The following is a 288358-nucleotide window of genomic DNA, read 5'->3' as shown; positions in this document are numbered from 1 at the left end:
AACTCGATGCCATGGTTTCTTAAAGGGACTTGTTTTACCTCTAGGTTTATACTGGTGACTGCAACACACCCACCTGCTGTCCATGGCCTTGTTCTACATTCATGAGTGACCAGTAGATGAACTGCAGACATGGAAGACAGAACTTGGAGCTGGTCAGGGGCACTTCCTTCAGGATCTCCACAAGGCTGGGTAACACCTGAATGGGAGGAAACAGTCTTAATGTTTCGTCTTCATGATGTATATCACTGGAGTGTCTGGTCCAGACTCCATTATTTACAGAAAGCCGTCATATAACTGGAATAATGCCGAGTGTAGCATTAAACAATTGTGCAGAGTTGTGGCCCATAGTCTTGCAAGTACCTGTTAATCATGTTGATGGTGGGTTTGAATCCCAGATTCCTGTTCATTATGATTGGCTTTCAGCACTATACACTTACTGTGTATTGCTGAGTGTGGCGTTAAAAAACAAACAAAAAACAAAACATTGTTCATCAGCATGATCAAGGGTGTGTTATTTTGCCATTGATGAACATTACTAATAACAATAACAACAATAATAACAACAACAAAAGGCCATATATATTGCGCTATATTACCACACCACACAGGGGCTGGAGCATATTCCATCCTTCAATGTGTATAGTACCTTTGTTATTGCCATTACTGGAAACAGTTACATACAAACAGAGAGTCAGTAAGTGAAGGCTGTTAAACACCGCAGTCAGCACTATTCCTGCCATATCACAGCAGTCTGTAATAGTCAAGTCTGGACCAGGCAAACCATTTAGTGAAAGCATTAGCAACAATCCACGACTTTGGGACACAATTACACACAATGACACAGTCAGAGCCTTACCCACAATCCAGTTTAATCAACTCTTCTGAAAGGCATATGTTACTAATACACTGGCCCAATAGTACCCTGGGCCCTCTTCCACAAAACAATTGTAGCACTGGGAGAATCATAACTCCATACTTTAACATAGGCTAACAACAGTCGCAACACTATGACCACTTTGTGAAGCCGAGCCGAGAGCCCCACGGAAGTACAAGCAACCAATGTCTAATGTTACCCTGAGTATTTTGTCCTGTACATAGTCCGGAGCAGAGAACCTCTCTATAGGCTGTGTAGGCTGGTCTGTGACAGCGTGACGGAGATGGGCATCACACACCCAGTCCAGCAGAGCAGACAGGATGTCATACGCCGGCATGCCTGCCTGGAATACCAAACACAAATCTAACTTTGAAGCGTCCCAGTGAGTAACAAAGGCCCAGTGATGTTGATGCTGTAGGGATGTCATCGCATTTTGCGATATTGAAGGATAAAAAAATCTTAATGTACTGATACAAAATTTAAAAAATCAGCAGTGATTGAGGATAATTCTTCTCTGGGGTTACACATTGTATTTATCTTCTTAAATTCTATCTTTGTGACAAACTTGTATTAATAGTGGTATTCATAAAAGATTATAGAAAAAAACAACATAGTGACATTATATTTGAACATCCCTGTGTGTGCACTGACCTACTTCCAGTATCACTGCACATGTTGCAGATACTATGTGATCCCGTGTAACAAGCTTGCTGCAGCGTGGGAATTAGCTTCTTGTACACATCAAAAAGTAAATCATGATAGGTCCTCAAGAGGGGAAGTGGTGGGTTACACCCCTGAGAAAAAGTTTTTGTGTAATTCTTCTCTAGAGTGACTAATTGCATAATACCCTGACTCCCAAGGAGTCTTCTCTGATGGAGGGGGGCATGCCCAAGCTAGAGGACCAGTGACTTCGATGAACCATATGATGTCCTTGTCATAATGAATGAACCACGACCCAGTTAGTTCTAAGTGGACCCATGAACATTGATATAGATCTGATGTTGGGACGGCCTGAACTACCAGTGCCATAGCACACAAACACTTGGTTCTGTGTTTTACACAACCTTGCTTAAGGCCAGACACGGCACCTTAAATTAACATAATTGCTTCAATATGTCAAAATCGAGATTTTGATTTTTTTCGCATATATAATACATGTACTTTGTGATGCAACATGTTTTTTACGATATTGTGTATATTTACTGAATAAAAAACGTTATTTAAATCATAATGTGTGGTATTGTTTTTAAATATGATCGTAATCAATGTGGAAAACCCTGAACTTTCACCCATGACAACGCCCCCGCAGCTGTAACGAACCCCTTCATGTTATACATCGATAGAAAGCTGATCGTTTCCGCCATCTTTCTGTGCAAAAACATTCTAAAAATAGATATTCCACGTGAGGCTATCGTCGGTTTTTCCCGCGAGTCATTCGTACGTAAATTACCATTTAAGGAGAAATATCCCGTAATGCAACATTCGGGAATATTCGTTCGATCCAAATAAAGTAAAACGTATCCCACAATGCAACATTCGGCTTAGCAACAAAACACCGGTCTTTTCCGGTAAGTATACAAAATGGCGGCTGCTTTGCGAAAGATTGACAGGCAAACATCGTTTTTGATATTTTCTTAACTGAAAATTGTTGTATTTTTTTAAAATGAGGTCAAAACACGTGTCACAACACGCCAATGGTTAGAATAGGAGGCGAAGGGCAAGTCAGTTGAAGCAGGCACGTTCGAAATGCGGTGTTAGAGTTACGACCCGTGTTGACAGCGCGATCATCCCCGTGTCAGATTCTGACAGCTTGGACGTTTTAGATGCATCGGAATCATCCGGGGACCAAGCCGTTGGGGAAAACATCCCCGTTGGAGACAATGAAGGTGAGAATTCTTTTTTATTGAATGCAACTTCACGCAGCGACATAAAACTATCAAAATTTAAAGCTGCTGAAAATATCAAATCTCCCGTGCTTGACAGTGATGAACCAAAACCTCAATTGATGTCTATTGACATGAGACAAATGAATTTTTTTTCAAGAGATTGAATGCCTATCATGTCACGAACAGGGGTCTTTTGTTGTTTGAAAAGAGTGACAATTTTGATAGAATTGGATTTGCTGTAAACGTTATGTTGACATGTCAAAACTGTCAGATGTGTGTTGCAAAAAATTACACTTCACAAAGGTCAGGTAATCAATCTGGTACCAATCCCTTTCAGGTCAATGACATTTTATGCTCTGTCAGAGGTAGGACTTGGTCATGCTGCAATGAAAAGGTTTTGTCTGTTTTTTGGAATGGAAGGTCTCCATCCTAAGACATTACAACAAAAACAAAACATTCTTTCACAGGTTGTTGAAAATACTAAGGAAGTTTTGTCAACATCAGACATTGTCTCGATGCAGAAATTGCAGAAAAGATGGTACCTGTGTATCAAAGAATGTCTGATGAAAACCTTGTTAAGAGGATGGTGAAAGGCAAGACACAGAATGCTAATGAATGCTTGCATTCCGTGATCTAGTCCCGTTGTCCGAAGACCGTCTTTTTGGGTGCAAGGCGGTTGCATCGGGCAGTGGCGTCTGCAATAGCTTCGTTCAATGAGGGTACATGTCACATTACTCAGGTAATGAACAAGCTTGCAATAGAAGCTAATGAAATAACAGCAGCTTCTATTGAAAGACTTGATAATGTGAGAACCCTCAAAGCAAGGAAACAAAGCCAGGAGACATCTAAGATAGAACGTAGTGCAAAGTGGGAGGCTAAAAAAAGGGACCGAGTTCATGTTGAGGCAGCTGAAGGCTTGTTGTATGGTGCTGGGGAGTTTTAAGTCCTGTTATTTCTTTGTACATGCAATGTTTTATGTATCTTGAATACATCCCATCAGTAAACTAAGATTTTGTAACTGTTTAATAGGTGCTGAAGGAAGAAAACCATATACAAACTTATTTCCTCATTTTCTCCATTAACGTCATTTTGGATCTTAGTGAACATAGATCTCAACCGTTATTGGCCCGATTTGGATGAAATTTGGTGTACATATAGGCAGAGGATTACTTTACGCAATAACAGAGAGACTTTTTGAAATTTGTTGGCCATTTTGATTTTAAAAAATAAATTATGGGTAAAAATCAACCTAAAAAATGGGAAATTTTGAAAAAATATTTTAAAAATATATGCCAGTCTTTTTTTAATTTTTCTTTCTGTCATTGCACCCAACACCATACAAGCTTTGTTATACAACTGAAATTTTATAAATATCTTTATTGGTCCTAGAGAAAAACTGAATCTAATTTCCATCTTTTTCAGGCTTGTGGCGGCCATCTTGGACGTTTCCATGGCAACGGGTGGCAACATCACCTGGAAAAGACTCTATTTCAATTGTTAATATGTATACCTCAAAGTTGTAACCAATTAAGACTAACAAATACTTGTGAAGCATTTTGTCAACTGTAAGGTGCAGTGTCTGGCCTTAAACACACACATATGTTTATAGAGTTTTGCGCACGACTTCTGAATGAGGTTACCTCGCCGATGTTTGGGACGATGGCAGCAAAAGAAAGGTGGGGAGCTCGATAGGCGCGTAACATAGGAGTTGGCAATTTTAGGTTGGTAGGTATCAGGCAACCTGATGGATACTCTGTCCATGTGGTATACTAGCCGGTTCCAGAGAAATGTTTACATTTCTTAAGATAACTATGGTTAAGACAGACAATAAGGCAGAAAATTCAATTTTAAAATATTTTAGGGATCAGCCTAGTTATTAATCAGCATTAAATTCATTAATTGCAGGTCTACATTGGTAATTTTCATCAATACACATACAGAATAACTAATTTTATAATTAATATAATGTAATACGTTTGAGTCGATATATCAATACTTAAATTTCATCTTTCTATTGCTGCATAACATGGACAGGTGCTGCAGACAAGGCTGTACATAAAAGTGGGATTCCTGCATATGTGCAGCAAATTGCAGCACCTTAGACGACTGGCCTTTATAATAATGAAGAACACAGGTGATGTGCAAACCTTGGATACTTTGTGTTGCTTTGGCCTGTCATCAGTCTCCTGTTTGAGTTTGCTCTGTTTACCTGGAGCCTCTGTTGACGACCCGAGAACATCTCCCTCTCTCTGTCGCTGGTCAAACTCTTGCTTCCTCTGTCAACACAGTAACATGATGGTACACTCCATGTTCATGTTAGTCATCGACAGCTTCACTCTTGATATTGTCCACATGGGGACTTTATGATATTAGAGCACAGTGGTCCTTCAGTCTCATTTGTCAAAGCTTTATGCTTTTGTTAGAGCTGTAAATGTTCCTGGCGGGATGTGTGTGTGTATGTGTGTGTGTGTGTGTATGTGTGTGTGTGCGTGTGTTGCTTAATGCTACACTCAGCAATACAGTATCACAGTGGAACATAAACAACAGACAATCCAGTGACTGATGTTATGATCAACGATCCACGCTATCTGGGTACATTGACAAGCAATGAAGCAAGCCACCAAGTTGGACAACCTGATCCAGTAGTCACCTCCAGTGACCAGCATAATTTGATTGGCTGGGACAGGTAACGCGCGTACTTGGGTCAGTGGGCACTGAGTAGGATCCGGATACCCACAGGACTACCCTGACCCGTAGTTAGTCATGTGATATATTGTTCAATAACGAAAAGTCTCTAAAGTTTGCATTTTCTCTTGACTATGCACGCATTTCTTCTGACTGTTATATGTTTGAGTAAAGATAAAGCTTTGTTCAACTCCAGTGCTTGCGTGACCAGATTGCTTTATACGTGTATCTAAATACTTTTTGCCACATGTCTGGTAAAACAATTCCCAACTGGACATTTTCACTTGGTAACCACAACCACCCCCCCCGGCTGTCTACGGCACTGACCTAAGATATCTTCCCTTAGACTACAGAACAACTGTTCATAAGGTCAACAGAAACCAAAACAAATTCAGTTTTCTCCACTTTTTTAAGTCACCTAAAAATGTTTGTGTAAATGGTATCAACCTGTAAGTTTGTCAGCCGAGCCTGGGAACTTGTGACCTGTCTCTCAAGCTTCAGTTTCTGCATCTGGGTTATTTCTAGCTAAAAAATCAATACTGCATGTTAAATAGTGGCATTGAACGATGTGGGAAAATGTCTTGACGGTTTGTTTGTCTGCTGTTGTTTAACGCTGCACACAGCAATATTCCAGCTATATCATGTATACGATGGTGGTCTGTAAATAATTAAGTCCAAATCCCGTTAGTTGCCTCTTAAGACAAGCATGGGTAGCTGAAGACTTTTCTAACCCGGATCTTCCCAAGTCTTGATGGTAATATACAGTTCCATGCCTGATGACATGGTACAGAAAAGCATACCTCATGTTTTATGAAAACCTTAACATAGACCTTGACCTTTGACTAAATTTGACCAAAACTTATTAAAAGAAAAGCTCCATCCTAAATGAGGTATATATGAAGTTAAATGATAAAACCTGAATACTTTTAGAGAAAGTGTAACCACAAACATTTGGTCTTGTGACCATGACCTTGTACCCTTGTGACCATGACCTTGTACCAATGGAATACCCCAGAGCCATTTAGAGAAAGTCCACGGGAGAATAACATCTAATGTCTTAAAAATTTTTGTAGCAAAATCACCAGCACCAGGGCACTAAGACTGGGGTAAGAGTATGTTAAAGTATGGGAGTTACGATCACTAAACTCTAAAATCACTTAGTGGAACAGGGCCAAGCAGTGGTCAATTTACCACAAAACCTTACAAAACCTTAAGTTAAACACCCGACCCTCATTTTTGTTGGGCCCTGCAAGAATCGTGGGACACTGGTGATGCCACACACATATTGTCAGTGCAAGCCAACCACCAGGTACAATGAAAACCTGTCCAACACTAACCTCCTTCTTCAGAGCATCATTGGCTTGTTTTAAAGTTTCAAAGTTTTCCTTCAATCTCTTGTTTTCTTTTGTCCTCTCCCTCAGGGCTTGTTCAAACTTCGCAACTTCATCTTGATGTTGCTGTAAATAAAATAAATTCAAAACATATATATAAAATATACATCATAAACTTATATAACGAAAGTTCCACATTCATCTTCCTTGCTCAATCAGCTCATGTTTTGACATCATCATGATCAGGGTTGAGACAAACTACCTGGTAATTAAAAAAAAATCCCATGTAAAAGTCAAGATTTTGCAAGAGAATAAAAAAAACAAACAAAAAAACCTTAAAAAAATCTTCACATATTTCTGTTATTGATAGACCGCCTCCATGGTCTAGTGGTAGAGCATCCTCCCCGAGAGTGGAAGGTCTGGGATCAATCCCAGGCCGCGTCATACCAAAAGACATTAAAAGATGATACTTGTTACCCTGTCTGGCGCTTGCCATTAAGGGGCTTAAACAAGGACTGGTCGGCTCGGAGTCAGTATAAGGTGTCTGAATGGGGTATTTATGTTAAACTGCAGCATGGTATCTCAGTGGGCTAGCACTATAAATCGGCATCAGTCCGAAATAGTACAAGCAACCACACACATGCATGCATGCACGTCGCTATATAAGTGCAATAATCTTGGACGCTATGTTACACCCCATTTTAATTCACCTCACCTTACCTCTGTTATTGATATGAATTGGCTAATGCATTTCTTTGAGCATGCTAAAAGGTACATGTATTTCAGTTATATCGCAGCATGCCAACTTAATGTGGGATGAAAGTGACCCAGTTTGTAGATGTTATACTTTTGTGGAAGCCACAAGCAACTGTATCCAGTGTATGGTGCTGAAAACCATAATAAACAGGAATCTGGGATTCGAACACACCATTAACATGACCAACAGGTACTTGCAAGACAAAGGGCTGCAACTCTGCACAGTTGTTTGCTTATTGTCTAATGCTACACTCAGCAATATTCCAGCTATACGACGGCGGTCTGAAAATAGTCAAGTCTGGACCAGATAATGCAATGATTTACATCATGAGCATCGATCTAGGCAATTGGGATACGATGACATGCATCAACCAAGTCAGCGAGCTTGACCACCTGATCATGTTAGTCGCCTCTTACAACAAGCATAGTTGCCTTTTACAGCAAGCATCAATCCAAACACATGGGATATGATTACATCAATCAGCCAAGTCATTAAGCCTGAACATTTAGTTGCCTGTTATGACCAGCATTCCTGGGGACCTATTCTAACCCGGAACCCCCACATGACGGGCCTATCTGTGTTACCTGCTGTAAAGCCTGCCACCTCTGTTTGACTTCATGGTCTGTTATTGTCTGTATGTTGGACTGGGAGATAACAATCATCCTCTCTCTTTCCTTCAACTTGGCTTCTCGTTCATGTAATATCCTGTTCTCCTCCTAACACAAAGCCAAGGACACATGTAAGCACTCACACACATAAATTCATTATTCGAACTGATGATCATCCAATTAATACTGTAATAGCCAAAATAAAAGCCCTGAGAAAATAGAAAGTTGATGCTTAACAAAAACGTATGCAACAAGTTTTAATAAATTTGTTTTCAGTGATTGACTGGTAGTGGACAAACTTAGTTCAAGCATCAAGAGAACTACAACTTTTATACCCCTTCTGTGATGCTCTTATCTGTAAAAAATGTGCAGTATACACAAAAAAATATGGACTGTCATGTAACTTTTGGTTCTTATACCATTTGTATACAGGGGTGCGTATAAAGATTACTTATAGATAGGTCTAAAAGTTGGTGAGGGGCACTTAATATGGGGCTTAATATGGCGAATATGGTAATTGTCACCAGTCATAAAATGCAGTTATAAGTGATTCCCAGAACAATCAGAGATGCCAGCCCTAACTTTGAAGCAATCAGTGGGGTAGAAAGAGTAATGTTAACCTTTTAAGAATGGTCGTCACGATTGAGATCTCTGATACAGTTTTCGTTTTGACATTTTCGTTAGGCCTTGTCAAAGCTCCACACATTCATAAAAATCATCATGTGTTACTTAAACTGTTTTTCAGAGTGACAATGTGGTGCAGTCTTCTATTGGCATTTGGAAGTGATAAACATGAGCATGATAAGAGAGAGACTATAGATTTCAACTTGTTTATCATGAGGAACCCAACATTTCAGAGTATATGCTAACTCCTTCAGCAGATGATAAAATTACTTGAGTGTGTTTTAACAGAATAACCAATCAGAGACCTCATTGTCACCTGATCACTGAGTAATGGATTTTATCACAAAGTGAACTGAAAGCATGGCTCACATTGGTCGGTACAGTCTTGCTGTAGAAAGCTTCATGTCATCGATGCATTAACAATTTACTCGCCATGATATTTTATACATGTAAATAATTCATAATAATAAATAGTGTAATAGCATAATTTTAGGCCCGGAATAATAATGCTAAAGTATAACTCTGAACATTGTTAAGGTAGTACTTGTCGCAATAAAAAACACTACACTGATTTAACGAGCCTCCACGAAACAAACAAAAGCAGCTTCAACAGGGCCATAGAAAATGTTTGATTACTACTATTACTAGAGCCCATGTCAAATTAAGATTTGGTGCTACTTTCTGACACTGAGTGTGACATGCATTGTCATGATGCCAATAATTTATCTCTGTTGAATGGTCATATTGACCTGTATCATGAGTATCAACATGATTAAGGTAAATGACATTATTATAAACTAGCTATCAGCAACATTCATGATGCAATCAATGTATGAACACGATGAAAAGTTACAGTGTTACCACTTAACAAGGCTGAGTGTTATTATACTACACCACATATAGCAAGTACAGAGCTGTTTCTCACTTTGAGTTTGTCACTTATTGCTTGGAGTTCTTGATAGATGTTGCCCAGATCCTCCTTGTTGAGAGCTGGTTGATCTGTTTGTCACAAAGGTATACAAAATGGAATGAGTGACTTGGGGTCGCTGCTGCTTGAAACAGTATTTCAGTTTTGTAACGGCACATCAATAAAGCTGGCCTCTTGAAAATGTGGATTTTCATTTCAACTACAAAACCCGGCTTTTGAGGTACTTGGGCAAAGTCACTGCAGAATAAATGACCTGTGTACTGGTGTCACTGATCCTTGAACACCTTACTTATTCCTGGTTAGTCTTGCTCTTGTTTTTCAAAATGAAGTAAATACAATTACCCTAAATATACACAACTATTTTTTATATTACTTGGTTTACGGATGTACCGCTTACTTAAAGTCAAAATGATGAAAAAAATATAAATAAAAATTACTCCTTTTTTATTACCGCTGATCCTCACTTCAAAAAATGCATAAACATTCAAACAAAAAAATGATTTCATTTGCTCCGCAAGTGTAAAGCAAAGGAAAGCCACTCTGATATTTCTCGCCGGGATCCTTCTCTAATACCATCAAAGCTTGTCAACGCAAAGTGCAGAGGTGACCAGTTTAACCCTTTCAACACTGTTGGCCGGTGTACTGGCCAAGAAGCCAAGAGTGTATTTACATTTCTTTGATTCATAAAATGTATCAAAACAAGTCTGAAATGCTCCACAGTACTCTACTTGAATTCCAACACAGAGTTATGGAAATTGACCCCTGAAAACCCCCCAAAACAAGAGGCCAGAGTCGATGTACAAGGAAAATGTGAACACAACAAAGTGAGACAGGTCGTTTGTCTGTTTGGTGAAAAACATGGGTATAGTACAGCAAAGTCAATGATCATAATCAGGACAATCTAGGATTCGGAAACCTAAGATCACTAATATCATAAGATCACTACGGCATGCATCTCCGCACAGCCAGTGTTCCCGCTGGCTTTTGAAACTGCTAGTCCTTGTGGACTGGCAACTCTAAAAATTACCAGTCCCCTCTAATTTTTGCCAGTCCCAACTTTCAACAAATAAAAAAGGTATGAAATTTATTTGGTTTTAATTCTTTCAACATCATGTTCAGTGCAAAGATGTCATTTCTGAAGTAACTTAGTTAGATCTAAAAATCATTCACACAAATTTCTCTCTTTTTTTTTAATATTTCGAGACAAAGTCACTGAAAACTATGGTAACAGACAAGCTGACTTTGTTCGAAAAATGTACTTATATGAATATCACTGATGTTTTGTTCAGGTACTTTATTTGCCGGTCCACAGGGACTGGCAGCCACATGAATTACCTGTCCACTCCTAATTTTACCGGTAAAAAAATGGTAATTACCGGTAAACGGGAACGCTGACAGCAACTTAAACCACATGTTCACCTCGTGCTACCAATACAGATTAGGGTGGAAACGATACATTGGTGCACCCTGTGTTTTCATGTGACAATACGATACATGATACATTTTTTCTGTATCGATACAAGTTTATACCCTTGCTGAAATAAATTACTTACTACTCGTTTAATGACTCCTGACGTTTTTGTCAGTCATATATCACAAGATGTGTTGTAATTAGCGTTTCGAGTTTACTAAAAATATCCACTATGAACATGTGGCTACAGCTAGGTTTTCCTTTTGAACTTGCCCTGTAATATTTATTGTCAAGAGGTTTCTATGAAATTTGACTTAAATATACGTATCGTGTTACGTGTCGTGACCTTGTATAATTTCACCCCAAATACATATAATGACTGTAGACATCATTTCTGAGATGCAGTATTTAAGTTAAATTCTTCCTTTGTTCAAATCATCGACTGTCTATTCTAGACATGCTATTCCAAACCTTCATCACTTTCTTCTCTGTCTCGGCCATGTCTATGTCTGCTCGATGGTCTATGAGGTGGTGGTTTCCTTCGGAATTTGGGACTTTGTCTGTTGTAATCACTGAGATACAACTCTGACAAACTGTCGGACTCTAACAGCTGGCCATGGCTGTGATGGGGAGATAACTCTATTGGTGTCACTGTAGAGTCTGGACAGAAAGTAAACATCACAAATAAATCATATACCAGCAAAGTTAAATACAAATATTTTCCTTTCTTTGGGCATGTTAGAGTTTAGATGTTCATAATAACTCTGACATGAAAATATGTGACAAGATGTGTACATGGTTTTCTTCTTTCACTTACAAAAGGAATCATGTTTCTGTTAAATTACCAGGTAACTGTAAGCAAACAACACCAAAAGTGAGAATATATTTGATTATACATACCAATATCACTTTCGGCAGAAAAATCCATTTTAAATGTTCCTAATCAAATAGGACACTCTGACATAAGTTAGACCTCATTTGAGCCTGGAAGCAAACAAACATTTAACATATGAACATTAAAAGATTTATTAACAGAACATTAAAAGATTATTTGAAAAAATAAGAATCTTGAAGGATATTCTAACATGTCTTACATGATAATCTAAACATGTTGAAACTATGAATGTAACACTTGAAACTCATATTTGATGCCTGTCAACATGATCAGATGATACCTTGCATGTTTCTAAACCAAACTGGGATCACAAAGTATAGACACAATTTATGGATAACAACTTCTTTAATACTGTATAGGAGACGTTTCGGTATAGATACTTGTCAGTCTTGCTTGACAACGGTATTAGGATCTATACCGAAATGTCACCTATATGGTATTAAAGAAGTTGTTATCCATAAATTGTGTCTACTTTGTCATCCGTCAACCATTGTCAACTTCTAAGTAATGCCTATCAAACAATTCAAACTGGGATCAATTTTTATTCGGATAAAAACATATATTTAAAAGTAATCATGATCCTATGTTCAGATGTATGCTCACATTGTACTCGATGTATTACTGTAACATACTGTATATCATTTACAGTTACAAACATATTTAAATGAACTAGAAATTGTTTAATTCCAATGTTAGGATAGCTGCATAAATACGGCCTTTGAATAGATAAATCCCTGCATGTTCAAATTATAACATCTAACACTTGATATTTTACATGGTATAATACAGTAATTAATACAGAATTCCAGATCAATGTGATACTGGCTCATCAAAATTATGCTGGCCACAGTATTTATGCTAACATGATAAGAATTGTCAATCAACATTTTGACACGGAATTATCACTTGCAATACCCTGACACTGACAATTGTGTATCTTACTACATGTGTTAGGTCTGTTGGCTCTAATTGACTCGGGCTGCCGGTTGTTGCTCTTGCTTCACATATTTCACATGCCTCTTTGATTCTTTGTATTACTGCTTTTAGGGTTAGTTACCCCTAACTCTATCTGGATCCCTTTTCCGATCAAACACCCCTTTCAGGTCATTAGGGTTAGGCACCCCTTTATGATACTTTAGGTTAGGCTAGTTATTAATGTAATTAATCCAATGTAATTTAAGGAAAATCCTACCAAACAATACTAAGTTTGGCGGAGAGTATGGCTACTGCGCATGCACATAAAGGTAAACAATCCGGCGCTGATGACTTGGTAAACAAGCGGTGCTAATTGAGGCAATGAATTCCGAAAAAATGTGCCAGGTAAAGTCACAACTACCTGATAAAATATAAAGATAATATACCTCTCAATTTACAATGTCTAGGAAAAAAAGAAACAATAAAATCCCAATGTGTGGGCCAACAGAATTCAGTTTCCAATCCTTGTACTATGCATGCATGTGTACCCAATGTTGTCTGGCTATTAATATTGTTTAATGACAAAACCTCAAGTCATTCAGCACCTTAAGTCATTCAGCACCTTTTTAGTAGAACTGTCAGGTGAAATACAATCTTCATTGATTGGATTCGGCCTAACAAAAACAAGCTGCAGCATGTCTGCATAGCTTCAATACCCCCAACTTCAACTTAGTGTGGTCAGTAATGTCACATATATATGTGGAGTTCATATCTGAGCACATGGATTTGATGGCATGCATCTAACATTGCAAAACCACCATTTCACTTTCAACGCTTCATAACCGTTTGCGGTCTTGTGTTAGGACGAGTTCCCTACCGGCCTAGTCGTCAGATCAAACTAAATGTAAGTTCAAAACAACAACGCCGAACACTGTGTTAAAATATTACAATTCGGTGTTTGAGACTGGGACATCTATCACATGTAATCACCGTGACATAAATCTTAAACCTCTTGAGGATCAATGAGGAATATGTAATAAATAACTGTCAAATACGTACATTTGACAAGAATTGACAGCAACATCTCCAAAATCGAAAAGTAAACACACCGAAAACTCCTTACAGGGTCATATTCATTTCTAAACTAGGCAGCACAACTGAAAATGCCTGTACAAGGAGCTTGTGGCGCGTGATCACGTGATTTAGAAAACTTCCGTTTATGGATACAAAACTAGAATCCTCCGGTGGAACTTTTATTGTGTTAAAATGACACTAACTTCTCTCCCCCCACCCCTAAGTTTTTTTTATTGTGAGATTTCAACAATCCTCAAATGATAAAAGAGGTAGTCTCACATATAGACCATGAAACAAATATATCCAATAAAGCCCATGCAAATCTGTAATGTTTGGCAAGGCTAGATTACTGCAGTATCAATGAAGAAAGTCTCTGGGCTCCTTTTTATTATATTTTATAACTATAATTTAACAACCGTTTTTACTGTAAAACATGTTCATTTCAGAGGCTAGATGTTAGTCCATAAAAGAGGCACACCACACTGATAATATACCTCGAAATCTTTCCAGTGCTAGAAGAGAACCCATTCAAAACACAGAAAGATAATTTGCCATCGCCTTTTGTTCAAAGACAGAAAATACCTCCACGATCTTCTTTGATAGACATTTATAAGTTGGAGTACTAAGTAAGGATACAATTTATGGATGAACAACTTGTTTATTGCGATTAAGAGCGATGTTTCGGTCTTGGTCTAACACCGTTATCAAGCAAGTGATATACAGAGTGTGGTTGACAAGTATATACACAGGTAGGAGGCAATGTTTATACAATAGAGTAGATATCAGATGTACATATCAGATGATATCAGGTGATATCAGGTGGTCAAATATGGTTCCGGTGTCAGTTGATAGACGGGTAACCAACCTCAAAGACTTCAAAATCAGAAAACTACAAGAAGCCATCAACATCAAAAGACCCCAGCCGTCGATCAACCGTGACCAAGGCTATTACATACACCCGGCGTAGAAACGACTCAGCAAGGACTCCAACCAGCCATAATCCTGTTGTTTATATATAACTGGCTTCGTCCTTTTTTCATGTCACTCACTTCGCCGATAATTGTCGCTACTACATATATACTTGTCAACCATGCCGTGTATGAATGATTTTACGACCGCTTTACTAAATATGTTCTCTCGTGTTTTCCACAATCCTTAATGGTGTTGCTGGTGATATACGGCATTTTACTTGTCACTGGAAACTATTCGTTCATTGAGCAATGGTAACAAAAACATCCCACAAACCCAAATATTTTGATGCAAAGGATAAGTAATTCAAAATATACGGGGTATTCTCCCTTAGACCGTTTGACAAGCACAGTGATCCTTTCGATAATGAGTGAGTGAGTACGATTTTTACATTCCAGCAATATCACGGCGGGGGACACCAGAAATGGGCTTCACATATTGTAGCCATGTCGGGAATCGAACCCGTGTCTTCGGCGTGACGAGCGAACGCTTTAACCACCAGGCTACCCGACAGCCCCCTTTCGATAATGGAACATATTACTTTGTAAGATTTGTTTCTTTTGTGTTTGTTTGTTGTTTGTTCCCAATATCCCAACAATATGACGATGGTCTTTTGTTTGTTTGTTTGTTAGTTGTTAAACGTCGCACGCAGCACTATTCCAGCTATATGACGACGCTCTGTAAATAATCGTGTCTGGACCAGACAATTCAGTGATTGACATCATGAGCATCAATCTACGCAATTGGATAAGATATCATGCACCAACCAAGACAGCGAGCCTGAACCCCGGACATTTTTATTCGGTTGTTGGTTGTTTGTTCGGTTATTTGGCTGTTGAAGACATATTGCCTTAGTAATAAAGTCTGGACGGACAGCATTGATAAATATTATGAACGATTCATAATCTTGCGACCAGCATATTATGTTTGGAACATTTATATATAACATTTTCACAACCCGAATTATCTATTTTCACCTTATTCTAGCACCCAAACCTAAGATTTCTGCATTACCCGAATGGTGCAAACAGGTTTTAGTTTGTAGAAATTACCACAAATAGAAGTTGCACGTATATTGAGGGAAACGATGTTTCACGCCCATATCATCAATATATAGCTATATTATGACAGGCTGTAGTCTGGAGCCTGATTGCAAATTGTCCATTGACAAATTATCAATGTGACTGTCCCACACATTAAAACCCCGAAAACCCCCAGCATGTTTTGTTTTTCAAGAGATTCATTCTGTCAATACTTTTAAGGCGTTGCGTGGGACGTGTGTGTTTGGACGATTACAAAATGAACAAACGTTCGTCAAACATTAACGGAGAAATCTTGGCATATGCCGGTTAGGCCACTTTCTCAAGCACGACAATTGTAAAGCCTACTAACGCGTCTGTCCACCACCAGTCTTGACCGCACGACACATCCTGCCCACGGAACCAAGAAGTAGATAATGACACCTTGTGGAATGGCAGTCCATTCCTCCCGAAGAGCAGACCGTAATTGTTCAGATTCTGTGTCCCTGGTGGACGTGGGTCAACGTGAACGTCTGTCCAGCTCATCCAACAAAAGCTCAGTCAAAAGCTCAGTTGGATTGAGTACTGACCGGTGACTTTGGCGGCCAAGTTTACGTCTGAGCTCTCAGGAAATCCGAACAGACTCGTGTTGTGTGACGATGAGCATTGACAAGCTGAAAAATGGCACCCGATGCTTGCAGAACCGAGGCAGCGTGAAGACGTACGGTCTGGTCACGATAAACGCACACCGGTTGCCCTGCATATAAACAAGATCTGTTCTTCGCCCATGATGAATAACCTCATCATGACAATTCCGCCACCGCCGAATCTGTTGATTTCTTGTACGCATGCAACATCCAGCATAATGCACATCCGGCATAATGCACATCCGTCCATTTCTCCCTCGAAGAAGGAATAAGGATTCGTAACTTAACCAAACGCTAAGCCAACGTTGCGGAAGCCACTGATGATGTAATCGAGACCACTGCGTCCGCTGAAGTCCATAACGTCGTGGGTAAATAACGCGAACGTTGGTCCTTCTTGCTCGGATTCCGGCAACTCGTAAATCTGTGCAGATGTTGGACGTAAACCAGGAATTTGTCTTGGATTGTGCGTTAAAGTGGCTGTTCTGTTTCGAGGATGAAGGACCCACTTGTAGCGATCATGGGCTGTTGTGGTGAAGCGGGTTCTCCCTGGTCTTGGACGATCTCTTGTTGCCAATATCGTGCCCAATTTCGGATCATTGTGCTCCTGGAAATATTGACATGCCTTGTCACTGATGCTTTGATCACTAGCTTGCAGTCTACCAATAGTACTTATTGATTCTTGACAGGATGACAAAATGTACTTCCTCAACTGAATGATTTTGAAAACGACATATGCCATAAACTTGCCAAAGAAACCCACGACCGGTTTCATGAAATTCACGTGAGAACAAACTACTTTTCGGCTTCCCAAGACAAAGAATCATGCAAATGTCAAAGGCCATCGATATCAAATATATCAAAGCGTGTGTGGAGGTGAGTTTAACGCCGCTTTTAACATTATTCCATTTATATCGCGGCGTGTCAGCTTAATGTGGGTGGAAAGCCCGAAGTGATGCAGGTCTCAGACGTTTACCACTTCGGTGAAACACAAGAGCACGGGTATGGTGCTGACAAACCTAGAAACATAATCGGGGCGAACCGGGATTCGAACCCACGATCATAGGTGCCCAAGGGACGCATCTGGCGTGCCCAAGGGACGCAACTCTGCACAGCGAATCGCGGCGCCTTAGACGACAGGGCCACCCGTGCCCCTTCTATCAAAGAATTTTTTTTGTGATACTTTATTAGTTTTAAAAAGAACACCTAGACTTTATTTTCACGTCGCAGAGCAACAGGGACTACGTTCCGTCTCCGAATTTTACTTTTGAAAATATTGTTGTCATGATGATTTTCAAAATTCATTTCGTAAAATGACCGATTTGTGAAAATGACACGTGTCATAAAGTCGCCTAAAGAAACACGCGAGCAATTTCGGAGAGTATAGATTGCTCTTGGAAACGAGGTCCAGGTCACCCGATCTTCACCAGTTGGCCCCAACGTCAAGTATGTCTTGAGATGCTTGAGCAGAATTCTGTTAAGGAATCCCTACGGGTGGCGTTTAGACTGAGAAACCAAACCAGACAGCTATAGAAGCAAACATACACAAGAAAATATGTATCAACGTCCGGTGTGCATATACGCCTGAATCACACAACGTTTAGCAAATAGATATAGACTCAATTAGGAACCAGACAGACATTCTGTGTGAGTTATGAAGGCCATATAGCTTCCGATACTGTCCTAGTGGGGATATTTAGTTTACGTTATCATATAAATCGGTTTCCTATAACATATAATGTGACGTATGGCGTGGAATTTGCTTGTCTGACCTGCCACCCATAGGCTTGGACCATGCTAATAATACCCTTGCCGCTGAAGCACTCGTCCAGCTCTTCAAAACAGATGACCTCATAATCTACCCGTGTCATCCAGAGTAGCAGTAACAGAAACTAATTAGATAAGCAATCTTTTAATTCATATATAATTCTGATTCTGACACTATGTGGAGTAAGGCCTAAGCGTGGCTACGTTTATCATTTAGATTAACCATATGTATTTATTCCGCAATGATGCTGGACTATGCCTGTATCCTTCAGAAACGTCCATCAACTTGCTTGGTTCTTGGAATATGCTTCGACCTAGCTGTGGGAAGATAATGGGAATCAGGAAGGAACATGATTACTTCAGGAAGCTTTCTACCTTCTGAATGGACGTTTGAACATACTTGTCATCAAACCTAACTATGCGTTCAAACAGTAGTCCATGGAAGATACACTATCTTATCTGGTTCAAGTGAACTTTGGTATGTTGTCCACACACCCAAGAAGTATGTTTTAGCTTGCTTCCCGAAACCGTTTCGGAAACTGTGTATGAATTATAACAGCGATGCTTTCTGTAATATTCAGAATTCCGATCACAGTTTATTAATATGAACTTTTTGCCCATTTTTCAATAACCTTTACGTGTGTAATTGTAAAATGTGACATGCAATGAGTTTGATATGTGCAGAAAACATATACTACGTTCCTTCGAGGTATTTAATTTTTTTTACCTTGTCATGATCTTTGACCTTACTTTATACTCGTTTGTCTGGCACTTCTACATTTCAACATCTGGCGTCGAAGGTACTGTATCGATGAATCTTCAATGTGAACGATCCCAGAAAAGGTGTTTCTGAAACCCAGTCACGCAGGTCAGATTCAGTTTGGCGGATCCAACACAAATTACGAAATGAGCTTCACAGAACCACAACAATTTACATAACTTGAGTGTTGGACGTCTCCCCGAAACGAAAAGGCCTACCAACTAATACCTTGCATGGACCATACCAAGAATGTACAAGTTCAGTATCTCTAAAACAAAAAAAAATCATCTTATTATACACATCCTCTTTGACAAGTTCTTAGCCACTTCTGTACGTGTCATTGTGAATTGTGACCTTTCGTAATGTGGTAGGTGATTTAATTTTGCAGTTTAATATTAAGCTCACCTTCATGGCTTGCTAGGGCTGTCATGTTGAAAACGTAAGTTAAGCCTTTCTTATTTATATCGAGGAGGGTGCCAACACCCTTTTGGTACGTCGGATACCAATCCTTAGTAAGTGGTGTTCCGGATGCTGCAGTTCTGATACCATGGAATATTATTCTGGTACGAGGATGCCAATATTTCAATGTTGATGTTTAGTTTTCATCTTTTTCATCCTGCAAAGTGACACAAATCTGTAACAAATTTGGCCCCGAGCTTATGAGCACGCCTGGTCATCCATTCTATGTGATATCTCAGCCCAGTTTACTTGTACCATCCAGCTGTACACTGATATGGCTCTTAAATTGGATGCCAAGACAAATTAGGTGGTATGCCGGATGCCTAGAGTGGGGAGGGTTGGCACCCTCATGCAGTCAGGACCTTCTCGGGCTTCTGCAAGTGTTTTTATTTTTCCTGTTTACCATTGAATTTTAACCTCTGCGGCCAAATTTTGTAAATACTGAACCATTCAGGTGAGCTACAGTGCCTCGAATGTATTTGAGTGTATACTTACAGTCAATAACCCGACCCACGATGTGCAAATTATCAATTTCATATACTTGATTCATGTTTCGAACACTTGATTTTGTTTGAAGTCTGAAAGGGAGATAACTCATGTAACAAGTTGTTGGAGCCTTCGTGTAAACGATTTATGTAATCGTTGTAGTACGATGCCGACACTGCCACAAAAAAAGACGATAAAAATGATTTAGGTAAGTTTTTGTCCCGACCCCAGACACGCTGTATCGCATTTTGCCCATAAAGAAATCCTGGTAGAATAATTTGTCTGAATATTGACGCTTCGAAATAGACAGCATTTTTTTTAAATACATGCACACGCCTAGGCGAAGAAACAAACATGCTATCGAAATATGGAGGACTCCTATGCTAAACATGGTGTTCTAAATAACACATGTAAAAAACTTGGTAATTCAAGCAACGGAACACGCTCGGAAAAGATATATTCCACAAACATCGATATTCTTCTAAATATTGAACCACGAATCTATTTCAGTTCGTTTCTAGATTGCCGAGGTTCATAAACAAAATTATGACAATTTTCATAAATTGCTCCACAGAAAAAAAACATCCACGGAATATAATCAATTTCGTTATGCACATCTTCCTTGGAAACGTTAGTAGCTAATGTCATTTGTGGCATTCATGCACCCCGATGTCTTGATATATGCACTAGTAATTTAGTTTACGAACCACGAATGAAATGTTATAATTTTGTTTGCTCATGTCTTAAAATTGTCCTTTTTTAATCACAGATAGTTACGGTATTTGCCTCAAGATCACCAGGGTCGCTAAGGAAGAGGATCCGTGCATTAAGCCCAGTCTTGACCATTACGTAAATGGGAGATGTGCCGAAGGATCGGCGGCGAAAATATTAGATCAATCAAGGAAATCATTCTTTAGTCATGAACAATCGATCGTCGTGGAACTATTTCCATGAGAAAGTGCCTTTCACAAGACTATGCTTCTCACATAACGGTGAAGCTCATTACTGGTACTGCTCGACATTTGCCGCGTTCAGCACTGTGTAGTTTTAAGAAGTCTATTTCATTAGACTTACAATGCGAAACTTTTTTGATATTATTTTTCTGGTCGTTTGAAGTGTGTGAGAGCTTTGTGAAATTAAATATATCGATAAATCATTGAAATATATACACCCATTACGTTATGTACGAGTATTTGGTTTTAACTGGCATTGTCTCCTCTTTGAGTGAGTGAGTGTTTGTTAAACGCAGCCGCCAGCGACAGTCTAGTGTAACGCAGGATCATGAATACTAGAACCAGGGGCACGCAAGCCATAGGTAGCATTGAGTGAGTGAGTATCGTTTAGCGCCGCTTTGAGCAACATTTCAGCAATATCACGGCGTGGGACGCCAGAAATGAGCTTCGCACTGTACCCACGTGGGGAATCGAATCCAGGTCTTCGGCGAGACAAGCGAACGCTTTAACATCAAGGCTACCCTACCGCCCCCCGGTAGATTAGAAGCTAATCATTTTATATGATTTAATTTGTTCCAGAAATATTGAAAATAACTGATCTGCAAAAAAGATTAACATTGTGCGCAAGACATACCGGAACGTTATGAGAGCGCGATTAGACATTTTAAACGTTAAGCTCTCACAAAGGATTCCTATTGGACAACTATTCTATTGACCAAGCAATTTCAAACGTCATCAAACGTTACTAGGCTGAAAACAGTTACTGAAACACTGCCAACCTACGGTCCAAAGCACATCTATGATAATTGTATCAAATGCATCCCCATCCAATAACCATTTTCTTGTTCCATTTGTAGCCGGTAATATACACACCTTCCCTGTTTATTGGCTCAGTATCTGCTGAGTATTGACAGCGAACATTTTGTACACAAAGGACAGGGGAGTATAACAGCCATTTTGGCCCATATGGTCTGCATAATTTTAGAAACATTTAGAATTCGTTAAGAAAGGCAACATATATATTCACATGAGTGAGAACTGGACTTTGATGATTCCAACAATTGCATGTCCGGTCCTCAGTAACCCATGCTTGTCGTAAGAGGCGACTAACGGGGTCGGGTGGTCATGTTCGCTGACCTGGTTGAGGCATGTCATCCTATCCCAATTGCTTGGATCGATGCTCATAATATCAACCACTGCATTGTCTGGTCTAGACCCGATTATTTACAGACTGCCGTCATATAGCTGAAATATGTTGTGTTGAGTTCGGCTTTAAACAACAAACAACAGCTATGAGCAAGTCTCAGAGAGTTAAAAAAAAGGTAACTGACAGCTATTTTAACATGTCTGATAAATTTCATATCAATATTTCAAAGTTTTCCGCAACTATTACATTTGACATTTCCAGTGAGTCATTTGAGAAGGCGATTTTTTAAAATTGTATTTTATAAGTTCATCCGTCCAACATCAACCTCCCGTGCTGGTGGGTAACGTCAATACGACCTGCCTCGCGTTGGGGTTTCTCCACGCATCAAGCGAGCACGACGTAATAAAACTGAAAATCTGCTCTAAAAGTAGCGCTAAACTAAACGTCCCCCCCCCTCACTCACTCATATGACCAACCGTTGGTTTCCCTGTCCAGGTTCGAACTTGCGTATCAGGCTAAAATGGCGAATTTGTAATTTTGTTGTATGCAGAGTTAAGCAACTCATATTATATCTGGGGCATCTTCAAACGGTCAACGAACCCAGTGGTTAAAGCGTTCGCTCGTCACATCGAAGACCCGGGTTCAAATTCCCAAATGGGTACACTGTGTGAAACCCATTTCTCGTGTTCACGGCAGTGATATTGCTGGAATATTGCTAAAAACGCCTCACACTCAAACGCTCAACGTGTGGATATAAGCGTTGAATCGGCCGAAGTTAAGGCAGCGGCAATTGTATAGTGACCTTGACCTTTATTCTCAACGGGCGCTTCCTGAAAGGGCTGGATAGGCAATATGAAAAAAATCTAGATTTAAAATATATATTTTTAAACAATTTGTGATGTCTTCCCCACAATTAATGTCTTGCTTCAGTGCTGCACTCTATTACAATGTTTTGGTAAAACAAATTTAAAGCAGGTTAAAGAATTAAAATCAGCTATGAAAGCCAAAGAGGAATACATTTCGTTAATGTCCTTGACTAGGTTTTCCCAGTGAAGCTATTCACCAATCGTTCCTCGATGACTGTACACCAATCATGTAGGATTAAGTCATAGCTCAGATCTTCCAGAACGGCACCGAGAAGAACATGGATGGCGGAACATTTTTTGAGAGGGAAAGAGATGTCTGCTGCAACGATTTGTCCTAATATGCAGCAGTTAACATCCGAATCACAGTGACGGTATATGTTGGTTAGATTCCTGTACATTATCGTACACAGATACGCTGCTGTGGTCTTTCTCGAAACGTTAAACGTGCGTGCGGATGCACGGGTGGTCCTGTCAGTGTATCTCACGGCAATGTACTTCCTTAGTTGTGCTTCAATCCGCTTGTCGCGTGTTCAAATCACCAAATGATCCCCGATCATGCTCTACCCAAAGCGTAAACGCCTACGACCGGCACCAGTTGGGATTTCCTCTAACACTGAAAACACATAAGGATCCGGGTAGAGAATAGGTCTTCAGCAACCCATGCCTGCCGTAAGAAGCGACTGTGCTTGTCGTAAGAGGCGACTAACAGGATCAGATGGTCAAACTTGCTGACTTGGTTGAGGCATGTCACGGTATCCCAATTTCCTAGATCGATGCTCATGACGTCAATCACTGGATTGTCTGGTCTTGATTGTCAGACTTCATTATTTACAGACCACCTTCAGGTACCTGGAATATTGCTGAGCGCGGCGTTAAACAACAAACAAACAAACAAACGAAACAAACAAACAATCCTACATAAGCTGAAGGGACATGAAAACAACTGAAAAATACTACCCAGCCCAACTCACTAAAAGTACGTAGTTTTTCGTTTCCTTCAAAATTCTATTTTATGTGGGATTAATTCTGAAAAACCCATTACGTTTTAAACAGAACTCAGTCTCAGCCATCATACATTTGTGTCTTCAATTTGCTAACCTTGTTAAAAAGAATTCCTCTTTTTGCTGTAACTCAAATTGTGCGTGTAGTGCTTTCTCCACATCTGTTAATCTCGACAACCCATCTGAACGCATCTTATCGCTGTTGCCTAAGAAGGATTGGGTGGTGTCGTCCAAATTAACATTTCGCAATGTCATATCATTCTGGGTGCGAAATTCATTGACAGGCGCCTGTACTTTTTAGGGTCTGCATATAGAACTTAGAAATTTTCAGACCATTTCTGTTCAGACGGGCACAGTCAGATTCAGTACGCTATCATCCCTGTACCTACACACGTTAGGTTGAATACTATTGACTCGTATCTCCCCACTGAAATCATGAATGATAGATCGCGTTTTGCACCCCGCCTCTTTGACGGCGTATGTGAAGTGCATGTTCAAACGCTCGAACCTCAAACTGCGTGGGACATCTCTAAAGTATGGTGCCGTCCCATTGGGTATTCCGACCCCGGGTTTCCAGTGCTTGTCGTAAAAGCTGATTAATTGTGTGTGAGTGAGAGAGTATAGTTTTTACGCCGCTTTAGCAAGATTCCAGCAATATCGCGGTGGGGGACAACAGAAATGAACTTCACACATTGTACCCCATGTGGAGAATCAAACCCGGGTCTTCAGCGTGACGAGCGCTTAACCACTAGACTACCCCACCGCCCCTGATAATTGATCATCGTGGGGTCACAATATATGGCTTTGGCTGATTGTGCATCACATTTCCATGCGGCGTGGATCGTTGCTCATGCAACCGACCATTGGTTTGCATGTCAGACTTGATTATTTTACGCGGCATTGATATGGCTGACAGCGGCATAAAACAACATTCACCCTCCCATTTTCTTGAATAGAAGGAGGTATTGACCTTAAATTATTTTTGATTTATTTCAGTGTACGCCGCCCCGCTCGTTCAGCGAACACTGCATACTTCACGAAACGAACTTGGCTCCATACGGTTGTCTGTGTTAAAGAAAAGAGTTACGACAATCGAAGCGCTACGATCGTTTTCAGAAACGTTATCCTATACCCGCGTCATTGTAATGTTCGCTCCGCGGCTTTAAGAGTAGCTACAAACGTCTTTTCTCTTTTTATTTGGACTCTTCTATTTTACGCGAGAGAGTTTCGAGTATGGGTGCTCAAGATTACAGCTTTGGCATTTTGATAAAGTCCCTAAACTACCGACTATTCAGTAACTAGCATACTCGAAAAGGTGCACAAACTGGATCTTCTGTTGGAATGCGCATGCGGTTGTTCCTAACGATAGACAGACGCCCATTCATCACCATTGCATTTCCAACGTCGACGCAACGCTTTCAATTTGAAATGTAATCAAGAGATATCGAATCTACAGACGGCAGTCCCTAAGAATTAATGTATAGTTGGTTTATTTCCTACTTGCCTTAAGTCCTTGTGGGAAGTCCGGGTCGAAATACTCCCCTGTGCATCGTGCTTGTCACAGAAGCGGACTAAAACGGGGATCGGATGGCCTGACTGATTGTATGTTGCGGAACGGGTGTCATGATGTCAACCACAGGTTTATCTCTCACAGACTCGATTAATTACAAGCTGACATATTTGGCTGGACAATATAGTTGACTGCAGCGTATGACAACCAACAAACGAGAAATAAATAGTCAACGGTCAGTGTCCTTTTAGTTTATATCAAACCAGATAAAGAGCTATATTGATTTTAGTTGCAGGCTTAGATATAGAAGGGACTATGCATGGAACTTACGGTAAAAACAGTCGGCATATATTGTGTGAGAAATACCTTACAAGATGGCCGCCAAGCGGCAGGGGAGACAACTCCGGGGAAGTAACCACCACTCCGGTGACCAGCCTGTGTCAGGTTCCAGGTTGCAGCATTCGTCACAACTCGCCACAGTCCGTTACATGCGAGAAACCTCGTCTTCCATTTGTCACCAATCGCCCCTTTCCGTAACCTGCACAGGAGGTCACTTATGGTTTACAGGTTACGGAAAGGGACGAGTGGTGACGAATGCATTCGGTCCCAATATCTGATTGGTCATATGAGTAGCTGAAAGAGACGAGTTGGCCCGAGTAAAATAACATCCATCGAAGATCGGTGTTTCAATGATAATAATTGTGTAAAGCTTGTTTCTTTTAAACTATTTCATCATAACCTTCATCCACTCACAAAAATGTTTTCCGACAGCAAAGAGTTAACCCTAAACACACTCCACAGCTACTGCAGCTTTGCCAATTGTGCATGACGTGGCAGTTGTGTCCACATATTTGTCAAGCCTACCATAGACGTATATACGTCTTTAGGCATACCTACCGCTATTTTTCGTTCACAGTAGAGAGCACTATACAGGCGCTCTGGTGGAATCTTTCTGGCAGAGTCTGATCCCTGTATTTGTGCTGCTCTGCTTTGAGTAGGGTCATCATTATTAGCATCATTTCCGAATTAATTTTAATTAATTCATTATTTTTTCCCCAATGCCCTGTTAGGATTCCTAATTTAATTAACGCCCGAAGTTTTCACGAAATTTGGAGTAATAAATGACGTATATATCAAACAAAGTCAGACAAAATAATAAAAACAAACATTTAAAAATGACAATTGCACCCTTAAACGTTACAAATAAAATCGTCTCAGATTAAACTGACGTCGGTACTCTCGGTTTGCAGTATTCAATCTCATGAAGACGTTACATCACCTAAAGCTAGTGGGTTAATGCCATAGTAATATGAAATCGCACCAAGAAAGGTCAAATGAGCAATTCACAGAATCCTAACATCACAAGACGAAGGGACCTTTCAGCTTCCACATCAATACATTTTTCCTTTATTGTGTTTACGACCAAGAAATATATTAAATTGTGTTTATTTCGCTTTGAAGAAAAAAATGTGAATAAGACTTAAAAGAATTTATTTTTCCTTCTGAGAAATTCTTAACACGCCACTTCATCTAAATGATTAAGTTAGCCGGAAGAAGCGGAGACGCCGAATGTGAAACGACGACCTAACATGGGTTCACAGAGTGCACCTTCAAAACATGCAATAGAGAACATTCAAAGTAATGCAATCATTCTTGTGACACTATAAGCATAGTATTTACGGCGTTTTCAGATGGCGCCCAAATACGACATCAAGTACTTCCTGTGCTCAACGTTGTTATAAGTACCAGGAGTGACACGGATGCATTGTCACATTATAATCAGAAACTGTTTGATAAAGAGAGCATTCATCACGAGTGTTTTTAAAAAAATAATATTCCTATGAAAGTCGAAGAAAGTATTTAAAAATCCAGTAATCTAAAAGACCCCACCTCAGCACTGAGCCCTTTGCACTCAGTGACTGTCACAGAACATTGGATTTTTTTTTTTACAAAATAGGGTCCTTCTATGCGATTTGCACTGGAGTACCGCCCGAATTTTAACAATATTTTGTGACACCCATTAATGTTGTATATTGTTAAGACAAAATATCAAAGTAAGTATACCAACGACCAGGTTAACTGAAAATGCATTGAGATGCCCTTTGACATCTACAGCGCAACAAACGTATTGTGCAGTATAAGTTTCAAAGTAAATGTTCATTGTATTGGATAAGTGACCCTATGTTAATCGAAGTACGCAGTTCGTTAATAAAAGTGCACCGTAAAAGAAAATTTGTTTGAAGGTTACTGCAAAATTTTAATATAATGGGGCGGTGGGATAGCCTAGTGGTTAAAGTGTTAGCTGGTCACGCCGAAGACCCGGGTTCGATTGCTGACATGGGTACAATGCGTAAACCTATTTCTGGTGTCCCTCGCCGTGATATTGCTGGAATATTGCTAAAAGCGGCGTAAAATCAAACTCACTCACAAATACATGACAATTTAACGGCTCTAGACAGGTTACGCTTGCATATTGCGCGGTTACTGTGCGCCGTTGCAGCAAATCTCAAAGCAATCAGATTAATCATGAAAAATACTTTTAATAACGCTTTAAAGTCACAAAAACACGACGAATGAGTCGGCGTATGTATTCACTCATGTCAACACGATGGCAGACAGCAACATGTTCATTAGTGATCAGTCGCTGCCTTGTTGTATAAGCTCTACTGGTACAGTCCGATTGATCTGATGATCCAGGTTGTAATCCAGATTTAAAATGATTAAAGGAAACCAAAAATAAATTCTATGGTTCCTGGTTTGAAACCAAAGATGCATTCATTGCGGAAATAACGTTTCATGTCTGGTACAGAAATCGAATACCAATCTCTGAAAATAAGATGGTTGGTGCTGATTTTACATAACATGTATCACGGATGAAGTCGAACCAACTGCGGTACACTTGGGACTATACAAAGGGCAAGTATCACCATTTATGATATAGAACTAATAGCTACGGTTACCGTCAACACCAATCCGTTCAGCAATTGTTCTACGCCATGACTTTCGCCCCATAAGTCAAGTCTACAACTTTGTTTTTGTTTGGTTTGTTTGGTGTTTAACGCCGCACTCAGCAATATTCCAGCTACATGACGGCGGTCTGTAAATAATAGAGTCTGGACCAGACAATCCAGTGATTGATATCACGAGCATCGATTCACGCTTGTGATCGATGACATGCTTCAACCAAGTCAGCGAGCCTGATCACCCGATCCTGTTAGTCGTCTCTTACGACAAGCATAGTTCCTTTTTACGGCAAGAATGGGTTCTGCCTCTTTGTTCGCTACAGGGTCTGCGGTTAGCTAAAATAATAGCATATCTTAGACTAATACTGAAATCTACACACCAACCAATACCTTAATAAAAAAGCACTAAATAAGTATGCTTTTCTTGTTCGAAAGTGAGCTTTGAGTAAAGATTCCACATCAAAAACATGGGTCGGTGGTGTTTAATCAGGTATTTTATTAGTAGCTCAAATTGGCTAATGTTTTTTTGCTTTTGGTTTGGTTTGTTGTTTCACGCCGCACTCAGCAATATTCCAGTTATATGACGGCGGTCTGTAAATAATCGAGTCTGGACCCGACAATCCAGTGATTGATATCATGAGCATCGATCCACGCAATTGAGAACGATGACATGTATCAACAAAGTCAGCGAGCCTGACCACCCGATCCCGTTATTCGCTTTTTACGACAACCATAGACACCTTTTTTATGGCAAGCATGGGTTGCTGAAGACCTATTCTACCCCGGAATCTTCACGGGGCAATTGGCTAATGAAAATCAAGGGCGGGTAATTTGAGATCACGAGAACCACGGGAAAGGATCCAGGGGTTAGTGTAGGTTTACCGAAATGCAGCCTTGGATATATAGAGGATCCGGTTCAATTAGCCAGCAAATACATTTAAACAGTAGAAAACAGCCTTTGGCAAGTGTCACACAGATTGAAAAGGGCTAAAAGGAGGGATGGTTGGCATGAGGATCACACAAAACCTCAATCAAAATTAAAAACGAATTCTAATACAATTCTTCTATCTTCTAATAATATAGCGTGGGAGTGATTTGTTATACCACGGCCTGTCATATTGATGTGGGAGGAAGCGACGAAGTGATGCAGGTGTCATACTTTCACAAATAGTGAAACTTACGACCACGGGTATGGTGCTGACAAACCTAGAAACATCAGGGTGAACCTGGATTAAATCCCACTATCATATGTTTCTGTCATGCCTAAGGGATGTAACTCTGCAGAGTAAATTATGAGGCTTTAGAGGACTGGGTCACCCGTTCCCTTCTAATATCAAAGGTAAAAACATCATGTTAATAAATATTGCTGATTCCAAAGTAAATTCAACAAGGCGGCAGTTATAGCCACTTGTATCTTAGACCATTGAATTCCTTGACCCCAAAATTGTACTATTAGCCACCAAGAAGAAGTGTATAGCTGACACAGATCCTGAAATATTGGCAATTATAGAGTTTTGATGGCCGCCGGTCTCACGCCGGCGGAACTTCAAGTGGCTCCATATCCAAAAATGTTAACAACATATTAAAGTAACTGTGTGCCAAATCTGGTGCTTGTATCCCAAAATGCACAATACTTTCAGATTTGGGGGCTATGCCGCTGCACTAAAGGTCATGCGACTCTTGCATAAACGTTGTTTGATCAAGGTTACAAAACTCAAGGCCTCTGTAAAACTATCTGAAAGATATTCGGTAGACATGTGGAGGACATTATCAAATGTAAGTGACAATATAATTCCTTAAAACCCGAGGTGATGCAGGTCTCAAACTTTGTTGTGAACGGTTATGGTGCTGTCAAACCTAGAACATAATCAGGGCGAACCAGGATTCGAACCAACAATTATAGGTTTCTGGCGTGCTCAAGGGTCGCAACTCTGCGCCATAAAATGTCTTGCAACTTGAGCAGGATAAACGTTGGTAAACGTAAGCTTTAAATAATGGGATAGTAAAGAGTTATACCCAACTATCGATCAATCCATCTGTGCCATCTAGCATTACTGACTGAAACTTGATCTACAGTTATCTGGGTTTAAGGTTTAAGGGAAAAAAATATTATATTCTGTGCGTCGCTGGAATGCTGGTCTTTCATAGGTAATACAATGGACATGTCAGGTTCTAATTTCAGGCTTATAGTAGAAAGTTGATTGATAGTGGAATTTGAAACATTCTTCAGACTTAATTTGTCAGTACCTACACACAACAAAGCATACTTCTTTGAACTTTATGAAAACTATTTGTTAAGATGAAATTCGACTCCGTGGAAACAGTAGATCCAGACACAATGTAGCATATTGTTTAAAAGTGTAACCTTTAGTTTTATGAGAAATGTCTCTCAAATAAAATTTCAGAGCACAGATTGTGAAACAGTTCAAGCTGTATAGTGTTTTCAAAATGTTTTTGAAATACAGAAATCCACTTGTGAAACTTAAGGCCTCCATCAAGAAATTAACCTCATGACTATTATAAAACCATATATAGGGACATATAGTACATGCTTCCTTTTCGATTACTGACTTACAAGATCAATACTTTTAACGGAAATAAATAGCCATTATTTATGATGAACATTTGTAACGTTATATCTATGATTAATAGTAATCTAATGTACGTCAGCATTTCGGTAATTGGAACTGACATTGTGTATGTCAACACGACAAGATTTCTGTATGCATCTTATGATGGATGCCGTGTAATTTCTCGATATTTTGGATTAAATATATTACTATCTAATGGTGTGACTGGATGAATTCAGTAATTTGATGTCCAGTCTAAAAGCTTTGGCAAGAACATCAATTCTGATAAAAAATGTATGTGTGCTTCCATTTGACATGATTAAATAAAATAAGATTGTCAGTTGTCATTACGGAAGTATATTTCATAGAGTAATATTCGTGCTATGAAGCTGGAGATGAAAGAATTATATCGTGTAGCAGGTCATGGAAAAATTCAGTTCCTAAAATATCTCCAGGCATGTTTTTTTTATTTTTTAACTTTTTTTGTATAACACGTATCTCAGGTTTGAGGACAGCATTTTCCGCACTGCTGGAGTTCTTCTTGGACTGCAGAGACTGTGTTAAGTGTAAGGATGCGCGCGCGTGCTTGCATGTGTGTGTGTGTGTGTGTGTGTGTGTGTGTGTGTGTGTGTGTGTGTGTGTGTGTGTGTGTGTGTGTGTGTGTGTGTGTGTGTGTGTGTGTGTGTGTGCTCTTGGAATAGTCCCGGCCTAATGCTGGTTTTAAGGTGCAAGCCGTATGAAGGTGTGTGTGTGCGTGTGTGTGCGTGCGTGCGTGCGTGCGTGCGTGCGCGCGCGCGTGCGTGTGTGTGTGTGTGTGTGAATAAGACAATATGAACACACTCAAAGATACTATTTGTATTTGTTTGTTCCTTAAGTTGCTCATAATTGTATCCGTTACATTAAAAGGAAACAATTTGACTAAAATGAAAAACTCCACATTCAAAACAAAGAAAATACTATAAATTACAGTTCCAATTGTTTTATTATTGAAAGTGTTATATTGTTGTATTGGTTGGTCAGTTTGTTAGTGTTTATCAAAATCATTTTCAGTTGATAATAATTCACATTTTTATAACCAAGTGTGATTTTCATTGAGGGGGAATGTTACTCATGGTCGCTTATGTGGACAGTGGATTATAGTGAGGAGACATCTGAGATATGAATCCATGTGATCCTGTCAAGGCTAAGGGAGGCAACTCGACACCCCGACAATACTCAATGGCAATATGTAATATGATGGCAATGGTCAGTATCAAATAAAAATACTCAAGTCAGCTACAACAGTATACATTCACCCAGCGGCGAAAGTGGAAGTCAGATGGTGCAAGGTCAGGAGAGTAAGGAGGATGTGGAAGGATGTCATAGCCATAGGACCGCGCTTCTGTCTGGGCAACATGAGAGTTGTGTACTGGAGCATTGTCTTGCAGGAGACGGACACCCTTGGTCAGCATGCCACGCCTCTTAAGCTTGATAGCGTCCCGCAATTTCCGCAGCAGTGAAGCATAATAAGCTCCTGTAATTGTGGCACCCTTTGCCAAGAAATCCATCATCACTACTCCGTGCTGGTCCCAAAACACCGTGAGCATGACCTTGCCTGCAGAGGGTTGGACACGTTCGTTCTTTGGTGGTGGTGACTCCACATGCTTCCATTGCATCGACTGAACTTTAGTCTCAGGATCATAGTGATGGACCCATGTTTCATCCTGTGTGATAAGTCTGTCAAAAAAGTTTGCCTGGTATTTTTGGCACATGTCCAAAAGATCCTTTGAGCAATTGACTCGTTCCTGCTTTTGGAAAGGTGTGAGCAACCTGGGAATCCATCGTGCAGACACCTTATGCATGTTTAAATTGTCATGGATGATTTTTTCCACGGACCCTACACTGATCTTGACATCTTGTGCTAACTGGCGAACAGTTATACGTCGGTCTGCCAAAATGGCGGTCTCCACTTGATGGATAGTGTCCTCATCAATGGCTGAATGGGGGCGACCAGGAATGGCAGCTGTTTCCACAGATGTCCGAACACACTTGAACTGGCGATGCAAGTGTTTAACAGCGTCATATGATGGGGCATCTTCCCCATAAGTTGCTTTCATTTCATCGAAAGTTTCTTTTGGTGTGCGACCTTTCAAATATAAAAACCTAATCACTGCTCGATATTCTACTGGCTCCATTGTCACACCCTACTCGATCATAACACCTGTAAAAGTAGTAAGATTAATAGTTCGGTGCTGCAAATTCAGCCATAACCCATAGATACATGTATCATTACACATGTGAAATTTCAGCCAAATATGATAACCCTAAGTGGTTTAGGGGAAATCTTTAATGAACACCCCTCGTAAGTTTCCTCTACAACGCGTTAAACACAAACGTTAATAGAATATAAAATGTATAAGCTAAAGTGGATATAATTATCACAAAAATGCCCGCATATTATCCGAAATCTGCGGGCCACTTTTCTCTAACGACGGACTGGTATCAATAATTGTTATGTGACGTCATTGGCGTCAGTTTCTGTGTGTGACGTCATCCTATTATGTTCTATGAGGTTGCTATTTGTAAATCAGTGACCTCCGTTATTAGTTTTTTATACAGCCACTAAACATATGCTGCTGTTTGTTGTTTTTTTTGGCGGAGTAGCTTCAAATTCTATCCATTTTAGCTATAATAACGGTTATGTTATTTTTTAGGGCATTATCATTTGCAGAAGACCATGGTCTCTTCAACTGCCCTCCTTCGTCGGCTATTCTATTATCTTTATTAATAAAGTCACGAACGTGATGTCTTAAGGACGAATGTCCTTGTGTAGCGGCCATAAAGTTTCCTAGTCCCTAGGATCCTAGGTCGGACGCCTTGTCCTCTTGACCAAAGAGGTGAATCCCGTCAGCAAGCTGACATGGTAATGATGTGTGTGTGTGTGTGTGTGTGTGTGTGTGTGTGTGTGTGTGTGTGTGTGTGTGTGTGTGTGTGTGTGTGTGTGTGTGTGTGTGTGGTTGTTGTGTGTGCGTGCGTGCGTGCGTGCGCGCTCTTGTACTAGTCGAGGCTAATGCTGGTTTTATAGTGCTAGCCCAATGAGATACCATGTCGCAGTTTAACATGGATAACCCACTCAGACACATTATACTGAACAATACCATGCCATAGTTCAACATGGATACCCAACTCAGATACCGTACACTAACTCCAAGCTAACCACTCCTTGTTTTACCACCTTATCATACCGATCACCAGCCAGGTTAACAATAAGCATCATATTTTAACCTCTTTTGGTTTGTCGCCTCCGAGGAGAGAACCACTGACCCACTCTATTAGTGGCAGATGTTCTCCACTAGACCATGGAGGCGATCTCAGGGGTTAAAGCCACCAATGTGTGAAGCATGGATGCGGTAATATTACATTTTGGCCATGTTAGTTAAGCACTAGTATAGGCACTTAACTGAATGTTCCCATGGTTGATAGTGAAAACAGGGGGAATTCCTTATTTTTTATTTCCTAATATGAAAAAAGGATCCATTCAGAATGTCAAATTGTATGTGAAATGAATTTATATTCTGTCTCTTTATTGTAAATGTTCACGAGTAAAGTTGACAATTTTATTAAAACAACATTAAAACTATACAGAATTCATTTAAGTGTTTTTGGTTTGATTTCGTTTGGCCGCACTCAGCAATATTCCATCTATATGACGGCGGTCTGTAAATAATCGAGTCTGTACCAAACAATCCAGTGATTAATATCATGAGCATCGATCCACGCAATTGGGATCGATGACATGCATCAACCAAGTTAGCGAGGCGTGACCACCCGATCCCGTTAGTCGCCTCTTACGACAAGCATAGTCACCTTTTACGGCAAGCATGGGTTGCTGAAGACCTATTCTACCCCGGAATCTTCACGGGTCTCATTTAACTTGTATAATAAACACTCATGGTTGGTTGGATAGGGTTCAAAAAGATTTTAAAATTGGAAAATTGGACAGGCTATTTTGAATTGTGGACAAGTGAATGATCAATTTACACTTCCTCTGGGTCCAGTTAACCTTTTCAGGATTAATTAATCCCTGCTATAAACAAATTGTATATATTGTCTGCCTTCAACCTTGAGTTCCAACAAATCCACGATGTGGGCTATAGTGGCCTATCAACAATATCCCTAGTGTCATGACAGTCTGGAACCATTCCAAGAAATAATTCCCACAAATTTAATCATTACATGATACAATTTGTATTGTGGGTAAATAAGAAGAATTTGCACACATTTTTCTTAGAAGAACAACTAAAAGAACAAGAGTCTTGTCAAATTTGTTTGCCTGACAAATTCTTGGAGGGGTTTCCGCATCATTGGGTCCAATTTCTGAGAGAAACCCAGTAAAATTGGCCCCCACAGACCAATAAACTAGACTAGAATGCTCCAGATAGCCAAGTCGCCAGCTCCAAATGTAATATTTATGGAATCAGCTTACAGCAGTGCACAATAGGCTTAACTGTGGCTGTTTTCAATCAAGACTCGGACCAAAGACCTTTTTGGCCAATGGGGGCATTTTCTTGAGGAACAAAACTAAATTATGTTTTTGTGTTTAAAGTCTTTGGCACTATTAGCTTAATTGTAGCTGTGTTCAATCAAGACTGACCAAAGGCCTTGGTTGTCATCTGAAATATTTTCTTGAGAAACAAAACTAGATTAGGTTTTTGTGTTGAAAGTCTTTGGTACTATAAGCTTAATTGTAGCCGTGTTCAATCAAGACTGACCAACGGCCTTGGTTGTCATCTGAAATATTTTCTTGAGGAATATAACTAAATTAGGCTTTGTTTAATGTCTTGTTGTGTTGGAGTTGCTGTGGCCGAGAATGGGTGAGTTAAGGGAGCTTTTAAAAAATATTTCAGTTGTATCATGTCGTGCTTGATTTGGGAAGAAAAAGAAGAGTATGGAAGTTCACACTTTGATGAAAATCCTGATAACAACAAGCTTTAGTATGGGGCTGACAGCCCAAACATCATACTCAGGGAATTTGGGAATCAAACTACTGAACATTGCACTCTGGTAGCTGAAGGGATGCAACTCTGGCTAGCGAATTGTGCAACCTTGAAACCGCTGGGACCTCTTCGTCCTAAGGTGCTGGTTTTGCCAAGAATGTATTTTGCATCAATTTCAAATCAATCTAATCAAATGGCAGGAGTACTGCTGCGCGGCATCAGGCAACAAACAATAACCTTTTATGCAAATTGTGTGGATGGTGGGCTCTTCCGGTAGAGCAGGACCTGCTTACCCTTTTCACAAACACCTGTATCATTACTGATTTTCACTGATACATTCATATAATTTTAACCGTTAATTTTGCCTTAAACGTCCAATAGAATCTGGTTCATTTCAAGACGTCGCATCGACGTTTTATACACATTAAATATCTGGACAAAACATGACATTCTTGAACAGCGTCTATGGTGCAGACATGTTTTGGGATAAATAGTATAAACTGTCAAACACTTGTAGAAGTCAGTTCACCATATTCCTAAAAAAGTTACATGCATGATCGTGATACAGCATTTTCAAAACTTCGTGTCATTGATTGATAACAGTCCAAAAGAGTATATTTAGAAAAAAATGAATTTTATCTTTGATGACTATATACCCAGTTGGTCTTAAAAGATATATAATGACGAACCCTTGCAAGAATAAATTCACATACTTCTTCAAAACAGATAAATGAATTTGAATTCCCAAAGTTTGGATCATCATTGCTGCTTGATACCAGACATGCAATAATTGTATTTCTGTACCGTCTCGAGATATTTTTAATGACTTGGGGGTCATTTCAAAGGTTATAAAGCTCCTCACATATACAGTTTTCCATTGCTTTAAGACAAGAAAAAACTCAAAAGCAACTGCCCGTTGAGAAATCAATAAAAATATCCCAAAGCTTACGTCAAAGTAATAACCTGCCCATAGAAAATGGATGAAAGACGTTTCTCGCCTTTCGTCTCGGTTCCACATGCTAAGACTTCAAACCCCCTTTAGGTATAAATGCCTGTTTTTCAGAAACTGATCTGATTCCAAAATTTCTTGATATATGACGAAATTTCGAAATAAAAAGTTCATGAACTCTTCTGACAGTAAAGTTGAGAGAAAATTATATCAATAATTTGAAAATTTGAAATATTGATTTCAACAGCTGTGAATATTTTTTTTGGTAAAATGCGATTTAAAAAAAAATGAATTTACTCATGACATCATCTGAGAATATTAATCTTTTTATCTATTCGAGTATATTAATGATCTCTTAGGTAGATATAAATTCTAAAAAATACTTCTTACTTTATGTTGTTTCTTTATCAAAAGGTGTGATTTTTTTCTGTAATATGTATATGTGATAATATCATTTAGGACAATGCTGTGCAGAATGTGTTGGAAATATCACGACTTATACATCAAAGCGACAAAACCCTTACCATAATCGCAGTTCATTTCAAATTTCTGACGACACCATAATCATGTGTTTTGCAAACCCCTGGTGTCATCACAGATTTTCAGTGATCCATTCATATAATATACACTGCTATTTTGCTTTTTACACCCGATGGTGTCTGTTTTTGTTCGGATGAGCAAGACTGGTTATTCTCAGGCATTGACGTTTTATATTTTATGAATCACCATCACTAGGGAAGTGAGTGAGATGGGTTTCATGGCACTTTCATCAACATCGCAATCATAGCGTGTCAACTTAAAACAGCTCAAAATGATGCAGGGCGTGAATCTTTACCCTTTTGGTGAAACCAGCAAATATAGTCAGAAAACGTCGACGTCAGTCTCGATTATCATCCGAAACACATTCCCTTGGGCGTAAAGGCAGGGGCAATTATGGATTGATAACTGAAAATCAGTGATGACACCACGTGTTCGCGAAAAAGGCCTTGCTTTATATGGTGCTGACTTACCATCCATGAAATACAGTAATTGGCTGTAAAAATTCAGAAATGCAACTTTGTATTTCTTATGGGAATAGAAATTGTTGAGTATAACATCATCTTCCCGAGGCAAAAGAGTTAACTGACTTTAAAAGTCCAGTTTCCACACTCGCCGAACTAGGCTGGTATTATGGAATTACATTTTGGCTGGACTAACGGGTCTATTCATAGTCAAATCAAAATCGCGCACCGAAACCGAGAGCCGGTTCGTTAACTGTCGTGCAGATTTCGGTCGATTGCAGGATTTGCAAAGCATGTGCACCGCCAACTCGTTGTCAGCAGATATTTTCCAAATCTTTTCATGTTTTTAATCAAGGTGCTCACGTGTATTTGATGCATTTCGTGTAAGACCCGTTTTATCACAATACATATCTTGATTATCATCTGCATCGTCCTGACCGGGCGCCACCATTTTGTTTGAAGCAAACACAAGTGATACGAGAGGTGGAATCTGATTGGTCCATAGGAGAGGCTTAGAAGGGACATAACTGGTAATAGCCAGTGGTGGCGCTACGATCGAGCCCAGTAATTCCAGCCTAGTTCGGCAAGGGTGGAAACTGGACCTTTAAAGTCAGTTAACTCTCTTGCCTCGGGAAGATGGTATAACATAGGCACTATAAATGAATTACATTCTGTGATTCAAGCACAGTGGACCTTATTTCCAGCTATTTCCCATTATTTGAGTCCAGTAAAACCCTGCATGGCTGATTGATGTTTTCATACCAGAACGGATTGTAGCTCATGATTGTTCTCATGGTTTGCATGGTGACCACAATAGGTTGATTGATGGAATATTGCAGACTGTGGCATCAAATAACATTCACTTACTCAAGATTGTTTAAACACTGGTACTCATTGGTACTCATTAACCATTTAGTACCACCCCCCACCCCCACCCCCGCCCCACCCCCCACTCATGCCTTTAATGATATATACATGGAAATATAAAAAATTAAAGTATCTTCTCCTACGCTCTTTGATGCCTTACCATTTTGGGAACTGTAGGACTTGTGTCAGTTCCTAAAGCAGTGTATTATCACGAATAAGTAAATCGTTGCCGCCTTCTGATTTATGGTATGGGAATGGATAAAACTTCACTGTGCCCAACACATACCTTTTTAAATATTTGCTAATGATCTGTTTTCTTGAGCTTACAGGGAGGCACCGATGTCCATCGACAATCTGAATCAGGAGGCACAAAACATTTTCTTAAATCAATTTCATTCCCCTCGGCATGTCACCATGTATTTTGTTTAATGATTTTTCATTGGGCGAGGGGGGGGGGGGGGGGAGAGAGGAGGAGAAGAGATGAAATGAGGGTTTATCGCCGCATTCAAGGTTATTGCACTTATATAGTAATGTTGTGATTCTTTGACATCATCAATGGTCAACCTTGGACTTTCAGACCGTCATTAATGGTCAACCGTGGACAGTGTTAATGTATGATATAAAACGTCAATGCCAGAGAATAACCAGTGTCGATTATGCGACGAAACAGATTCCACTTGGCGTAAAAGGCAAAATTGGGGTGAAAATTATGTGAGTGGATCACTGAAATCAAGCGATGACACTAACAACAAATGCCTTTACACTGAAATTCATAGCACATGGTTGTCATTGTAAACACCATTGTAAACAGAACAGAAATATTTTGTTGTGATAAAAAAACAACCTGTGTGATAGTGAAAAAGGTTTGGCTTCGAAAATATCATATATATATATATTTATTAACCATTTGATACAATATTAGTGTTGCATATGAAGGTCTATCTGTGTAGTTATGAATGTCTGTCTTTTTGTCAAATGATATTCATCGTGAAACATTACAAATATTGGGTTTTGCTTTGTTTTATGTCGTATTTTCCAATCTATGTCATGCAATGTTTTTAATTTCTCTTCAGTTTATCTTTTCTCTATTCTCTATTGACATGTCAGTATGGATAAAAATCATTATTACAGTTGTGGTGCTGCTTCAGTGCACTGTGCAATAACTGTGTGAGTAATGTTTTGTTGTGGAGCTATGACAGTTATCAAATGATTCTACACCAAAACGTTGTAATACAAAGTGGATCATCCACACTGTCTTGTCCTTGTTTACAGATCAGGGTTAGAAGTGGTCCACACTGTCTTGTCCTTGTTTACAGATCAGGGTTAGAAGTGGTCCACACTGTCTTGTCCTTGTTTACAGATCAGGGTTAGAAGTGGTCTTCAGCAACCCATGCTTGGTAAGAGGCGACTAACGGGATCGGGTAATCGGGCTCGGAGACCTCGTTGATGCATGTCATTGTAAATTTGATGCTCATGATATCAATTACTGGATTGTCTAGTCTAGATTTGAATATTTAAAGACCGTCGCCATATGGTTGGAGGTGGGGGTGGGGGTGGGGGGGGTGTGGGGGGGGGGGGGGTGAAATGGGGGTTAACGTGGCGTTTGCACTTATATAGCGACATGCATTCATGTGTGTGTGTGTGGCTGCTTGTACTAGTCCGGACTGATGCCGATTTAAAGTCCTAGCACACTGACATACCATACCACAGTTTAACATTTTTACCCCACACAGACACAGTATACTGACTCTGAACTGACCAGTCCTTGTTTTAGCCCCTTAATACCGAGCTCCAGGAACGGTACGACAAGCACCATCTGTTATCGTCTTTTGGTATGACGCGGCCGGGGATCGAACCCCGGACGTTCCACTCTCCGGGCGGACGCTCTTCCACTAGACCACGGAGGCGGTCTCATATGGCTGGAATATTGCCGAGTGCGAGTTTAAACAACAAACAAACAACAGCTCATCCCCAGATAGTTTCTTATTTCTTCCAATAGAAAAACATGATCTGTGAGTGGCATAAAACTTTCCCAAAATAAAAATTCATGACAAGAGAAGACTTTTACTTACTTGAAGTGACGTGTTGCTTATTTGTTTTCTTTAACGTCGCACTCAGCAATATTCCAGCGCTAAGACAACAAAACCCAAGAAACGAAACCCTGGTCCTACTTGCACAAAGCCATCTTAGGGCTACACCACAGGTAGTCTATGTTAAAGTTCGGGAGTTCTCATCGTAGCGCAAAGGTAACTTTGTGCAAGAAGACCCTGAGGGCAAAAGTGGCTCCTGGTGAAAATATTTTCGAAAGTTATCATAGATCATGTCGTTTTCTTTGCAGGAAACATGAAGCTTTCTGGGATTTTGTTTGCATGATATATGTATTTTCCTCTGTTTTCTATGGCAAAAATGTTTTTGTTATTGTCATGAATTTTGGCATGCCATATTAGTGTTTCTTTTATATGTTCACGATTCTTCTAAATAGATTTATATGTATTGAACTCCATGCAGAGTTACTGCCCTTGGCTATGCCAAGATCCTGCATTTGCCATCATTATGATCATCGATTTGTCAGCACCATACAAACACTGGTGGATTTCACTAAAGTGGGACCCGTGAAGATCCGGGGTAGAATAGGTCTTCAGCAAACCATGCTTGCTGTAAAAGGCGACTATGCTTGTCGTAAAAGGCGACTAACGGGATCGGGTGGTCAGGCTCGCTGACTTGGTTGATACATGTCCCAATTGCGTGGATCGATGCTCATGATGTCAGTTACTGGATAGTCTGGTCCAGACTTGATTATTTACAGACCGTTGTCATATAGCTTGAATATTGCTGAGTGCGGCGTTGTTTCCTGTAACTCAGAGTCAAAATCAGATGCTCATAGACTGAATCCTAGATAAATTCCGATAATGACTCTTGGTCTGTCAGCTCTACATCTGTCCGGGTTTTACTCCAATCTTATGTCCTACCCGCCCTGACACGCCCTGATAAACCCATCCCACGCATTCACCAAAATATTGATGCATATTATGTTGTTGAAATCCAGAAACCTTACCTTATTATACATGCTATAAAACACTGACGCATATGAATATAAAGCAACAAAAAAACATTTCCATAATCTTAAGAAAACCCAACTAAAAGCAGAGTCCATTGTGCCATTCCGATGTGAGGTGAAATAGGGTTCAACGTGGCGTCCAAGATTATTGCACTTATATGGCGACGTGCATGCACGTGTGTGTGTCAGTGTGTGGCTGCTTGTACTAGTCCGGACTGATGCCGATTTATAGTGCTAGCCCACTGAGATGCCATACCCCAGTTTAACATGAATACCCCACGCAGACGCAGTATACTGACTCTGAGTCGACCAGTCCTTGTTTTAGACCCTTAATGCCGAGCGCCAGGCAGGGTAACAACAAGTACCATCTTTTAACGTCTTTTGGTATGATGCAGCCGGGGATCGAACCCCGGACCTTCCGCTCTCCGGGCGGACGCTCTACCACCATACCACGGCGGTCTGTACCATTCCGAATATATCATTTAAGCATGTCTATATGAATCAAATAGTTATGATACCAGGAGTTCGCCAAATGTGAGCCTATCCCGCCCACCGGTGGCATCTATCACAAACACATGCAAAGCCAAAACGAGAACATAAGTCAAAACTAGGAATTGCATCGGACATAATGTTTGGCACAGCTGACTTCAAATTTAGAAGTGTCCTCCGCATGTTTACCGGAAATCTTTTTGAAATTTCTTTTGCATTTAATACCTTGCATGCTTTACGATATGGTAATTTTGTTCACTAAGGAATGTCTACATCTTTCTTAGAGTCCTCATATAAACTTAAGGATATCTGTGGTATGATATTCTAACCGCTGCTCAATTCCACCTGTCATGTATTGGAGGTTCTACTGACATATTGTAAGTCAACCTATGGCTGATATGAACCAGTGAAACTGAGAATAAAAGATTTAAAAGTTAACTCGTCAGAGATTATATATCACCGTTATCACCAGAGAAATGGTAGAAATCCCATTTTACCACGTTGGTAATGTTTGCTTATCATATAATATGGCAAAGGCGAAATAGAGAAGTGCTGTACTGTTTTTCATACAGTGATGCTAGTGCATTATATCCTTATTGCACATCTTCCCGCAGCAAAGGTATTAGGTGACTTTATAAGAGTTGTATCCACTTTTATACAGTCAGTTAACACCTTTGTCATAGGAAGACGTCATTGCCTGACTTCATAGACATCAATTTAATGAAGCTGTACTTTTGAAGTTGAGTGAAGTATGTAAGTGTGCACATTTTTTCCCATCTGCAACATATTGATATATTTTATGTTTTCCTACAGATTAATTTCCATATATGCCTCAGTAGTTAACGAGTGCTGCTAGAACATAAAATGCACACAAACACCTTTCTTTTTCATTCAGACCGTTACATGAAATCATATAGATTTAGAAATACCTATCTTTGAAAACGTTAAATACTCTTAACAGGGGCAAATGGGCATCAGCTTTCAAAGAGTTTTATGGGAGATGTCATTGTCGAAAATGATGGATGACGCAAATCCCTATTTCGACTTATATAACAGACAGACAGACAGACAGAGAGACGGTCAGAGAGACAGACAGACAGACAGATTTATTTGTATAAGGCCATTTGACCCATTGTACAAAATACATTTACATTATATTTATCTAAGAGTTACCTAACTGTCTTTGGGATATACATTTCCCGCCGACTTGCATAAAGAGGACAGTTGTATATAACATGAAGTTCATCCTCAATTACAAGACAGTGATTTATGCAGTGTATAGAATGAGAGGGTCTTGCTGCTTAGAGATGCATGCCAATCTTGAAACGAACAATCTTTAACTCTTTCGCTGAACATATGTACAAATAATCTGCATTGCCAACGCCTTGTGCAGCCCATACATCCCCAAAACCATAATGACTTAGCAAAAGTCTGATATGCGATGCCCAGTTAGGACGTTTTCTATCAGCAATAGATAATAACATTTTATAACACTGGTATCGGTATCTGTTTGGACTCATTTGCAAAATCTTAAACCAATATTTAATGCATTTTACTTAATAAATAGTATGAAGTGGATACCTGCCATTGCATTTGCAGTTCTGTAGCCCGTGTGAAGTAAAAATTTACAAAATTTGCGGTGAACAATTTCAATCGTATTCCATTTTTGGTATCCCCAAATCTCAGCACCATACATTAATATCGGAACAATTTATTTATCAAATATAAAGAATGCTTCCGTAACCGAAATGTCATAACGTCTTATAAACGATTTAAATGGCCAAAGTGCTTTGCTTGCTTGATCACATAAAGTTTAACAGGCCTTAGTCCAAATTAATTTGGGAGTGAAAACAAGTCCCAAATATTTATAGGCGTTAACCGTATTCATACGTTCACTGTTATAATGCCATTTCTCATTTTTTGACAAGTGTCCTCCCATTTTAAACACAATAATTTTACTCTTTTCAGTATTAATATCCATACCCCATTTATCAGAGTATAAATATAATTCATCAAGACGCTTTTGTAATTTTAATACACTGTCTGCAACAAGTATTAAATCGTCGGCAAACAACAGGGCAATTATATTTAACATTTCCTCTGAGATAAAAACACCATCCTGGAATTTACTTTTACTACCTTTTTTATGCAGTGATATCATTATTCCCGTTGACCATAATTTTGGGTAATGTCCACTGGTCAACACTGCATTAAACAAAATGACAAGATATGGAGTTAATACAATTTCAACAGATTTGTAAAATTCTGGTGGCAGTCCATCATCACCAGATGATTTTCCACACTTTAAATGGTGAAGAGCGTTTACAACACCTTGTTCGATAAAATCACACGATAAAATATCATCTTCATTTTGACAGTTTTGGCATAAGCTATCATTGTGATGTTGAAGAAACTCACTCACTTCAGTTGAGAAATTCTCATCCCCTATTGACACTGGATTAAGTAATTCCTTAAAATAATCTACCCAAGTTGCGGGTGCGATGCTCGAGTCCTGCGAGCGTGCGGTAATATAACGTTTAACAAGTCTCCAAAATGTTGTACAGTTGCTATCATTCGCAGCATTACCTAATGCCTTTGTAATGCACAGCTTAAAATGAATCTGTTTTTGTTTACATGACGATTTAAATTTGTTTCTAGTGTTCTTGTATAAGTTTTAGTTTTCCGAAGAAGACACCTTTCTGAATGTATTCAAGAGTTTATACTTTTCTCTCTTCAAGTGTTCACACTCTTCATCAAACCATTCTGATTGTTTCTTAAAGCCTATATATTTGGACCTCTTTACTTTCATATTCCTTCCACAGTATTGTATTATTTCCTGTAACTTCTCTGCGGATTTATCAACATCAATTTCCACACACGTTATAAATTCATTTAACATTTCTTGCACTAATTCACATTCAAAATTATTCATATGGTCTTCACTCTCATTCACGTTCCATATATATCTACACCTGTCCTCACCTAGGCTGTAATCCTGATCTAGAGTGTCTACTACATTAAACAATGATGAAAAAGAAGCAAATAAGGGACGATGGTCTGACTCAGTGCGACTTATAACTTTAAAGTCCTCTACATACTTGTAAAAGGATGCTGACACACAAACATAATCTGGTGAGCTAACACCTGTTGCTCCAACACAGGTATAATTCCCTGCCATTTAGTAAATATAAACCAAACGTCTAAGAAATCTTTCCCATAATTGTTAACGACTTGGTCCTTGTTCTTTCGGCCTGCAGGGCTGTCATACTGATCGTACACAATATCATCCATTGGCAGATGATCAACTGCATCCAAATCAATATAATCTAATTCGGTTCCAGTTCTACTATTAAAATCACCACACAAGATGTAGTCACTTTCCGGGATTTCGTCCATGAGCACTGCAAGAAAACTTTCTAAAACTTCAATACCCTCATTATAGCCCAATGTTTCAGGTTTCAAGTACACACATCCCACTATAAGCTTTCTACCAGTAATGCGTACATCATTAGATACAACAAAAACACAGTCAACCCATTCGTCATGTATCCTTGAAAAATACGATGAAAGTTTATCGCTAATATATACCGCGACACCCCCACTGTATCGACCTGCCTTCTTCTCTTTAGGTCGAACTGACTGAAATGAAATGAAATTAGGAAAAACAAACTTGAAGTCATCTAAACATTTTGCCCACGTTTCGGTTAAACAGATGATATTCTGTTCACACACAAAGTCAAGGAAGTCATTATTGTTTATCTCAGAGTATAAGCAGTTCACATTCCAACACAACACAGAAGTTGGTTGCTCTGCTTGAGAAGTGCACGTGCATTTCGTGTTGACGTCATCTAGCGAAGTTATTTCTGGGTCAGGGCCTTCTCGTTATATAACTTATATAACTATATATTATGTTCCTACTTTTGTTCGGGTCAACAATGACTTGCCTTTGCATGTGTTTGGGATGGATCCAACCTGTGGGGCAGGATTCGCTCACCTTTTCGCGAACACCTGGTATTATCACTACTTGATAGTGCTTCATAACCACATGCATGTGGTATACCTGGAACTGTACAATAGCCTCAGCTTTCAGCAGAGATTTCTTATGATTATGAGTGAGTGAGTGATTACTGTTTTATGCCACTTTTAGCACTATATAAGCAATGTCATGGCAGGGGACACCAGAAGTGAGCTTCATTCATTGTACCCATTTTGGGAATCGAACCGTTCTTCGGTGTGATAAGCAAACACTTTAACCACCAGGCTACCCCACTGCCCTTATGATTATGAAAAGGGTTTTATTGCTGTTATTAAAGTAGAGAAGAAGATGATGTAGATGGTGCCCATAACAATTTGATGAACTGGTGCTGAGGGCAAGAAAAAGGATGAGTTCAAATTAAGTGAGTGAGTGAGTGAGTGAGTTTGATTTTACGCCGCTTTTAGCATTATTCCAGCAATATCACGGCGGGGGACACCAGAAATGGGCTTCACACATTGTACCCATGTCGGGAATCGAACCCGGGTCTTCGGCGTGACGAGCGAACGCTTTAACCACTAGGCTACCCGACTGCCCCTCAAATTAAATGAAAATATATAGTGGTTAAAGTGTTCTCGTCATGCTGAAGATCCTGGTTCTATTCCCAACATGAGTACAAAGAGTGAAGCCCATGTCTGGTGTTCCCTGATTGATATTAGTGGAATATTGCTAAAAGAGACATGAAACCATACTCACTGAACCAGTCAAACCAGTGATTGATATTATGAGCAATGTCCCACACCAATTATATCCAATCAACCAAGTCTGAACGCCCGATCCTAGACTAACATCTAGTCTCTGAAATGAACATATCGTACAGAAAAAAACAGTTGTTCTGTTATCTATTATCTATTATAATAGAAGGGAGCCCAGTGACTTGCCAAACATTATAGACTTGCATGGGTTGTATTTGATATATATTTGTATCAGGATCTGTAAGACCTACTAAGCTGATCCATTTTGTCACCTCTTACAGCCAGAAAAGATTGCCTGGGACCTATTCTAAGCCAAAATGAAACCCATTTCTGGTGTCTCCCACTTTTATATTGTGGAATATTGATACAAGTGGCATGAAACTATACTCACTCACTCCAAACCTTGTGCTGCTATATATATGGAGTGAGTCAAGAGAGTTAACTGACTATAAAAGTCCAGTTTCCACCCTTGCCGAACTAGGCTGGTATTATGGAGTTGCATTTTGGCTGGACTAACGAGTCTATGCATAGTTCAATGAAAATCACGCTCCGAAATCGAAATCCGGTTCGTATATTGTCATGCAGATTTCAGTCGATTGCAGGATTTGACTCATTTTATCACAATATATAGATCTTGATTATCAATAAGATCGTCTTGACTGGGCACCGCCGTTTTGTTTGGAGCAAATGCAAGTGATACGAGTGGTGGAATCTGATTGGTCCATAGGAGAGCAATAGAAGGGACATAACTTGTAATAGCCAGTGGTGGCGCTACGATCGAGCCCAGTAATTCCAGCCTTGTTCAGCAAGGGTGGAAACTGGACTTTTATAGTCAGTTAACTCACTTGCCTCAGGAAGATGACAGACCCAGAAACATAATCAGGGTAAAACAGGATTTGATCACAGGCTAAGGGGCACCACTATACACAGCAAAGTGCAATGCCTTAGATGACTTGGCCACCCATGCCTCAAAATATAAAAAAACAAAAGCACTGGATATCATTTTTGTGTTATGTTTGATAAAGTTTATTTACAGAAACATTCATGTGATATTAAAAATTCAAAAAAGCAAGAAGAAAACAGATGATACAATATCCAATGTTGCCTTGTATGAAATGACTGAGTCATTATTTCTTGTTTGTTTGTCCAGAATAAGAACAAGCATATTTGTTTCAAAAAGCTTGAATCTTAAACTTTCAGTCACAATGTACAATATCCACTAAACAAACCTGCAACAAAACAAAACAATTTCAACAAACCTTAACGCTTTTCAATTTACAAAAATAGGAATTCCTCCTAATATTGATACAATTTGTCAGATGAGTTATAAATTCTTTATAATGATGGTTGATAATGATCATATATTATTATGAAGATGATATCACATCAACATGGTTGTATAAATTTGATAAATGTTTCTCTGGCATCCTGATGAAGGTCATATGTAATAAAGAATAATAATTTTGATATTTAGATGAATCCACTTCTAAAAATCATGCGCAATTCCTGTCAAAATATCAACTTAAGAATAAATAATTGAGGAATTAACTTTGTCTTCTAGTCATACCAGTGAAGGGAGAATACCTTATTGCTCCCAAAGGAACATTTAACAAATCTTACACATCCAAGGGGAATATTCACTCTAGAGAGTATCTGACATTAATCAATGCCTGTCTTGAACATCCAATATATCTGCCTTGACTAGATAGTCTGTCTACAGTGAATAGCTACAAGTGAAAAGCACACCACTTCATCACAGGAGATTCTCTTGTATATCTGCTCTGCACATCACAGTTCTGTTTACAAGACTTGACCTATGGCTGGTTATATAGATCACTAGATAAAATAGCCTGATGTAAAATAGCGACTATTCTGGTGTGGAGAAGAAGCAGGCATCTTTGCTGATCATTTTCGGGATTCAGCATGTTTGAGCAGATTATGATTAGAAACATCAGATGAACTGGGATTGAGCACTGAGAGTATGATCAAATTGAGAAACATTTCAGTCTTTTCTGAAACCGTTTTTAAAAATACAATTGGTAAAGATCACGTTTCATTACAAGAGATCCAGCTTCAAGAGACTTCCACTCCTTCTTTCAGTTCTTTATCTGAGTCCATAAGTTCAAAGTCATCGGGAAGATGCATTATTTAAACCATTCTTTTAACACAGCGACACACACAATATCAAACATATCAACTGATGTGTTCAGTGTATTCACAAAGCACCCAAGCTCTTCAGTATCCGATTTCACAACAGGATGAGCACGAGCATGGCACTTGACCGTAGAACTTGGAACGGGGAAAAAACTATTCATGTGTAAGTAGATCACTACAACTCATGTCCATGGCACATGGTTACAGATCTACTCCTTGTCTTTTCTAATCTTCAAATTATGCTCACATGGATCTGAGCTGTTTGGATATAGGATCCAATTTATCAAAGAGTGTTGATCTTCAACCACATTTAGCACCATGGCAGCACTTGAAATCATTGTTTGTGTCTTTAAGCACTTGTTTAACACTGAAATCTTGGATTTGCTCTAAATGGGAGCCAACCCAGCTATGACACCACAAGTAGTCCATCATTACATGAAGGCTTTCGGTATCAAGTTTACTCTAAGGAGAGTTCCTCTCATGAATAGGGACAATTCCTCTCATGATGAATGTGTATCTGGAAAATATCTTGGTAGCGTGCATGTGACAGTGGCAAGCTTGTCCTATAAATGCTCCTCATATGGTTCTCTGTCTTCAGTGTCAGAGGCTAGAAGATAGCTACAGAGTGCAGTAAATATATGTAGATTTACTTGCAAAGTTGAAATATTTCATCTTGAAACTGTGGATCTACATCAGATTTCATCAAAATGTCTCAACCACAGGTCTTCGCTGAAAGGCAGGATGTGGCCATCGCAATACTCTGACTTCAAGAAAGCATTTTGGAATGATAATTCCAATACAGTTACACAGCTTACCACAGATTTATTCACAGAACTGAAGCTATGCCCATTGGCCTGCATGAATAAATATAAAGTCCTTCCAACACTTACTTTCACACTACCACATCACTGTTAAACATCATGTGATCAATGTCTGGTGTCCTTCGATTGGAATTCAAGGTATAACTCCCCGAAGTGGAACTTCTATCCTCCTCGATACGAATCGGAGTCTCTGGTCGTCCCCGACTGGACCCTGGGACAAAGTCTAAATGGCGAGGTTGAAAGTGTTTGCATTCTGACTTGGGGCTACTAAATGTGTGAAGGACATTGTCAGCCTGTGCCGACCTTGGTGGGTGTGGGGCTGTGTTATAATGGTAGCCATTGTCCATTGTTTCAAATGTTCTTGGATTGGATGGAAACTGTTGGGGTTGTGAGCGGAAGTTTTGACTTCTTGAGCCCCGGAGTGTAGATGGCGCTGTCTTGCGACCGTTGCGGGATTGACGACCATCGTTGTAGACTGGAACACGACTACTGCCACCATGGAATGTCGTAGGGAAGAATTGGCCTGGCTTGGTTTCTTCTGAAATATAGCAAAGTTATTCAATGACATTTCAAATAATAATAATAAGAAGAATAAGAATAAGAATAGCAACAAAAGCTAACCATAATCATAGGAAATCTTCACAGCTTAAAGTTTTAAACTATTCATAGTTTACTGATGATTTTTAATTTAAACAGATCACTTTGAATAAACATGTTCCATAAGCTACAGTCTAATATTCTAAGGTACTTCGGTCAAAACATTTTTAAATGCATGTATATCTGTACCTTATTTTATTACATGGCAACATTTCTTAGAAAAAATAAAACAAAAATATCACCACAATGAAATTTTATATGACATGAAAGGATTTACTTCAGAACTGAATTATTTACAAACTGTAGTTAGTGACTAAGTCTGTACATTGAGGCATTGGTAATCAACAACAATAGTGCAGTCTATGCAATATCTCTTCCTACTAATATGATCATGACGGGATTTGGGATAACAAGTGTGAAGTGTAGTTTAGTTTATCAATAAATGATCCAAAGTGAAATTAAACAGGGGTTAAGACTCCATCTAAAACATGATTTTCAGTCATATGTGAATAAGTTCAAACGGTGTATTTATGAATGATAAAAGTTAGTACTGAATAGGGCTGGGACGGGTCAAAATGTACTTCCTGGGTACCCTCCACCCTATTACCCGACCCTACCCGGGTACCCTCCACCCTATTACCCGACCCTACCCAGGTACCCTCCACCCTATTACCCGACCCTCCCCGGGTACCCTCCACCCTATTACCTGACCCTACCTGGGTACCCTCCACCCTATTACCCGACCCTACCTGGGTACCCTCCACCCTATTACCCGTCCCTACCCAGGTACCCTCCACCCTATTACCCGACCCTACCCGGGTACCCTCCACCCTATTACCCGACCCTTCCCAGGTACCCTCCACCCTATTACCCGACCCTACCCGGGTACCCTCCACCCTATTACCCGACCCTACCCAGGTACCCTCCACCCTATTACCCGACCCTACCTGGGTACCCTCCACCCTATTACCCGACCCTCCCCGGGTACCCTCCACCCTATTACCTGACCCTACCCGGGTACCCTCCACCCTATTCCCCGACCCAACCCGGGTACCCTCCACCCTATTACCCGACCCTAACCGGGGACCCTCCACTCTATTACCCGACCCTACCCGGGTACCCTCCACCCTATTCCCCGACCCTAACCGGGGACCCTCACCCTATTACCCGACCCTACCCAGGTACCCTCCACCCTATTACCTGAACCCTACCCAGGTACCCTCCACCCTATTACCCGACCCTAACCGGGGACCCTCCACCCTATTACCCGACCCTACCCAGGTACCCTCCACCCTATTACCTGAACCCTACCCAGGTACCCTCCACCCTATTACCCGACCCGACCCGACCCAGGTACCCTCCACCCTATTACCCGACCCTAGGGGTACCCTCCCCTCCCCTTCCCGGGTACCTGCTGTAGATACTTAGAGATAGGTACAAACTGTCCGATATGGAAAAGTTTGACTCCCTGGCAAAATGTTTTTAAATACATGTGTAAAACGATCTGGTCATGCATACGCTGAAGTTTACTGCATGGTGTTTTATATTTATTCAAACATATAAAAGTCAGAAGGAATGGGTGCATTGTCAGAGAGAAATGGGAACATTAGTGACTTGTGGTGTGACCATAGAGTTTTAGATAATTTTTGTTATTAAACAATATATCCCGTGACTGAGTGTCCTACTCAGGACCCACCCGACCTGAATACCCGAGTTACCTGTCTCAGCCCTAGTACTGAATCACAACAGATAAAGGACAGATTACGCATAAGCTGTGAAGGTCATGATAGATTGTACAGGAAATGTCGTCCACGATTAGGAAGACTAACATCAGTGGACAATGACGATGTTAGTGTTTCATTCCACTGACCATGCAGTCCACTCACCTACTGACCGACTGGACGATGTGGTTATACATACCACTCATGGATAACCTTAGCCTTCTTATCCTCTGATAAATACAATGTGTAACTATATTCTAGGGGATCACATGGTCATATATTCATTTCAAGATGAATTTTGTGTATTTAAATAGCTGCATTCAGTATTATTCCAGCTGTATCAAATAGACTGTAATAAATCCATAATTTCTTATCCTTACTTAATACTCCAACTTCTAATTGCCGATCAAAGAAGTTATGTAATAATCTCAGCCAGACAAAGCAGTGAATGGCATCATAAACAAAGACACCATACAATGACACATAATCAAACTTCCACCAAGCTTGTCGACCAATTCCCAATAGCATCTGCCAACAAGCATAGGTTGCTGGGGACATATTTTATCCTTGAATAAGCTCTTAGTTCAAATTCTTGAATTCATTACCGTATTCAACGTAATAAGCGCCCAGGGCGCTCTCAAAATTAGAAATAGGGGGCTCTTATCAGAATATTATTTTGGTGGAAAAAAAACAGAGTTGAAAGCTAAATTTTGTGGTTTATGCTGACAGCCTGAAGTGTTTATGTACGACATATATATTTTCCAGAATTTAATGGCCTATAATCAAGGGTGCATATAACACATGAGTGCGTATTATACGCGAATAAATAAGTCTTGTGCACATTGATCAATCGGAAGGGGTGCTAATTGGGATTGTTCACCAGCCAATATATTAGCAAATGTCGCCGTGGGCGCATATTAGAGCGGGGCGCTTATTATGTCGAATACCGTAGTTCTTTTTCTGCATATATTACATGAATACCATTTTTCTGAGATGTTATGGAGTATGTAACATTGTAACATCATTCTCTATTATTAAACCTCTAGTTTAAAACACCTATGACATACTGTTCTCATTTCCACGGGTTTGATTTGAACAGGGATTTGGATATTATTAGTTTAAAGCTGTACAAAACATATAAAACATTCTTTTGTTTCAGTGAAGCACACAACCATATTTTTAAATAACATTTAACAATCCCATGGGAATGAGAAAGCTCCAATAATTTCTTCTTTCTAAACAGTTCACACAATTTGTATTATGTTGTGGGTAAACAAGATCCAGAACCATACTCTGATGTAATTGAACTTTTATAATTCTCTCCTAATGATGTAGGGAAAAAAGTATAAAGAGAAAGAGATTTTTTGAGAATCAATTACCAAAATTAACTGGCATGTTTCTTTGCTATGAATTTGAAAAACAATTCTCTCAAGACCAGAGCATCTACAAATGACTTCACTCATTTGAAAACAATTTTTGGTGAAGGCAGTATTGCATGCTGTGAGTATGAATATCAAAATGCAATCAAATATTTTTTACAAAGTGTTCATTGGTCCTTTTTGAGTAAAGAACAACACACCAGTTAAATAATTCAAAATTGTCATTATTTACCAATAACAAAATACACAAAGATGTTAGAAGCACTTGTCTGTTTCACTAAGCTGCTACTGTTTCTTAATCTTAAATCAGACATTTACATCTTTCACAAAAAATAAAAACTTCTGATTATTTTAATTTTACAAAAAATATACAAATCTATGAAAAAATAGGAAATATGTTTGTTGCTAAAAAAAGTATATCGTCTGATAAATCAATTTGTCTCCATATTATATATATATATGTGTGTTGATTATTGCAAGATTATCATAATGGTCTAACATCAGCATACATCGAAATTAAAATTGGCGCCAAAGTTACCTGTTTCCTGTGCTTGACCTGTCTTGGCGTGAAGGTCTTCTTCACTGCCCCCATGACCACTGTCACTTGTACCTGTCTCTCCCGACATCTCACTTGAAACATCGATCTCGTTCTTTTTCAGTATTTCAAGCAGAGTTCGAGCCTGTAAAAAAGAGTAATTATTTTTTAGATGTCAGTGCCTATATCTCATTTCCAGCTTTTACTAAGACTTTTTAAAACTTCAATATCTAAAGTAAAATAATGACAAATAATGTGATCCAAATAACTTTTGCCATATGAAATTAACAAATATTATTTTTTCCAAAGGTATACATATTCCATTGGCTAATTGATCTTCTGGCCCAAAAAGATGAAAAGTTAAAAAGCATTTTGTTTTTTATGCTGAATGTTAATATGGACACCTGCATGAAGAGTGAGTGAGTGAGTGAGTGAGTGAGTGAGTGAGTGAGTGAGTGAGTGAGTGAGTTGGGTTTGACGCCGCTTTTAACAGTATTCCAGTTATATCACGGCGTGTCAGCTTAATGTGGGAGGAAAGCCCCAAGTGATGCAGGTCTAAGACATTTACCACTTCGGTGAAACCCACGAGCACAGGTATGGTGCTGACAAACCTAGAAACCTAATTGGGGCAAACCGGGATGCGAACCCACAATCATAGGTGTCTAGCATGCCCAAGGGATGCAACTCTGCACAGCGAATCGCGGCGCCTTAGACGGTGGGGCCACCCATGCCCCCCACCTGCACGAAGATCTTAGCTTAACAAACATGACACATACGACAACATAGTCCCATTAGTTTAACCTTAATTCATTTTTTGCCACTCAGCAAATTGCTATAACATTAATGTAAAAAGTTTGTACTTATATGTAAAAAGAGAAGGCATAAACTTTACCAAATTTAATATTCAGTGAAAACCAAATTATAAAAGTTTTTTTTATCTTTTATGGACTACTTTAATGTATTTCAACCAGCAGGACTTGATGAAACTATTGTATTCATACATCATGCATTCTAACAGTATTTATCACTAAACCAACAGTGATGTTTGTAATGCCTACAAGGATACTATTTGGTCTTAAAGAATGGTTTCATATCCTTGATATGGAAATCATTTCAAAGCTCTTAGCTGTGCTTGTGAGGTCAAACAAATTTTATTACTGTTGCCTTCAACACGAGGAATACATGCCGCGGATCTCTGCAACCACCAGACATGAAAATTGGACATTTTCTACAAATAGAATATAAGGTGCTTAAGAACAGCTCTGCTTTGCTGGTTAACGAAAGAGTTCACCAAGTCACTTTAGGAATGGCATGAATAATGCACTGGATGTATGTATAAAGAATTTCACTTTCGTCCATTGTAAACATTTGGGTCAAGTCGAAAATAAAAGAAGCACTTTTTTACAGCAAGTTATGGCTATTTGATAACATTCTTTATGGTGCAATGATCATTAAAGATAATAGAAAAAAATGATGGTCTTTATATTGATATACATCAAGCTGGGTAGAAATATTTCCCATGATGTCCTGGTTATCAGATGTTTGTCAAATGTCTAATAAGAAAAGTCATAAATTGCTGAATTGTTGCTGTGCAGAGATGAACTATTGCTACCCATTGCTGTTAAAAATAGCTGATATTTCAAAAGGATGATACTGTACACACAAATCATGTGATCTTTGTATCATATCCACACTTTTCAAGACAAAATTCCATTAAAACCTGGAAATTTGGATTCTGGCAGACATCATCATTCTAAAATAAATTACCTCTTTCAGAAAGTGTGCAGATTTAAACAATAAACAATATAATAAAAATAATATTGCACAATTTAGTTGTTAAATTCTTATTCCTTGAAAGAAAAAGATTCAATTTGAAATCAAATCTGTGTGGAATCAAATCAACTGACTGGAATATGGTGCTGAAGAACATTATCCTTATAGATTTCTGAGGAGGGTAGGGTAGCCCAGTGGAGAGAGTGTTTGCTCGTCTAACCTCTGGCCTAGGTTCATCATATCGGTACAATGTGTAAAGTGACTTCACTTTTCACTTTCCCATTTCTTTACACTGCCTCTCCCATCCACTCCCTAAGACTTTGAAAGTCTGTAGGGGAAACAGGTGGCCCAGTGGTCTAATGTCTGTGGCCTTAGCGGAGTTGCATCCCTTAACCATGCCAGGATCCACTGATTTGTAGGTTTGAATCCTGAATTTGTCCTTAAATAATCCGACATTAGGCTGACATTATATAACTGAAATACCATACAGTGTGGCACTTAACCTGACTCCCACCTTCTGAATGTCTGTCCAGGGTGACCTTTCTTTTGAATAATTTCTGCGTCCATGTTAACGCTTGTTCCACCTAGTGTCAAGCTTTCATGCAAAGTCTTCATGCTTCTTTGACTTTTCTTTTTTCGATTTGCAAAACGTTATGAATAATTCTGCAAGCCTAAAATCATTTTAATTAAATTAATACTTGTTCTAATCCAACACAGTGTTAATTATTCCCGTTCTCTCTGATCACGGCCTTGCATGACATATCCTTGGTATGCATGGGCAGATTTCCGAGTTATCGGTTTTCGTATCTAATCTTTTAACTCTGATTGGATAATTTGCTGGCTGGGCATGCCTCTATACAGACATAAACAGACTTTGTCTGATTAACAGATGAACATTTGATCGATTATGTCCAACTTGCATTGGAAACCATACATGAAAGATTATTTTTTTATCTGTGACTGTTTTTATTATCAATTCTTGAAACCTGATGAAAATTAGAAGATGCTTGTATATGTCTGTTTGACATGGCTCTCAACCCTGTGTTGTTTGGCAGAATTCACCTTCGGATTATCGATGACATTAGCTTTCCATCAAGAGAATCTTTGTAGACACATACTTAAGATTTCAGACATTTCGGGAAAATCACTTAATTTCTAAAACAGTCTCAGTTTGTGATCAGCATTTTGGATTAAGCAAGCTGCAAGCACAGTAGCAGGACTTATAGGAAGGGATCTCTTCTGTTGAGGACGGTTTATCTTAGAGTAGAATCTTGAAGCTCTGTTGATGAGTCTATCATTGCTGATAGTCAATTGAGTTGGTCTTGTTCGAGAGTGAGTTGGGGTAACACTGCTTTGAGCAGAATTTCGGGCATGTCAGCTTCATGTTTGAGGGGGCAGTTGGGTAGCCTATTGGTTAGATTGTTAGTTCGTCATGATGAAGACCTGGGTTCGATTCCCGACATGGGTACAATGTGTGAAGCCCATTTCTGGTGTCCCCTGCCGTGATATTGCTGGAATATTGCTAAAGTGGCTTAAAACCATACTGACTCACTCTCTCATGTGTGAGGGAAAGCATGGGGGGAGACATATTTAATGTTGTGTGACCAAGGTTCAAATTGAGAGCAAGTCTGGGATTTGAACCTGCAACAAGTGGATCCTGAAGTTAAGGGATGATGAATCCAGTGATTGACATCATAAACATCGATCCACACAATTGGGATACGATGACATGCATCAACCAAGTCAGAAGGCTGACACCTGATCCCCTTGGTCACCTCTTACAAAAAGCATGGGCTGCTGAAACCAATTCTAACCTGGATCTTCACAGGGGAGTAATAGTAATAGGAGTAGTTGTAGTAGTAACATCATCAGCAGCAGTAGTAGAAGTTGATTGTTTGGCTCAGAGATGTTCTATTTGCACCAAATTGTGTCTAAAAGTAGTTCACGCAGAGTAGTCTCCCTTAACTGTCAATGTTTACAATGAGTAGTGGTCTTTTTTTAAGTTTTCTGCTTCCAGTGCTTAGAGATAGTCATCAAGTGGTACTAAAAGGCTGGAAGACCTAAACTAACACATGACCTAAATACACCCCAATGTAATTCCCTTGTTGCATGTGTAAGCAGTACATCTTGATTAAACACAACCTAACTATAACATAAACAAACTATTCAATGACTTTTGTGCCATGTTTTTAAGCCTATACTTTAAAACCTCCTTCAGTTTACTCTTGAGAGAGAATTCCATGTTCCAAAAGAACATGAGCCAATGAAAAAACGGTTTATGAACAATTAGTTTTACCCAACTAATTTTCCAGGAACAAAAGGTTGGTAAGCGGAATGCTTTATTCACGCACCAATCATTTCATTTCTTTCGTGCTTCTAAAATGAACTCTTTGAAGTTTTGTGATCATTAATGTTTGTTAGATGCAATTAGTTAAGATACTATTTCACACAAGGCCATCTTTGTAAACACACTATCATTTTTCTAGTTTCTTCACAACCATTTTACACCAACTTTGTTGTCAAAGCTTGTGGATGCACATATTTAATTCAGGCAGAACATTTTATATGTTAATTGATACACTCTCTCCCTGAGGACAATGTCCTTGTATTCAATTTTCATCTTCAAAGAATCATTCCACCATGCAGAAATATCAATATTGTAGAACGCAAAAATACTGTTAAAACTTTTCTTTTGAAATTTGCACATTTTGCTAGACTAACTCACTAAAGAAATGAGAATTTATGCTTTCATGCTAATTATTTTAAGTCAATTCCTTATAAATATTTTACATTTGACTTCAACAGTTATCTGGTGCAATAAACATTCCATTATAATTATGTTGTCAATTGTGTTGTGGGATTGTCAGGAGATTGTTTTTCAAATTAAATTCTTTACTTCTTGTGACCTGTGTTTTCTCGTTGATATTTATTTCTGTGAGATTATATTGTACTGCTGAATCAATATTCAAATAATCCTAGTCATTATATTCACCATCATTATCATCATAATTGCTTATCATCATAAAATTGTCAGAGTAACTAATTCTGAGTTTTATATTCTATTCTATAAGTCATTCTATATACATGTATTATTTATTGGAACACCTCCCGGTTCTAGTGGTAGAGCATCCACCTGGGGAGCAGAAGGTCCGCAGCTCAATCCCTGGCCATGTCATACCAAAATATGTCAAAAGATGGTACTTGATGTTACCCTGCCTGACCTCAGCATTAAGAAACTAAAACAAGGACTCGTCAGCTCGGAGTCAGTATACTGTGTCTGAATGGGGTATTCATGTTAAACTGCTTTATGGCATCTCAGTGGGCTAGCACTATAAAACCAACATTTGTGTGGACTTGTATCCAGCAAACCACAAATGCATCCACACATGCATGCAATAATCATGAACGCAAAATTAAACACCATTTCACCTCATCCCACCTAATACCAATTAACATTATAAGAAGATGAGGATAAAGAGAAACACATGATGTAAACCCTATAGAAAACTTCCCCGAAGACACCCTATTGTACCGATGACATGATGATATCAACCTAGGACATTATGAACAATGGAATACAATAAACCTCTGTTATAACGAACTCAAAGGGACTTCTAATTTTAGTTCGTGATAACCGTAGTTCGTTATAAGCATATATACAGCATAACTACAGCAAATACCGTATTCGACGTAATAAGCGCCCTGCTCTAATAAGCGCCCACAGCGATATTTGCTAATATATTGGCAAGTGCACAATCCCAATTAGCACCCCTTCCGATTTATCAATGTACACAGGACTTATTTATTTGTGTATAATACGCACTCGTGTGTTATATGCATCCTTAATTATGGTCAATTAAATTCTGGAAAAATGTATCTGTGGTATATAAACTGTTCAGACTGTCAGCATAAACCACGAAATTTATCTTTCAACTCTGTTGTTTTTCACCAAAATAATATTCTAATAAGAGCCCCCTATTTCTAAATTTGAGAGCGCCCTGAGCGCTTATTACGTCGAATACGGTAGTCTGGACCAAAAAGTAAGTTTGTTATATCCGTCAGTTCATTATAAGCGAGTTCTTTATAACCGTAGTTGACTGTACATCATTCTGCATTTTCCTCAAGAATGATGTCATATCACTTCAGATGCCTCTGTGGTCTAGTGCTAGAGAGTCCGCCCAGAGAGCAGAAGGTCTGGAGTTCAATCGCCAAGTGCGTCATACCAAAACGTGTTAAAAGATGGTACTTGCAGACACACACACACACACACACACACACACATGCATTCACGTCACTATATAAGTGTCATATTCATTATATTTACTCTTTTGGATAATATTCACAGTAACTGGCATAAGCATTATCAGAATAACTACCGTAGACATTGTCCTTGTTGTGCCAAAGACCTGGGTTTGATTCTACACTTGCCGAGCCTTATGTGTGAAACCTATTTCTGGTGTCTCATCCATCTAATATTTGGTAAAAGGCTGAAATATTGCTAAAGGTGGCCTACAACCCAACTACCTCACTCATTCATAAACATTTTGTAACTTTCATTGCCGCAATGATTCTCATTGTCATCAATACAGTCAGTTTTCCTAGTTATTATGATATTATGTTTAAGTTCAACAGTTTTGTCTTTTGTGTTGTGTTCATGGCATGTGGCCTTTGATACTTAAAATTTCTTCTAATTTTATATTTTATCATCTAAATTAGGAAAATGAATACTCACATTTTCTAAATAAACAGTTTTTGGTGGCACAGTTTCGGTGCTTTCTGCTAACTATGTTTAGTCATGGTGTTGAGATGTAACAGCCAGCAGGAACTCTACATGTGGACATCTACAGTTCTGTCTGGCTCAGTCACAAGAAAGTTATTGAATATGTCAACAGGGCCGTATACAAGCTAAACATTGCTTTCAACACTATCATTGTCTCGCCTTGCCTGATCCCTTGTCACGAGACAGAGGAAAACCTGCATTCCTTTTGATCATTAATTAATGATCACTCACGAATATTATATGCCAATGCTGTACACTAATTAGATCGAAAAATCACTCGTTATTGACTTTCGAACACTCATTTTGATGTCAAAGAATATATTGCGTGTTAGCAAATGAAATGATTAATGATGAATAGTTTGGATTGTCTCCCTTGGTTTCACAAAATGTAAGATTGAAGATCTGGTTTAATGCAATTAATTGAAATTTTATCACAAATCAAATTAAAATTGTTGATAAAAGAATTTGATTAATTTAACTACGATTTTGCCAAGTCATCTCTGATCATGAATCATTATTTATTAACAATCTTGAACTTTAACTGAAGTTGTAATTAAAGTTACTTCACTGTCAGTCTGTCTACTTGTGCTGATTTTCACACTGAAAATCAGGCAATTTGTAGGATAAGTTAATATTATGATAAATTGTCATGATCATGAATGACATATCCTCAGACAGCACTTGATCTTCCAGATAATATATTGTAATTTCCGACATGCAGACAACCAAGTGATGCTCATAGACACATAAATATAATTGTGATAATAAGTTGTCAGGCAAGTATGACACAAACCTTGTATCGCTGACCATTATTCTGACCTATCAAGTTAAGTTATTTTTTTTATCTTTTGGTAACAATCGTCATTGAATATTGTCAACTACGTTCTTCTGTCACAAGGTGTTTAGCCAATCAGCTTTCTATATCCCAGAGGATTTGTTAGGTCCCTATGATCTTGGCATTTCCACTTAGGAAATCCCTAGGGGTAGAATATATAAGACCTATACATATAAATATTTGCAAAATTCATCTTTGGTATTTGGAGGAAGAAATTAGTTGTCCATAGTTTAGGAAAGGGCAGCTTGGATAAGACAGCTTCATAAATATTCATAAGAATAGAACGCAGAAGCAAACAGACTGTCAGATGTATAAACAACAATTACAAGTTTCAAAGGAGAAATGGAATGATTTTTCTTCGTTGATTTAACAGGTGTAGGAATAATTCCACCAGAATCCCTTTTTTGTGCACAATTCCAGTTTTTGCACTAACCTCTTACCTTTCATCTTGATGAGCACATTCAGCTGATGAAGTTATCACCGTTGTCATTAACTATGCTTTTTAAAGTATATCACCATGTCAAGTTCAAGAAAATTTACATGACAGAAATATAACGAACATTATTATGTACGTCTTTTGAACTTCTCACCACACAATGTGTGAAAATTGCTTTTCGAAATGCAATTGCAATAACGTCCACCAAGAAGCTATTGAATACATTTTTGTACAAAATGTGACTGAAATGGAGCCAAAATTCTCTGAAATTGACATCAAATTTATAAAACTAATTATCCAACAGTGAGAAGAAATAAACCACCTTGTCACACAGCAATTATATTTCCTCTTTCATGCTTTCAAAAATGCTGATGATTATTAAATTTGATTATTTTTTACTTAAGGGAATCGTTCTCACTGATATAATAATTTCAGAAAAGTTACACCTATTTTTATTCCAATAAGGATCATATTTTGAGAAAATGAGTTTTTTATTGGCAGTTACACTCTAATTTAATAGAATCTCAAACAATTTGAAACTTGTAGATTTCTGGTATATCAAGTTAATGTGAATCGAATGTCTAGAGTGAATTATGTCATTGACATTTTCCACTTTGGTGAAAATGAAAGCGAGAAAAAGCATTTCCATGATCATTAGATATATCTGCTAAAAGCAGAGTCGATTATATGATTCTGACTACATTATGAGCATGTGTTTATGAATCACTATAAAATAGTTCTGATACAATGACAGGAAAAAGATGCAAAGTCAATTGCTCACCTGAAATGAACCTACCAGTATGAATATGATGCTGACAGACCATGCAAGGATCATAATCAAGGTTAATCTGATCAGCAGATCCTGGTAGCTAAGTAAGGTAACTCTGTTGCTGGCCACTAGACACCTAATCAGATGGATGCTGCTATGTTGTATCACATAGAGTGAGTGAGTGAGTGGGTTTAACGCCGCTTTTAACATTATTCCAGTTATATCACGGTGTGTCGGCTTAATGTGGGAGGAAAGCCCGAAGTGATGCAGGTCTCGGACGTTTACCACTTCAGTGAAACCCACGAGCATGGGTATGGTGCTGACAAACCTAGAAACATAATCGGGATTCGAACCCACAATCATAGGTTTCTGGCGTGCCCAAGGGACGCAATTCTGCACAGTGAATCGCAGCGCCACCCGTGCCCCCCTGTATCACAAAGAGGATCTCACTCATAGTCCAGAGAAAATCCGGTATAGAATAGGTCTTCGGCAACCCATGATTTCTGTAAAAGGTGACTATGCTTGTTGTGAGAGGCGACTAAAGGGATCAGGTGGTCAGGCTCGCCGACTTGGTTGATGCTGGTCATTGTATCCCAAATGCGTGGATCAATGCTCATGATGTCAATCACTGGATTGTCTATACAAATGGAAGACTGAACAGTGATCAGCAAATGTGTAAGCATGTCCTTCCTCGACACAATTTGTGTTTGTTTGTGGCCTTTTGCCACACAGCAATATTCCTGCCATATATATACCCAACTCACTCACTCATCTCGGTCAAGTGTCATGGAGGGATATTACCTTTAGGGATTAACCATTAAGCAGAGGTGAGAGGATGCCATATTTGTTGGATACAGGATATTTTAGTCCGTTTCATGGGTAGCGTAAAAACCTTTTGTAGTTTTCTTCAACAAGACTCCAAACACATTTGTATGGACCCAAGAAACATTCAGGACATTCAGTGATTTATTATATTTTTTTGTAACTAGAGCCAAAATTACTTTTAGCAATATTTTCTAGATAAACATAAGTGACAAAAACATTTCCATAATAATTTCTTATGGAGTGGGGCATATTTCTCTCAAATGCTTGGTCCATTACCAGAAAAGTCTGGTTGCTATAGTGTAAGTTCTAACTCTGGTGTCTCACCTCAACGCCATTGGTAGGCGGTGCCCACTGTCGATCAGCCTGGTCTGGGGCTGGGGAGGGAATGTCGCTATCACTCGTGGGAATTCCATGACTCGGAGCATCCTGGAGATTATTGGGATCCTGGAATTAAAACACACAGCCTGAATACATCGTACATGAACAGTGACTGTTTGGTGATTAATTGGCTGAATAGACTCTGTACTGACATAGCATTATTGACAATTCGTTTGGAGATCTTTGGATCAACTTGAAACAGTTGGAGAAAGAAATTAAAATGAACATCAGAATAATCAATGTAGATGTAAGGATTGCATGGAATGACAGGCATAAACAAGTTCTGCAAAAGAATGTTTCAAACAAGAACATTTGAAACATGTCTAGAATATGCAAATCTAGATAATTTACATAAAACATGGATTACAATGTGGAATGTTGAAAAAACTCTAAAAATTCTATAGCCCAAAGCATGTGTCTATTATGTTTCAAAATGCAAATTAGGATTTTACTTTTTGATTGTTAGCAAACATTTCGCTATGTAAATTATGTAGTATTGGCAAGGCATCACTGCACATTAAACATATCAATAAACTATAAAAATATTTACTGATGAAAAAAATATATATCTTGCATGTAAATTCAGCATTTGATCAAAAGAAATGAAATGATATAACAATTTACATTTATAAAGTTTTCCTGGTATACATATTGTAGTAAGAGACAACATCTTTCCTAGCAACTGTTACAAATCAAGATGTTAACGTCAGACTTGACAACTACCTGAGAAAAATAGAGTTTCCCTTATCTGGAAACCAAAGTAACTTTACTTGAAGTAGCGGTGTAACATGAAGACTGGAGAGGTTCTTTTTAATAAGTAATGTCATAGCTGTCGAAGTCCTTCCTAGATCTGTAGGTACAAAAGTCAATACAGCACTATAGCAAATACCTCCGTGACGGGACTCAAACAAGTAACTTGTAACCTGATTCGGTATTGATGGAAGTAGCACAGGCTATTGCAAGTCGGAGAGATGAACTTGCTGAGTTTAATAACAACATAAAAGAACTACCCAGTCATTAAAATTTGAAATGTTGGGAATAGAGTTTCTCTGTCGGATTTGCCCATGGGGATTAGCCAGTTGGAAGGTTAGTATGCCTTGGGAGATGGAATAGCGTGGTATTTGCATGCAGATGGAATAGGTGTCATTAAGTGCTATCTGTGGACTAGTTTTATGGCTCTTGTTGTTCTGACCCTTGTTCCTTGGAACCTTTATTGGAGTTAGAATTGTTGTTCTTTACTATAGGATTAAAATATTCATGTGCACCAACACCTGTGTTGAAAATGACAGTACAGGGGGTTAAGTGATTGAGTGTGTATGGTTTTACGCCGCTTTTAGCATTATTCCAGCAATATCACGGCGGGGGACACCAGAAATGGGCTTCACACATTGTACCCATGTTGGGAATCCAACCCGGGTCTTCAGTGTGACGAGCAAACGCTTTAACCACTAGGCTACTCCACCGCCCCACAGGAGGTTAAAGTCACATCATAAATTGATGTGCAGAGGAGTAACAACGAACTGACAGTTTTGCACATGATTAAGTTTGACAACATTTGTAGAAATTTTGTTCATTACAGTAAACTATGGTTATAACAAACTCAAAGGGATCACTAATTTAAAATCATTATATCCGTCAGTTCATTATAAGCGTGTTTCTTATAAAAGTTGCTTACTGTAATATACTTAATAAATTAGGCCAGAATATATTAATTATGAGTTTTTCATCCCCATCTTCCTCACCACAAACACTCTGCCTCACATTATTTTAGCGTGCCTACAGATGCCCAAAGTTTGCAATGTGCATTCCCTCCATAGGTCTGCATCACTTCGGGCTTTCCCTTCCACATTAAGCTGACACGCCGTGATATAACTGGAATATTGTTAAAAGCGGCGTTTTAAAACCCAACTCACTCACTCATTCCCTCCATAGGTTAGATGAGATTGAAATGTGACTGTTCACCTTCAAGAACCTCAATTTGAATAAAATGTACATCCTCCAGTGTAATTGAGAAATAAAGACGCCATAAGCTTGAACAGAGGTACATTGCTTGACACTAAACACTATATATGACACAATAGGTACCGGGTAGATATGACACAATAGGCACCGGGTAGATATAACACAATAGGTACCGGGTAGATATGACACAATAGGTTTTAATGGTAAAGAAAAAGAAGAAATCTTACTAAATCATTAATATCTACTTACATCCTCTAGAACATATTCTAGTGATAATTACTTCATACAATACAAGATGTGAATTATTAAAGGCTTAACTGTTTTGCCAAATATCAAATGACAGATATATATATCTGTTTGTCTAACCTGTCAAGGTGCATTATGTAATACTAAAAGCTTGTTTACAAATACACATAACAAAATTTGGTCAAAATATTTTTTCACCAGTGGGGGCGGGTTAGTGCAGAAAACTTGACCCTCAGCTTCTAGGTTAGAAAAACAGACATAATTCCAGAAAAAACATACAACCAATTGAGATCATCTGGAACAGATTTCAAGACATGTGATTGATTTAAACAGAAGGATCTGGCTCATTTGGAGGATCTCTGATTGCTTCCAGAGCCATAGTGGTGATTAACCACTGTGTTTGTAATGAGGCTAAATAGCCACGAGATAAGAACTGCTGGACCACCATCAACAAATGGGAAGACTACAAACTGCTACCAAAAACATCCTAATTCTTGAAATGAGGGCCAGGCCATGTGTGTCTATTTCAATCAGACAGTCGTTAATTTCATAATTTGGATCGTCTATTTCAACAGGGTTGTTGCTTATTGCTTCTTGATGACTTATTGACTTGTGTTGTACAAATCAACTCTACTTTTGGCACAGATTTCTTATGAATATGGAAAGGGTTTGGTCACTTATATTTCACTTCAGCATCTCATGGCAGAAATTTCTGCCATCTTTCTACAAATAATAACCAGAAATATTAGTTCTTTTTGTATCTAATTTAAAATTTCACATATCATCAAAGTGAATACTTTTTTTTATTTAATGCCGAATTTGGACCACTTTTATTTCTCAGACAATTAAGCAGCGCCACAGGTTTCCAATAGGAACACCATCTAATCAGCAATGTTTTGAAAATGGCGTCACTTATTCTGACATATTTTTGTATTTTTTCCTCATTTTCCTATTTTCCTCTGTTAGGTTTTCACTCTTATATGTCCTGGAGAAAGCTTTGGAACAGGATTCTGATGTGATCCTCACAGTTTGTCATTACTGCTTCTTCCAAGCACCATTGTCTGACAACAGTGAGGCTGCCTGCTCCAGTTTGGTTGTCATTTCTTTTTAAAATAGATTTATTCTGAAACCAGTTTTGTGAAATACATTGCAACTTCAATTTTTTCCTTGACTTATAATGACAAAAGATGGAAAAGGTCGTCGTGGCTAGAGAGAAAAATATCACATAGGAATTTTTGAAATAAATTATTTTTCTTAAAAAAGGAAGAATCATCAACATTGTAAATAACATAAAAATAAAACATTCAAGCAGATGGGAAAAGAGCAAAGGTGCCTATTAGGAACTAGCATACTATTCTTGGTCAAACACATGCATTGATTAAAGGGGAAGTGTACACGCAAAAATCACTTTCTTTCTTTTTCTAAACAAAACGCAATTTTAGAATTAGTTAGTATCTGTGTTTGAAAATATACACTCATTTTTTTCACAGTGAAAGTAGGAAGCTCACAATAGTGTGAAAGTGATATGCCGTTATGAGGCCTTCGTTTTACGAGCGAAATAGGCCTGAGTTATCCCCCTTAGATTATGACGTAATTTGTGCCAATTCAACTGGGTCCCTGTCTATTCTCAACGCAAAAGATATCAAGGACCAGTTTGCGGTAAAACAACATGGTCTACGACACACTCGGGCGCAGGGTGACTCAGCATAACACAATTCTGGCTGGCATCTGAGATGCTAGAATCACAAAACTGTACCTACACCACGTGAAGCGGCTCTAACAAAGCATGATGACGTCATAATGTTTATCAATTGGCACCAATGACGTCATATTGCAAGGGGCATAAGCCATGGTGTTTTTGTTATGGAAATAGAACACTTGGTAAATGTGAAAAATATTAATCGTTTTAGTGCAAAAAATATGTTAATTAAATATGATGTTTTTATATTTTTGTCTATGACACTTCTATGTTAACACTTTTAATGTGGAAAAAGTACAAGAAAAAATGGTTCATTTCCGTGTGAACATGCCCTTTAAACAGAAAGGAACCATATTCCTCTTACTAATCACCTTGACCAGCCTTCATTACATTTTTCGAAAACAAATCTTTAGTGATCTGTATCAAATTCTGTATTAAGATACCACCTGAAGATTTCTCAAATTACCTACCACAAGAGACCTATATTAAGATACTACAATGATTTCTCCCCTTAATATCACAGTAAGCCCCCACTGTCTGGATGTCTGGATGCCGAATGGTAGCCATGTGGAGGACATGTCCAAATTTGGCGCATCAGTGACAAAACTGGTGTCCAAAGCAATTCCCTATTTTGACTTCTACCATATGTTGGTGGGTTTTTTTCATGTTAACAATTTACTTGTCTTTGCATGTATTTGTGATGGGTGCAGGATACGCTCACCTTTTCACAAACACCTGGTATCATCATGTTTTGATAGTGATTCATAAACACATGCTCATGATATAGTCTGAATCGTACAATTGACTCTGCCTTATGCCAAGATTTCTATTGGATATTGTAAGGGTTTTGTTGATTTATTAATATTATGTATGGGAACTGTGGTATTTTATGAGTGAGTTTGGTGTAATGCTGCCTTGAACAAACCAAAGATCATAATAAGGACAAATTTGAGATTTGAACTCCTGATCAGCTGATCCTGGCATCAAAAAGGGACACAACTCTGCAAAGTGAACTGCATCATGTTAGATGCCTGGACCACCTGGTCCCCCTGAGATAAGTCAGTGTAACATTCCTACATGACCTTGTACTTGGAATACATGCTAATTAGTTCTAATTTAATATTGGGAAACAAAATGAATATAAGTTGTCAATTCCATCATTCTCAAAGTCAACATCACATTCAGACATAAACCTGTCCTTGAAAAAACAATTACCATTTTTTATCAAATTTCATGGCAGAGAAATGAGATATCATATCAATTTCTTGCTTGACTATGAGATGCTTTTTTATCTTTATAAGTAGCTCAAGTTAAGAATTATCATAAACGCATTAACTTTCAGACAGAAAATGTACTCAATTCCTGACATGGTCTGTGAAAATTTATTTCTTTCAAGTGATATGATTTTAAACTAAAGACATTACTATGAATTAATAATGTATTTTGTATGCATACATTACGTTGAATACCAGTTATGCAAAAAATGTTTGAATCCTCTAAGCAATAAATTATTAGCACACTCAAAAGGTGATCACTCTTTCTAGTCAAGCAATATATTGATCAACATTGATTTTTTTGGTTCTGGTTTAAGATTAATCCATATCGAATTAGGTACCATAAGAAATAATGTACTATGATGGTACCTAAAATAACACAAACTTCAATAAATAATCCTAAAATACAGGGGATTCTGTGGCAGAATTGATCCAGGTGAAATGTGGTTTGATAATATAATAACGATCTATTTATATGGTGACTTTTTCCATTCTGAATATCATGCTCAAAGCACATTATTACGCCGGTCTATTGAGGATCAATGTGCACCTGAATTTCATTCTCAGCTCCCTTGGGAGTATACGACCCAAGGTGCCTGTGAGGCGGTAGAAGGTTCATAGCCACATTGCCATCTCATCCTACCGGTAACCCACTCACATCTGGGTGAACAGGTGAGGTGAGGTGAGGTGAGGTGAGGTGAAATGGGGTATAACGTCGCGTCCAAGATTATTGCACTTATATAGCGACGTGCATGTACGTGTGTGTGTTTGTGTGGCTGCTTGTACTAGTCCGGACTGATGCCGATTTATAGTGCTAGCCCACTGAGATACCATGCCACAGTTTAACATGAATACCCCACTCAGACACAGTATACTGACTCCGAGCCGACCAGTCCTTGTTTTAGCCCCTTACTGCCGAGCGCCAGACAGGGTAACAACAAGTACCATCTTTTCACATCTTTTGGTATGACGCAGCCAGGGATCGAACCCCGGACCTTCTGCTCTCCAGGCGGACGCTCTACCACTAGACCACGGAGGCTGTCCTGGGTGAACAGAGGCACATTGTGAACAAAGTCACCTGTCCAAGAAAGCACCATGTGCTACATGTGCTTCAGTGTGGGCAGGACCAAAGCCCTAGAAACTCTCAGGAGTCAAGCTGCCTAACACGGTTACCCATCCAAGGACTCTCCAAGCCAACGTTGCTTAACTTCACCTGATTTGTGACCTGTGCGCTGTGCACAAGTCCATGTGCCGCCATAAGTCGCCTTCAAGATTATTGCATTTATTTAAAGATGTGTAAGTGTGTCTGCTTGTACTAGTCTGGACTAATGCTGGCTTTACAGTGCTAGCCCACTGAAGTACCATGCAGTGCTTCATCATGGATACCCCACTCAGACAAGGACACTGACAAGGACTGGTCAGCTTGGAGTTAGTAAACTGTGTCTGAATGGGGTATCCATGTTGAACTGGAGCACAAGGTTTGTCAGTGGGCTAGCACAGACACACATACAGACACAGACATGCACAGACACACACAGATACAGACACACACACAGACACAGACACACACAGACACAGACACACACAGACACACACACACACACACACACACACACACCAAGAATAATATAATTGTGAGTATGTGAAAAAGAAAAAAAACATTTAAAAAGCTTAACTTTACAAAAAATTTAACTTTAAATGCCACAGGGCATATGAAAAGAATTCCTATAGGAAAAACAATTCCTTTTACTAGCAGCGATAAGATCATGACATTCATATTTATGAAATTGTTTGGTTATTTGACATATGATCATAATTGATGGAAATACTACACATTTTTTTAGTTCTCTGCATAACCTACATAGCTCACTTCCACATTCACAGGTATCAGGTGACATTGGGAAAGAGACATTGCTTGTGTCTTCTTAAAGTATACAAATCTCCTCTTGAAATGTAATGCAGAAACAGTATTATCATCACAGCACCTTCATTCATATCTTTACAACTTTCATATCAACTATTCATGTGGAGTCCATATGTCATCACAGCACCTTCACACCCATGAAGACCCGGGGGAGAATAAGTCTTCAGCAACCCATGCTTGCCGTTAAAGGCGACTAAGCTTGTCGTAAGAGGCGACTAATGGGATCAGGTGGTCAGGCTCGCTGACTTGGTTGATGCATGTCATTGTATCCCAATTGCTCATGATATCAATACTCATGATAACAATTACAGGATTGTCTGGTCCAGACTCGATTATTTACAGACCCCAATCATATAGCTGGAATATTGCTGAGTGGCGTTAAACAACAAACAAACAAACAAAGACACAAACAAAGCACCTTCATCCATATCTCTACAACTTTCATATCAACTATTCATGTGGAGTTCCATTTTGGAGACAATTAACACAATCACATTTAGACTAAAATGTTTGTTGCCATTGCCAAGTAATGGTCAATGCTGAAACTATTTGAGGTCATAATGTTACTGGCCAACAAGCTTAATGATGGACCTTATGGTTCTTAAGAAACAAACTGAACTGGCTTATATCATTTGTTTCCATATATTATTTCTTCTTAAAATTAATGGTCAATAGATCCATTCACTTAGTAAATGAAATAAAAGCCCACATAAACGAACTTGCGCTTAGTAAAGACATACATCAACAGGGTCATCTAGTCTTGATCAATGCAAAAACTCAATAAGTCCCTCAAATTAACCTCAAATTGTTTCATCATTGACCAAACCTTGTCAATGGCAACGTCACTGCAAACACTACAGTCTTTGACCCTATCTAATCCATTTAGTCTTCAGCACTTAACACATGTAACTTTGTTTTTCATTGCATCATACATTCCTGAATAACTGTTTACTAAATTGAACCCCCATCCAATCAAAACCACCCACAACTAAAATATTGATGGATCATATTGTATTTCACATATACCTGGACAAGCTAATGCAAACGCTCCTGACAACCTATTATACTGAGTAACCTTATTGTCAATCTTTACAAAACTACTAACAAAATAAATTGTGTGGATTATTCTTTAAGAGTTGTCTATTTTCTGCCCCTATTATGTCGCTGTCAATATAATCAATCTAACATACGAGACATGGCATATGTACCCTGTCTGTATGACAACAAAATGGCTGTTGGAGGAGCGTACAGAACATTTTCACATGGCTGACCTTCAAATAAACAAAAGCATAGTAAATTGCAATAGACCATCCAGTGCATGTAATTCCATTTGATACTTATTGTCATTGCTGAACATATATCATGAAATGGACGAGCGTCAATTTCATTCAAGTGTATGCTGTCTGTCATGACATAGGACAAAAATATTGATTAATGTAACAATTGAATACATCAATAATCGGATGATGATGCACTGTGTATCAATTTGTATATACGATCCGCTTTAATGCTTCATGCACTTATTAACTTATTTCAATTGTTTTTAGGCCTGATACTGTTACTTGCAGTGCAACTGACACTGGCGTCACAACCACCATTATGTTGTATATATCATGCATTCTGACTTGTAATTTGAAGTTTTCAAAATGTCAACAGCTGATCTATTTCATATGGAAAGATATTGGTGATACATATACTTATTGAGTTATTTCAAATGTCTTAAGGGATAATATATTTCTATATTGCAGTGTAGGCTAACTATAATATTTACTTCACCTTTACAGTGTACAAATCAACTGGTAATTTGATTATTCAAAATTTAGTTAATGGTTTATCAATTTCACTTGGAAGGAAATTGATGACAAATGCACTTATCTAATAGCATCAGTTATCTTAATGGATGCTGTGTTTCACTTAATGTGTGGCACCTATGGTCTAGTGGATACAGCACCTGTCCAGAGAGCTTAAGGTCAGTGGTTTGATACCCTGGCTGCACCATACAAAAAAGATGTTAAAAGATGTTAAAAGATGTTACCCTGTATGTATTGCTATTAGAAGGATAAAACAAGGCTGTGAGTGGAGTAGCCATGTAAATATGCAACTTGGTATCGTAGAGGGGTAGGATTATAACACCACTATTAGTCTGAATCGGTCCAAGCATGCATGTACATCGCTATCTGAGTGCAGTAATTTGGATCGCGATGTTAGACCCCATTTCATCTTGCCTCACCCCACTTCCAGGTCAGTTGACACCCATGTTTCTTTGTAACAATGTGCAGGTTGACTTGTCTTTTCAAATAATACAAATGGATGATCTATTTCACTTGGAAAGAAGGGACTGAAAATTGTATGAAAATCAGTGATGACACCAGGTGTTCACAAAAAGGCTAAGCATGTCCTGCTCTACTGGTAGCACCCGTCACTCAAACAATTTGCATAAAAAGTTATGTTACTAAAGATATGTCATTTAGATAGACATTAGTACCAGAATTTGGCAATAGGTATTGTATTTTTATCGATTTCAGTAGGGATGAAATTGACAAACAAACCCAATGACCTATATCAGCCTATATACTGAACACATGAACAAAGCAATTTGTCATGTCATTTATCATTGACATATGCAACGTAGATATCAATGGAACAATAGGGGTAATAGTTTCACCCGATGACATCGTCAAAGTCCGCTGAGGGATTTTCTCCGGATATGTAAATAGCGCTGATGAAATAAACATGATGGATATAGTGTCGTAGGGTGCTGTATAATTACTGGTGGAAGTCAGTTACGTGGGCTCAATCACATGTCAAATTGTCAGTCCTGTGTTCTAGTTTAGTTGTTCATTGACAGATCAGTGGCGATGAAATTGACAAGCCAACAGTGGAGCACCTCTCTCAAAGATTGGAGGGTGCTTCACTTGTTCAGTTCTTGTTGTGTGAGACTTTGTAAATACAAATTGACCAAAAAAGAACCATTTTTCAAAATGGTTGTTAATTATACGAGGTGAGAATTAATAAGACGAGGTTTTGGGGTTTTTTTTCATTGTGTGGCTGTGGTGTACATACATAGTTCTAATAAACAAAAAAGCTTCATAGGAATCACATTCATTGACAGTTAATGTGTACCGATTCCTTAACAGTTTGTTTAAAAATATATATACATAAACTAAACAAGTACCTGCCTAAGACATTTTTTTAATCAGGATGAAAATCAAATAATTCACTGATTGTGGTCTCAACATGGTAAAGTATTTGGGGAAGTTTAGCCAAAAGATATATTTATGTTAGATCATAATGTATCAAATATCAGGAATATTTTCAAATGTGAAATATAGAACTGCACATATGTTAATGAATTATAGTCTTGATCATACCTCCTTGCTATAATTACAGATTTTTGTCAAATATAACTTGTATTTTCTCCAGAGATTCTGACCATCCTAACACCAAGGACCTACATTTTTATGTAAAATCGTCATAGATCATTCTGTTGGAACAAAAGGTGTTTTTACCATTTCACAACTTTTAAGTCACGTTTCTCGAGATAAAAACACATATCACTTGGGATGATCTTCTTGAGCTGATCTTTTTTTAATGGATTTTAGTATTTTTTATTCATCTGAAAATCAATATTATATTGGCAATTGTGCCCACATTTTGTAGTCTTTAGATTGGAATACAGTATTTGAACCAGGTCAGGGCTACACGCGGACATCCATCTCATTATCATGAAAATGTTTCTTATGAGCTTCAACTTCATCTACGTATGTACATGAACATACTGGAAAAGAAGCCATTTGTATTTCAAATTTAAGCCAGTCTAGTTTAATTTCTTGCTTTAAAGATTTCTTTGCTCATGCACAGTATCAAGAGGTAGGAAGGAAAAGGTTTGAGGTTGGTTTACAGCGTGTGAGCGAGTATCGTTTTATGACACTATTCCAGGACTATCATGGTCGGGAATACCAGAAATGGACTTCACACCTGTCTTGTACCATATATGGGGAATCGAACCCAGGTCTTTGGCATGATTTACAAACAAAATCGCTCTGTAAAAAAATACAAACCAATAGATATAAGTTCAAAATGAGCATTTAAAAAACCCAGACACAGTATTTTTTGGAGGTCTAATCCAGAACACAAAGTAATAAACTGGTCTTGCCTGAATAGATGAAAGAAACTTACCTGTTGTTCTGGATTCTGACACCTGAATGTTGAGAATGACCCAATTCCTGATGAACCACTTGTATTGTGAGCCTCTTTGTCCTCGTCAAACGTGAAACTGACTTCTTTACGTCCATTCTTCTTTTTCATTTCAGCATCCTCATTTTCGTTAGAGTCACGTGACACTGAGGAGAAACTGTCGCGTTTCTTCTCATCAAACATTTTCTCATCTTCTCCTTTCAGGACCACTACTTGTGTTCTTTGGCGATCTTTATCAATTCTCTTTATCATGCAAATTGTTGTCAGAATGGCCAATGTCAGAACCACTGTGACAGCAACTAAAATGATAACAATTAGCATGTTGTCATCTTTAGATGAGTTCAATGTTGCCGCAGTACCATTTGCCGTTACGATAATATTCAACTCAGCATAAGCAGTTTTAGGGGGATTACCATTATCTTGGACTGCGATGATCAGTTGATGGCTGCCAGCATCAATGGGCATCATTGGACTAGACACTTCAAGTTCCCCACTTATCCGATCTATATGAAAAATGTTTCTTGAATTGCCTTCAGTAATTTTGAAATATAGTCGACTGTATGTCATATCATCAGTATCATGGGCCTTGACATGGGCAATAACAGTATGAATTTGTGTGTTGTATGGAACAGACACACTGTTATTGGATTGGCTGGGATATGTTATCATTGGTTTATGATCATTTGCATCCAAGATGAAGACTGAGACATTTGCAACATCTCGGAAACTTGGAACTTGGCTATCCTGAACAATTACAGAAAAGTTAAACATGTGTTGCTTCTCACGATCAAATTCCTTCAAGGTTGTGATGATTCCATTCCAAGTGTCCACAGAAAAAAACTCAGACATCTTTGAATCCGGTGCCAATTTGTAGATGTACTCAGCATTGCGGTAATTGTCAGGATCATAGGCAGAAACATTACCTGCCTTGGTGCCAACTGGTTTGTGTTCTTGGACATAGCAGAAGAAAACAGGTTTGGTGAATCGTGGAGGTTCATCATTTTGATCAATGACATCGATAGAAACAGCTGAAGATGATGACTTAGGGCTTTGACCATGATCTGTTGCAACAACGTGGAAATGAAGTTCAGGGTAGCGTTCCCGGTCAATGGATTTGATAGCTTTGATAATACCTGTATCCGGAATAATGGAGAAGTAGTTTTTCCCAGCACTGTCTAGAGAGTAAGTCACACGGCCATTTTCCCCACCATCCCAATCATTGGCAGTTACCTGGAGAATCTCCTCCCCCACTGAGTTATTCTCAATGATTGACCCACTGTAGGAATGACCACTAAAGACAGGAGCATTATCATTCTCATCCATTACAGTAATAATGAAACTTGTTGAATTGGACTTTGGAGGGTCGCCTTGGTCCTTGCATGTTATGGTGACCTTATGAGTGGCAGCCGTTTCATGGTCAAGTCTTTGTGCCAGTACAACCTTGTATATATTTTGTAGGTTTTCGTAAAACTTTTCTAAGGCAAAGTGATGGTCATTGAGGCTACACATGACAAGACTGTTCATACCCACATCCGCATCTGACACTGACACATGTGCGATGAACTTGCCTGTCTCCATACCTTCAGAAATGTGGCTAGCTTCTGGGGCTAGATTGATGCTGATGTGGGGATAGTTGTCATTGACATCGAGAATGTTGATGATGACGGCCGCCAGAGAAGACAACGATGGATTGCCATGATCTTTTGCTTCCACCATGAACTGAAACTGAGTCTGAGTTTCATAATCTATTGGTCCATTTGCAAAAACAATACCAGTCTTCTCGTCAATTGCAAATGATTGCCGCACTGTCTGCGATACTCGTTGACTGAAGTAGTATGATATCTTGCCATTGCTTCCTGCGTCTTGATCGACTGCTGACACGACAACCACTGTTGAATTTTTGGGCTTATTTTCCTGGATGCTTACATTGAATGTTGAGTCTAGGAAAGCAGGCCGGTTATCATTAACATCTGTGACAGTGATATTGATGATGGCAGAACCAGTTTTCTGTGGCATACCTCCATCCATTGCTTTGACCATCAGTTGGAAGAAGTCACGTGTTTCCCTGTCTAGTCTATGTTTTACAATAATAGCAAGATCAGCGCTTCCATCCAAATTTTTCACAACATCAAGACCAAACATGCCATTTCTTGGAATAAGTTGGTACTCTTGGACTGAATTATTCTGACCCATGTCCTTGTCAATGGCACCACTGGCAAGGAGGCGATGGTTGACGGGTACTGATTCTGGGACTGAGAGATGAATGACTTTGTGTGGAAACATGGGAGTGTTGTCATTGATGTCATCCACGACCATCTTGACCTGCATTAGCTTGTACAGATCATAGGTGCCGCGTTTGGGATCACGAATATAAACAGCAATTTCCAGCTTCATTTCGCACAATATTTTAAATGAGCAAACCTCTTCCCGATCAATGACTTCTGCAGTTCTTATTGTACTGCTCTTCTCATCCATATGAAATAGTTTCACATACGGATTTCCTTGAGTGAAAAAATTAAACTTCATTCTCTGAAATTCAGATTCATCTATTGTTAAATATAACGTACTGTCTCGTGCAAGATTCCCAACAAACCATCCAATGTCCTGTTCCTCTGGAATATGATAAGTGATCACAGAATCCTGCGAACGACACAGCACAATTAAACAAACTTGAAGGAACAAGACACACACACATTTGGAAACACACTTTGATGCCATCTTGACAGTCATTCCATGGATCTCAGTCTTGACAGATGGGATAACAATGAACAGTTTGTCTCATGGGGCAAAGATATCCTTCTCTTTATTCATAGGCAACCTGCAAAATAAAACCAATCGTAAGACAGATGCTTCAAGTGTCAAAAGTAATACACTCCAATGGTAATGACATAAAATGGCAGCGACAAAGCGGCACAAAAGGGTCATTTTACAGATGAAGGAGCATCTAATTTTTTAATGTAAACTTTGCAACCTGCCTGTGAAAGTTCCATAGTGATTGACAGTCCTGAAGGCCTATTAACAAGTGTTTGAGAACACCCAGGGAAATAACATGAATCTCAAACAGAATGATTAACATTGTCTCCCACTGCAAGTAGTACCCTCATCCATTAAGCAGACAAATAAAGGGAAAGCCCAATACACCATGATATGTTTTAACTGATTAAAACATAAAAAGGTGTGACAATATTTTCCGATATGGCGCTGACGACTTGTGAGAACCGAGGTTTTTCTGGAACTGCCCAACAGTAATCTGAGAGTTGGTGCTCTTGTCATTAAAAGTTAATCCAGTGAGTGTCATTCCAATTTCTAGCCGACTGTGAATCGCCTGGGTTGATTCAGACAAAGCGTAAAATCAATCGACATTCTTGATCAATCGATAAAAAATTGACAAAGCAGTCAATAGAATTCTACCAGCTCTCTGCACATTTCATCCCGTTCCATAAGAAAACTTTAATCTAATAGTACACAAAATATGAAAGAAATGAATTCTGGAACTTTTTACCAATTTTCCACAAAATTCATTTACAAAAACCTCCTTGGAATATTACTAGGCAAAATTAGGAAGACCACACTAATCAAAGAATAAAATCTTAAACTATGAGATCATGGCGAGTTTATTTCATAAGATGTTTTCAGTTTTTCTTCCTTGGAAAATGATCGGTTTGCGTTTCTCACAATAAACTGAAAGCCATGGTTGTGTTACAGCACGTGAATTGTAAAAAACACAAAGCTCAATAATATCCAATAAAATGAATTAAAACTTTCGATTGAAAATAAGATGATGATTGATGTCCTATTGATGTGCTTGACACACGAACTGTGTGATGAATGATGACCAACGAACAACTTCACACACAAAAGTTGCAGCCTAAATGCATGATCTTCCGAAAGGACAGCTTAGTAAGTGCTTCCATTTAACAAAAACTAATTGCTGATTGGTTAGAAATGAGATACTGGCCATTTCTTGTACAATGGGAATGCTGACGGGAAAACTACTTGCTATTTCTTAACCTGTGTGCGAATTTTCTAATCATGTTTTTGACTTGATGACTTTTGTGATTCTATTCAAGAGGATGCAATAAAACACAGATTGTAAAATAAAAATAGCATGAATAGTTTAGCTTTAATTGGATCATATTGCAATTATTTGAAACATTCATTTTCCATCTGAATAATAATTTGCTGTTATTTCAGTCATGAATTTGCATTCCGAAGATCTCTTTCAAACTAAGCCCGCTTTCTTACAAAAATGTGTTTTCTTTAAATTGAATAACTCCATAGATGAAAATATTTTGATAAAAACTTAATGTTCAAATCCTCTTCACACATATCAACATATAAAAATCACACCAAATCTCAGTATTTTTCTTCCAAAAAAACTATCGAAAGATAACTTTTGAGGAGCAAAAAAGCGATTATCATCCAACAGCCTGTAATTGAAAATGAGTGTCTTGAAAATATTTATAGAGTTTGATACAATCAGGGTGTATGCAACAATCAATCTACAACATCATTCACTCAGTGTAACGGAAAAATGAACAACGCTAAAGGCATGGAGAATAAATGCATGCTACTTCCCTTACCGCAGGAGAGCGTGCATGATAATTATCCTGGAAAATCATTAAAATTATTTCATCACAAAACCAATATCTGCATGCATATATAAACACTTCTGAAGAAATGGCCCCGAGAAATGGGTTGCTATTCTCCCTCAACCGACAGAGCAGCAAATGACCAGTGCCTGAGAGTGATTAGTTAAAGTGTCTTTTGCTTCTTGAGAAAGCTGTTAGGAAGCTATGATCCATTTCCTTTGAAGTTTTTCGCCATCCTGTCAATATATTAAGATTGGAGGAAATATGGAATGGAAGATGATCACCGTTGTCAGTGCTGCAGTCAGTTTGATAAGCCTGAATGTACTTAAATGACAAGAATCGTAAGATTTCACCACCAAATACCAAATTGCCTGAAGAGCTCTCGGAAGAAATCAATTGTGTGAAATCACCAAAAGGAAATTATTTGTTAAAACTTATTGCATGCATATTCTTTGTACTTACTGTTTGCAAAGATGACATTGATATTTTCTGTTGCTCTGACAAAGGAAATGACTTCCAATGATGGCAACAGCTGGGAACTGATTTCAGTTCATCTGAAAACAGTCTTAATACTGCCCCGTTAGTAAAAGAACCATGACTTTATTGCAAGATAAACATCTACAGTCCCAAACCTCACTACACTAATTACCACTCAAACAGGTCATCTAACGAGCAAAATTTAATTTGTCTGGCTGTCAATTAACATCACAAAGCTTAGCTGTGTATTGAATAAACAACCACACCTCATCTATTTCTTAAAGTCAAATGAATAAAGAGAGTTTGGTTGTGTTTTGATAACGGCTGTAAACACAGATTCTTGATTAAAAGGGGTTGATGAAATGTACGACCTGCAGGGGCAGATTAACCACTATCATTGAAGCTTTGTTTATTCTTCTCTTCCACAGTAACCAAATCCTCAAAGGGACAATTAAATCCTTTATTATGCTATAAAGAATCCAAATTGTCATTGTTTTGATACAGCGTTACATCCATACAGCTCATACTACTCATGTCTATATGACGTAATGACGCTGTTAATTGAATTCCAGCATGTGTCTAACTTGAATGATCTAATCAACATGAAAACCTCATATCCAATTATTAATCCAGAGTCTATGAATTATTGATCAGTTTTTCTACTGGGAGACAAGTACACTATACAACCCTGAGTTAGCACCACTTGACTGAGAAAGAACAACTGTACTTCGACAATAATTATAGTGCTTTTATATGACATATGTGTCATATAAAATTGAGCGGATAATGTCATTGGTTAAAAAATATAATGGTGTGAGTGAGTGAGTCTGGTTTAAGCTGCTTTTAACAGTATTCCAGTCATATCACGGCGTGTCAGCTTAATGTGGGAGGAAAGCCCCAAGTGATGCAGGTCTAAGACGTTTACCACTTCGGTGAAACCCACGATCACGGGTACGGTGCTGACAAACCTAGAAACATAATCGAAATGAACCGGGATTCGAACCCACAATAATAGGTTTCTGGCGTGCCCAAGGGATGCAACTCTGCACAGCGAATTGCGGCGCCTAAGATGATTAGGCCACCCGTGCCCCCCATAATAGTGTGAAGATCTGTAGCGAGCCATTAAGAATTATGTTATTATGAAGAATAACTATGGTATAATGCCACTGTAAGCTCATGCGTGAACAGTTAGCCAACTGATCATCAACTTAAAGATTTTTCCTCAAGAGACAACAAAGAGCCATCAAGACATTATTATATAAAAAAAAATATTTCCTCATCTGAAACAAAAACATTCTTCAGAAACTACACTGCGCAATCGACATTCTTCCTATAAACGGTTCTGTAGAATATTTTCCCTTAAAAAAAAACAACCTTTAAACATGTACAAGTTTAGTTAAAACAATTCAATTACTTTCCTTGGAAATGTCTCCACACAAGATCCTATTTTCAAGCAGTTTCATCAGTGTCTGGATGTTTTAGTAGCTCATCTTTAGTGTTTCCGAGGGTGCTGTCAGACATTTATATCTTTGAACACAGACTATGTCAAGGGCCAGTGGATCTAAGGGAATTCTTTGCCAACGCAAGTAACTCGTATAACAAAAGTCTCCTTTTTTATCTATTCCCACCCAGTTGCTCTTGTCAAATAAAAAACATGAAAAACACACTTGTAAATAACATGTTATTCAGTAGGGAGAAACTTCATCAAAACAAGGTATGTACATTTGTGTTGTTTTTTCGCTCTTGGAGGATTTTCGATGGATTTGCTAAATAGTTTATTCATATATTCATCTTTGTTGAAGTTGCAATATCTGACACTGATGAGAAATTGTATCTCAATCAGATAACATAAATTCTTAACAATCCAATAATAAATATTGATAAAATAGTTTATTATTTGTTTAAAATAAAATAATTTATTATCTGTTTAAAATAAAATAATCTATTATTTTCTTTAAAATAAAATAATTTATTATTTCTTTAAAAGAAATAATCTATTATCTGTTTAAAATAAAATAATCTATTATTTGTTGAAAGTTTATCAAAACATTAAAGCTAATGAACCGGTCATTTGCTGAATAGGCAAGGAATATAGTGAGGAAAAGAAAATGTTGTCTTTGCATGATGCTGCATACCTAATAATTCGTTAACTTAGATGTTACTAATAGTTCAACATTAACTACCTGTCCAAATAGGCACCTAATTGTAAACAAAAGCACCGAACCATTTCCATGATCTGGAGAGTCCATTGTACGATTATTTCACAAGCATGTGTTTATGAATCGCTATCGAATAGTGATAATACCAGATATTCATACCCAGGTGTATGACATGTCCTGCCACACCGTTGGCACTATTTCACAAGCATGTGTTTATGAATCGCTATCAAATAGTGATAATACCAGGTATTCATACCCAGGTGTATGACATGTCCTGCCACACCGTTGGCACTATTTCACAAGCATGTGTTTATGAATCACTATCAAATAGTGATAATATCAGGTATTCATACCCAGGTGTATGACATGTCATGCCACACCGTTGGCACTATTTCACAAGCATGTGTTTATGAATCGCTATCAAATAGTGATAATACCAGGTATTCATACCCAAGTGTATGACATATCCTGCCACACCGTTGGCATGTATCACAAAACACTATATGGAGGATAACTAATAATGCTTATGTGGTTGCAGGAAAAACCCTAAGGAGATCTGCTCTTGATCTGAAGAAAATATGTGAAATGTCAACATTGTACATACCTTAGGACAAGTAAGTCTATTCCAAACTGTTTCCTGTTTTGAAATGATTCCATCTCAAATGCAACTGAAGTTGTGTCCAACCAACCAGAGCGAAACATTCACAACATCTTAACGTCAAGCCATTGATCCTTCACAATTGATTAAATAGGAAGGCAGGTTAACCATTTTAATGTCTCCAATCAAATATCTCCAATAGACTATACGAAAACCATATAGTCCCTAAGCAGTGAAAGTACATGTAACTTGTGTGATACCTTTGCACCAACTGACCACACAATGGCCATTCTTAATCAATGGTCATCCAAGCCCGTCCTTTGATCTCGATGGAGCTCACTGGTCAGTTTTAATAATTCAACACTATGTAATTTTTGAGCCCTAAGGCAATTAATGAGATTGCATGACAAAAAGTTTGAATTATTCATGAGCATACCTTATATGGAGAACAGATGTGTATGCTAACTTCACCAGGTGTTCAAAAATTGAACGTCAACATACCAAACTAGGGACGTCAATGTGTTGGTTACTGTTCCCTTGTTTTCCCAATGATAGCTGCACTTCTGGAACCTATTCCAACTCATGAATATTTTAAACTCCACGAGTATGTTAAAGTGCTCTCTCTGGCTATACAATGTAAGTGTGAGTATATTACAAGTCCTAGTATATATCCATTTCACTTAAATGTTTAATTATAGATACGGGGCCACCATGCTAGAAAACACATTGATACAACCATAATATAGTTTTGTTATCATTGTCCCATATAAAACAAAATATTATAAATGTCATGGTGTATCTGCAGATAATTAATTAAAGAAATGCTTTTCAATTATGTAATTATATATATATTGAGCTGACAATAAAAAAGATATTGAAAAGAAATTGGAGTTTACATCTCACGGGTGTATTCTTCGTGCAATATAAATGTTGGATAAGTCTAAGACTCGTCGCGTTGTAATGGCTGTGGTTTATGAATATTGAGTACAGATAAGGCTTACTGGAAAACTATGATGCTCTTCATTTGAACTATAATCTATATCTTATCATCCAAACACACACATTTCATTAATTTTTCACCAATGACCAACATACGCTGAAACACATCTAATCCTAATCCCCTATCCATTATCGTATAATTACCTCAAGGTAAATTTTACACCTAAAATAAGTTGTACAGATAATACTATTCCATAAAATAATAACCAATATCTACCTTATTTAAATCTACTTTTGCTAGCTCTGCTTTATTAGTCTTAATTTTTAACTTGAATAGCTCAATATGACATTGAGAGATAATGTGTATCTCCTAGATGACAGTATTTCTTTCAATATTTCGCAAAACTGTGAAAATTAATTTTGGTCATGCAAAACGAAGAGATGTTTGATGTCATTTTAACTGGTAGTCAAAACCAAGTGCACAGTTAAGAAGTCACAAGATTGCATACACTTGTGAATTCATTGATGTTTGTCACTGATGGTTTAAAGTATACACGCTTACAAACCTTTCGCTGCTCCCTCAACGTGATTGATGGTGTGCAAGACAACCATTAGTTGGAATGAATCAGTTGATTGTGACGCATGCTCCTACATCTCATCCAAGGAAAGGTCCTAATCAAGTTTACGTCCACTCATCTTAAGACTTGATCACACTTACATGGCAATGGCTATGAAATGGTATGTGAAAATCGGATGTAGGTTTTGTTTGAAAATACATGGATACCTCTTGAATCCAGACAGTGTCGTTTTATGAGAAACTGTCTGGATTAACAAATTTCCAGATCAATGATTATGGATATGAGTACTCTCCCTTAATCATATGCTGAACCAAAAAAATTAGGGATTATGAATATTTTGTGGGATATTGTTATGAAATTGTGTGCTCAGTCTTCACTACAACGACACTACAAAGTAATCTTGGTGCTATGAGTGTCCTAAGTCTGTGTTAAAGTATGGGAGTTACGACCGACTTAGCGCTAAGATCATTATGTAGAATGAGCCGCTGAACAGCAATGCCAGGACGAAAAGGGTATGATATATTTTGAAACTAAAAATATGATCTTCATTCTTAAAGAAGTCGATTGACACACAGCACAAAGTGCCTGTCCTGGGTTCAAACAAGCCTGAATCAAACCATACCTAGTCTGATGGTGATGAGAGACGGTCGGGTAGCCTCGTGGTTAAAGTGTTGGCTCGTCATGCCGAAGACCCGGGTTCGATTCCCGACATGGGTACAATGTGTGAAGCCCATTTCTGGTGTCCTCCGTCGTGATATTGCTGGAATATTGCTAAAAGCAACGTAAAACCATACTCACTCACTGGTGGTGATAATAGAAAAGTGCCTTTCATGAGTTCAAGCTATACCTGAATATAGCACGGCAGTAAAAATGCTATCATTGAAACCATCCAAGGAGAAGGAAGTAAGATAATGGTCAGTGCACTCATAAATCATATGAAATATGATATTAATATCTGAAAGCTGAGTAAATCTGTCAGTGGTGCCATGCAGAATATTGCCAATGACAAGGGTCACATTGAGTGCTCTAATAACTTCTACATTGCACCATTTTCTCCATTCATGCCGAGTAATTGTCCTAATTAGGAACCATTTTTTGCTAATGGAGAAATGACAGTAATTATATTAGACACTATAGATAATTGCTGCATCAATATATGTATAGAAAATCACATAGACTTTAAAGAGGAGACAATGTCAAATGCCTTACTCATAATTGTGGCAGGAATGGTTAACCCCTTTAAGGCCATAACCATGTCATCCTGGTTTGGTGTTGGGCTAATTTATGTTTAACAGGAAATGGGGTAAGAATTGATAACACAGGCTGCAAATTATTGGTCTGGAGGTTATTTGATTGGGCAATTGGATAAAAAATAGTTGCAATTATTGCCACTTTAGGGTTAATACATAACACAACTACACCCAATCTGTGCCGATAATAATTAATTTCATATATGCCAATAAATACATTTATGTGATTTATACTGACATTATTATTGATGGTACATAAAACGCCAATCACCCCTTGTTTAAAGGTTAACTTGAGGCTTGTTCCATAATATGAATGAGCAGGTTGGCCATGTGGCCTTAGGTGATGCAGTTCACTCCCTTGGTCATTGCAGGATCCCAAACTGATTGGCTTCAGTCCCAGATTCACCCCAATTATGATTCTTGAAATGTTAGGACCATACCACTACTTTAGTCACTGCATCACTTTAGCCTCCCCCCCCCCCCCCCCCCCCCCCCTCCCCACCATTAGGAAGACATGCTTTTAAATAAGTGAAATATGGTTCAAAATGGCTTTAAGAATTAAACACTCACGCAACACCACAATACAGAAATAATTTGTGCATCATAGCTTGCATAGTGAAAGCATTCAGGAATATTTTGTTACCTATAAATAAACTTGATACAAAGAAACCTCATTGAAATTAAAAGACCTCAGACCAAGTCAATAAAAGCTAAACATCTTTTAAAAAGTACTGCATAATCAATAGAAAACACCCATAAGTATTAAAAAACACTCAACCACATTTCTCTAACCTCTGAATATAAGATGGTCTTTCAGAGTGAGTGAGTATTTGTCCAGCAATATGTCGGATGGGGACACCAGAAATAGCTTCACACATAGTACCCATGTGAGAAAACGAACCCGGGTCTTTGGCATGACGAGAAAACACTCTAACCACTAGACTACCCCACCGCCCCAGCATCTTTTAGAAGACAAAGAGTTAACAAATACACATAATTCGCAAAACTATAGGCGTCTTCACCATTACCTGTGCACTATAAGCCAGGTCACTCGCAGTAACATGAATTATCATAAAAAAATCAATGGTGTTATTTAGCTGAAGGGAAGACCTTAGTGAACGTAAAGAAGAATGTCTATGTACATAAGTAGTTGATACTTTCCCCAAGGAAAGGAATGTTCTCAAAATGAACTTGATTTTGTAGTACAAGGACAGACATTTATGGAAATGTCAGTGCATCTGACCATGTTCATATCAGGGTAATATGTCACTCATCTGTCAAACTGTTGTACATTTCATTTGTTTCCATTGTTTCCTTGTCAATCATTATAACAATAGTGTTCTATGTTATACATAGTACCAGTGTTCTATGTCATTCATAGCAATAGTGTTCTATGTTTTATATAGTACCAGCGTTTTATGTCATTCATTGTAATAGTGTTCTATGTTATACATAGTACCAGTGTTCTATGTCATTCATAGTAGTAGTGTTCTATGTTATACATAGTACCAGTGTTCTATGTCATTCATAGTAGTAGTGTTCTATGTTATACATAGTACCAGTGTTCTATGTCATTCATAGTAGTAGTGTTCTATGTTATACATAGTACCAGTGTTCTATGTCATTCATAGTAGTAGTGTTCTATGTTATACATAGTACCAGTGTTCTATGTCATTCATAGTAATAGTGTTCTATGTTATACATAGTACCAGTGTTCTATGTCATTCATAGTAATAGGGTAATACGAAGTAATAGTGTTCTATGTCATTCATAGTAATAGGGTAATACGAAGTAATAGTGTTCTTTGTCATACATTATAATATAAAATAGCTACACGATAAATTGAAAAGAACAATGAAGAAGGAAGCGTGGTTTATATCACGATAAAGCATTGTTCTGTCATGACGTCATTTTTTTAGATTCAAATATGCTGTGCCCCTCATGGTTTATTCTCCCTGCAGTGTTTTAGTGTACAATAATACAAGGTGACAATGGTACTATGTGTCATACCAAGTAGCAAATATGTTTTACGACATAATTTCAAAGTCATATATGTCATAGTGTTGTGATAGTGTTCTTGGTCATAGAAAGTAATAATGGTAAATCAATCTCAAATTATTTGACATTTCAGAATCAAGGTAAATTTGCGATAACGCGGTCGAGATCTCTAACAAGACACATAATTCTAACGACAATCTCAAATAGCAATAATAATAAATGAGATCTATAATTATTGAAGAAACGAGAAACAACCAGTGCCATTAAAGTATTGCACCAATAAAATCCTGACTTTATCAACACTGTATGAGATCCTGCATTGTTTTCCACAGTTGCAAATTCAGTCATCACCCACCAGACATCCATTGTCAAAAATTACCACATTCTTTATACACTGGCTCCTAAATTGACAGGGTGTGAAGGAACCAATTCTAGCTTCCCACAAAGTCCTCTGACATGTCCAAGACCATGTGGTCAAATTAACAAGTTTCCCCAGCCATTGTATAATTGTTCTACTGATGCTATAAAGCCCCCTGTTCGAACAGCTCTTCTTATTACACTGAATCAAGTTCCAGACAGAGCAAAATTTAACTTGAATTCTTCCCGCCTAATACATCATGCTCCCAGACTTTATTGTTAAACCTTAATTTGTTGGCTTAAATTGCTGTCAGTAGTGAGTCAAGCTCTTCTCTCCCTTCCAGGTGTTGGCTGAGCAGCGGTATCGGTGAGCAGTGGAATCGGTGAGCAGCGACAACACCTATCACATCAGGATTTGGATCAGACTCGTTAGCTGCATTAATTAGAATCAGAGGTAATTAACCCTCCACTTGCCCAAATCTTGACCAGGGAGAACAAATCTAAAGCTGGTGGTGTGCATGGTCGTGTATGGCTGGTACAGGAGGACACCGCTGCCGTCATTATGGCAGGTAATTAGCACCTCGATCCCCCCCGAGTCCTTCGGGATTCCCCCATTCTGATTGATTCCATTAATGAGCGGGATGAGGAGTTTGGGGGAATACAGTCCGGGGGAGGGGGTGTGAAGAAATGAAATGTGATTGGAATTGAAATTTCTGTTTTAATTGCCAATGTCTTACTATCAAGGCTGTGTTGAGGATTTTGCTTAAAGTTTAATGATTAATTAGTGCTGTGTACCATGAAACCCTGTTCATGTGGTTTACTGTTGCCAGTGAAACATTTATTGTCAATATTAACAGATTCAGGATAAATGACCATTGGTACATAGGAATGTCCCTGTAATCATATACTGACAGACTTTCATGACAGTAATCGTCTGGTGGGTTGGGTTCCCGGACTAACAGGTTTCACTGCACATGAAATCTAGGATCAGAGTGGGTGTGTAGTGGCTGGTAATTTCAAATGGGTAATGGGATCAAATATTTTTGGTGTCTTTAGGGAAAGAAAGGGGGAGAATGGAATAAGGAAATAAAATAGATAATTATATCTCGTCATCAATGTCCAACAGTCAGCGTGACCTATCCATTGGCAAGTTACTCAGCATTATATATCTGACTTGTAGTGTGACTGTGATGTGTTTGTAATTGAAATGGAGGTAGGGATCAGTGATGTGGGGGTGAGATTGGGGGGTGGGGTGGGGGAGAAAGTAGGATCAGGGAAGTGGGTGGGGTGGGGAGGATTGGGAGAAGAAAGTAGGGTCAGGGGTGTGAATGTGAGGGTGGGGTGATGAAGATTGGGAGGAGGAAGTAAAGGTCAGGGATGTGGATGTGTGGATGGGGTGATGAAGATTGGGAGGAGGAAGTATGGGTCAGGGGTGTGGATGTGCGGGTGGGGTGATGAAGATTGGGAGGAGGAAGTAAGGGTCAGGGGTGTGGATGTGCGGGTGGGGTGATGAAGATTGGGAGGAGGAAGTAAGGGTCAGGGATGTGGATGTGAAGGTGGGGTGATGAAGATTGGGAGGAGGATGTAAGGGTCGGGGATGTGGATGTGTGGGTGGGGTGATGAAGATTGGGAGGAGGAAGTATGGGTCAGGGATGTGGATGTGTGGGTGGGGTGATGAAGATTGGGAGGAGGAAGTAAGGGTCAGGGATGTGGATGTGCGGGTGGGGTGATGAAGATTGGGAGGAGGAAGTAAGGGTCAGGGATGTGGATGTGCGGGTGGGGTGATGAAGATTCGGAGGAGGAAGTAAGGGTCGGGGATGTGGATGTGTGGGTGGGGTGATGAAGATTGGGAGGAGGAAGTATGGGTCAGGGATGTGGATGTGCGGGTGGGGTGATGAAGATTGGGAGGAGGAAGTAAGGGTCGGGGATGTGGAATTGTGGTTTGGGTCATGAAGATTGGGAGGAGGAAGTAAGGGTCAGGGATGTGGATGTGCGGGTGGGGTGATGAAGGTTGGGAGGAGGAAGTAAGGGTCGGGGATGTGGATGTGTGGGTGGGGTGATGAAGATTGGGAGGAGGAAGTATGGGTCAGGGATGTGGATGTGCGGGTGGGGTGATGAAGGTTGGGAGGAGGAAGTAAGGGTCGGGGATGTGGATGTGTGGGTGGGGTGATGAAGATTGGGAGGAGGAAGTAAGGATCAGGGATGTGGATGTGCGGGTGGGGTGATGAAGGTTGGGAGGAGGAAGTAAGGGTCGGGGATGTGGATGTGTGGGTGGGGTGATGAAGATTGGGAGGAGGATGTAAGGGTCAGGGATGTGGATGTGTGGATGGGGTGATGAAGGTTGGGAGGAGGAAGTAAGGGTCGGGGATATGGATGTGTGGGTGGGGTGATGAAGATTGGGAGGAGGATGTAAAGGTCAGGGGTGTGGATGTGTGGGTGGGGTGATGAAGGTTGGGAGGAGGAAGTAAGGGTCAGGGATGTGGATGTGTGGATGGGGTGATGAAGATTGGGAGGAGGAAGTATGGGTCAGGGATGTGGATGTGTGGGTGGGGTGATGAAAATTGGGAGGAGGATGTAAGGGTCAGTGATGTGGATGTGTGGGTGGGGTGATGAAGATTGGGAGGAGGAAGTAAGGGTCAGTGATGTGGATGTGTGGATGGGGTGATGAAGATTGGGAGGAGGAAGTAAGGGTCAGGGATGTGCATGTGTGGGTGGGGTGATGAAGATTGGGAGGAGGATGTAAGGGTCAGGGATGTGCATGTGTGGGTGGGGTGATGAAGATTGGGAGGAGGATGTAAGGGTCAGGGATGTGGATGTGTGGATGGGGTGATGAAGATTGGGAGGAGGAAGTAAGGGTCAGGGATGTGCATGTGTGGGTGGGGTGATGAAGATTGGGAGGAGGATGTAAGGGTCAGGGATGTGCATGTGTGGGTGGGGTGATGAAGATTGGGAGGAGGATGTAAGGGTCAGGGATGTGGATGTGTGGATGGGGTGATGAAGATTGGGAGGAGGAAGTAAGGGTCAGGGATGTGGATGTGTGGATGGGGTGATGAAGATTGGGAGGAGGATGTAAGGGTCAGGGGTGTGGATGTGTGGATGGGGTGATGAAGATTGGAAGGAGGAAGTAAGGGTCGGGGATGTGAATGTGACGGTGGGGTGATGAAGATTGGGAGGAGGAAGTAAGGGTCAGGGATGTGGATGTGTGGGTGGGGTGATGAAGATTGGGAGGAGGATGTAAGGGTCAGGGATGTGGGGGGAGAAGTTGCAATAACCTGTGCATAAGGAAGCAGGAGGGGTCCTTTTAAAGAATCAGTGAATGTAAATGTGTTTGATAGCAGACATGGGGATTATCTGATGAGCTGTACAGAACTGTGCACAGAAAGAAGCTGTGATCTGTCGTTCTGGGATTACAATGAATTATTGTTAGCTTAGGCTATTTGGAGTCAGACATAATAGCCTTGGATCCTTGGAGTGTATGTGAATTGTCTGTTCCTGGCCTTAACCTTGCATAGCAATATTTGCCTAGAATTGATTTTCTACATACTTAAGTTTTTGAGAGGGTTTTTCATTCACCATTTTGGATCCTTGTGTAGCATTTCAGTTGGTAAGGGGTTGAAATTACTAACTTTTAATTCAACTAATTGGTGCCAACGAAAACTTGAAACTACAAGTCCACTAAGACCTTTCTCACTGCTGATACCAAGTTCCAAAGACAGAAGCAAACATTTTACTGGTGAATCCCAATATCCATGCATACAAAAACATATTCACCTTTTAAAGCCAAAATCAACTTTTACATTCAGTTCCAGCCACATAAAAATATTCCTGGGTTTATGCCAGACATTCAGAGCGGCGCCCTGACGTTAGATTGAAGCTGTCACCCTCCCAGTCAACAAAAACATGTTTGGGATCAATGACACATGACTTGGGATTAAAACACGAAGGATGGTCTTCCCATGATAGCCACAAAAGGTTCCTATATAAAAATCATACTTCTGACTGTATCATATTTGAACCAAGTCCAACTGGTTCAGTAGACAGACGGAAGCAGTAATTATCGTATGCCAAGACGGAGACAGACACACTGTCTGCGAACAATTTCGCACTTCCAATTCTGCACTTTGCTGTTGTGACAGGTACAAATATTAGGGTCTTAGCAGTAATTGGCAGAGTTATGAATCATATTTCTGTCCATTTCTGCTCTTTGCCCTCACATCATTAATGACATGCCATGGCGAGGCCTCTGATTTCTCCAGGGGAAATGGATCTGGTGCTTCCATACCATGACATGCTTCAGTTTAAATCTTGCGTACATGCTGGCCAATTTGACTCGGAGTCGTGGGAGTTGGCAGATCTACATGAGCAAATGATAGGTTTGAGCATCTGATGCTTTTACTAAGCAAATACATGCCTTCTCTTTATTCATACAGTGCTAGACCTGATGGGTATTATCAAACATAATGCAGGTCTTATGAAAAAAGATCTACTTCAACAAAGACTATTCATTTCGAACAGTTTCTATCATTGGTGAATATATTGCAGATTTCAGCTGTGGTATATTCCTTCACATGTCCATCATTCCCAGTAGATAACATGGAATCGGTCTGTCTGTCTCCTTGTGCTGGAAGACCTGAATTGTTGAATTTGGTTTGTTTAAGGTTCTTCGTATTTTACAGTTGCATATATAGAAAGTTTTTTCTTAGTGGGGGGGACATTTAAAAAAAATCTGACCAAGAATTTTCAGTTTTAAGGTGAATGTAACATCTGCTTTTGTTGTTGTTTTACACAGTTTTTGTCTTGTTTACTGTTTATTGTTGTGGTCAGCAATATTCCAGATATATCACAGCATCCTGTTTATAATCTAGCCTAGACAAGACAATCCAGTGATTGATATCCTGAACATCGATCAAAGCAATTGGGATCGATGACATGCATCAACTAAGTCAGCTAGCTTGACCACTCGATCCCGTTATTCACCTCTTATGACAAGCACAGTCACCTTTTAAGACAAGCATGGGTTGCTGGAGACCTATTCTACCTCGACTCTTCATGGGAAGTACCGGGTAATGGTAAGAGATCCCTGGTAGGGATTACATGTGGAAGACCTTTCAAGCAGGACATGTTCATCCTGTTCATCTTGTTCATCGGTTTATATTCATGAGTTCAACAACAAAGCAACAAAATATGCTAATTGCAGCATTTACACTTTGACGAAGTTAAATAGCTAGGAAGATCAAAGACCTGCTTCCTGTGATACAGAGTTGGAATACAGTGACAGATCCAAAGGGACAATGACATGAACCAAAAATATTATCCTTAATTTATAACAGACAAATTCATCTGAAACCCCACCCATCCATGTCTGTCCGTGTCACGTTGGGCTTACATCCCACACTCACCTGACATGCTGACGGTGTTGATCAAAACTCACTCACTCACTCTACAAGAACATTTGCTAATCAGTTGATAAAATTGTATGACATGTCTGTACATTCTGAATGATCAGATTCTATTTGAGTTCAATTATTTGACCTTCAATATAGAACTGTCACCAAAAATAAAAGCTGATAACCTTTACTTCCCTTCAATATTCAGGCCAGTTTTTGTTATACAGCTGCCAGAATAGCATGCAGTAATAGATAGGAGGTAGCACATTTATTATCACGATTGTTTTTGATTGTTGTTTAATGCCGCACTCAGCAATATTTCAGCTAGTCGCCATTTAGGGCAAGTATGGGTTCCCGAAGACCTATTCTTTCCCGGATCTTCACGGGTCTAGTTATCATGAAAAAAGATTGTTTTAAGCCATAAATTCAAACATAATATCAGGTCCTTTTAAAATCCAAGGAGAATCCATAAATCTGCTTCAGGTGCCTAACGTATGCCCATTAGCATCTTGAACTCTTACATTTTAGATTCATGAAATATTCTAATCCTAATTAGTATTTAAAGAGTTATATTTGCCGTCAAAGTGACCAAACGTTGACCAACTAATGACCACTACTTTAGTAAGCCTGGCTGGCATTGTGAACAAGATGGTGGTAAAATGTCAAACTTATCCACATGAATTCTCTCCGGCGTTGTATCCACAGCAGGAAGTTTTATAATTATAGCCCAACCAAATCAGGCTTGGTCTGTCCATCCTAAGGCCAATGATTGATTTCATTAGCTGGACAATGGTCTGAAATGACCGAACTGGCTGTCCAACTCCTGACCTCGCAACGCGAAGTAACGACAGGAGGAAATTTGGTCCAGACCTACTCTCAAGACAGTCAAACAAATCAAGATCATAGTAAATTCCATCTGTGTTGATTTTCCAATCAAGAAAACAATTATTTGTAATCAAGAATTTGATAAACTTGTAACATCATTTCCTCTAAGGAAATGTTTGTCAGGAAGATTAACTGTTCCTTGCTTCACAATGAGAGGTGTTGACATCTACTGATCATACAAAGTTAATTAAGATGAATATGAAGTGTGTCCAGATTTCATTATATTGATTTAAATGTTTTTGGATCATTAACTATATTTATCTAATTCTACAAAAATCAGACAACACCCTATAAAGAGAAACAGAAGAAAAAAGTTGAACTTACCAATACCGAAGCAACGGTACCAATCTCAGGAATCCAGCATTTCTACATCAGTCTTGTAATTTTGAGATTTGTATACATTTATTCAAAGTTCCTCATATCCCGTGTTCAGCTCTGCTGAAACAGTCACTAAGCAAATACTCTTCAGACAGCTCCCCCGGCAAAACGGCCATTTCCTCTCATTTTTTTATATTTATTTGCATACAAATTTAAAATCTTAGTGTTGCAGAAAATTACAAATCTGGGAATGTAGTGTTTCGGGCTAATATCTATCGGGGGTCCACACGTGACACAAATGCCAACATTAGGCAGACACTTCCTGAGGCTAGTATAGAAATTCAATGAAGGAATTTGTTAAGCTAGGTCGACAAGGTAGAGAATTAATGTGTCAGTTTAGTCTCAGTCTGTCCATACCGTTTGGTCAGGTGAAAAAAATCTGGAACTGAGATATACGAGATACCCTGTTGGCCCTCGGCTCTTGTCTCAGTTCGAAAATTGACGTTTAGAGTTCCGCGAAGGGATAACGGGCTTGAGGGCTGGTCATTCTGTGAATAACGTAGCGTGAATGGCACCGTAATAAGCCCACATCCTTAAACTGCCTAGGAATCATCACAGTGTTTTCTAGCATTCTCCGTTAACACTGCTATCTATTACAACTTCCCCATGTGTTAATGGTGTAACTGCAAATTGATTTGGATTAAATGTACCATAAATATTGAAAATGACAGTGTGAAGACAATTCATTTGTCTTTATGTCCCGATAAAGATGAAACTTGAGTGAATCAGAAAGAAATCTGATTGCATGTATAATAAAAAATATATGAATTCTTGAAAGTAGTATACTGGTTTGTTTATTTTCTCCATTTGTGTGAAAGAAAAATTTGATAGAACTTTTACAATTTGCACTAAATCACTGCACTGGAAGACAGATAAAACAGCCTGTGTTCAATTTCAGAAACACACATAAAACACTGGATTTTATATTCACAAAATATCTGTAAACGTAAATTGGATATGCCAAATATAACCATATACTAACACAAATCATCATTATTTAGCTCAGTGAACTGAAACAATAATAAACACTCACAGACGCTCGAATGTTATTCCTTCTTTATGGGTATATTTTTCACTACATTGTTAAATACCCATAATTACTATCACAATTGATGCTTCAACGTCTTTAGATTTCTGTCCCCGAGTTATTGACATATAAAAATGCTATTATGCCCGAAGTATGAAGGAGTAAATGAAACATATTGTCATACCTTTCTCCTTACTTCAAAGCTGACAGAATCAATATAGGCTGGTTAGAAATCAACACGAAAAAACAACATGGTAATTAGTTTCCTGTGAAATAATAACTGTATTGCAATGACTTTCAACAATGAAAGCCCAGCATATGAATGATGGATGACTTGTACTGCGAAATACCGATTTCATACGAGTCCCAAGAATCCATTCGTTTATACCTGTATTGACTTGATAACAATACTGTCTCAAGCTGTTCCTCACTGTTTATTGATAAACAGATTACAAATATCAACTCGTCAATTTCGCTATTGACACATGTTGCAAGAAATATATTAATACTTTCTATTACTGCTAAGTTAGATTCAATGGACTATTTCATGGTTTGACTGTGTTGTGATTTTCAAAGCTACTTTCTAATGACAGCTCATATTAATGAGAACATACCGTAATCGACGTAATAAGCGCCCTGCTCTAATAAGCGCCCACGACAATATTTGCTAATATATTGGCTACTGAACAATCCCAATTAGCACCCATTCCGATTGATCAATGTACACAAGACTTATTTATTCATGTATAATACCCACTCGTGTGTTATATACAATCTTAATTATGGGCAATTAAATTCTGGAAAATATATCTGTCGTGTATAATACGCACCGACTTTTCTTTTGTATCATTTCAGGCTGTCAGCATAAACCATGAAATTTACAATCTTTCAACTCACCAAAATCATATTCTAATAAGAAGAGACCCCTATTTCTAATTTTGAGAGTGTCCTGGGTGCTTATTACGTTGAATACAGTATTTCATTTTTTTTCATATCAGCATTTGTTGAGTGATGAATGAGCATCAGGCAATTGAAATTCTAATGTTTATTTTGCCGATATTTGGTTAATTATTTAAAACATTTATTGTCCAGCATGTGAATTTTTTGTACATGAATTGTTTCAAAAACACACTAAAGCAATAATGATAATATCTCTTTCTGTTTTGATGATAAAGATCTCCTAAGAAATTCTCAAGAAATCTGAATGGTATTTCATGAAAATCATAATTGTCATTTTAAGGGAGTCATAATGATAACTTGGTTTGAGATATGAAATTTTAAGAAACAGTTCAATTTGAATGAATACGGTAAAACAATGAAGGAGAAATATTGCTGATATTTGGACAATACTATGACTAATTAAATAGATAGACAATGAAAAATATCACATTACATATCATTATTAGTAAGTTTTCAGTTGAATAGATCCAATCGATTGTAGATAAGAATCAAACGCCTTTGTTGGAAAGGTTATGATATTGTAGGAACTATTTATATATTCGTCAAGGAAGAGTATGTGAGGTTTTGATGGGGTAGAGCTTGAATAATATATTTTATGTATGTATATATATTTATCATGAAAATTCAATGAGGGATAAGCCATTAATACAAAACAAGTATAGACTCATATGACAAGGATTATGGATTCTGTAGGTAATATTAATGTGAAAAAAATATAGATATTGTGTTCAGATAAAATTTATGGTTGTGTCTTCTCTCAAATTTCAAGGTCATTCACCCACCCATCCACCCATCCATCCATCCATCCATCCATCCATCCATTCACCCATCCATCCATCCATCCATCCGCATATATATCCAACCCGTGAAGATCCGGGGTACAATAGGTCTTCAGCAACCCATGCTTGCCGTCGAGGCGACTATGCTTGTCGTAAGAGGTGGCTAATGGGATCAGGTGGTCAGGTTCGCTGACTTGGTTGATGTATGTCATTGATCCCAATTGCTTGGATGGATGCTCATGTTGTCAATCACTGGATTGTCTGGTCCAGACTCGATTATTTACAGACCGCCGTCATATAGTTGGAATACTGCTGGGTGCGGCGTTAAACAACAAACAACATATATATCCATACATTGAATCAATCCACTCATCCAACAAATTATTTTATATCCATCCATCTATCCATCTCACACCAATTTGTCATTCCATTCAATAAAAAACAACACCTATCTACCCCAGCATGATAACGGTGTAAGAATCTACATCGAAACGTTGCTATATGCAATAAACCAGAAGTTGTATGTTGTCTTACTTACTCACCAACTTCTAGAATGCCAATCAAAGAGTCACCAATGTACTCCCAACACATCTATCAGCAAACGCTCCACGATTCGCTGAGCAGAGTTGCGTCCCTTGGGCACGCCAGAAACCTATGATTGAGGGTTCGAATCGCGGTTCGCCACTTCTAGGTGTTATATTTCTAGGTGCTATAACTGGAATAACGTTTAAAGCTGTATAAAAACCCAACTCACTAAATCACTCACTATCAGCAAACCCACCCATCCATATCATCATTTCATCCATCCATTCACCATCATCATAGGCTAATGAACTAATTAATAAACTCTCATAATAACACCGAGAGAGGTGTAACATCAGTGATAAATGTTTTTCACACCATAGAATATCAAGGAATTGGCTGTCAAAATGGAATAAGTGAGTGAGTGAGTTGGGTTTAACGCCACTTTTAACAGTATTCCAGTTATATCACGGTGTGTCAGCTTAAAGTGGAAAGAAAGCCCAAAGTGATGCAGGTCTCAGTTGTTTACCAAAATGGAATAATATTCTATAACTAACAATACATCTCTATGACTGTCTGACATTAAACGTTTAGTCTGTAAAACTGTTTATGAGACAATACATTGTTCTGCTCAATTTGTAGTTTCTATTGCTGATATAATCTGGAATAGAGCTAGCTAGACTAGCTAGACTTGCATTTTTAGACTTAGTTTAGATTTTATAAACTACTGAGTGAAAAAGTTAGGAATCATGAATATTTTTTGGGATTAATAAAATACATATACTGAACAAAAAAATCAGGGATCATGAATTGTTTTGGATATTTTTATGAAATTGTGTACAGTTTTCACTATCAAAAATAGGCCCAAAAATATTCACATTTTTGTTCAATATATATTCCAGTCATGATACAAGCATACTTAGAATAGACAGGCATCTTACACTTCATCCATCCAATAAAGCACCTCTCGGCACCACTGTCCCTCCTCGTCACATGTTATTCAACAAAATCTATGGAGATGATTTATGCATATGTTAATCAAATAAACACATAACAAGTACAAATATGCTTCCAGCCTATACACACTGCGTGAAACGGGATGAATGTCCAGTGTTGTCAAAGTAGCGAGGCATAGATGATTCCGAGAATATTTAAACATTATCTGTTCAGGCTAGTGAACACCATCAACCAATGTCCATTCTCCTGTGACTAATATTCATCAGCCATAACTATAGAGTGATGCTTAGGGAAGGCAACCCTTTTAATAATTTTACCTAGAAATACTTATGAGACATATGATTAGTTGGTGGGAAAATATAATCTTGATTTTATGTGTTTTATTTAGATCTTTTTGTCATGAGGGTATTGATATCAAACTGATCTGATTTTGAAACTATTTCACAGGAAAATAGCACACTGCAAAGTTACATCGTGCGGCTGGAACCGGTCACAAACATATACATTTGGTGATGGAAGTAGTTGGAGGAGAACGTTTTGCCTACATGTTAAATGCCACCTTTGGCTCATGAATGGAGCATCGTACATGATTACTGTTTCCATTGGGATGATTGAGAGGATTAGCAGATCAAATTCAAACAGAATAGTTAACATCCATCCCTGCTGAACTAGTGAAATATGATTAGAGCTGTACACAAATGAGATACTGGAGTGCATTCGGTGCTGGCATGCAAGCAATAAAGTTAGCGATGCACATTTTGCGTAAAAAGTGCTTTTTTCTTCTTTTACGTATGTTGTGGTTTGTAATGAAGGGAAGAACTTTTTAACTTTCTGAAAATACTTTAATAAAGTCAAGTGTTTTGCTGGAGTGGGAGAGTGAATGTTGTCACAGTTGAAGTAATATGCAGGCAAACCAGTGGTTGATAGCATGATGAATGGTCCATGTCATTAGGGCACGATGACACACTATGAGCCAGGTCACACTCTGCACCAGTCTCAAATTCGGGTGAGCTATATGCCAGGACATGTCGTCTCCATTTTTCATGCCCAATTAAGGTGAGCTATATGCCAGGACATGTAGTCTCAATTTCTCATGCCCAATTCAGGTGAGCTATATGCCAGGGCATGTCGTCTTAATTTTTCATGCTCAATTCAGGTGAGCTATATGCTAGGACACGTAGTCTCAATCTCCCACGCCCAAAGGCAAACCTCTTATTACATGTCATGACCAATTACAGGAACTGATCTCTTGGGATTTGAACCCAGTACCAAAGCCCACTTACAGTGTCTGCTTTATCGGCTTGGAACCGTCAGGGCAATTTACTTCCATCTTCGCTTATTATGTTATAGAATATAACACATGGAGAAAGTGCTAAGTGAATTGGGTGTGATGTTACTTTGAACAGTATCTGTTATATCATGACAGAAAGAAGGGCAAGGGTGGCCCAGTTGTCTATGGCACCCTTATATGCTGTGCAGAGTTGCATCTTTTGGCCATGCTAGAATGCCGGTTCGCCCAGATTATGTTTCTAGGTTTGTCAGCACCGCACAACTCACCTACTCATGACCGAAAGCGCCAAGAAGCTATATGTCAATGGATAAATTTGTTTGTTTTCATATTACAAATACAACCAAACTGCTAACTTCTTTTGATTTGACAAGAAGGTAGAGCGGGTGGGGCAATACTCGGACAGTGGCAGTACCCGGAAACCCAGCAAATTAACACGTGTACACAATAAACAAAAGTACTGATGGGCATAATTTTCACGCAGGCTTCTTCCTCTTCCTCCCTGACGTCAGAAAAGATTCGTCTGCTACTGGTAACACTCACGATAAAAGCTCGTGTGCATGTTTTCCCACGTGACCATGTCGCCCACGCATTTTGTTGCGTTTTGGCAATGCATTGTAGTTTCTGATCATAAGGTTATAGATTCCTCACGACTAGTTTCTGGTCTGCTTTTTCTGTTTTTGGCGACTTCTTGTGAATCGACCGTGCCAACATGGAAACGTTTGGCGCGAAAATTCTAAAAATAACCTAATTAAGCTGTGTCCGACTACTACCTCGGAGAAATTACGTGGGAAGGCAGTACTCGGACAGTCGACAAATAAAATTTGGAAATACATATCAGAATTTTTTTAAATAAAAATAATTGAAAAAAAGCTATTAAGAAAATGCAAAATGAAAAAATAGGTTTTTTTCGATCGCCAGTGACATACTTTAAGAGGGTTCTGATTGGGGATGGGGTGGGGTGGTGCACGTGACTTTGTCTTTGGGGGTGTTATTCAGGGGGTTAATACGTACAGTATGTCAGTTGCATGCTTTTAGTGTAAACATTCTGTAACTGTCAATCTCATAAAAAGACGTTATCTCAGTGTCGTTTATCAGTCATATTTTACTTTTGCGATGAAACTGAACGTTTTTTACGTGTCACCCATCAGTACCCTCATTCATTCTAATCTGATAACAGAAGTTATTACGTATCAGTAACATTCCCGTTATTCTTCAGTATATGGATATGATAGTTCCATTGACTAGTTCTAATTATATTGTAGGACCGTCTGTGTAGATTTGCTAAAATGAGCGTTCGAGGAGGAAAGCCTGCCTATTCAATTGAAAACTTAAAGCGGGCTATGGATGCTGTTAACGCCAAGCAGATGTCTGCACGCAAAGCTGCCGTCGCTTTTGGTATACCAAAAAGTACTCTGCATGACAAACTCTCAAATAAAGTACCTCTTGTTTACCGCAAAGGTCCTTCACCCATCTTATCAAAAGACGAGGAAAGACATCTTTCAGATTGGGCTATACACATGTCGAGTATAGGGTACGGCCGGACAAGGGACGAACTGTTAGACACGGTCCAGAAAATAATCAAATTAGATGGTAGGGAGAATCCTTTTACTGATGACAGACCTGGTAGGGATTGGTTTAGGGCTTTCTTAAAACGAAACCCTACAATATCAGTAAGAACACCAACACAACTTTCAAAAGAACGTGCTATGGTATCACAACAAAAAATTGCTGATTGGTTTGATACCTTCACAACCTACATCGCTGACAAAACTGATTCAGACATCTTGCATGACCCATCAAGGCTGTATAATGCTGATGAGTCGGGTTTCCCCATGTGTCCAAAGAGTGGTAGGGTTCTGGCCGAACGAGGATCCCAGACAGTTTATAACTTCTCGGCCTCAGACAAGAGCCAGATAACAGTTCTTGCTTGTGCAAGTGCTTCAGGTGACTACACTCCCCCCATGATCGTCTTTCCCGGCAGCAGGTTCAAATACAACCCCCTAGATGGTTTTGAGGAGGCGGTTCTAGGGCGAACCGAGAATGGCTGGATGGACGCAGAACTATTTGTTTCTTGGCTTAAAACTTGTTTCATTCCCCATGTCGATAAACAGGCAATCAAGAAACCAATAATTCTGTTTCTGGACGGTCATTCAACGCACCTTACCCTTGAAGCGTGCACTGTTTGTGTGGAGAACAACATCGTCCTGTACTGTCTCCCATCACACGCATCACATGTTATACAGCCATTGGACCTGAGCTTGTTCAGTCCACTCAAACATGCATGGCGCCAATCTGTCCGAGATTTTCAGATTTCAAACATCGGCGAATGTGTTAGGAAATGTACCTTTGCCAGTGTATTTAAAACTGCTTGGGTAAGGGCAGCTACAACAGAAAATGCGAAGAGGGGTTTCCTCGAATCAGGGCTGTTTCCGCTCAATCCTGGTAAGGTTACCGATAATCAGAAATTAAAACCCAGCACCATCTTTGAACCATGCAAACCAGTCCTTCAGTCAACCCCTGTAACCCCATCCACAGTCAGAACATTCACATTTGCACCCCCAGCAGACACCCCATCCCAACCTTCCGCTACACTAACATCACCAGAATATGCATCCTCACCAGCCGTACAAACAACTCTGCCATCACCCCATACAGACCCTCATGCACCAGTAAAATCACAAACTGCACATAGCACAACACCCCAAACAGACACTTCACACCTCGTCTTACATTCTACATCAGCCACAGCCCACACATCTTCCAGTGACGCATTTGACAAATATTTAGTTCTCCCTAAAGTACGGAGCCGTACCCAAAAGTATAAACCTACAGTGTTACCCAAATCTGCCTCAGGAGAAGACATCAGGGAACTTCTCCTTGAAAAGAAGAGAAAGGCAGAGGAAGAGAAACAGATGAAAGAAAGCAGAAAGCGAATGAGAGAGGAAATAAAGCTTAAACGAGAAGAAGAGAAAGCAGCCCGGAAAGCCCTAAGGGAAAAAGAACGGGAAGAGAAGCGTGTGCAAAAGAGAAAGCAAGAAGACGAGAAAAAGGCATACAAACTCTTAAAACAAATAGAAAAGAAAAGCAAAGCAACACTAGACAGTGACGAAGATCTCTCTGAATCCGAGATTCCCTACATGGATGACGACGAATACGACGACGACATCGATTTTTCCGATGATTCCCTCCGGGATTTTTGTCACCTTTGTTTGGGTCGGGATTTGGCGGCAAATGATGACTGGGTGGGGTGTCTTAATTGTACCAAATGGTTCCACAAGAATTGCCTGGGATACCAGACATTAACACATCAACAACTCGCCGACCTTCCCTTCACGTGTGACACTTGTAGCTGAGAGGGAAAAAACCCGTTTCCCTGCAATGTGAATGTTATTGTTGGCACAGTTTGCTTTTTTGAAAGAAGTGAAATCAGTGTTCATTTCACATTAAAATGTACAAAAAATGAACATATTTTTCATATTTTAACAGAAAAATGGAATATCCCTTTGACGCCCTTTTCCACGAGATTCATGCATACTCTGGACCACCAGGGTGGGGTATAGACACCAATGCTGTCAGCTATCACCATAGCACGAAACCCATCGCAATATTTTCGTCAATAACTGGGTAATATTAAACCTGAAACTATATTCATTTGATGTACTGGTTTATTTCTATGAGTATAAGTTTTTGGGAAATATATGACAACTATGAAGTACCAGGTTAATGATAGACTTTGCACCTAATTAACAACGGAAGATTATTTAGCGAATGTTGCCACTTCTCATATTATATTTTCTTTCTTCATAGGTACCATGTGTATCATGTGAAGCCGTTACCATTTATGGCACTGAAGATGAATCAGGAACCAGAAAACATATATGACGTAAACGCTCTCAAAATTAGTATTCCCGATGAAGCTGACATACATTTTCGTAGTTTAGATCTGGAAGTCCGGCCCCCACCCAATAGACAGGTTTTACGGGACATAGCTGGCCGCGTCGTCGGCAGAGTTCCCTTACAGTTGTCAGGAGTACTCACTCCTCTGATGATGGAAGATTGCGTTTTAAATGTGACACCGTTCTTTACTGGTAGAATTACTCACAGCGGGCCTGTTAGGGGTGGGGGCCCAAAACTAGACTGTTTTTATTTATTGCGTATCAAGCCACAACGTCGTACTTTATTCAAAATAATAGAAAGACTGAATGAAACAGGATTCGATGGTGACAGCGTTTGGGTTTAGTGACTGAGAAGAAACCTAATGTCAGTATAAAAACAACACATGTATCTGTGTACAGTGATGCCAAAATGAGAAGATAAGCCAATGAAGTTGTATTTATGTTGCTATTATTTTGATGTTCTCATTGACACAGTAAAAAAAAAACACAATTGTAATTATGTTATATTCGGTTAAGACATTTTTTAAAAATTCTTAAAGTGTCCGGGTACTGCCGCAAGGGTGTCCGACTTCAACCGCAGGCGTCCGATTACTACCGAAGTAGTCGTCGAGTAAATATCATAAGAATTTGCTGAAACAAGCGCACGAACACAACCACTACCGAGTATAATCACCACAGCAGTTACCTTCCTTCACATATACGATGAAAGAAAGTCAATAGGTACTTTGGTTCAACTTGCATGCCGTTAGGAACGTTAAGTGTCCGAGTACTGCCCCACCCGCTCTAGTCTATTTTGATTGATATTGCATTATAAATTTTTGGAATTTCCTTTCTGAAAAGCACAAAAGTAAAAAGGTACGCATGATCATACAGGCATCAGACTTTGGAAACACATGCCAAAACAAAGTAATTCCATCACTTTGGCTATCATAACTCCCACACATTAATGGGATGAGTGTAGTGATGTGATCACTTTGTGGAAAGTATCCCTGTCCTTTGACTGAAGGATCCGTGGGCAAGACGCTGAATCCAACACCATCTCAGAACGGATTGTAACAGTTCATGACAGATGAGCCAAACATAGCTATTTACAAGGATCACCTGCAATATACATGGTAAAGAAACATACATTTTTCCATTACCCATGTTTAAATAGCACATCAAACTGCTGAAATATAAATAAATAAACAGCCATTTGAAAGCAAACACAAGCCGTAACCCAACAACAGATATCCAATTAGTAAATGTCACTAGAGAAAGAGTTGCCATGAAACAAACATCACTTTCCCAACTATTGACCAAACAGGTGCCCCTTTTCTCTCAGACATAGACAAGATGGAAGTTTATGCAATAGGCGTGTGACTTTTTAAAGGCATACTGTCAAGTTTAGGTGCAGATGTTGCTGATAGGGATTCCCTGAGGACACTGATAGTATTATCAATTCATGAGCTCTTTTGAAAAGAAAGAATAAACTGTTAATAGAATAGAGACTTTTTGACTAACAATATTATTGTTGTGTTCAGTCTCCGTTAAGCCTTAACGTGCTGTTATTCATGACATTAGGGTGTGTGTTGGTTTTGTGACGATTAATAAGTAAATGATTTTTTAGGAGTAGGAGACATATTCTGTTAACAGTAGGCTAATATGAAATGTAACATTTTGAAACCCTTTTTCACATCCAACACATTCAGAGAATCTTATTATTGTCAAAAGTAAAACTAAAAGCTGACTTGTCTGAGAAAACAATGCGAGGGCATTGAGTGTATATGTTCTGGTATGTATGGATTCTGTGGCCTGTCTTTGATGTGTATTTGTGGAAGCATTGTGGGACAGTGGCAAGGAAAATAGGTTTCATCACGATACATAATAACAGATGTTGCCACTCCTGTGTCACTTGAAACAGTGACCAGTGTCGCCTGTATCTAGTGACTGGTGACCGCTGTCACTGGTAATTCATAGACGTGTTGTTATTGTCAGAGTAGGGGGCACGGGAGGCCCAGTCATCCAAGGCGCCACGATTTTCTGTGCAGAGTTGCATCCCTTTGGCACGCCAGAAACCTATAAAGGTGGGTTCAAATCCCGGTTCGCCCCGATTATGTTTCTAGGTTTATCAGCACCATACCCGTGCTGTTGGGTTTCACCGAAGTGGTAAACATCTGGGACCTGCATCACTTCGGGCTTTCCTCCCACATTAAGCTGACACGCCGTGATATAACTGGAATACTGTTAAAAGTGGCATTAAACCCAACTCACTCACTATTGTCAGAGTAAAACAAGGATTCACAGTAGAAGAAATTGGTGTCACTGCTAACTGGTCATGTGACAATATTGTTCTGAAGTAGGATAAAAAATCAGAGTTTGTTCCGAAAAATAATATATTTATGCCACTTCTGATCAATTGTGTAGCTGTGCAAAGATCAACATCACTGATCAAAAGACAACGCCTTAAACAAAGAATAAACATCAATCTACATCCTCAGTTTATTATGTACTAACAAAAACAAACTCAAATTAAACATTTCCAGAATATTTTTTATACTTTCCAAGATGACTGATGGATTTTCTGACACATTAATACCATAGACTGCATTTATCTCCCAGCTAAATGCTAAAATGTCTGAAACGCATTAGGTGTCCATGTTAATGAAATAGGTAATAAATACATTAGATAACTTTGATAGATTATACCAAGCCGAGATTAACTATTAAACCATTACCCTTAATGCCATGAGAGTTCAATGTCATAATTCAATGTATTCATATAGCCTTACATCCTTGTCAATAAACATAAAACACTTTCAACCACCCCTCAAACTGCCTGAACGTGATCACATAAAGCACTTCTGATTTCAAATCGGCCAAAAATGACAAAACTATCAAATTTGCATCACCCAAGGAGGAAACCCGTAACAAAATCACAAACCACTTTGTATGACAAGCCACTAGTTTATGATCTTGTATCGAAGAGACTTGTCACATAATCATCAATAAAACATGCTTCGCCGATTTCAATTTGTTTGACGTTGAACATTAAATTGCATCAAACCTCTCCAGCCTATGACTTAATAGTTAGGTGACCGCCGGCTATGATTTAATAGTGAAGAGTATTATGCTATAATGACAGAATACAGGTAGGCCAATAGACGGCATCGTAATTGAAGTAGTTAAGCGACTGGAAGTGTGTGAGCTGCTTTATCATTCTGGACCTCTGGGAAGATGTAAAATGGCAACATTCAATGTTGTTTGTCATGTACTGAATCAGACACCCCACTGAGCACTAGCTTAAAATCCACATGAAGTGTTTGTTAAGGCTAATTCTGTTACAAATTTCATGGTATTGCATGTCTAACCTAGAAATGGTTATAAAATATTTATTTGTGAAATGGTCCAATTACATGATTAAAGGACATCGAAGTGCAGTTTTAGCGATTTTAGAAAATGGGATAGGTTAAAAGTAAGAACAGATCAGAAACGAAATAAACATATTTCTTTTTTTTTAATAATTAAAATTGTAATCAGCAAATTTATGTACCCTTCTCCAATTAACCAAATGAACTTTCAATGTGTATACATGTCCTGTTCAAAGTAATAGGGAAGGTTTTATAGAAATATAGTAAAACATGCATTACCAAACTGACTACAGCTGCATAAAATATTGAAATTAAGACATCATAAACCAAAAAACCCCATAAATCCTTGTTCCCCTGACAAATATGTTCAAATATTTATGCTGGGTAATAGGGTTGTAAACATCTATATCCCAACAAAACCTATTTTTCTCAAATAGATATTATTGCAACGTATGTATTTCCATAAATAGTTCAGCATATCAAAGTTTCCTATTCCTCGCTTTTAGTTCCTGTCATATTTTGTCAGTAAGAAGCAAACAGTGACAGATACATGTAAGATAGAAGCCCATTATTCTTGTCTTACATCAACATGATGAAGACAAAGCAGACAATAGTTTATGGATAACAACTTCTTTATTATACTGTAAAAGCAACGTTTTGGTATAGATCCTTATATTGTTACCAAGCAAGTCTTGAAGTAGTTACTTGACAATGCTTGCTTGATAAAAGTTTCGGGATCAATACCGAAATGTCACTACATGTATTACCATAAGAACTTGTTGTCAATAAACTTTTGTCTACTTTGTCATCCCTCAACTTCTTAGAAATGCCTATGAAACAAGTCATAAAGAAGACATTCTTATATGAAAAAAATCATGTTCTTACAACCATAAAATAAATATTATCTAGAAACAAAATGTTTTTTTGACTATTCAGACATATTCTCAAATATCAGTTTCCAAACCCCAAGACTTTTAAATAGTCACAAAATCTTAAAATAAACAAATGTTTTGATAACATCCTTTGGTTATTGCTTTTTACAAATTATTTACTCCATCACTTGTTGTCCTTTCAGATAGATAAGGTTGGAATGGTTATATTTCATTGCTTCCCAATATCTTTATCATGGAAAACAATATTAATTATTCAGAGTGCCTTTAATGTACTTTCAAAGCTATTTTAAAACTCAAAATTACACTACAAACAGAATTAACAGCCTAAAAGTGTATTGAGTAAAGGGCAAACCTATTTCATAAATGCTCGTAATGTGAAATATGTTTTCGCTAATCCACACACCTTGTACAGCTTATCATCAAATTACCAATTAGATAATAAATGCAATGTGCCATAACCTGGCTGTACCATGTAAACCTACAACTCTAATCTCCGCTTCCTGCGCGAAACATTGTCGTGTCATGTTGCACACGAAGGATGAGGGTTTAGAATATAACCTGATGGCTTCCAGTTGAAGGATCACACATGATTTTACACAAACATAATGGAAGGAAAACAGGGTGAGTGGAGAAAAGAAAAACGTTGACACGAACTGGAGTGATGAGAGAAAGAAAAGGGATGTGATGAGGAGAAAGGGAAGAGGGAAAACTAGTGAAAGGGGAAAGAAAAAAAGTGATGAAAGATTTTATGAGTTGAAGGTAGATGATTTGATGGTTTCAGGGGAGAAATGATTTTGATAAAGAGCAAGACAAGAAAAGATGAAAGGCGAGATATGATAATTTAAGCATGTAGGGGCAAAGAAAGGTAGAATGTGACAGGCATGGGAATAGACTTGCACAAGTCTCTAAGGCAATAATTATTAATTTAAAACATAATTTCTAGTTTATATAAATACTAAGAACACTAAGACTGGCATTCTTAGATGTACTGTCCACTTTTCTAGTCTTACATATTATGAGGACAGAATTACTACGCATCCATGGATTCATCTTTCAGTACAGCCTTGGAGCAAGGCTAGCATGGGGAAGGCAGGCATTTTTAACACCACAGTTTATGAATGTTTCCTACGGATTGTCTCTGAGTTCCTCAGCTTATAAAATGGTGCCTGCTTTGTATAACATAGCTTTGAACAGTATTTCAGTTGTATCATCCATGTCAGCTCATGTGAGAAGCCAGCTCAAAGTGATGCAGGACATGGATAGTTACTACTTTGGCTTCAAACCTAGGTTGATATTCAGGGCGGATCTGGGATTCAAATCCATAACAAACAGATCCTGGCATGTCTAAGGGATGCAACTCTTGGCAACAATATTGAGCAAATGGCTAACTGTTTCAACTTCAAGATCTGATGGACATGGGAGACAAGAGATGCTGGAATTAAGTGATGGTGGAATTAAGAAAAAAAACCAGCAAGTGATAAAAACAGAACAAGGATGGACAGATGGGGAAACAGAACAAGGATGGACAGATGGAAAAACAGAACAAGGATGGACAGATGAAGAAACAGAACAAGGATGGACAGATGGAGAAACAGAACAAGGATGGACAGATGGGGAAACAGAACAAGGATGCACAGATGGAGAAACAGAACAAGGATGGACAGATGGAGAAACAGAACAAGGATGGACAGATGGAGAAACAGAACAAGGATGGACAGATGGAGAAACAGAACAAGGATGGACAGATGGGGAAACAGAACAAGGATGGACAGATGGGGAAACAGAACAAGGATGGACAGATGGAGAAACAGAACAAGGATGGACAGATGGGGAAACAGAACAAGGATGGACAGATGGAGAAACAGAACAAGGATGCACAGATGGAAAAACAGAACAAGGATGGACAGATGGGGAAACAGAACAAGGATGGACAAATGGAGAAACAGAACAAGGATGGACAGATGGAGAAACAGAACAAGGATGGACAGATGAAGAAACAGAACAAGGATGGACAGATGGAGAAACAGAACAAGGATGGACAGATGGAGAAACAGAACAAGGATGGACAGATGGGGAAACAGAACAAGGATGGACAGATGGAGAAACAGAACAAGGATGGACAGATGGGGAAACAGAACAAGGATGGACAGATGGAGAAACAGAACAAGGATGGACAGATGGAGAAACAGAACAAGGATGCACAGATGGGGAAACAGAACAAGGATGGACAGATGGAGAAACAGAACAAGGATGGACAGATGGAGAAACAGAACAAGGATGGACAGATGGAGAAACAGAACAAGGATGGACAGATGGAGAAACAGAACAAGGATGGACAGATGGGGAAACAGAACAAGGATGGACAGATGGAGAAACAGAACAAGGATGGACAGATGGAGAAACAGAACAAGGATGGACAGATGGGGAAACAGAACAAGGATGGACAGATGGAGAAACAGAACAAGGATGGACAGATGGAGAAACAGAACAAGGATGGACAGATGGGGAAACAGAACAAGGATGGACAGATGGAGAAACAGAACAAGGATGGACAGATGGAGAAACAGAACAAGGATGGACAGATGGGGAAACCGAATGTTGAGGAAGGAAGTGACCAGTGAGTTTGGTAAGATGGAGTGAATATCGTTTTACGCCTCATTTAGCAATATTCCAGCGAAATCATGTCAGGGAACACCAGTAATGGGCTTCACATAGTGTACCCATGTGGGTAATCGAACCTTAGTCTTTGGGATGATGGGCAAACACTTTAACCACTAGGCCACCCCACTGTCCTTGTAAGACAGACAATCAGAGCATAAGAAAAGAAAAGAACTGAATAATACGTGTGACATTCTGTAAATAAATGTAAACATAATGCTGTGGTTTTTCATGCCTGACAATGACTTGTATCTCCACATCTTATCACACCCCTTAACATGCTGTTTTTGGTTGGGAGCTCCTTCACTATATTTGTGTGTGATCATCAGTGGACATATTCAATAGTCACTCTGCAATCGACCGCCTCCATAGTCTAGTGGTAGAGTGTCCGCCCGGAGATTGGAAGGTCCGGAGTTCAATCCCCGGCCGCGTCATACCAAAAGATGTTAAAAGATGGTACGCTCATCATTAAGGGGACAAAACAAGGACTGGTCGGCTCAGAGTCAGTATACTGTGTCTGAGTTAGGTATTCATGTCAAACTGCGACATGGTATCTCAGTGAGCTAGCACTATAAATCGGCATCAGTCCGGACTAGTACAAGCAGCCACACACACTGACACACACACGTGCATGCACATTATCACTATACAAGTGCAATAATCTTGGACGCGACGTTAAACCCCATTTCACCTCAACTCACTCTGAAATGAGGTTCTGGAAAAAAAGTAAGAAGAATGAAGGAGTGGAACAGGGAAGAAATATAAAACTCCAGACAATAACCAGTCTAGATTATCTGACAAAACAGAGGCAGACAGAGGAAAGAAGCATAAACAAAGAGAAAGTCAAAAGAAGGAAGGCAAAAAAGTCAATTATAGAAATGACAGATAATGAAGGGACCCAAGAATTAGAAAAAGGAAGACTAAAGTTGTTGGCGCCAATACTGTTGCATTTACTAGGCCCATGAATTGTGGCCTCATTTTCAGTGTCCTTTCTTTTATGATTATAAGATATAGACCAAACGTCTATTCTGAAACAATGTAATTATTGGTGAAAAAACATTACAGTATTAAATGATAGAAAGATGAGAATGGTTGAAGTGTATAAACCCCGATGTATTTAGGCTTTAGATCAATTGGCGTCTTATATGCCATCTGTTGCTCTCATCCATATGCTAATGGAATATATCCTATATTCTATATCGTAACTATTCATGGAAAAGAATGAAAAAAATTAGCATGCTTCCAATAGACCATTAAATACATTTCGTTTCAGTCATCCAGAATAGAGCATGACTTGTCACTGTCACCATATGTTGGCCTCATTCTGTTTAAAAGTGTTATTTGTCAGTATTTCTCTGCCATTAATAATTAACATAATAAATGGGTTAACAAAAACGATCAATCCTTTATGTATAAAATAACTTCTTTTTCTTCAACCACAATTTCATAATTACAAAATCTTAAGTAGAAATCGATGCCTAATGCAATTTTCATTGATTTCCTTACACGACGAACATGGAAAAAAAATCATTTCAGCAAGTGTAAAAAATTATATTACATACAGAGGGACCTAAATAAAAAATATTCAATATTAATTCAATATTGGCTACACTTACCACAGATTATGAATGCTTCCTTGAGGTTTGTCTCAGTGCTTCTAAACTTATCAAAGGGTGTCTGGTTTGGTCATACTGTTTATTGATTTAGTAAGGAAATTTGATCCAAGGGTGTATTTTGTGTATTCATGTGTAACAGAAGTCTGAGGATTGAGACGAAAAAAGTTGCTGAGGGAAGACATAATACCATATTAGTCACACAGTTGCTATGGCGCTGTGACCTGTTCTGGGGGCAATAACATCCTGGCACTGTAAAACGGTTTAGTTTGGATTGTTAATTTTCTTGTGACAGATATGCGAATATGAATATCCTCTGGTTTTTTAAATTTAATTACCTATTCTGCATTGTGAGTACTGGGATTTAAGGAATATTAGGTGTGTGTGAAAATGTCAGAGCTGAGTGTTACTTACTTTCTTTTTATAGAAACATATGAATTATTCTTACACATGCATAGCAACTGCTGTTCCAAAACAGCAAGCCACACCTTCTCTTGGTTATTTACATCATGTTGAAATATCTGCCACCACCATACTTCAAACAACTAATTTTTCTATTTGTCCAAAACTCTCAAGTTCAACCATTTTTCAAATACAGGCGTATGTACAAACCTTAAAGTTATCTTATTAAACCTGTTTTGAGATGAACATGATATGAAAATGTGATGTTTAGAAATGAATAATCCTGTCTTTCGTCATCTAGACCTCTCCCTACATATTGGTAAAGAATTTTTGGAGGATCCTCAATAGGCCGTAAACAGCAATTCTATAAAAGAGTCACTGAATGATGTAGCATGCACAGTCAGGAGTTTTGAGTGGCACCAGTAAAAACATAGAGGGCATAGAACTAGTATTGCTGTGAGGAGCTTTGTATATACTATTTTCCATTTGAGATGAAAACATTAATATGTAATGATGTTTTTATGACAATAGTCCATTCTGATTCTCATGAGCTTTGGTCAAAATGATTGACCAAATTGGATCTATATATTTATAACTGTAACAACAGTGTGGGTAATGAATAAATGAAAACAATGGCTGATCAAATTCATATTGGTTATGGCAAATTAATTGTACTCAGTGACACTCTGGTGCAGATACAGGAATATACCTGATGACCTTATGAATTTGTGTAATAGATACACAAATGTACCTTTAATGACAATTCAATTTTAATCTTGGAATTTAACTTTTTTATATAAATTTGGCTCATGAATGGCAATCAGATGGTTACAAAATTAAATGAAATACATCCTATCCATCAAATCAGTTGAATCACAAGGATGCATCTTTTCAAGCCTTTTTTTTATAAGGGTTACCTCATTTGGGAAGGAATATTTGGGGACCAAAAGGCTGAAATTCTGAAGCTTGAGATTAGAAGGGGTTTTAACCTAGTGGAAGGACACATATGAACACTGCAGAAACTAAAGAATGGGAACACAGCACATGGTTTCATATAATACATGGTTTCAAATATACATTTACTTATTTCAGAAATCGGGTAGCTTCGTGAATAAAGTGTCACACATAAGACCAATATGTGGAGCCAACTGTACTGGGTGTGAGATAATCCTGACATGTTGTGTAAAAATTCATTCATCGAGTTCTGTACTTAAATATCTGATCACAATACCCCTGGCCCAATGAGCCACCCCAATAAACACCCCAAATATAAAATAATCAGAAGAATTCCATATACCTTGTTTTCTTTCTGAGTTCTTAAAGCCTCCCTCCAAGACTGCTCACACAGAGAGACATGCCTTTCTGGAAACCTGGAGTATTTCTAACCAATCAACACTGTCCTTGAGCATAGCCTCTTACTGTTAAGATCCATTAAGTTCAACAAGGCAGACAGCATCCTCAACCAGGTGAGCCTGGGTTCGGGTAGATGAGCCCACAACTGATGCTGCCATTATCAACATCATCACAAGCACTGCAAATGTCTCAATTGCCATGAGGACAGTCATTAAGGTGATCGAGACTTCACAGGTAAAGGCCAATTCAGGGAGATAGTAATGAAAATTACAATCGTCTTGACAGCACAACTAGCAAGGGGCTTCGGGTTACCAAAACTAATCACACATTCCTATAGGTGTACACTTCTTTGTAAACGACCTTTGTCTAAATGCTATGCTATTATTATATTATAATTTGCCCCTAAGGTCTAGACTGTAAGACAAGGGATTATAACGTGATTATTGATCAAATATATTTAATAGATATATGTCCCGAAAGTAAAAAATTAAAAGTGATGTGAAATTGGGAAGCATCCAGTTTTCTTGTCCATGAAGGGTATTACATACTCTGTATAAGAGATTTTTGATGTTTCTTTTGTCTTCCATATCAACTTATTCCTGCCAAAGGAAAACTTCATAGATTTATGGTACATCAACTCTCCTATAAAGGGAAAAGGGATATCCCCTATAAGTCATAAAACATATACTGATTTATCATTGACCGTTCCTCCTTTTCATTTTATTTCAGTATTACAGTAAAAGGCTTCTTCAGCTCTCATAAATCATTTATGGTTCTAAATTGTAACAATATCTCATCTTCTTATGTCAAAGGAAGTTTAAGATGAAATGTTTTTCCATCCACAGATCTGCTGTAAAGGGAGACAATCCCATTTATACATATGAACTTTAATCTGACAAACCCATATATCATATACCTTCAGTATTCTCCTGGTTACATTTATTTCTTGCCACTTAGGTGCTTTAAAAATCTTATTCCCAAGTTTTCACATACAATACTTTATCAACCTGCATCCCAATTGGCATGTATGATGCAAATCAGTAAATGGTGGTGGGAGTATATGCACCAAAGGATTCAAGATCCAAGAAAACCTCACAATAAATCACAGTCACCAACAGAAAACCCCCAGAAAGCCTTAAGAAAAAAAACCTCCACACAAATTGTGATCCAAAGGAATTATCAACAAAATACATGGAAAGATACCGCTTTATAGAAAAATCCCATTAATACCAAACCACCCAAAAGCTTTTGACCATATGAACCCATAACTTTGGGGAAAAGATTCAGAAACATTTAAAGATGTCACTCTTTATGCGGAACTAATCTCCAAGGACATCCAGGCAATCAAAAACCTTCTGACCTTCCCGATACAGCTCCTATCAACATCATCAACACCTTCAAATTTCTCTATCAGATTTAATGTTCTTAAATAGCCATTGTCCCCAGCAGTTAAAGATGTCACGGAGTGTTACTATCAGTGCAGGACATCTGACCAATGTCCATATGGTCACTGGCTAATGACAGACAGGTCTGATCAGTAGGACATCTCCTGTCCCTTAATGGTCAATGTCAAAGTGCACAAAACCCATTTCTGTGAAGGGGTTTCTAGAGGATATTGTTTTATTTCATTTTTTTCTTCTTTCGATTTCAGAACCTTGCTGATGCCTCGTTTCAATGTTTTATGACCCAAATGTTTGTTTGGTCGTAAAAGTATGTTCAAATAAATGGGATTGACTTTGATGATAAATTCCACTTCAGAATATTCCATTGGATAGCACAGTAGTTAGAGTTCTTGCTTGTCAAACAGGTCATGTTCAGAATTTAAAAAACCCAGCAGTATATGAAATGTGAATATATTGATCACTCTATGATTATCATATGTTCATCATAACACAAATACGCTATTTTCAACTTGACAATGTGAACATGCGCAAAAAAGTATTCAAACTAAAATGCCAAAGATTGACAGCTCTATTACGAAAATGGTTCCCGTTCTCCACAAAGCCTATATACTCAATTCGTCAAGCTTACCTGTGAAAATCTCATTTAGATAGTACAAGACGCTCGTTGGGTTCTCAGAAGAATGTAAAAGAACTCAGACCTCAAGACATAACAATTATCACATTTTTCCAACCTTTGTGAGTTCTTGTCAAGATTCCAGAAGGTTCTGTACACAATTTGGCAGGGAATTAGTACTAACACGTAATACATACCTTGCAAATGTGTTCCTCTACCTATTAGCTCAAACATTCCTGTACTCTTGTCCGAATTAAACACAAGTTTCCCAGTGCTCAAAAACATATCTATGTTTTAACACTTGCCAGGGAGCTTCCCAAAATATTGTTTCTTTCTCTTGTCAACATCCAAACAACTGCATCATCTTCAAGTTCCTCCATCCACTTAAGAGGTCTACTTGAGCCTTTGATCGTTAATGTGGATGCTCCATGTCATCATTTTCATTAAGGATCAAGAACTCCTGTTTGTGTTGAGTTAATTAGCAGTATTTAGCTAAAGTTCAGATTCAATTTTGATCAGATTTTTCACACCTTCCAAACGTCTGTTTGATCTGAATTTGAAAGAAAGTTAAATGTCTTACCTTTAACACAAGTGTCACTTTACACAAATCTCCTTAGAAAACTGAATAGCCATCCATCTACAAAAGCTCCCAATAATTGCACACAAACACGTCTCTGCAAACTCCTTAGATCGCCATCAGTTAGCTAAATATATAAATGGCTAATTTCTACCTGTGTCCATATCCTTTGATGTGGACCCCATTGAGCTGCTGTCACATGTTTGACGGTGCTCTTATTGGACAATGGTCAGCTGTTCTGTGATGTCTTGGTTGATTGGTCAGCCAACTGTCTTCAGCCCCCAAGGCTATTTCACTGTTTGGTGTAACACTACATTTAAGGCCAGTGTGTCCCATGAGTCTTCCCTAATCACCCCTTTTGTTTTTGGTGTGACTGTCCCCTTCAGGACTATCCGTAAATCAATCAAGAAGCGTCAAAAAAGAACTTGACAGATCCCATCACATTTTGTTTCAGATCAAAAGACGCTTTTGAAATCCCAATCGGCTTTAAACTTCCAAAGGGCAAATTTAGAGGAAAACACAGTTGTTGTTCTTGGGGAGTCTCAGTTTATGTGTGTGAGCCGCACAACACTTGTGTTTAACTCAAAGCTCCCAATGGTGTACTGTAGGAAAGGATAATTTAGACTCCAGCTTCACAGTATTTTTAAACGCTTCAGTGTGACCAAGAGGCATTTTTCAACGAGACTTGTCTGTTTCATTCGCAAAGGGCATGCTGAGATTTACATGAAGTGAAAAATAACCTGTCACTCAAAATGTGTGTACAATGCATTGAGACACATCTGATATTGATTGATACGATACACTCTTGCAGAAAATTCCATTGTAACAAACACACTGTTTATACGGAGTGAACACCTCACTGAAAGGTGGAATAATTAGAATAACTGCCATGAGGAACTTGTGGTCATCTCGTTGGGAGGTCAGTGAGTGAGGAGGTGGGTCAAGGGATGAGTGAGGATGTGTGTATGTGAGGTTCTTTGCGTGGGGGTAGGGGTGGGGGTGGGGGGGGTGGTAGGGGGAGAGGTTGTGTGTTTGTAGGGGGTTTGCAGGTATGTATGTTGTGTGAGTGAGTATGGTTTTATGGCGCTTTTAGCAATATTCCAGCAATATGACGGCGGGGGACACCAGAAATGGGCTTCACTCATAGTACCCATGTCGGGAATCAAACCTGGGTCTTCAGCATGAAAAGCGAATGTCCCCTTTGTATGTTGAGATGTACTTAAAGGGGTGGGGTGGGTGGGTGTGTGTGTTGGGGGAGGGGGGGAGGTGGGGGGTGGGGGTGGGGGTGGTTTGGGGGACGTTGGATCTGGGGACATGGAGTGGGTGCTTTGGTATAGGGTGGTGTGTGGGTAGGAATGTTGGGGGGATGAGGAGGTTGGTGTGAGTGCATGGGTTGGAGATGGAGTGTGGGTATGACGGTTGAATTTTAATTGGGTGTATGAATTGGCAGTGAGAATCTCATAATATATAACTCACAATGACATGTCAGGAGATCAACACATGTAGAAACTTAATTGGGTTAGGATAGTCTGTAAATCAAAAGGTTGTATACTTGGATTGCATCATTCTTGCAAAATCCTGCCATTCTTTTTTCATTTCTCTTTTGTTTAATGGCCATGTGTTCTATAAATATGGCCTGTGCATATGTACACAACCTTTCAGTGAATCTATTTTAAGAATTGTAAAATGACTTCCAATCAGTAGATACAAAATATCTCAAGATATTAGACGTTTTTATAAAACATGATATTCCATTTGAACTTTGCAACATGTTTGCAACTATGTTGAAATTCTGTAAGTCTGATTTTTTATAGTGAAATCATCTTTCATTTCCAACTTTTCGGATAAAAGGCTGGAATTCTGTGACAAGACAATATGATGACAAATGTATCATATGAGATTGTGCATTGTCCTAGACTAACCACTAACTGCTATGTGAGTGAGTGAGTGGGTGAGTGAGTGAGCGAGGGAGCGAGCTGGGATAAACGCTTTGAATAGTTTTCCAGTTCTATCCCAGCGCATCAGCTGAATGTGGGAGGAAATCCTCAAGTGATGCAGGTCTCAGACATTTTCCACTTTGGTGAAACCAACGAGCATGGGTATGGTGCTGACAAACCCAGAAACATAATCAGGGTGAACCAGGATTCATAATCATAGCTGTCTTGCATGCCCAATCGACCACAACTCTGCACAGTGAATTATAGGAGGAGACTCCAGAGCCTCATCTGATGGGATGTAAGCAGTAAGGTGATACATATTATATTGAACCCATTCCTGAATCTACATGATGCCCATTAGAATTAATTAGTTTCACATCAGTTTGACAAAGATTTGTTAAAGTTGAACTCATATTCAGTGCTGGTTGTGTTTAGTGTATCTGCATAAAATACCAATTTCATAATACTCAAAACTGAGCTTTGAGCTTACATTTACAGCTTAAATGAGACACATTAGTTTTGCATGAGTACTTTAGACAAAATTTAGTGCTGAAGCTAAATGTCATATATTGTTTATGTCGGTGCGTAACCTTTTAATGTCTGTGTGTATTCTTCAAGAGTCATTTAGAAGTCATTCGAGAGTGCTTGTCACTCATTTCTCAGCATAATTGTCATCAATCATAGAATCAGATGAATTGGCTTGGCAAAGATTCAGTTAAAAGCTTTAAATAATCATTTTTATCCACACTAGGGAATATGGAGATGAGCCTAGGATGGGGTGCTTAGTTTGTTTGATTGTTTTCAAATGAACAACATCCAGAGACATTTTTCATGACAATGACAAATTTGAAGTCACTTAGTCAACATGAGGAGGGACAGCCTTTCGGGTAGACTAACATATAGTCTTTGAAATGAACATATCATACAGAAAAAAACAGTTGTTCAGTTATCTTAATAAAAATCTAATAAAAAGGGAGCCCAGTGATTCTCTTCATTTTCAGATACTGCAGTAATCTAGACTTGCCAAACATTATAGACTTGCATGGGCTGTAGTATAAATGTATCAGGGTCTGTAAGACAGACTACCTTTCGGGAGAGGGCATGGCTTGCCCTTGTGTCTCAGGTTGCACGTTCTTCCTCAGTTTAAAAGATTTGGGCAATTCTTCCACATGAAGACGGTCTTCGTGGTCTAGTGTCCGCCTGGAGAGCGGAAGGTCCGCTGTTCAATCACTGGCCGTGTCATACCAAAAGACGTTGAAAGACGGTACTTTTTGTTACCCTGTCTGGCACTCGCCATTAGGATCTAAAACAAGGACTGGTCGGCTCGGAGTCAGAGTGGGGTGTTCATGTTAAACTGCTGCATGGTATCTCAGTAGGCTAGTACTGTACATTGGCATCTGTCCAGATGAGTACAAGCAGCCACACATACACATGTGAATGCACGTCGCTTTAGAAGTGCAATAATCTTTGACGTGACACCATTTCACCTCCCCTCTTCCACATAAAACTGTAATGCTGGTATAGCTGAATTGCTGTACAAGGCAACCTTTAGGCAAACTCGCTCACTCACTCACTCACACACTCACTCCAAATACCCTACACAATGAAAACCTGTTCATCCACACTTCACCATTGCTGTACGTGATACCATCTGGATCAAAACATTTTGTGATGATCAATATATTAATAGAGAGTAATGTCCCTTTGTATATTTAAAGACATTCCAAAGAATCATCTGGAATGAGTGAGTGACTGCTTTAACTCCATTTTGAATAGTATTCCAGTTATATCAGGGCATGTCACCTTAATGTGGGAAGAAAGTCCAAAGCGATGCAGGTCTCAGATGTTTGGCAGTTTGGTGAAGCCCTATAGCACAGACATCGTTCATGCAAAACTACAAACGTGATCATGGCAAATCTTGGATTCAGATCTACGGTCACAGGTTACTGGACTGCCCAAGGGAAGCAACTCTGCATTGGGAACGGTGTTGCTGTTGATGATGGCCACTTGTGCCCCCAAATGAGTCCTAATGATCTGAAGGCACAGTGTCTGGATTACCAGGGTTTTACTGTGAAGCACTCAGCTTGTCAGCTGCAATGATCAACCAAATGATTCACCTGGTTCAGACCGGTCTTCATATTACAGGTCACTGAGATATCAGACCCAATTGATGAGATGAATCAACAGATGTTTGTTTCTCATTAAATATTTAAATGCATGAGAGCAATCTAAAAAGAATTTGTTCTTGCATAAAGTTCACCAATACAAACCCAGTGATCTCTCTTATCATTAAGTGTAAATAATACATTTACAGTAGCTGGGAATTGCATTGGGAGTAACTTAATGGCCATTTAGCAAAACTGTTATTCAGCATTGAGTTAAAAGGTGGGATAAACATCATCCTCACTAATTAAGTGTATATGTATTCCATGAAGATAGGGACACACAGGATAAACAAGTGAGTTGGGGTTCACCAAAACTAATGCTTAGTCTCTGAAAATCTATAAATAACGGTGAGTTGTGAGATCTACCGATCACTTGGCATATGATTTCGCCGAAATTATTGTAAACATTATTATAATTATTGAATGAAATTTTGAACATAATTAATAAAATATATTGCAGCAATGAACATTTTGTTTATAACCAGATTGTTTATAACCAGATATTATAATAATAGGATTAAATTGCGTACTTCAGTTTGGATTTGTTGACTGGTGTTCTGTAGCTACGTGATCGCAGTGATCAGCTGATAATGTTTGCTGAGATGGGGGAAAACATTGTGTCATTGGAAAACTTGAGTTTATGTTAGTAAATTTTGGTAGCCATGCTTTACCTCGCGTTATAACCAAGTTAGTGCTATATTGACGAGCGCAATAGCAAGGGAACACTGTACATTAAAATTGAACAGGAACCCCAGTGAGATGCTATTTGGAAATCTAGACTTGCTTCCTTTTGAGCTATAGCATTACAGTAAGGGCTGGGAGGAAGGGGAAATAATATGGTTTAAGGACTGTGAGACAGACTAGGTATATAGCAGCAGCCCTATCATGGCAAAGTTTAGTTTAGTTTCTGAAAACCTATATTTTGGTGAAACAAACTCCAAAGAACTCAAAGTCAATTCATAAATAACTACCTCTTCCCTCCAACCCCATAAATATATACGTAAACAATCCCACATGCATAAGTCATGCAAATGCATTATATATATATACTGCATAGATTCTGTTCCAAGCCTCAAGTCACAATCAAACTGAGAGAGTTTAAAGCAAGTCTATACTCTATTCATTTTTTCCATCCACGTGTAACCACATTACCAAAACAATAAACACATCACACTGAATATTTCATTCTCTGAAATCCTTGCATCACTAAATTTAGCAAATTTGATACTAACTTTAATGTTTCATCAGAGCATAAAACTGTCTTAGTGTCACACAAGATGGATGACGTTCGCCAGCTAAATAAATAAAACATCTCCTCTCAACATTGCAGTACCTAGCTGGAATTGATACCATAAAACTAATCTTGTAGAATTACATCTATCAAGTCATAAGTATCGCAATTCAAAAATTTGATTAAATTTTAAAGATTTATACACTCTGCTAACATAACTTATAATAAAACAAATGATGCAGACAAAAAAGCTCTCTTGGGTGTCACATGTTTCAAAATAAACAACAACAGAAAAGAACATTAATCACATACATTTAGCTGTCAATACGTCCCTCTAGAAAGAGACAAGCATCCCCTTGGGCAGTAATCAATTTCAAAATTCCCATCTCACCTGTCACAATTCTAGGCCCAAGGTTAGCTTCATCCCAAGGGGGTTGTAACTAGCTTCTGTCCCTTGGGACCCAGTGATGCTGGCCCCTAATATACATACGTCTTGCCTCGACTCTTCTTTATCTTTTTAAAGTTTAGGAATTACAGGCACATGGTTATAAACAATGGGCTTAATGAATCAGGGGTGATGTAATTGAGTTACCAAAAACCATAGGGTTTTCTTCTGTTTGGCTTTGGTCCGATTGGATTGGAGAATTTGGTTTGTTGGGCGAATTTGTCTCCTACATTTGTTAACATTGATGGGAATCAGACAATTTATGTGTTGTATTTAAGAGTGAGCGATTCATGTTTTTAGCTGAGTCAGCTCTTTGTACCGACTCCATTCAATCTGTCTCTATACTGATGAAAGAAGTTCGGCTAGAAATGTTGACCATCTTCTACCACGGGGGTTTATCAGGACCAAGTCATGCCCTAATTGCTGATGAAAGAAACTTGGTATTTTTATCACAAAAGGTTAACGACATTCTATTACTGAAAACAAAAACAAAGATCTTTCCTTTGATGAATTAAAATTGTTTACAAATATTATCAACAAATCAGTTCTACACAGTCTTGATTCATGATCACCACAACAAAATTAATTCAAGAACATTGCACAAAGGTGGTTATCTACACACAATAAACTACAACCACAATAAACAATGATACCCACAGATTAAGATACCCAAACAGCGCCATGATAATAGACATGTTGTCCCTACCAGAGAAATCTATAGCTTCTCAAGCAATGTTGTTAATCTCGAGAACAAAGATACCCTATATTTCCCTACTGAGTGCTTAAGCAGAAAACATTCAGAGTCTATCAGTAGATAACCTTTAGTTAATAATTCATAGAATTCATGATCAAAGAAATATAGAATCTTCATCACTTTACTGTCAAACGTGGTAATAAAGAGGTTTCGATAACAAAATAACATACCATTTATATTTGTGATGTCTGTATTTTCACCTTGAAAATCAGATTGAATTCAAAGACTCGTGCATACAAAATAATTATTTTGAGATCATCAAATTCCTATTTGATAGCATGTGTATGCATATGATGATGTTAGGGTGGGTGATCAGGTATTGGTGACAGGATTAGGTTTCTTTAGCTGTTGATAGAATTATATTTGTCAGATTTATACAATTAATACGATCACAGTTGAAAGGTTCTGGAGTAAAGATAGTGTAACATTAAACAACGTTGTCCAAATGGATAAAGTTATGAGCTGTTTGCGAGACATAATTTCACTTCTGAGAGACATAATGGCACTTTGGAGAGGCATAATTTCACTGAGATAACATTGAAAATAATTCATTTGGAAGCATGTTGGATATCACGGACATATGAGACTTTGCAAATGAAAATGAACTATTATTCTGATATTATTTTTCATGATATCTCCTGGATCTGCACATAAAGTAAAAAAAGGAAAGCTAGCTTTTCATATTTTGGAACAAAAAGTAATTAACGATACTGATGAAAAAAATATCAAATTTCTTCTCAAAATGATAATATGGACAATGAAAGTCTCGAACCTTCACAGCTGATATTTTATCATGTTCACACAAAAAATGAAAGCATTTCATTAATATCATTTTGGGGGAATGTTTTTGTTTTGTTTTGTATTTATAGATTCAATTAACTGTTCGATACATGATACAACTCATCAAGTAATGTATGTCCCTAAAGTTCATTAAGTACACTACCGCTGAGGTGATAAAACTTGAGTTTATTAATAATGTTAGTAAATTTTGGGAGCCATGCTTTACCGTGCATTATAACCGAGTTAGCATTATATATAGAAGGGCGCAATAACGAGGGAACACTGTACACATTGCCCTCTCTCCAATGTAAAAGCAACAAACAACATTACAATAATCATAAGAAATCTTTATGCAAATCAGACTCCATTGTATCATCCTGACTATTTCATCATCGTGTGTTTATGAATCACTATCAAATGGTGATGATACATCAAATCAAATGGGCGGTGGAGTAGCCTAGTGGGTAAAGCGCTCGCTCGTCACGCCGGCCTGGGTTCGATTACCCACATGGCTTTAATGTGTGAAGCCCATTTCTGGTGCCCCCTCTGTGATATTGCTGGAATATTGCTAAAAGTGGTAAAACAATACTCACTCAAATCAAACATTGTTTTGTGGCAGCTTGTTAAACAGCAACATTGTTCCAAAGCAATGTTGGTAGGGGTAAATATATAACTTTCTATTGTTTAATTAAATAAATTATAACACATGTTTTTTCTGTCATATTGCAATTCCCCCGTTCCTATTTTTGTGCTATAAATCGATTTTAGTAATGGTTATCATACATACCAATTTAAATTACATTGTAATTGTTTTTTTGGGGGTGAAAATGCAAATGCTGTTTCTGCATTATTTTTGTAGAGTATCTAGTAAATCAAACTGTTTGGATCAACAAGGTTCCACATTACAATGACATTCATCAGCTGATATAATTCATTCAAAATCAACTAGGTAGAAACCAACCTGATACATACACCTGTCACTCAATTGTACTTACCTGTAATCAACATGACAAACAGTTCAAGACTAGTTCATTTCACCCACTCATTAGTGTATTAGAGAAACTGACAATCAATTTCAAGGCCACACTCATCTTATATACGACTAAATCAGTGTCACTCTCTGACAAGACAAAAGAGAATTCAACGATGCATGTCAAAACATTTGTCAAAGGAAGCAAGCTCTAATTGATTTCTACCAGTCAAGTGAAATAGACCATTTAACTGAGACTCATGTCATTATCACAACACCCTGCCTAGTGTTTATTCACCTAACACAAACAAGCAATGAGACATGACACCTAGACTCTAATAGCCACACAAGACCACTTGTAATTTCTATGGTAGGGGACTGAATGATTAAATTTGTATAGATCGCCACATTGTTAAGATGACAGGGTCGTCAACGTGTCTCTACCATGATTGGGTAAAAAAACAACTATGTTACCCCTTTAGTGATTAACTCAGGTGGAAGAAATACTCATTAAATGCACTTGAGTGAAATTGACATCATTGTTGTGAATTGTGTCTGTTCATGTTCAAATTGAGTTGTTTGAACAGGGCAAAATTGAGGTTTTGTTTTTGCTCGATCGTGACAAATTGCTGTGTAAACATGCATAGGATCACATTTTGTGACTGAAATGTGTTTTCATTGTATTCCGGTGTTGTGTTTAGCAATGATTACACCAGAGTGTCATGGCAATGACAGATGAACTATAGTCATATGTACAAATCAGGTGTTCTTTTACTTCTTTTGAGTAGTATACTTTGATACAGATTCAGCTGCATGTCTATCAGGGAAAGTCATTGTAGGTTATTAAATATAAAATAAGCATTGAGCAATATTTGTTTAAGTCTTGAAACAATTAGAATACAGTAAACTACGTTTATAACGAACACGCTTATAACGATCTGACGGATATAACGAACTTACTTTTTGGTCCCGACCATTTGCTGTAATTATGCTATATATATGCTTATAACGAACTACGGTTATAACAAACTAAAATTAGTAGTCCCTTTGAGTTCGTTATAACCGTACTTTACTGTAGCTGTAAATCGGTTTAGATACACCTTACATTTAAAGTTGAACTTGGATGATTTGGACATTTTTCTGTATGTGTTATATAGAAGATAAGTATCATGGTTTTTGCATTTAATGTTGACAAATAGAAGAAAATGTTGATGTATTTTAGAAGCAATTCTAATGATCACTTCATGGACACAAGTAGAAATGTGAAGCTTAAATATTAAGTTTGCTTGTTTGGTGTTTATTGCCATAGTCGGCAGTATTCCAGCTATATGAAGGTGGTCTTTTAATCATCAAGTTTGGACCAGACAATCCAGTGATTGACATCATGAGCATTGATCCAATTGGGAAAAGATGACATGCATCGAACAAGTCAGCGAGCCTGACCACCCGATCCCGTTAGTCGCCTCCTACGACAAATATAGTCACCTTTTACTGCAAGCATGGGTTTTTGAAGACCTATTCTTAATCACTGGATTATCTGACCACCCGACCCCGTTAGTCGCCTCTAACCCTAATATTAACCGAAACTGATTTAGCAGTTTGGGTGATCATGAAGATGAGCATCACTTTTACTTGGTTGTCCACTGTATGTTGAAAAAAATCCAGTTTCTCTGGATTTTCTTCTTATTTAATAAATTCTACATATTGATGACAATTAACAATAGTTTGATTATAAGACATATTCCCATGTACATGTTTCATGCCATGAACAGGAAGGTTCCTCCAATAGGGATATCAAATGTAGCTAATAAATATATATACTATAGTGAGTGAGTGAGTGAGTTGGGTTTGACAGTGCTGTGAGTAGTATTTCTGTTATACCACAGCTTGAGTTTAACGTGGCAGGAGATATTTCAAGCATATTTCAAATATTGCAACATGTCATTGCAGTTAATATGTAGCGTCACTTCCTCTTCACGTGTTCTACTTATCGTAACATCAAAAGCACTATGTACTACAGGATAAAAGGTTTTCATGGCAAACAGCATTTTATGGTAACACAAAGTTAACAAAAGATGTCAACCATAGCATATTTATGTCTGTCCATGATTTCAAAGAAACTAGTGGGAGGTTTGTATACTGAGTTTAAATATATGATATACATATATGACTGTAGTCTTTGTCTTCTCACTATATAATTAACGTAGCTCTTGACCTTAAAATTTTGATGCCTCCACAAATGTAATATGTAAGAGGGGGCGGTATTTGTGTAAGCCAGTTAGGCCTGTTTACCAATCCTTTCAAAGTTAAGTTGAATAAAATGTGGGAGGAAAAGACTCTAATGATGCAGTTTTTAGATGTTTACCACTTTGCTGAAACATCTAAACTTTGATGAAACTTTGCTGAAATCCACCAGCAAATTATGGAGCAGACAAACCTAGAAACAAACCATTCGGCAAAACCAAGGATCCTAGGTTCCCTAAGGGAAGCAACTCAGTGTATTGCAGCACCTTTGACAACATCCATCCACACACCCTTTATTGACTGTTTCAATGAAAAATTTCAACCTATGTAAATCTCCAGTTGACATCTCAGTCACAAGACCCTTGTCAATGCGTTATTTATGTATTGTAACATTTCTTCCAAAGAAACATGTGAAACTACATAAAATGGAAAACTGTTCTTTTTGGAATCTAAAGGTGTGTGAAATAAGTTTCAGAAAGTGTGCAGTTTTTTACAATGAGAAGAAACTGATCTGGCAAATGTCACAAGGTGCTATTTACACATGTCAATTCAATCAAGTCCAGCCAGTTTCACCGTAATGTGATCAACAATGTTGTAAATGCTGTTTACCCTTTGACTAATCCCATTAAACAAAGTCAGGTTTAAAACCAACTACATGTGACAGTCTCACAGCACAACCTGACAGAAAAGGGTTACTCAAAGTGAAAAATAAATCAAATAAGAGCTCAAGAAAGACTACAAGCATGACTTTATGTTTTCAATCATGCACAAACCGTTGACAGCTGAAACCTTATTGTCAACATCCCTTAAGCAAACTTGACAAATTACCAGCGTCTATTTCAGTCAATGAGATTTCACTAAGCACGTGCTTCCAAAAGATTGTCAGTGTCTTGAAATATGTTTTCAAACACTTATAAGTAAACACTGTCTTGTACCAAATACCTTTCACCTTAATGACAAACAGTCTCTGTCATGATTGATCCCATTACACAAGAGTGAGAATTTCACTGTGATCAGTTTCACTGAAATCAGCATGTTAAGGGAATGGCCGCCTTAGTGCAGTGTACGTTTACTAATTGTTAGGAAAACATACTCTGCTGTGTTTTCATTCTGGCTAATGGCTTAAACTTCAGTTGAAGGGACACTGTTAATGTCAGAAACTAATGTTGGTTGTTTCAACAAGACAGACTCCATTAAAACTTTGTGATAACATCTTTTTACTAGATCTTATTGCAGAATGTTGACCAATTTTGTCAAATGTTTCTTTACAGAAAGGGTGGTCACCAAAAACAAAGTTATGTTATCTTTTGTCTAAAACTTTCCTGAGGAAAGAAAGATTTAGATCCCATCAATGTTTGAACACCTTCAAATGAAATGTCAGACCTTGGATTGCAGCTGTGTTGCCAAGCTGCCTCAATTTAGCATAAAGATAGGAATCTAAGAAAACTGATGTGGTAGTAAGATGCACTGCCAAATGTAAACAGTCGTCTTCACATAGCCAAAAAGGAACAACAACAACACAGAAGTGCCAGGTACAACATATTTGATGAATCTCCATACCACTTCTACCATGGCATGTTGTGTCATTAAACACGTAAACCAAAATATTTATTCATGATATAATTCTATTGACGGTGAGTTCTTTTCAGCCAAACCATTTAGGAAGCATAATCGTAGGTAAAGATCTTAGGTAATTATTTTATCATTGAATATCAATTTGCATCTGTCTTTGTATCTGATTTAGAAATTGCTTGATCACTGATTTAGAAATTGCCTGCGGATAACATGAAAGTGATCGATAATCAAGTGTTGATCCGATTGTCCAAATCCTGGGTTCTATTCCTGAGCTGAGAACAATGTGTCGAGCCAATGGGCTTGATATTGTTGGAACATTGTTTGTTTTTGTTTTTTGTTGTTTAATGCCGCACTCAACAATATTCCACCCATATGACGGCAGTCTGTAAATAAACAAGTCTAGACCGGATTATCCAGTGATTGAGATCCGGGTTAGAATAAGTCTTGCAGTAAAAGGTGATTATGCTTGTCGTAAGAGGTGACTAATGTGATCCGGTGGTCAGGCTCGCTCGCTTGGTTCATGCATGTCATCGTATCCCAAATGAGTAGATCGATGCTCATCATGTCAATCACTGGATTGTCCAGACTCGATTATCTACAGACCGCCGTCATATAGCTGGAATATTGCCAAGTGTGACGTTGAACAAACAAACAATCAAAAACAAAATGTTGGGCACCTCTTACGACAAGCAAGGGCTGCTGAAGACAAATTGTAGCCCTGCATCCACACAAGGGTTCGTAACAATGTCATGACTTAACATCATGTCGTGTAACCTTCTGTCACAATGTTACCCTCGCCTCAGCCTGTTTAAACCAAAGGTCATCCCATGCTGATTCCACTGTAGACATCCTGACCTTGATCGTGCAACACTATCTGACACATCTCCATCACAATATTCCTGTCACTGGAATTTGCAACATATTAAAATCTAAAATCTCACACCACTTATTCTTGCACTTTCTCTCCAACTCAAATGTATCTAATACAAACCATTATGAGTCTTTGATCTAAACTTCCGAACTTGAGTTTGTCAAATTGTACATGACTCAGCATGTAATTTCAGTGCTCACAAATTCTGTTTCAGGTGAAACATCATGTATCACTTCTATGAAGGTTAGACTTGAATACAATTCTTTATTGACATGCAGACAGACAAATAATTAATCGTGAAATTTTATAACCAATCCATTTCTTCATATAGTTTGTGGCAGATTTGTCAACCTGTTTGGTAACATCAGCCTAGACATATCATTGACTCTGTACATCATTTCTTCTCTATGAGCAAAAGATTTGTCTAAACATGCACTCTTATATATATCTGGCTAACAACTGTTTACCTTTGATTTTCCACATATAACTGAAGTCTATACTACTGTATAATTATACCACTGCTGCTTGTTTGAATTTTGTTGGGGAGAGATATTTAGATAGGCTCTGCCTGTTTATCAATCCCCTTTCACTGTACCAGGTGGAAATAAATATTGTTTAAAAAAGAAACATTTGCCAACCAAAACAAAATGATTTACGTATCCTGACAACTCCAGCTGTAAGCTTAAACTTGCCTTGCATTGTTCTGTAAGTATTCTAATTGTGTAATGACGTTTGAGTATTTTCTCCGCATTTTATTATAAGTCATTTATTATAAGGAGGTGTTGGTGAGACTGGTCTTTGGCTGTTTCAGATTTTGCCAACTGCCCCCATTTTATGGAACATTTTAACAAGACCACCCTCCCCGCCATAGTTGTGATAAATTTTGGCAGTATCCTCCCAATATAGCTACCTCCTCTTTCGCTGTGTCATTTTTTCACTTAATCTACCAGCACCCTCCCGTATAATAAATGACCTTCCTTACACATAGTTTGCCTGTTATTCAATTGCCTTTCAAATATAAAAAAAATATATTTAAATTTAAATCTGTTGTCACCACCACTCTCCTGACCTGACCATGATAAAAACACTGCATAAAACTCAATGAACAAATGATTCACATATCCCAACTTCTCAGATGCTCCAACACCTTAAAACCAAAAAGAACTAATCATATCTTCAACCACTTCTAATAAACATTTCAATAAATAAAAAATCTTACCTTGACTGAGAACTGGGTAAAGTCATCCACAATCACAACGAAGCTCCATACACACAACAGTGTCACTGTGTTGCAAGTGGGACCTCTCGTAGCCTGCAGCAGCAGCTCTTCATTGATGCCGGTTTGACCCCAGCATCCTCCGGCTTACCTACAAGTGTACAATTGACAATAGAAATCTCCCCTAGTTAACCCTGCTAGTTATGTTAACGTGTTAAGGTATGAGTTTGAAAGGACAGGATGCTGCTACTAGGGTTGGGATTAACAGTGGCAGATGGGTGTTTGTGAGGGAAGGATCGGGTTTGTTAATGTCTTACACAGCATTACTTTATAATGCTAGGGAAGGTATTAAACTTGCCACAATACACTGACTGAAACACTGATTACATTTTTATCATCCTTAAACTGTTAGGAGTCATTGATTGATCGTAGGAATCAGTTGGATGGGGGTATGGGGGTCATTAGGAGTTGGGTTGAAGTTTTGTTCAATTGTTTGAATTGTAATGTGCCTTTGTGTGGAATATAAATGTGTGGTCAGTAGATGTATCTTGTTGCAAGCTGATGGTGCTTGTATACCTGACATTGAGCCTGACTGTGATTACCTTTGTGGTTGTATATATATATATATGCGGTGTATATAAGTGGTGAGATTCACTGGTGTACAGTTGCATGCACATATGTAAAGAAATTCACAAAATAATTACATGATTAATTAATAATTATGTATTACAGTAAAGTACGTTTATAACGAACACGCTTATAACGAACTGACGGATATAACAAACTGATTTTTTACTCTCGACTACTTGCTATTGTTATACTGTATATATGCTTATAACGAACTACGGTTATAACAAAGTTAGTCACGGGTCCCTTTGAGTTCGTTATAACTGTAGTTTACTGTATCACATATATGAGTTTCTTTGATGTGTTCATGGGTTTAAATTTTTTATTTTTCTTATCAGACGAGATGTACTTTCTTGTTAATTGGACAAGCCAATGAGCTTAAACCAATAACATCAACACCAGAAAGTAACCAGTCTCGATTATCCGCTGAACACCTGGTATCATCACTATTAGATAGTGATTCATAAACACATGCTTACAAAAAAATCAGAATCATACAATCAATTCTGCTTTCGGTAGAGATTTCATATGAATATGGAAAGGGTTTTGACACTTTTATTTGAACAAATAACCTCAAAAGCAGTGTAAATAAAACCCTCACTCACTCCATGTGTAAGACCAGCCCTTCTCAGCATATTTGAAGCCCATTTTTCGTGTACCCTGTTGGGATTATTGTAGCCTTGCTCCAAGGCTGTACTGAATGATAAGCCCATGGTATATAGTAATTATATCCAAGGCTAGATAAAGATAAGCAGATGTTGGTCCTTAAGTGAGTGAGTGAGTATGGTTTTATGCCACTTTTAGCAATATTCCAGCAATATCCCAACTGGGGACACCAGAAATGGGCTTCACACATACTCATGTGGGGAATCAAACCCGGGTCTTTCAGCATAATGAGCGAACGCTTTAACCACTAGGCTAACCAGCTGCCCCTTTTCTTGTCTTTAAAAGGGACAACTTGCATTTTATTTTTTATATAATCTAGAAATAATGATTTAAACTAATAATTATTGCTTTATGGACTTGTGCAAGCATATGATTCTTGCTAAGAGCAGAATAACCTCCCTCACTCATTACTTTCATGAGACCAGCCCATCTCAGCACATAGAGCGTTAAGCTGTTGCACCTAATCATGGTAGGGAAGATAATGGTTTCATCTGTGGTTTCATCTGTACAGGTGGCCCATCAACAAATATGGGTTCCACGTCAAAAGTTTATCTGCCGTCCATCGTCACAAGGAGATGGGTTAGGGAAGGTAATATGGAGGGCAATAAGGTAGGCTAATGGGTAGTCAGTGAATAGCTGAAGGGAAACTGAGCCAGTTTCTCAATCCAGTCAGGTAGGTTAAAGGCTACAACTGGTTTGCTTATTTTTCTATGCCATGATTTTCAAGGATAAACCTTGCTCAGAAACTGTTGTGGACAAGATAGAAGTTATCATCTCAGATGATACTCTCAAGAAAACTAATAACATGATGGTAATGATCTTGCTGGCATCATCATCATCATCATCATCATCATCATGGGTGGCCCTGTCATCTTAGGTGCCGCGATTTGCTGTGCAGAGTTGCGTCCCTTGGACACGCCAGAAACCTATGATAGTGGGTTTGAATCCTGGTTCTTCCCGATTCTGTTTCTAGGTTTGTCAGCACCATACCCATGCTTGTGGGTTTCACCGAAGTGGTAAATGTCTGAGACCTGCATCACTTCGGGCTTTCCTCCCACATCAAGCTGACACGCCGTGATATAACAGGAATACTGTTAAAAGCAGCGTTAAACCCAACTCACTCACTCACTTTATTGAATGGAATAATGTAGATATGCTATTAATTTACACAGCCTTGGGTTTAAAACATAGCAATGGAGCTGTGTGTGGTATTTGGGGTCAAATAACTTAAATCAATTTCTCCAAACATGGTGTTCATCTCCACAGAGTTATCTAATCCATTCATTTACTGTTGGAATAATGTACCGATGCTTTCAGTTTACCCAAACAAATAACACATGCCCTATCAAGTTCTCTGATGCAGGCATTACAACTCTGAGCTGTTGTTCTGAGAATAGACAAAACACAAAAGAAATTGCCTTGAGATAAATGTCAAGATGTTGAAGAAGATACTTGATAGGGAAGCCAACATCAAAATTTCATGCTTAAACAGTCAACAAAACCATAAAATGCTACTAACAACAATTTTGTCAACTTTACTTCTTAAAGGTTTGGTTTAGTACAGAAAGCCATTATTATCCACCATTTAGATTTGTGCCAGATGAAGGTCAATCAGATTTATCATGGCAATCACACTGTCCATGGCGTGTGCATGTGCGCGCAGGCTTGTGCGCGTGCGAGCGTGTGTGTTGTGAAACACTGCACTTAGCAATATCCCATCAATATGATAGCAGCCCGTATACAACCGAGTCTGGACCCGACAGTCTAGTGATTGATACCGTGAGTAACGTGAGCTATCAGGCTACAAATACTCACAATCAACTACATCGCCAAGTCGCCACCCGATCCATTATGTAATTTCTTACAACCAGCATAGGTTGCTGTGGACCCATTCCAACCCAACCAAGGAGCCCATGGGGTGCAATGTTTATGTTTAGACAAATAAACAAACGAAATGTGAAACCAAACCAAAAGAAGATTACGTGAGTGAATGTTTTACACAGCAGTCAACAACATTGCAGCTGTATTACAGCGGCCTGTAAATAAGCTTTTCTGGACCAGACAAACTTGTGACTGAAAGTCTGAGCAGTGATCCATGCCATCACGATATGAAGACATCCAATCAGCCACGTCCATCAGGTATAGTCGCTGTTGATTGTTCTTTAACACAACACTCAGCAATATTTCAGCTATATGATGGCGGTCTGTAAATAATCAATTCTGGCCAAGGAAATCCAGTGATTGACATCATGAGCATCGATCCACGCAATTGGGATACGATGACATGCATCAACCAAGTCATCAAACCTGACCACCCAATCCTGTTAATCGCATCTTACCACAAGCATAGTCACCTTTTACAGCAAGCATGGGTTGCTGAAGACCTGTTCTAATCCAGATCTTCACGGGTTTAAGTTTAGTAAGCTGGAAGATTAGGCCTTAGCGCTGTAGTTGGCTGGCTGTGCATGGTGTTTGTTCTGGTCACTTTTACCTTTAATCTTATTAATCCTTGGGGTTTCACAGAATGATTAAAGGTTAACCACATGATTGTTTGGATTTCATACAGAATTTGTTCGGTTTTTTTGAGACAATAAAGGTTTCTTTCCCATTGGTTGTCAAGATGTAAAAATGATATCATGAAAACTATATGAAAGTTTCACAAATGATTAGGATTTTTTTGGTGTTTTATAGTACATAGACTGATATGTAAGATAATGGGCATGATAATTTTTTTTACACATAATTCAGATTTCCAAATGGGCTCACATTGAAGCAATCAATAGTTATTTAGACTCTTCCACCATTCTTAGGTTCAACACAACATGCATGTTTATACTTTCCATGTACTTAAGTTATTTGGAAAAGATTTGGAAATGAACCATTTCCTATAAAGTCACATGGGAAATTGTTTGGTATTCCTAATAGATATAACACTAATCTGAAACGTCCACTTATTTAGAGTGCCTTCCTACATATTCTCTTAATTGTAGTTTATACATAATCTGTTCACATAATGGTTGTTTGCAAAGATCAAAATTGGTCATTTCCCAAAGAGGTACTAACCTAGTATAGGCAGCGATGCATAAAATTCGTCCAGGACTAGTTGAAGTGCTTCAATTACAATAATTGTCCCAAAAACGAACTCAACCTCCTCAGGTTTTCCCCATCATGTAACCTAAGAATTGGTAATCAGTTCAACTGTTTATCACAAAGACCCTAAATTCCCTCATGATTTTGGCCATAACAAAACATACATGCAATGTCGCGCTTCAATCATCGTTTGATTCTGGTAATATCATACTTGGCAAATTGCGATGAGTCTATAACCCAATCACCACACAAAATAGACCCCTAATAACTTACATCAAAGCGAATTACAACATTAAGTCAATGGTTGCTTAGCAACATGACAAGTTTGTTAAAGCATGTACCTGTTTACAGGTTAAATTTTATTGCTTGTCACAAAAATATTCATCAAGAAAATCACAAATGTGTCTTCGTGAGCTCAGCCTTTCATTGCGTGTAATCATAGTCATTTTTTATGTGACACACAGCAATTAGAACCTAAATGTGAGCATTTCATGCAATGCGGTCTTTTATTTGAAAATTTGATGGTGAAACTCTATAATAAAGGCCGGAACTCGTGAGACGGATTTCCGATTAGAAATAGACCCGAAAGCAGGGTTTGGCTAATCATCCAGCATATGTATTGTAATATTGACAAATCAATGTCGGATATTGACTAAACAGAATTACGATGTCTGATGAAGAAGGTGACTCGTCGATGATTGTCACAGGACAACCAGATTAGATCTAATTAAAGCTTTTCCATTTTGTCGATGAAGTGTTTCGAGTGGAAATAACGTGTGGTAAACCCGACAAGAGTGTCTTATGAAAGCATCTCAATTTTGACATTTCAGGTGGCTGTCACTTCAGTCTTTATGCTGTTTTTGTAAAAAAAAACCACAATAATTTCAATATGATCACAGTCTGATAAATCAAGATGTCAAATTAAAGGAATCAGAAATGAGGAATCGATAGTCTTTTTTTCTAATTAACAAGCCAAGTTGCTCATGTGGCATCATTAGTGTTTGATTTTGCCTTTCAAATTCAGACAAAGGACCATGCTTAGTCAATTTCACATTTACAAAAAATAATCAGAAAGTAATAAGAATGATTTGCTTCATTTACAAAAAACTGAAAAAATAAATCAAACGTTTTAATCGTTACAGTTACACTAACAAAAATTACCATAGTTTTTATGCATATAAGATCAACAATATTTAAAAAAAAAAAATCAAATATATACTCCATCTACCTATCACAGTGTTTTTAACAATTGTTTGTGTCTTTATATTTTATAGCCTTGTCAGTGTATGGTAAATCACTTCTCGAACTCTCTCTGAAACATCACAGCGCAAAGCAAGCACACTCCATTTGCAAGAGAAGGTCTACCCAAACGAAGTCAATACGACTGGTTGTAAGTAACCCTCGGTACATTAAGTCAATCACCTCAATTAATTACAGTGCGACAGAGTAGAGAAATACATTAGCTTCCATGTACCTGCATAATGGTCTTACTAATTCTACCAAGTCTTGAGTTCAAGCTGCCGATTCCGTTTTGTCATCTTGTAGTTGGCGTTGGAAATGCTGCATCTCTGCCTTATCAAGACCTGGAGCCAGATATTGGAATGACCACTATTGTACCTGGTGCTTCGATCTTTGGTGCTTCAATCGTTTGGTGCTTCAATCATTTGGTGCTTCAATCATTTAGTGCTTCAGTCGTTTGGTGTTTCAATCATTTGGTGCTTCAATCGTTTGGTGTTTCAATCATTTGGTGCTTCAATCGTTTGGTGCTTCAATCGTTTGGTGTTTCAATCGTTTGGTGCTTCAATCGTTTGGTGTTTCAATCATTTGGTGCTTCAATCATTTAGTGCTTTAATTGTTTGGTGTTTCAATCATTTGGCGCTTCAATCGTTTGGTGTTTCAATCATTTGGCTCTTCAATCGTTTGGTGCTTCAATCGTTTAGTGCTTCAATCGTTTGGTGTTTCAATCATTTGGGGCTTCAATCATTTGGTGCTTCAATCGTTTGGTGCTTGTGAATGTTGGTTGCAGCAGTTGGAGCAAAATTAGATCATTCAGGTGATACCAACATATAAGTCAGAGCACATTGCAATTTCTTCCTTTTGTGACCAGACTTTGATTGATCACTAGCTGTTACTTGTGCGGTTTGTTTGGTTGTTGGTAGATACCTATAATAAATTACCTGTACTCTTACCTCCTCCTGTGGATTGTTTGTTTGTTGGTTTCCAGGAATTGAATGCCTTTGTAAATATAATTTTGTCATTTAATGGTCCATTATTTGATTGATCACTGTTACGTGTGCTGTTTGTTTGGTTTTGTTGTCTTTTCCTTCTTTATTCATCTCAGCAGGTACAGCGTTGATATACACATGTCATGTCAATAAAATTGTGGTACATGGTATTCAAGAAGCGTACATCTTTTCATACATATAAATTCTTGCCTATAAAGTCAACGTACTGTATCAGTGTGTATGACAGATTGGTTTTTAAACAAAGTGTGGAAGGAAGACCAGAAACTAAAAGTTTGCAAAGTTAAAAAAAGGTAAATGACATTACCTTTGTAGCATTGTAATATGTAAGATGTGGCCAATTGTATCATTGGTCAAGCTAGAATACTGGTTGATTGTGTGTCATCGTACCCCAACAGTGGGGATAGTTGCTCACAATATTGATCATATAACTGTAATATTGCGTACTGTGGTGTTAAACAACAAACAAATCCTACCATAGTAAATAGTGCATCATCATCATCATCATCATCATCATCATCATCATCAATTACGGTGCGACATCATCATCATCATCATCATTCATCTTGCCAGTAATTGACATCATGAACATCTATCCACACAATTGGGATGCGATGACATGCATCAACCAAGTCACCGAGCCTGACCACCCGATCCTGTTAGTCACCTCTTACGACAAGTATAGTCGCCTTTTACGGCAAGCATGGGTTGCTGAAGACCTATTCTAACCCAGATCTTCACTGGTAATGCTGCTACCCTACAATTCTTCTAGTATACATGTACCTATGTTCATTTACTTCTCTCTATGAGTATAGCCATGATATTGTTTTAAATAACTTTTCATATCAGTTATTTATGACATCATAATATGACCAGCAAGCAATTTAAAGCAAATCCTAGCCATCACTCCAAGATTCAGAAGGCAAAAAGACAAAAGACGACAAATAGGTTAGGTTGACCAAAGGTCAACAGAAAAGATACTGTAGGTAATATTATAGAAAATGTTATATAAAAAGAATACTGTAATCAAACAAAGACTAGAATAAGCTCTTTGAACAGGCATCTTTAAAAAACAGAATAATTCTGTCTACCAGATCTGACATTTAATCATGAAATCAATAATGAATCTATGGCACAATATGGTTAAGAAACCCAGATTACAAACTCACTCAACTTGAAGGTCAAAGACATTGTATTTTCCCCCACCCAGGACTTGTGAATTGAATGTCAGTACCATCAGCTGCAGTTGATGAATGACCAAGAGAATTGCAAGGTCAATCATTTTGTTCTACATATACATGTTGGCAGATGACACTTATTTGTGTTTGGACATAGATGTACATTGTTACATTGTTATGAAGAGGCTCTCTTGATGAATGTCTGGTTTGGTTTCTTGTAAGCTAGTTTCCAGGAGGAGGGGAAGGGGGGAGGGGAGGGGGAGGAGAGGAGGAGGAGACGGGAGGAGGGGAGGAGGAGGAGGAGGGGAGGAGGAGGGGGAGGGGGGGGAGAGGGGGAAGGGAGGAGGAGGGGGAAGGGAGGAGGAGGAGGGGAGGAGGAGGAGGAAGAGGAGGAGGGGAGGGGGAGGGGAGGAGAGGAGGAGGAGAAGGAGGAGGAAGATGGGGATGACCACTGACCTAAATATTATTATTTAGGTCCAGGGGATGAAAAATGTGATGATGATAATATTGATGGAGGTGATGCTGAAGAGGAAATAATGCCCATGAAGATGAAAATATTATGGTAACAATCATATATATTTGTTTTGTTTGTTTGTTTGTTGTCTAACGCCGCACTCAGTAATATTCCAGCCCTATGACGGTGGTCTGTAAATAATCAAGTCTGGACCAGACAATCAGTGATTGACATCATGAATATTAATCCACGCAATCGGGATACGATGACATGCATCAAGCAAGTCAGTGAGCCTGACCACCTGATCCTATTAGTCTACCTTGCCTTTTACAGCAAGCATTGGTTGCTTAAGACCTATTCTACCCCGGATCTTCACAGGTCCAATCATACCGGTATATGTGATAAGAAAGATGCTATTGATGAGATTCCTTTCTAATCAAACAGTTTTATATGAAACAGTAATTGCCAAAGTTTTTATCCCACTTAGTCAACTATCAGGAATACTTTCAAAATCGGCCTGGCTTTTTTAACTAGCCTGAAGTGAATGATAAATATTGTCTTGAGACCTATTTGCAAAACAAATGTAAATCTCATTTCACTCTGTCACTGCAAGCGTCAAGAAGAATGAGATCGGTGGAATTAGGCTTTCACACTTTTACCATCACAACCTTTTTCATGAGAACAAATCCTCTTTTGTACCCAAAATTGGGCAAAAACTGCCAAAGTTTACCCATAAAGCTGTTCTTGATGAAAGCAATGCAAAACCTCTGCAATAATTTCAAAGTCCACATGAGACCAAATGTTTCGCCTGATAAAAATTGCCTCGGCCAAAAATCTTCAATAATCAGCTGTGAATGATTTTTTAGAGGGCAAAATACTTTAGCGAGCGTCGTCGATAGCAATGTTTTATGTCAGAATACGAAGACGGTGACAACATCAACGCATCTTGGCTCTTCAGGAACGAAATCAATATAGTATATCTGCGATTTCTCAGCCCTGCCAAATCCATAGTGTCACTGCGAAAATCAGAGGGTGCTTCCTAGTTGCCATTATAACCTGCTTGTATTCAATCAGTGTGTCCAAATTGACGTTTTACCATCTTAACCAGGGTTAGCATGTCTGAAAGCACAGGGTTGATGTCTATTTGGTCACATGATCTTTAAAATGATTTTAGTGCAGCTTTTAACTTTTCCCCTGCGGCAAGGAAATAGTGTTAAGGGTTTGATCACCGAAGGTTGGAACATCAGAAAAGTTGGCTGAAAAATCACTTTAAAACCTTTCTATATTCTGCTTATGATATAAAAATCCTGATGCTGTTCATTATAGGAAGTGCATGGGTTGTGTGTTGGTGAGAGGTGTGTGTGCATGGTAGGAAGAAAATATACTTGATCTGGAAGTATCTGTGGTAGTGGTAGAAGTGATGGTGGTGCTTGTGACGGTGATAGTGATGATGGTGGTTGTGGTGGTTGGAGTAGTGTTAGTGTTAGAGTTATTGAAGTGGTAGTAGTAGTAGTAGTAGAAGTAGTGGTAGTAGAAGTAGTAGTAGTAGTGGGACCAGGAGTAGCAGTAACAGAAGAATAAGAAGTAGTTGAGTTCAGTGGAGGTTGTTGTAGTAGTAGCAGTAGTAGTGGCATTAGTAGCAGCAGTTGTAGTTAGTATTAGTAGTTGTAGTAGTGGCAGTAGTAGTGGTAGTGGGTAGTGGGTAGTGTTAAGTGTTAAGTGTTAAGTGTTAGTGTTAGTGTTAGTGTAGTGGTTAGTGTTAGTGTAGTGTAGTGGTTAGTGTTAGTGTTAGTGTAGTGGTTAGTGTTAGTGTAGTGGTTAGTGGTTAGTGGTTAGTGTTAGTGTAGTGGTTAGTGTTAGTGTAGTGGTTAGTGTTAGTGTTAGTGTTAGTGTAGTGGTTAGTGTTAGTGTAGTGGTTAGTGTTAGTGTTAGTGTTAGTGTAGTGGTTAGTGGTAGTGGTAGTGGTTACTGTTAGTGTTAGTGTTAGTGTAGTGGTTAGTGTTAGTGTAGTGGTTATGGTTAGTGTTAGTGTTAGTGTTAGTGGTAGTGTTAGTGGTAGTGGTAGCAGCAGCAGTAGAACTAGTAGAGGTAGTTTATACCTGTTCGACATTCTCCATATTTGTTTATATCAATATTATCAATAATTATTTAAAAAAAACTATTTTCAATCCAGTTCTCCATGTTTTTGTTATCTTTCTTCAGGCCTAATTTCCCTGTGTTACCATCCAAAGTAAATAAATGATTATTAAGATAATTGTTAAATGTTAAATAAAGTCATACAGCATATGATTGGACATTTCGGAGTGCTACATTTCTCATCACGGTGTTCTCTGATTACTGCGATGTCATATGACCCTGTTATCAAGGATGTATGATAGATAACCTATGTTTTATTTAACATTATCATTTGTCCTTTTCGTAAGTTAGTGTATATTGGAAACCATATACTTATATGATATGGGATACATGAAATATATATTACCTGTACTATAAACTAAGTATGGCCGGGGCATAAGCTTAACTGTCAATATATGTATTTTGCAGCTTGGCTGTATTTAAGGTTTTACAATGAAAGTATAATAGGCTGTACTGTGCCGGAATATTAAAGAATTAATAATAAATGATTTGTTCAGAACTAAATGACACATGTTTATTATTCAAAACCAAGGGTTTTGTATGGCGATGTCTTCATCAGGTTGAAAAGAAATAAAGGATTGCTTACTTAAGTACAGTCAAACACTGAAAATGATGAATAATGAAGGATTACACAGGGACTAGGCTTTTAATTTACTTCGAGACAACCTGACACATCAAAGTTTGACACAATGGTGTTTGACTGAATCATTACATCTGCTTTCTAATCAGGTGAGGTGAGGTGAAGTGAGGTGAGGTGACACTATATGTAGATCACCCCTTGTTTTATTCCCTGAATGCCAATCACCAGACAGGGTAACAACAAATACCATCTTATATGTCTTTTGGTAGGACATGGTTGGGGATCAAACCATTGACCTTCGGCTCTCTGGACAGACAGACGCTCTATCCACCTGACCACAGAAGTGGTCTTTAAAAAATCAGGAGCATTACATATTGTTTTATAATCTGTGTGGCGAGGAATTTTGTTTGTTTGTTGGTTGTTTAACGCTTCACTCAGCAATATTCCAATATGTGATGGTCTGTACATAATCAAGTCTGGATGAGACAATCAAGTGATTGATATCATAAGCATCGATCCACGCAATTGGGATCAACCAAGTCAGCAAGTCTGACCACCCAATCCTGTTAGTCGCCTCTTACAACAAGCATAGTTGGCTTTTACAGCAAGCATGGGTTGCTGAAGACCTATTCTAACCTGGATCTTCAAGGGTCATGTGGTTAGGAAACAGGGAAACACAGCAAGACAATGATAACTCAAATCCATCATGATCATCCTGTTATCAATCACAACAACTACAGTTACAACATCGTGTGGGCACATAGCAGAGTAATATTTCTCTTGAGACAGAACCATACAATATTCCCAGCCTCATATATAATACATTTCTAATGTATATAATTAACACCAACACACAGACTAGAAGTGTCCACAAGCTAACTCAACAGTGCTCTTATATTACATTGATACATCCTAAAGGAATTGCATTGTTCAAATTAAGCAGAGAACGTTGAGGTTCATTGTTAATATACTTAGTAAGAATAGATTTTGACTCAAGTATTTCCTTTGACATTTGTTGTGCAGAGTTTTATGGTACAGTACGTCAAACAATTAATTATTTTTTATTATAAAAATAAAAACAAATTAATCTTAGGAATGTAGAGTATGTGCTTCATGAATTTAAATCTGCATTTATCACAGATTTCTTGTGAATAAGGAAAGGGTTTTGTTGTTTTTATTTACAGGTTACCAGTAACAGTGAATTCTTTTGTCTCATTGATCAATGTCCATGGAATAATGGATTCTCGCAAATAGTTCCAATATTTAACTTTTTTAAACAATCTTTAAGACTTTAATGATAATGTTCCTCTTCAAATCCATTGCTGAAGTGATGAAATTAACCAGTTCTATATAATGAAACCTCAATTCATATTCCAAGCAATTCTATAACCATAACCCAAAATTCTCCTGCATAGTATAGATCCATACGCTAGCTCAGAAAATATGATTCTGTATAGCAGATGCACAGTTGAGTGTAGTAAAGATTATGTTGATAATTCCATTTCCATACCAAATTTCACAAATTCTGCATGTAATTCTGAATGTAATTCTGCATATTGTGTGTGGCATCAGGCAACAAAAAAACCTCTTTGATGTAAATTGTGTGAGTGGTGGGGAAGGACAAGCTTACCCTTTTTGCAGACACTTGGTTATCATAGATTTTTCGTGGTCCATTCATAAAGTTTTTACTGCTATTTTGCGGGGGCACGGTAGGCCCAGTTGTCTAAGGCGCAGCAATTCGCTGTGCCGAGTTGCGTCCCTTGGGCACGCCAGAAACCCGGTTCGCCCCAATTCTGTTTCTATGTTTGTCAGCACCATACCCGTGCTCGTGGGTTTCACCGTAGTGGTAAACGTCTGAGACCTGCATCTTTTCGGGCTTTCCTCCAACATCAAGCTCTCACGCCGTGATATAACCGGTATACTGTTAAAAGCGGCGTTAAACCCAATTCACTCACTGCTATTTTGCCTTTTGTGCACAATGGAATCTGTTCTGGTGGATAATTGAGACTGCTTATTCTCTGACATTGACATTTTTTATTTTCATAACTTTCTTTAATATATAACAATTTTACAAGTCCTGTATCAAAACACAGACTGATGCTATCATGTCATATTCTGACTTCTCCATGGGAGTTCTTATATATAATAAGTGAATCGATCAGCACAAGAACGTAGATATGTCATATATCTACGCATCATGTGACAACGTTTGCAGACAACAATGGTAATTATGAGCATTATTCATATTAAGTCATCACCATGTGGCCAAATTTTTATCAAATACTGTGAGCAGTGAACTAATGAAATGTTTGGCTACACCGTACCAATATCCACTCCCGTGGTGATTTACTCTGTGGGAGCATACTTATACCATCCAAGCGGACATATTGCATATAGATACACCAGTGGCTCACAGCATCGAGAGAATCATCCTTGGCTAGACAGAAGATGATCTTAGCCTTCATAAAAAGATACGTTTTGTGAAAAACTACATCCTGCGATGACCATGATGACTTCCTGTCTCCAGGGACGAGGATCTGCAGCCTGCGGGGGAGACGTTAATGCAGGTTCATATCATATTATTCCTTATAAACATGGGCAGGATGTACTTAGATGAGCTTTCACATCTTAATTCGTTTTTGAAATATCAGATTCGGAGGCTGGTGACATGACTTAAGTGAAGCAAGTTGGTGAACCTGATACACTGGTGACATTATATCTGCAAGCTGATGTTGGCTCGGACAACCGCCACATTTATTAAATGCCCTTGATGACCTGCACCATCTAGTTACTAGTTAGTAAAGTAAACTTCATGGTAGGGAATAAATTAAGTGAATGGCTTAAGGCCATTTAAAAGTTGTTCAGTAGCATCATGGTGTGTCATCATAATGTGGATGAAGGGGTATACAGGTGATGGGGACACTTTTATGAAATCCACGGACATGTGTATGGTGCTGTTAGACTAAGGATGAATCAGAAATTCAAACCCATGATCAGAAAATCCTGGCTTGGTTAAGGGAGGCAAGTCTGCACAGAGAAGCATGTGGTAACAATTTGGTATATATGTCAAGTGTATGCTGAATTGCACACTATCATGTTCATTACAAGGTTACATAAAGGTTACAAGTTAAGCAAAAGAACTGCTTATACCTTATAGTTCAGGGTCAATATTGTGTTGTACAATTATCTCACATCATTACCCCACAGTGACAATTACTATGTTGTACAATTATCCCACAGTGACAATATTATGTTATACAATTATCCCACAGTGACAATATGATGTTGTACAATTATCCCACAGTGACAATATGATGTTGTACAATTATCCAACAGTGACAATATTATGTTGACCAATTATCCCACAGTGACAATAATATGTTATACAATTATCCCACAGTGACAATATGATGTTGTCCAATTATCCCACAGTGACAATATGATGTTGTCCAATTATCCCACAGTGACAATATGATGTTGTACAATTATCCCACAGTAACAATAATATGTTATACAATTATCCCACAGTGACAATATGATGTTGTCCAATTATCCCACAGTGACATATTATGTTATACAATTACCCCAAAGTGATAATATTATGTTATACAATTATCCCACAGTGACAATATGATGTTGTCCAATTATCCCACAGTGACAATATCATGTTGTACAATTATCCCACAGTGACAATAATATGTTATACAATTATCCAACAGTGACAATATTATGTTGTCCAATTATCCCACAGTGACTTTTATTTGTTCTGAATTAACCCTACAGTGGCAATATTGTGTTGTATAACTGTTGAGTCATCTCTATACCATGACTAGCCAATGTTATTAACAACAGGCTAATAAAATTATTTCAAGGAAAAAAGTGTTGACCACAATCACACGGTTCCTGTCGAAAAGAGTGTCCAACACGAAACACTGGGCAAATATATATACTCAGCATATAAGAACTTTATTATTTCAAATTAGCAACAAGTAAAACATCTGTGCTATGTAATCATCCTTTGCGGCACATCAAATAATAAGACGGTGTTCTTTATAAGTCAATTTCATATTCCATGATTACCTGGTGGGTTGTGTGTCACCCTCGGTTACCCAGTGGAGTCAATCTCATTTGCTTGCTGCCACTCGAAAGATCTGAATGAAACAACTCCATCCCAACAAATCCATCATATGCCCAGGGCAAGAAAACACTGAAATGTTCCATATTATAAAATTTATTGGCTAGATTTGTCAAGTAAGGAGCTTGGAGGCTCATAATGCATTGTGGTGCGGAGATAAACTGTTTTATGCGATCCTTACGTAAATAGGATTTTATCTTTAATTTGGAATACCCTTAAGCCACATTCACACAATTTATTGCTCAGTATTGAAAAAATCTGATTTGTCATTAGAAACACATAGTCCTATGAGACATGTTCCTATATTGTCAGTTCATAGGAGAAATTTTCATGTGTAAATTTTGAAATTTGAATCATAAGATGACATTTTGATGAAGACAGATTTTCTCCATCCATTCGTTTTATCTTTCTGAATATCATATCACAATTTCAATTTCATCTGCCTTGGAAAATATTCTCAATGATATCGGTTGTTTACAAAGCGTGCTGAAATGGCTAGTTTGACATTAACAAGGGAATCTTTTATGAAAGTATTTCAAGACCATTGGGCATGGTATGGTACTGAGGCCAAGAATCATAGTCATAATCATATGACTAGCAGATCCTGGAACAGCAAAGGGACTTAACTCTTCACTGTGTCCTTAAAGCACATGGCACTTTCATTTCCACTTTCTCAAACAATAAATTACACTTTTTTTTGCCCCATGCAGCCTATGTACTAAAATACATTTTGCCATAGGAAAAAACAGCCTACACTCAGACAAGTGAATGCTTTGCCAAAAAAACATCAGCTATATCTCCTTTACACCATGTTGAACATGCACAGCATTCTACACACATGAACACAGACAGTGACACAATCAGCTATCAACAAGCAGCATTCCAAAACCCAGCAGTTCAGCCTACAATAAAGAGAACTGGAAACGTATGCCGTAAACTACAGTCGACAAATTCTTAAAATTTGAAATACCGACCGAATAAGGTGTTAAGTTCAAAGACGTCATCCTACACAAAAAACAGTTGGAAATGTTGGCTACTAAATCGTCCACAAGAAGTCGCCAGCTCAATCCTTGCACCTAATCCTTGTATTCTTGATGACATCGAACCAGGAAGCAAAAAGCTATTTATAATGTATGTTGTATATCACTCATATCGCTTTCTTCTACCGGTGATAAAACCAACATTCCAGCTACCTCTTAACAGAGCTAGAGTCAATGAAGGAAAAGAAATCTATTGATAACACATCTTATTTTTAAATTCACCCTCATCTATAGCCATTAAGCCAAATATGCTTGGAAGTCTTGCTTCAACATAACAATACTTTGTGGTCATCAAAGATCACATTAGTTACAGCTAACAGAGTATCAACCAATCGGTTTTGCAAAAGTGAGTCAGCAGCCATATCAAGAAAGACAAATTGAAGGCTCAGGTAAAAGTAAAGTAAGTAAGGGTTGCCATCTTGAGTAATAAAATAAAACAAATAGTTAGTCTGTTAAACAAATAAAATCCTTTACAGTAAAACAAATCTTGAAGCCGTAGTATTGGCTAGCAAGTTCAGCAATGGAAGTTAGGGTCTATTGACTGGTTTGTAGATTTATTCAAATTTCTTTTATAGCAAAGGCCAATTTTGATGTATTTTATCTTCGTGTGTGTATCCCTTTTTCAAAATGCTGTGTATGTTGAAAATTTTATTATTTTGAACATCGTTCCTTTTGTTTCAACTTTTATTTCAAGACATAGGAAATTAACTTTAAATCAGCCGACAACACAAATCTTGATTGCCTCAGCTCTAAATTAAGCATTGTTCTGGGCTCCATTTGGATTTTATTTTGTATATCGTAGATATATTTGTAAATAAGAATTTTATTCCTGGGACTAAATGTCTGTTAGGATCATTGCATATTGTTGATGAAAATTTGTAAAACGAATCAGTCCATCATTATCTATATCAGACAATTTCCTATTTCAAATGACTGAATTTTTTTGGTTATCAACAAACTCCTTGATAACCTTCTAGCATGATGTAGCCGCTATTGTCTGCAATTGTCATAGCCTTTGTGTGTCAAGTCTATCAATGGAAATTGAAATTGACAAATCTGATTCCCATCGCCTGAGGGTTGCCTATGGTTTATGACATAGTGTGTCAGCTGATATTGATACCCTTCTAATCTGGACAAGTGACATCTCATTTTAGAACACTAAACCTATTACAAGCCACAATTATACTATGAAATATCTTCTTTTATCAGTATCTGTTTACCCGTACTACAGCATTTCACACAGACAGAAATCCATTTTTAATCATCTCATATATTCTGCTACGAATGATTATTGAAATTGACAAGCAAGACCCATCTTGCCTCTGGGTTTGCAGATGATAGATGGTATGCAATATATCATGATATTGACGTTCACCAGACCTCATCAGACATATGTGTCAAACAGGACTCATATTTCGAATGTAGTCAACAAGGAATGCAATGTAACTAACAGATCATATGTGTCCCACCCGGAGAAAACGGACCTTATGGATGCTGGGATACAATTGTGCTGAGACATAATAAGGAAAGATGTTTGACTCACTTCCCTAAAAATTGCCATATGTGAGGACTGGCAAAAATATCAAATTTTTCACCCGTAAGTTCATAATGTAATAAAATCATTATTTCAAAACATTTCAGCATACATGTCTACTGTCAATTAATCAGATATTATATCTAAAAATAGTCCTTCACTATGACTGTGGAATATATATATTTTATGAAAAAAAAACCAATCTAGATATGTATACAAAAGCAAGACCAGCCAGCTCTAGCTAGCTCTGGGGCGGTTGGGTAGCCTCGTGGTTAAAGCGTTCGTTCGTCATGCTGAAGACCCGGGTTCAATTCCCGACATGGGTACAATGTGTGAGGCCCATTTCTGGTGTCCCCCACCATGATATTGCTGGAATATTGCTAAAAGCGGCGTAAAACCATTCTCACTCACTCACTCTAGCTAGCTCTTTTCCAAATCAGCATCGGGAATATTATGTTTGATTTTAGTGTTGAGAAGGGTATTGTGTAATATAAGATTTTATAGACTAAATGTTAGTCTAGTCTAAAAACTGCAATCATTACATAAACAGTTATAAGTCTGAAAATGGGATCTTAAAGAAAATGAATCTGAATGTTTGATGCTATGTATCTTTGTAATAAATATGAATTGAAAACTTATGTATTGTATTTTTGTGGTACTAAGATACTGCATTTATAAAATATAACAAAAAGTCAACATGTGATTTTTCACCCATAAGGTCCCTTATTTCATAGTTGGTCACACATATACTCCTGGAAAAAAGTAAGGCACCACTTAGTATCTTTATTATATTACATAGCCATGTAATAGATGTATCCATACTACCATTCTGATGAAACATGTTTGCTTTTGTAACACACTCATTTTGAAATAAGGAAACCACAACCAATTATCTAATGATACCTGATCAATCACTATTTGAGAGACCCGTGAAGATCCAGGGTAGGATAGGTCTTCAGCAACCCATGCTTGTTGTAAAAAGCGACTATGCTTGTCGTAAGAGGTGACTAATGGAATCAGGTGGTCAGGCTTGCTGACTTGGTTGATGCATGTCATCGTATCCCAATTGCGTGGTTCGATGCTCATGAAGTCAATCACTGGATTGTCTGGTCCAGACTCGATCATTTACAGACCTCCGTCATATAGCTGGAATACTGCTGAGTGCAGTGTTAAACAACAAACAAATAACAAAAACACTATTTGAGAGTGATTTTAAACACATGCTGATGTAGTCTGAGTTGTACAATAGAATCTGTTTAGTTTCTATTAAATCAGTATCGTGTCACTTGATTGTCTGGCCATGACTCCATTGTTTAGAGACTGTCGTTGGATGGTAACATCGTGTGGTGTCAGGGAACAAACGCTTACTTTTTCATGCAAATTGTGTGAGTAGTGGGTGTTAGCGATAGGGTAGGATATACTTACCCTTTTCGTGTACACCTGGTGTCATCACTGATTTTCAGTGGTCCATTGATATGATTGTCTCTGCTACTTTGGTTTTATTCCCAAAGGAACCTTGGTCGGCAGATACTTGACACTAATGATGATCTGGCGTTGACGTTTTAGATTATGCTACTGTTAGTACAGACTATGAATGGTACTATTAACATTGCTAAATAAATGACAAAAATTTGGAAGATTATTCTATTTCTTGTTTTACACATCAGACTGTTGTTCCATATCTCATAATAGTTGTGGAACAACTATGTTTTCAAGAGTTTCTGTCAGGAATGACCTCACATCAACCTTTATAACATTTGAGAATCATTTATTTTTTTGCCTCACACATCTCGGAACTATGAAAAGAAATCGTAGAAAAACTATATAAAAAATTATACTATTCTGGCTGAACATGATATGAACAGATCCAACTAGTACTAAATAGCATCATTTTGATACGAACCATTCCCTGTAACATACAGAACAGAAATACCACATTTCTTCACTTATTTTTACAAGTATGTAACATCAGGTTACCACAAGATACAAGCACGATTCTCTATTGGCATCTGCGTTGGAAAAAAAATCAAATTTAAACCCTCTTTCAAATATTTTTAACTTTCCTTAAGTGGATATTAAAAAACACACTACTTTTTTAAACGTCTTAACAAATACTCACTCTGCAGTTTTTGTTTTTGATCCAAATTGAAAGTGACAAATCTTATTGCTTGAAGCCTAATGAAGACTTTTCAGCTCTGATTTTGACACATTCTCCTCCTGAAGTGACAGTGGTAATTGAGGACATGTCTGTCAGTGGAACACTTTATGAGATAAAATATGTCTATTAGAGGCAAGATGGTTCCCATCACTTGGTGAGAAGAACGTTAGATCCAGATGTGTTGGTGATGACTGTAGTACTCTAAATACAATCTGGTTTCGGTATTTTGCACCTGAAGGAACCTGGAGGTGAACTGCTAGATGTGTTGGTGATGACTATAGGGCTATAAATACAAGGAGATCTTGGTATTTTGCACCTGAAGGAACCTGGAGGTGAACTGCTAGATGTGTTGGTGATGACTATAGGGCTATAAGTACAATGAGATCTTGGTATTTTGCACCTGAAGGAACCTGGAGGTGAACTGCTAGATGTGTTGGTGATGACTATAAATACAATGAGATCTTGGTATTTTGCACCTGAAGGAACCTAGCGGTGAACTACTAGATGTGATGGTGATGACTATAGGGCTATAAATACAATGAGATCTTGGTATTTTGCACCTGAAGGAACCTGGAGGTGAACTGCTAGATGTGTTGGTGATGACTATAGGGCTATAAATACAAGGAGATCTTGGTATTTTGCACCTGAAGGAACCTGGAGGTGAACTGCTAGATGTGTTGGTGATGACTATAGGGCTATAAATACAAGGAGATCTTGGTATTTTGCACCTGAAGGAACCTGGAGGTGAACTGCTAGATGTGTTGGTGATGACTATAGGGCTATAAATACAAGGAGATCTTGGTATTTTGCACCTGAAGGAACCTGGAGGTGAACTGCTAGATGTGTTGGTGATGACTATAGGGCTATAAATACAAGGAGATCTTGGTATTTTGCACCTGAAGGAACCTGGAGGTGAACTGCTAGATGTGTTGGTGATGACTATAGGGCTATAAATACAATGAGATCTTGGTATTTTGCACCTGAAGGAACCTGGAGGTGAACTGCTAGATGTGTTGGTGATGACTACAGGGCCCAAAATGCAATGAGATCTTGGTATTTTGCACCTGAAGGAACCTGGAGGTGAACTGCTAGATGTGTTAGTGATGACTGTAGGGCTATAAATACAATGAGATCTTGGTATTTTGCACCTGAAGGAACCTGGAGGTGAACTGCTAGATGTGTTGGTGATGACTAAAGGGCTATAAATACAAAGAGATCTTGGTATTTTGCACCTGAAGGTACTTAGAGGTGAACTGCTAGATGTGTTGGTGATGACTAAAGGGCTATAAATACAATGAGATCTTGGTATTTTGCACCTGAAGGAACCTGGAGGTGAACTGCTAGATGTGTTGGTGATGACTATAGGGCTATAAATACAAGGAGATCTTGGTATTTTGCACCTGAAGGAACCTGGAGGTGAACTGCTAGATGTGTTGGTGATGACTATAGGGCTATAAATACAATCCGATCTTGGTAATTTGCAGCAGACAAACAATGCCTTTTATTATAAATCTTGCCTAGTGTTTTTTAAAACAAAAATGTTTTGTACCTTTGTTTGATGATGTGGTTTTTGTGTGTCACAAGTGAAGATTGTAAATGAGTCACGTTTTGTCGAGTATAGGGCTAACGGAAACATTCATGTGTCTCTATCATCGCGACACCAGCAGAACTTCCCCTCAACACAAAAAAGAGAGACTTCCCTGACACTACAAAACAGAAAACTATTTCACACTTTTAAAAAATGGACACCTGCTCACACCTCTTTTTATAAAGTCAATGCCTCAGAACAAATTTTTTAAATTTTTTAACACAAAGTTGCTGATATGTTTTCTACAGCGAGAACCCCTAACAAGTGAAAATTATAGCCTCAAATGCTTCATGTGTAAAACGTTATCAGTAGTATAGAAAATGTTCCTTTCATTGTTGTAAAAAAAGCAGTCGGACCTAGTCAAGGTGTTAACCCGGTATTACATCATTTATTTTGATAACAATTACAACCAAGCGGGGCAGGTTCAAATCAAAATAATCCATAAAACAAAAAACTAATCAATATATATAAGGCTTGACTACCCATAAAAAAAATGAAAAATCAAGATTTTGACTAAATTGTTACTTGACATCTTTATGTTTCTACTTTCATGTCAAGAGTTTCTTTGGGGAAATTAACCTCAAATTAACCCTGACAACATATTTTATTATTTTATATAAAGCCTCCTGGCTCTTGGCATATGGCCAAGAAAATCTGTAAAACAATAAACCAAAATGGACTGGCCGAATAATAAAATAATAAAACACATGACACAAAGACTGAAACCTGCCCAACCAGCAAGGCTCCTTCTGATTTGACAGATGGGAAACATCAGTAAAGAGGAACACAAGCTATACAATTTCTAAACCAACACCTAACACAAAGTCTGGAGTTCAAAATAAACATGACATGTGCATGGTCAAGAGAAAAGTCAACAACTCAAACCAAGACTACAATCAAGCTATAAACTTTACTTGGACTCTGTCAGCAGAATGTGAAATGTGAGCCCCAGAAACTCTCCCTTGAGTATACTGACCATTCTCAATGACAGGGCCATAACTCGGGGTGGAGGCCAGAAAAGTTCTGACAGTGTCCAAGTCAAAGACGAGAGAACAAAGTGAGAAACTCAAGCAAATTCAAAAGAACAACACTTCAGTTCGAAGCAGTAAATCTTTTTGGACACAACTGCTGATAATTAAACAGGACCCCTTCAGTTAAGACTAAGTAGCAATAAATTTGCCAAATTCGACCTGCTGATATTGGGTGGAACATGTGATAATGGGTGACAGCCTTTTTATTTCTCAAGCTCTGTGGTCAATTCATTTTATTGGTGTCAATGAAATAAGAAACATTTTCTCTTTCAGTGTCTGCAATGAAAGTTTAAAGGGTACTAATTTGAAATTAATTGGAAGGAAGGAGGTGGGAGGGGGGAACAGTGTGTAAGATAAGATAAGATAGATAAGATAATATTTCTTGCAGAAACATTCCATTACGGGACAGATGCAATTTTTTGTGAGTATATGTTGAATTGTTTAGTAGCCATATTGGGAAATCCCTGTGGGCATGTACACAAACAATGGGTGAATTGGATTTGCCTTGCTTTGATGATATTTCGGATGTTTCATACTATTTTTGCTATCAAGGCAGAGAGCCCACCTTTAACAATACATGCAATTTATCAACCATACATCTATGAATATCATTCTAAACACTTTTGGTGCAGAATACCGTATATATAGATAAGCTGATCTCATATGAGCTTGATCTCAAAGTTGACTTACAATATTTATAGAGCTAAGATCATTGTGAAAGTGGGTCCAGGGCCTCATTCCATGTAGTGATCTTAGTGGTATGATCACTGTAAACCTATGCTAAAGTATGGGAGTTACAATCATCTTAGCGCTAAAATTGCTTGGTGGAACCCAGAAAGTTAAAGCAGGACAACAGCTGACTATGACAAAACACAACACTTACTCACTCACTCACTCACTCCTTCACTCACTCACTCATGATCACTCACTCACTCACTCACTCACTCCTTCACTCACTCACTCATGATCGCTCGCTCACTCACTCATGATCACTCACTCACTCACTCATGATCACTTACTCACTCATTCACTCGCTCGCTCACTCACTCACTCACTCATCACTCACAATCACTCTCACTCACTCACTCACTCACTCACTCACTCACTCACTCGGCCAGTTAGTGCACAGGCATCTGAATAGGGTCTTTGATTCAAGTCAGAACAGACATGGATGGTTTATGGATGCTAAATAAATATGACCAAATTGATATATGGACGCCAAATTGCAAAACCATGATCAAAATGCGTGCCTTGCATTAAAAAAACCATCATGAGCAGGGGACTGATTTGTGCCTGAAAATGTCAATGTCCAAAACTTTCCTTTTAAGAGTGGCCTCCAAAAGTTCATATTAGTCATAAAGATGACAGGAAGCTCTGTATTGCTGAAGCCAAGGGCTGTAAATCCACATAACCAAAGTGGTCATCAATGGACGGCCATCAGCACTTACGTCTTGTGTAAATAACTTGATTTACGACACCTCTTCCAAAGAAATTATTTTCAAATTAAGTCCGAATAATGATCACTGAGCTAACAATCCTGAGTGGCACCAACAAAGAAGGTTCTTTGACCATCAAGGGTATCCAGATGAAACGAATGAGAGAAAGTGATAGTGTCCATGACACACAATGAATGACAAAGTGTGGCCAGGGTTGTACATCACAGAAGGAAACGAAAGTCTTATATCTTTAGGGTCTGTTGAAAACGTAGGCCGTGTGACTTAATCGGTAAGTTATACATTTGTAACAGAGCTGGATATAATTGAAGTCATTGTAATCATTGTATTTTAGTGAGTGAGGGAGTGAGTATGGTTTTACGCTGCTTTTAGCAATATCACGGCGGGGGACACCAGAAATGTGCTTCACACATTGTACCCATTTCGGGAATCGAACCCAGGTCTTTGGCGTGACGAGCGAACGCTTTAACCACTAGGCTACTCGACCGCCCCATTATTGTATTTTTTCAATCATAGACCCTGAAGTGAAAACTTGATTCTCTATAGCAGACTTTGTAAAGAGCGAATTAGTGACATTAGAGTATTAGATCTTGTACATTACTAATTGTTATCATTAGCAAACCTTATGAAAAAATAGTAGTCATGCATGTGTGTGTGTGTGCGTGCCTGCGAGTGTTTGTTGTGTGTGCATGTGTTTGCTGTTTAATATTCCAGCTATATGACAGTGGCCTGTAAATTATCAAGTTTTGATCAGACAATCTAGTGATTGTGAAAGTAGGCATCAATCTACACCATTTAGGTACAATGACATGCAATCAACCAAGTGACAGTATGACCACCCGATCATTAAGCTGCTTCTTAGGCAAGCCATAAGTTGCTGGAGATCTATAACATGTAATTCCCTAGTAGGGGCAAAAATACAATGTAATAACCAACAGAAATATTTCACCGAATATTGAATAAAGACTCTTTCTTCAAATCACTAAGTATAAAAGTTTTTTCTCCCAAACCATCAGATCAGTTGTCAGTTGAAAACATTTCTATTCAGTTATATGATAAATATAATTTTCTGTCAGGTGAAATAAAAAGGAAATCTGTTATCAAAGTCAGTGGGAAGAAAAGTAAGTTTACTCCTCATTTGTGAAATATTAGGTTGACAGATCCATAAATCAAGTGATGGAAAATGACAGAAAGATAAAGGATGCATCTCATGGGAAAAACATGCTTAGAGATCAGTATAAAAAAACAAATAATATTATTCTCTGGATTGTATTTCAAGATATTTCAACATATGTCCTTTAATACTTTTTCAATTGTAAATGTTTCAATCAACTTTAAGCAGTTTAAAAATGGAATTAGTTTGCTTATGACTTTTATATTTTCTGATAATTTATCTCACGCATGTAGACAAATTTTCAAAAGTGTCATTTTAATAAATATACCTACAGTTTCTGATCGTGTTCATTTAATTAAAAATTTAAACTCCTAAAAGCAAAAGCAATGGCACTGTAGCTCACTTAGTCCATCTTGTAAGAAACAAATGGAATATATTCAGCGATTCATCTGGGCCTGCTCAGAGGCCAATATTCTGCTCTAAGTCAGAACAAATATAGGATTTAATTAGTTAAAGAAGAAGTTCCCAAATTGGAATGAAACATTTACCAAGTGACATTATAATGATCATAACAAATGTTAATGCTTCACTGAGGTGACTTGCTCTTCATTGATAACAGGACCGACAAACAACAGACTTTAATGTTTAGTTTTATTGAATGACTTCTTAAAATACCACTGAATTCTGAAAATAAGGACCAGTATATAAATCCTAATTTTGTTAATTGTTTTGTTTTTTCTCAAATTTGTAGACCAGGGGCAATTAGTTTGGAATCTTATGAACATCCCGGAATTGCTGATATTGATGGGGGGCAACCATATGATACTTGGTGGTGTGGGATGGGTCAGTGTTATCGGGGATAGTGGATGCTTAAGGAGCATTAATGGTAAAGCATGTAAGTTTGTTTGTTTGTAGTTTAACGCCTCATTCAGCAATATTCCAGCTACATGGCAGCAGATCTTTATAGTGTATACAAACACTGGCATGAAAAAGAAATTGGAATGTTTGATTTTTGTTTGTTGTTTAATGCCGCACTCAAGATTCCAGTTACGGTGACCTGTAAATAATGGAGTCAGGACCACAAAAATCCAGTGATTGATATTATAAACAACAATCCATGCTGTCATGGAACGCAGACATGGAAACAGCCAAGATGATGAGCCAGACCACCAGAACCATTCGATCTTCTCTTGTGACCAGCACAGATTGTTGGGAACCTAATCTGCCTTGGAACCCCATGGGTTTGACGACTGATACCATATAGTTCCATCACAAAAATTTCATAAGCGTGCAAGTCTGTGTTAAGGACACCATTAATAAAGGCTTCCTACACTTTCTTAGATTTAGGCTATCCAGAAACAGGAAAACATCATACCAGGTGATTGGACTGACAAATTGTGTGTCATGACAGAAGCCCACTTCAACCCAGGCGCTACTGTCAATGACAGTGAACCACGATGTCTTGTCATAGGGTACAAAGCTCAAGGGAGAAATTGACGCCTTGCCTCCAAACTTTATTTCACTAACTTGTGAAATATGAACCTTGGGAATTCCATAGAGAGGGAATTAACATGGGAATATCTTGTGAATAGCTGGAATGGAACATTGTAGCACCATTACATGGAACAGGAAGACAAATAGTGTGTCGCGTATTTCGTTGGCTGACAAAAATGTAATAAATATTGAGATCATATTTCATAATATTTTCTCTATTACTCTTTTGGGAACACAAGGTGAAATGAAGGAATTGCAAATGTGGAATACTTTTGATGTCTCCTTGACACAAATGAGAAATGAAATATTTACAGAAAATGATTTGCCTTTTCATTATTCCATGTTTAGGAATGGTTTGGAGTTGCAGATGAACTTCCATCTCCACTATAACACTACAGAGAAAACACAGTCTGTTTCACATCAATCAGTTCCCTAAAATTACCTTTTATAATTCGCCTTTCTTTGTAAGAAATTGATCATACAACAACAGTAACCTCAAGTAAGATGTTTTATGGCTGTGCAAAGTAGAGCGAAATATTTCCTCTGGGCAAAAAAAACCAGATCAGCATTCTTATTACTGTCAGGTTGAATTTTCACATAAGACATATGATAAAAAACCTGCTTGATTTTAAAATTAGGACATAGGTTCCGATAAGTTTCGGTTAAAACCACACTTATATTTTATCATGTTCAATTGTGGAAGATGACTCCTTGTAAATATTGTGTTATTTTAAATGATTTTTTTCAATAATAAAAATATGATCATGCCAACATACATAAATTTATACATAAATTTATTCACATTGAAAGGACTGGAAACATGTGGCAGTGAGATGAAAGAGAGATAATTAGCAGAGGTGAATATTGATGAGCAGATAATTAATTACAACAAAGTCAAAAGGTACTCTAATAATTACAATACATTTGATAGGGTTGATAAAATTCATAAATAATGTATGAATTTTTGTTCAATTTTTTAGAAATGTCAACATATGTTTGATGCATGCAGGATTACACGTGTAATGTGGGTCAAACATCATCATTATCATGGCGATCTAGATCCAATCTATCTCTACGTTATTCACGAAATATTTCGTGGGTTAAATATACTGAACAACATAAGTTAGGGATCAAGAATATGATTATAATGACCATACCGATATTTTAATGAGTGTTGAGTTGGGTTTAACGCCGCTTTTAACAGTATTCCAGTTATATCACGGCGTGTCGGCTTAATGTGGGAACAAGCCCGAAGTGATGCAGGTCTCAGACGTTTACCGTTTCGGTGAAACCCACGAGCATGGGTATGGTGCTGACAAACCTAGAAACATAATTGGGGTGAACTGGGATTTCGAACCCACAATCATAGGTTTCTGGTGTCCCCAAGGGATGCAACAGCAAATTGCGGCACCTTAGAAGACGGGCAACCCGTGCCCCCTCGATAATTTCATGAAATTGTGTGTTCAGGCTTAAAAAAAGACATCCCCAAAATATTCATGATCCCACACCTTTTTTGTTCAGTATATAAATATTATACCGGCTAGACTGAAGACAAAAATGACATAAACTTTCATGTAGTACTCTCCTATCCAACATTAATCTTGCACTACACTATCTTAACACTACATAACCTACCTATCTTAACACTCCATAACCTACCTATCTTAACACTACATAACCTACCTATCTTAACACTACATAACCTACCTATCTTAACACTACATCCCACACTATTCATCTTAGCATCCCCCACACTATTCATCTCAGCATCACCCACTACCCATCTTAGCATCACCCACACTACCCATCTTAGCATCATCACACACTACCCATCTTAGCATCATCCACACTACTCATCTTAGCATCACACACTACCCATCTTAGCATCACACACTACCCATCTTAGCATCACACACTACCCATCTTAGCATCATCCACACTATTCATCTTAGCATCATCCACACTACTCATCTTAGCATCATCCACACTACCCATCTTAGCATCATCACCCACACTACCCATCTTAGCATCATCCACACTACTCATCTTAGCATCACACACTACCCATCTTAGCATCACACACTACCCATCTTAGCATCACCCACACTTTTCATCTCATCAGCAACTACACTATTCATCTCAGCATCACCTACACTTCTCATCTTAGCATCACCCACACTACCTATCCATCTTAACATCACCCACCCTAATTATCCATCTTACCAGTAACCTACCTATCTTAACATCACCCATCACCCATCATCACTACCTATGTGCAAACAGACTGATATTATTGTATACGATTTTGTTCCCTTGAAGCCCCCTCCAGTTCATTAGCTCTATAGGTCGGCCTAATGACTGAAACTAGCAAGTCAGCTGTTCAAAATGAGGGCCAAACGGGTAAGTGTTACCTTTCAGTGAGATGAAGGCCAACGGATTTACCACTATCAGATGGGAGGAGTGAGGTTCATGTAGATGCCAGCTAACGCTGTCTAGACGCGAAGGTAATTGTGTAATAGGCCGGACACTGGCGAATATTGTCGGCCAGAGGAAGGAGTTCTCTGTCAAACACGGTGGCAGGAACCTTTCGGGGAACAATTGGAGAAACGGCATGGCTACACTCATGCTGAGAAATGGTCAGCATTAATTCTGGTGGAGTGATTTTGGTCAGACAGTTCTTAGCAGGGTTGGTGTGTATTTGACACACAAATGACCAAATTTGTGAAATGGATGTAAATTGCTGGACATGAATGGGATCAAATTACCTGGCCGTCAGTCAAACTCTTTTATCAGGAAGCAAGCTGCAAACTTTTGTTTTTGTGCGAAGGCTTTCGTGAACAGAAATAGATCCACAAATATATATCTATAGTTTTTTTGTTAGTATGGGGACGGTAAGGGAAATTGAAGGGAAAAAGTCAGGAACATATATATGGGATATATTTAGAAGACATTGCTGTTGGACAGTCCATCAAGAGCATCGTGGGTACAGGAAGTTGATTCAAGATGATTGCTTCTTACGATAATATTGATGATGACTGGTGAAAATAAATCTTTGAGTTGTCAACTCATATGTACTTGCATTTTTCAAACAATTTGGGACCGCCTCCGTGGTCTAGTGGTAGAGCGTCTGCCCGGAGAGCGGAAGGTACAGGGTTTGATCCCCAGACGCGTCATACCAAAAGATGTTAAAAGATGGTACTTGTTGTTACCTTGCCTTGCGCTCGGCATTAAGGGGCTAAAACAAGGACTGGTCGGCTTGGAGTCAGTATACTGTGTCGGAGTGGGGTATTCATGTTAAATTGCGGCATGGTATCTCAGTGAGCTAGCACTATAAATCGGCATTGGTCTGGACTAGTACAAGCGGCCACACACACACTAACACACACACGTGTTCATGCACATCACTATATAAGTGCAATAATCTTGGATGCGACATTAAATCCAATTTCACCTCACCTCATCAAACAATGTGGTAGGGAAGAACACACTCACCATTTCGTGAACACCTGGTGTCATCACTATTGACAGTGAATCATGAGCACATACTAATGATACAGTTGGAAACATGCAATGAACTCTGCTTTGAAGGGGGCATGGGTCTAAGGCGCCGCGATTCGCTGTGCAGAGTTGTGTCCCTTGGGCACGCCAGAAACCTATGATTGTGGGTTAAAATCCAGGTTCGCCCCAATTATGTTTCTAGGTTTGTCAGCACCATACCCATGCTCGTGGGTTTCACCGAAGTGGTAAACGTCTGAGACCTGCATCACTTCGGGCTTTCCTCCCACATTAAGCTGACACGCCGCGATATAACTGGAATAATGTTAAAAGCGGCGATAAACCCAACTCACTCTTCTTTGCTTTTAGAGTAGAGATGTCTTATGATTATGGAACTGATTCTTGTCTATTTTGTATACTATTTTTCTAAAAATAAATAAATTTTAATTAAAAGAAAAAAACATGAAAAAATATTCGAAGATTTATAAACTAAGTTTATAATGAACACACTTATAATGAACTGACCGATATAACAAACTTATTTTTTAGTCCCAGTCATTTGTTGTATATATGCTATATATATATCCTTATAACAAACTATGGTTATTGTGAACTAGAATTAGTGGTCTCTTTGAGTTCATTATTATCGTGAAAAAGTTTACATTTTATCAATGTGTAGAAATGTTTAGATCTTTCTCAATCCCATTATATACATTCCAAGCAATACAGAAGCCTATTCCTAATTACTCTGACAAATAAAACATGGAAAACCTGTTATCATAATGTGTATGACATCAAAGACTCATACCAGTGTGATGAAAAACACAGCTCCCATAATATCTGTTTAGCTAATTATGACATATAGGTGTCAGCTTGGCATAATGATTGCCCTAGACACAATTAACAAGCTAACAGCGCCATCTACTGACTAAGCAGAACAGTCGAGACACAAATATTGGAAGCCCAGATTCCTTAACTTGGCCAGTTATTTGATCAGAGCCATTGCACGTCTGGCACAGTGGAAGACATGGGATGGGGCAGGGAAGAACCAGGGGCCTCTGTATGGTGTCAGGAATTAGTGTTACCGTAATTGATTTAATATGTGTATGTATGGACAAAGACAAATAGAGGAGGGCTGGAAGGAGGGGAAGAGTGATTGGGAAAAAATTGGTCAAGGTTTGGTCTCTTTTCTTGTGACAGACATACGAAAATGACACGCCTATAGCTGAGGTATTGATGTTTTTTATTCAGCTTGTTTGTGTGATCTTGTAGTCTGTTTGCTGTGGGGGTGAGTGAGGAGAGTGGTTGAATCTGGTGCAGATAAACCATGGTGATAAATGGGGAAAATCCTCATCATCCGAAGGTTAGGATTCTTTTGACATTCTCTAAAGTCAGTGAGTGAGTTTGGTTTAACGCCACTTTGAACAGTTTTCCAGTTACATCACCGCATGTCAGCTATATGTGGGAGGAAAGCCGAAGCGATAGAGGTCTTTGATGTTTACCATGCTGACATTTACATATGGTGACAAACTTAGAAACATAATCTGGGCAAAACTGGATTTGAACTCCAAATGGTAGTTTGGTAGGACTCATTAATTCATGATACGTTCGTGGGTTTGGGTCACCGCTTATTTGTCATAACTGAGTTAAATTTTTATTGATACTTATAACAGTCCAAACTGTGTGACTTGTAGGAATGACTAAAGAACAATGGATTCTAAACTTTGATATGTTTTTTCTATAGAATAAAGAGTTAATCATGAGTCATACCTTCACAGATACAAGTAAAAGCATTTCTATATGAGTCAGTGACATATGACATACCGGATTTCTAACTCCTCATGTCATGCATGTAGACTATAATTAACTTGAGTGATCGTGAGTGGGTGGGCCATAACTCTGCTCATCTTCCCAAGGCAAGTGAGTTAACTGACTAAAAAAGTCCAGTTTCCACCCTTGCTGAACTAGGCTGGTATTATGGAGTTACATTTTGGCTGGACTAACGAGTCTATGCATAGTCCAATCAAAGTTGTGCACCGAAATCAAATTCGGTTCGTAAACTGTCGTGCAGATTTTGGTCGATTGCAGGATTTGCAAAGCATGTGCACCGCCAACTTGTTGTCAACAGATATTTTCCAAATCTTTTCAAGATTTTAATCAAGGTGCTCACGCATTGCGCGATGTAAGACCCGTTTTATCACAACATAGACATTGATTATTGATCTGATCGTCTTGACTGGGCACCACTATTTTGTTTCAAGCAAAAGCAAGTGATACGAGCCTCAGAAGGGACATAACTCGAAATAGCCACTGGTGGCGCTACGATAGAGCCCAGGAATTCCAGCCTAGTTCGGCAAGGATGGAAACTGGACTGGACTGGACAGTTAACTCTCTTGCCTCGGGAAGATGAACTCTGCTCTGAACTGTGTTCCAGTTGTGTTGGCTTGATGTGGGTGGAAATTGAAGCCCAAAGCAACATAGGTTGTTAGTCAAACCCATGATCACAGATATTGTGTTGGCGGATCATGGATGACAACTAAGACAAATTGAATTCAAACCATGACTGGTATCTTCAAAGGGACGCAACTCTACTGCCTCCTTCGTTACAGCCAATAGGCAACATGCTCATCCTTTGGTGTGAAACAGACTGGCGTCTACATGAGGATGAGGCAGATTAAAAGAAAGAAAGTGGAGTATGGTTTTACGCCGCTTTTAGCAATATTCCAGCAATATCTTCGCGGGGGATACCAGAAATGGGCTTCACACATTGTACCCATGTCGGGAATCGAATCCGGGTCTTTCAGCGTGACGAGCGAACGCTTTAACCACTAGGCTACCTGACCACCCCTATAACAAAGAAAGTGGATGAAATAATGTGATGGTTAATGGTGAATGTGGACGAGGCCCTTTGTGTATAGAAGCACATCTGAAAATAATAAAATATTGGATTGGATTCAAGACTCCCTAAGAAATGTTACAATATGATGTGTTTGTATGATAGCAATGGCAAAACAAATTGGGTAACCAACTTAAGGAACCTGCTGAATAATTTTGGTTTTGGTTACATTTTTAAATTAGAATTTGCTTATCCGAAGTTGTACATAAATGCTATAACACAAAGATTAAAAGATTTATATTTTCAGTCATGGAATGCAACTCTAACGCGTTCACCAAAGTCCCTGTTATATAGCAGTTTCAAGTCATATATCATTGCAGAGCAATACCTTTTCAGTGTTAGTCTTAGAAAATTTAGGGTAGCACTTGCAAGATTCCGATGTTCATCACATGATCTTTTAATTAAAAAGGTAGATATCAAATAGACCACTATGTGACCTAGGATTAATTGAGGACGAGTATCACTTTTTACTAGTATGTCCGCATTATGATGAACTAAGAAAAGAATATTTACCAAAATATTTTACCATAATACGTTTAAACTATTACTGACCACTAGCAACAATGAAACCATAAGAAATCTTTCTATGTACATATATCATGCTGTTATACAAAGAAAATCAAGTTTGGAAATTATATGATTGTACCAATTGCTCCTGTAATCATGATTTTACTATAGGCCTGTGGCCTCCTCAGTACATTGAATAAAGAAATTGAAACAAAGAAAGATGGGGTAGGTTCTAAACAGGAGGCAATGGAAGAACAAAGATACTGGGTGATCGACAGACTAAATAAAAGAAGAAACATCAAAATAGGGGCATGAAGGACAAGCAGTGAGCACTAGCAAGTCCTCAATATGCATTATTGCATTTTCATCAAAAATAATTCAAAGGAGGAGACATTTTGTTTTATAATTTTAACTAAATTGAAGCAATCCATATCACTCCAGAACAGACACTCAGATGTTCAGAAAGAGACAGATGTGGAATGGCTGTAATTGTTAGGAAAATAGAGGAAGACGAGTTTTTAAAAACTTGGAGTGAAGATGAAATCTCATAATTAATTTATTAAGTCCACAGAGAGAGGTAAAGATGGTGTAAGGAAGAAAAGGAGAGAAGAGAGACAGAGAAAAGAAACAGGGGGTATAAATCTCATTTTTGTATCTGATGCAGACATTACCAACAGACCAATACGTTTTTCCATTTCAATAAAACATTTTAGCGTTCTGTTTAAAAGATGATTTAAAACTGAGACAGAGACAAATACTTGAACACATCCTCCCAGACCCTTTGATCATTCACTCAGCTTTCTGAATTCCCATTTAGATTGGCTTGTATCAAACATTAACATGGGTCCACAAATGGTTTCCAACTTGAAGATTTCCATCTGGAGACGGACATATGCATTAACGGTGATAAATAGAACATATCATGGTAGGAGAAGATTTATTTTTCTCAGCAGAATTTCCACAGATCCATTGGGTATTGATGCCATGTGTTTCTGTAATGGAGGACTCTTCTGGATTGTTCCAGAGCATTCTGTCACAGTCACTTGGAAACATATACTATGCTATTAGTTACAGTCAATTACTAGTCCTACAAGGGTTCCTGAATAAGCAGGTTATTTGTCTGTTGTTATCCTCAGCAGCAACATTCTATTCTGCAGCAACCATGTCAAGTTTCATGTGGAACCTTTTGAATAAAGACCACTGCTTTATATGTAGAGGTTCGTTGACCATAAAGTTACCCATTCCTTTATTGTGTGCCCAATGTTGAGTTATCATTGTGATGTTGGTCAAAGTATAATCATCATCATCATCATCATCATCATCATCCATTGTTATCATCATGATCATCATCCATTGTTATCATCACCATCATCCATTGTCATCATCATCATCCATTAGAATCATCATGATCATCATCCATTGTTATCATGATCATCATCCATTGTTATCATGATCATCGTCCATTGTTATCATCATGATCATCATCCATTGTTATCATCATGATCATCATCCATTGTTATCATCACTATCATCCATTGTCATCATCACCTTCATCCATTGGCATCATCATCATCATCATCATCATCATCCATTGTTATCATGATCATCATCCATTGTTATCATCATCATCATCATCCATTGTTATCATGATCATCATCCATTGTTATCATCATCATCATCATCCATTGTTATCATCACCCATTATCATCATCATCCATTGTTATCATCATCCATTGTTATCATCATTATCTCTTCCTCTTCATCCACACTGCTAAAACTGTATCACAACATCTATAACAATATCCTCAATTTATTACTCACCAACATCAATCATCACAATCCTCCTCATCACAATCCTTCCCATCCCCACAATCATCATCACAACAGCTAGGACAATATCCATATCTTTCTCATACACATCATAACAATCATGCCATTATCTGCAGCAGCAGCACCACCACCATCACCAGGAGCACAATGCAGGCCTTCCTCTACCTCCTCCTCCACAGCACTGGCCTGACCAATCTGATCCTGCATCAACTCTGTATTCACCTTCCATTATACATCATCTCTGATACATGTACATCACACATTAAATGTGCTCTTGTCCATATCAATCACAAGTTTCATTTCACACTCTCATTTTTAGGAATCAGAGATCAAAGACCACTTTTTGACAGGAATAAAAGACAATTTATTTCCATCAGTTCTCATTAAAGCCTGTTGCTTGACCTTTGATGTGAAAGATGAGGTATGAATAATGGTTTCTGATTTAGTGCAATCCCTCTAGTTTGATCTCTTGGCCAAACTCGACCCATTAACATATTTTTCCTTCTCCTCTTTTTTCACAGTAGAAATATTATCTACCCTGATGTGATTTATGATAGCCAAAATCAATCAATGAGGGCCAATAAAAAAGGCAAACATGAGGTAAGAAGATGACAAACTTCACGTCTGGCAATCATGAATGCTGTCTCTGTAATTAGTGACCATAACCCAGTGGTTCTCAAACGACATAACAGCTGATTTAAACAACATATTTTCTGCATGCTTGATAACGAATGGATAATCAATTGTTTGTAAAACCTCTCCAATGTCCTTTTATCTCAAGGATAAAGAAGAGGCCTTTTTTTTCAAGAAAAAAAAGATGCTGCACCAGAGGTTTACAACAGTGCATTCTCAGGTTGTAATTATGTGATAAAACAGTAACAAAAATTGACATTTGTGTCGAGATCAGTCTTAAGGAAAACACTTTATTTTGCATGTTTTACTTCGAAAGGTTTGACCTTCTTGCTTTAGATTGTCTGTTTTATACCAAGGTTGCGGGTGTGAGAGTGCGAAAATCCTTATTTGATGGCGTGATTATTTCCCCTTGTTTCCGAAATGATGTCAGATCGATGGGCAATCGCACCTGCCTCCTGCTCATAAAGCTGAAATGAGCGATATCCCTCAAATGAAATTCTAATACCCTATCACAAAATTTCCTAAATACTGCAACTTTCCACATTTGCATTGAAAATCGACACAAGTTTCTTCGTAGAAGAAAAATTACCTTCTGACAGCACACAGCTGTCTAAACTGCAGGTTACAAGACAATTGAGAAAAATGAGGGTACAAATGAGTATCATTGCCTGAGTATCAATGGATGAAGACTCCATACTATCCTGCTGATATATTCTACAGCACAGAACAATTACCATGAGAATACATCTTTGAAGGTGAAAAGCTCATGATGAAATATAATCTTTCGTTTGTGATAAATGACATTTTTATGATATTGATGCGAGGGATCCAATCAGAATGGATTATCAAAAACAATCATCCTTTCTTGATCGAGGATTTGAAAAACCTGCCTCGGCAAGTCATAAGCTGATAATTGTACAGCCTTATCATGAACTAGACCTGTTTCTAATTTCTATCCAACAACCTTATTCCTCATTGATCACTGTCACATTCACAAGAATAGAAAGCTAGACCCTAAATACCTCATTATGGGTCCCCAAAACCCTGGGGGGAAGCTCACAGAAAGAAAAAATGCAACCATTCACACAAATATGGATCATGAATCTTAAAGGGTATTCTGTATTCTTTTCTATCCCTGTCGTTTTTAGGGAAAGATTGCAATAATCTCTTGGAATTCAATGGAATAGCTTATCCCTTGGCTTTTTCACTTGCTAAAGAGAAGTCTAGCGAGGCAGCTTGGGAATTTGTAGCTCAGTGGTAGGAAATTAAGGTGTGCAGATTCTATGGATGGTTTTGTTAGACGAGCAAGGAGGACAATACAGAGATTAAGAAGATGAAAGCAAGGAAAGCTGTCTTTCACAGAAATGAAACTCTAAGTAAAATAAGCCGAGAAAAAAGCCGAAACAATGCCGAGAGATTTTAATTTAGATTAGGGATGTGTCAGTTCGTTATGTGCCTTGAATGCCAACACAAGATTGCTGCTATCAGTGAACGGCGAAATTACCAAAGTGATTTTTTTTTCGCTGTAGCCATAAGTTGGAATTATTGGGGTGAAAATTGATACTTTTATACTTGATGCTAAAAACTTATTACTAAATGAGGAATGAAATCTAGAACTGTAGAAATATATATAATGAATAAGATTTGTTGGCTGAAAATTGATGCTAAATACTTGTTACTAAATAATCAAGCTAGATTTAATCAGGCATGATAATACCCACTTTCAACCACCTGATCTTAATTTATTCACAAATTTGATAAGCATGGGGTGCTTGGGTCTATTCTACAGGCAACAAATTTAATTGATTTGGTTGAACTGACTCTCCAAAGAAAGAACTTACATCTATTATGAATGGTATAAATTTTATCTGTTTGGATATCATTTCTTACGATGATAATATATTTACTAGTGATCAGTTGATTATCACCAGAATCTTGCCATGCTCCAGAAGCAGGAAATTTATCCATATAAGTCTCAATATCCTTCCTTAGACTGCTGCCGGCAACTTTAGTCACAAGTCTGAACTCTGTGTGGAAAATAAAAGTGACAAAACCCTTTCCACAGCCACAACAAATCTCTGTCAAAAGCAGCTCATCACTGGCCATATGTTGATATTAAAAGCTATAAAATGTTGAGTGTGTATGAGTTTGGGCTTGTGGACAGACTTAAGTTGTTGGTATAGCCTGTGGACATGGGATCCATCCAAGGCTTTGTTGACTGTGGTCTAGTGGTAGAGCGTCTGCCTGGAGAGAGGAAGATCCAGCGTTCGATCCCCGGCAGCGTCATACCAAAAGATGTTAAAAGATGGTACTTGTTGTTGCCTTGTCTTGCGCTCGGCATTAAGGGGTTAAAGCAAGGACTGGTTGGCTCGGAGTCAGTATACTGTGTCTGAGTGGGGTATTCATGTTAAACTGTGGCATGGTATTTCAGTGGGAAAGCACTATAATTTAGAATCAGTCTGGACAAGTACAAGCAGCCACACACACACATACACACATGTGCATGCACATCGCTATACAAGTGCGATAATCTTGGATCCCATTTCACCTCACCTGACCGTGCATGGGGTTTCTGGGTATAAGGTCCCCAATACCAGAGGCCTCAGTAAAGATTGCAATTTTTTTATGGTAGACATGTGGAGGACATTTCCAAATTTGACATATCAGTGCCCAAAATGATGTCTTATGCAAATCCCTAATTTGACTTGTACCATATGTTCCTGTGATTTGTAAGATAAAATGTTGACTTGCCTTTGCATGTGTTTGTGATGGGTACCACTGATGGGGCAGGATACACTCATCTTTTTTCGAAGACCAGGTAGCATCTCTATTTGATAGTGATTCATAAACACATGCATAAGATATAGTTGGAATCATCCAAAGGATCTGCTTTCTTAGGGATTTCTTACAATTATGTACATGTTTTTTGTCACTTTTGTGTATTATAATTATGATTATGATAAGGCTTTGGATTGGCTGACAGATAGGGGGATCAGGCATTTACAATTATCATGTGACTTGACTGTGTAATTCCTTACTATAAAACACTGGTTTGTCTGGTCCATGTAACTCTTATCATTCAGAAAACTCTGTGACGTTGAGGTAATATTGCTGATAACTGTAAAACAGCTTTACTCATAGATTTAGTATCATTTTGAAAAAAAATAAAAAATAAATTTTTAGTTATATAATTGATCAATATTCATTTGTAAATTACCTTGATGTTTTCCTAGAATCAAGAATTTTTCATAGGTCATTCTGTATTGGGTATTCTTTTAATGACACCACATTTTTCCTAATATTTAAAAGTTCAAAATGAAATGACACCAAAGATAAAAACTTTAAAAAAAATTCATCATATTAGGACGTTTTAGCAAGAACCATATGACACTATCCATGAAAGCAGAAAGTAATTCTCAAATATCATAAAATGTGTAAACATCCATTAGCATGCATACACATGCTTCTGCATATTATCACAGCAACGCTCAGCAAACATCTACCCAGTGCCCTGTTGTATAACAACATGGCATAAATTAAGTACATGCCCGTCTGATGATGGTAAATATGTTCCTCAGCACACTTAGAATTTAAGCTGACATGCTTTTCCTCACAGACATTACTGCCATAGTGAACGCAAGTCATGTTCAGGGCTGTACAGCCATCCAAACAACTTTTTCCAATCATTGATGATGCTTTCCTGACCACTGCCTTCAATCAGTGATGATAGCGTCCTGACTACTGCTTTCATTTAGTAATCAAGGTGGCGCGTGTGGTGATACGCTAATTTACAAAGCACTCCACACACCTATTAGTTCACTTCAGTCATGTTAACCCTAAAACTACCTCTGATAAGATTGTGATGTGCTGTTTTCCACATGTCTGTCCTTTAGAAAATCTACTTTATGGGTGGTCATTTTAGTGCATTGAAATTAACCCTTGCTTTAGTCTGATAAGGTCAAGAATGTGCCCAGAAGATACATTACTTGCACAGGTATACTACTCAACTTTTTTAAGGGATAATATTTATATGATACCCTAAACTAATCATTTATAGAACATACCTGCATAAAATATCTCAGTATCCATTTGAAAAGCTGTTTTGTATATAAAAAGTGCTATTGAAGGTTATAATAATAATAATAATGATAATAATAATGATGATAATAATAATAATAATAATAATAATAATAATAATAATAATAAGGATAATTGCTTTAGGCATAATTTTTGTCACTGCCATGTCAAATTTGGAAATGTCTTCCACATAACTGCCATAAAACCTTTTGAAAGCTTTACTGAGGCCTTGAGTGTTGTCACCTTGATCAAACAACTTCTGAGCAAGATCCATGTGACACACTTTGAAATCTTGGTAGAAAGAGCGGGCTTGATTGTATCTCAAACGTTGATAACTCTGTCTACATTACGGACATAGTGCAGTGTGATGTCCCTACTGAGGTGAAAGCATGACAATTTATGACATTACAAAATAATTAATGGTACAAATCTACTTAGAAATTAATTGCCTTCATGTACTGTACAAGTGTACATGGCGAATGCTACCAGTGCGACAGGACATGTGTACCCTTTTCGTGGACACCTGGTGTCATCAGGCATGTAATTTTCACCGTTATTTTGCCTATTTTGCCCAATGGAATCCGTTTCGGCAGATAATTGAGACGGGTTAGTCTCTGGCATTGACATTTTATATTTAAATTCCAATATTTAATAGGGGGCACAGGTGGCCCAGTCGTCTGAGGCACAGCAATTCGCTGTGCAGAGTTGCATTCCTTGGGCACGCCAGAAACCTATGATTGTGGGTTCGATCCCGGTTCACCCCGATTTTGTTTCTACGTTTGTCAGCACCATACATGTCCTCGTGGGTTTCACCAAAGTGGTAAACGTCTGAGACCTGCATCACTTCGAGCTTTCCTCCCACATGAAGCTGACATGCCGTGATATAACTTGAAAACTGTTAAAAGTGGCGTTAAACCCAACTCACTCACTCACTGTTATTTTTCTCTTTGTTGCATGAGTGAGTGAATGTTATTTAATGCTGCAGTCTGCAAATGATCAAGACCAGACAAACCAGTGAATGAAAGCAGAAGCTACGTTCCAGGTCATTGGGCAATGATGACATGCAGTCAAGCCATCTCACCGCGATATAACTGGAAAACTGTTAAAAGCGGTGTTAAACTCACTCACTCACTCACTAATATTTAATCAAATCAGAGGACAGACTGGAACAGATGTACTGAGTACTGAAACAGGAGACGGAAGTCCTTAAGCCAAAGGATGTTCCAGTTGCAAAAGTAGAGGAAAGTATTGGTGATACCGCTACTTATTTCAAACATGAAACAACAGTGTAAATTGATTGGACCTGAGTGTTTTAAATGTCACTTCATTCAAACTGGACACGAAAGAATCATATGTTAGTGAATGGTTCCAGGGTAATAGAATGGAGACTTAATACATTGGACAATCATGATGTTTGTAGCTGTGGAATTACTCGGTGTATGCGACACATATTCAGTGCATATGTTATTGATTTGGGGCAATATGACATAGCTGAAACTAGGAAAACCGTTGAAAGTACACTTGGCAGATTATTCCTAAACAGAGAAGAACACATTATCCTTGGTGAACAATTCCACAGAAAGAGGAACATTTTCCTTGGTGACCAATTCCACAGAAAGAGGAACATTTTCCTTAGTGACCAATTCCACAGAAAGAGAAACATTCTCCTCGGTGACCAATTCCAAAGTAGGAAGAACATACTCCTCGGTGACCAGTTCCACCAAAGAGGAACAATATCCTTGGTGACCAATTCCAAACATATTGCACACAAGGGTACAGAAAACACCATTTGCTAAACAAGGAACATGAGACTGACCTTCTCCTTATAGTAAATATGAAAATTCATACATATCACTAAAGAGGTAAGCTTTGCCCCATTTGAAAATCAATGAATACCGATTGAGCAAAACATACAAATATTTATAGAAGCTTGTAGAAATTCTGAGTGAGCCATGAATGCATACATATAAACACACTAGAATCAATACAATACAGAAAGAATTGCATATGCAATCTAATTGCCAAATTGATCCATAAGTGTGCTAACCAATGGTCTTTCATGCCATTTCAGAACACAAACACAACAGATCCAAAACTTACAGGCTAAACATAATAGTGTTTTCCATGGAATAGGCAGAGAGCATTATCATGTGATTATACTACACCGTCCAGTGTTTGTAGAAGCTATTTGTCATTGATAAGACCTACGAAGTTCGTTATCCTGAATAATTGCTGCAAGTCTCCTTGAAGACACAATGCCATAGCATCTGGGATCAGGAGGCTTGTTTGTGAAAGGATGAAGTTAAAGCACTGAATTTACTGCCATCAGCTGAATGAGAGCATCCAACATAGCAGCAGTAGGGTCCTTTTGTGGGAAAAAATTGCTAATTGAAATTCTTGAATCTTGGTTGATGGAAACAGCATCTTGATGTCTCTCATGGGATGGGATGAATTTGATGTCAATAATATAAGTGAGTGAGTGGGTGAGTATGGTTTTACGCCGGTTTTAGCAATATTCCAGCAATATCACGGCGGGGGACACCAGAAATGGGCTTCACACATTGTACTCATGTCAGGAATCGAACCCGGGTCTTCGACGTGACGAGCGAACGCTTTAACCACTAGGCAACTCGACCGCCCCCAATAATCTAAGATGGAAGGAGGTTGGCATTCTGGGTGGGTATGTGAATATGTCCATGTGTGGTTTGGTGGGTGGGTGGTTGCATATAGGTGGGTGTGTCGCTGGATTGCAGCGCAAGGCTGGGTAGACTGGGTTGAAAAATGTCATCTGAAACATTTACTTTTGGGTTGTCTCCCTATAGTTTGTGATCCTTTCAAAAAGGTTCAAGCCACCATTTTGTGATGTGAAAATGACTCTCCCTTAAAAGACTAAATCCAAAAGAACTTTACATTTTATCATTTAAATGTCCATTTCTTACAAGAGCCTCCCAAAATATGTGTATTATATTTTATGACCCTCCCCTAGAGACTGTCAAAGTTGTTTTTTACCCTCCCCTGCTTCCCTCTGACCCACCCACACAGGCACATGACCCACCCACACAGGCACATGACAGCTTGGAGAATCCAATGATTGTAACTTCTTCTCCTTGAATTGCCCGGATTATGATCCAGTAACAACTGTGATCATGAGTTGAAGTTCAAGAGGTAAATAAGTATCTGACCTTCACATGAGCTAATATGCCTTGATTCGCTGTGCAGAGTTGCATCACTTGGGCATGCTAGAAATCTATGGTTGTGGGTTCGAATCCTGGTTTGCCCCGATTCTGTTTCTAGGTTTGTCAGCACCATACACGTGCTCGTGGATTTCACTGAACTGGTAAATGTCGAAGACCCGCTTCACTTCGAGCTTTCCTTCCACATTAAGCTGATATGCCATGATATAACTGCAATACTGTTAAAAGCGGTGTTAAACACAACTCACACACTCATTCACTCATATGCCTTGATACACCTTATATACTGTTCACAATGCCAATATAATGCTTACTCAATCATGTATTATTGTCACATCAGTTAGCCACAGTTTGCCAAACATACTTTGCCCAAATCCAACTAATACTTGCTGAAACAAACCAGATACATTTTTAAAAATGAAAGCTTTATGTTTCGATTGCAAAATAATTGTGTTTGATTGAAACAATCATGCAAAGTAATGAATTTGGTTTATTAATAGTACCAGTTCCCAAAGTACTTGGAAGTCAAAGGAAGGATTATACACACAGGCAAATTAGTGCTATATCGGGGCTTTGGGTAACTGAACTAGCCTCTTGTGACCAGTGGGTATGAATATTTCATGAAGCTAGAAGATTTAGAGTCTAACTTCAGACTACTGCAGCACCCTGGCAGTATGGTAATGTCCTCGGTCATGTGTGCTACAGTCAACTCAGTATGGGTTAGTGTGTGATGGGCACATGGGTGGCCCCGTCATCTAAGGCACTGAAATTTTCTATGCAGAATTGCTTCCCTTGCATACACCAGGAACTTAAGATTGTGAATTTGAATCCCGATTCGCCCTCATTGTGTTTCTAGGTTTGTCAGCACCCTACCCATTAACCGTGGGTTTCAGCAAAGTGGTAAACGTCTGAGGCCTGCATCACTTAGGGCTTTCCTTCCTCATTAAGCTAACACACCATGATATAACTCGAATAATGTTCAAAGCGGCGATAAACCCCACTCACTCACACAGTAGTGGAGGAAAACCCCGACGTAAAGCATGTCTTTGATGTTTATCACTTTGGTGACGCCCATGAGCATTGGTATGGTGCTAAGAAACCAAGGATAATATACAGGGCAAAACAGGATTCAAAACTCATGATCACAGTATTCTGGCACACCCAAGGGGGGCAACTCTGGACAATGAATTGCAAAGTGGTTGTTGGTTCAATCTCCTGGTCATAAGATGTACTTGTTGTTACCATGGCTGTGCTTGACAAGGGAATAGAACATGGACTGGTCGGCTCAGAGTCAGTATAAACTGTCTCTGCATCGCTATATAAGTGCAATAATCGTGATCACAACCTTCAACCCCATATCATCTCACACCTTAATGTTTGAGAAAGCCCAAAGTAATGCAGGTTGGAACCAGCAGATCCTATCATAACTAAGGGATGCAACTCTACACAGCAAATTACAATTTCTCACAACTAGGCCAAATGTGCATCTGCTTCTCCAAAAATAGAGTGTGCACTTTAGAAAAGGATTCCTGACATTTAAAAGAAGGGTGTGGCAATCATTCCATATCTCCCTGCTCCACCCCCCAAAACCTGTGTGTTGTATCGATCCATCTCTGTGATACAACACAGCTATGACATCTGCAATTCAATATAAAACATCTGTACACCTTGATATATGCTTACAATTATGCCATGCACCAGTCAGCCTTTGATGCTAACCTACTTTGGTCTTCCAGTAGACTGTATTAAGTAATCCACAACACTGACGGACATCACTTTATCCCCAAGTGTTATATGAATTATGCTGTAAAGGGGGATTCAACAAACTTCAACATACCATAATTGTCTATATCTGTTTTCTGAATTTTCCGCTAAATTGGTTATGTAAATAAGCACGTCGCCCCACGTCGGCAGAATAAGTCCACAAAATCCGAATACCTAATCATGCATTTTTCACACATGGAAAACGCAGTGAACTTGGGATACGCCTCCAAATTGCTCCATTTCTGTAAAAATCTGCTCTATCCTCACGAGAATTCAGTTTAAATCACACAATCATTTGAACAACCACATTCAAATTAGCTGTTGAAAGAAAGAAGGTTTGCTTCGGCAAGAAAAATTGAGCAAAGTCCCTCAGTCGTATTTTCGACTCGTGGCTTGTTGACCATAAACGTACGCAGCACTCGTCAGCCGAGGGGAAGGTTTTATTGTGTTCCAACAGGCGTGATGATTGATACGGACTATGTTGTTTCACAAAACAACCGTTGTTTCACTTTATTGTTGAAGTGGCAATCACGGATGCCATATTCTTGAAAAATTCTTATAACAACATCATAAATCATCATAATTAGGCTGAAAACAATTAGCGATCACATATGACTAAGTGTTGTGGATGGTTTGGATGACATCAGGATGATTAGATGATTAATGGGTTGGAAACTACTTTCAGTTTCAAAAATCTACAAATAATCGAACACTGAACTACACAACTTGAACAATTTTCGCTAAGTGCTGAAGCAAATGTAAGACAGAGTTGGGAGCTGTTCCTTTGGGGATATAATATTTGGAATTTAATTTATTAAAAGTGTGAATCTCGCCCACGGGAAGCTGGGATGTGGAACAGTGTTTGAATACTGATGAACCGAGCCCTCTAGGAGATATTCTTGGACAAGCACTTTGCGCCCTGTCAAGCATCTACACCCCATCTTTATCATCATCACAACACAAGTTGCAGCAACTGGAGCCCATTGTGAATTAAGAATGCTGTGTGAGCTAGAATGTTATCTTCATATTCCTAAATCAATCTCATCCCTATACAGAAGCTACATTCATATGTTGTATGTCTGCCAAAATTCCCTTTTTGAGGCCTGTTGTGTTTGTTGTTAAAATTGCCTAACCACCACTCTCATCAATGCACTCAGTACTATATTTCTACATCATAAAGCCTGATATTAAACTGAACAAACAGAGTTTGGGCACCAATTTCAATGCAGCGTCAGCCAAGCTTACGCTGAACTACAAAAGGCGCAATTTGGTAGATACACTCTCCAGCTCGTGAAGATATGAATGTGTATATTGATCTTGTCCAAAGAGCCTCGCCTTGCCTTTATCCTTTTTGGGTTATCATAATGCAAGAAAAATATGACACTCCCTTTCTTTGGTGTGTTTGTTGTAACATACTTTTTCCAAATAGCCTATGTTTGGCTCCAAGTTCAATCTCTTGAAATCTAATTCGAATTGGCTGCTTCCAGACTGCTAAAAGGATAAAAAGTGAGTCTCACGTTATCAATTCAGGCTCTTGTGAGGACAGATATATCAGGAATCTGACCCTCGGTTCAGAAATTAGGTTTTAAAATAACATTTTTTCAAGTCAAGGCGGTGAAAGTATTTTTGTACTAAGCGTTTCTTCAACCAAGAAAGACCCATGTTAACACATAAATGCCTTGATTGTCTTTTAATAATTGGAGTTTGATATGTGTGAAAGCTTTGATAGGATTCAAATGTACATGATTACTTTTTAAGTATTGACATACTGAATCAGCTTTTTGGCAATAAAGAAAACTGATGATATTATGGTGACAACTGATTTTTAGTTGTTTAGCACAATAGAACTAGCCAGTATGGTAATGATGATGATAATGATGACAAACAATGAAGACAATGGACATTATACTCAGATTCAAGCCACCATACTTAGGTATGTTTCCGGTATGTTGCATAAAAAACACATGCCACAAGCTGTAATTATATACACGATCAACAATAATGCAGAAATTTTCATAATGGCTTCACATATAGGGAATCGCTCCCCACTGCTCCTATTATCTTTTCTGTACTATTATAACTTTTACACCCTAGCTGCGATGATACAGACACGCTGTACAATAAGGCCTTACACTTGATACTATAATAATTGTTACTATACTAATCATTAAGTTACAATTCTTACACACTGAACCCAATGTTTACTAACCACATTGCATTTTACCAGAACACATGAGTACCAATTCCAAATACCTGGGCGCCATTGTACAAAGCGATCTTAGCGCTAAGGTGATTGTAACCCTCATACCTTAACATACTTGTAGACACTTATGGCAGTCAAAGCACTAAGGTTGTTTTGTACAATGGCATCCTGGCACCCTCAGAGTCCATATTTCTGTTTAGATCTTCTAGGCTTGTAGCAATGCCACCCATTTAGTTCCCCCCCATTATTTACCAAACTCATTTCCAGCTTAGGAATCTCTGAGCATTACTGATCAAGCAGCAATCATCATGCCCCATTGCCAAACCACCTGTGCTATGTAATAACACAACTATAACACTCTCACTCGGACAAAAATGCAATAACCGATATTTCCAGCACATTTCAGAACAAGAAACATTCCGAGTTTTACAATCTTCTCTTATACACCAAAATGACTTAAGAGAAAATTACCGTTGTTTTTGGCAAGTTCTAAGGAAAATTCCAGGCAAGCAATTAACAGAATTTCTCTCACCATGAAATTGAAAGATTTATTTCATTACATCCAGATTACATGCTAAATAATCACCCTCAAAATGACATTTTTCTTTTCATACTTCTCAGCCTATTCATTGACTGACACAGTTTCAGCTTGGTAATCACTTTGTATGGGGTGTATTAAGCCTTTCATGTGTGAATTGTGTATAGATTTTTTATGAATATTCATTAATGACATCTGAAGGTACTTTGAGGAGATGCATCTGTGATGATGAAAATTTGAACATTATAACTCTATTTACACCAGACTCCCCTAGTTTGGATCAATTTAACTATACTTCAATTTATAATGAAATTAACCTGTTCAGTGGACTATGAATAACAGTATATATAAAATTTAAAACAGATCAAAGGGCAGCTGATGAGTCTGTGCATTGATTCACAATAAAACAGAATTGATAAAAAAATAATTGAAACAATGATGCAGTGTTTGACACGCCAGTGATTTTCCGCGTATTGTTTTACGAGTCCTAAGACATAAAACATGCATATTGTATGGTTCAATTATTAGACTGTTCCTATTTTCAAGTCTCAATTCTCCTGACATTTTGACCAAAATTAATCATTATCCAGTTTTGCAGCTGCAGATAATGGTGAGTGAGTGAGTTGGGTTTAATGCCGCTTTTAACATTATTCCAGTTATATCACGGGGCGTCAGCTTAATGTGGAAGGAAAGCCGAAGTGATGCAGGTCTTAGACATTTACCACTTTGGTGAAACCCAGGAGCTTGGGTAAGGTGCTGACAAACCTAGAAACATAATTGGGGCCATCGGTATTTGAACCCACAATCATAGGTTTCTGGCGTGCCCAAGGGACGCAACGCGACACCTTAGACGACTAGGCCACCCGTGCCTCTAGCGGATAAAACATATTAATAAACATAATTTGTCATGCAACTTATTGTTATTACTATGTCCATAGATTCAGAACCACACACATCCAATGATTAATTTATACTGTTCTATTCTTCCACTGTGTTTTACTGTGCAGAGTTGCATCCCTTAGACGTGCCAGAATCATGGGTTCGAAGCCCAGATTTATCTTCATTGTGTTTCTCGGTTTGTCAGCATCAGGCGCATGGTTTTCACCAAAGTTGTAAATGTCTAGGACCTGCATGATTTCAGGCTCTCCTCCTGTCATGCCAGGATCACACTGATGACCTATGAAGACCTGTCTTCAGCAACCCATTCTTGCCGATAAAGGTGACCATGCTTGTCGTAAGAGTCGACTAACGGGATCAGGCAGTCAGGCTCGCTGACATGGTTGATGCATGTCATTGTATTTAAATTGCATGGATCAATGCTCATGATGCCAATCACTGCATTGCCTGGTTCAGACTCTATCATTTACACACCGCAGTCATATAGCTGGAATATTGCTGAGTGTGGCGTTAAACAGCAAACAAAGAAACAAACGATATACTTTTCAAAACAGCATTCAACCAAACACACTCACTCTGTTATTACTCAAATTGGTGAGGTGAAATTGGGGTTAACATCGCATCCAAGATTATTGCACTTATATAGCGACGCGCATGTATTGTGTGTGTTTGCGTGGCTGCTTGTACTAGTCCGGACTGATGCCTATTTATAGTGCTAGCTCACTGAGATACCATGCCGCAGTTTAACACGAATACCCCACTCAGACACAGTAAACTGACTCCTAGCCGACCTATCCTTGTTTTAGCCCCTTAATGCCAAGCGCCAGACAGGGTAACAACAAGTACCATCTTTTAACGTCTTTTGGTATGACGCAGTCGGGGATCAAATCCTTGACCTTCCCCTCTCCGGGCGGAACGCTCTACCAATAGACCACGGAGGCGGTCTATTACTCAAATAACACACAAGGAAAAGATCTATATAATCTCGAGCCATGAATCCCCTCTCTGATAATGGCTGAGAGTTAACACTGACTAGAAATTACACCTTGAAAAGCAACTTAAAAAATATTTTTCAATTAAGCTCCTATGCCTCACTACTATCAAGCCAACAGGACATTGTTTCAGTCCAAATTAATTTGGACTAACAAGAGAAACCCTAAAATAGGTCCTCCGGCTAATAATTGTTCCCGCACAAATTAATCATGATAAACAAACAACTTCTGTCACTAGGAATCGAATAGTCATATTTACTTAGTCATTTATCATGATTGTGGAACTGTTAATTCCTATGAACCATAACATTTGTCACAGCTGCCTGGGGAATCAAATTTCCTTTTCTACTGTTCTTAGCTTGCTAAAACATACCTCCTTATATCCCACTGACACTATAACACAATATTTCCTAATAACATCAATGAAATCAGAAATGTCAATCACCTACTTGCTGTCCTATCAAACATTTTCTGATAATTTCAAGAGTTGTTTCATTTCATATTTGCGAAGAAACTTAACATCAAAATATATTTCAACTCAATTTCATTTCAAATTTGAAACAAAAAATGTTTTAGTGCAAAATTTATCTTTCATGAAAGGAGAACACACAGAAAACATACCTGGCGTGTTGTATGAAACAGATAACAAAAACAAGCACAACTTTCGAGCTGAGCTTGCACCAATATTATTATTTCCCTTGTGGTAATGAAGTTGCTAACCCAAATCTCATCAGAGATTCTCGCTGGATTTCAAGGTCATTCAAGGTCGAGTTTGATGTGATACAGACCACTAATACTAAAGTTCCTGAAAAGAAGGCAATGTCAGAATGCAATACTTGGTCGACCATCCACAATGACGTGATAATGGTGATCGCACAGCGCTGTTTGCCGGACAGTGGTGATCGCGTATTGCCACTAATCATTTGATACACAACTTATTCCATTAATGAATCTAATCAGAGTCAACCAATGATTTACTGGCCCTGAGGCTAGGGAAGATGCCAGTTTGGCAATCATGGTCAGGGTTTTTCTGGACGTTGGGTCTAGTTCACAGAGATGATAGATTAGAACCATAATGTAAATGCTACAGACACGACAATGATGATTGAATTTGACAATGGCATAAATACGTTCAGGAGGATATTGTTTTGATTAATTACAATAGTTATTCCTGGATATGTGTTGGCCAAGTGAGGTTGTTTTTAAACCTGTGCTAAACGGTACTATTGATGTCCCAGCTGTATACATTTATGGGCGTAAGAAGGACTTAGTATGCGGTTGAGTTTTACTCTGCTTTGAACAATATTTCAGTTCTTCATAGACTATGCTTGCCGTAAAATGTGGCTATGCTTGTTGTAAGAGGTGACTAACGGGATAAGGTGGTCAGACTCGCTGACTTGGTTGATGCATGTCATCGTATCTTAATTGCACAGATTGATATTCATGATGTCAATTACTGGATTGTCTGGTCCAGACCGCCATTATATAGCTGGAATATTGCTGAGTGCTGTGTTAAACAAACAAACAAACAAACAAACAAACAAACAGTTCTTCATGGCATGTCAGCTTTAATGTGTGAAGACTGTTGAAGAGATACAGGTTGTTGAGGTTCACCATCCTGAGGAGACCAAGGTGTGTGGGTAGGCACATGGCTGACCAAGGATCATCATCAGAGCAGATTTTGAATTCAAACAAAGAACCAGCGGATCCTGGGAGTTAAGGGGTGATAATCTCTTCCGGGAAAATCAACATTAGGGAATCTGTATCCTTAGAACCAAAAGCATGGGTTTGGTGCTGCCAGACCAAAGATATTAATCAGGAAGTGTCTGAGATTCAAACTCACTTCCAGCAAATCCTGTTATAACAAGGGACAGAACTCTGCATAGCCATACCTTTGCAACTTGGTTCTAGAAGCCCTTTATTTGGAAGCAGTAGGTTTACAATTAATATTCAGTTAATTCATTGTCCAAGAAGGATCATTAAATGAGATTGACTTACCTAAACTTGACGTCACATCCACTAGTTGTGATTCTTAACAGCAGATTAATCTACCAACTAGTACAGTATCCAATGGGAGAACTTTGCACATCCTGAAACATAGAAGTACATGAGTTTAATTCAAATTGTTCAATGCCACCTCATTCTACATCAACAAGAAGTTCTGTGATTCATGATACTAAGTGAGTGAGTGAGGGATTTTGGTTTTACGCTGCTTTTAGCAATATTCCAGCAATATCAGGGCAGGGGACACCAGAAATGGGCTTCACACATTGTACCTATGTGTTGATTGAACCTGGGTCTTCGATGTGACGAGCGAATGCTTTAACCACTAGGCTACCTGACCGCACAGAAGATGGTCCTCTCTGAATGGGTTTCACTGTGCCAAAGTTGGGAACTGACCTCGACATATAATCTGATTGTCTATGACAATAATGATAAATTCTTATTTTTACACACAGTCAATGACACCAGATGACGACATGGGATACTGGAGACTTAATGTGTCAATATACCGTATTCGCCGTAATAAGTGCCAAGGGCGCTTTCAAAATTAGAAATAGGGGACTCTTATTAGAATATTATTTTGGTGAAAAAAAACAGAGTTGAAGGATAAATTTCGTGGTTTATGCTGACAGCCTGAACTGTTTATATACGACAGATATATTTTTCCAGAATTTAATTGCCCATAATTAAGGGTGTATATAACACACGAGTGCATATTATACACGAATAAATAAGTCTTGTGTACTTTGATCAATTGGAAGGGGTGCTAATTGGGATTGTTCACTTGCCAATATATTAGCAAATATCGCTGTGGGCGCTTATTACGGCGAATATGGTAGTTAGAGGCATAAAACTTGAAAGAGTCACAACACCTTTCACAACTTGATTGACAGATTGAAACTGATTTCTTTTAAGTCAGGGTTGTAACTATATAGAAGCATCACTCAAAATCAGTGGTGACGCCAGGGTCCACTTGCACAAAGCGATCTTAGCGCTAAGACTAATGTAAGCATATGTTAATTTATGGGAGTTACAATCATCTTAGCGCTAAGATCGCTTTGTGCAATAGGGCCCTGGTGTTCATTTGATTGATCAGGGAAACAGTAATTCTCATAATTAACTCCCATATTGATCTGTTTATATTTTTTCTATTTATGAAATTGGTGATAACTGAAAAAACGAATAATAAATTTATATTTGATTACACATTTGCCACATTTTGGTTTAGGAATCCCCATTGAATGAGTCTCACTTCATCATCGTGTTACTGAGTCACAATCAAATAGTGATAATACCAGGTGTTCACGAAAAGGTGAACGTATCCAGCTGAAATTCAGTTCTAAAAATAGACTTTCTTACTTGATACGGCACTGTAATGAACACATCACTAATATCAAGAGCCAACTGACTGTGTCTACCAAGAAATTAAGGACATAAAGCGACAAAACCCTTTCCATATCCAATAGAAATCTCTGAATAAAGCAGAATCGGTCGCACAATTCCGACTATATCCTGAGCATGTGTTTATGAATCAATATCAAGTAGTAATGATACAAGGTTTTCACGAAAAGGTGAGCGTATCCTGACCCAACGGTGGCACCCATCACAAACACATGCAAAGACAAGTCAATTATTAACCTAAAAAAAATGGGAACATGGTACATGTCCAAATAAGGAAATGCATCGGGCATCATTTTTGTCACTGATGCGTCAAATTTGGAAATGTCCTCCACATGTCTACCATAAAACGTTTTGAAAGCTTTATTGAGGCCTTGAATTTTGTAACCTTGATCAAACAACTTCTGAGCAAGAGTCGTATGACCCTCTTTGAAATCTTGGTAGAAAGAGCATGCTTGATTGTATCTTAAAAGTTGCAAAATGTAAACACCAAAGGCAGGAGCTGCTGGAATATTACTCCACATGAAGGGACTGTCATACAGTCTTGTGAAGAGTGGAAGCCATCATGTATTAAATATGAAGCAGCTGGATCAGAAATATCAGCACTTACGGAGGACAAACAAATATAAGAATTCTTTGGATTTGTATTCCATCAGGTTTATGTCAAATATTACATAAACAGGATATCTTATCAGTGACTTGCCGCAGAAAGATATCGATCCTTATATCAGGTTGTCTCTGTTCACAGGATAAGCACTGTAAAGCTTAAATTTAGGTGTGTTGGATGCTGGTAGCACAAGCCTGCATTAAAGGTAAACACCGTTATTTTAATAACAGAAAATATATCATAGAGTTGTGTTGAAGAGTAATATTCTCATATTGTTCCTCATGGTCTTGAGGTTACCCTATCTTAAATTTTACAAAATTAAGAAAAGAAATTTTTTGTTGAAAATATGCATTCGTCATTCTACATAATGTTATTATTTTGGACTTAACTTTAGAATCATAGGAAAACAAAAAATAACCTGAAAATTAAAAGTTTTTCCAATAATGATGACAATAAAATATGATATGAACATAACTTTGTGACCATTGGTGAGTTAGCCTTCCAGTCAATTTCTATGATCCCCTCCCCCTCTCCCCCCCCCCCCCCCCCCCCCCTCTCACACACACACTGTATCTTTACATATTGCCAAGATAATTAACAAGAACTGTAAACTTAATGTTAAAATAAACTCATCCTAAGTTCTACTACATTTTTGTAATGACATACCCTATGAGCTATTGTATATATCATATGTTTATCCCTGTGTTTGTCCTTTAAATAGTCGTTTTGTGCCAATATCATGAGTACTATTCAACAAAGATCTAGGCACTGGAGGTGCAGTATCTTCTGAAATGGGTATCACACAGACAGAAATTGACTTTTGAAACATATATCAGCGTGCATTTCACCTTGATTCGTTGATGTCTTAGACAAAAGAACTCAGACAAATGATGAATAAATGTCATTTATATTATTCTCCACTGAAGCATTTTCTTATAACCAGATTTACCATCACAGACATTCCTAAACGTAGACAATTAACCTTAACTGCTCCGAAATATGCACTAATCAGTGGAAATACCAGCATAGACAACCAATGGGAGAGCATGCCAACACAATGATCACAGTTCAACTGAAAGAGTGTATCCTGTAGGCTGTGTCCTTTGAGAGATAGCTTAACTTGTTTATATAATTCTCTTCAAATGTCATAGACAGGATTATACTGGGTTTTTCAAACTTTAATATGTTTATGATTAAAATAAACAGGATTATACTGCTTTTTAAAACTTTTATATGTTTTGAGGTAAATAGGATTAAACAGACATGACTATAGATATATGATCAAAAGACATTTTGACTTTTCCATCTCTCAACAGGTAAATGAACACAAGTTAAATCCTGACAGAAATTCATCCTTATTTATATCATAATGTAGAATTCAGTTATTCATGCACATGTACAGCAGTTACAAGGCTAAGACTCAGTGCTCACGACCTTCAAATTGAGAGAGGAAGATATTTTAACACTCCAACAGAAGAAAGAATATGTACCTTCTGTGATATTGACAAAACAGAAGATGAGGTACACTTCCTGTTGCGATGCCCTCTCTACAAAGATCTGAGAGGGGAACTAAGTTCATCACCCGGCTTTGCTATGCACCCAATATCGCTAAAAATATTATCAAATCCACCAGAGCCCTTTGCAAAAATGATCTCTAATTTCATTCACAAAATGTTCAGGCAAAGAAAATCTGCATCTCCTCCCTAACAATATAATCATATCAATATTTGTATTCTATTGTGTATGTCAATGTTTAATTAGTCATGTTCATGTTTTGTACCCTTCCCCCTCTGGGTGTTTATGTACAATAAATATTCTTCTTCTTCCATATTAGCTTTTATTACAGAAATGCAGTATTATCTCAATGTTGTCACAATTCTGCAGGCTAGCTTTTAATGCAGTCAGGAACAATTCTCAAACGCAAATCAAAACCGGATAACATTTTCCTTGATGCGGTCCTGTTTGCACCAAGCTGTTTATGCCATTTTGAAAACCATTCCTGGTAAACATGGAACCATCATCTACTTGGTGATGTCTGCTAGGACAATAATGCCTATATTTACCTGGCATTGACCAAATTCAGTATTGTTCTTAGAAAAAGTCAATGAATATATCTGTTCATTTCTTTACAAGAGGTATTGATAGAAGGTTGTGGAACAGTCTTTGGCAATAGGCGGTTCTTACTTGTAGTGACTGACAAAGACAATAAAACCATACAGGTCAAATTGGTACATGGCTGACATCAATATATGAACAATACTAGTGTGCAGTTCACACAGAAAGACAGGACTGCAAGTGGTAGAGGGGAGTTGGGTGGGTGGGTGAGTGAGTGAGTGAGTGAGTGAGTGAGTGAGTGAGTTGAGTGAGTGAGTGAGTGAGTGAGTGGGTGAGTGGGTGGGTGGGTGGGTGAGTGAGTGAGTGAGTGAGCCAGTGAGCCAGTCAGTGAGCCAGTCAGTGAGCCAGTCAGTGAGTGAGTGAGTGTCATCACATAACAGAGTGTAAGTGAGTTAGCAGTTCATCATCAGCAGTTCTCAACAACACTTTTTACCAGTTCCCCTGTCTGAAGCAATCGTAGGCTTCACAAATTATACACATTTGGGGGACTGATCCCCAGATCGTCAGTGTGCAAAGAGTGTGTGCTTGATCTATTTCTGCTTGATAGTACATGTATATCACTATAGTTCTTACGCAATACAGAGGGCTCCTTGTATGAAATATGTCATATTTGCATGCATTGCTGTGAGAAAACGATGAATGGACATAATAGAAAATCCTTGTGTTCCAACTGCACGAATATTAAATCAGATGACCAGATATCTCACAAACTCAGTGTTGTTTTCATTTGACATTACAAAATCTGTCAGTTCCAAAGACGGGAGAAAATAATTCCATGAAGATGAAAAATCCATGAAACCTTTATATGGTGGCTGAGAAGTAAATATAGCACATATTTCATTTCATAGAGTCTATATAACCACCTTAATTGAGCCAAAGGTTCACAATGCCATCGAAATGGACAAGGATTGAACCTGTCTAACACTGAATACAGAATGCATTGATCTAGTGCTTCATTTTCCAGTACTGCTTCATCTATCGCTGCCCACAAAGGAATAGGTTTTCTTTTGATACATACAGCCTTTGGATGCGTCCAGCTTTAAAGAATAAATCTCTCACCTTGACCAATGGTCAACAAGTAGCTGTGCTCCATAATAGCCTATCTAGAAATGCAATGAAACCTCAGAAATACATTCACGCATACAAGAATACCTATAATGGTCATCGGTAACTGACAAGCTGTACACAGTTGTAAATAGCAGACTTTGTCACTTAGGTTTTTTTACAAATCAATAATTCTAATCCTACCAGGATAGTTTCTTTAAGACAGATGAACAATGTCCATGAAAGGTTTGCCCAGGTACCATTGTCCAGAAAATTGGTCAAGTCTCTTGGTCAGGTGGTACCGACACAGGACCAATATTATTCATAGAAGAAATGTCAATCGATAAGCACTGTTGAATAAATGCATCCTCTGTTTGAGTGTGTAACCCTCAGTAAATAAAACATACTCTACAATGTTCTTGGTGCAACCTTTGGGAACACTGCCCCAATTACACAAATCAAATTATTGTAACATTTTTTTTAACGGAAAATACGAAACAATTCCCTAAAGCGACAGCCTGTGTGAAATGTAATTTCGGGGATTACAACAAAATAAGGAAGTGAACCTTGTAGGCAATCACAATGTAATAAAAAATTTACTGACAACAAAAATACTTTTTCTATCCATGGTCTTACAGTACTTTTTTATCGTTGCAATATAAGGTACTCAAAAATGCTTGTTTGTCCTTTTTTTCTTTCAGCAAAATCAATGAGATATGTTTTTTGGGAACCTGTTGCTGAGATGTTGCAAATGACTGTTCACAGGTTACAGAAATACAGGAGAAACAAACTATTTCTTGCCCAATCATGAGTGCATTTATGAGTGAGGGATTTGGGTTTATTCCTACTTTGAAGATCATCCCAGAAACCCATTATGAGGCCACAAAGCCTTAATGGAACCATCATATTGGCAGGTAGATAGAATCTCTTAGTACAGCGAGGTCTTATCAGCAGGAGAGATTGAGAGATTGACATTATGTGAAGGTGGTTCGGGATAAACAGGGACTAAACAAGTATAGATATGGTGAAATCAGATAACAATATCACGAGATAACAGAGAATGTGATAAAGTTTATTTGTAATGTGAAAGGGGACGGAGAATTTTGTCGTATGTCAGTCAGTAATATACTGCTAAATTAAGACCTGTGGAGTTTCTGGGTTAGCAGAGGGGCTTGTCATAGGAGGTCATCTGGTCAGGTTGGTTGACTTGGCTGATTGCACAACATGATCATTGGAGACAGATGGCATGGATCAGTGCTCATAATATCAATCACTGAATTGTCAGGCCCAGACTGTATTATTTACAGGCTGACATTATTACTACAAAGATATTGCTGAATGACATTAAACAACAATCAAACAAACAAGAACAATATTATGACAGTCTGTAACTAACCCTGTCTGGACCAGACAAATCAGTGGTCGATAGCATGAGCAGGGATGTAACTCCTTGGAGTACAATGGCACACAATCGGTCATGGTATGAAGTTCCTCAAACAAATCTTAGTGCTTCAACTATTGTAAATATAAAATGTCAATGCTAGAGAATAATCAGTCTTGATGATCTGCCCGAACAGATTCCCATGCTCATTATAGACAAGCTCGTCACTATATGGCTGAAATATTGCCGATGTGACATAAAGCATAAACTCACTCACTTATTATAGACAAAACAGTGGTGGAAATTGTATGAATGGATCATTGAAGACACCAGGTGTTCATGAAAAGGGTGTGCAATTCCTGCTCCACAAGAGTGAGTGAGTTGGGTTTAACGTCGCTTATAACAGTATTCCAGTTATATCGCTGCATGTCAGCTTAATGTGGGAGGAAAGCCTGAAGTGATGCAGGTCTCAGACGTTTACCACTTTGGTGAAAACGATGAGGACATGTATGGTGCTGACAAATCATAGGCGTGCCCAAGGGACACAACTCTGCACAGCGAATCATGGCATCTTACACAACTGGGCCCTCCATGCCCCCCTGCTCCACAAGATATATCAAAACTCAGACTTATAACAGTTGTAGCACTAAGACCACATTGGGGGCAATGAGGTTCATGTCACACATTCCATGATAATTTTGGGGATTTAGGAATGTTAACAAACAGAGAATTGCCACAGGAAGAGAGAGAAAGGAAAGAAGAAAACTAAAACGAATCAAGATAATTTTGCAACTTCCTAGGCTCTCTCACATTCCCTGAACCATATTATTTTCACTTCCGCCCTACTTTACTGTAATGATACAGCCCTAAATATACCAAGTCTAGATTTCCACAGGTTCACTCCCATCACACCAGAGCTACTTTTCAATTTAAAAGTAGTTCTTTTTTTCTTTCAAAATCATATGTTTTCAGAGACTATGCATTAGACGAGCAACTTCCTAACAAAGTACCTTTCTCAAGGGGACTGAGGTAGAATAGTGGTTAAACTGTTTGTTGATCATGCTCAAGACCTTGGTTTATTCCCCACATGGGAATAATGAGTAAATCCTATTCTTGTTGCCTCCATCATATTGCTGGCATTTTACTCAAATTGCCTTAAAACCATCCCCACCTTCTTAATCATGAGTGTGATTTCCATCAAGCTGTTCTACTGGATGTCTGATCGGTCATCTGTTAGTCTGCAACTATAGTTTCTTATGAAATACTTCATTTTTCAGTCTGTAGTGTTAATTTGTCTGGCCAATAAATTGTTCAGTCTGGGGATGTGACTAGCCATAATTCTCCACTGTGTCTTGGTAGCTAGTGTTCCCACTCGTCTTAAAGATATACCCATACTGTCTTGTTTCAAATTGTTATCAATCTGTTTGAAAATGTTAAAGATTATCAGTTGAAAAAATCAAAACTATATTTCTTTTTTTATGCATGATACATTATTAATAAGATGCAAAGAATTAAAAGAAAAGATACCAGTTACTGAAATAACACTCAATGCTATTATTGTTTGAAGAGATTTAGTGAAAGAAGTGATTCTTATCTAGCTTTTAAGAACACCTGTTATCTGTAGTAGAATCACTCGTCAATAGATGATTAACTTTACAAACACTTTTTGAAACCTAGTAGGTCAAAATCTATTTCAACTGTGAATTAATATAAAATATTTCCCTAAAGTTCAGTCTGGAATGCAAATGATTATTGGTTGGTTTGTTGTTTTACACAACACTCAGCAATATTCCAGCTATATGATGGTGGTCTGTAAATAATCAAGTCTGGACCAGACAATCCAGTGATTGACATCATGAGCATCGTTCCAGGCAATTGGGGTCGATGGCATGCATTAACCAAGTCAGCGAGCTTGACCACCCAATCCCGTTAGACGCCTTTTTAGGGCAAGCATTTGTTGCTGAAGACCTATTCCACCCCCGTATCTTCATGGGTCCAAATGTTTATTGTATATATTGATTATTGTATATAGTTATTCTAAAAAAGGATACAAAGTGTATACATTCCAAATTGGAATAAACTGATACAAAAATGTGCTTCTTGTTTAAGAAAGAAGACTATATTCAAATACTAAAGCTATCCAAACCAAGACATTTTTTCACTAACGTACATTTACATACAAAAAGGTTTTCAAGAAAAATGCAGTGGCTGAATAAATCTGCATATAAAACAATTTCAGATTGACAATAGAATGGATATACCAAAGGTTTTATCAAAGATAGTTTCAAGAGCCTTCATGGTAGACAGTTTCTCGTATATTTTGTAGTGAAGGCTCTTCTCCCCATATAAGTGTTGGACCTGTCTAACGAAAGGTTTTCAATCAGTGTTGTGGCTTAAAGCGCCATGAGTGCAAGCACACAGCATGGGATGGAGATTATACAAGACTATAAGATAGATGTTCTTTGTGTCTTCGGAAATCCTTGTGATTGAAGGATTATGGTAATTTAGACTCCTGGCCTGGCTTTGTTGGTGTACAGGCAAGAAAGGAGTGTTCATCTTCTGAAACTGCCGATGCCATAATTCTGTACAATTCTAAAAATGGGAATGGTGCTGAAATTGTATGAGATACACATGACAGTCTAGTACTCAGTGCTGCCATTCTATAGACTTTTTCAATACATTTTCGAAAATGGCAGCTTTGGTGCTGAAATTGTATGAGGTTGCTATAAGAGTCCATCACTATGAGTCTGCTGGTGATGTAGAAGTATGGTAAATGGCAGTGATGGCGGTAAATTTATTTGAGATCAACGCAAGAGTCTGAAGTCTGACCATCCTTACTTTATCATTTAGCAGGAATTTGGTAAGTCAGTCAGCTCTGGTGTTGAAACTATATGAGGGAGGCAAGAGAGTCCATCACGGGAGATTGCCAGTGCCATAATTCTGCAGAATTAGAGCACATTTTGAGAATGGTGGCATGTCTGTCACTGGAAGTTTATGAAGAGGAGGGAAGTGTTCATCATAGGATCCCATTGATGTCATAGCCTGTTCTGTGTATGATACATGGTAAGAGGGTGGCCTATGTCCAGTAGTGAGACTGTGAATCACAGGTCAGTGAGGTCAAACACTGTGTATTTATCCTGTTATGGATATCTAGGCCCGGTTGTAGATGATGCAGGTATATCTTACATGTGAGTGAGTGAGTGAGTGAGTGAGTGAGTTGGTGGGTGGGTGAGTGAGTGAGTGAGTGAGTGAGTGAGTGAGTGAGTGAGTGAGTGAGTGAGTGAGTGAGTGAGTGAGTGACAATGTTTGTAATAAATGAACTCACTCATCTTTCCATTCATAGAGTACACACTTAATGGTCATAAAATAACATCATCAAAACAACTTGACCAAATAAAAGGATTTTGTCACAGTTCAATAAACACCAAGGTCTGGCATGTAATGAACTGTTCACGATCATAACCAACTGGATTCAAGAACCTCAGGGATCATTTGTTATACCTGAAGCTGGTCATATTCAAAATCAGATGAGAACAGTTTTCCATATCAACCAATCTGGACTATAATAGCTTGAAAGATAGCTCTCAAAATATAGAAAAAATGACTGGAATCAAATCTACCAAATTATGGTAATATAAGTGGGCCAGAGGCAATTGAATACAACCAAGGACATCATGGTAAAAATGACCCCTATTATTTCATGGCGCTGCATCATATCCATCAGAAAATATCGGTCAATTCCTGATACATAAAATCACACAGAAGCAAAGGTATTATTGTTTGGAACACACTTTGACTACAATAGTGGCCGCCATCCTCAGTTGGCTTTGATCATAATTTCCTAAAGCTGATGAACAAAACAAACGCAGGTAAACTGTTCTGTACTTTAGGCCGCCTTAACATAGATCACAGACTTATTGAGGCAGGCCCCTGCAGCCATATTGGAGGAAATACAAATAAGTGAGGGGCATCAAAGGGGCTGTTCAATTTTTTATTGCTATGTTTTATTTAATGGACATGAAATCAGGCAAACAAACACACACAGTATTCCTTCTGGCTGTTTTTGTTTCATTTCTTTTTTTCCCAGCATTTTTTAACTGTTTGCAAGAGATGAAAATTAACCTTACTGTGCCTGCCTGAAAAAGTGCAAAGATAAAACACAAAATTGCCTCAATTTTAAACAAAAAGGTAGACAGATTTGTGATTCAAGTCATAAAAAGGCTGATGTTATCTGTGATCACTGAATGGATACGTCGTGCAAATGTATGTTGAATGCGTGAGACAGAAACACCATATTCATGCAGTAATATGTCCATGGCTACAAAATAATAAATTTTTAACAGTATTTCAGTTATATCACGGCGTGTCAGCTTAATGTGGGAGGAAAGCCTGAATTGATGCAGGTCTCAGACTTTTACCACTTTGGTGAAACCCATGAGCATGGGTATGGTGCTGACAAACCTAGAAACATAATCAGGGCAAAGAGGGATTCGAATCCACAATCATAGGTTTCTGGCATGTCCAAGGGACGCAACTCTGCACAGCGAATCGTGGCGCCTGGGACGACTGGGCCACCCGTGCCCCCTACAAAATAATAGGGAGGTGGGGTAGCCTAGAGGTTTAAGCATTTGCTCATCATGTGAAGTCCTGGGTTTGATTCCCAACATGGGTGCAATGGGTGAAGCCCATTTCTGTGCCTTCTGCTGTTGGAATATTGCTAAAAGCGGCGTAAAACAATACAAAAATATTGGCATCACAAATTGCATAACCAATTGCGGAATTGAACTGGTATATGATGAGCAAGCACATACACCATAAGGCCATTCCAATGATCAATCAAGTAAATGAGTATGGTTTTGCTGCTTGTAGTACCCTTGTGGAATTTAACCTGGACCTTTGGCAAGCACTTTAACAAAAAGGCTACCTCACCACTAACACAGAACATCCAAACATCAGCGATCTGTTGGATATGTCACACTGTCATGAACGCTTCTAGTCATGTCCGCAGCCGGAGAGAACACTTGATGTGTTCTCCAGAAAGCCAATCATTGAAACAGCCAACTCCATCGTGTGGACTGATATATGGCATCACCTAACTCATGGAGATTTACATCGACGACATTGCTCAATGCTACATACGCTAATTTAATAACTCCAACAGCGAACGATATTGTAATCATATTTACCAATATGATTATTGATATATTTGGGCATGGTGATGGCATGGTGACTGTGGAGCATTAGTCTCAGGGTATTCACTGTTGTCTCGGGTGAAATCAGAATGGCATTTGCATTTAGAAATGTTACATTTGTACGCAAAAAGTAGTTATACTTCCTGGGTAATTTATTGACATATTTGCCTACATGATATTTTGTATGAGTGTGTTTCATCAGAGCTTGAAGTAACGGTTTCATATTGTCAACAATGGGGTGAGGTGAGTAGGGGTTTAACATTGCTTTCAAGATTATTGCACATATTTAGCCATCTTCCCGAGGCAAGTGAGTTAACTGACTATAAAAGTCCAGGTTCCACCCTTGCCGAACTAGGCTGGTATTATGGAGTTACATTTTGGCTGGACTAACGGGTCTATGCATAGACCAATCAAAATCTCGCACCGAAATCGAAATTCGGTTTGTAAACTGTTCTGCAGATTCCGGTCGATTGCAGGATTTGAAAAGCATGTGCACCGCCAACTTGTTGTCAGCAGATATTTTCCAAATCTTTTCATGTTTTTAATCAAGGTGCTCACGTGATTTGATGCATTTCGTGATGTAAGACCCGTTTTATCACAATATACATCTTGATTATCGATCAGATCGCCCTGACTGGGCTCCAAACGCAAGTGATATGAGAGGTGGAGTCTCATTGGTCCATAGGAGAGGCTTAGAGGGGACATAACTGGTAATAGCCACTGGTGGCGCTACGATCGAGCCCAGTAATTCCAGCCAAGTTCGGCAAGGGTGGAAACTGGACTTTTAAAGTCAGTTAACTCTCTTGCTTCGGGAAGATGATATTTAGCATGTGTGGGGCATGTCTGCTTGTACAAGCCTAGACAAACCCCAGTTTTATAGTGCTAGCCCACTAAGATACTGTGCCGCAGTTTAACATGGATACCCCACTCAGACACAGTGTACTGATTTCGAGCCAGCCAGTCCTTGTTTTAGCCCCTGTGAGTGCCAAGAAAGGCAACAACAAGTACCATCTTTTAACATCATTTGGTATGATGCAGATGGTGATCGAACCACCTACCTTCACTCTCCAGCAGATGCAATAACCAGTACAACACAGAGGCAGTCTTACCACAAAGTGTCCATTCAGGAATCAAACTCAGGCCATCTTGAGGAAATGCCCCAAGCCTTGTGGGAACAAGGTGTTGAATACATTGAACAAGGTACTGGGATTGTAAGATCAAGTCGATTTCAGAGAACTTTGTAAACCTCGACATTCAATTTTACACAACACCATTAGACGTTAATTGAAATCTACTATTAATGATCTGCCAATGATGAATCAATGAAAACCATGCTGGTACCACTGTCCTTTGTCAATCAACCAGAGATTCCATCTCCCTTGTCACCACTGACAGCAATTAGAGCAGATTCTAACAAACCAAACACTCCACAAAAAACAAATGAGAAGCTAAATAAAGCCAGGTCAAGTCAGCATCTCAATGTGGAAGTGAGGGAAATAAAACTAGTCCAATAAAACAAGTTGGTTGTCTGAGCTACGCTCAAACACAATGCTAAATTACCATGTTCTTTGGGCATTGGCATGGATCTGTACAGAGGGGGAACATATCGACATGTCTACACATTTTATTGCATACTGTACTGGCGCCTGTACGGTGAGCGAAGGACGAACAGGGACACCAACACGAACAGGGGAAGTTTTAAGACGTCATCTGAGGCATCTAGGTTATTGCTTGTTGCTTTTTGTTTAATGTTGCATTCAGCGATACTCCTTCTGTATGATAGCAGCTAGCTTGTAAAAAATCAAGCTTGGACCAGATGATCCAGTGATTGATGTTATGACCAATGTTCAAAGGGAGATTACTCTTCACTGTCAGGTGCCTATTTTCAGTATTGGTCTAGACCTTGTAATTAGGAGTGTGTAAAAGTTCCCAAAATTTCAGTCAGGTAACTGGACTGGCAACTTTGCATAGTTACCAGACCAGATAAAATGTTGAGAGTCCAGGATTTCCAAACATATGAATAAAATTAATAAAAGGATAAACATAATGAAGCCGCCATAAAATTTCCGAGTCCCATGATGGGATTCAAACCACGGACCTTGTCCACATGGCCAAAGAGGTTAACCCCGTCAGCAAGCTGACAAGGTAAGGATGTCATCTGTAGGATGACTCCATGCCCTGCTACAATAAGAACAGTACTGTTTAATGTTAGTGATCAGAAACAACAATAATTTGGTGGATTGTCAACTTAGTTACTTCAACACCCGACCATTGGGCATGCAACTTTTCAAAACTGACCATCCGTCAGTAAAATGGACTGTCTCGGACAGTGGGCAGGTGGGTATTTTAAACACTGTAATTAGTGTCTTGCTTGAAACTGAGAAGGTTAGATTGATATACATAATAAAATTTGATGTAGCTGTCAAATTTACAAGGACTGTCCATTTACTGGAACCTTATCCTCCTTTAGGCAGAGGAGTTATGATGCCATGAAAATACCAAGTCTGACTATCTGATCCATATGCCAGCCTAGATTGAAGGATACCTATTTTATCCCTGAAAAGGGGATGGGGAGGGTAGGGGGATGTCATGGTTTTAGTGCTGCTTTGAACAGTACGTCAGTAGTATCATGGCATGTCTCCAATATAGGAGTGAGCGAGTGAGGGTGGTTTTACGCCGCTTTGAGCAATATTCCAGCAATATCACGGTCGGGGATACCAGAAATGGGCTTCACACATTGTACCCATGTTGGGAATCGAACTTGGGTCTTTGGTGTGATGAGCAAATGCTTTAACCACTAGGCTACCCGACCGCCAGGGAATGACAGTCTTTTCTCGTAACTGTACCTACATTGACATCAATATCATGGTCTCAGAACCATATTGATGATCATAGAAAATGACTTCATCATATCTGGTGGTGATGGTGAGATGGCTTGACTGCATGTCATCATTTCCCAATGACCTGGAACGTAGCTTATGCTTTCATTCACTGGTTTGTCTGGTCTTGATCATTTGCAGACTGCAGCATTAAACAACATTCACTCACTCATGCAACAAAGAGAAAGATAACAGTGAGTGAGTGAGTTGGGCTTAACGCCACTTTTAACAGTTTTCAAGTTATATCACGGCATGTCAGCTTCATGTGGGAGGAAAGCTCGAAGTGATGCAGCTCTGAGACGTTTACCACTTCCGTGAAACCCACGAGGACATGTATGGTGCTGACAAACGTAGAAACATAATTGGGGCGAACCGGGATTCGAACCCACAATCATAGGTTTCTGGCATGTCCAAGGGACACAACTCTGCACAGAGAATCACAGCGCCTTAGACAACTGGGCCACCTGTGCCCGCAGAAAGATAACAACTTCTATTTGTACATTATGTAAAGGAAGGCTATTGGTCCATCTGCACCTATTATCACATCGAATGTAGGGCAATTATATATAATTGTTTATTGAAAGAAGAGATTAGAGATATAAATGTACATGAACTCTGTAAGAAAGACCTTTGACTTTGATTTTCTTGAACTTAGCCTGATATGTTATTTACAGTTCATCAAAGCTGACATTTACATGCTTTGAAACCAGCATGAAGAAGCAGTACGTTTAGAGAATTAATTTTCTTGGGAAGCTAGAGTATCCATTTTTTAACTGCAAATTGATCATGGAATGTTGGAGTTTGACTATTTGTAGATGGTTTTGCGCTTTTTAGCATTTTGAAATGGTTTTGTAGCTTATATATATTTCATTGAAGAAATGCTCAGGTTACCAAGGATAGAGTGTTATTTCATATCATACCTCTCCATTAATGAATAAGTGCTATATAGGTTTATACCATGTATGATTACATAAAACCACTGTCTATATAGACTACTGTGTTTTAATAACAGACATCTCAAGTTCATCTTTCCATTCTGATTAATATATGTACAGTCATTGAAGGAATTCTATCTGTTAGTTCACATGACTACATACGTGAATGATTGCCATGAACGGGAACTAGAAGTGACAAGACAACACAGCATTGTATACACAATGTGCTTTGAATATAGACCACTCACACTGATTATATCATGGTGATTTAAAGACACACTATCTATAAGGTTTACAGAGGGCAGTGAATCCACTTCTTCCGCTCACTGCTTCTATGAGTAATTGCTATGAACCGCAACTTGAGGTGACAACTCGAACAAATCCAGGATATAGACGTCTATCTATACAATGAAGTATTGAACACAGGCATATATTCCCCCCAGACTTAAAGTAATAAGCAGCTGATGTTGTAGATGAAGGCCATTATATACATGAGCTGTAAGTGTCCTTATAAAAAAATGCTAGCAGTAAAACAACGGTCTGACAACTAGGACCAACTGCTGAGCATCTATTGAAGCACATTATCAGAAGCAAGAACCGTTCTGGCTGGAACGAGTCCAGTTTTTGTGCCGCTCCAGTGAAACTTTGCAGTAAAGGCGTGAGCAGTTTTTTTAATGTTTTTTTACGGGACTTGTATTGACGACAAAGTCACAGGTTGAACAGTACTTTAGGGAAATGTATTCCAATTGCTTTTAGTTGTGGCTGTCAATTATGACACATGGTCTAGAAATGGAGACCTTGAGACTAATATTTATGTGTGTGAATACCTCTCCAATTATTTTGTACCTAATATTATTTTTGAACCTTAAGCACAAGACAGTCATGAAGAAATGACTTTTTCAAGTTTGAAGACCACTTTACATGTCATGATAATTTATAATAGGGTTACTTAGTTTATATTGCTTACTTTCTTTTGAAATTTTTAAAATTGTCTCAGTGGGGAGTGCTACAGGTTGAGCAGGATTAGCCTTTTTGCAAACACCTGCTGTCATAACTGATTTTCAGTGATCCATTCAAATAATTTTCATCAGTATTTTGCCTTTTACACCCAATGGAATCAGTTTCAGCAGATAGTCGAGACTGATTATTCTCTGCTGCTGACATTTTGAATTCCTGATGGATTTACATAGAACCAGTGTGTGAAATAATTTTAATTTTTCAAATCTTACAAGCCCTGACGTAAACATCTTAACCACTCAGAAACAGCTGAATAAACTCTGTTTACATATGACCATGGTCAATCAATCATGCATGTTGACTCAGACTGGGCAGCCTCAATGACTCATGGATGGATCTCTTAAGACACTAGCAACTGGTCAGGCATCTTCTAGTCATAAAACATCTATGCTTACCATTGACCATTGTGACTGACCAATGGGTGCAAACTGATGTTCTAAGACAAAGTGCATATATGCTATAATGGTGCTGAACTGACTGGCTGCGATTATCCATCAAGACATCCACATACCATAACATTGGGTCAAGCATCTCCCTACAGTGCAGTGATTATAGGTCTCGCTTAGTCCATTAGTGTCATGATACTATATATTATATTGCGATACTGTGTCATGACATACTATTTCACTACTATGCTAAAGTAAGCAGCACTTAGACCTGACACATCCCTCCACACTGCCTCATGCTGAAAGCTATTCCAGCATTTCAGTAATTTTATTGTATTTGTTTGTTTGTTGTTTAACGCCACACTCAGCAATATTCCATCTATATGACAGCAGTCTGTAAATAAGCGAGTCTGGACCAGAAATCCAGTGACTATTACTGTAAGAGTGAGTGAATTTGGTTTTACGCTGCTTTTAGCAATATTCCAGCAATATCCTGGCGAGGAACACCAGAAACGGGCTTCACACATATTTCTCATGTCGGGAATCGTAAGCTATTCTAGCAGCTCAGTAGGTTTATTGTAAGACATGTGAAATGCTATGCTAAAAAAAGCAGCACTTAGACCTGACACATCCCTTCACACTGCCTCATGAAGTAAGCTATTCTAGCAGCTCAGTAGGTTTATTGTAAGACATGTGAAATGCTATGCTAAAGTAAGCAGCACTTAGAGCTGACACATCCCTCCACACTGCTTCATGCAAGCTTTTCTAGCAGCTCAGTAAGTTTATTGGTATTATGGAAATTGATGTTCCATGGAAGCGCTGGCCTGTCTGCTACTGCAGGGATCACATCGTCATATTAACCTGCACAGCGGAATCCAGTACTTTCCAAAACATCTTTATTACATGGCAACAACTGGAATGACAGGACTTTCTGATCACAACAGTGAGCTAACCTTACAGGAATACGTAGTTAGACACACAGTAAGCAATGCAAGATCATACTGTGTGATGTGACAAGTTTCTGGTCACAGCAGTAAGCTACAGTTACAGGAAGATGTAGTTAGACACACAGTAAGCAACGCAAGATCATACTGTGTGATGTGATAAGTTTCTGGTCACAGCAGTAAGCTATAGTTACAGGAAGACGTAGTTAGACACACAGTAAGTAATGCTATAATAACATACTGTGTGATGTCACAAGTTCTTGATCCTGTAGAAGGCTAGTAATGGGGACGGTGAGGGACGACAAAGCAGTAAGCTACAGTTACAGAAATTTCCAATTAGACACTCAGAGAGGAAAGTCAGCTATGATACCATACTGCCTGATGTGACAAGTTCTTGATCCCAGAGCAGGCTATTGTAACAGGGGGGGGGGGGGGGGGGAACAGTGAGTGCTGACAAAGCAGTAAGCTACAGTTACAGAGATCTCCAGTTAGACACTCAGAGAGGAAAGTCAGCTATGATACCATACTGTGTGATGTGACGTTCTTGATCCCAGGGCAGGCTATAGTAACAGGGACAGTGAGTGCTGACAAGGCAGTAAGCTACAGTTACAGAGATCTCCAGTTAGACACTCAGAGAGGAAAGTCAGCTATGATACCATACTGTGTGATATGTGACAAGTTCTTGATCCCAAAGCAGGCTATAGTTACAGGAATTTGCAGCGAGGAACTTGGCAATGCAGTTAGCACTGGCTGTAAGGCAGGTCCATGACTGCTGTGCGTTAACTGACAAGGCCGACAGTTTCAAAGGGCTAAGAGTGACTGAGAGAGGGTTACGCACAGGATCTGCCCTGACAGAGAGATTTCAAGGGGTTTCACTCACTAACAGGGATTCCTCTGTGTGTGAGCTGAATCTCCCCATGCATTTCTTTTCATCAAATACAAATAGCAGGGCATTTTCAACACAAAGAATATCCTGAATATCGTATTAAAAACATTGGTGAAATTACAGAACTTGAATATTTTTTTTTAAAAGTTCTTTCATGCATTTTGTTATTGCTGAACAACCATTCCTTTCAACACAATGTCATGGACAGACAATATATACATGTATGTCAAATATATCTAATATTTAAACGCCTTTCAACAAATAGCTGTTAGACTATTTCTGCTATGCATTGAACCAGTAAAATGTGAATATTTTATTTTTGAATAAAAACACACACGATTGTTCAGATGATAGTTTGTAGGATCAAGTTGCACTTGGAAAGTACCAAAATTATGTTGACATTTGAAACAAACACTCATTACTAAAATAAAAAATTGCAAAAAAAATCATGAAAAATCAATCTAACCACAGCTACAGTTTTAAAATAACCATGGGAAACAGGAACATGTGAATATATTCTTTGATTTCACAAAATCCATGCTAATCGTGTAAAAGATGGTAATATATGGATATACTGGGAATTTAACGACTAGCATCACAAGTGTAAACTGATAGATATTTCAATTACTATCTCATTAAAAAGCAATCAGTATATTCTGATGCTCCATTAGGAATGTTAGAAAAAAGCATTTGGGGAACTAAATTCTGTCATGTTTGTGAAGCGGAAAAGTTAATATTGTATTTCCATTTCAAAGGTTATTCCAAAGTTGTACCTGACTTTGATATCATATGAAGTTCGTAGTCAGTAGTATCAGCACGACTCAATCAAGTTTAACAATTATGCAGGCTTTGAACAGACCTAAACAGCTGTGTAAGGTTGTTATTATATTCAAATTCCTGAAAATGGGAATTATTTCTTTGATTGCCAGTTTAAGCGTCCGGGAGGAACACTCTCAAGTATCTGATCGCTCATCCCACATAACGGAAAACAGGAATGATATGATTCTATGCGAGAGCCATGTTCATTCAACTCACCTTTTTAAATTCTCGTTGTAAATCAATTATATGATATTGACTATCCCATGTTAACTTTCTCATCTCACTAACCAGATCTCTTTCCCTGTCTTCAACATCTCCTTTACTTCCCTGGCAATGAAATCTGTCTCGGGGGATGGTCAGGAATGATTGTTCTCTGGAGTTGATCTTTTATATTTATCAGGAATCGACCCCCATACTCCTACAGACCTACTATTGGTCCCCCCAACCCCCCCGAAACTGACAAAATCTATCCCTTTTTAACCCTCCCATACTTCAATCTTCCCTTTTAATTTCAGTGAAAACTTCTTCAAACGATTTTACACCAAACAAATTTCCTCCCTTCCACTTTGACTATTCTTATTTCCAAATCTATCCCTTTCTAGTCTATCCTCATACCTGTTTTCAGTACACAACCCTCTTGCAGTATTACCCCACATTCTGTTGAATCAATACCTTGCATCCAGCTTAATCTCCATGTTCCAAATCGAATACTGTAATTTTCCTCATTCACAGTCAAAATGTACAGCTCTACCCACTCTATGTTACTCCAATGTGAACCTCCTCCAGAGTGAGCCCTGTTAACCTCAACACAAAGTTTTTCAAAATCGACAAGCAACATCATGCTCTAACTACAGGCAGATCAAAAGATGGCCCATGGCTTGCTGCCTGCTACCCCCACCCCCACCACCCACACAAGCCTCACCCCTCCCCTATTTTGGAGTGAGTGAGTGAGTATGGTTTTACGCCGCTTTTAGCAATATTCCAGCAATATCATGGCGGGGGACACCAGAAATGGGCTTCACACATTGTACCCATGTCGGGAATTGAACCCGGGTCTTCGGCGTGACGAGCGAACGCTTTAACCACAAGGCTACCCGACCGCCCCCACTATTTTGGAAATACCACATAAACTTTCCAATATTCATGTATTGTTCCATCCAAAATTTCATTTCTGGTTTACATTAAACTTAATAAACACAACTTAAAAAAAAACATTGGAACTTCCTTGTCATCAACCTAATCATGAAACAAGTTCTGACAGTTCTATCTTTTCAAATAAAAATGTTATTAATTTGAACATTACTTATGGACTGGTCATTTAGAGAGGGAGAGCATGAAAAATGTTAATCTCCCGACCCCCTAGGAAATGACCAGTCCCTTACTTCCCACCTATGCCCCATACACTTCCCGACTTGTTCCCAAGCAGTGAAATAATATGATTATGTGAGAAGTTATTTCCCGGTTACTATGACTGCCTGTCACACTGACTGTGATACCAACTCACAGATCTGTGATCTGTCTCACAGCTGTAACCCTATACTCCTGAAATACATGCAACAAAGACAGAAATTTCCAAAAGCAAATCTAATTTTCCAAATGTCGATACTTTACTTTCCCACTTGGAGAAAATAGACATTATTCGTCTCAGAAGACTTGGTTAATCTCTGTTATAACCCTTTACTACAAACAATGATTAAAGTCTTAAATGGGAACATTTAGACCATATGCAATCCTATTATAGCTTTAGCTTTCACATTATTAAAATCTGTGTCCCTTCTTCAATAAAACTGAACGTTTATGCTTCAGACATGGCACTGAGCCATGCCCTTTATACTCCCGAGTCAGTATTCCCTCTACAACACTACACCAGGGCAGGATGGATTTGAATTCTATATATTAGAATTTTACTATCTTGGTCCAAAGAAAACAGATTCAATAATCATCTGAGAATATACAGGGCCAGTGTGATAGTCTGATAGAGTTCTCAAGCCTTTATGCTGCGGTTACAGCGTTCCAGCTACAGTTGCCGATCCAGCTCCCACTGCACTGGGCGAGGGAGGCATTGATTATAGGGACAACTGATGACTAGCTGCCCCTGTCTCCGCTAGAGGATGCTCGCTCTCTTCAAGGCATATGGAACCTCTCCAACCCCCCTACTCCTGCTTGGACATCACAAGGGGTCCCCCTAACTCTCTGTCAAAGAGGCTTGCTTGATTACATTACTTTATGTTTAATTGATTTCAGAAGCTCATTACTGTTTAATTATAGATTAAAATTGCATGTGAGAATATAGAAAAGGGCCAAATGAATGTTATGTCACCATTTATTGAGACCATTTTCAATGATGCCTGTGTACACCTTGAAATCTGTGGAGCATTATTTATTAATTGGTTTTCAACCCCACGGCTATTTTTAAAAATCCAGGGATGACATTGTAAACAAATCGTATCATGGTGCTTGTACTCTTTTAAAAATCATTATCCACAAAAGGCAAACAGAACTATGAACCTCTGTAAGTGAAGGATATGCTTCTTAAACTAAGTCTCAGGATCTATCTTAAGCCATAAAGGGTTTTGCAGAAAATCAATAAGGCACCCAAATTCCATTCTGCCTTTCAAACCTGTACCTCAACCAGACTATCATCACACCATTACAAACAACGCATCGTGATGAGATCAAGTTGAAACATTTTTTACTTTTACAATATCTTGCCAATACCAGGAATCTAGAATGATCCAATTTGACTTTTCGATGCTCGGTCCTCTTACCTCATTTATAATGTATAACAGTCATGGCTGATTAGGAACATACACTAAAACCTTCACATTCATAGAGACATGCTCTTGTGTCCCGACCATCAATGGAACTTCTACAGATTTTAAAGTGATCTCAAGATGTGATACATTAAAATGCATTTCGACACCAAGTCTGAAGAATACTGGTCATGGTATTTGAAATTCTCATCCAAATCATTCAATTTACACTATGATTACCCAGAATTCAAATTCTACAAGAAATAGTGCATCGCCTTTGAACAGATATCTGATCTTACATTCATTGTTCATGTATAGTTCTTAAATGACTCTTGATTTCTTCGAAACGGATGCTACTGATGTCTCAAATTGACAGCAAAGAAAGTGAAGGAATTTATAGTCATAATATTTTCTAAATATGTCATTGAAGGACAAGAATACTTTATGTATATTTTCCATGACATTAGATTCCTTTTGAATTTTTCTGAACTACTTTAAAGGATGATTGGCATGTAAAATGATATCTTTCTATGCATGTATATCATCGCATTTCAAAGACTGATTGTTTGTTACATGAGATTTGATAATAAAATCCATCCATTTCAAACTAATATCAAACAACATTGATTTTGCCATATGCTACCTTGATCTTGTTTATGTACAATAGTATCTTCAAAAATATGGATTTTGACCGTTTCAGGGCAAGATACAGTCTTCACATTGCGCAATATAACATGGATTCAGAGTGGTCTGTTTGTTAAGTGTATAGAAACATATCTTCTGGGTCAGATATTTGACATAAAACGAAAACTATCAAAGCAAATTCAAAGAATTTGTATGTTTTTGTTCAATTATGTTTATTTGATTTATATCAATTTAATCATATCACATTTCAGATCATACTGATTCCAGTTTTTATACTCGCCAATATCTTAAGTAGGGATTTCCTTATCTGGAAAATATTATCCGATAGATGTTGTGAAGAACTGCCAGTTGTAACCGAATACAGATATAATTACCTATGATAACATCTATTTCACAGCCCAAGTCCATACCAAATGCCTATAAATACAAACTTCTGCTTGAATCACAGGATATGATTAAAGAAAAAATCCTAAATAAATCTTCATGAATTAATAAACATTATAAATTCTTGGAGATATTTCATGAAGGCATTAATATCTGTGTTTTTTCAATGATAAAATCAGCATGGCCAGTTCCTATTACTTCATGAATTTTCTTATCAATGTTTGAACATCCATATATAGCCTGGATCATATTTGCTCTAATCTTAATGAACATCACAAACATTAATATCATTTCACTGAAATCTTGTGTATTTTCAGTTGGATTAAACCTCAAACACTAATAAACTTTCAACGTATTGTTCACAAAAAGTTGGTCACTTCAAGTCTACAATGAACAATCCATAACTATTATAGAATTACATGCCTAAAAAACACTGCCCACAAGCTATCACTGCCCTTTCAAATAAAATCTATCTTAATTTTGTTTAAACTCAATGAATTCCTTCACACCCTTGTGTTTTTTAAAGGAACTGACAGTCATTATACATAATTATCCAAAACAGAACACACAAACCTACCTCTCACAAAGTTATCTCCAATGCTATATGTAATCCACTATGGTCAATTGCAGTAGATACACACCGCTATTCACTATAGACAGTGAAACGCTTGCTCTTAACAGTCATATATACCGCTAAGCACTACACGCTGATATCACACCAGTTTCACCTTTTACAAGATGCACGTTTGTTTCACTCCAACGCTAAGCACATCCCTGCTACCTTTCGAACCGAGTGCTTCCATAGAGACATTGCTCCGCCCCCTGGGATGATTGACAGGTTTAGTGAGGCGGGCAGATGGTCATGTGACTTGGACTAGCCAGTCAAAACACAGGCACATCATCAACAGTAGCATCACATGGAGCCAGCCTGGTCATGCTGACATGGGTGAGAGTGTGTTTGTTGCATGTCTTGCAGTGCGTGATTTGTTGGTTGTGAATGGGCAAAGCTTTGAGTGTGTGTCATGGGAGGGGGTGAGGAGGGAGGGGAGGGGGATATTTAATTGCAAGGATGGGAGAGGTATTGTAGAAATTAGAGAATACACACTTATAGATGTTATTTCATGTCACTCTTAGCTGACTCCAAACAAACAGCTGATCTGAAGGAATCTCTGTAAGATTTTGACATTTGAAAGAAAATTACTTTTATAGAATATGCTTAAGAATGTGTGTTAACGTAATTATATTGTTGATCAATTTTCCTCTTTGAATTGTTTCAGTACCCAGAGTGTGCTTGTACCCAAAAAGAAATAAAATGATAAAACGGAAAATATGTGTTAAGTACAATTACACTGTAAGTAATTGGGCAGATGATTAACATATTATCACCTAGAGTCAATTAAGTGATTACGTAATACCAACAAGTATGTCTGTTTGTAGTGAATGTCAGTGATGGGAGGTAGGGAGGTAGGAGGTAGCCAGTTGGAGGGATGGGGGGCAGGGGGAGGGGTGAATCGTAGGGGTCTACTGAGGGAAGTCAAATGATGAGGTAGTCCCCCAGAGTCAATTAAGTGATTACATAACATCAACAAGTACTGCTGTTTGCAATCAATGTCATGGGTTGGTGGGGGGTAGCATGAAGGGAGGGGTCATGGGTTGGGGAAAGGGAGGGTGGGAAGTTAGGAGAAAGGGGGTGGACAGTAAGGGGAAAGGTAGTGATCTAGGGTCAATTATGTGATTGCATAAAACCGACAAGTTTACAAGTATAATGAATGTCAGTGATTAGAAACAGGGTGTGAATCAAGCAGTGGTGGAATGGTGGATTGTAAAGGGGAGTGAGTGAGTTTGATTTTACGCTGCTTTTAGCAATATTCTAGCAATATCATGGAGGGGGGACACCAGAAATGGGCTTCACACATTGTACCCATGCCGGGTCTTCGGCGTGACGAGCGAATGCTTTAACCACTAGGGTACCCAACCGCCCCTTGGAAAGCAGAAAGGAGGAGTCAAGAGTATATGAAATAAATGGAAATAAATGGGTGGAGGAGGGAAGGGTGGAAATGGAGGGAATGTGACATTAAGGGGATGACAGTGGGAAGTGTATGTGTGGGGGACTGGGGGATAAGTGGTTTTAGCAATGTAGGTAATAGATGGGTGTGAGGATTGTAGTATGGGGTGCACTGTGGGTGTGGTTTCAGATAGGTTTATGAGAAAGGATATATGTTGGGTGTGGTGTTAGGTAGCTCTGTGATAAAGGATATATGTCGGGTGTGGTGGCTGGTAGGTCTGTGATAAAGGATATATGTTGGGTGTGGTGGCAGGTAGATCTGTGATAAAGGATATATTTTGGGTGTGGTGGTAAGTAGGTCTGTGATAAAGGATATATGTTGGGTGTGGTGGTAGGTAGGTCTGTGATAAAGGATATATGGTGGGTGTGGTGGTAGGTAGGTTTGTGATAAAGGATATATGGTGGGTGTGGTGGTAGGTAGGTTTGTGATAAAGGTGGGGTGGGGTATCAGGTAAGGCTATGATAAAGGATATATGGTTGGTGTGGGGTCAGTCATCTAAGGTGCTGCAATTCACTGTGCAGAGATGCATCCCTTGGAAACACCAGAAACCTTAAGATCATCGCTGGTACAAATCCTAGTTCAACCCGATTATGTTTCTAGGTATGTCAGCACCATACCCGTGCTCATCAGCTTCACCAAAGTGGTAAATGTCAAAGACCTGCATCATAGGTTTTCCTCCACATTATAGCCAACATGTGTTGAGGTAAATGAAACTACTGTTCGAAGTAGCACTAAACCCCACTCACTCACTCACTCACTCACTCACTCACTCACTCACTCACAGAACGTAAAATGTCTAAGACCTGCATGACTTTGGGCTTTCCTTCCACTTCAAGCTGACATGCTGTGATATAACTGGCAGTTCTTGGGGGTGTTAAACCTAACTTACTCATTGTTCTGTGTAATTAGGATAATCACAAACTGCTAAGTTCATACATATCATATATTTGACCTAGAACATATTGATTGAGGGATTCTGAATCATATTTGCTGCCACTGCAAATCAGCAAAAAGCCTAGTTTCCTTAGACTGTACCACAGTCCCTGAACCATATTATTTTCCCTTCCACCCAGCCCTTTCTTTAATGCCAAAACCCAAAATGAAGCAAGTCTAGATTCCCCTCAGGTATCCCATGTCGCTGGGGCTCCTTTTCAATTTAAAGGGAGTTACTTGTTTATATCAAAATTCTATATTTTCAAAGATTAAGTGTTGGTCTAAGTTCCCTTCAAGCAGCATTAAACCTCTCTCTCTCTCTCTCTCTCTCTCTCTCTCTCTCTCTCTCTCTCTCTCTCCTTACTAAACCCTCTCATCCATCCCACCCAGGCCTCATTTACTCACTCACCCTGCTTCCTTCACATTCTTCAGTCCATCATCTCCCTGCTTCTGCACCTAATGTAGGATGGACCAACATTGAAACAGGAAGAGGTCACCACCACAACTCTCTCGGCCAGGTAAATCTGCCAGACCACATTCACAAACTGCTGACCGATTTTACTGCTTTCATAATATTGGCCCCAGTACCACATGCTGTTTGTCTGGGAAAGCCACGAACCCAGCTCTTGGTCTGCATAGGGTTCTATAATCACCTTTGGTTTTATTAAAGAAGCATGTTTTTGTAAAGTCAAATGTCCGAACATGTGAAAAACCGCAAACAATTGTTATGTGAACTTTACAGCTTTTTAAGTGCTGAATGGCAATTTTGATATTTGTGTTGTAAATTTCCGCTGTCTAAGTGCATATTTCATATGATTTTTACTTCATAGCATGTAGAGAGAAATCAATGTTTTGAGATGAGTAAAACAGTTATTTCATGTGGGGAGTGTTATATGATATGATAATTATTTCAAAGTATTCATAAGGCCCCATTTTACGAGTTTTTTAAAAATGTTTTCATGAATTCTTTAACCCCCTGCAATTTACCTGTCAAAACGTATGTTCCAGGATATCAATAAAATATACCAATTCAGCTTTAGCCAGATTAAAGGAAAACTTCATACAAAGATAAAACCATCATTAAATCCATACCCCAAAAATCAAAAGAAAACTACCGCATATTTTAACAATTTATCCCTTTTATTATTGTGTGAATAGTTTTCAAAATCCATGATCCCATCCTCTATACCTCGACTATCATGAATATAAATATATCAGATCTATAATCTTCCATCAAATTGTTTCATCTCAAACAAATGAAGCGGCAACAGTGTAAAATTCCATGTCTTCCGCAATATCTTCCCAGAATGATGCAGCCCGATCTTTAGCTTTGATGGATCACATGACAGGGGCGACTGATCACAATTTACTCCCTCCATTCCTAAAGAGCCAGTGACTCCTTTCTGCCGCGTTTCCGAAGTCTGAGAAAGGAGCCCTAGCTGATGTTTTGCTTGCTGAGACCGCAGAGCTAGGCTATTGATCAGTAACTGCCTCATCTAACATAGTGTTGGAGCAACGTCGGGGACGGTGTATGTGTGTAGTCAAAGTGCTACATCGTAACGTGAAGGTCGTTAGATCGAGAGTAAGGGGGTGACCAGCCTATTTATACTTCCGCATGATGAAGGAGAGGACACAGCTTTAAAATTCGGGACACAGGATGAAGTTTATTTGTTCGATATCAGATGCCAAGTTACTTTATTGAGGAAAGCTGGAGTGATGTCCAATTTAGATCGCCACACTTTTGCAGTGAGTGTGTGAAGGTTCGCCTTTGGGAATATTTGGTATTCAGAATAGTCGTATATGTTTTTCAATAAGTTTATAGTTCAAACTGACCTTTCAAGATATGTGGAACTATTATGATGACTTTATGATGAAAGGTTGATATTTACTCAAGGGAACACAATTGTCATCAGGCAACACTTATATTAGTGAGTGAGTGAGTATGGTTTTACGCCGCTTTTAGCAATATTCCAGCAATATCACGGCAGGGGACACCAGAAATGGGCTTCACACATTGTACCCAACTTATGTTAGATGCCCTGATAAACCATCATTGTTTGCCAAAAGAAACCTCAAACAGAAGCTAAGAAGGCATATCAGAGTGTGAGTGAGTGAGTGAGTGAGTGAGTGAGTGAGTGAGTGAGTGAGTGAGTGAGTTTAATGCCAAATAAATGTCTATTTACATGTGGCACACCTCAAGGCCAGGGAATGTACAAGATTTCCTCATTACAGATTCTTGATGCTTTAGATGTGCTGTGCTGGAGGTTTTCTACTGGTTGAACATTCACCTACAACACTTTATCCTTTGATCTGTTTGATCATGGCACTGTCTTCTTAGTTGTGTCAATTTGCTGTACAGAGTTGTCTCCCTTAGATAGGTCAGAATCCTATGATCATGAGTTCGAATCCTGGTTTGATCTGATTATGAATCTTGGTCAGTCAGTTTTACCAATATGGAAAATGAAGACCTGCATCATTTCAAGCTTTAGTACCACATATAACAGAAACAACACTCACTCACTCACTCAGTGTTGGTGTGTACAAGGTCATTCATTTTTTTAGCCATGCACACCTTGCTAATAACACAAGTACAAGGTCATTTATTTTTTTAGCCATGCACACCTTGCTAATAACACAAGTAACTTATACTACAGATTCTTGATGCTTGAGATGTGTTGTGCTTGAGGGACCACTAGACAATCAAATGACAAGTGTACCAAAAAATGTCTTGACAAGATTTGAAAAGCGTATGGAGATGCTGTGTCTGGGACTGAATAATTCCCATTGTATGGAATAATAAGCCTCATGAATACTTGAAGCCATGTTTAAAACAATGCAGTATTCTTCATGTTACCTATCAATATTTTTGTACCAGCACACAACATGTAAGAATGACTGTTGAATACGAGTTCTCCATATTTCATTATGTCAGTACATATTGTCTCGGTCAGCAAGTGAAGATGTAAGGAGGCCAAAAGAGCAGAGGGATGGCTAGGGGTCAACTAGACACAAACATGGAGTCACAAGGCTCTGTAGCTCACTTTAATTCTTTGGGAATATTTGTAACATATGTTAATTTTATATTTTTGTTTGTGCAGTGATCAACATAGCCTTTCACCTATTATTAACATTGATGTCTACACAACAGATCTATATATTTGTCACCTACGTAAGGTTTTTTCCCTTTATTTCCAGTTGTCATTTATCATTCAGAATTGTCCGTGAACGATCTGAATCTTCTCTGTATCAAGTTACTATTTTCTATCCCAGAATGCAATATTTTTTCTACAGAGCATACTCAGTACTAAGGATGTGACGTCATTTTGTTTTTCTTTATCAACAACAAGAGCCATAATGTCATTCAACTTGCTTCCATTGTTCTTCTCAGCCGTCATTACAAGCTCACTTAAATTTTTTTTTAATATTAATAACATTAGATCTAGATATTAAAGGTCATAATAAAATGGTGAAGAGATTTTGCAAACAAAAATAACAGAAATTGCTAAAAAAGCAACATCGGTATCATTACACCACTACTGCTCACTTATTGAGATCACAGATGAGCCTGACTTGTGTAGGCCACAGACACGTACATCCCTGACATACTGGTCAGCTGGTCAGTTCCGTTCCACCTGGTGATGGACAACTCCCTTGAGGAGATAACTCTCCCACCTTTCAAGCCAGCCGATAACTGAACCACTGCCTTGTCAGTTGCAGGTGTGGAACACAGACAGGGGGGGCATGTACTTTACAACCCCCTTCACTCAAGGAGGGGCGGTCGGGTAGCCTAATGGTTAAAGCGTTGGCTCGTCACGCCGAAGACCCGGGTTCGATTCCCGACATGGGTACAATGTGTGAAGCCCATTTCTGGTGTCCCCCGCCGTGATATTGCTGGAATATTGCTAAAAGCGGCGTAAAACCATACTCACTCACTCACTCAAGGTGCTGCTCCGTACAGTAGGTTTGGATAATGCAGTTAGGCCAGACTAACATAATGTGTTTGTTTGTTTATTGTTTTACACTACACTCAGAAATATTCCACCTACATGGCAGCAAATAATTGAGTCTGGACCAGACAGTCCAGTGACTGACATCATGAGCATCGACCTTCACAAATGGGATACATGCATGAACCAAGTCAGTGAGCCTGACCATGCACTGATCCTGTTAGTCACCTCTTACGACAAACATGGGTTGTTGAAGACCAATTCTAACCCAGATTATTCTATTGTAGATGAACCTGTATGTCACACACAAAAAGCATTGTTCCACTGAACCACAAGATAAGAAACATATAGTTTGGGCCTAAATAAAATGATACCATGTTGCATGCTAAAGAGACCCCACATGTTTAGCTTCTTTAGAGAGGCTATGGCCTGGTTCCTATAAACAGTCTGGATATTGTTTAAATAAGATACTGTGTTTGCAAGACAGGTGACAGCATGGCAGGTAAGTCTTGTGCACTTGATCACAAACAATATGAGGCATGCCCACAAAGCAGACAGCGATGCCTCAGGTCAAAGGGTCCCCTATTCCACAAAGACACATGAGGACTTGCTACAGCTAAAGTAACTAATGTTACTCTCTGTGCATGTTTGTGTGTGTGTGTGTCTCTCTCTCTGCATGTGTGTTTGTATGAGTGAGTGTGTGTATGCTCTGTCTGCATGTGTGTGTGTGTGAGTGTGTGTCTCTCTCTGTGTCTGCATGTGTGTGTGTGGGGGGGGGGGGGGGGGGAGGGGGGGGGGGGGGTGAGTGAGTGAGTGAGTGTGTGTGTCTCTCTCTCTCTCTCTCTCTCTCTCTCTCTCTCTTTCTCTCTTTCTCTCTCTCTCTCTGGAGCAGCAATGTTCAATGCTGTGTGGGCACACCTACACGCCATTAACCAAGTCACCAGGCTTGATCATCTGATCCATTAAGTCACTTCTTACGGCCAGCTTAGGCTGCTAGGATCCAGTTCTAACCCACTACCCAACATGTCCCCAAGCCAGTTGCCTGTCACACTTACTTAGAACGAGTTCAGGCATGTTGCAATCGTGGCCAGTTTAGCGCAGGGCATTTAAACATCCATTTGTTTCTCTACTAACACAAGTTTTATGATCAAGACCAATCAAAGTGTACCCTCACTTCAAGAAGACAATGTCTCAATTTCACAGAAGGCAATAATTGTGTCTAGACCTACCTACACTGAAAATAGGCACCAAACAGTGGATCATGGTTTCCCCTTAACAGTCTCCCAAATACCTAACCTTTCCCTGCTAACAGGAGGTGACTGGGCCCTTAAGTCTCCAGGGAGGATGAACTGAGAATCATCAGACACATATATCGCTGTGACAATATAATATTCAACATCTTGAATGCTAGACATATCATGAAGTTCATGACAGAAATGTTGCATCTTGGCATGCCAGTGTTCCATGAAACAACAAGCCATCAGACAGTCATATAGTGCTGCATATGTAGAATTAATTGCATCATGCATCGTTTCGGGCAAGTCATGCAAGATTCTGTTCAGGTCCTATTGCAAATGTGTTGACAATATTTTATCTATGCATGACCTTACAGCATTGCACGCAAATTAAGCCAGCATGCAACAATGCATGGGATTCTTGTGTTGACAATGTATCAGTTATTCATGGGAGAGGTAAGTTCTTTAAAGGAACATGTGTATTTGGGATCAGGATTGTGTTAAGGAAAGGGTGTTGTGTGGGTGGCTGTGAGGTGTGTGAGGGGGGTATGTTGTCCTACATGACATGATAATGACGACCAGGTGTAGAGTTAGAATGGTATTGGGAAAAACAGGGATAAGGGGTTGGAGAAGGGAGTTAAGGGGATGTGGATGTGAGTTTATAGGGTTGGGGATTGGGGTTAAGGAATTAGGGATGGTTGGTTAAGGTGTTGGAAAGGGAGTTACAGGGTTGGAGAAAGGAGTTAAGGGGTTGTGGGTGTGTGAGGTGTGAAGGGGGGAGATGTTGTCCTACATGAGATGATAATGACGACCAGGTGTAGAGTTAGAATGGTATTGGGGAAAACAGGGATAAGGGGTTGGAGAAGGGAGTTAAGGGGATGTGGATGTGAGTTTATAGGGTTGGGGATTGGGGTTAAGGAATTAGGGATGGTTGGTTAAGGTGTTGGAAAGGGAGTTACAGGGTTGGAGAAAGGAGTTAAGGGGTTGTGGGTGTGTGAGGTGTGAAGGGGGGAGATGTTGTCCTACATGAGATGATAATGACGACCAGGTGTAGAGTTAGAATGGTATTGGGGAAAACAGGGATAAGGGGTTGGAGAAAGGAGTTAAGGGGTTGTGGGTGTGTGAGGTGTGAAGGGAGGAGATGTTGTCCTACATGAGATGATAATGACGACGAGGTGGAGAGTTAGAATGGTATTGGGGAAAACAGGGATAAGGGGTTGGAGAAAGGAGTTAAGGGGTTGTGGGTGTGTGAGGTGTGTAGGGGGGAGATGTTTGTCCTACATGAGATGATAATGACAACTAGGTGTAGAGTTAGAATGGTATTGGGGAAAACAGGGATAAAGGGGTTGGAGAAAGGAGTTCAGGGGTTGTGGGTGTGTGAGGTGTGTGTGGGGGAGATGTTGTCCTACATGAGATGATAATGACGACCAGGTGTAGAGTTAGAATGGTATTGGGGAAAACAGGGTTATGGGGTTGGAGAAAGGAGTTAAGGTGCTGTGGATGTGAGGGTGTGTGTTGGGTATGGGAATTATGGAGTTTGAGAAGTTAAGAGCTTATGGGTGTGAGTAAAGGGCTTGTGGAAGTTTAAGGGTTTGATTGTAGCAATAATGATATAAATATGACAGCAACTTTGAGCAATGGCTACCCACATGATGGTGCAAGAATGTATGAATGGTTAACATTCAAGAAGGTAAAAGAGTTTTTATTTGTATCAAAGTGTTACATTATGTTGTAACTATTTAACTGAGTTGTGTCAAACTTGCTGATAAAACTGAATGTAGTTCATTCTTAAATAGCATGGATTGCTTCAGGTATGAGCAGCAGACAAGCATCATATTCCTCGTTCATTCTTATTCAATTGCCCATTCATCCTACACACCCACACACACATCCACACACCATGCAACACATGAACCATCCCACCAACCAACTCACCAACCACCCCACCCAACCAACCAAGCCATCCACCAACAATCTCACCACCCAACCCACCAACCAACTCATAAAATCACCCAACCAACCTATCCCACCAACTCACCAACCACCCCACAAAATAATTGACAAACCAACCAACTAACAAATGATCTCAACCACAAATTATCCCACCAACCAACTCAACCAAACATCCAACAAACCCACCATCCATCAAACAAACCAATAAATAAATGCACACACTATACTACCAATCAACCCACCTGCCTGCATATAAATTGTCATACCAACCAACCAACCAACCAACCAACCAACCAACCAACCAACATGACTCACTTCTCCAACCACTCACTCATTCACCCCTCCAACTACATACATAGAGAATATCATACAAGCATGTGTGTCATATGGATTTTATGAAACAAGTATCAGAATTCTTGTATTTCCCAAGCGAAAGCGAGGGTAATTCATGAAATTTTATACAAGTTTTATGAAAATCAGTAAGGCACACATGTGAGTGTAATCATTTCTTTATTACCCATAATTTCTTAACCCTTCTAATCTCCCCTTTAGCAATATATGTAGCAAACATGACTGCCATCTAAGAAAACCACAATTTACAAAACTTCAACAATCTTCAACTATGACATCATTTCTAATGTGACGTCATTCTCAACTTTTGTCACAATAAGATCTGAATGACATCCACAATGACATCCAGATGAAGTAATCAATACAGTGGATGCATGAAGTGATATTTGCACTGGTGCAAATACATTTTTTTATGAAATCGTTTGTTTCTAATCCTATGAGAAATAAAAACTCTTATGACATCACTCTGTCCTCAGTTGCACTTTGCAGTCTCACTAAAGTATTTAACTGAAAACAAAATCTTTGTAAAATGATGTTAATTCTGGTCAGACAGTTGCAGATTTTAGGAGCAAAACATTCATGCACAAAATCATTCAGCTTTCAAAATAACACGGATCCCTCTAATGATACAGTCCAGTTTTAAGACCACAAGACTATTAATTTCTTCTAAATGGTAAGTAGGCTAATAACAAAGTATGTGCTTACCCCTACAACATTGCATTACTTCAACCATGAAATGCCATAATTATCTTCAGAACCTTTTCAAGAACCCATTCATGTTGAAAACAAGTTATATTACTCGAAAATGAGTTTACTCAAGATATAATGAGATGAAGTAGAACATTTTGGATTGGCAATTACGACAGAAGCACATCTGAACATGTTGAAAATATACATGTTCCTATCCCAGGAATAATATTTCACAATGAAAACAATCAATAGTATTTCATGCCTTCATGAAAAGAAGGTGAGTACAGCAAGCACTTCAAATCTGTAATATACTCAAATGGCAAATATTATCATAGACACAAAATAACAAGCCTTACTCAACATTTCCTAAACTGCACAAAAATAAACATTGTTAAGACTAAGGAACAAATGGCAGATATCGAGGCATGTGATATTTCCTCAATATCACGCCAAAACAAATTGCTATTAAATAAATGTCTTAAAATGCACAGTGCTGTCCTTTTCTTCTAGTTAACAATGTGATTTATAATAGTGAATGTGCTTGTGAGTGGTTTATAGGAAATAGAAGCAGAACTATTCTCTTCCAAGACAATGGTTTGAACAAGACAAGCGCTCCATCGTTGGAATCAATTGCTGGTATTTTCAGATGGTAAAACCAGAGTATACGAATGTTTTGCGAGAACCTTTGCAAATATATTGATTACAGTCTGAGTGGAGACTTCTTGGACTCCAGCACATATTGTACCATGATGACAAGCAGCAATATCTTGAAATGATTGATGATTCATGTTCTGATACGAAATTCGGTAAATAGAAAAGGTTGAAAGTTCATTTAGGAGCATCAAGCCTGATGAGAATGAAGTCCTGATTTTGAATAGGAGGGTAAAGTAAGCTTTTACAGTGGGTGGTTAGAGAGGTGGTGTTTTTGATAACCAGTCTTGCTGGGCATTTTGGGATCCGTGTGGCTTCCGCAAGTATTGGAATCCATGACTCCAAAAGGAAATGGTCTGAATAGACCGATGGCGCCACAGTTTCAGGTACTTAGGTCATGTTTAGTTTGGAAGCACACTGATATGAACATTTTTATGTATGAAACCCAAAAGGTCAAAGAAAAGAAATCATTCTTTATAAAAAATATGTTTTCAAGACCAAAATGAAATTCGGAATTAAATTTTGCAACTCACAAATCTTAAAAAAATATATAAAATCATCATTCAAAATCCAGATTTGAAAGAATATTACTTAAAGATGTAAAAAATCAAAGCTTATTCAATATCAGATTATAACATTTTTATAAGTAGAGGCTTCATTTAACAAAATATATACATCTATCTCTTTGAAGATATGTTCACTGTATCTATAGTTTATTACTTGCCTAGACTCTGAATAATAAAAAAAAAAGTAACAAAAATCGAGAGAAAGATGTTAATCTGTTTTAAGGTTAATAATTTACAGAGACTATCTTCCAAATGTTGTATTATTTACAGATATAATGGACAACATTATGCAAAGGCTCATCTGTAAGATAAGGATGAACTGGTCTCTAAATATAAGCAGAAATTCGATGTATAATGTAGTAGCACTTAAGTCTTGAAATAAAAGCAAAGCTAGACAGTAACTATTGGCTTTCATGCTTTAGTATTCATAAATTGAACCTGCAGTATAACCCAAGCACGGACCCTATCATAATTTAACCTTTGCACACATCGACTAAATGCAATAACTGCCATGAAAGTCCATGTTGTAATCATTTTTGTGTTAATATGGATGTATTGACAAACCTGACTGAGAATCAGTGAGATGGATGTGGTTGTTGGCTTTCTGGGATTCATCTGATAATCGTGACTTTGTCAAAGATGAAATATGACAATTGTTTGACACTGTCTGGACAGCCCTGAAAGTATAGCACTCAATAATGTGGCGTTAATAATATGAAAATATTGTTTCATCCTAAGTGTGGATGTGTACAGAGAGAGTAATGGCATCGTGTCTGTGTTGTAGAGGGATATGTATATACATGCCTATTGTTTGGGTAAACTTAAGCCCCTCATGGGGATTTCCTTGCCTTGGAAAGTAAACATTGAAGTCACATTTATGAAGAAAGCTGAAATGCACAACATTGGGATTCAAGGAATAATCGATCCCCAATACCTCATGCAAGTTCTAGAGGTGATTGAAAAGAGGATTGGTTGGTTACGTGTGGATTTGCTGATTGTGTATTATCATATCCTTATGGTATGCTAATTAATCATTCTATTCGCCAAAGACGAAGGTTGCTGTTATGTTTATTCATGGACATCTGTTGACATTTTCACCATATGGAGCACTATACAGCATCTTTTTCAATAGGGGGCAGGGGTGGCCCAGGAATCTAAGGTGCCGCAATTCATTGAGTAGATTGAATTGCATCCTTTGGGCACACCAGAAACCTATGATCATGGGGTTCAACCCTGGTAGTCCCTGATTGTGTTATAGGTTTGTCAGCACCATACCCGTGCACGTGGGTTTCACAAAGTGGTAAACGTCTGAGGCCTGAATCACTTCAAGTTTTCTTCCCACATTAAGCTGATATGCTGTGATACAGCTGAAATAGTGTTCAAATCGGTGTTAAACCCAACTCAGTTACCCTCTCTTTTCAATAGATGATAGTTCTTTGACAAAGTTATATAAACATGGGTTCAGGTACTTTCTATCCAGATGGCCGGGCCACTTGGGGGGTCAAGGGTTCTCGGAAAGTCCCCTGAGTGAGTATTGTTTTAGTGATATTCCAGCAATATCACAGTGAGGGACACCAGAAATGGACTTCACACATTGTACCCATGTGGGAAATCGAACCCAGGTCTTTGCAGTGACGAGAAAATGCTTTAACCACCGCCTCTGATTGAAATGAGGATTGGGTGGTCAAAATGTTTGACCAGGTTGATTGTGTCAAATTGTGTCTGTAGATGTGGATCATTGCTTATGCCACATAACCACTGTTAACCAAGACCAAACTATTTACAGTCTGATTCAGCTCGAATACTGCTGTATCCACTTATTCTTCCACTCGCCCTCACTATCCAGGTAGGGCGGTCAGGTAGCCTAGTGGTTAAAGTGTTCGATCATAACACCAAAGACCCGGGGTCCAATCCCGTCATGGGTACAATGTATGAAGCCCATTTCTGGAGTCCCCTGCCGTTTTGATGGAATATTGCTAAAAGTGGAATAAAACCATACTCACTCACTTACTCACTCACTCACTACCAAGGTAGCACTATTTTGCCAAAACTGCCCCCATTTTCAATCAGCCATGCTTTTGAGAGCAGCATTAATATCTTGGTGAAAAATCCATCAAATTAATATTTTTTAAATTTAATACCATTGGAAAGCATGTGATTCTGTCAGTCGGAATGTGTTGTTTGTACTGACTTCACATCCAATGGTAATTGAATGCTGAATCTGAGTAGGCAATTTTTCAGCTTCCTGCATGACAATAGTCATGACATGCAGTCAAAGGGTTAATCAACCGGGGCACCTATATACACAAGCCCCAAAGTCCAACCCAGGAAAGGAAAGGTTAATGCAAGCTGACAGTTTCACCTCTCCACAGTCATCTCCCGCCATCAGTAAAAGTGGAAGTATTTAAATGTCCAGGAGCCAGCCAATGAGAGATAACCACTATAACAGCTATTTCCCTAGTCTGTCTTCTAGACCGTGGTATAAATATATCAAATACAGCCCATGCAAGTCTATAATGTTTGGCAAGTCTAGATTACAGCAGTATCATATTTCCCTAGTCTGTCTTACAGACCCTGATACAAATATATCAAATATGGCAAGTCTATAATGTTTGGCAAGTCTAGATTACTGCAATATCATATTTCCCTAGTCTGTCTTACAGACCATGATACAAATAAATCAAATACAGCCCATGCAAGCTGTAATGTTTGGCAAGTCTAGATTACTGTAGTATCATGAAGAGAGTCTCTGGGCTCCTTTTTGCAATATTCTTATTAAGATAATTGAACAACTGTTTTTTTTTCTGTACGATGTGTTCATTTCAGAGACTAGATATCAGTCCACTATTTCCCCTTCCCTCAGCAATTGTCTAGGTCTTAGCAACCACACACACTGAAATATACCCATATGTCTTGCAGCAAGAAATAATGAGAGTCACCTCCTAAACAACCTTTGGCTTCTTAGAAACGTCTGTCACTCCACATAGTGATCTTGGTACTATTGTAGCCAAATAGACTTACAGAAGAAGAACATTTGTATTGTACATAACTACCCACAGGGGGCAGGATACAAAACAGGAACATGACCTGTTATAATGGAAATTCATAAACATTGTTACACACACTGGAATACCAGTATTGCTATTATTAAGGTCCAGAGAGAAGATCTATATGCAGATTTATTTTGCATGAACATTTTGTAAATGAAATAGGAGATAATTTTTGCAGAAGGAGCTGGCAGATTTAGTGGTATTTAAAATGATATTGGCCAAGGGCTGATCCAGCATTTTTAAAAAGGAGGGGTCCAAAATATCAAAATCCTTTCTCAGTGGCAGTGGTGGTAAGGGGGAATTGTCTACAACATACAACATTTGGTTTTCAAAAGGGGGGGGGGGGGGCAGAACCACCCTTTGGATCCGTCTGTGTTGGGTTCAGTAATTTGGTGACCGTACTGGTTACACAGAATTATAGTTACGACAAATTGTCTTTGTGTCATAGACCAACTATATACTGAAAGGTCTCATGACTTTGTCAAGGGGGCACTTTTGGCTCATTGGTCTTTAGCACAACAATTATCTGTTTCCGATTGCTGGTTGTGTGTTCAAATCCCAGATTACCCTGGTAAAATTAAGTCCCTGGCCTGTCAGAACCATACCCATGCTTAGGGTCCCCATAAGTGCATGGATTCTATTACATGAATAACTATGGCTTAGATTTTGTTCCATAAATTAAGTCTGTGAACAACTGTCGAACAATTGTTTAATAAGATTTTTGATTAGGGTTAAGGTGAGTGAGTGAGTGAGTGAGTGAGTGAGTGAGTGAGTGAGTTTGAGTGAGTGAGTGAGTGAGTGAGTGAGTGAGTGAGTGAGTGAGTGAGTGAGTGAGTGAGTGAGTGAACAAGTCAAGTCAGCTTAATGGGGGAGGAGAGCCCAATGCAATGCAAGTACAATATGATTACCACTTTGGTGAAAACAATCTGACAAAACGAGAACCATAACAAGGGTGAGTCTGTGTTTCGAACCTATGATCATAGGTTTCTGGCACACCTGACAGACAAAGCTGTGCACTGAGAATTGGCCTATCACTTGAACACGGCAAGTAAGGACTGCAACTCTGGGCCCAGGTAATTTAGCCATCTGATCCTGTTTGAACAGTGATGTAGATGTTGTCTAGCCACAGGAGTACTGTGTTGACACTGATGACCCAGACACAAGATGTCTGGTCATTATGATACTATCTATTTCAATGAGTTGAAAATATTATTACTTTTCAGGAAAGTAATTTATAGAATCTGATCTGACGAAGAGAATTTATAGATGCCAGCTTCTTTATTATGAGGAATAAAACATTATTATTATTGTTGTTGTTGTTATTATTATTGTTGTTGTCATCATCATCATCATCATCATCATCATTATTATTACCGGGTATTATTCAGCACTATCATTATTCATGATGACTGCCATCATTCCATTCCTTGAAGACCACATCTATATTTTCATCGTTTATAACATTGATGTCGTCATCAATGTCTGCTACCATGTTATCCCGTTCCCAAATATCACCACCGTCATCATCATTGTCATCACCATCATCCTTTTCATAATCATAACCATCACAATTGTCATACTTATACCAACATTGTTAAAACAATCTTCAACTACAACTATTTCCTAACAATTCCCATTATCATCCCATGTCAGAGTGATGAAATCTGATTGGTCCATGTGATCTTGATCAAATACTATGTATCCCGCCTTGGAGGGAAATATATTTCTAAGCAGTAGAATAAATCCCTTATACCCCCCACGAGCAAGATTGGCTGCACATGGATTTCTGAAAGGCCGAATAAATCCTTTATACCCCTGGTTAGAAGTAAAAAGCTGCACCCTTTTTTCGAGTCAACGAGAGCCATGTGACATAGCACAAGCTAACCTCCACTCAAACAACCATTATAGACTGTTTTCTATCAATTTTGAAATTGTCCTAAATTCTTTTAAAATATTAAACAATGTCTGTAAGATAAATTTGTACCCGGAGTAATCCTGCTACAACTTATATTGTCATCTTCATGGTCATATACCATCATCATCTATTGTCTATTGCACAGCTTGGATTCAGCATAGTGAGTGGAGCAACCATGTTAAACTGTGGCATGTATCCTAATGGGCACTGTAAAAAGTGACGTAAGTCTGGACTAAGTACAAGCAGACACACACCCGAACCTAAAAAAATTACAATAATCTTGACTGCGATGTAAAACTCCATATCACTTCACCTCATTGTTGACCAGACCCGTGAAGATCCGAATAGACTAGGTCTTCAGCAACATATGCTTGCCATAAAAGGCGACTATGTTTGTCATAAGAGGCGACTAACAGGATCGGGTGGTCAGGCTCGCTGACTTGGTTGATGCATGTCATCGATCCCAATTGCGTGGAACGATACTCATGATATTAATCACTGGATTGTTTGGTCCAGCCTCGATTATTTACAGACCGCCATCATATAGCTGGAATATTGCTGAGTGCGGCGTTAAACAACCAACCAACCAAATTATTGTTGACCAATATAAAACCTTAATTTCATGCTCATGCGAAACACTAAAACACCATTCTCCAACAGTGTATGTTTAACAGCAAACCAACACGAGCCATAACTAAATATATACCACTTAACCAGGCAAACACCATTACATCCCCATCTTCATCTGACAGCTGCAGACCCATGTTTCCATTTACAACAATTTCTAGCGTATTAATGTTTGATAAGCACATGTCTACCATGTTTTTAACATCCATTTTTCTTCTTCTCTCACTCTTTGTATTTTCTGTACACACATGTCAATGTCAACCACGACTGTCAACAGTTTCACATACACCCATTACATCAGTCTTTGCTAATATTTTCCTCGAAGTGACTCTGCTCCGACCCTGTGTCTGTTGTCTATCAACAAATATGGCTGCAACATGACAACATGATATTTACCAATAGACAGTGCAGGCAATCAGTTATTGACTCAGGAAGTTGGTTTAAAGGGTGTGAATTTTACTTTCAATATCGTCAAAATATGTGAATGATTGACAGGTATGAATTAATCAATGATGTGGCGAAAAAAGGAAACTGGTCAACACTTTAGAGTGTTTTGGTATAGATTACACATTTTGCCATTGACGACAGGATGCGACAATAGCTAACTTGAAAACTGTATATTGAACCAATTGAGAGAAGAGAAGGAATTTCAAAAGACTGGCAAACCCAGATTTGCTGTTTAAATCTCTAAGGCTTGAGTAGCTGGTTGCAATAATCTGCTCAATGGATAAAGTGAAGATTTCTTTTAGATAAATTAAAATTTCAAATTTCATGTAGTAATCCTTTGTTAACTGAACAAAAGAAGATATGTACATGTTATTGAATACTTCAGAATTCAAACAAGTTTAACCATTGATTTTTCAAAGAATTTTTAATAAAAGGTTAAACTTTATTTAAATGACTCTCCAAAAGAACAGAAATCAATGAAAAACATGTGGAAAAAATACCTTCGAAAATTCAATTTGCCACCAGCTGAGATTTTGATGTCAAAATTGACATTTTCAAATTTAAATTTGACCTAGCAGATTCCGAATGAAAAGCCGAAAACTAAGATCGATGCTGCGTAATCAATGTGTAATTTGTTCAAAGATAAAACTCTCAATCAAACTTGAACTGTAAAGTTTTCAATCCATCTTAGAGAGAACATTCACAAAATGACAGTGATAGTCAGTGTTGCAAATTACAAAAATAATGAATATCTGGGTACACAGAACGCTATACCAACTAGAAATACATACCATCGTATCGTGTACCAATATCAGACTACTTTGGAGTGCTATCAGAATGTTAAGTTATTGAGGGGATATATTAAGGTTTTGATTGAAATAATAATAAATACTAGAATTACATTTTAAGAAAATTGATATGTATCAAGCTATATCACACTGCACGAGGTGTTATATATATATATATATATATATATATATATATATATACAGTAAACTACGTTTATAATGAACACGCTTATAATGAACTGACGGATATAACAAACTTACTTTTTTGTCCCGACTATTTGCTGTAGTTATGCTGTATATATGCTTATAACAAACTACGGTTATAACGAACTGAAATTAGTGGTCCCTTTGAGTTCGTTATAACCGTAGTTTACTGTATATATATATCGATCAAGTTTAGTATGTTAAAATCCAAAAGTGATACACTTCTGCAAAATGTAATATGTCATAACAAATATAATATATTTCCACAAATATATTCTAAGCAATACAACTTATCACACAACACCCACTTTTCACCGATACAATCTATTCATATAACACCCACTTTTCACTGATACAATCTATTCATAAAACACCCACTTTTCACTGATACAATCTATTCATGTAACACCCACTTTTCACTGATACAATCTATTCATGTAACACCCACTTTTCACTGATACAATCTATTCATAAAACACCCACTTTTCAGCAACATAACTCATCACACAACACCCAGTATTCAGCAATATAATGCTCATTATCCAGCAATAAATTGTATTTATACAATGTCCATTATTCAGCAATACAATCTATTTATACAATGTCCATTATTCAGCAATACAATCTATTTATACAATTTCCATTATTCAGCAATACAATCTATTTATATAATGTCCACTATTCAGCAATACAATCTATTTACACAATGTCCATTATTCAGCAATACAATCTATTTATACAATGTCCATTATTCAGCAATACAGCCTATTTATACACTGTCCATTATTCAGGAATACAAACTATTTATACAATGTCCATTACTCAGCAATACAACCTATTTATACAATGCTCATTAAGCAATACAATCTATTTATACAATGTCCATTATTCGGCAATATAACCTATTTATACAATGTCCATTATTCAGCAATACAATCTATTTATACAATGTCCATTACTCAGCAATACAACCTACTTATACAATGCTCATTAAGCAATACAATCTATTTATACAATGTCCATTATTCGGCAATATAACCTATTTATACAATGTCCATTATTCAGCAATACAATCTATTTATACAATGTCCATTATTCAGCAATACAATCTATTTATGCAATGCCCACTATGCCACAATTATTTGCAATCCATTGCTGCAGTGCTAACTGACAATGCAATTATTTGACTGACACACAAGTGTTAAACAAAACAACCTGCGAGATTTTCTGATGTGACCAAATCAACATCATGACAGTTATATGTGAGGAACAAGACAAAGTCTCATCTTTGTTGATTTGGCAAATAAAATAACCACATTTTACAAGGTTTTTTGCATGAGTGTAGAGCAAACAAAATGTCTGAATTACCCAATTTCTCCACCTGATTATCCTACAGCAAACTTTCTCGTTAGGAAATGAGTATTTTTTAGCTCATTTATTTGGGCTGGCGATGGACAAATTGTTCTATAATCAATGGGGAAATGAAAAATTGCATTGGTAATGTTGAATTAGCTGTAAATGGCTTTTGGGACTGTATTAAATCTAGATAAAATCACCATTACCAAGACAGGTCACAGAGTTCACATTATCATCAAGCAATGATTATTATCTTACAAAACTGTTCTGTTATTTTTTACACCAGTGTGGTATGTCAAAGACAAAGCTATTTTCATCATGGAAGGAAAAACTACTTTAGTGGTCTTGTCATGAATGTCAATCACCTTCTGTCTCCGCACATGCATAGATGAAAGAACGGGAATGTCGAATTACAAAAAGAAAATTCAAGTTCTAAAAGAAGCCCTTGGCATGTCTTCACACCTACCATGATATTCTACTACATTTATAATGATAGAACAAATACAACTCCTTTTTCAAGTTTTCATTATTTGTTTTTATACTTCGCATTTAGTGAATGAGTGAGTTGGTTTTATACATATTTAGCAATATTCCAGCAGTATCATGGTGACGGACACAAGAAATAGGCTTCACATACTGTACACATATTGGAAATCAAACCTTGGCCTTTGACAGACAACAAGGCTACCCAACCTCTCATTGATCAGTTATGGTGTTCAACCATGAAGGGAACATATAGTCCTTATAAGACATCAAGAAATTCAACTTAATGTTTTAGTGTCTATAACTTAATGTTTCCATGTCCATAATTTATTGTTTCAGTTTCCATAATTTAATGACTCATTGTCTATGACTTAATATTTCAGTGTCCGTGACTTAATGTTTCCATGTCCATAACTTATTGTTTCAGTGTCTATATCTTAATGTTTCCATGTCCATAATTTATTGTTTAAGTGTCTATATCTTAATGTTTCCATGTCCATAATTTATTGTTTCAGTTTCCATAATTTAATGATTCACTGTCCATGACTTAATATTTCAGTGTCCATGACTTTATGTTCAGTGTCCATTACTTAATGTTCCCATGTCCAAAACTTATTGTTTCAGTTTCCATGATTTAATGTTTCAGTGTCCATAAGTTAATGATTCACTGTCCATGACTTAATATTTCAGTGTCCATGACTTAATGTTCAGTGTCCATTACTTAATGTTCCCATGTCCATAAGTTAATGTTTCAATGTCCATAATTTAATGTTTCAGTGTTAACAACACTAATGTATTTGTGTCCATTAAACTTAATGTTTCAGAGTACAAGACAAAATGTTTCAGTGTTAATGAGGTGTCTCTTAACGGCAAATCCACATCTTTCTCTTTTTGATGCCTGTTTTTACAAATGGGGACTAGACTTGTGTCATAATTCAGTTCTAGTTTCAGCTCCAAATTCAATTTATGATGACTCAGTTATAATTCATGTTGAGCAGTATATATAAGTCACCTCCGAGACTCCAGTTACTGTGGGTACTGCGATAGTTCATGCTATTAACATTTGATAAGTGATCAGTTTGGAGCATATTGGAATAATAAGAAAATCCTTATAAAACGTTGAGCAATATATAAGCTACTAAGTGAGTGCAGTCGCCATGTCTATAATTCCTCTCCTCTACATAGCAACAGCTGTTCATAAGTGCTCCAGTTATATAACACTTCCTAATATGTCTTAAATACTGCTGTATGGCCATGAGAAAAGCACTTCTTTGTCCAGAACAACCCAATTGAAACCAGATGTCAAATTTTAATAAAATTGAATAAAGATGTGAGACTTTATTTTGAAGTGGTGATCTCAAAAAGTCATTTGATCTGAAGCATGTTTACCAGTAGTTTAGGATCAACTTTATAGGTATTTTTAAAACATAAAGTAATAATGAACTCTTTGTTTATTGAACATTATCAACATCTGTCTGAATAATATTCATATATAAAAGGTCAGACAATTAAAAAACATTAAACTTAATGAACACTAGGTACATGTATCACTATTTGATGATTTATTAAAAAAAAATGTTAATGCCAAAAAATAATCAATTTTGATTCTCTGCCGAAACAGATTCCATTGAGCATAAAAAGCAAAATAGTAGTGAAAAAATATATGAATGGATCACTGAAATCACACCAGGTGACCCAGGTCTTCAGCATGACCAGGGAAGGCTTCAACCACTAGTGTACCCGACCGCCCCTCTTGAACACAGTAATAAATTTGTTAGTGTTAGCATGTCCTGCCCTACCGGTAACACCCACCACACACATTTTGCATAAAAAAGTAAGTACCGTATTCGACGTAATAAGTGCCCCACTCTAATAAGCGCCCACGGCGATATTTGCTAATAGTGAACTATTGGCTAGTGAACAGTCCCAATGAGCACCCCTTCCGATTGAACAATGTACACAAGACCTATTTATTCATGTATAATACGCACCTGTGTGTAATATGCACCCTCAGTTATGGGCAATTAAATTCTGGAAAAATATATCTGTCGTATATAAACATTTCAGGCTGTCAGCCAAACCACGAAATTTATCTTTCAACTGTTTTCAACTTTTCACCAAAACAATATTCTAATAAGAGCCCCCTATTTCTAATTTTGAAAGCACCCTGGGCGCTTCTTACGTCCAATATGGTATTTGTTTGTTGCAAAATGCAGCACTGCAGTAATCAAGTCTTAATGTTTGACTTAATCTTTCAGCATCCATAACTTAATATTTCAGTGTTCATAACTTAATGTTTCAGTGTCCATGACTTATTCTTTCAGTGGCCATAACTTAATGTTTCCATGACCAGATATCCATTCAAAGTGAACCAGACCATCACACATGCCTGGATCAAGTTGTAATTGTACAATGGGCTCCACTTTTAGCAGAGATTTCTCATGATTATGGAAAGGGTTTTGTTGCTTTTAATTCCATGACTTAGAACAAAGAAGGCCCCTGTATATTTTTCCATCCTTATTGCTATTTCTAGACTGTACCTTGGTGTAAGATCCTATTTACAAATCGGGGCGGTCGGGTAGCCTAGTGGTTAAAGCATTCGCTCGTCACACCTAAGACCTGGGTTCGATTCCTGATATGAGTACAATGTGTGAAGCCCATTTCTGCTGTCCCCCGCCATGATATTGCTGGAATATTGGTAAAAGCGGCGTAAAACCATACTCACTCACTATTTACAAATCATTAAAATTGTGCACTTTGAATGTACAGTCATTTCCCTTTCAAAGAAGATGCCACTCCGAAACATTTTTTTTGTCTGTTTTTAATACTATGGGAATGAGTTTCAGTAAAAAGGTTTAAATTCTTCACAGATGTTCATAGCTGCCGATTTTATAACTGATGGTTGTCTGGTCTCAATTTGTCGGGAATTCAGATCTAATGTTTTATTTCCGTTTCAGATTTTAAGAATAATACATACGGTAATTGATTATGCCTGGAATGTGAGAATGATTATGCCAGGGGTATGGGGGTGATTATATCCCTTGATTATAGACATAGTAATCAATTTATGATTGATAATCTTATGATCTTGACTATATTTCTCACATTTCGTACCCTTTACCAAGTGATATCACATGAAAGCAGTAAATATAAGAACTAAATACACTGGTGAACATAAAAAAAGGGAAACGAACACCAAGTGAATAATGGCTGGGGCCAAAAATGTTGGAATCCGTGAAGATTCCGGGGTAGAATAGGTCTTCAGCAACCCATGCTTGCCGTAAAAGGCAACTATGCTTGTTGTAAAAGGCGACTAACGGGATCGGGTGGTCAGCCTCGCTGACTTGGTTGATGCACGTCATCAATCCCAATTGCGTGGATTGATGCTCATGATATTAATCACTGGATTGTCTGGTCCAGACTCGATTATTTACAGACCGCCGTCATATAGCTGGAATATTGCTGAGTGCGGCGTTAAACAACAAACAAACAAACCAACCAACCAAAAATGTTGGAAAATTGAGAAAACATTTTGTCGTTAACATTCCTCCAAGTGATTTGAAGTAGTTTTTTCTGGGGTGAGGTGAAGTGAAATGTGGTTTAACATTGCGTTTCAAGAGTATTGCACTTATATTGCAACATAGGTGCATGTATGTATGTGTGTATCCTTGTACTGGTCAGGACTAATGCAGGTTTTATAGTGGTACACAGATACCATGCCTCAGCTTTTACATGGAGATTCCACACAAATACAGTACACAGACTCTGAGACCACCAGTACTTCCTTTATCCCTGTGAGTGAGTGAGTGAGTATGGTTTTACGCCGCTTTTAGCAATATTCCAGCAATATCACAGCGGGGGACACCAGAAATGGGCTTCACACATTGTACCCATGTCGGGAATCGAACCCGGGTCTTCGGCGTGACAAGCGAACGCTTTAACCAATAGGCTACCCGACCGCCCCCTTTATCCCTGTGTCAGGCAGGGCAATAACAACTAAACACAAAGATATTACAAGGAATATTAGTAGGATAAAACCACACCTAAAGCGAATTTAGTTGCTAAGTAATACTTAAAATCAAACACACTTTAATTCAAGTTTTGTCTCCTTTCTGTGTCTCAGACCCTTCATTGCAACAAGAAACTGAAAACATGCCAAGAAGTTGGCCACTGACACAAACAGGGACAATTCCCGGAAACATCCACAACCACAGTGGTACATCAGAATAAAAATGAAAATTAGTTTACAGAAATATATTTATCATGCTGTGTTACCCCTTATGAAGTTATAGAAGACTTAAACGGTCTGGTGACCAGTACTCATATAAAATTTGTCTTTCTGCCAAACTTGATTATTGTCAATCTATAATTCAGACTGTGCACCAAGAGACATGTACTCTAAAGTTTCTCAAACTGAACAACTACAAAAAAATTGATAATCAATTTAAAAAATCAATTTGAACAGAAATCTTATTTTGTACATTATTATCAGCAAAAGTTTGAGATAAAACTATATTGAGACTTCAAGTGGAAATTTACTTTCAATTTTACATTTATTGTGAGTATATTTTTAACATTGTCTAACAATTAATTTTTCTTACAGCTGAAAAAAATACATAACTTTTAAGCCAAGAAGCAATACTGCCGAACTTGTTAACGGTCGATTGTTAGTGGTGACGATTGTTAGTGGTGACACCATGAGAGAATTTCTCAACAAGAATGTCAAGTGTTTTTATAACTAATTCCAAGACCTGTCATGATAACCCTTATTGTATGTAGAACCGTATTCCAATATTGTCCACACATTGCATCTTTTCATATTCTTGAAAAGAAAACACTCAGGAAGCCCGCCATGCCACATTTAGCACCATCTGATCGATAATGATCTAAAGACAATTTGTTATCAACAACAAGAAACAATGCACGACTCTCGAATCATGGCCTCAGAATTAATCCATTTCGTATAAAAGTTGTCAGAAATGGGTCTGTTAGCTTCCAAAGATGAGTTCGAACAAGGAATATCAAATAATTCATATAAATACTGTCTTGTCCCATAATTGTCGGAAATGGAATTATTTGCTCGCAACAGCTTGGTGAATGTTCGTGAAGAAATTCATGTACTTGATGGGAAATTGTCCACCTGCAGGTTTCTCTCTGAAAGGACAATGTGTGCTCCAGTAGAAATAGTTTAGGGCAAATAGCATTAGACGGATGCTTGTTAATTGGTAAATTGAGCATTTATGGAGAGTTTGTGGAAAAAAAAGATGTAAATAAGTTTGTATTGAATCTAAACAGCAGATATTGACATCTAGTGAGAAATATGTTTCCTCAAATATCAGAGCTACCTTGACCTTTGTTCCTCGTCTACAATACATCACAGCTGATAATATAAAGGACACAGAAAACATACACCACTGTCATCATATTTCACGCCGGTTGTTTTCAACAAACACAGTAAATGATTTGAAACATATTTTTCTAAACCATTTTCATGTGTATATGATTGACCAAATATGAGATTAAAACATTACAGAGTTTTATGTGGCAAAAAGATGACAAAATGATTATTTTGATTTCAATGTTGTATAATGGGTACCCGAGAGGTTAAAACAAAAACAACTTGGAGAGAGAATTATGGATGTCAACTATTTACGGTGAGAAACATAACGTTTCGGAGCATGTGCTTACTCCTTCATCAGTTGTTCCTCATAGTCAAGAAGTTGACATCCATTACCAACTTTCTTATGGGTATCACTTCTATATGCAATTCAAAGACATATCAATGTTTCCTTTAGTAAGGTAGTTTGTACATATTACAAATAGATATCAAAATATATCGGATGACTGTGAGAGAGTCTGCCATGTTCGAGCTGTATCAAAGCGACTTGTGAATACATCTGGACAAAGAAAACTAGTGACTGAAATCATGAGCCACAATGCTTGTGTCTGATCCACTTTGTGAGCTCTCCAAATATTGGAATCTCCATGGGGCATGAGAATCAAGGCATAGAATTGGTGCCCAGAAGGATTGAGTGAGTGAGTATGGGTTTACACCGCTTTTAGCAATATTCCAGCAATATCACGGCAAGGGACACCAGAAATGGGCTTCACACATTGAACCCATGTCAGGAATCGAACCCGGGTCTTCGGCATGACTGAGCGAACGCTTTAACCACTAGGCTACCCGACGACACGATCCAGAAGGATGAAAGTACATGTCAGTAAACAAACATAATAAACATATACTGGTATATAATATGTATATATATATTTTTGCTTTGATATTGTGTGTATTGGAAGCCAAGTGAGTGAGTGAGTGAGTGAGTGAGTGAGTGAGTGAGTGAGTGAGTGAGTGTAAATAATCAAGTCTGGACAAGACAATCCAGTGATTGACATCATGAGCATCGATCTACACAATTGGGATACGATGACATGCATCAACCAAATCAGTGAGTCTGACAATCCGATCCCTTTAGTTGCCTCTTATGACAAGCATAGCCGCCTCTTACGACAAGCATGGGTTGCTGAACACCTATTCTCTACCCGGATCTTCACAGGTTGGTATGAGTGAGTGAGTGAGTGAGTGAGTGAGTGAGTGAGTGAGTGAGTGAGTGAGTGAGTGAGTGAGTGAGTGAGTGAGTGAGTGAGTGAGTGAGTGAGTGAGTGAGTGAAATGGAGCAAGACAACGATGTTCAAGCCAAAGGAGGCAGGAAATGGTAAACACCTTCATACGATAATACCAATGAATACCAGACTACACAATGAGAATGGGCCTACATATTGTACAACTGCCATCTGCCACTGAGTAGACAAAACAATTACGCAAGCATCACTTGCACACAAATAAGAATCATGTGATCTCCATCAAAATATGACAATTAATGCCAATGTCATGAATAATCAACACTTAAATTGTGCATGTGAACTGACTGGAGTCAAAAAACTGTAATGGCCAGTAATGGTGGCCTGTGTGCTTCAGTTTGCTGTGAACATCATTGCGCCTTGTATTATTATCCTGTACCATGAACATCCTGCTCATACCATCTATTTAGCAATTAGACAACTCTGAGGTTATATAATATCAGTTCGTATGGTTTGTTTGTTTGTTTGCTGTTGAACGCCGCACTCAGCAATATTCCAGCTATATGGCCGCAGTCTGTAATACTTCAAATCTGGACCAGACAATCCAGTGATTGATATCATGAGCATCGATCCAAGCAATTGGGATACAATGATATGCATCAACCAAGTCAGTGAGCCTGACCACCTGATCCCGTTAGTCGCCTCTTACATAAGCATAGTTGACTTTTACAGCAAGCATGGGATGCTGAACACCTATTCTAAGCTGGATCTTCACATATATTGATATTCTAGGATATGAAATATTAAATCAAATCACATTTGTTCAGAAATTTTATTGGGGGCAGTTATAGTGGACATTTTCCTACCTAGTTCTTATTTCATATCTCATTGACTTAACCAATCTGCAGGTGTGTTTTTTAACAGATTGATTGGAATGAATGATGCGATATTACTTGTTTTTTGGGGTGTTTTTTGTCTTAACTCAGCAATATTCATCAATATGACAGTGGTCTGTAAATAGTTGAGTCTGGACCTATATGTTTTTACCTGGAATCCCCACAGGGAGACAAGCATACGTTGCTGGTGACCGATATTCTAACCTGAAATCCCCACAGGGAGACAAGCATAGGTTGCTGGTGACCGATATTCTTACCTGGAATCCCCACAGGGAGACAAGCATAGATTGCTGGGGACCTATATTCTTACCTGGAAGCATAGATTGCTTGGGACCCATATTCTAACCCGGAATCCCCAAGGGTCCAATATAGCATGAGCAAGATGGAGGGCAAGAATGGGCTTCTGGTCATCATTCCACAACCTCTTTGCATGACCATACTGTATTGACAAATGTGCCTATCTAATATGTATTTAATATGTATCACAATAGAATAACTTCATATACTCATACTGACCAATATAATGTCATATAGTATTGAAATAACATGTCCTATTTGTACCCAAGAAAACAAATAAAGCGATAAAAAAAGAATAGGCCTCTCACATTGTTTTCATGTGGCAACTGAAAACCAGGCCTTCCTCTGATCAGTGAGTGAGTGAGTTGGGTTTAATGCCGCTTTAACGCCTATTCCAGTTATATCGCAGCGTGTCAACTTAATGTGGGAGGAAAGCCCGAAGTGATGCAGACGTTTACCACTTCGGTGAAACCCACGATCACGGGTATGGTGCTGACAAACGTAGAAACATAATTGGGGTGAACCGGGATTCGAACCCACAATCATAGGTTTCTGGCATGCCCAAGGGACGCAACTCTGCACAGCGAATCGCGGCGCCTTAGATGACTGGGCCACCCGTGCCCCCCCTCTGATCAGTGAAAGTTGGAACCACCTAACATTCACCAACTGCCCCAAATACAAGATTAAGTTCTGTCCAGTTGTTTGTTCTCTCTTATCAGACCCTCCATGTTGAATTTGTTTTCACAAATCATCTTTTTCTAAACTTAATATCATAAACTGTAAAATTATTGACAAATATTTTCATAACTTTACCAAAATTGTATATCTTATTTAACCTTTTATAACCATAACATGTCAAGTAACAAGTTAAAACACAGTATTGTGTCACAATGGAAAACTAGTCTCATACTAATCTTTATGTACATGCTATTATCTATCAATAATTCTAAAATGCTTTGCTGAAAGATCGAAGGTGCTGACTGTACTTCAAACTGTGATAAAGTACACTTTTTATGTTACGTCATGATGCCGAAAATTACCTTCCCCATGATCTATAATGTATACTCGGGACAAGTACTTTAACTATACCAGTTCAGGGCAAAACTATATTTTATTACACTACACATGGATGTAGAGCAAACTTTATTTCTCTAAGAAAAATAAGACTATTGACCATTACAAAACAACATTTTATTGTATATCAATGCCAACATAGTGCAATCGTAGTTCCATTAACTATATCAATAATAACAAAACATCTTTTGTATATTTTATTACATATTAAACAATCCTTTCCCATTATGCCAGAGGAGCTACACATATCGGTTCATTACACATGTATATTCAGTGAATATTCAAACTATATACATTGAGAAATCCAGCAGGTGCTTAATTGTCCTTGGACTCCTAATCCATGGATGAACTAAAAGCTTGGCATTCATTACTAAGAGGAATGGGCAGATGTCTCTGAAATTAACCTACAAGTCTCTATGAATCTGAACTTCACAAACCTATGCCAATTATTGTTTTAAAATGTTTCATATTTCCTTTGAAATTTGTAATTAAATCAACATGGTCAAAATTTTGGACCAACTAATGATTTTTATGAATAAAGGGATTAAAATCATCTAATTATTTGCAGATTCGGTAATAAAATCCAAATCCTGTGATTTCATACTACTTAAAACAGATGTGGTTTCAACAATTAAAACAACACTCTTCTCTGATGATCATTAAAAAATCGGACCATCCTTATCGAGTGTTAATTGAGTTTGGTAGAGAATCAAACTCATTTCACGCAATCTTAATTTTGTGAAGATTATTGAATTGCATCTGTGACGTATTCTGTTACTTAATGAACTTTGAAGATTAACGACTGGAGAAACATTTAGACTGCATTTTACTCTAAACCTGCGATATCAAATACCTTTTCGGTTAATCCTAGTCTCGATAGAATTATGGAAATGTTATTAAATTGGAATCCAACACAAGCAGCTAATTGTAATGGGAAACATTAGCACCCTGCGCAAGGCAAAAATAATTGGTCACGGCTGTTCGGAAAGCCAGGTATCTAAATTATGAAAAATGTCTTTAAATGTCCAATGTGGTGTTTGTGTGTTGAGTGACTGCTAGTGTTAGATCGATGCTCGTTGACAAAATGCTGCGTTAACAAAGCAAATCTCCGGGAATCCTCAATGACCCTCTGGGACAATAAGCACTTAAAGGATATCCCAATGAGGCCATATGTCCCTATTAGGGGTCCATTTTAACCTGGGCTTGCAGGCCTCGTTGGAGACCAGGGTCAGGTGGGGTTTGACCATTGGTCATTTGTGTTGATCTTTGAACATTCACTAAATATATTGGTATTGATCTTATTTTAAAACAGTTTCTGTGTTAACCATCAAACACTTGCAATTAATGCAGCATGCTGTAGCAGTAAATAAAGTCAATGGGCTATCTTTTACCATTTTATTGTTTTGTGGCACTGAAGCACGTGCAAATAATACTGACAACAAAAGAGTAATGTTTATCGTTGGAGACATGCCCTGTTAAAAGTAACAATTTAGCCGTTAACAGCCATCGCTTGTTTGCTTTTAATTAGTCAGTCTTCAAATGCACAAATGCAAAACTCTGGACAGTTGTTGAAGCAGAGATGATGTGATGCTCCATTAAAAAAACAGGACATTTGTAGTTTTATTTAAAGACATCCAGCTCTGACTCACAGCTTCATCCACAAATTCCTTTTACGTATTTGGATATCATCTTCATGATTAGGAGGCGGTCGGGTAGCCTAGTGGTTAAAGCGGTCGCTCGTCACACCGAAGAGGGCTGGAATCATGACAGGTGGACAAGTATGCTAGTGGATAGGAGGGGAAGGATGAAATGAAGGTGGGTGTGACATGGATGAGTGTGACGTGGATGGGTGTGACGTGGATGGGTGGGGCATGGATGAGTGTGACATGGATGAGTGGGGCATGGATGGGTGTGACATGGATGAGTGTGACATGGATGAGTGTGACATGGATAGGTGGGGCATGGATGAGTGTAACATGGATAGGTGGGGCATGGATGAGTGTGACATGGATGGGTGGGGCATGGATGAGTGTGACATGGATAGGTGGGGCATGGATGAGTGTGACATGGATGGGTGGGGCATGGATGAGTGTGATGTGGATGGGTGGGGCATGGATGAGTGTGATGTGGATGGGTGGGGCATGGATGGGTGTGACGTGGATGAGTGTGACATGGATGAGTGTGACGTGGATAAGTGTGATGTGGATGGGTGTGATATGGATGAGTGTGACGTAGATGGGTGTGACGTGGATGAGTGTGACATTGATAAGTGTGACGTGGATGAGTGTGACGTGGATGAGTGTGACATGGATGAGTGTGACATAGATTAGTGTGATATGGATGAGTGTGATGTGGATGGGAGGGGCATGGATGAGTGTGACATGGATGGGTGGGGCATGAATGAGTGTGATGTGGATGGGTGGGGCATGGATGAGTGTGACATGGATGGGTGGGGCATGGATGGGTGTGACATGGATGAGTGTGATATGGATGAGTGTCACATGGATGGGTGTGACGTGGATGAGTGTGACGTAGATGTGTGTGACGTGGATGAGTGTGACATGGATGAGTGGGGCATGGATGAGTGTGACGTGGATGGGTGTGACATGGATGAGTGTGACATGGATGGGTGACATGGATGGGTGGGGCATGGATGGGTGACATGGATGAGTGTGACATGGATGAGTGTGATGTGGATGGGTGGGGCATGGATGGGTGACATGGATGGGTGGGGCATGGATGAGTGTGACATGGATGAGTGTGACGTGGATGAGTGTGACATGGATGGGTGGGGCATGGATAAGTGTGACATGGATGGGTGGGGCATGGATGAGTGTGACATGGATGGATGGGGCATGGATGAGTGTGACGTGGATAAGTGTGATGTGGATGGGTGTGACATGGATGAGTGTGACGTAGATGGGTGTGACGTGGATGAGTGTGACATGGATGAGTGTGACATGGATGAGTGTGACATGGATGGGTGTGACATGGATGAGTGTGACGTAGATGGGTGTGACGTGGATGAGTGTGACATGGATGAGTGTGACGTAGATGGGTGTGACGTGGATGAGTGGGACATGGATGGGTGTGACATGGATGAGTGTGAGGTAGATGGGTGTGACGTGGATGAGTGTGACATGGATGAGTGTGACATGGATGGGTGTGACGTGGATGAGTGTGATATGGATGAGTGTGACGTGGATAAGTGTGACGTGGATGGGTGGGGCATGGATGAGTGTGACGTGGACGAGTGGGGCATGGATGGGTGTGACGTGGATGAGTGGGGCATGGATGGGTGTGACATGGATGGGTGTGACATGGACGGGTGTGACATGGATGAGTGTGACGTGGATGGGTGGGGCATGGATAAGTGTGACATGGATGGGTGTGACATGGATGAGTGTGACGTGGATGAATGTGATATGGATGAGTGTGACGTGGATAAGTGTGACGTGGATGGGTGGGGCATGGATGAGTGTGAAACTGATGGGGGAGGCATGGATGAGTGTGTTGTGGATGGGTGTGACATGGATGAGTGTGACGTGGATAAGTGTGACGTGGATGGGTGGGGCATGGATGAGTGTGACATGGATGGGTGGGGCATGGATGAGTGTGACATGGATGGGTGGGGCATGGATGAGTGTGACATGGATGGGTGGGGCATGGATGAGTGTGACATGGATGGGTGGGGCATGGATGAGTGTGACATGGATGGGTGGGGCATGGATGAGTGTGACATGGATGGGTGGGGCATGGATGAGTGTGACGTGGATAAGTGTGACGTGGATGGGTGGGGCATGGATGAGTGTGACATGGATGGGTGGGGCATGGATGAGTGTGACATGGATGGGTGGGGCATGGATGAGTGTGACATGGATGGGTGGGGCATGGATGAGTGTGACATGGATGGGTGGGGCATGGATGAGTGTGACGTGGATAAGTGTGACGTGGATGGGTGGGGCATGGATGAGTGTGACATGGATGGGTGGGGCATGGATGAGTGTGACATGGATGGGTGGGGCATGGATGAGTGTGACATGGATGGGTGGGGCATGGATGAGTGTGACATGGATGGGTGGGGCATGGATGAGTGTGACGTGGATAAGTGTGATGTGGATGGGTGTGACATGGATGAGTGTGACGTAGATGGGTGTGACATGGATGAGTGTGATTATGATGGGTGGGGCATGGATGGGTGTGACATGGATGGGTGGGGCATGGATGAGTGTGACGTAGATGGGTGTGACATGGATGAGTGTGATTATGATGGGTGGGGCATGGATGGGTGTGACATGGATGGGTGGGGCATGGATAAGTGTGACATGGATGAGTGTGACGTGGATAAGTGTGATGTGGATGGGTGTGACATGGATGAGTGTGATGTGGATGAGTGTGACATGGATGAGTGTGACGTGGATAAGTGTGATGTGGATGGGTGTGACATGGATGAGTGTGACGTAGATGGGTGTGACATGGATGAGTGTGATTATGATGGGTGTGACATGGATGAGTGTGATTATGATGGGTGTGACATGGATGAGTGTGATTATGATGGGTGTGACATGGATGAGTGTGATTATGATGGGTGTGACGTGGATGGGTGGGGCATGGATGAGTGTGACGTAGATGGGTGTGACGTGGATGAGTGTGATTATGATGGGTGGGGCATGGATGAGTGTGACATGGATGGGTGGGGCATGGATAAGTGTGACATGGATGGGTGTGACGTGGATGAGTGTGACATGGATAAGTGTGACGTGGATGAGTGTGACATGGATAAGTGTGACGTGGATGGGTGGGGCATGGATAAGTGTGACATGGATGGGTGGGACATGGATAAGTGTGACATGGATGGGTGTGACATGGATGAGTGTGATTATGATGGGTGGGGCATGGATGAGTGTGACATGGATGGGTGGGGCATGGATAAGTGTGATGTGGATGGGTGGGGCATGGATAAGTGTGACATGGATGGGTGTGACGTGGATGAGTGTGACATGGATAAGTGTGACGTGGATGAGTGTGACATGGATAAGTGTGACGTGGATGGGTGGGGCATGGATAAGTGTGACATGGATGGGTGGGGCATGGATGAATGTGACATGGAAGGGCGTAACATGGATGGGTGTGACATGGATGGATGGGGCATGGATGGGTGTGACATGGATGGGTGTGACATGGATGGGTGTGACATGGATGGGTGTGACATGGATGAGTGTGATTATGATGGGTGGGGCATGGATGAGTGTGATGTGGATGGTTGGGGCATGGACGAGTGTGACATTGATGGGAGGGGCATGGATGAGTGTGATGTGGATTGGTGGGGCATGGACGAGTGTGATGTGGACTGTTGGGGCATGGATGAGTGTGACATTGATGGGAGGGGCATGGACGAGTGTGATGTGGATTGGTGGGGCATGGACGAGTGTGATGTGGATGGGAGGGGCATGGATGAGTGTGACATTGATGGGAGGGGCATGGACGAGTGTGATGTGGATGGGTGGGGCATGGATGAGTGTGATGTGGATTGGTGGGGCATGGATGAGTGTGATGTGGATGGGAGGGGCATGGATGAGTGTGACATTGATGGGAGGGGCATGGACGAGTGTGATGTGGATGGGTGGGGCATGGATGAGTGTGACGTGGATGGGTGGGGCATAGATGAGTGTGACATTGATGGGAGGGGCATGGACGTGTGTGATGTGGATGGGAGGGGCATGGACGAGTGTGATGTGGATGGGTGGGGCATAGATGAGTACTGTACAAAGATATCTGCATGTAATACAACATTCAATCTTTTTAAACTTTCTATGCCCAGCTTCAAAATCAAAGATTTCTATATGTAGCACAATGTTTCCACTTTCCAATACAATTTATTCAACAAAGATATACGTATGTAGCACAATGTTTCAACTTTTGTTCCTCTTTTTAAACTTTCTATCCCCTGCTTCAACAAAGGTATCTGTCTGTAACACATTTTTTTTTTTTTTTAAAACTGCCTTTCAAAATAGATATCTGCATGTAACACATTTGCTTTCATATTTTTAAACTGTCCTTCATCATAGGTGAACAAACTGATTCACTGTGTGGACGGACAAGTTCTGCAGTTGAGTGTCTCTGTGTCAGTTGTACTGGATCTATTTTGACATCACCTAGTTCATTATTTCAGGATCCCCCAAATGTTCACACATTTGTGAAACATAGTTCACCTATATATGTTACAAAATGAGGTTGAATTATTCCATGTGAGTGGGTTTCACAGCTTTGGGCAAGTTCAGAGTTAATGAGTTGAAAAGGGGGAATATTTTGGTTCTGGTACCGGTTCATTTGATAAATATTCATACATGACCAGAAATGTTCAGTTTCCATCTTTCAGGAAGAACATTGCACCTCTGGCTAAAATTTAAGGAATTGGCATCTTTAAACTACTGAACCAATTACTGGGGATTAGAGTGAAGGCCACAAATGGGGGAACTATGTGAAAGATACAATGAAGAGTTCTTGGTCTTAAAATTCTCCCTCCGGGAATTTCTTTATTAGATAAGGGGATATCTTTATTTGGATGTTGTGTTTGTCACAGACAACTGTAGTTGTTGACAAGAGGACTTGACCACCATCTGGCTACATGGGGATGTGACAAATAGAGGAGTAGGATGGAGACAGTTGTTGATGGGAAGGAGGTTAGGGTTAGGTGGCATGGTGATGGCGATGATAGGAAAGATTGCCTTGAGGTAGTGTGATGGTGGAGGTTGTAAAGGTCGAGATTGGGAGGTTGAGATAGTGGGGTTCAGTTAAATGTCAGGAAAATGGTCATGGTTAGTAAAAAAACGTGGATGGGGTGATGGTGGAAGTTAGTGAAAAGATTGGGTTGGAGAGATGTTGATGGTGGAGGTTGGTGAAACGATTTTGGATGGGGATGTGGTTTAAATATGGAGGATGTTTGTGAAAAGTCAGGATGGTGAGATGGTGTATGGTGGAGGTTAGTGAAAAGATTAGGATGGAAAGGTGGTTATTGTTAAGGTTAGTGACTGTGATTGTGGAGGCTGAGGCAAGACTAGGACACACAGCAGCCAGTGGGGTATGCAAAACCTGGTCCTTTGAGGATAAGGGGAGAACTAGGATTTGCCTGTGAGGAAGAGTGTCTGTCAGAGGCTTACTGGAGTGAATAATCATAAAAGTGAGTGAGTGAGTGAGTGAGTATGGTTTTACGCCGCTTTTAGCAATATTCCAGCAATATCACGGTGTGGGGACACCAGAAATGGGCTTCACACATTGTACCCATGTCGGGAATCGAACCCGGGTCTTTGGCGTGACGAGATAACGCTTAAACCACAAGGTTCCCCGACCCCCCAATCATAAAAGAAAAAAACTGAAGGGTACTCTATACAGTATTTGCCAAGACAAGTGACACAGGAGTGTAAGTCAGATGTTTGTATAATACTAAATAATACTTATGTTTGTTTGTTGTTTACCACAGCGCTCTGCAATATTCCAGTAATATGACAATGGTCTGTAAATAATCGGCTCTGGACCAGACATTATAGTAATCAATATTGTGAACAATGATCCTTGGCACAGGGGTATGATGACACGCTATGAACCCAGTCACAGAGCCACACCATTCTATCCATTTGGACTCCTCTTACGATCAGTACAGGTTACTGGGGACCAATTCCAACCCGGCCTCCCCACGGGGATTACTCCACTGCAGTAAGCCATCCAGAATATTAAGTCAATTTATAATGCAACTAATATCTAATCACCAAATGGTTGCTTATTGTGCTACAGATACACACACAAGTGATAAAACATAGATAATGGCAGTTAGTCACGTGTAGCGCTGGAGACAGTGTTTAGCCGTGTACTACTCGTATTACAACTGTTTGTTCATTTGTTGCTCTCACTCAGCAATATTCCAGCTATATGATCGTGGTCTGTAAATAATCGAGTCTGGACCAGACAATCCAGTGATCGACATTATGAGCATCGATCCATGCAATTGGGATACGATGGGTATAATGTGATAAGCCCATTTCTGCTGTCCCCCGCCGTGATATTGCTGGAAATAAGCGGCATAAAACCTCACTCACTCACTCTTACTACACGTGTAGTCATCTCATAGGCAAGCATGGGTTGCTGAAGACCTATTCTACCCCCGATCTTCCCAGGTCCATATTACAACTGTTATATGAACAACAAGACATTGGCATGGTATTTCTGGGACAAGAATGTTTTTAGTCTTGACGGAAGCTGCCTATTGTTAAAGATTCCTTGACAGTGAGAGGTAGATTGTTTCAAAGAGAAGCTGATGTGAAGGAAAAAACCATGTGTGGTGAAATGTTGATAATCTTGTTGCTGGTATGATGAGCACTGAGCTGCTGTCTGATCTGGGGCATCTACAGGGTACATTCTCTCTCCAGACGTGACAGGTATGATGGAGGTGACCCTGTACTACATCAGATATAACCAGGTGATAAGAGACTGAAATACCTACAGGACCATCGGGATGCCACACACGGTTGAGTGAATGAATTGGGTTTAGTGCTGCCTTTAACAGTTGGTTGGTTGGCCGCACTCAGCAATATTCCAGCTGTATGACAGCGGTCTGTAAATTATCGAGTCTGGACCAGACAATCAAGTGAATGATATCATGAGCATCGATCCACACAATAGGGATCGATGACCGTGCATCAACCAAGTCAGCGAGCCTGACCACCCGATCCTGTTAGTCGCCTTTTCCGACAAGCATGGGTTGCTGAAGGCCTATTCTACAGTATTCCAGTGGTATCACAGCCTGTCAGCTTAATGTGGGAGGAAAGCCCGAAGTGATGCATTTCTCAAACGTTAACCACTTTGGTGAAACCCATGAACACAGGTATGGTGCTGAAACACCTAGAAACATAATCAGGGTGAACCAGTTTTTAAACCATGATCGATCGCCTCTGTGGTCTAGTGGTAGAGCATCCGCCTGGAGAGCAGAAGGTCTGGGGTTCCATCCCCAGCTGTGTCATACAAAAAGACGTTAAAAGATTGAACTTGTTGTTAATTTGTCTGGCGCTCGGCATTAAGGTACTTAAGCAAGGACTGGTCAGTTTGGAGTCAGTATATGTGTCTGATTGGGGTATTCATCATGGCATTTCAGTGAGATAGCACTATAAATCGGCATCAGTCCGGACTAGTACAAGCAGCCACACTTACACACACATGCATGCACGTTGCAATATAAGTACAATAATCTTGGACGCAAGGTTAAGCCCCATTTCACCTCACAACTCTGCCCCAATTGCAGTGCCTTAGATGACTGGGCCACCCATGTCACCTTCAGGAGGTTGAGACAGAAGGGTGTGGCTGGTGGCATCCGCCTCCTATGATGCAAGTACCATCAATTATCCCTGTCAGTGTATCAACAAAATGTCAACCAACATATGTCAGCAACTGCCAAGAAAAATCTAAACATTGCGGATACATCACGCAAGGGTATGGAGTATGGAGGATTTGTTCATTATTATAGCAATGGATTTGAGATGTTATGACAATGAGTTTGCATCAGAACATGCCAAGATCGACCTCAAAGAAGATAGACACCCACCCAACATCAACCTCACAAACTACAAAATCAGAAAACTCACCAAAGCCATTAATAATAACAGTAGTACTTATCTTGGGCAAGCCTCCATACCTTCAGTGCATGCCCAAAGAGCTTACATTATTACTCCAGTTAATGGATCAGTGTGCCCTTGATTTTCATTCTCAGCTCCCTGGGGAGTATACAACCAAACCTGTCAGGCACTAGAAGTTTATCAGTCACATTACTATTTCATCCTACCGGGTACCCATTTTACTGCTTGGTGAACAGAGGCATATATGTCAAACAAAGTCACTTGCCTAAGGAGACACGACATGTGCTGCCCATGCTTCACTGAAAGTCCAAGAAACTCTCAAGAGTCAAACTGCCAAAGGCTGTCGGTCACCCATCCAACAACTCTCCACGACCAATGTTGCTTAACTTTGTGACCTTTGTGCTGTGTACAGGACCAGGTGCCACCAATAATCAAGGTTAAAAGACATTAACCATCAGTTAAAAGAGATCATGTTTACCGCTTACCAGGTACATGAAGCCATGCATCTACTGCAAGTCATTTGTACCTCATCTGTAGACTATCATCTAGTCTCTAAAATGTAAATATTTTACAGAAAAAACAGTTGTTAAAATATCTAAATAAAATATAATAAAAATTAGCCCAGAGACTCTCCATATTCAGACCTTAAACTGCATTAATATACACTTGCCAACAATTATAGACTTGCAGGGGCTGTATTGGATATATTAGTTTGAGTGTCTGCATCACAGACCAACTCATTGTACAAGTGGCTTCAATTGTGGCCCCTATCTATATACAATTGGCTTGAATCACGTTCATGCCTTCATGTTAGTGCTCTTTGAAACTAATCTAGTATATATTTGTAATTGTTTATGGTATGGAAATTGCTCATGATATCACTTGCTTGATATTGGTGTCAGAAATTTACACCGCAATAATATTACAAATGTAATTAAGAAGTTGACCATCTGTAGTGCCTTGTCCTCAGTTACCCAAACATATACATCGTCTAAATGCCACTCAAAGATCGAGTTTACAACCATCTTTGGAAGGTTTATATTACTGATTGATATCATTTCTATTAATAAATATAAAATGTCAATGCCAGAGAAGAAGCAGCCTCGATTCTGTGACAAAAAAGATTCCATTGGGTAGTAAAAGGCAAAATAGCAATGAAAATAATATGTATACCGTTTTCAATGTAATAAGCGCCCCGCTCTTATAAGCGCCCACGGCGATATTTGCAAATATATTGGCTGGTGAACAATCCCAATTAGCATCCCTTCCGATTGATCAATGTACACAAGACTTATTACATCGTCTATAATATGCACTTGTGTGTTATATGCACCCTTAATTATGGGCAATTAAATTCTGGCAAAATATATCTGTCATATATAAACATTTCAGGCTGTTGGCATAAACATTGAAATTTACGATCTTTCAACTCACCAAAATATTATTCTATTAAGAGCCCCCAATTTTTATTTTTGAGAGCGCCCTGGGTGCTTATTATGTCGAATACGGTAATATGGTTAGACAACTGAAAATTATTGATGGCACCAGGTGTAAGGGTAAGCATTTTTAACACTTTTTTTATAATACGTTTTCTATTTAAAACAACATATATACAGAGACATGACAAAACATGAGTAAAGGATGGTATAATTGGTATTGTAGAAGTCTGTTGTCTTTGTTTATTTTTTCTTCAGCAAGTTCTTGACCAAAGAGTCCCCTGGACAGGCCAGAAACCTATGACTGTGGGTTCAAATCCCGGTTCACCCCGATTACGTTTCTACATTTGTCAGCACCATACCCGTGCTCGTGGGTTTCACCGAAGTGGTAAACGTCTGAGACCTGCATCACTTCGGGCTTTCCTCCCACATTAAGCTGACACGCCGCGATATAACTGGAATAATGTTAAAAGCGGTGTTAAACCGAACTCACTCACTCACTCACTTGCTCAGAGGTTGTTTCTTCAAACTCTCAGAAGAGCTTTCAAACGGTTTTCTGGTAGACATGTGGAGGACATTTCCAAATTTGACATATCAGTGATAAAAATTATGTCTGATGCAATTCCCTATTTTGACTTGTACAATATGTTTTTTCAGCTGAACGACTGACTTGCCTTTGCATGTGTTTGTGATGGTGCCACCAACGGGGAAGGATATGTTCACGGAATTGTACAGTTGACTCTGGTTTGGGCAGAGATTTCTTATGAATATGGAAAGGGTTTTGTTGCTTTTATTATCATACTGTAGTTAACTACCTATTGAACAAACACTTGGCAAAATTTCATATTGTGTCATTGACTAGCATATAATCTTTGTTCGCTGAATAAAAAAAAATTGGTTTATTTAATTTCAAATCAATTTTGTATTCATCAGTGTTGTGATTCCAAACTAAAATTGATCAACCAATTTGTGATGTTTTAAAACAGCATCAAAACTCTGAACGCCGACCAGTATGTTATAACCCCTGCCACACTGAACGTAAGCAAGGGTGGCTGAGTGCTTCAAACTCCCTGGGCGTAAAGGGCCTAGAGTGAGAATTAGAGAGCTTTGCACTCCCACACAGTTGACCACACTCCACCTCTTGTGACATAAGGGTCAGGAGATCTTACCGACGCTCAGTGGGTGTGGCAATGGGCGTGGCAGGGTATGTGAACATGAATAGAACACCCCAGGTATGTGTCCAGCCCATGTCAACACCTCCGTGCTGACCACCTGCGGCAGGTGGACAAACAGACAGGGATGACACAGACAGACACGATCGACGCACTCACATCTGATCTCTCACGTCCAAAGAAGCTTCACATTGTATAATCACAGTCTGTTAGTATTGGTACCAGCCCCCACATGCATGATTTCTTAATTGGGGGATCTGTAACAGGATCATATGGATTTGTACTTACTGACGCTCTAATGAATCTAATGTGCAAATATTTGCCCTGTACAATCCTCAAATATACGAATGATGCGTGTAAGTGCAAAAATGTATACTTCGCTGGCGAGTATTTAACATACCACACTTGTATGCAATTAGTTGCAACTAAATGTTCAGATATAATTATATCTGCCTGAGAACACGTTTTCTGTGTCATTATTCCATTGTTACTGTATAAATTACACAGTAAATAACCTAATGATGCAAACATAAAGCAAAAATGCTTTGAAATGAAAATCACATATGAGTAGCTTTCATTATTTGCTTGGGAGGACAAATGCATACTGCTCAGTATTTGTTGAGCATCTGTTTATTACATGAGGGAGTTATAGATTGAGTTGAGACTAGATCCTAACAGGTGTTGGCTGACATGCAGGGTGATAGATGTATTTCAGATGGATTTGGTCACAAGTGTAAAACATTGAATTATTGTAATGATTTTACTTTACATGATATCATCATTGTTATATTAAATCAACATCATTGTCATGTCGTCCTCATCATCATCATCATTGTCACTGTCATTGTTGATGTAGATGATGATGATGATGATGATGATGATGATGATGTCAATGATGAGATCATCATCATTGTTATTGATGTCATCATCATCATCATCATCATCATCATCATCATCATCATCATCATCAAAGTAATGTTGTGATGATGATGATGATGATGAGGACGACATGACAATGATGTTGATTTAATATGATGATGATGATGATGGTGGTGGTGGTGGTGATGATAATGGTGGTGATGATGGGGATGATGTCAATGATGAGAACATCATCATTGTCATCATTGTCATCATTGTCATCATCATCATCATCCGGTAAAGAACATCTTCCCCTAATTTTCATTATTGCCATCATAACACTGTATCTTTTCCCATTAATCATCATTGTTGCTTAAATCAATCAGTGTCAACTCTTCCTTATCAGTAGCAGCAGCATCATCACAGCATCATATAATCTACCAACTATCATCATCATTGTTCTATTGTTATGTTTCTGTTGTGTCATCATCTTTGTTACATAACATAATTAACACATCTTCCATTTTGTCATCACCAATGTTGTATAACTTCATATCTCCTCACTTTTGTCATCACCAATGTTGTATAACTTCATATCTCCTCACTTTTGTCATCACCATTGTATAGCTTCATATCTCCTCACTTTTGTCATCACCATTGTATACCTTCACATCTCCTCACTTTTGTCATCACCATTGTATAACTTCATATCTCCTCACTTTTGTTATCACCATTGTATAACTTCATATCTCCTCACTTTTGTCATCACCATTGTATAACTTCATATCTCCTCACTTTTGTCATCACCATTGTATAACTTCATATCTCCTCACTTTTGTCATCGCCATTGTATAAGTTCATATCTCCTCACTTTTGTCATCACCATCGTATAACTTCACATATCCTCACTTTTGTCATCGCCATTGTTGCATAACATGAACTATCCCCCCTTTTGTTATCGTTCCCAATGCCATCATAAATGTCATCATTATCATCCTCAATATCATCATAAGATTGCTTTTATCATACCCACCATGAGTATTATCACCTTATCATTGTATCCCTTCCTTCATGCTATCATCATCATTATTTTCATCCCAATCCTTTTCAAAATCATCATCAACATCATCCCAATCCTTTTCATAATCATCACCACCACCATAATCATCATATAAAAAATTATGGTACATTAATGGAACAAAAACTTTCTGTTTAAATTTGTAGTAACGATTCATGTCTAGAACAGCTACATCTCAACATAAATCTTCCTCTTACATCAACACATCCAATCTATGCATAAAGCTTCAGTCACAAAATACAGAAAATTGTCACAAATTACTAATGTCTCAGCATAGGTTCTTGCCATTTTATTTCCTTTTAGTGACAGATTATATTCATGAATACACCAAGGCTTTGGCATTATTTAGAACTGGCCGTGCATGTATAAATGATGCTGAAACGTACCGCAATGCATGCACTGTACTTTTATAGAAAGGAATGAAATAAAGAAAATATTTGTATTAACCTGTCATTCTCCGCGTGACAAAGATGTTTGTATTAGGAAGAAGCTGACCCATGGGAAGGTATTGTGATGTGCCCCAACAAGCCATGTTCACCAATAAATGTCCCCTTGGTTAAGGAAAATGATAGTTTTTATAGAAGAAAGACATTTCTCCAGACACTCCATTGTTGTTTGACCTTGGATTTAGCCCAAATGTTATTCTTTCAGCTTAACCAACAATTCAGCAATTATACAGGAAACTATTCCTTAAAACTATCAATAAAGAGCTAGCTGGCATATGAGAAGCATTGTTCATTTGAGTGCATTTTTTCTTCCTTTGATGATAAATATGTTAAGAAATATAAAAAAATTCACTTGGAAAAAATTCTTTAGGTTTAAAGCACACAATAGCCAAAATTGTCATTGCTACCCCCTGTGAGTAAAAATAAGGCTGGACGAGACCCCAGAGTGGACATTGGTCAGTCTTTTGTCTGGAACCTCATTAAGACACTTGACCAGACAATAGTCGACAGACTGCACCCTACCTGTCAGAGAAGCCGGTCAGTATTGTCCATATTGTCCTGGGATGGACTCCCAAGGAGTCTGGCTGTTCCATTTTGGGTAAAGGGTGACAATCATTTGAAGTCAATTTTGAATTGTATTTGAAATATGACACTGCTATAGAGATTGTATTCTCAAGATCTACAATAGAGTTCACCCCTTATATTACTATATAGGGTTTGTAGTTTCAAGAACATAATTCTAGGGTTAACATTTTTTTGAGGTTTGCAGGTCACACACCAGGAAGGAAATATTTAGTTAAAAGTCTTCAAATGTTTATTACCATAGTTTAATTTTTTAGATGATGACATGTGACAGCCATACTTGTATACACCTACCATAACACCTTTCATCAAATAACATAAAACTTTTATTGATGGGCATATAATATAAAGAAAATACTTTTGCAAGAAATGTTTTGAAAACACAAATGATCAAATTTGGGTCTAAACCAAGACTAACATCTCGTGTCAGAAATGAACATATTTTACATCTTTCTGTTTGTCTTTTAGTGAAACTCATATTTCAGGACTTTTTAAAGCCAACTCGACAATATATTAAATTTTGTTATTTCTCCCCCTTTTGCATATTCACAAAGAAAATCCACACAAGATATTCAGTTGGTCCAGTCATATAGTAGCATACGAGGTGTAATGGGGTTTAACATTGCATCCAAGATTATTGCACTTAAATAAAATTAATACCCCACTCACACACAGTTATGCTGACTCCAAACCAACAAGTCCTTGTTTTAGCCCCTTAATGCCAAGTGCCAGACAGGGTAACAACAAGTACCATATTTTGAAATCTCTTGGTATGGTCCAACCACCGACCTTCTGCTCTCCAGGCAGATGCTTTATCCATGAGACCATGGAGCCGCTCAGATGAAGAAACCACTGATAGTTCCTCCACTAACAAATCATCTGGCAAGAACCTGATATCATACCTGTAGAATCTTCCAGGTAATATTGTACAACGAAGTGCACAAACAAGACCATTATTTATTGGAATATATTGATTTATTCTGCAGTAGGAATAAATAATCTAAAGATAAATTCTTTCTGTAAGGAGAAAGAATTAGATCTTTTAAGCGTATTTTCCCATGTAAATCTCATGTTACTGTGTTGGAAGGCACACGGTTGAACACATGCTTATTTACAGTGTTTTATTCACAGTATTACAGCTATACCATACGCATTGGAGTTAGGCAAACCAGTGGTTGACAGCATGAGCACAAAGGCAGGTGACACACTACCTAATCCTCATTAGTAAACTCTTTACAGCAAAGAGCACCAGGGACCTGTTCCTCAAAGCAATCTTAGCGCTAAAGTGATCGCAAGTCCCATACTTTAACACAGGCTTACGTTGATTGTAGCGCTAAGATCGATTTGAAGAACGAAGCCCTGGACTTCTTCTACCCCACTATACCAATGGGAACCAAACATAGAGCACTATAGGTGTGAGTTGGTTTAACACGGGTTTAAACATTATTGCTTGATGGGGAAGAAGAACCTGAACTGATGAAAGTCTCAGATGTTTACCACTTCAGTGAAATAAAAGCAACAAAAAAAACATTTCCACAATTGCAAGAAATCTTTGCTAAAAGTAGAGTCCAATGTATGTTTCTGACTATATCATGAGCATATGTTTATGAATCTCTTTCAAATAGTGATGAAACCAGGTGAAAAGGTGAGTGCATCCTGCCCCACCAGTGGCACCATCACAAACACATGCAAAGGCAAGTAAACCATTCACCAAAAATCATGAGAAGACATGGCACAAGCCAAAACTGAGAATGCACTGGACACCTTTTCTGCCACTGACGCACCAAACTCGGAACTCGGGTGTGGTGCTGACAAACCAAGGATCATAATAGGAAGAACCAAACATAGGATCCTGGCATGCCAAAGGGATGCAGTTCTGCAGAGTGAATTGCAGTGCTTCAGACAACTGGGTTTCTCATCATCATTTTAACTCTGGAAGGATAAATGAGAAAATAGATGTATTCATGTTAAATTCAATATACAAAGCAGTATATTTTTTTTAAATCAAACAAATCTTTTATTTCACTCTCCCTTAGTAATCTAAGACTGCCAGGAACATCTCAATTACAAATCACATCATTGAACAAGAAAAAGAGACAACACATAAATGTTTATTGCCTGGGTGTTTACTCGTATTTATCAAAGTTGAGATACCATCTCATCAATCTACAAATAACTGCTATATTTCTTATCACCCTCCTAATCGTCTGTCTGACATATACTTGGACCACATTATCCTATATAATGTGTGGAGAAGGCTATACTACCTCCTCTGTTCAAGACGCAAACTGCGTCAGAATATCTGGAGAATTCCAAAATGTCTTGACGCCCTTTTTTATAAGATCAAATTGTCTATATGTATTGTGGAATCTAGTATCTATCATCTTCCTGAGGCAGGAGAGTTAACTGACTTTAAAAGTCCAGTATCCACCCTTGCCGAACTAGGCTGGAACTACTGGGCTCCACCGTAGCGCCACCAGTCACCTCTAAGCCTCTCCTATGGACCAATCACATTCCACCTCTCATATCACTTGTGTTTGGTTCACACAAAATGGTGATGCCCAGTCAAGACGATCTGATTGATAATCAAGATCTATATATTGTGATAAAACGACGAGTCTTACATCGCGAAGTGCATCAAAACACGTTAGCACCTTGATTAAAATCATGAAAAGATTTTTAAAATATCTGTTGACAACGAGTTAGCGGTGCACATGCTTTGCAAATCCTGCAATTGACCGAAATCTGCACGACAGTTTACGAACCGGAATTCGATTTCGGTGCGCGATTTTGATTGGACTATGCATAGTCTCGTTAGTCCAGCCAAAATGTATCTCCATAATACCAGCCTAGTTCGGCAAGGGTGGAAACTGGACTTTTATAGTCAGTTAACTCCCTTGCCTCAGGAAGGTGTCCTGTCGCTTGTCGCTGTGTTTGAACTGTTGTAAAAGCATCTTTGAGAACAGGCCATTGGCATTGAAATTGTCTGTCTCTGGAGCCAGGTGGTTCATGTGTTTGTCCACCTGTCGCTAGGATCTCTGTATGTTTGTAACCCTGAGGTCTTAACTTGACTATTTCCAATTCACCTTGACATAGCCGAAGTACTGAGGCATCAAACAACATTCACTCACTCACAGCGCAATGTTCAATCTCAGTGCCTTGTCATGAGATGGTTGCAATAGAGATGGGCCAAAACCTGGTCCACTTAACTGTCAAGTTGGTCAGTGTGTCAACACACATTCCTGGAATACTCTTGTTAATCTCAAGTGATTTATTATTCAAAATAGTTTTTCCCTTTTTAGCCCATTGTCCAATTACAAAAGTCATGCATATTTCATGCCAGTTGGTTACTGACCACTATGTATTTAGCACAGGCTAGTCACTTAACCATACTGAATAGGCAATACAATGAACTTTTGAACATGGATTAAGCACATGCTGTGCAAGGGTAGATCCCACCTTGATAAAAATCGTGACAGACTTTGAAGAACAAAAGTGTCATATCGCCATTTGAGGAGATAATGGGTCAGAATTACTAACTGTCAAAATTTGATCATATTTTGAAAGGCTGTTGGCGGCCATGTCCGTTTTGATGAGACACGTACATTTCATACCCTGTCACCTTCGAGAACTTTAAACATGGAGTGAGATAAAGGTTATACAGTCCACGCTCAATTCGATAACTTCCATTAAGTGGGATATTTTGGTGCACTTTGATGTTAAGAGTGCCACTTTTCAAATCAAATTAATGTCTTATTCTCAAAACTTTAAAAACTGTATATTTGATGAGACAATGTTCTTGCATTCACACAACAGAACTCTCAAGCTAGATTAGATCAGATTCAATTAGATTCTAAAGCATGAAAATCAATATACAACAAATATAATCTGAAGTAATGTTCAAATAAAAGCATTGTTTGGGGAAAACTACCTATTAAAGTCAAAGATTGAGCTACCTGTTTCGTAAATAATATTCATGACATGTAGGGTTCATGTTTTAAGAAAAATACAATAATTTTCAATTTTCAATATTTTTCAATAAAAACCAAATTGCACATCCTTAAGGCTAACATGTTTCTATGGGGATTAAATTAAATCTTTTGATTAAGAAAAAAATTGTGATGGATTTTGAAGCCATTATTTCAAAGCCTTTTGATCGTTGTGGCATGTATACGGGCTAGAACTAAGATATAGTAGCGAGGTCTTGTCCCATTCAAATGATTGTTATTAAAATCTATTAGCCATTTGAAGTCAATATCATTATTTACAGCACCAATAGATGAATAAGTCAATACATTTCACAAACAGATATATCACCAATATTTATAAGAATGGTATTTCTATACATGTAAATAAGCCCTTTTAATGAAAAACATACGCCAGAAAATGGACATATTATTATTGTACAAAGAATCCTTTTTGTACATACTTGGATGAACATACATGGATGAACAATTTCTTTATTACAATTAAGAGCGACGTTTCGATGTAGGTTCTAACATCGTTATCAAGCAAGTGATGATGAAAGAAGTTATTTTCTGAAAACAATATATCACAGTTTGAACAGTAAAATTCTTGCGTTTAAATCAACAACATTTAAACAAACATGAAACATATCAACCGAGACTTTTTAACAGCTAGTTACACTCCAGTCTCTGACAGAAGAAAGGTCAACCTTGCTGTATCTCACTGTTGGAAATGTCAAGTTGCTTCAGAAAAACTGTTATGTCTACACCAAGACGATAAATCATTTGGTGTTGGCCAAATGACTGAATTCCTGAGACATGAAATATTGAAATCTGACAAAGAGATTCTGATGACTGTTAATGAGCTTTGTCAATAAATAGCCAAGGAAGCTATATTTCAACTTGATGATGATTGACTTCCTATCATTGCAGACAATATTTCAACAAATACCAGTGAACAGTCCCGCAACATCAACCATGACATATACCCATGAACAATCGCTTCATCAATACATACACTTCATCTATACATACACTTCATCTATATATACACTTCATCTATACATACGCTTCATCTATACATACGCTTCATCTATACATATGCTTCATCTATACATACACTTAATCTATACATACACTTCATCTATATATACACTTCATTTATACATACATTTCATCTATACATACACCTCATCTATACATACACTTCATCTATACATACACTTCATCTATACATACTCCTCATCTATACATACACTTCATCTATACATACACTTCATCTATACATACACTTCATATATACATACACTTCATCTATATATACACTTCATCTATACATACACTTCATCTATATATACACTTCATCAATACATACACTTCATCAATACATACACTTCATCTATATATACACTTCATCTATACATACACTTAATCTATACATACACTTCATCTATATATACACTTCATTTATACATACACTTCATCTATACATACACTTCATATATACATACACTTCATCTATACATACACTTCATCTATACATACACTTCATCTATATATACACTTCATTTATACATACACTTCATATATACATACACTTCATCAATACATACACTTCATCTATACATACACTTCATCTATACATACACTTCATCTATACATACACTTCATCTATATATACACTTCATCTATACATACACTTCATATATACATACACTTCATCAATACATACACTTCATATATACATACACTTCATCAATACATACACTTCATCTATACATACACTTCATCTATACATACACTTCATCTATACAAACGCTTCATCTATACATACACTTCATCAATACATACACTTCATCTATACATACACAAGCACCCTCAGCTCATGTATTCAAGGGGTGAATGATAAGTGTTTCGAACAATAGGAAATTATTTTTGTGCTCAAATTGGATGGCATTTCAAAACTTTAATTTGAAAGTTTCCAAAATAACTGTTAGACATCATTTGTGAATTTGGATCTGAAATTATATTGGTTAAGGATTAGGGTGTGAGGAGGGAGGCTGAGATTTTTGTTTGAGACAGCTGTTTGTTTTTTTGTTGTTTGTTGTTTAACGCCGCGCTCAGCAATATTCCAACTATATGATGGCGGTCTGTAAATAATGGAGTCTGGACCAGACAATCCAGTGATTGACATCATGAGGATTGATCCACGCAATTGAGATTGATGGCATGCATCAACCAATTCAGTGAGCCCGACCACCTGATCCCTTTAGTCGCCTCTTAAGACAATCATAGTCGCCTTTTACAGCAAGCATGGGTTGCTGCAGACCTATACTACCCCGGATCTTCTCGGGTCTTGTTTGAGACAGAATATGTTTTCAGTCAGCACTTCAATAAAAGTGACAAAACCCTTTTTATAATCATACAAAATCTTTGTTAAAGGCAAAGATGATTGTACAAGTCTGACTATAGCATGAGCATGTGTTTACAAATCCTGATCAAATAGTGATGATACAGGTGTTTGTGCAAAAGGAACATGGGAACATATGGTCAAGGCAATATTTTACAGAAAATCAAGTACATGTTGTGAAGGATGTTTTGTTGTCATATAACCTGAGGATAATTCGTTTCTCAAGCATTTTCAAAGGACAGGGGCCACTTGCACAAAGCAATCTTAGCGATACAATGATCGTAACTCCCATGCTCTAACAAAGACTTAAGATAGTCTTAGCGCTAAGATCACTTTGTGCAAGTGGGCCTAGATCATTTTTTAAAACTCCAAGGTCCCCAGGATATCATTTGGTCAGCCCTAAGAATTACAAACAAAGAAGGCTAATTTTTAAGGAATCTGTCGGAAAATGGAAGTAGAATGGGATATCCCTTACACTGCCTTTTGTAAGAAGCAAGAACATAGAGACTATGAACTTATGATCTGGATGACTTAGTGTATTATTAAACCCCAGGCCTGAGTTGATGCTCATTCTATTGCCCACTGATAGACCCCAAACCAGGGCCCTGATCCACAAAGCAATCTTAGTACTATGATTGTAAGTCTATGTTACAGTATGGGAGTTCAATTTGTCTGAACACTAAGCTTGCTTTGTAGAATGAGCTCTGGTCACACATTTTTGCAACGATGACATGCCATCAACCTCGTCTGTGAGTTTGACAACCCAAGTTCCGTAAGTTGCCTCTGATGACAAGCATGGGTTGCTGAAGGCCGATTCTAACATGGATCTTCATGGGGGCGATGATGACATGCCATTAACCACATCTGTGAGTCTAACAACCCAAGTTCCGTTAGTTGCCTCTTATGACAAGCATGGGTTGCTGAAGGCTAATTCTAACATGGATCTTCATGGGAGCAACGATGACATACCATCAACCACGTCTGTGAGTCTGACAACCCAAGTTCTTTTAGTTGCCTCTTATGACAAGTATGGGTTGCTGAAGGCTAATTCTAACATGGATCTTCATGGGGGCAACGATGACATGCCATCAACCACGTCTGTGAGTCTGACCACCCAAGTTCCGTTAGTTGCCTCTTATGACAAGCATGGGTTGCTGAAGGCCAATTCTAACATGGATCTTCAAAGGGGCGATGATGACATGCCATCAACCATGTCTGTGAGTCTGACAACCCAAGTTCCGTTAGTTGCCTCTTATGACAAGCATGGGTTGCTGAAGGCCAATTCTAACATGGATCTTCATGGGAGCAACGATGACATGCCATCAACCACGTCTGTGAGTCTTACAACCCAAGTTCTGTTAGTTGCCTCTTATGACAAGCATGGGTTGCTGAAGGCCAATTCTAACATGGATCTTCATGGGAGCAACGATGACATACCATCAACCACGTCTGTGAGTCTGACAACCCAAGTTCTTTTAGTTGCCTCTTATGACAAGTATGGGTTGCTGAAGGCTAATTCTAACATGGATCTTCATGGGGGCAACGATGACATGCCATCAACCACGTCTGTGAGTCTAACCACCCAAGTTCCATTAGTTGCCTCCTATCACAAGCGTGGGTTGCTGAAGGCCAATTCTAACATGGATCTTCATGGGAGCAACGATGACATGCCATCAACCACGTCTGTGAGTCTGACAACCCAAGTTCTTTTAGTTGCCTCTTATGACAAGTATGGGTTGCTGAAGGCCAATTCTAACATGGATCTTCATGGGGGCAACGATGACATGCCATCAACCACGTCTGAGAGTCTAACCACCCAAGTTCCATTAGTTGCCTCCTATGACAAGCATGGGTTGCCAAAGGCCAATTCTAACATGGATCTTCATGGGAGCAACGATGACATCCCATCAACCACGTCCCCAAGCCTGACCAATCTATCAACTCTGTCAACTATACCACTGGGCCAGATGTAATACATAAAAGAAACATAACAAATAAAGGACACAAAAGGTACATGGTTGGCTTCTATAACTAGCTACAGGAGAGGATTACCTTGAGATGGTCACTGTCCTTACAGTACAGATGCACGTATCTTGAAAGCATGCAAGTAATTATGAGAGTACTCAACATCAGGACCAGATGCAGAACAGCTTCGGAAACACTTTTTATCAACCAGATCCTACAAGAATACCCTGCAAAATAAAGCCATAAAATTCTCTTACTTAATTGAGCAAAGAGTAAGTACTTGAGTACGTAGCAAACATGTCGCATGCATGTTTTAACAAGAGTCATCCGAAGATGACATATCCCCCGATGTGGCATGTCGGTAAACTGTGTGTACCTTCAAATGTATTTAGATTGGCAAGGAAATCTTTTTCCTTGATGCCAAAACCAGAAATATAATGAAGGTTATTAAATATTGGTTCATGTAGCTCACTTTCTGATGAATATGAGTGAGTGAGTGAGTGAGTTTGGTTTAACACTTTTAACAGTATTCCAGTTATATCGCGGCGTGACAGCTTAATGTGGGAGGAAAGCCCGAAGTGATGCAGGTCACAGACGTTTACCACTTCGGTGAAACCCACGAGCACAGGGATGGTGCTGACAAACATAGAAACATAATCAGGGCGAACAGGGATTCGAACCCACAATCATAGGTCTCTGGCGTGCCCAAGGGACGCAACTCTGCACAGCGAATCGTGGCTCCTTAGACAACTGGGCCACCTGTGCCCCACTGATGAATATGAATACCTCTGTAGTAGCCTCATGACACAAAGGCATAAAGAGAATGTACTAGGTTATGTAGCTCACATCATATATAGTATATGATATCGGTAAATAGTACACCTTAGAATTATATGTCAGGGGCTACAAATTAAAAAGATTAAAATCTATAAATAACAAACTGCACTACTAGTGAACATGATTGATATGTGCATAAGTTTGGTGAATCTCTGTCGCATGGTTTAGAACATATGCTCCAGATGAGGAAAATACCCTAAGTTCATCAATTTTCAAATTAAATTGAAAAAAGAAAAAAAAAGAAAAATCGGTTAATAGCAAAGGCACCACTACATAACCTGCTTGATAGGTGTAAAAACTTTTGAGAAGCTAAGTTGTATGGTTCAGGAGAAGAGCACTACCCTCAAATTTCCTAAGTTCATCATATTTCCATGGAAACGACAAAAATATAAATTTCTAAAAATCTCTAAATAGCAAAAGGCACTACTACTGAGCCTGATTGGTAAGTGTACCAAGTTTTGTGAAGCTAGGTTGTACGGTTTAGGAAATATGCTCCGGACAAACAATGATTACAGATGGACAGACGGACGGACGGACATACTGATGGCTAAATAAGTTTTTGTCATGTGCAAAGTGATATGCCCCACATAGTAAGGAACTATCCACTCAAAGGATACTCAGTTTAATATCTCAACTCCATGAGAAGAATGTGATTAAGTTTCTTCTCACCTGGCATGATATATCTTGCAACATATTGATGCAGAATTAATCACAAGGGAGTTTGAAATGACATCGATATCTTATTGGTGATATACAAAGTGATTGACGCCAATAGTATAACAAGGGGAGGTGAAATTGGTTTTAATGTCGCGTCCAAGATTATTGCACTTATATAGCGACGTGCATGCATGTGTGTGTGAGGCTGCTTGTACTAGTCCGGACTGATGCCGATTTATAGTGCTAGCCCACAGAGATATCATGCCACAGTTTAACATGAATACCCCACTCAGACACAGTATACTGACTCAGAGCCGACCAGTCCTTGTTTTAGCCCCTTAATGCCGAGCGTCAGACTGGGTAACATTAAGTATCATCTTTTAACGTCTTTTGGGGATCGAACCCCGGACCTTCTGCTCTCACTGAGGTGGTCCAATAGTATAACAAACGTACGATAGTAAACAACATTTATAATAAACACAGTTATAAAGAAGTGATGTATGTAACAAAATGTTTTTTGGTCCCTGCCATTTGCTGTATATGTGCCTATAACAAACTTCGGTTATAATGAAGTGACGTATATAACAAACTGTTTTTTGGTCCCCGCGATATATATGCTTATAATGACTATGGTTATAACAAACAAAAATGAGTTCATTATAAGCTTAGTTTACTGTATATTATATTACCGAAAATGTAAAACCATATGTTTTTAACTATATAACTATATGTATAACTATACAGTTGGAAAATAGCTGAGGACCATTATTTCTTTATTTCATACATCCTGAATTTAGTACAGTTTTAAATTGGGTAGAGGTTGGGTAATCTATTAGTTTAAGAATTTCCTCGTCAAGATGAAGAACCGATTTTGTTTCCCCAGGTATTTCTTCTTAGCCATGTTTATAATAGGCAGTTTGGGTTGTATTCTCCCCAGGGAGCTAAGAATGAAAATTGAATGAACACTGATCCATCGACCAGGGCAATAATGATATGGCACCATGAGCATTCACTTGGTGAATGGAATTTCGTGCATCATATATGGACTTAATATTATCCATCACAACATACATGATGTTTCAGTCACTTTGTCAAAAAACAAAAATAGTGAGTTGGCTTGTGCTTGAAGATGGGCCTGAGGTGAGGTGAGGTGAGGTGAGGTGAGGTGAGGTGAGGTGAGGTGAGGTGAGGTGAGGTGAGGTTTCTTTGTTGTTTAACACCACACTCAGCAATATTCCAGCTATATGATGACAGTCTGTAAATATATATAATCAAGTCTAGACTAGACGATCCAGTGATTAGCATCATGAGCATCAAAATAGACATTTGGGATATGACATGCATCATCCAGCTCAGCAACCTTGACCCCCATAGTGGTTAATATGTCCTCCTGTCTTACCAGAGATCCAGGTTAGATTATACTTAAGGGCAGAAACGTGACATTGGTGGAACACGTTGCATACAGGTCGCCTCTTACGACAAGCAAAGTGGCCTCTTACAGCAAGCATGGGCTGCTCCAGACCTATTCTACCCCAGTCTCACGCATATAGTGATGTACATGCTACGTGATGTGTCATAGTGCTAGCCCACTGAGATATCATGCCACAGTTTAAGATGAACACCCCACTCAGACACACTATATACCTACTGACTCCAAACTGGACAGTCCTTGTTTCATGCCCTTAAATCCTGAACATCATTCAGGGTAAACACAAGTGCCATCTTTTAACATCTTTTTATATGAAGCAGCCAAGGCATCCTTCCTTTCGCTGGTTGTGCCTATTGTAATTAATGAGGGCAAATCATTGAGACCTACCTGATGAATTCCTCTCTAAGACAATATATGGGAAGTTGGTAGTGTCGTGGTTGTCCTCTTGATCTTACCAGAGATCCAGGTTAGATTACAATGGCGATATTGCTGGAATATGTTGCATATAACATTTCTATATGGATTTTACGGATTGCTACTTCCTGCTTAGTTTATGAGACAACACACAGAGTAATCTTATCACTGCATATAAAACAATCCCAAGGAGAACAGAAAACACAATTTAATCGGTAAATTATGATATTTTATCTCAAATTTCAAATTTGTATTCACCAAGTTTAATTGTTATCAAATGTTAGTTTCCCTGAATTCGCTGAAGTGATATGATGTAATTTTTTTCTGCGGAAAACAAAGATGTTTTTATTGCAAATGTAGGGATTGTGTATGAGCTGGTGAGGTGCTTCATTCTGATTTGCTTTATAGACGAGGTATATAAATTAGGAGTAGGCTCCTACAGGGGGGTTGCCTTATATGTGGGGTTGCTTTATAGAAGGCGGTATACGGTATATGGCTGCAGCCTGTAAACAATTATGTCTGGACAAGACAAACAAATGATTGATATTATGGGCAACAATCCACACATCAGGGTATGATGACACACAATCAGGCAAGTCACCAAGCCTGACTATCCAATCCATAAGTTGCATAGGTTGCTGGGGACCTGTTCTTACCGAGTGCTCCACCTAACCGAGAGCTCCACCTGTTCTAACCTGGAACTCTCACAGGATTACGACCAGCATAGGTTGCTGGGGACCTGTTCTAACCTGGAAGTCCCATCAGGGTTACGACCAGCATAGGTTGCTGGGAACCTGTTCTAACCTGGAAGTCCCACAGGGTTACGCCCAGCATAGGTTGCTGGGGACCTGTTCTAACCTGGAAGTCCCACTGGGTTACGACCAGCATAGGTTGCTGGGGACCTGTTCTAACCTGGAAGTCCCACTGGGTTACGCCCAGCATAGGTTGCTGGAGATCTGTTCTAGCCTGGAAACCCACAGGGTTACGCCCAGCATAGGTTGCTGGGGACCTGTTCTAACCTGGAAGTCCCATCAGGGTTACGACCAGCATAGGTTGCTGGGGACCTGTTCTAACCTGGAAGTCCCATCAGGGTTACGACCAGCATAGGTTGCTGGGGACCTGTTCTAACCTGGAAGCCCACAGGGTTACGACCAGCATAGGTTGCTGGGGACCTGTTCTAGCCTGGAAACCCCACAGGGTTACGACCAGCATAGGTTGCTGGGGACCTGTTCTAGCCTGGAAACCCCATGGAGATATGGTAGCAATGAGAACAGGAAACATTCATTCTTTATACAAGACGGGTCAGACAAGGTCCTCAGTATCTATTGCTAGTCTCAAGTGATGACTAAAATGTGGATCAGGTAGACACAGCTGGCACAATTTGAATGCTGAGTCAGTAATGGCAATGTTCAGATTCAAATGTAACACAATGAGTCTTGGACAAATCAAGGTCTTCAAAATCCCACTCCAACTGACTTACACTTCGTCAAAGAAAACATGTCTTTAAAATTTTTAACTTTTTTCGAATGAACCTTTCATCTTCTGCTAGCTATTGTGGAATTAAGCAAACTAGACTTGCCTAGGGTTTTAGTAAAAAGAAATACCTATAAAATATAAATTCCACAGTCATGGTGCAGGACTAACTGACCAACTGCCTTTAAAGTTCCAGCAACATTGATCTCCCCTCTGTAAGTGAGTGAAAGCAGCCTGACTCTGTTCATCTCTGACACAAATCTGTCAGAAACCTGGCTAGCACACCTGGGGTAACATTCATGTACATTATAAACCTGTCATATACCTGGGCTCAGATGGTTCTCACACCATCCACATTGATTACTTGCTTCAACCTGGGCTAGATCCATAGCACTGAAGCTGGAGTCACTGGCAATTAGGGCAGTGGGGACTTTACATTCAGACAGGGGAAGCTGTATATTTGTATACTGTTGGAATTGGAAAACCTTTCTTTGGAAACTGAATCCTTGCAATGTTATTAATGGGTTTTGAATGACAGGATTTTTTATGTTTGATACCTTTCACCTCCCATTTGCAACCTCTAAATTTCACATGCATCTTAAGTAACAATGACATGTCTAAGAAATAGAAACAACTTAATACTGAGGTATTTGCAGATTCCTGAAAACACAACCAGATCCTTCAGTGTCATTTCCTCAAAGCTCAATGTGTAGAGTTGTGTCCCTTTGGTATTTCAGGAACCTGTGATCATGGGTTTGTATGCCAGCATTGTCGTATTATGTTTCTAGGTTTGTTGGTGACCTGGTCATGTTCTAGGGTTTTTACTTCATATCTTACTTTTTACTTTTAGAGATATTCACAGTAGGCTACAGAAAATACTGCTATACTGCTTATAGATAACTGATATATATTTAACAGGCTACTGATATATTCTTCATATGCTACTGATATATTCCTTATAGGCTACTGATAAATTCTTAACAACTATTGATATGTTCTAAATCGGTTACAGGAATATTCTTCATAGGCCACTGATATATTTGTAATAGGCTACTGATATATTCTTAATAGGCTACTGATAAATTTTTAATAGGCTAGTGATGTATCAGCCACTGATATATTTTAATATGCTACTGATGAAATTATAATAGGCTATTGATCTATTTATAATAGACTGCTGATATATTCTTCATATGCTACTGATATATTCCATATATGCTACTGATATATTCTTAGAGGTTACTGGAATATTCTTAATAAGCTACTGATATACTCCTAATATACTACTGATATTTTCTAATATGCTACTGATATACTCCTAATATACTACTGATATACTCCTAATATACTACTGATATATTCTTATATGCAACTGATATACTACTCCTAATATACTACTGATATACTCCTAATATACTACTGATATATTCTAATATGCAACTGATATACTACTCCTAATATACTACTGATATACTCCTAATATACTACTGATACACTCCTAATATACTACTGATATACTCCTAATATACTACTGATATATTCTAATATGCAACTGATATACTACTCCTAATATACTACTGATATACTCCTAATATGCTACTGATATACTCCTAATATACTACTGATACACTCCTAATATACTACTGATATATTCTAATATGCAACTGATATACTACTCCTAATATACTACTGATATACTCCTAATATGCTACTGATATACTCCTAATATACTACTGATATATTCTAATATGCAACTGATATACTACTCCTAATATACTACTGATATACTCCTAATATACTACTGATATACTCCTAATATACTACTGATACACTCCTAATATACTACTGATATATTCTAATATGCAACTGATATACTACTCCTAATATACTACTGATATACTCCTAATATACTACTGATATATTCTAATATGCAACTGATATACTGCTCCTAATATACTACTGATACACTCCTAATATACTACTGATATATTCTAATATGCTACTGATATACTACTCCTAATATACTACTGATATACTCCTAATATACTACTGATACACTCCTAATATACTACTGATATACTCCTAATATACTACTGATATATTCTAATATGCAACTGATATACTAATCCTAATATACTACTGATATACTCCTAATATACTACTGATACACTCCTAATATACTACTGATATATTCTAATATGCAACTGATATACTACTCCTAATACACTACTGATATACTCCTAATATACTACTGATACACTCCTAATATACTACTGATATATTCTAATATGCAACTGATATACTACTCCTAATATACTACTGATATACTCCTAATATACTACTGATATACTCCTAATATACTACTGATACACTCCTAATATACTACTGATATATTCTAATATGCAACTGATATACTACTCCTAATATACTACTGATATACTCCTAATATACTTCCTAATATACTACTGATATATTCTAATATACTACTGATATATTCTAATATGCTACTGATATATTACTCCTAATATACTACTGATATACTCCTAATATACTACTGATACACTCCTAATATACTACTGATACACTCCTAATATACTACTGATATATTCTAATATGCTACTGATATACTACTCCTAATATACTACTGATATACTCCTAATATACTACTGATACACTCCTAATATACTACTGATACACTCCTAATATACTACTGATATACTCCTAATATACTACTGATATACTCCTAATATACTACTGATATACTCCTAATATACTACTGATATACTCCTAATATACTACTGATATTTTCTAATATGCTACTGATATACTCCTAATATACTACTGATACACTCCTAATATACTACTGATATATTCTAATATGCAACTGATATACTACTCCTAATACACTACTGATATACTCCTAATATACTACTGATACACTCCTAATATACTACTGATATATTCTAATATGCTACTGATATACTACTGATATAGTCCTAATATACTACTGATACACTCCCAATATACTACTAATATATAGAGGTTATCACGCGAGTGTGTTTGGGGGTGGTAAATATCCTACATTAGGAATAAACATTGTAATTAGCGAGCCTTGGCGAGCTAAATACATAGTGTTTATTCCTAATACAGGATATTTACCACCCCCAAACACACAAGCGTGATAACCTCTATATCATATAATGTCATTCTTTAATTCTGTGCTTTAAGATCGCTTTCCCTCTCTCACAAACATTACCAAAACATTGCGAGTTTTCCTGGAATGCACGCATTAATATTTATTACGTCGGTCAGTGACAGAAGCCAATATAGTTCCAACTGAAATCTGTTTCTTATACAGTGGCGAAGCAGCATATACGCAAAACAACAGTTGTTTTTAATTGCCTTTCGCAGCAATCCATGGATCTGTCCGCTAGAGTAACTGCCCTTTGTCAAAGGAAAGCTACTCTAACCCTAGTCTATGAGACGTCACGGCCACAGCCAGACGTTGTTGACAGTCGGTCTGCCCTGTCATAACGTGAAGAAGTGTAGTCAGATGTACACACAGAGACAAAACGAAACAAGGTAACGATTCAAACATATTTCGGCCAAATCCAACTATTTTGATTTGTGGAGAAGGTTTCAAGCCGCAGAGGTCTAGAAGCACAGATATGGCTACTGATCCCGCTTGGCTAGGCCTCGTACCCTCGCCAAATTGTTTCGAAATTTATGTCTCCAAAGTTGCCAAAACTTATAAAATGCCTTAGCTACGTCACAGTTAGACACTGATTTTCAGTATATCAGACTGTTCTTTTGATAATGATAGCAATTATCCCTGCAGTTTATCCAGATTCCCGATGGTTAATTCTGACTTGATCGCCGAATGACGAGGGTGACGCCATGTTTGTTCATAAACAATGAAAGTAGTCCTACTTGACCTTTGATATTTGCATCTCTATCCGCATACGACCACAATTGATATTGTTTTTATCCGTTGGCTTTATCCTGCCGAGAAACATGCCCATCATATGATAAATTCTAATATGCTACTGATATACTCCTAATATACTACTGATATACTACTAATATACTACTGATATATTCTAATGTGCTACTGATATACTCCTAATATACTACTGATATACTCATGATATACCACTGATATATTCTTAATATGCTACTGATATATTCTTGATATGCTACTGATATACGCTTAATATGCTACTGACATACATCTAATATGTTACTGATATAATCAGGGCGGTCGGGTAGCCTAGTGGTTAAAGCGTTCGCTCATCATGCAGAAGACCCGGGTTCGATTCCCGACATGGGTACAATGTGTGAAGCCCATTTCTCCTGTCCCCCGCCGTGATATTGCTGGAATATTGCTAAAAGCGGCGTAAAACCATACTCACTCACTCACTCACTCACTACTGATATAATCCTAATATCCCATATGGCTGAAATAATGCCAATTCACAATATATTCTTAAAAGGCTACAGATATACATCTAATATGTTACTGATATAATCACTGCTTAAAGGCTACTGCTATAATCCTAATATCCCATATGGCTGAAATAATACCAATTCACAATATATTCTTAATAGGCTACTGCTATACTGCTTAAAGGCTACTGCTATACTGCTTAAAGGCTACTGCTATACTGTTTCCATGCTGTGGCTTGCTGCAGATATACAGCCCTTGCCATTAGAATATGTTCATGCACCTGCAGTTCTCTTTCACCTTTCCCCCTTTAAGGGGTAAACAACTATACACTCTCTATCCGGTGCATTTGAAAGACATGAATTATTGAAAAACCCAAAATTGCTTTTCCTTTCAAAAGTTCTTTCAAAAACCTGCTACCCACAGTAAGGTGTGAAAAAGTAGACAGACTTAGTTAAAAAAAGCGAAAAAGAGTGAAATTGTTAAAGTGCAAAAAATATTAACCCACTTTTTTTATTGTTACTAATGTAAATACAAGAAGCTTTTTACATTCAGTGCCTCCAGAAACCAAGACTGAAGAAACTCATGTCAAATAAAAGCCTGTGGGTATTCAGATAAGATGGACCTACATATATACTTAATGTCATAAGAGACAAGAGACAAACCTATGCTTAATGTCATAAGAGACAAGATACAAACCTATGCTTAATGTCATAAGAGACAAGATACAAACCTATGCTTATTGTCATAAGAGACAAGAGACAAACCTATGCTTAATGTCATAAGAGACAAGAGACAAACCTACGCTTAATGTCATAAGAGACAAGAGACAAACCTATGCTTAATGTCATAAGAGACAAGATACAAACCTATGCTTATTGACATAAGAGACAAGAGACAAACCAATGCTTAATGTCATAAAAGACAAGAGACAAACCTATGCTTAATGTCACAAGAGACAAGAGACAAACCTATGCTTAATGTCAGTATTTTTGTTTATTTGTTGTTTAACACCACACTCAGCATTATTCCAGCGATATAACGGTGGTCTGTAAAAAATCAAGTCTGGACCAGACAATCCAGTGTTTGATATCATGAGCATTGAACCATGTAATAGGGATCGATGACATGCATCAACCAAGACAGCGAGTCTGACAAACGATCATGTTAGTCACCTCTTACTTAATGTCATAACAGACAAAACTATGCCTAATGTCATAAGATGCAAATGACAAACCTATGCTTAATGCCATAAGATGCAAATGACAAACCTATGCTTAATGTCATCAGAGACAAGAGACAAACCTATGCTTAATGTCAGTATTTTTGTTTATTTGTTGTTTAACACCACACTCAGCATTATTCCAGCGATATAACAGTGGTCTGTAAATAATCAAGTCTGGACCAGACAATCCAGTGTTTGATATCATGAGCATTGAACCATGTAATAGGGATCGATGACATGCATCAACCAAGACAGCGAGTCTGACAAACGATCACGTTAGTCACCTCTTACTTAATGTCATAACAGACAAAACTATGCCTAATGTCATAAGATGCAAATGACAAACCTATGCTTAATGCCATAAGAGACAAGAAACAAACCTATGCTCAATGTCAGTATAGGCAAGAGACAAATAAAAAGCTCTGCGATTTGGGTGATTGTGTGTCATCGTATCCCAATAGCAATTATTTGTAGACTGTTGTCATAACCAGAATAATGCAAAGTGCAGCATTGAACAACAAACAAACATTTCAAATACCTCATCTGTTTCAAAATGAATTAGACTTTGCACTTCATATTAAAGTGACATTGTGTTCAGTGTATGAATAATGTCTGCTCTTAAAGTTCCCACAGATAACTCTTTGAAAATATCTGTGTACAATCAGTATCACTTTCAAAGTAAAATTGTTCTTGCAATGACTCATTCCAAGAAATATAAGACAAGACAAAAATACATTTATTCAACTTTCTTATCTAAATACTTTTTCTGTTTCCAGAAAACCAAATCCTTTGAAACAAATAAGACGTGAAAAAAACACTAATTTAGATTAAACATTTAATTAACAATTGGGAACAAAAGACCAGGTGTAATTATTTTCCGAATTAAAACCATAATTTTTCTATCACTGATATGCAAATACAAACAAATTTGTTCAGCTGGTAGCTTTAATACGAAATAGATGATCTATTACATAACGATGCATTATTGACGCCTGATATGCAACGGACAACTTGTCAGGTCTGATAGTGACGTTAATATTACTGCTGTCTGTTATACACACTGAATTGATTATCCATAATGAAATCAGAATTTGGGAAATACAGACCAGTTTATGCTCAGAGGCATTTTTTCTCTGAATATGATCATGAAATCAATAATACCTTAATGAAGTCCGTATCAATCAATGTCAGTAATTAGTAGCAATAATTTGACCAGTTTTTTGTTATAATAACAGGTTGCTGGCTCTATCATTTGAAGAATTTTTTCATTTACATATCCATTCTTTTTTATACTGTGGTTAAAATTAGCGCCGGTTTGAAATCAAATTTGGTAATAAAGAACTTTAACTCTTGATGATCAATTGTTGCATTTGAAACCTATTGACAGCTAGACGTCAAATTTACATATTTGACAATAAATGACTACAAGTAGAAATCTTAGTCATACAAAAAAAATCGTTCTCCTGATTCACCTTCAATAGTAATGAGGAATCAATCATGACTGGAATAATTCATTGTCCAAATGTTCTTATGAAAGACCTAAATTCAAGTGCAAAATTGTATTTTTTTGATGAATTTATCACATTGAATGAACTCTGGCAGGAAAAAGTCATTAAAATGAATGCCCACCGGGAATGACTTCATCCCTCTTGCAAAGAAGATGTTTTTTTGTGTTTCTGTTTCAGAAAATATATATGTCATGAAGGTATGATGAAATTTCTTGGCACCAGATATTGACATAATCTTGTTGTACTGAAAATATGAAAGTAAACTGAATCATACTAATATTCAATGCTTGAAAAATCCCTTGAAATGCAGACATACATATATTTTGAAACTATAAGTATATAATCAAGTAACAAAATATTGTGGTCACTATAGCTTATAAACATTGTCATCAGGCCATTTGAGTGAGTGAGTGAGTGAGTGAATGAGTGAATGAGTGAGTGAGTGGTTTCACGCTGCTGTCAGCAGTATTCTGTGGAATCTGGAGTGCCATGCTTGAAGGTCAAGGTCTCATCAGTCTTTCAACAAAGTTTTCAAGAAATGTGATCAAAACCATATTTCAGGGAAGATGAGCCTAAAAGCATAAATGCTCTCTTTTTTAAACATTTGTTTCATCTGAACTGGCGCCAAAGGACTTGCCCAGTGACCAATAGCGGAGACGTGTTATGTTGGTGCAAACACAAATAGAAATTTGAATTTCACCATTCAACAAGATGCATCAATATAAAGTCAAAATTTGCTATCATGTTTAAGTGTCACTTCCCTTTTTTCAAAAAGCGATGAAACACATCATTATTTCCCTTATAATCAACCATAAAATCTCAGACCCAAAGAAACAGCAACCAGACAATTCTCCTAGCATGGCATCTGTAAATGGATACCGGTACCATAATCAAAGAGCTGAAAAGCCAATAGTGTCTCCTGAACAGCTTGTACTGTCTCCACAGTGTGTGGAAAGCATAACATCCCGATATCTTCAGAAATATGGAACCTTTGGTGCTTTGGCCTTTCTCTAGTCTCAAAGAGATTCTCAGATCCTTTTAGGAAATATTGCCCATATTCCCTTGTTAATGGGTCATATCAGAATTATGACCAGTTATTCTATGAATATTTCATCAACAGTAATCTCTGTTCATTGATGTTGTACTGAAGTTTTGGCCAATGTCATAGCTTCTTGGGTTTCTTTCACCACTATTTTTTAGTTTGAATCCACAGCCCAAATAAGTGTATTTGTGATTACTTTTTTCTTAAGCAGAGTTTGGGTACATTTCAGTACAAGATGTTTTTCTCTTTTGGACTGTTTCTACTCAGTTGCAAAAATCTACTCTACATACCGTATTCGACGTAATAAGCGCCCCGCTCTAATAAGCGCCCACGGCGATATTTGCTAATAGATTGGCTCGTGAACAATCCCAATTAGCACCCTTTGCGATTGATCAGAGTACACAAGACGTATTTATTCGCGTATAATACGCACTCGTGTGTTATATGCACCCTTAACTATAGGCAATTAAATTCTGGAAAAATATATCTGTCGTATATAAACATTTCAGGCTGTCAGTATAAACCACGGAATTTATCTTTCCACTCTGTTTTTTTTCGACAAAATAATATTCTAATAAGAGCCCCCCATTTTTAATTTTGAGAGTGCCCTGCGTGCTTATTACGTCGAATATGGTATCTAGAATATTGACCTGGACTCCTTGCTCTGATTCATTCCATACAATTAATGATAAGTGTTACAGAGTGTATACTCTGAGGTAATTCTCTGCTAAATTACAGGGATGGTTGTAGTCCATGATATGTCATCGGATCATCAATACCAGTGCAAGAAATGCATTGCTAGAAATCTTCCATGGCTACACCATAATTTAGCCATAACTTTCATGCCATATTTCGTATTGAGGTGGGCCATTTTGAGTATTGATTGAATAGTCAAAAATATCGAAATTCTTTAAGAACTGGAAACAAATCATTATCTGCAGATTTCTAGACATATTCAGAAACAATTGTCACTACTAAGGGGCACAACTCTTCACAGCAAGATGCTCAACCAAAAAAACTACTAGAATCTGTACTTTACTAAGAAAGTGTTATCCCAAATTTGTTACATTTGTCCACTTTCTAAATGGCATTGTGTGTTCATAGCTTCCGGCCATGGGAGCTGTGTCAATTTACACTTGTCAGAGGGGTACAAAAAGAATATAATCTAGACTGCCAATTGTCAGACTTTCATTTTTTGTAGAAGTCTCGGTAGCTGAGTGGGTTAGATCGCTGACTTTGTGTGCTAGCAACAGGTGTCTCACTCGAATCCCAGATGGGACTCAACCCCCAAAAAGTACTACAATCCGTACTTTACTGAGAAAGTGTTATCCCAAATATAACATTTGTTACATTTGACCACTTTCTAAATAGCTTTGGTGTTCATATCACATCACTGATATGATTATGAGGGAGCATGGGTGGCCAAGTCGTCTAAGGCGCCGCAATTCACTATGCTGAGTTGCATTCTTTGGGCACTCCAGAAACTTATGATTATGGGTTTGAATCCCATTTTGCACCAATATTGTTTGTAGGTTTGTCAGCACCATACCCGTGCTCATGGTTTCACCAAAGTGGCAAATGTCTTCGACATGCTGACACACCATGATCTAACTGGAATATTGGTACTGTTCAAAGCAGTGTTAAATCCAACTCCCTCACTCATTCACTGACATGAAACAGCTTCAAATAGTGATGATACCAGGTGTTTGCAAAAAGGTGCCCCACCAGTGCCACCTGTCACAAACACATGCAAAGACATGTCAATTGTTAACCTGAAAAACTCAGAAAGATGGTAAAAGGCAAAATAGGGAATTGCATTGGAAAAATTCTTTGAAATACATACCACAACAGTTAGTTGCATTTTGTATCTCAATTGCTGTTTTTTACATCACAATTTTCATGGTTATTTTCACTCTGTAATTTAAAACTATAAATCTCATAACTTAAACTGATGAAGTTAAACTGGCACACAAAAAAGCAAAAGCAGTAGCTGCACTGATTTGAAAAACAATTACGAACAAATGACTTTGACACATTTGTCAGATATGATAGTCCGAAACAAGGCATCACGCTCATGTCTTCAAATAGTGCCAATTAGGGGGGGCAAATGTCTACCACTGGGCCATCCTCAGAGAAAATCAATAGCTATCACATGTCAGAATTTTTGGATTCATTCAATGGACTTGATTTAATTTCATCGGGAGTCCAAACAACCCAACTAGCCTTCAAAAACATGAATTCCAAAGAAAATGAAAGCTGCAATTAAGACTCAAATTACTGACTCCATCGATCTGGACTCTAAGTCAATGGAGATACACATGGTTGGACCTACGTTTGTTGAAGGCTATTTATACAGTCAATGATTCAGGAGTGAAAACTCAGAAGTAATCCGGGTCAATATTGAACCTATCTGAGTAATTTATACCACTTGTTACTAAGGTTTTCCCTTAGCTTATTATGTGTTATGGTTTGGTTGGAATCGAAACTCGATCATTTGACGGATTTGAGGCTACATGCTTGCAAACCCCTCATCGCTCAACTTCTGGACTTTTTGTTAGAAAAAGAAATTTCTAAGCGATTACAGAGAAAATTTAAAATTCAAATCAGAAAAAAAGCATTGTTTGTTTGTGAGAAGCAGGTTGTTTCCTTGAGATGAGAATTCGAATTTGTGGTTTCAAATATTTGGGATTAGATGTATTTTCAGCACAAACAAAATTGTTAGGATCTGAAAAGAATGTTCTGTGTAAATGTGTAAAAATGTGCGAGACAATATACTCTGATTACAACTGCTACATGGCTCTTGGAAGGAAGCTATATGGAAGGGTGAATATTTCCAGTGATGTTGTCATCTCCATAACAAGTGAGCAAGTTGGCAAGCAAGGACGGAAAATATTTGTTACTGTGAGAACAGTCCTTATAAGAGAGGATGGGAGAGGAGGAATAAGCTAGGCAATGTATGACAGGATGAGAGTGGAAGAATGAGCTGGTGCCCGGGGACATCAAAAATGGGGAATCGAACCCGGGACTCAAACCCGGTGCGACCAGCGAACTCTTAAACCACTAAGCTACCCAAGCACTCCAGTGGAGGAAAGAACTAGGTAGTGTATGACAGGATGAAAGTGGAGGAATGTGCTAGGCAGTGTATGACAGGATGAGAGTGGAGGAAAGAGGTAGGTAGTGTATGACAGGATGAGAGTGGAGGAAAGAACTAGGCAGTGTAAGACAGGATGAAAGTGGAGGAATGAGCTAGGCAGTGTATGACAGGATGAGAGTGGAGGAAAGAAGTAGGTAGTCTATGAAAGGATGAGAGTGGGGGAAAGAACTAGGTAGTGTAAGACAGGATGAGAGTGGAAGAAAGAACTAGGTGGTGTAAGACCGGATGAGAGTGGAGGAAAGAACTAGGTAGTGTATGACAGGATGAGAGTGGAGGAAAGAATTAGGTAGTGTAAGACAGGATGAGAGTGGAGGAAAGAACTAGGCAGTGTATGACAGGATGAGAGAGGAGGAAAGAAGTAGGTAGTGTATGACAGGATGAGAGTGGGGGAAAGAAGTAGGTAGTGTATGACAGGATGAGAGTGGAGGAAAGAAGAACTAGGTGGTGTAAGACAGGATGAGAGTGGAGGAAAGAACTAGGTAGTGTATGACAGGATGAGAGTGGAGGAAAGAACTAGGTAGTGTATGACAGGATGAGAGTGGAGGAAAGAAGAACTAGGTAGTGTATGACAGGATGAGAGTGGAAGAAAGAACTAGGCAGTGTATGACAGGATGAGAGTGGAAGAAAGAACTAGGTAGTGTATGACAGGATGAGAGTGGAAGAAAGAACTAGGTAGTGTATGACAGGATGAGAGTGGAGGAATGAACTAGGTAGTGTAAGACAGGATGAGAGTGGAGGAAAGAAGAACTAGGTAGTGTATGACAGGATGAGAGTGGAAGAAAGAACTAGGCAGTGTATGACAGGATGAGAGTGGAAGAAAGAACTAGGTAGTGTAAGACAGGATGAGAGTGGAAGAAAGAACTAGGTAGTGTATGACAGGATGAGAGTGGAAGAAAGAACTAGGTAGTGTAAGACAGGATGAGAGTGGAAGAAAGAACTAGGTAGTGTATGACAGGATGAGAGTGGAGGAAAGAACTAGGTAGTGTATGACAGGATGAGAGTGGAAGAAAGAACTAGGTAGTGTATGACAGGATGAGAGTGGAAGAAAGAACTAGGTAGTGTAAGACAGGATGAGAGTGGAGGAAAGAACTAGGTAGTGTATGACAGGATGAGAGTGGAAGAAAGAACTAGGTAGTGTAAGACAGGATGAGAGTGGAAGAAAGAACTAGGTAGTGTATGACAGGATGAGAGTGGAAGAAAGAACTAGGTAGTGTATGACAGGATGAGAGTGGAGGAAAGAATTAGGTAGTGTAAGACAGGATGAGAGTGGAGGAAAGAACTTGGTAGTGTATGACAGGATGAGAGTGGAAGAAAGAACTAGGTAGTGTATGACAGGATGAGAGTGGAGGAATGAACTAGGTAGTGTAAGACAGGATGAGAGTGGAGGAAAGAAGAACTAGGTAGTGTATGACAGGATGAGAGTGGAAGAAAGAACTAGGCAGTGTATGACAGGATGAGAGTGGAAGAAAGAACTAGGTAGTGTAAGACAGGATGAGAGTGGAAGAAAGAAGTAGGTAGTCTATGAAAGGATGAGAGTGGGGGAAAGAACTAGGTAGTGTAAGACAGGATGAGAGTGGAAGAAAGAACTAGGTGGTGTAAGACCGGATGAGAGTGGAGGAAAGAACTAGGTAGTGTATGACAGGATGAGAGTGGAGGAAAGAATTAGGTAGTGTAAGACAGGATGAGAGTGGAGGAAAGAACTAGGCAGTGTATGACAGGATGAGAGAGGAGGAAAGAAGTAGGTAGTGTATGACAGGATGAGAGTGGGGGAAAGAAGTAGGTAGTGTATGACAGGATGAGAGTGGAGGAAAGAAGAACTAGGTGGTGTAAGACAGGATGAGAGTGGAGGAAAGAACTAGGTAGTGTATGACAGGATGAGAGTGGAGGAAAGAACTAGGTAGTGTATGACAGGATGAGAGTGGAGGAAAGAAGAACTAGGTAGTGTATGACAGGATGAGAGTGGAAGAAAGAACTAGGCAGTGTATGACAGGATGAGAGTGGAAGAAAGAACTAGGTAGTGTATGACAGGATGAGAGTGGAAGAAAGAACTAGGTAGTGTATGACAGGATGAGAGTGGAGGAAAGAAGAACTAGGTAGTGTATGACAGGATGAGAGTGGAAGAAAGAACTAGGCAGTGTATGACAGGATGAGAGTGGAAGAAAGAACTAGGTAGTGTAAGACAGGATGAGAGTGGAAGAAAGAACTAGGTAGTGTATGACAGGATGAGAGTGGAAGAAAGAACTAGGTAGTGTAAGACAGGATGAGAGTGGAAGAAAGAACTAGGTAGTGTATGACAGGATGAGAGTTGAGGAAAGAACTAGGTAGTGTATGACAGGATGAGAGTGGAAGAAAGAACTAGGTAGTGTAAGACAGGATGAGAGTGGAAGAAAGAACTAGGTAGTGTAAGACAGGATGAGAGTGGAGGAAAGAACTAGGTAGTGTATGACAGGATGAGAGTGGAAGAAAGAACTAGGTAGTGTAAGACAGGATGAGAGTGGAAGAAAGAACTAGTAGTGTATGACAGGATGAGAGTGGAGGAAAGAATTAGGTAGTGTAAGACAGGATGAGAGTGGAGGAAAGAACTTGGTAGTGTATGACAGGATGAGAGTGGAAGAAAGAACTAGGTAGTGTATGACAGGATGAGAGTGGAGGAATGAACTAGGTAGTGTAAGACAGGATGAGAGTGGAGGAAAGAAGAACTAGGTAGTGTATGACAGGATGAGAGTGGAAGAAAGAACTAGGCAGTGTATGACAGGATGAGAGTGGAAGAAAGAACTAGGTAGTGTAAGACAGGATGAGAGTGGAAGAAAGAACTAGGTAGTGTATGACAGGATGAGAGTGGAAGAAAGAACTAGGTAGTGTAAGACAGGATGAGAGTGGAAGAAAGAACTAGGTAGTGTATGACAGGATGAGAGTGGAGGAAAGAACTAGGTAGTGTATGACAGGATGAGAGTGGAAGAAAGAACTAGGTAGTGTAAGACAGGATGAGAGTGGAAGAAAGAACTTGGTAGTGTAAGACAGGATGAGAGTGGAGGAAAGAACTAGGTAGTGTATGACAGGATGAGAGTGGAAGAAAGAACTAGGTAGTGTAAGACAGGATGAGAGTGGAAGAAAGAACTTGGTAGTGTAAGACAGGATGAGAGTGGAAGAAAGAACTAGGTAGTGTATGACAGGATGAGAGTGGAGGAAAGAATTAGGTAGTGTAAGACAGGATGAGAGTGGAGGAAAGAACTAGGTAGTGTAAGACAGGATGAGAGTGGGGGAAAGAACTAGGTAGTGTAAGACAGGATGAGAGTGGAATAAAGAACTAGGTAGTGTATGACAGGATGAGAGTGGAGGAAAGAATTAGGTAGTGTAAGACAGGATGAGAGTGGAGGAAAGAACTAGGCAGTGTATGACAGGATGAGAGAGGAGGAAAGAAGTAGGTAGTGTATGACAGGATGAGAGTGGGGGAAAGAAGTAGGTAGTGTATGACAGGATGAGAGTGGAGGAAAGAAGAACTAGGTGGTGTAAGACAGGATGAGAGTGGAGGAAAGAACTAGGTAGTGTAAGACAGGATGAGAGTGGAAGAAAGAACTAGGTAGTGTATGACAGGATGAGAGTGGAGGAAAGAGCTGGGTAGTGTAAGACAGGATGAGAGTGGAGGAAAGAACTAGGCAGTGTATGACAGGATGAGAGAGGAGGAAAGAAGTAGGTAGTGTATGACAGGATGAGAGTGGGGGAAAGAAGTAGGTAGTGTATGACAGGATGAGAGTGGAGGAAAGAAGAACTAGGTGGTGTAAGACAGGATGAGAGTGGAGGAAAGAACTAGGTAGTGTAAGACAGGATGAGAGTGGAAGAAAGAACTAGGTAGTGTATGACAGGATGAGAGTGGAAGAACGAAGTAGGTAGTGTATGACAGGATGCGAGTGGGGGAAAGAACTAGGTAGTGTATGATAGGATGAGAGTGGGGGAAAGAACTAGGTAGTGTATGATAGGATGAGAGTGGAGGAAAGAGCTGGGCAGTGTATGATAGGATGAGAGTGGAGGAAAGAACTAGGTAGTGTATGACAGGATGAGAGTGGAAGAAAGAAGTAGGTAGTGTATGACAGGATGCGAGTGGGGGAAAGAACTAGGTAGTGTATGATAGGATGAGAGTGGGGGAAAGAACTAGGTAGTGTATGTTAGGATGAGAGTGGAGGAAAGAGCTGGGCAGTGTAACACAGGATGAGAGTGGAAGAAAGAGCTGAGGTCCACAGCAGAGAATGGCAAGGGGGGGAACTAGATGAGGTCCACAGCAGAGGATGGCAAGGGGGGAATGAGATGAGGAGTGTATGACAGGATGGGTGAGGAGGCATGACTCTGGAATAAAATGCTGGGGAAAGAACTAGGTTGTGTTTCGGGAATGAGCCGAACTTGGTAATGAGCGAGCTACTTAATGAGTCCTTTGACTTGGAGTAACCATCCGTGGATATTACACTACTGTGGGGTTTGAAGTCACATCAGTGCATCTAAAGACACATAAAGAGAAGGATGAAATGAGACAGGGAGGAAATAACAGGGAGAGACAGAATGTGAAGAGAAGATTGAAAGACGCCAGATGAAGAGAAGACAAGGGAAAGGGTAATGCTAAAAACCAAGATGAATCAAAATCAAGAGAACATTTAAAAAACAGAACATGCAATCAGCTGCAATGATATTGAGAGATTAGTCCATTTAAAAATATTGTTCTACTTCAGTTCATATTGTACCTTCATGCAGATGAATCCTAAACTTTAAAACACCTGAATTTACATATTGTCATGTGCTGACACAGTTGTACTGAGAGCCCCAGCTTCGCCCATACAACCTGTGATCATGTTTCACTGAACAATTACACCACTTCACCTCCAGATGCTGCAACTGACCAGATTAGGAGAAAAACCTATCTCCTAACTCAATTACATCCCTATCTCCACACCCTCCTAGCTTCATACCACTTCAACATAAATATTTCATGGCTGTTTTTTGTGTGAAAGTCAACACTCCGTTGATTGCTATCTCAGATGAACTCCCGATACACTGGTCATTTTTCAGGTCATTGGAAATAAACAACTAACTGCCGTCAATTTCACGTCAATTTCACATTAATTACACATTTAATTTCGACTAATACCCCCGAATTAAATGTCACTTTTGAAATGAGCGAACAGCTTTATCTGTCACAGTGAACTTCAAAAGGAATTAAAAGGTAAATAATAGAAAGCTTTCTTATCAATGGATGTTACATTTTCGCAAACATGTAACAGTACTTAATATAAGTTGTCGATATCTGTCAAAACATATCTGATGATAATGATGTCATTCTGATATCACATTCTGATATCCATAACAAATGGATGAAAAACAACTGTTTTCCTTTGATGGAGCGTTTCCTTACCATAATACCCCTAATAAGGTTACTCAGCTAACTATAGAATGGCAAATATTTTATTACCTGCATATTATGTTGTAAAAATATCCCAACCTGTCAAATGGTGTTGATGGTCTCATCAATGAGATAACTTACTAAAGAACAGAATTGTACTGGATTGGTGTAATATTCAAATAATTCCGAGGTACTAAAAGCACTGTTTGGTAGACTTGCACAAGCCTCTAAAGCAATAATAAGGTTATTATTAGTTTTAATCATAATTTCTAGATTACATAAATAATAAGATGCTGTCCCTATAAAAGACTGGCATCCTTTGTACTGTCCTCTTATCTAGACTTACCGGGATAGCTACTATAAGGAGATAATTACTGTACATCAAAGGACTTATAATTCAGTTCAGCCTTGGAGCAAGGCTAACTGTTTGGTTCAGACTCTCTGCTGGTCTGATACAGGCCACAAATTCCACATCTAGGTTCTATGACATATATTAAAATTCAGAGGTAATTTAGTAATTAAGACCAAACCCAACAGCCTGACCCTATTCATAGTAATATTGGGGGCACGGGTGGCCCAGTTGTCTAAGGCGCCACGATTCGCTGTGCGGAGTTGCGTCCCCTGGACACGCCAGAAACCTATGATTGTGGGTCCGAATCCCGGTTCACCCCGATTATGTTTCTAGGTTTGTCAGCACCATACCCATGCTCGTTAGTTTCACCGAAGTGGTAAACGTCTGAGACCTGCATCACTTCGGGCTTTCCTCCCACATTAAGCTGACATGCCGTGATATAACTGGAATAATGTTAAAAGCGGCGTTAAACCCAACTCACTCACTCACTCACTCACTCACTCACTCACTCACTCACTCATAGTAATATTCCACTGAAACGTTGTATTCATAGTGTAAGGTTATTTCCAAGAAACTGTGATCATTTGTTTATAAAAAAGACTGACATATCTGGTATTTCCCAGAGTGAGGAGATTCTTTGGCTATACCTATGTAGGTATGTTATTCTTAAGGATTGATATTCTTGGTTTATATATTTCCAAGGTATTGATATTATTAGTAATTCACAATTTACAGTAGATCGCTATTTCCAGTCTGATGATTATTCCTGGTTGATCTAAAGTTCTGATGTCCTTGTTTTTCCCAAAGTACTAATATTCTTGTTATTCCCAAAGTACTGATATTCTTGCTGTTCCCTTAGTACTCATATCCTTGTTGTTCCCAAAGTACTGGTATTCTTCTTATTCCCAATGCACTGATATTCTTGTTATTCCCAAAGTACTGATATTCTTGTTATTCCCAATGCACTGATATTCTTGTTATTCCCAAAGTTCTGATATTCTTGTTATTCCCAATGCACTGATATTCTTGTTATTCCCAAAGTACTGATATTCTTGTTATTCCCTTAGAACTGATATCATTGTTGTTTCCAAAGTACTGATATTCTTCTTATTCCCAAAGTACTGATATTCTTCTTATTCCCAAGGCACGGATATTCTTGTTATTCCCAAAGTACTGATATTCTTGTTATTCCCTTAGAACTGATGTCATTGTTGTTTCCAAAGTACTGATATTTTTCTTATTCCTAAAGTACCAATACTCTTCTTGTTGCCAAAGTACTGTTTTCTTATTCCCAAAATACCAATATTCTTGTCATATAGAAGAATAACAGACCTGCGGCAGCAGTGGCATGTTTGTAGGCAAATTGAGCATGTTGACAAACTGCTCTGTCAATGGATATGGAGTGGAAAAAACAGGTCATTTATTAATTGTCTGCACATGTGGGATCAGTGCTATGCATTATCAGTATGTAGTATAGGTGTACACCAGATGAAAGTTATGTGTGCAATTAGAGGAAACAGATGTTTAAAGAATTTATATTGTATGACTACCATGAATCAATTATTTGGATAAATATTATCTATACATTATTTGTATGTAAAAGCATTCATATTTCTTTCAGAGACTGTAAAATTATGCACATATTTTAACTGTTGATTCTATGTCTCAATAAACACTTTTAGTCAGGCAGGATAAGTAGTGTAGCCTAAGTAATCAAACCTGAGTTTGGAGTATGAGCTGATGTTTAACCGACAAGACGTATTCTCTGTTTTCATTATCACTAGAATATTTCAAGAGATTTTATATTTTCTAGGGTCGGTATACTGAAATAATAAACAAAAAAGTATCTGGTCACAGTGCTTTTTGACCTTTGTTTGTTGTTTAATGCCGCATTTGGCAATATTTGGCTTTATGACATCAGTTGTTTAATGCCGCATTTGGCAATATTTGGCTTTATGACATCAGTCTGAAAATAATTGAGTCTGGACAAGGCAAGCCTGTGATTAACATCATGAGCATCGATCTATGCAATTCCGATATGATGACATGCATCAATTAAGTTGAGTCTGGCGACCTTGTCTTGTTAGTCGCCTCTAACAAGCATAGGCCTATTCTTCCCCGAATCTTCACCGGTTCTATACCTTTAGTTAATAACACAGATTAATATGGACACCAGAGTATGAATTACTTCATTATTAGTTCCTATTCAAATATAAAATATGTACTAAATGTAATTTGACAATGAAAAAGAATAACCAGCCCATGTTTTCTGTCGAAACAGATTCCACTTGGTGTAAAGGGTAAATAGTTGTGGAAATTTTATGAATGGACCACTCAAAATCAGTGATGACACCAGGTGTTCAGGAAAAGGGTTAGCAAGTCCTGCCCTACCAGTAGCATCCGCCATTCATACAATTTGCATAAAAGTAAGTATTTATTGTCTGCTGCAGCACGGCAGTACTCCTGCTACATGACATCAGCCTGTAAACAAACAAGTCATCGATGAACCAGAAAATCCAGTGACACAAGCGTACAATTACAGATTTTGTTAAAACTAATGAAATGGTATGGTAATTTTGAATCATGTCTGCTTTGTACAAGTGCCGAGATTTTGCTGCTTACAAGTAAAGTAAGTGAGTATGGTTTTATGCTGCTTTTAACAACATTCCAGCAATATCTCAGCGGGCGACACCAGAAATGGCCTTCACACAGAATACCCATGTGGGGAATCGAACATGGATCTAGGCATGAAAAGCAAACGCTTTAACCACCTGGCTACACCACTGCCACTTACAAGTAAAGAAAAACATAAAGAAATATACTCATTTTGCAATACAGTGGGGCGCAGTTTTAAAGTTCTCTTCTCTTGTATTGGTATTTCATTTCTGCATTTCCGTAGATGAAAAATATTTCGAAATTATTTTATTATCAAAAATGGAAATGTTACTATTGGTGACATAAATAAAAATACTTTAATATTGATTTAATTGTTTTCCTATTTGTGTGTTATTGAGACTGGAATCTCCATAATACAAGTTATAACAATGAACAGTCTGACATATTGGCAGCTGTGTGTTAAAGGGCCTGCTGGTGGCAGGAAGCGAATGCCATGCATCAGTCTCAGATTCCTGTCATCTTGATCACATACCTGATATATTCTGTTGCCAAGAAAACAATGTCTGTCTGAGAATGCTTCATAATGTATGTTTGATAGGTCAGCAGCTGACATATACCATGGTCATAAAACTAACTGACCACTCACTCGGCATTCCGATCCAGCAGAACAGACCTTTCCTGCAGCCAGCCTGTGAGTGAGTGAGTGAGTGAGTGAGTGAGTGAGTGAGTTATGGTAATGGGGAGAGAAATACTCTGTTTTCAATTTAGAGCAATGTTACTTGTAGATTCATTCGCACTGAATTGAATTTGGAACAAATTTCTACCTTGTCAAAATTAAACGCAAACTCTTTGGGTTAGAGAAAGTATTTGGTGAATAGGAGAGATCTCATACACTGAGTTGTGGATTGAAACCAGCCATAACTGAAATTGTGAGTGAGTTGGGTTTAATGTATCTGTGATATGAGCAGTATTTCAGTCATATCACTGCGTGTCAGCTTACATGTGAGAGGAAAGTCGGTCTTTGACTTTTACAGCTTTGGTGAAACACACAAGAAAGGGTATAGTGCTGACAAACATAAAAATATAATCAGTCTGAATCCAGGATTTGAACCCAGGTCTCTGGCACACCAAGGGGAGATAACTCTAGACAGCAAATTCCAGGACCTCAGATGACTAGGCCACCTGGTAATTCAAACAGTTCCCACACCACTATGTTCCAGGTAAATTTCCACCAGGCTGGTGTCTGTTCTAGAATAATTCATAATAAATAAATGCGACAAAACCCTTTCCACATTCATTAGAGTGAGTGAGTATGGTTTTACGCCGCTTTTAGCAATATTCCAGCAATATCACAGCGGGGAACACCAGAAATGGGCTTCACAAATTGTACCCATGTCGGGAATCGGCGTGAGGAGTTGACCCTTTAACCACCAGGCTACCCGACCGCCCACATTCAATAGAAAACTCTGCTAAAAGTATAGAGTCGATTGTATGATTCTGACTATATAATGAGCATGTGTTTATGAATTACTATCAAACAGTGATGATGCCTGGTGTTTGCGAAAAAGTCAGTGTCTCCTGCCCCACCGTTGGCACCAATCACAAATACATGCAAAGGAAGTAAATTGTTCACCTGAAAACACAAGGCAATAATTGGTACAAGTCAAAATAAGGAATTACATCGGACATCACTTTGGTCATCCATTATCCATTGTGTGAGTGAGTGACTATTGTTTTAAGGTGCATGTAGAAACATTCTGGGACAGTTTATGCCAGGTATGATGAGGACAGTTCCAGATTTGACACATTACTTGCCAAACTGTCCAATGTCCAATGCAAATCCCTATTTGAATTTTTACAACATGTTTCCATGTTTTTTATAGGTGAACAATTGACTTGCCTTTGAATGTGTTTGTGATGTGTGCCACCGGTTGGGCAGGAGACCCTCACCTTCTCGTGAACACATAGTATCATCACTCTTTGACAGTGATTCATCAACACATGCTCATTATAAAGTCGGAATAGATTTCTTATGATTATGGAAATTGTTTTGTCTCATTTATTTGCACTATTACTTTACATCCATATGGATTATCATTCAGATAAGAACATTTTTACTCAATGATCAATGTTAAACGTTTCAGAGGATGAATATCATATTTACATTAAACTTCTTCATTTGTCAGAGAACTTCGGACTCTTTAATTTCAAGTACATGAACAAATATTGCTTCAAATCTCTCCATATATAATGCATTTGTGTGTTTATCAGCAAACAAACTGAAGAATTATGAGTCTATATTGGAATACATTAAACCCTAGCAAACTGCTATTCCACTGCTATATGATGTAACCTAGCAACACAAGACAAATATTCATTTGACGCCAGGGAAGACATTTAGATGTGCAATGTTGATGTGATGGTCCGGTGTACAATATACATTGTTTTAGTAAAACAACGTTCAATATGTATTCAAAGAGAATTCTCTAAGCACTCTTAATGCAAAGATGTTTGTGGAATAAGGTTTATCACAACATATTATCAGTATCTTTATTTGATTGCACTTCAATAGCCATGTTGGAATACTGTTTGTAGGGATTATTATACGAGCATGAGTGTCATCCTGATTTTATGAAAAGAGTGTCAGAATTCTTGTATTTCCCAAGTGCGAGCAAAGGTAAAAGATGAATTCCTACACTTCGTAAAAATCAGTGTGACACACATGAGTGTAATAATTTCTTTATTTCTTAATTCTATTGAGCTCCCTTTTAAAAAAAGGCACTGATCATGACAACCATCTTAGAAAACCACAATTGTTGAATGACGTCAGCAATCTTCAGCTATGATGCTATTTCTAGTGTGACATCATTCACACCTTAGGTCACAATAAGATTCGAATGCCGTCAACAATGCCATCAAGATTATGTACTCTGGTGTAGGTGAACTGATATTTGCACTAGTACATATATAATTTTTAGTAGCTCAGTTATTCCTAACCCTAAAGGTAATAAAACATCTTATACACAACCAACAACATGATAAAATGTCAAAATTCTATAATCATACACTGAAAAACCCTTTATATGCAAATCTAAAAAACTCACATGAAAATTTGAACAAATGATATGATTGTTCGCAGTGATTAGGCAGCAACACAAGTCTTTAAATATGTCAAATCAATACATGTTTGTGTTTGTTTGTTTGTTGTTTAATGCCGCACTCAGCAATATTCCAGCTATATGACAGCAGTCTGTAAATAATCGAGTCTGGACCAGACAATCCAGTGACTGATATCATGAGCATCTATCCATGCAATTGAGATCGATGACATGCATCAACTAAGTCAGTGAACCTGGCCATGCGATCCCGTCAGTCGCCTCTTATAACAAGCACAGATGGCCTTTAACGGCAAGTATGGGTTGCTGAAGACCTATTCTATCCCGGGTCACAAGTTTGTAAGTGTACAAGTTTACAAGTACTTCAGTTAAAGTGTAAATCCTAGAGTGTCAGCTTGATGTGGGAGGACAGCCCCAAGTGATGCAGGCCTTATGACATTTACCATGAATCAATCCACTATGGATCTAACCAACCAAGAATCATAATCAAGGTGCAGATGGGATTCAAACCCCAGATCATAGGATTCTGGCATGCCCAAGGGAAGTAACTCTACAAAGTAATTTGCA

General features: G+C 38.5%; 5 protein-coding genes across 8 annotated transcripts in view; 2 read left to right on the top strand and 3 right to left on the bottom strand.

The window, feature by feature from the left end:
- Positions 1-14052, bottom strand: part of LOC139450553 (coiled-coil domain-containing protein 138-like) — a 19828-nt gene extending 5776 nt beyond the window's left edge. Inside the window, exons 1-10 of the mRNA XM_071232307.1 lie at positions 13974-14052; positions 12005-12088; positions 11576-11764; positions 9691-9764; positions 8118-8249; positions 6783-6902; positions 5893-5970; positions 4908-5036; positions 1074-1217; positions 74-196 (exon numbers count right to left, since the gene is read on the bottom strand). Of these exons, the coding sequence (XP_071088408.1) occupies positions 74-196; positions 1074-1217; positions 4908-5036; positions 5893-5970; positions 6783-6902; positions 8118-8249; positions 9691-9764; positions 11576-11764; positions 12005-12032 (1017 nt within the window). The 5' untranslated portion in view covers positions 12033-12088; positions 13974-14052. The remainder of the gene's footprint in view (positions 1-73; positions 197-1073; positions 1218-4907; positions 5037-5892; positions 5971-6782; positions 6903-8117; positions 8250-9690; positions 9765-11575; positions 11765-12004; positions 12089-13973) is intronic.
- Positions 14053-48179: 34127 nt separating this feature from the next.
- LOC139450549 (protocadherin-11 X-linked-like) lies at positions 48180-260285 on the bottom strand. Of its 4 annotated transcripts, none has more exons than XM_071232296.1 (7): positions 260226-260285; positions 183102-183193; positions 131559-131706; positions 75458-78293; positions 64120-64239; positions 54381-54522; positions 48180-50683 (listed from the first exon to the last, which is right to left on the bottom strand). In XM_071232296.1, the coding sequence occupies exons 4-7, from the start codon at positions 78203-78205 to the stop codon at positions 50217-50219; spliced, it is 3477 nt and encodes a 1158-aa protein (XP_071088397.1). In that variant the 5' UTR covers positions 78206-78293; positions 131559-131706; positions 183102-183193; positions 260226-260285; the 3' UTR covers positions 48180-50216. The 4 variants fall into 4 exon arrangements, with proteins under 4 accessions (XP_071088397.1, XP_071088396.1, XP_071088398.1 ...); XM_071232295.1 differs by lacking the exon at positions 260226-260285 and adding an exon at positions 207070-207227; XM_071232298.1 differs by lacking the exons at positions 48180-50683; positions 260226-260285 and adding exons at positions 52634-52693; positions 207070-207227.
- LOC139450863 (uncharacterized) lies at positions 102316-103962 on the top strand. The gene has a single exon (XM_071232699.1). It carries the CDS (start codon positions 102316-102318, stop codon positions 103960-103962), a length of 1647 nt encoding a protein of 548 aa, XP_071088800.1.
- LOC139450862 (high mobility group nucleosome-binding domain-containing protein 5-like) lies at positions 110251-111369 on the top strand. Its single transcript, XM_071232698.1, has one exon. It carries the CDS (start codon positions 110251-110253, stop codon positions 111367-111369), a length of 1119 nt encoding a protein of 372 aa, XP_071088799.1.
- On the bottom strand, positions 240016-240690 carry LOC139450861 (uncharacterized; the record flags this gene model as incomplete). The annotated part of the gene is made up of 1 exon (XM_071232697.1): positions 240016-240690. A coding segment is annotated over exon 1 (675 nt), but the record flags the coding sequence as incomplete, so codon positions are not given.
- Positions 260286-288358: the final 28073 nt, after the last annotated feature.

Source organism: Haliotis cracherodii, unplaced genomic scaffold, assembly GCF_022045235.1.
Source record: "Haliotis cracherodii isolate W230 unplaced genomic scaffold, xgHalCrac1.p SCAF_8, whole genome shotgun sequence".
NCBI classification, from domain to species: Eukaryota; Metazoa; Mollusca; class Gastropoda; order Lepetellida; family Haliotidae; genus Haliotis; species Haliotis cracherodii.
This window is presented reverse-complemented; position numbering and strand designations above follow the sequence as displayed.

Coding starts and splice junctions, on each gene's coding strand:
- LOC139450862 (XM_071232698.1), top strand. CDS start 110,251: ATGGGGAAACAGAACAAGGATGGACAGATGGAAAAACAGAACAAGGAT.
- LOC139450863 (XM_071232699.1), top strand. CDS start 102,316: ATGGTATCACAACAAAAAATTGCTGATTGGTTTGATACCTTCACAACC.
- LOC139450549 (XM_071232296.1), bottom strand. CDS start 78,205: ATGACTGTCAAGATGGCATCAAAGTGTGTTTCCAAATGTGTGTGTGTC. Junction 64,240..75,457: donor GTCAGAATCCAGAACAACAG/GTAAGTTTCTTT, acceptor TTTTAATTCCAG/GATCCCAATAATCTCCAGGA. Junction 50,684..54,380: donor AGGTCAAGCACAGGAAACAG/GTAACTTTGGCG, acceptor GCTATATTTCAG/AAGAAACCAAGCCAGGCCAA.